The sequence below is a fragment of the Ixodes scapularis genome, unplaced genomic scaffold, assembly GCF_016920785.2.
Source record: "Ixodes scapularis isolate PalLabHiFi unplaced genomic scaffold, ASM1692078v2 PGA_scaffold0__279_contigs__length_252992795, whole genome shotgun sequence".
Taxonomy (NCBI): Eukaryota; Metazoa; Arthropoda; class Arachnida; order Ixodida; family Ixodidae; genus Ixodes; species Ixodes scapularis.
The window spans coordinates 208,093,644-208,382,001 of NW_024609835.1; the positions used below are offsets into that span (position 1 = coordinate 208,093,644).

A 288,358-nucleotide genomic window follows, 5' to 3' on the forward strand; every position below is an offset into this window, starting at 1 on the left:
TTCAAACTCTCCTAATATGCGGCTCTGCGTGCCCGCGGCTGACAGTGTCGTCGGCGGCCAAACGGCGAAACTGTGTGAGAGCGAAAAAAATTATCTCGTTGCCATGACAGCCCGGTACACCGTGGTCTTTCTGCACGTGCGACAACCTTGCTGAAGCTGTGCGCTTGTGGAGCATGAAGCGGCACGAGCCGTCTGTGCACTGCTGCCTGCCTCCTGCGTCTTACACCGTGCCCACGGGTCGACGATTCATCTGCCGGCGCCGCTTGAAACCATAGTGAGAGAAAGAAAGAGAGCGAAAAGCGAACTTTATCGGCACGTCGCGAGGAGCGCGCTGTCCTCAGCTGAAGTGCATGATCTTACACCGTGGGTACGACCGAGCACGTTGAGTCCGGCCGAGGGCGAGGGTCGCTATGGCAACAGCTGCGTTGGCAAAAGTGCCGTTGCAGCCAAAGCAGCGGCTGCCATAACAACCCTTCCTCCTCGGTCGGACTCAGCGCAAGTCTGCGAACCAGCCTGAAGGGGGCAACTCAGTTGCCTGCTACCCCCCGCACGCACGTTTTATCCTTCAGCTGCTACAACCGCGTGTGTACCCGAACTTCGCGCCATTTCCTTTGGCGCAACGGCCGACACTGCACGTTTTTCGGCAGGTCCATTTCACTTCTTGAGCTTTGTCGTCGACTGAGCCGTAAACATGCTTACGCGTTTTACACACAGCAAAGACGACGCTAAGGAGGACTCGCTTACGTGTGTGTGAATAGAAGAAAAGCGGAACGTGTCAACGGAAGGGGCGCCGTTGTCACTGGCAGGTCTCATTGACGTACGATTTCGAACAGACAGTGGTAAAGTGTCCAAAAGTGAGATCAGGTACAAGAACGCGGAAGCAACTTTCTGTGGCATATCATAACAGAAGAGTATAGGTGTACAGCATTGATGAGCGCTGTATATACTCCTGCGAACGTGCGCCCATTGCTCAAAGCTGCGTTGTCTGTAAATAATTCTAATAATATGAACATACTTCCCTACCGAAAAATTCGGTATAAATTTTCACTATCCGGATTATGGAACCAGAAATTTGTTTCTGGAAACCCGAAATCCAGAATGCAGACAAAGGAATAATTTCTGAAAAGCTGAAATCCAGATAGAGTCCCGATAGAATTCAGATAGATTTGCGGTTCCATAATCCGGATAGCGAAAAGTTATACCGGATATTTCGGTAGGAATTGTTTCTTTTTTTGTCGCTAAAGCTTGTGATGCAATTAGCAGCTACGTTCAAAACAGCGCCCACATGTCTGAGCATTGGCTGCGATAGAAGGAAAGCCTACGAGTTGAGCGCCAGAACAATAGCCCGCTTGGCAGCCGTGAAAGTCTGATTAGAAAGATATGCAACAAACTCAGAACTAGGATACGCTTGCCTGCCAACTGTAAAAATAAACGCGTAGCGATGTCACGCAATCACATGACCTCGACCGCGGGTTGCTTCAAGGCAAGTTGTTTTTCAGAACCGCCACTCAGGCGCTGTGCCGCTGCCGACCACGAAGTGTCGTCACTCGCTCGTTCTCTCTCGCCTTAATTTTGCGGTCGGTTCTGGCGCTGAGCTTCCAATCTTTCTACCTTTAGATCGCGAAAGACTTCTTGAACGAGATTAATATACCAGGTGTTTCATTTTAATTCTAACAGATTTTACAAAACGTATGTAAACGATGCACTAATACGGTTTGTACAGGTGAGCTGTACGGCCTGGGGGACATTATGTGGGTGGCTACATTTTGCGATAATTCGGATAATAACTAAACTTTCTTAATCATATTTTTAATTACTACAAATGATTATATGATTTTAATTAAAACATGCTCAGCATAATAGAAAACCCTTATATCGGTCAATTTAGAGCGACTTGAAGCTCGCGCGAAACACGGAGGCGCACCAAAATTACCCCTCGTGCATCACGCACAAAACTAGCAGTGGCCAAATGCGGATGATTAGATGGTCATCGCGTTCCGTCACTGCTAGTTTGGCGCCTGCTGTACGAGTGGTAACTTTGATGTGCCCCCGACTCTCCCGCGAGCTTCAAGCCGTTCTGGCATTGACTGATATAATGGTTTTCGATTATGCTCGACATGTTTCTAGTTTAAATCATACTAGTTAAAAAGTTAAGTAATGAAGTTTAGTTAATTATCCGATTTATTGCAAACATTAGCCACCTACGTAATACGTCCCCCTGCCCGTATAGCTCACCTGCACAAACCGTATTAGTGCATCTTTTACAATTTTTTTCTTTTAATAAATCTGTTTACATTAAAATGAAACACCCGGTACGTCAATGGCGAGACCGAGCGTATTTACGACTAGTCAATATTAACCGAAGTAACATGCTTTTTTTTTTCCTAGTGTTGCGTGTCCTACGCTATTACTCTCGTGGCCAAAAGTCGCCGTAAAAACAATGTCACCCTATTTTCAGTTCAAATTGTATCAAGAAAAAAGATATAGAAGCAATGTTTCCTACTCTCAAAAACGTACTTTATTTTATCCGTATCCGTGCGTTAATAGGCACGTGGTGGAGCATAAGCACAATACCATGGCGTCACATTTCTTCCGAAATATAGCGTCTTCCCGTTTAATATTTGAAACGATACATGAGGCATGAAGTTTCCAAAAACTTTAAAATATTAAAATAAAACGCCTATGCGAACATAAGACCAATGACATAAAACCATACAAAAGATCCATATAACATATCACGTTCAATTTTCTCAATAGAGGAAGGGCAGGGGAATTTGAAACTTGACTTTTAGTATCTACCGTACTGTCCTTCTCAGATGGCACGTAGAGGGCGTTGCTTTGTTGTGTCTGGCGTTAATAATTTACCTACACTTTAAGTTAAATCACTGGGCTCACAATATCGACCATATTTCTTTTGGTTGATATTTATAATCTATGCTTAAAAGACACATGCAAAGGAAAAAAAAACATTTTTTTTAAACAGCTTAGATGGAAAAAGGATATCATAAAACAATTTAACAACAAATAAAAAAAATTTAGAGCTATATTTACGGCGCTATACGAATTTGTAGTTGGCGCCGGCGGGCGCCGCGGAAAAGTGGCCCTTGACGGGCCCATATTTGTCACGTGGTGCTTGCGCTCTTTCGGAAGCTTCCTATGGCCTCTAAAAGTAACTTATTCATCTTTGTTTGAAGTATAACAAAAAACTAAGATGAATAAGTAACTTTTAGAGCCGAAAGAAAACTCCTGAAAAAGCGCAAGCAGACGTGGTAGACCTGTGCGCCGGTCAGACGACGGCGGCGGCGCCCCGAAGCAGACAAACTTGTGCGGCGGCGGCGACGGCGGCGTGGAGAAACGCGTTGAAGCGGCGTTCGCACAACGCTAAACGTGCGGCGGCGACGCAGCGCGACGGCGCGCCGGCGTGCCACGTGACCAGCGGCGGCTCCCCCGAGCGCCAACTACTAATTCGTGTAGCGCCGTAAATATAGCTCTAAAATTTTTTTTCTTCGTTGTAAAATCGTTTTATGACATCCTTCTTCCATCTAAGCTGTCTAAAAAAAATGTTTTTTTTCCTTTGCATGTGTCCTTTAAAGGGATACTGAAGCGAAACTTGAAATACACCTATTATGGTCAGAAATAGGTTCAATATGATCAATGATATTCATAAATCATAATCGCGCGTTTGTATTTTGAACGGATGGCTATATTTTTCACCCTAAAGGGCCCGATTGGGCGCGCGCTCAAAAATCGGCCATCGGAGAGCGCGATGCCTCTTGGGATATTGGGCGCATTCGTGACGTCACTTGTGCCAGTCAGGAAAGGCTACGGCGTGAATGTTGTGGTTACGAGCGTTGCCACTTGGGGGCGCGTCGACGATTTACGACCTGTGACAACGTGGCCGTTTGAGATGTGCAAGGGCTGCACGCACGCTGCACCACGGCAAGTCGACAACCACGGCAGCACTGACAAAACCAGCTCTGAGGCCGGATTCTCAAAGCGAATTCACGACGAAAAAAGAGCGTACGACAAATTTGAGAGAAAACCCGTACTCTCGAAACGAAATTTTCGTAACCTTTGCGCAGGTTACGACAGAATCCTACGACAGCTCCGAAGCTGTCTTACGCACTTTTTACGATCAAATCAACAAGGCCGACAGCGTCGCTCAGTTACTTGGTATCGGACATTTATTTTTCTTCGTGCTCTTCTCGTGCGTCCCGACTTCAACCAGCAAGAAAAAAGGAAGGAGTACTTAAAACAGAACACGACGATCAAGAACGCAGGATCCACAAACACACGAGAAGAGCTACAACAGCCACGATTCTGCCGACCGAGCGAGCTCGCAGAATATAGTAGGCCTAGCAGCAACATCGACTCGGCGCACCGTTGCTCCGGCGGTCCTTGGCCAAGACCGTCTGTCCATGACCGGCTGGCCTGCTGAATGGAATATGCCCGCGCGACCCTTGTGGACCCTTACCGGATGAGTAGTTTGATCCCTGAACTAAATTTCACAGGTCAATATTTTCCCCTTGTCATCTCGATCTCCTTGTTTTCCGAGACAGCGGTGACGAACGCTGTCGTCGAAAAGGGACTCTCATTGATTCTATCTCCTTGTTTTGTGTGATATAGAGCTCAAATAAACGCCATACGGATTACCTTCGCAACTCGGTATGTACACTCTGTTATTAGTATGCCATTTTTATTCTGACTCGACGCTACGTCACTGTCGAGCTATAGCAGTTCGTGGGAGCTACGCGATGTCGGTCTAACCTTTCTTTGCCGAGTGTCATGTCAGTATCGAGTTGCAATCGTAAAAGATCGGTCCAGAAGCGCTTACCGAAACGCGGTCTAACAGAGCGAATCCAGCACTTCGATCAAACGCGCGTGTCCGCCCCGAGTGTGAACAGGTATTTGGCATTTGCGTGGCTCTTGCTGACACCCTCGTAGTTCAAACATATCCTTTTTAGCGTCGGCTTGCAGCTCGCGACTCGCAGCAACTAATACCGGCCGTGCCAGAAGCATGCTCGGGCCGTGTCGTTATGGTGTACACCATAGTGTCGTGCAAAGAGCCGCAACGAGAACGAGCTCACTGTGGCCAACTACGCTTTGGCTTTCTCCGCCAAGGCTTTGCAAAAGCGTTCAGGCCTAGGCGAATTCTGCCGGCACGCCGTATTGCCGCAGAACGGCGCTGCTATTTTGGCACAAGTGATGTCACGAGAACTTCCCCCCATCCACCAGATGAGAATTTGAAATCGTTTAATTATGTTTAAAATTAGTTCTCCTGTGTTTTACAGCGCAACATTTATATTTCCGAGGTGGTGCCTGTCCCTAGCCCATATTTATGCAACAAGATCGGCGCTGAAATTTCGTTTCACTACCCCTTTAAGGAAGGTATTCTGAAACCACGTAGAATAGTGATGTCCGTTTTTAAAAGTACATAATATATCTGGTATATATATATATATAAAACACCTCTTTTATTACGGGCCAGCCACATCAATGTATATGCCTTGCTCATAGTTTCGGCCACGGCTTACGTTCCGTATGGTTTGTTACCAACAAGAGGTGTGTTGACGTAAAAAGCGCAGAACAAAATATTGTTGTGAAGAATTGTCAAAGAGTATAAAACGGAGATATGGCCCATGTGTGTAGTTTTTGTTTTTGCTCAAATTTTTACGACCTCTTTAAATAAAAAAGAAAAGATTAGTGGAAAATTCAATTTTTGTTTTTTATCATCGGAATGATTACATATAAAGTATGATTTGCATAATAAGTACACACATTTCTATCAACGTGCAGGGACGTTCATTCCGGGAGTCGTGTGGAACTGGTCAAGCACGCATTTCACATTTTGATCAAGGATGACGAGTAAGTTGGTGTCTTCAAACCCACTGCATCAATAAATGGGCGATGAAGTTGTATTTTTCTTAATTCGTGCACAATAGCGTCGTATCTTCCGTCTTATAGTATCGACACGCCCATTTTTATGCATCGGTTTGTATGAAGAACTCAGTTAAGTAATATAGATCGATAAAATGCCAGAAGACTCAGCTACTGTCATTAAACGAATCTTTTCATCCATTACCTGACACACTGCCTACAGAGAGTTGAGCTCACGCCCGTAGTCACCACTGTGCTCTAAACTATGGTACAATTAGACCTCCCAAGCCTATTTGGATTCAAATAGAAAACGGCCAACTTGTTTGGATCCAATTAGGGTATCCTAGAGTCCCTCTAACGCAACGCATGAGGTGTCCACACCCTTTTTCGCGTTAAGTGAAACCTCATACAATGCCCAAAAGGGCACCATTGAGGTATATTAAATAAATAAAAAAGAGAGGGACTTGTCCCTCGACGTCACGTGACTTTTCTATTCACGCCAGCGGCGCGTGGGTGCTCCGTAGCGCCGCCAACATGCCGCCTTGTACCCTGTAGTGGACTTAGGCGACTCTTTTGGCTCCGAATTGCGACTTATTCCAGTTTTTGACACCAGGTTGTATTGTTTCGCTCAATCGCCAACTAGCTTGGCAAAAATAAAAGAAGAGCCAGTAGGCGCATTCTACTTATTTCTGACATTTAATTTTATTAATGCGCCGGCATTAGTTTCCTGGCACATGCGCTGACCTTGGACTTGTTAGAAGCACAGGGAATGGCCTCCGAAATCCCGAAGCGCGCGCGCAAAGACTTCTGCCGTACCATTCGAGTCGCTCCCCAGTAGAAGGGTGTAATTGCGCTAACTCCGTCGCTCGCCGCGAAGCGGCGCTGTCTGCCCAGTCATAACAGAGGGGCGAGCCGTCAGCGTCGCAGGTAGAGATCTGCACTGGTACGGGCCAGACCGCGGGCCACGGGCCGGGTACGGGCCCTGCATACAAGTTTACAAGGGGGGCCCCCAAAGCGGGCAAAACCGGCACTTACTTTTTTAAAGCGACATGTTCTTCGGAAGCGTGTTCGGGAGTTGGGAGAGGAACCGCAGTGGGGGACAAACAGATGCTGAAGCATGTGTGTGTGGGTGAATGTTTTTGTATTTTCGGTGTGTGCAGCGAATGTTCTTCAAGAGGAGTAGCGGTGCGGCGTTCCTTTTCGTCCCGGCGGCGCAGCCGTCACACAATCGCTTCTCACCCCCAATACGCACATACACGCGCCTATACAATGTGTACCCTCGCCGGCGTAAACCATCTGTACGCATGAGTTCTTGCATCCCCAATAAGGGTGAAGAGGTTCACCTGAGGGGTACTGTTCCTGAACAATTTCTCGAAAACCACCGCAAAGAACAACAACATTGCTGTTTTTTTTTCCTTTTTTTTTTTTTTACGGTTGGGCGCACCGAGAGTGGCTAATTTAGAACTTTGCCCGTCTTCTGTCGCGATGTGTTTAATTTAGAACTTTGCCCGTCGCGATGTTTGGCTTCCTTTCCAACTCTGACACGTGGTTTTATTTACTTCGGCTTATCATTTTTGTTTTTCTTCCTTTGCGCTCGTGTTTGGTCGCACAAAAAGGAGATCGGGTGATTTTTCTTTACAGCTGCCTAGGCCTGCAGATTGCTCCAACTAATAATAGCAGCAAACAAATGCTTAGAATATTTACTATTGGGTACCGTAATTAACGCATGTGTAGCAGTTGCAAGTGAACTGCCATGCTGCGTAATTTGTGAGCTATTCATACTGGGATAAAATAAAGCGCAACTGGTTCGTGAAAATTTGCTTCGGGGCAGGCCGGGCCGGCTGTCCGAAATAGATAGCGCGCCGCGGGCAAATCCGGGCCCAAAAGACAACTGGCCAGGCTGGGGCGAGCTTCGAAATATCGAACCATGCAGACTTTTAGTCGCAGGCATCGCGGGTGGGTGGAGTCAGTGGCGTTGTCGTGCTTTATCTTGCGTTCACTCGGGCTCCCTGGACTGTTTTGTTTTCGGTAACTTCTGGACATAGATTGAAAGCAAGGTATGTTCTAAAATTATAAACACACGCGCTCGCCATATCGGTTTCTTTGCGGACGCAGTGCAGTTGCGATACGCAGACGAAGGATATCTGCCGACAGGGGTAGAAGGGGGAGGGGAGAGAAAAAAAGGTTGTTTTGTTGAGACTGCCGAACCGCTTTTCCTTCATCTTCTAGAACAGCTTTCTACAAAGCTAATTTGACCTGTTGTGCGTTTTTACAGGGATAGCTGTATGGTCTCTCCGTGTTGTCGCTTGACATTGTGACATCAGAGTAGCGTAACTTCATCATGTCTTGTGACATCGCAATTTCATTTGACATCATGGTCTCACATGATGCTTAAAAAGTAACGCCCCACCTTTTCAATCAGTGCCTACATATATCACGATATCACGGAGTTTCTAAAAACAAATATGGCGAAATCATCGCGAGGTGGTTGTACCCATAGAGTTATTCTAATAAACGCTAGAGGCTCAGCTGGCGCTAGTGTCTACGGGACTTCCGGTTGCAAATTGAAGCAGACAGCATGCAGTCTACTTTTCCAGTCTTCCTGTGTATTCCTATGGGAAAACGCGCGTGAATTTTGTCTTGTTGCCGGAAAATAGCATCAATAACTTTTGTTATTTCGGTTGTACCGGATAGTATGTACCTTTATTAATATTGTGAAAATGTAATTGCTTTAGTTACAGCATTTTTCCTTTACCACTGAACGATGTTAAACTTCGCTATATTTCATGCCCAAACCTCTGTTTCATGGCAGGTATGCAGAAACGAGCGACGATTCCAAGCAAAATAACAATCAAAGAAATGAGTGTGTTCAAAGTTCGCCAGCATTCGTTGGTGCTTATTCTATTGCTAATATGCCTGTCCTCTCACTATGTGAAAATGCCCCCGTCGTGCAACTTTACGAGTGGCTAAAAAAACGTTCGGAACGTAAAAAATAAAGTACGTGGGCTACGAGAGGTGCATTTCCTTATTATTTCCTATATTGGGCAGTTTTTATCGCGCACCTTTTCTCTGGCTTCCCCCTATTTGCAAAAAGTTGGAGCGTGCGGGTGATGATTTGAAGACAGAACAAGCATCTTCGCATGTATTCATGAGCAGAAAGAATAAAGCAGTACTTATTTATTGCAAATCGGACTATATTATGTTACTTTCAATTTATTTTGATCGTCTGCAAGCACAAGGAGTTACTTATCCAGTGTTACTGCGTAGTTCTTGCCGCCTCTCTTGGGTTTCCACATGTCCTTCGTTCGTTTGGCACGTATACCCCCATGCTGGAAAGCGCCGGCGCCATGTTGGCGCTAACAGTGTCCGACAGTGCACATAAATACATGTACAAAGCGGTTTTAGCACCGTTTTTCATGCCACGAATTTCAAATAAAAACGCCGTAACTGACCAATTATTTCATCTGCATGTCTGGGAAATGTTCTAATGTGCCTAGCATGTACGAATTATTCGTGATATTTGCTCTTATAATCGAGCGCAGGGAGAAAATGCACTCGCTTTTTTCCGTAGAAATGCATTACCGGAAGTCAATTTCGGACTGCTTGCTCTCTGCTTCAATTTGAAACAGCACACTAGCACCAGTTGAACCTCTAGCGTACATTATAATAACTCTATGGTTATACCTCACCGCCATAAGTTTTTCCACAAAGCCAGGGTCACAATGCTTGTACATAATACAAAAAAAAAAAAACTCTCTGCAAACAGATTCATCCTTGAGTCACCACGAAATTTGAGCTTCGAATGGCCGGAAGGCAACGAGTTCAAGGAGACACTTGGCACCCGGCATTTGAACCATGGATATCGTGGTGACTGACATCTGCAGGCTGTCTTGTGTATAATGTATAATAAAAAGCGTGACCCCGGCTGAACGGTACTTCTAGTAGAAGCAAACACCGCAAAAGGGGGTGTTCACTGGACGCCATATCTGAGTGCGATGTTTAGAGCGCATGCTCAGAAGGGGCTCACGTTAATAGCCTGCTAAGACCGGCAATTATGATGGTGCGGAATGCACGTTGAAAAAGAACTGCGAAAGCTCACCGTCAGCACGCGCTCGGCAGTCGTGCAGACATCTACGGCCGCCAGTGAATACTCCGTATACGACCCGCGAAAATTGTGTGATAAATAAAAAAAAATATATTAAAAGAAAAACAACACGGACTTCAATATATTGTACCAAACCTCGTGCTCAAGCTCAAAGAGCTACGCCAAACAACGTGCAAAGATAAAAAAAAATAAAAATAAAAAAAAAATTGCAGCATGATTTTCTTTTTTTAGGGAGATCCGAAGTTTTTAGGTACAGAGCTAATTTTTTCCTGAAATTTTATAAGTGCTACAGATTGCAATCATATATATCAAAAGGCGCGCTTGCTTGTAGCGCTAGCCGCAACCATGTCCAGATGAATATCTCAAATTAAATAAATAAATAAGCATGACAAATTGTCTGTCTACGTCCCAAGAACAGCTGTTCACCGTCCTACCACAATACACAAAAAAATTGTAAGCATAAGTTGCAGTAACACGACTTAACAAGACTTTTTCTTAAACTCTGTCTCGCGCAATCCTATCGATGACTGGGTTGGTGGCGCCTCCCCGCGGAGAGACGCCACCTCCTCTCCGCACGAATGGGACGGCCGGAGAAGCGTTTGCGCGCTTCGGGATCTTGGAGGACATGCACAGGTATTGAAAGTTCGCAACGTCGCCACGGGAGGGCGCCACAGCCCCGCTGGTTGTGAAACTGGCTAGGAAACACCTTCTGCAAGCGCCGACAGAGGGCGGCAGAGTGTATAATTTATGAGGCTTTCTGATAGGACGCAGAGGAAGCGTAGCAACAGACGCCGCACTGGATTGGCTGGCAATAGGGAGCGATGCCATGACATAACACCTTGCAACCGAAGATCGCCGGTGACGTAACACCTAGTAACCGAAGATCGCCGCAATCTTCGCATGCGGGTTCTGGAACGTGGGACAAATCTTGAGATTCGTTAGCGATAGGTTATTGGAACATAAGAAAAATGTAAGCACAATTGCGTCGAACTCAGAAATCGCAAAGCACATTCCGCAATGCAAAACAATAGCACTGCGTAATGGTCAGAGACGGAAGTTTTACATAGAGAGTGTACTGATAAAAGGAGTCGCCAAAAAGAAGCAATAAGGATACAGTCTATGGGAAATTGCCTAAGCTAAGCCTCGATGCAACTAGGAAGCCACGGCTAAAAGTTCCTCAGATTGTAAACACCACCTCAGAATGTCATTTTGTGTTTGAGAGAGAGAGAGAGAGACGTTTGAAGCGGTGTCAATATTTAGGGATATATTCATCGGCTTTGCTGCAAAGGGCAGCAGTTGTCGAAGCTATTGTTTCAAAAGCTCCCAGGATATGTCTGATTAACGTTCTCTAATACTTATTGTATTCTTCTATTTCACTTTCTGTTCGTAGTGCATAATAACCTGTCTGTACACCCTTCCCCCCTTACTATACCCTATTCTAAAGACTCCTTAGCCGGTGTAGGCATTAAAATAAATAAATAAAGTCGCCGAGTTCCTAAGGCTACCCAAATGTAGGTCCCAGAAACCAGTCCCGTGGTCCTTGATGATGAGGGCATTGTATTGTGGGTTTGACCGCGTGGTCTCTTGCAACTGTATATGTTATCTTTTATTGAAAATGCTTTCTAGAAAGGAGACCTTTGCGTAGAAGGTGGTTGACAATAATGGTATGGTCGGTTGCACCGCGTGGTCTTTTGTGAATGTGTATGTTTCTTAGTATTTGAAAATGCTTTCAACACAAAACATTTTTGTGCAGAAGGTGGTTAAGAGTCGCTGTCTGTTTGAGACGTTCCCATCTGTGTCTATTCCTTCGACTGAACGTGCTTTTTTTTTCCTTTTCTGAACCACAGTTTCAGGTGTTAAACTAAATAATTAGCTACCTCCAGCTTGCACGCGATCTCTGGACTTTTACAATGTCTCCCTTCGCCAATTTCGGCATTGCGCACTCAAGAACGGTGGGTGTAACACTGGGGTGCGTGTCAACCCACCCCAGCCTCCCCGTTGACGCCGCTTCACGGCGATAGTTTGCGGATTGCTCATTACAAAGTATTATTCTACATTAAGCGACCCGTACGCGTCTCCTCACGGCACTCCGCCGGCGGCCCAACTACTCCCAAATCCCGCTGTCCCCTACTGCACCTCAGTTGCAAGGTACTACGTCATGCGGCCGGCGTACGGATACGCGCCTTGGACGCCCTAGCTCTTAAAAGGGGCCCTTCAGGACTTTTTTACTGGTTTTTAATTTGCACCGAACCTGAGCGCACTGAACGTAGTGACTTAGTGAAACTTTGCTTTCCTAGAAATTCGCTTTATTTTAAAAGTTATAGGCAAATTAGAATTCCAAAAACAAGCAAAAAATAACTTCCCTCATGACGTCCTTGGTTGCTTGAGTGTCCGTGAGCTAGAGGAGGAATAGTGAGCTCAGCGAGCGGTAACGGCTGCCGCACTCCGTGTCGACGGCTCGAGGGGGCGCCACTAAAGCATGTTTTGGATAGGCTGTATGCAGCGGGCAGCCAGAGCGGCTTTCATTGCATTTGCTGCGAGATTAAACACTAATTCAGCATGACACTTTATCGGCCACAAGCGACAGCAAACACGGGGTAAAGACCAGTTCAGCATAGGAGCCATTTCGGGCTGCCATACCGCGAAACGGCCCAACCGCAAGACAAAGCTTCTTGTCGAAGGCCTTCAGAACGCTTGGAGCCAGTCTGATCCTCCTGTCCATACGACCGCAGCGCCGCCGCGTACATCCGGGACCTTTCCGTGGCGGTGCCTGATCGCACAACTCCATTCTAGTATGCGCCGCCTTTTCCAGTCATTCCTTGTTTCCGTACTTTATAAACTGTATTCGTTTCTTTTCTGGTCTAAAATATTGAACAAAAACTACTTTTATAAATATTAGAAACGGTTCGCGGCACTTATATTTTGTAGTCCGACTAAAAAGAAGCTTTGAGCGGCTCTGACCAATATTAAGCCCAGGACCAAATACGTCACATTTTGCGCGCTTTCGGTAATGCGGGTCGCTCTCGTCAATGGAGTGGGTTTCCGCGTCGTCCGGTTAAAATATGACGCACTGATATTCAGTTACTTTCTCCGTGCGCGCTGGCTTCCCCGAACCCCGAGAGACGTGGAAACCGCGAAAACGGTAGGCACTTAAATATGATTGCAGGGCCCTTTTAAGGTCCTGCCGCAGGCTTTAGACACCTGAAAGCACAAAAGCTGCGGTTCCGTTCTTCGGCCTGCCACGCCGTTCTTGACACGTAGGTCGTATTACCATGCCACTAAACCGTAAGCTTATGGCGTCGTCGCCCCTGTATGCACATGTATTCACTACCACGAATGGGCTATCATATTCCGCGCATCGAGGGTGCATCCTTGTCCACACGCTAAGTGATTTCATCTGCTTGCACGAAAGAAATATGGGGTTTTGGGATTGTTCACCCCGCAGAAACGTGCTGAGGCTGCAGTCACCATGCTTTGTTATATAAAACCTGCGGGAAATGCTAAAACATATCTTCGAGAATCAGCGTAGCGGCAGCAGCAATTTCGGCCAATTTTTTTCTTTTTTTTTTTTGTGTTTATTTATATGTGCCTTAAGGGACCGGAAGCATTAAAAAGGGGGCAGAATTATAGAGTTCGAAACGTGAAATGAAACATGGAAATCGTAAAACAGGTCTCAGAAGTCCGGTTACTGCCCTTTTATACATCAAGAGGATTAACAATCGTGGCAACAAATGTGGTAAGATTATTTCAGTCAGTATATGTTTGAGGTATGAATGAATTTGAGAAAGCATTAGTTTGACACTCTGGAATTCACACTTTATGTAGGTGCTTGCTGCGTGATGCTATTTAGAATGCTTCTAGTAGACGTTTAAATTTTGAACCCATTGCCGAAAACTTGGGCGGGTGTCAACACTGACCTAACGCTACAGGATAGGTGGCGCAAACTATTGCCCGTTATAAAGGGTACACTCGTTAGCATCCATCCATCCAATCCTATTAGGTCACCATGGCCATGTTCCAAAATTTACTCGATCTTACCCCCGGGTAAGGGCTTTGTACCTTGGCGTTCTAAAATACCCGCGTCCAGCGTTTTTCAATCTGTGCTGTTACGTGATACGATCCACCGGAGTAACTCGGATCCATTTGAGTAAGATTTGGAACACAGCCCGTAAGGTGTAGCTTATTATGTGGCTCGAGAGCTTGCAACTGGGACCATATTGTCACGATGGGGGCCCCAGATGTACCACTCCATGGTTTGCGTGGGCTACAGTTTTAATTTAATCGTGAACCTCCTTGGCGGTTCCATCAAGCGATCAATACGTCTGTTGTTTCTCTGAGAACGATCGTGAGGCTCTACGGTAACTGAGTTCAAATAGAACAATAACAAAATATGTGTTCAAAAGTGTTCCACCGCCACGAGTACTTTGCTAAAAGCAAGGCATATGGAGGGCGTACTTGTTTTAAAGGGTCCAGTATTAAAACAAACCGTGAAAGCTACACTAATGTGGTCTACACAGGCAATTTATATATCAGGGAGGGTGCAATATATAGACAAATCATTATGATGCGTCGTGTATGAACGAAATATTTCTTCATCGATTTTGTAATTAGCGAAAATAAATGCATGATTTTAATTTAAAACGTTCCGAGGGACGTAAAAAACTGCTAAATTGGTAATATCTTTAAAAAAAGAGGATCGCACGGAAAGCGTGGTAGTAAGCTAAAGTTACCACTTCTGCTTCAGCCACATGGCTGTCGGAACAAATACGCAGTTTAGAAGTGCCGGAAAAAAGGCTCCAGGTACACCTAAGCACTTCTTATGAATTGTGAATGCGAAAGCATGTGCAACGTTCTTCCGCCCCCTTAGTTTGTCTGCAGCATATTTGCGCGATTTGCGTTAACGGCAGCGCGGCGCACTCTGCCGGCGAAGAGAGGACGCCTCTCCCGGCCGCTCTGACCTTGGACGTATCGAGTTAGCGGCGTGCTGACGCTCACGCAGCGCCATTGGGCGGCCGTCGTCGAAACTGATGCGCAGCGGCCATTGGGAGCCTCGTGGACGCGCGGCATCCAATGGGACCGAAGCCGAAAATCCATCAGCTTTACTCCGCTCCTTGGGATCGGGGAATTTAGGTGCCCTTGACTACCTTTTCGCATGCTTTCACAGCTGGGAGCTGGCTTCAATTGCAGAATTGATTTAGGGTGCCGTTTGGCGCGGTTTCAAAGGTGATGACGTCGTCTCGCTCCATGAGACAGTTAATGCTTTCACGTTAAAACCGCGCCGGAGCTTTGAAGTGCGACCCAACTTCGGGACCCAGAAGAACAAAGCACGCGCAAGAAATTCTCTATAATCGACTTACTTAGTGGTCGATTAATTTCATACTATTTTACAATAATGCCAAAAGCTTATTTTCACCATTTAAGGTGCGCATTAGAAAATTTCAGTGAATCATTTAACGTGTCGTGACAATGAGCCTTATATTGTATCCCACTGGTTGTATAACTCACCTGCAGAAACCGCATTAGTGCAGCTTTTGAGGCATTATTATAATATGGTCCCTCTAAATAAAGAAAACAAAAAACCTTGTATACTACAGTCACCTGAACAGGGTTGCCAGGTAGGTTCTAACTCAAACCGCCAAATGCAAGACGGTGTGGCCCAAAACTAATAAAATGAAAGATATTTATATAGCCCAAAGTAGCCATACGTAAGATATCTGCTTAGCCCAAAACATCGTGCGCTCACATGTACGTGCGCAAGGCGGAGGCACTGCGTCTGCATATCTAGGGTTTATGAGCAGCTTGCAAGATCTACGACATCTTCAAATGTATTGAAAGCATTTTATATGACAAATATTTGCCAATATTTTCTGCACGCGTTATTAGAGTCGCGTGGTCATGACACACTTACGCGTGCTCGGCTGACTCGCCTAATGCATGATTGTCATGTTAAAGCGGGCAAACTATTATTCAGTGGAGCTGATGTCCTTACACCACTCGTTCTTTCCAAGGAAAGGAAACTTTACATAGAGGATGTTTGTAAACATTTGAAGGGACATCCTGTTCCCTAGGTCTGAATTTGCGAGGAACACGTGACTGACTACCCTCTCTACGGCGGCATTCGACATCGGTAGTGTCAGGAGTGCGATGGCAAGTTGGGATAGCAATAGCAACATGGCTGCTCCTATGCTTCGAAGTTGGCCTTGTTTGGGATATTATTTGTTCTAAATTTGTTGTATTTTCTTATGGATCTGGGCTTTTCCGGTTTTGGAGTGTGGGAGGAAGTCACTATGCAATACGGGCATTCCTTGTTGTTTTGGAAGAAAACAAGCTAAGACAGCCTTTGTCCTAAAAGCGCGGCAACTTGTGCTGTACAAAAAAAAAAAAAAAAAAGAAAAAGCGGGAAAATATAAAAATCACTTTTCATGTGATTTTTTTTTTTTTTTCAATTCGGTCCGTCCGAGAACGTAGATAGCTCCCCTGAAAAGGAAAGTGAGACACCGTCGACTCACGATTGCTTCTGCGTGAAGCACTTTCGGGTGAATGTGGAGCGAACGTTTGTCTGCTTCTTGCAGAGGGGCCGCGATGATGTTAAAATGACGAGCTCTCATTGGTTGCTTGAAAAATAAAATAGTGGGTAGACCTCAACTCGTCTAGCATTAAGGTCTACCCACTACCTTGTCGATCAAAGCCGTCACCCAGTCACCCGTCACTCAGTCACCCGTCGCCCAGTCACCCGTGAACAAGGAGCTGAGCCGGTTTCGAAACTTGGGCACATCTAATAAATTCGTTAGAGTCTATTAGGTACCGTTTCTTATTACCTACCTAACCAGGCGGAGTTCCGCCGAGATGTATGCATTTAACCCCGCATAGATCAGCGGAGACGGCGTAGTCCGGGTGACTTAGATAAAAGTTTAGTGGAAAGTGGCAATGTTTGATGTTTCTTTTTCGTTCGTACTTGTTTTTCATGGCGATTATTGTTTACAAGGAAATATAAGAATTTTGTTTTGGAATTGCAGCGCAGGCGGCGCGTGTTGCCTCCGGCCACGTGCTGTGCCCCATCTAGTGAAAAAGGCATACACCGTCTTTCCATATCACGAACCATAGATGAAGTTACGGGAGTGCCAGATTATATAACCTTTGATTAATCCACTTGGTATATGTGCGATGTAACAAATAGAATACGAACCGAATGTATTTAATGTTAGTCAGCTGTAGCTGATTGAATACATAATTTATTGCGATGTAATTAAAAAAATACGAACTGCGAATCAAGTTTAGTAAAAACTTTGTCTTCTGGCTTCCGGTATTGATTTATGTCTTACGTATTTTACTATCTAGCTGGACGCGGCTTTGTTTAGAAAGAATAAAAAAGAAATGTTTTCCCGGAAGAATAAAGGTAAACAGTTGATTTTTTTTTTCAATTTTAATATTATGTACATAAATAGTAAGCATAGTGGATAAAAAAAATAAAAAAAAACATATGGTGCGGGGAGTCTGCTGGGGCAAAATATGCTTCGATTAAATAAACATTAATCGGCTGAAAAAAGCAATGTGTGTTATTGGTTCCACCGTGGCAATAATAATATGCTACAAATACAGTAAACACTGAAGCGGGCTTGTTTTTATGTGGTAGAAATAATACCAAAGCACTTTTCAATTTAGTGTACTACATCTTTAACAAAATTAAAAATATGAAAGGAATTATTTTGCAAAACTGCTTGTTGTCTGTTTCTTCCATATTTTATGTGACGTGTTAGTGATTCCACATAGTCTTCTGTCTGTCACGCTTAGAATGTATTTAGAATGTTTAGGACACTTTTATTTTGCAGTAGTCAATGCTACTGGTCTCTGAAATGTAATTTAAAGAAACATTTTTTTTTTACTAAGGCAACGCGGTTATAGTTCATTGCTGCTGAAAACCTTCAGTATTATTTTGACATTAATGCGCATTTACTTTCTTCTCTCCTTTTCTGCGCAGCAAGGGGGAGGCTTTCGTCCAAGACTACCTGCACTATATCGGATTTCTGTTTATTGCTGGTAAGACTAACAGCGAAATGTCTGCATTATATCCCTCGGTATTATCAGCCTCCCGATTATTTAATGGCTTTTTAATCATCCATACATTATATTTGTATTGCTTCCCATCGATTTTGCACAAAAATACCTTCATTGTACTGAGGCTCCCAGCATTCTGGTGACAGTGTTCTTGTAATGCAGCCAACGTTTTAGCTTAAAGACAGAATAGGGGGGATCTTCTAGTTTAGAGCGGTTTTAGAGGGGTAGGCGTCAATACAACACGCTAGACGAATTGCAAACAAAACAAAAAAAAACAAAAAAACTAGGGCGCAGCTAAAAAAAATACTTCTTGACGAGACTGCAGGTTATATTGACAGTCATTTCAAGCACAACTGTGCATCAATAACTCAGAATACTTAATTGGACATTACTAAGGCAATGTGCCTACGTGACGTACCACCCAATTCAAGTGAGGTGACATCGCTTGCGGGAGTCTAATCATAGAGAATGGACCCGATGGCATAATGACCTTTTGAAGAGACGGCATCGATCGGTTAGTTAATAGTTTACCGCATATGTGTAAGCCATTATAGTATAGAAGAATCAGTTTACAGTAGTAAACAAGAAAAAATATTTTTATATGATAAGTTTAGATCATGTAATGTGGAACTTTCAATTGACAAGAGAGGCCTCCGTTGTATATATTTTGGCAAAATCAATAGAATAAAAATGCGCAAATATTATTTCCTTTCCGCTCACTTTTTTTTTTCTTTAATAAATGATACAGGTTTTGTGCTCAGTATGGTTTCGCGAAACCAGTACTCAGCTTGAAGTTCCTTCATAGCAAAATGGTTTTCGTTTTTACCCAGGCCAGCTTGAATTTTCGTTCTGTAAAATAATACATTCGCTACCTAAGGACGCGTCTGTATAAAATAAAAGCGCGACTTGTTAAAAAAAAAATTAAGTTGCGCCTCCTTAGGACTGACATTCCGCCGGCGATACCCAGTAGATCAAAGAGAACATGCGCCCGCTCGTCTTTCCGGTTGATATTTCATCATAATCGAAAACCTCAGGCAAACGGATGACAATGCGGCAAGCACACACGTCTCAATGTCCCCTTGTCCCATTGTGGCCCGTTCGTCGCCGCTTTACAAGGGAGTGCAATGTTAACCAGATCGCCTATTTAATAACTTTTTCTTCTATCATATTTCCTCGCCACTAAACCTCTTGCATTGGTAACCACTTGTCATCGCAGTAGGCTTAGCTACTGTGACTGTCAAGAGGACAAGGTAAGGAGTATTGTACACCATTTTAACACTTGCCAAAGCTTATGGCGTATCTTTGCAATAATTTTAACCATATGCAATAAAATGACCGTCTGCTTAAATGTCTATAGACCGCACGGTTGACCTGCAGAGTGCATCGAGTTCTGGATGTAGCCGAAATATCACGTTGAAAGCCCAAAGTAAGCAGGACAAATGAGTACGCTGCTTTGCGTGCTATTCGCTCAAGCTCGGTTTACGCTTTCTAGCCAAATAATTTTCTGAACTTTATTTTTTTCTATAGATGAACTCTGCAGGTCACAGTGATTCTCCCTAAGTGGTTTATGTTGGCTTTACATACCTGTATGTAAACTATGTTATTTTAATGGGTCTACTAGCTATGTTATGCCAGTTTTTTGGAACTGGAGGTTGAAATCGCACCTGAAAAGGCCTAATAAGCTGGCGCCAACACAGGTCAAACAATACGAGGTAGTAGTACATTTACGTCCACTTGTTCTCACGCTCATTGGAAAATAGCTGAGAAAAAAATGAGCGAAGTATGAAATAAAACATTTTCAAGGTTAGAAAACCACTTCAGATAATGGAAATGTTCAATCTTTAGAAAATGGTGAAATAAGATTAATTGTTTGACTCCCCTACACTTAACAGTATTCAATTAAACAAAATGGCAAGCTTGTCGCTCATAGTCCTTTTCATCGCAGTCGTCTTTATATTCTTACTCCGGAGGCACGTTTCGCCTAAATTCTTCATATAATATCTGACAAGGCACGAACGGTAGTGAGAAGCTTCAGTTGTCCTGTCTCCAGGTCGACTCTGTGCTATCTACAACAACAGTTCGGCGCGTCGTACACCTCGAACGCGCCAGCGCATCCAAAGCACGGTGGAAGTCGCGGAGTTCGGGTTGGAGGCCTAGTGTTCGAAAGAAAAACACCCTTCCATTTTCATTCTCTCGGTCACTATTAATTTCGTGCGCCACCAGAAGCGTCGCATTCGTCGGCTTCACGCTATGGTTCAAAGGTCGAACATAAGAGCATCGTCAGACTGTGAACTTCAGCGTTGTTGGTTGAAGAACGTTATAACTTTTAGCTTACACTATGCTTTCTAAACGCTTAATCAAACTTGTCGCAACTGATGAAAAGTAGCCAAGGTCATACCTGCTGATATCACAGCGAGGCTAATGCTGGTCGTGACGTCGTGAATAAAAACCATAAGAGGGTGCCACCAAAACATTTGGGCGCTAATGCCCGTGCTATCCTCTTCCATCGTCTAAAAGCATGGCCGCTTTGCAGGATGCCTGAAAGCCTTCCAGCAGCAAATCCGGGTGCCCTACACTACGCTGGTGTTTCTCCTGACGCTGCTTGCGGTCTCACCTCTGGTGCACGAGCGCAAGTCTTTCCGCATGGCGTCCGGCCTGGTGGGCAACGTGGGCATGCACGCCATCAAGGTGTTCGTGCCGGCCTTCGTCGTGCACGCCACGCAGGGAATCAACAATTATATCTTCCGGCGATGCTACCTCGAGATCATGGTCTTCTGCATCGGCACCTTCAGTGGGTCCACAGTTGCGCATGAACGAAACACGGGCATTGCCGATAGACCGGCGAATATAGGTCATGCTTTACTGCTTTGAAAATGGGATTTTTAATTGAATGTTTGTCCTGTAAAAATTCAAATGAATCCTGAGGTTACAGCAAGGGTGCAGGGAGCTGGTTGAGTATATACATTGCTTTAACCCTGAACAGTGGGAACAAGGAGGAGAGCACTACACAAATCCAACAATGCCAAGAAACACTAAACAACACAAATGAATGGGCTAAGCGAACAAATCAATTGGTGTTCATGAGAAGTTCTTATTTTTTATCCTGTTTAATGACACATTTTGACGGATTGTTGTTGCGTTCTATGGGTTTTCATTCGAGCTAACGAGCATTTCCTAAAGTTGGCATCTATCTGTTCAAATATACGCGAGGGGAGTAGTTATCAATGAAACTTATTTAGTAGATTCGGGAACATGGGGACCTCAAAGGACATCAAATGTCCTTCATCAATGCATGCGATTATGCTTTGGCTTGCCGGTCATGAGGCTTAAAATAACCAGTATTCAAGATGTCGCTACAGGCCGTATACATAATAAAAATGAACGAGCGACGTGAAAAAACTGTGGGAGAATACAGAAGACAGAGTAGACCCTGAACTCACGACTCAACATTTCATCCAGAAATGACACGACAAAATAACCGACAGGAACATGCTCGTGGCACGAGAACTCGGGAGCAAGGCGATGGCTTCAGAGCATCAAAGCATTTAAAAACAGAACTTCTTTTCACATAGTTTAAGAGAAGTATGTCTCACGCAGTGCCCCCCAAGCCTGGTATAATATACGCCTCCTAAATATCTCTGGGGAGTGTTTTCTTATATCCACCAATGATAGCAGTGCTGGCCAGATTTTTTATTATATGTACAGCCTTGACAGTGCAGAGGCAGGTGATTCCCCACTGTTGACTTCACCTCCCGTTGAAGAAAAAATTCCCAGATAAATAAACTCGTCAGATAAAGCGCCTTTCAGTATCCAATGTACTTCCCTGTAAGAGTAAAATAGAAAACTTCGGTGCACTCTTAAGTGTTCATACCTGTGATGCTGGATGCCCGAGAGAGGATGACGTATCTAAGATGACGGACATCCACTGACACCCTGATCTTTAACGGAAATGAGAGTTCCGGGAGTCCTTATTGGACTCATTCAAGCTCGTGTGTATTGTTATTTTGACATCATCCTGTGCTGCAATTACTTGCGTCGATTCGCCTGTAGCATTCATTTATAACTACCATGTTTGAGAAGAGAGCTTGTTCAAGAGAAGCTGCATTCTTTATACGTTAGACTTTGACTTCAAATTATCTCTGTTGCCGGATATACTCACTCCTTAATTATATTTATTATAGTCGGAGTAGCTACATAGAAAAATAGGTGTAGTGCTCAGTGGTCATGTTGTATGCGGCGAAAAATGTTGGCTCATTCCCTACACTTAGGTTGCCTTAGAAAACTACCGAGCAATAATAAATTAACATTTTCTTCTAAGACTATCGCATTATGTGAGTCGAGGAAACTCGCGGAGTACAGGCAGAAAATAGACGCTTGATATCTCCAGTCAAAATTCAAAAATAAACGCGCGCTAAGTTTTGTTTTTCCTATTAAAAATAATAAATAGGAAATTCACCGTGTTTTTTTCAATCCCTAATGTTAGCACGCGTCAGGGTTCGTCATGGGCCAAATACGGCTCACGGATACAACTCGAGTTTGCTGCACTGGTCGGTCAGCCTGCGCCTTGCAATATTCACCCCGTCGGCACATGCCTGGGTCCGCCTTCGGGATCAGTTAGTGTTCTGACAGAAATCATCGAACCTCGACAATGTCCGGTGGTCAGCAGAATATGTGAGCATTGTCAAAGTAGACACGTGTCTATAAGAAGTAATAACGGCACAAACAGGCGTAGGAGCACATGACCACGAGTCGAGCTGGATGACGATGCGCTATATTCGTCAGTGTTTTCTATGACACAACGTGGAAGTAGACAAGAACGTGCGATATATTTATGACAATCCGTGATTGCGTCCGAGCAGTTGTGGCAAAATTAATAAGGACATGCTTTATAGACCTTTGCAAAAATCGCAATCTGCGCCCTGCCATATTTGACAGCTGAGCTGTGGAATACCCTCTGAGCATGCGCTGTTGCTCGGCTGTGCGGTATATTAGACGAAGCGCACGCGTCCAAAGCTCTGTGACACAGCATTTTTCGCCGAGTAATCAGCGATGCAAAGGTCTATGGTTACCTAACCATGCTATAAGTCCGTCACTCTCTAATTCCTACCGAAGTCGACGCTATAAGACGTTTGAGCAAATGAAGCCGCACCAAAAGCGCACCGTCACGACGCTCGTCGTGTTTGTGCACTTGCTATAACCACATAAATTATTAACACACGGTGTATACGCACCAATTTTGCATTGTTTTATCTCTGTGATTAAGGTTAGTAGGTAATAGGAAACGCACGAAGACCACGCGGGCCATCAGGATGCACATTCGTTGCTGCTTGATTGGCTACAAGCGGATAATAGTGCTGGCTGCGGTCGAACATAACGTGAAATGGAGTGCAGTGTCATACAGCGTCACTATCTACTCAATAAGACGTCATGTGCAAATTTACTACTGCGTTCCAGAGTGGTGCATACAAATTGCAGCGTTTACGAAAATAGCAATCAAAAATTTATATTCGAGGGCGGGCAAAAGAGCACGTTTCGCTTTGGCATCCGAGAAAATTCCGGCGCACAAAGTGAAACATTCTTAAAAAGCAGCGAAAGAAATATTTGCTTACTTTTATGTGTGGTTTCACCTCTGGAGTCTTCATTCCCATAAAAAAAAAAAAAAACGATCATTTCTTCCTTAGCTAGGCGAGTCATATTTTAGAGTCTGTCGAGCGGAACTATTTATGTTATCCAATAAAGCACCAAGGGAACAAATCACAGCGAATCATTTGAATAAATTACTCATAATGTTCAAGTCCCGTGTTTCCAAGCACTAGGTGCGCACTGAGAATGAACAGCTACCTTGTATCAGTAGAGTCCTGAATGTTGGAACTCAGTGCAGGACATTGAGTGATCCGTTAAGTAGCGTACCGTGATTGGCGGTCTCCTAATCCATTATCATTAGTGCCCTGATACATGCCCTGGCCTTGGACCGGTTTCGCGCATGTGATGGCACCACTTCTGGCAGCGAAGTGCACATTTCGTGAGGCTTTGCGACATGGCGCAGAGCAAGTGAGGTCGCACTGGACGGCGGTGGCGCCAAACTTCGCCAATTTCGAAGCCGCGCGGCCCCGCGGCCGCGCACCGGGGGACGTCGGGTGTATCACTAGTGCGTGTGTCAGCCCCCCCCCCCCTTTCCCTCCCCTTCGTTCTAGCCGATTCGGGCCGACATTCTGTGGATGGTTCATTACCAAATATTAACTGACATTGGGCCGAACCTTAAGCAACCCGTACACGCCGCCTTGCGGTGCTTCGCCGGAGGCCCGAGTACACCCTGGCCCTGCTGTCCCCCACTGCACCTTGTTTGCTTGGTCTTACGTCGCGCCAATGGCGTGCGGGTCTCCACTTTGGACGCCCTCAGAAGGTCCTTGCCGCCGGATTTGGAGACCTGTGGGCGCACACGGGCTGCGGTTCCGTTCTTCGGCTTCCCATGCCGTTCTTGACGCCCAGTCGTCTGACCACGTGAGCCGTAAGCGCCGTAAGCGCAAGGTGTTGTCGCCCCCGTATGTACAACATGTACGGATAACAACGAAATGGCTCTTTCATTTTGCGCGCATCGTGCGCACGTCCTTCGTGTGGAATCTAAGTGACCTGATCTGTTTGCATTAGGTAAAAGGGGGGTTTCGGGAATGTTCGCCCCGCGGAAAAGTTTTGAGAGGCTTCATTCACCATGATTTGTTATATATAACTGCTGCGCGAAATTCTCGCGCATTTATTCGAGAATCAGCGAAACGGCACAAACGATGTCGGGCTATTACTTTTTTTGTTACGACACGGCGAATTCTGTTTATTCGTTATATGAAACATGTAGATGAAAGCTACATTTTTGGTGTCGTGCACGCTTTTTTGTTTTTAAATGTCATTGTGCCTTGCAGGTGCAACGGCGATCCTAGCGTACGCTTACGCGGCCAAGCAGGTGGCGGACGAGACCTGGGATATCCGACAATCCCTGTTCTTCGCCATATTCATGTGCTGCGTAGAACGTATGCCCCTCAGCGCCCTACTCTTCGAAGAAGGTACGAAAAAGACAGAATTAAAACCGAACAGTGGTGGCTGACAGTTTTAAGAAGCAGGGCGTGTTGAGACCCGTCTGTCTATGCTAGATCGCAAACTCAACGATGAAGTTAACTCAATCGGTCGCTGATTGGCTACCCTTTTGGTCACGTGATGTGACGTTGCGATTGAGTTTTTCCCTACGGATTCCGATGGAGTTCGAGCTATGCTGTTGAAATAATGAAGTTCGCGGTGACGTCAAAATGTCGTCACGATTGAGTTTGGCGATGGAGATAACTTTGTAGTAGTCGGGCAGCAAAAGTTGCCAAAGTCAATGAAGATGGCGACGTTCAAGCTCGCGGACGGTGCGGACCAAAGCGGACTATCGCTACGTTTTTATGTGTTCGCCGTTCAAGGTTCGTCAGGGACGTAATCGGGGAATACTGCCCGACACTCGCTGGTGCTGACATTTGCCGTGGAAGCTTTGGCGGCGTCGCGAGGGGCCCCATATGGTGACCGCCGAGCAGCAAGTGCTCTCTTTGAGCGTTGCTGGCGGCACATTTTGCTGCGACGAAGACGTCACCGTGTGTCGGTGTGCTGCGAGTCGCATTCTTTGGATGCTACAGAGGCGATAATCGATAACCCGGGGCTGAAGGTGAGTGGGCTTCGCGCGCCAAGTGAAGACGGAAAGACGATGACCAAGAAGGTCAGCGATGCGAATTCAGTGGTGTTGTCGGTAAGTGCTCAATACACATTTTCTCAATGCGCTTGCACGAGAGCTCTCGGTAGAAAACGGGTGCCTCGTTCGCCGTGATGAGTGTCGTGTGAGATAGTCGCACGGATTCAAGCTTACTCGTGATTGCATGTGTATCATCCAAATGTCTCGGGCCTCAACATCTGGAAATTGTTCTGCTGCAGCACGTTGTGTACGTTTTCACTTTACGATTGCAGGTTCAAACTGGTACAGTATCTTGTTCTTTGCTTGTGTTGTCTGAAACGTTTCTGCTGCTTTTCTGCCACACCGGGTAGGGCGCCTCGTCAAGCTGCAAGCCATGCAGCTTGACGTTTGACATTATATGCCCCATCTCCCACCTTTGTATATAAAGGAAAATAAAGAGATTATAAACTCAATTGACACCTCTTTGCTCTGAAGGCATAATTTTGGGTATTGTGCAAGACAAGAGAATATCTCCACTTTTTTTTTGTTATTACATTTTCAGCCTTTTTGGGATGCTATGCAACTACTATCTCCAAGTAGAGGCTGCATTAGCATATAGAATTTCTATCTAGTCTTGATGTGCTTTTGGACAACTGAAAAGGTTATGAAACATTCATGTCAGATACCGCCTCACTGTTGTGTGCAGGTGACAGCGACAAAACCCTGAAGCCATGCTTGCACACCAATTTCTCGCAACCCCAATGGATGCTCTGCTGTTCTGAGGCCAAGCTTAACAAAAAGCATTGCTTAGGATTCTGTCGTAGAGCAGTGAATAGGATGCTGAAAAGCAGGCTCCGGTGGTTGCAAAGGTGCTAGGCACAGCAACATCATTTGACTTTCTGCACAATGCGGGCTTGTATAGCTCTATTTTGGGGCCTCTCCCTTGAGCCCCAAGAGTCCGATCTCGAGGACGGTGTAAGCTTTGACAGCAGAGGACACGCTGTGCAGTGCTGAAAATCTGAGAGGTGGCCACCTCTGCAAGTATGTGCTGCCTACCAGGGTCTCCCTGCTCAAACTTGAAGCCTGGCAGCTGTTGAGGCTACTACGAGCTTTGGCTCTCGTCACATCTGCGAAATATACTTGTGTGTATCCGCTTGCAATGTTTTGTCATACTTTGTAACTTGCCAAATCAAGTAGACACAGTAAGTCCCTTTGGTTGCAGAGTGGTCTACCTAAAAGACAGTTCAAGCGGAGTTTTGGTATGGCACCTAAAAATGGAAGAGATACAATAGTAAGGGTGCAGGCGAGCTGGTGGATGTTAACCATGTTGAACATACCTGAGACTGGGGTAGAAAAACATAAAAGTCGAAGAAACAGAACGGGACAGGACGACGTCTCAACTTTGAGACGTCGTCCTGTCCCGTTCTGTTTCTTCGACTTTTATGTTTTTCTACCCCAGTCTCAGGTATATTCAACATGGTTAAAAATGGAAGTTTGTAATAAGTTGATGTTTCTGAAAAAGCTTTTTAACACAATGTTTTTGGCAGGGTAACCTTGCAAGAATGCAAACCGCACAAGCAAAACGTCGAGGCATTAGAATAGAGAATAAAAGAGGGCCTCCTCATGGGTGGCATCTTGTTTCCCATTGACTGCATAAGCATTCTAGCTCTAACAGTATATTGTTCCAAGCATAGAGGAAGAAAAGGTGAAGAATTAACTGTGGTTGCTGGTATCTGGACGATTGAACTTGCACCGCCGTGTCACCGTTAATTGTGAAATTTCTGGTTCCCTGTATATGAAATATACATCGACATCTGAAGTCGAGATACGAGTCCCGGCACATAAACAATTGCACCGAGATTTCCTGACCCAAAATTTATATTCGATGTATGACAATTTTGTCGGGTATGACCAAGGTAGTGCTGCAAACCTTTTTTTCCATGCTATACTGAAATCATGACAGACGCAAAATGGTGCCTAGGAAGCATGTTTTATTGTGCATGGAAATTCTGCACCCCCATGAGGGGCAGCACGAGTGTGGTCAGTGAAGATGACTGCTGGCTATCTGCAGCTGCTTGTCCCTCCACAGCCTGCAAACAAAGTACACGAAAAGAGTGAATGTTTATAAAAACAAGCATTTTTAAAGACTATGTTACAGAAATTGCATAGAACAAGAGAATCCCAGGGGTGTGGTGAGCAGTAGTGTATGGCATACCACTGCTTTTATCTTCTTTTAGAACTCCTATGCAGTGCTGGAAATATCAAGAATGCGAGACTCCTGTAAGGCATTTTGTTTATGCGGGCACCTCCCTAACCAAGGAACTGCTCAGACCAGCAAGCTCATGCTGTGGGTCTTCCAGTACAACACGCAACCTATGAAGCAAGCAGCCTTGAGCAATGTGCACCTAGCATGATCCAATTACTTTGCAACAGACAGGCCTGCTCTGTCCATCACATGAAAAATGGAAAGCGAAAAGTTGGAAATCACTCACTTCGAAACACAACACAAGGTCCGAAAATGAAAAGGAGCGAAAACAGAAGAGTCCTGCATTCACTTTCCTTTATGCTATAACTGTCTGTCATAACTGATTCCCAATGACAAGTTAACTGTTGTTCCCGCCAATGTTTTTGGTGCTGTGGAAGTCCAGCTCTTCCGCATTGCATTGAGCAAACAACAAAGAATGTGAGCCCAAGCTGCTCTGGGTGTAACTCAATAAAGCAAGGACGAAGAAACTTGGCCTGGAATAATTCATTAGTGCCATATGACACAGGTTTTCTTTCGACGGTTCTCCAAACAATGCTTGCCACCACCGTGTGTCGCGATTTTGCTGCTCCGGTCGTTGGTCGCTTGTGCTTATCTTTTTCCGCTGCAGCTCTACCTGATGACTGGTGCACAGCTGACATGACACAGTTTCAGTAGCATGCATACATGGTTTGCAGGTAATGTCATGTCAGTATAAAAGACAAGACCTTTGAGTACTTCCAAGGGCACCGTGTTGGTGACCACCACATGGTACATGTCAGATGTGGTTAATGGCAGAGGCTGCTCATATTGCCATGCACGTCTCCGAGCAAGCTTGCCCGTGGCCGAATGGTTATTGTGCTTAGCTTGCACACAAAGGGCTGAGGTATGATGCCTGGCCGCACATGCACCTTTTTGTTATTTCTGTAAATGTTGCATTCTGGTTTAATTCAAGAATCCCATTGCTTGTTCAAAGTCAGAATGTTCTATGCACCGAACTTTCTATGCCGATTGTTCCAGAAGTCCACGCATATACATGAGGAGCTCTGCGTGGCGATACAGAGAGAGTCTCGCTCTTGCGCTCGATCGTGCCACTCCGCCAAGGTTGGGCAGAAATACTCAAAAATGTATTTGGAAATACGAATACTGGGATACATTAAAATAGTAGCTAAAATACTGATACTGAAATATATCTGAAAAAGTGTATCGCGATACGTATCGGAAATACATTTTAAATAGACGCAAAAAGTATTTGGAAATACAAATACAGGAATACATTTTAGGGAGGGCAGAAATACAGATACAGAAATACTGATACTGCAATACATTTTTCGAATTTGTTTGAGACGCCAATTGAGATGAAGCATGGAGTTGGAAGTGAAAGTTTTTGAACGATGCTAAAGTTGAGGCTTGGGCGAGTTGGCACTTTGCCTTAAAGGCTGTGGTTTCAGACGACCAGGAGTCTCCAATGAGCTTAAAAAACGTTCCATCAAGGACTGTCCGCGGTCCCTTCCCTGACATCCTGTCTGTCTGACGAGGGATGCGAAAAGTCTTTGACCTCTAAATAAATTGTATGTCAACCTAAATCCCATCAAAGCGTCACAACGCCCCTGTCAACAGTGATCGCATGATGTCACGGCGGAATGAACTGGTATTCTTGATCTGTGGGTGTGGCCTTGACCATAAAATTTTACCACGTTGCTGTATGAAAGGACAATACGTACTTTCGTTCTAGGTTACCTCTTTGAAGATCATGCAGGTGTATTTGGGATTTTCGAGAATAGTGAACCACCTGAAACACCATGCCTTGTCTTCTGTTACGGCTGAAAAAAGGATACGGTGGCATTCCTGTTGTGAAGGTCCTTCCTGCCGACTCTCCGCCACCGACGCATGGATTGCAGTCCTCAAGTTTCGCCTAGCATCATCCAAACACAGGCCTCGTAGATTGCGACCTGATATTGCCGGCACAGGTGCGATCCCTTCGAGAAACAGCGCGCTCGAGACGAGTCGCAAGTGTACGAAGTCTGAGTCGACACAGAGAGGCACGTTTGGCCTCCTTTCTGGGTTTCGGATCACCAGAGCAGCGGGTCACGTTCACATCGGCTGATGACGTACCCTTGAGCCGTGCAATATTACGGGCGCAGCCGCAGATGCCTTCGGATAGGTTTTGAACTTCACTGCGTGAGTCATTCTATCTATTTCAAGTCAACCACCACCAGGCTCGTGCTGCAACGGACTGTCACTCAGCTTTGCCGGCTGGGTGTACTGTTTAGTATGTAAGCTAGTTAGCCGCGGGCATTGGAGGCCGGCAAAAAATGACTCAAGAAATCCCTACATAAGGACCTGCGGCAAAAGATGCTCTCACTCCACTCCTGGCACGCCACCTAGTTCGAGTCCCCGACTACGCAACACTTCTCAGAAGAGAGAAGAGGACGCATAGAAAAATAGTTCGGAAAATCGGAGGGAACTCGGTCGGCATGGTAACAATGTCCCAGCATCTCCTTGACCTAGCACCTCAGAAGTAAAAAAAAAAAAAAATAAATAAAAAATAGATGCGTTCGGTTTTTTTTTCGCGGGGGGGGGGGGGGGGGGGGGGGGGGGAAGGGGTAGTATTTCTCAAGAGATGTATCGAAATACATTTCACCCTGATTGTATCGCGATACAAAGAAACAATCCAAATGTATTTCGATACAGGAATACAGATACTGGTGAAAAAATTGTATCGCGATACAGAAATACAGATACGAAATGTATTTCTGAAATACTATCGCAATACATTTGTATCGCGATACTGCCCAACCCTGCACTCCGCCGACCTTCGATGCCTGTGATGCTACCTCTTTGTATTTTTGTTTTCGGCACAAGTTTGCCAAATTAAACGTTTAGTTTCTGTTCATTCGTCACTTGACCATCTGTCATTCGTGAAATTTTGGTGGATGTGCGGGACATTAACAAAAAGGTGCATGCGCGGCCAGAAATCAAACCTTGGCCCTTTGTGTGGGAACCAAGTACGGGAACCATTCGGCCACGGGCGCGCTTGCTCGGAGACGTGCGGGAAAATATGTGCTAGTGCAGGCACTTGGGCTAAGCCTAGGCAGAAGTTTAAACCGTCAAGTGATGATGACAAAGTTTGTCCGTGTTTGTCCAGTTCAGTACGCAGAAAATATTGCTCTGTGTGGTGGCGAGAACCATCTGCTACTTACTCTCAACTGTGACAGATTGTGATATCTAGCGAAAGGTGAAGGACGTGAATACCTGAGTGCAAAAAATGAAGAGAAGTATACAAAACTGCACGCCGATGATTTTGCTGAGTTCGACAGGCAATGCCCAGCCAGGTGCGTCCTGCTTCCACAGCCCTTTGCTGCAAATATTTTTAGAAGTGGACCTTTTATATAAATAGCAGACACCGGTTTTGGAATTCGTGAGCCAGTTTTGTCTTACTGTCATTCCCTTGTCAATTTCAGGGCAGTGGGTAGATGTGGTGCTGCCGGGAATGTTTGGTGGAAGCAGGTTGCTGTTGGGAAACAGGACCGGAGGCACCGTCTTTTTCCTGACACAGTCTCATTAATTGGATCTGTGTCTTGTCTGACACAAAACTCAAGTGACCATGTGTGGATTGTCTCTGCACCATGTGTACACTTAAGTTTTTGTAAGTCTTGCTGAGGTGTCACCTTGCTAGAAACATCAACACGGTTGGACCTACAGTCACCTTGGGAGCTACCGACCAGGCACAATATGTTAATGACAGCATCTTCTACATAGTTATGCACAGGGCAGGTCATGTTCACATTTTTGTGCAATTGCTGAGATGGGTACAAAAGCTGTCACTTTGGGCCACTGGAGCCAGCGCAGTTCACCATGATCACAGTGTAGCAAAGCTGCAACCCCACAACATCAATGGCCACCAGCATGAGGCTACCGACGGCACTCATGCATAATACATGTCCTGACACAGGCGCAAACCACGTATTACGGAGATGAATCCAGACTGTTTTTTGTACCTACCATTTGGTGGTGGTGGAGCTGCCATCTGTGCTGGGTCCTCAGTAGCACCTTTGGCCACAGCAGATGAGTCCTGCATCATTCAATCAAACACAAGTTAACGCACAGCAAATTGGCAGCCTTTCTGGTTCCGCGTTGATGTAATGCCCATTGCCTACACTTTAGAATTCAGGTATCGGAGTGCCTCATGAACAGCTCTAGAGAAATTAACTCGTCAGCTTGAGCGCTACGATCCGAGCTTTCAAAGAAACATCACGAGACAGCACACTCGTGCAAATTCAATAAGGCCAAAAACAACACAGTGTCTGTTTACTACAAGTAGCAAGTTTTAGGAGACCATTACCGTGTTCTGCGGTGGCCACGTGCGGCTGGCTGGTAAGGCTTTAAGAGCGCTGAAAAGCATGCTTCGAAGTTACAGCGCAAGCTCCCTGTAGCAATTTCGCTGCGCACGGCAACGGTACGCTAAAACCGCCCATTGAGATGCCATGCACTTACTTACCGACACTGCAGCCGAGATGCCGTGTGGCGACGGACGAGGCGCATCCGCCCTCGAAATCATGAGCCTTCTTCCGTGTCTTAGCGAGGAACCATTCTCATATGGGCCAAGATTCTGTCCTCCTCCTCGAGTTCAGCGAGGACACTTGGTTCACGTCCCCCACCAGACTACCGAGTGGTAATCGCGACGTGAAAAAGCCCGACTTGACAGCAAAAATTCCAAAAGTGAGGCAAATCTTCGTACAGACACACGAGCACTTTACGTGCGACATCCACCGTCGGCCATGACGATTCATCACGATCGCGATGCAGCTCACGCATTGCGATCATCTAAATTGTTTCACTTACGTAAAAAGACATGATTCATGAGACCTAGACTTGACACCGGTAATTATATTTAGATTGTACCGCATTATACATTTTCAGAAGTTAAAAATGTTGCTTTTACAAGACCCTTCGATACGGCGTTGCGCATTTCCCTCTAGGGACATATTTTGGGGACAAATCCCGATGAAGTTTCAACTCAATCGCCACTCTCCGTCGACGTCATCAACGCGCCGCGATGAAGTTCCCTGCCAGTTGAGTTCGCCGCCGATTGAGATTAGGCTCCTCCCACCGGCGACGTCACGATGAAGTTTCTTCATCGCTTTTTCCAGCATAGACAGACCGAACGCCTCACTTGTGCTCCGCAACAGCCATTGCAATTGTGGCGTCACTTGATAAGAACGAAGACGAATACATCAGTGGAGGAAAAATTGTTGACTTAATAAGCAACACCCACACCATGCGTTGTTAAACTGTTATAAACTACAGTACTTAGACTTAACCAAGAATGACGCTGCTATTTCTTTATTGACTCCAGGGGCCCTAAACTCGTCAAACACAAAGTTGGAGCCCAAGTTGACGGAGTGCGCCGATTGGACAATCACGACGATGACTTGGCGTTTTTCTCGTCGACGTCCAATCGGCGCGCTCCGCGAACTTTCGGCTACAACTTTGTGTCTGACGAGTTTAGGGCTCCAGGGGCCCTAAACTCGCAAAACACAAAGTTGGAGCCGAAAGTTTGCACAACGCGCAGATTAAACGCTGGCGTCAAAGCGCGAAGTCATCGTCGTGATAGTCCGATCGGTGGGCTCTGTGAACTTCGGCACGAGCTGTGTATTTGACGAGCTTGGAGCCACGAAAAATGCTCCATAGTCTTCCTAAAATCTTTTTTTTTTTTTTTTTTTTTTATGAAAAAGAAAGTTTGACGTGAGGCATTATTCAACAAACTGTGAAATCATCACTCAGACTGTGAGTGATCACCACGACTATACTTCGTTTCAGCTTCGGACCGAGCGCGGCCGATGTTATGAGCCGAAAGGCCAATCAAACAGCGAAAGAGGCACAACGTCATGGCGTGCTGTCTGCAGTTGATAGGACCAGCCGGTGTTCCCCGCCTCTCTGTGCGCGCTCCTCCGCCGGCTAGTCTTATCAAGCGCAGAGAGCACGCCATGACGTTGTGCCTGTTTCGTTGTTTGATTGGCCCTTCGGCTCATAACATCGGCCGTGCTCGGACCGAAGCTGAAACGAAGTTATAGCAGTTGATTGTGGAGATGCATACACAGCCCGTAATCCGTTCTTTCACCTCGGGCTATCGTTTCGCAGATACTTTTGCAGCGAAACGAGGCCATGCAAACTGCAAATGTGGAAGGATCATGCTGTAGTCGCCGTCACGTGCATAATTATGATCGAGGTTTATCGGAAGGGAATGCAAAAATGTGTACAGCCGCTTTTTGATTCGCAGTGACATGACATAAAGAGAAATGAGTGAAATGGTGATAATCGAAACCGATTGGTTTGTAAACCGGTTATATGGGAGTTAATGAAGACCCGTACGGAATAAACATGCTAGTAAAGGGCGCCACGAGTTTCTATGCCCCCCTAATTACGGGGATTTCCATGAAACTGCTGAATGTCAGATTAATAATGCTCGGGAGCTTATATTTATTATCGTGAGATCGCGGCAACAATCATATATAATTAGGGTGTTAGACGGGCTGATAAACTAACCCTAAGTTTATAAACTGTCAACGAGCGTTTAGTATTTTTTTTTTCTAAAGAACCACTGATTGATCACTCCAACCAATTCCTTTCAGCAGTCCTTTGAGCCCGTGAGCTCACCAATGAGTGAAATGCGGGATAGAAAACAGCTTTTCTTGAAAGAGGATGTGGTTAACAATGCCAGGTTAATTTACGTCCTCTCTTGCTGAAGATTTCTTGAAACTCATTTCGAACAAATTGGGTGCTCAAGCATGAGAGGACAGAGGCTTGGCCGAGTTGGTTGTTCATGCTTGAATGAAACAGCGCAAAAGATTTCATAGGAAAAACAGGCACACGCGAAAAACAAACCCGTACTCACTGCTGAAAAACAACTCAGGTTTGTATTTCCTCTTTCTCTGATCATCATCTTCTTTTCTGTGTAAAGCGAGACATTAGAAAAAAATATACGGTGAGGATCTAAGTGTAGAAGTTGAAGAATAAAGAAAATTAAAAAAAAAAACAATAAAAATAAAAATAATACTACGCTTGAAATAAACAAACTAAAATAAAATAAAACCGTCGTTCCTTTCATCTTGTCGTAGGATTGTCCATTTCTTTCAAATGATAACGCTAGAGAGGGTGCTGACACAAGCTTCTTCTAACCTAGCCATCGTCTCAGCTTCAATCATTCCCCTTGATAGCTGGTTGCCAGTCCTGCAAGGAATCCCCAGGTGTTCGCAAATGACTTTGTGGATGGTGTATTGACGTTCACGCAATCTGTCGTTGAGACATCTGCCGGTTTGCCCAATATACTGCTTTCCCCATGAGAGGAGCACTCAATGCACCACTTCTTCTGTACATGAAACAAATCGGTTCTAGTGCTTTTTCGTACAACTTAAGACCCGGTATGAGGATGAAAAATAATTCACCTTTCTGCATAAACTGGAAAGCTTGTACGGTGTAGAAAACACCACACACCGGGCCACCGCACACCACACACCAGGCCTGTCGTAGTGCCATACATCCACAATATCTCGCACGGTCTATAGAAGATTGGCAACCACGTAAACATTGATGTGGTGTTCTCTGCTCCGCACAAGCTTTTCATTTTATGCAGAAAAGTAAATTCATCCTCAAACGGGGTCTTAAGTTGTACGCAGAAGCACCAGAACCGATTTGCTCCACGCACAGAAGGAGTGATGCATTCGATTCCCTGTCATTTGGAAAGCAGTATGTAGGGCAAACCGGCAGATGTCTCAACGACAGATTTCGTGAACATCAATACACCATCCACAAAGTCATTTCCGAACACCGGGAGTTGCATTGCAGAGTCTGCGTTTGCTCAGCCGACATTACCAACTGCACTGTCCTTTCATCAACAGGATTGTAGACCAGCTATTAAGGGAAATTATTGAAGCTGAGATGATAGCTAGGCGAGAAGATGCCTGTGCGAGCACCCCCTCTCTAGCGTTATCACAAAAATAAATGGACCGACTTGCGAGAAGATAAAAGAAACGATGGTTTTATTTTATTTTAGTTTGTTTCTTTTAAGCGTAGTATTTTTATTAATATTTTTTCTTCATAAACTTTTTGATTTATGTCGTCACCGTATAATTTTCTCTAATGTTTCGTTTAACAGAGAGAAGAAAGTGATCAGAGGAAGAAGAAATACAAAACTTGAGTTAGTCAACGCTGTACAAGTGTGTGTGTTTTTTATGTGTGTGCCTGTTTTTTGTGTGTAAACCTTGTGCGCTGTTTCACCCAAGCGTTCTCAAGCGGTTTTTGAGATCGTATTTTTTTGCGCAGTGCTCTAAAAAAGACCTCCGAAATGTTTGTGGTGGCAGAATAAACATAAAGAGTAGGACTTTTTTTATGTCGTGCTTAATCTACGCGCCCTGGGCACCTTAGAAGTCTAAAACATACAATCATGCGTTGGAATTCTTTCGAGTAAAAAGGCGACCAAACATCGCAAGATTGCCCTTTTTATGGACATGTTGATAAACAGCGTCCACCACATTCCCTGTTTTTTTACATGGAGACGATTAATTATTGTACTAAATATATCAAGTGCAAAAGACAGGCAGGACATGAAAAAGGCATACAACACCATAGTTACAATTGGTGTTTCAATACAAATATAAGAAAGAGAAGGAAGTAATGAGAAAAGTTGTATTGAATAGAAGAAAGGACAAAAACAAACAAAATAATGAGAGGAACAGGATAAAAAATATCTAATTCTGTAACCATGTACCTTCTATATATTTTTTATTTGCTTACGCGCGTTTTTTCCCCAGTATATCTTCCCCCACATTTTTCTTCTCTTCGATATTTCTTTTTTATGAAAACGCTTGTTGTAAGACAGCGCTCTCGTGTATCCTTGACGTTGTCGTCTGTCTTTCTTGCTTCATATATTTCGTATGTTCAACCATTTGGGCCTCCGTAATATTTTATTAGAGTAGTGTTTGAAGTCGATCTTGTTTTGGTTCAGAGCACAAAAACTTCGAGAGTGTCTGTCGACGGGTAAACTCAATAGGTACGACCCGAAATTTATTTTGGCCACCCAAAATCGTGCTTAGTCTAGTTTTTTTTTTTTTTACTTTCATGTCCTTTTTACCGTGTCTACTGGGGCTATTTTTCCCCGCCCACCGATGGGTGAATTTCTCAGACGCCAGCTCGTTTTCAAAATGATCGTACAAGACAATTCACTTTTACGTTCGCGACTACAGTGACTGGAGTAGTCAATCAGGAAGCAAAAGCAATCGAACTACCTGGAAAACACTAGCATCATGCATAGGAAAGCAGAGGGTGATATTTCATACGGGAAGCATGTGGTGTGAGACCACTCTATACTGATGACACGAATCCGTGCAGCTCGTGTGCCTCCTTATCTTTCCGCCGTTTTCTTTGGCGCTTCATACATTTGGCAAAACAATCGCTGTACTCAGTTTTTACGTTTGGCCGCTTCAACGTCCAGACTGATTTCATCGTGCAGGCTGAATTTTCATTCATGGGACTTATCTTCTCCCGTCAGGTCGCTATCCGGTAATCTCCACGATGATTCAATCGGAGGCTCTGTTCAACACGGCCATCTCCTGGTGCTTATTTGGTTACCTCACCACCACCAAAGAATATCGTAAGTGTCGTCCGAAATGTTTCCTGGGCATGCGCCCATATACTCCTCCGATCTTCACTCAGGTGATTGCTTAATTGTGACGACGTTAACTCGAGGAAAAGTGGATGAAGCTGCAGTTCGCTTCCACATAATATAAATGAACTCGTAAAGCGCGAAACACCAGTGACCCAAAATCGCGTCAGGTGGCGCCGCTGACCGGCGTAACTAATGGTGAATTCCACTCGTAGATCCGGAGCGCTTTCCAAAATCCGCGAGGGAGGCGAAATTCCGCTCCGTGGGACCCGCTCCGAATCGACGAGGGGAAGATAAACTTGCATTTTTGGAGCGACCTACCCCACACCCCTCCCCGCCGCTTCCCCCTCCGCCGTTCAAAATGGCCGCTGCTCGAACTTGACAAGCCCACCAACGCCTCAGCCGACTGATCTTTCCGACGACCAGTGATGACTGTCACTGCTTAGCTGCAGAAATAACACGCGACACAGGCCGGGCGAAAATATACGTACCGCGGCGTCCATGTCACAAATTACGAATACGTCCGCGTTCGGCACCGTTACATACCTTTCGGCCGCCTCGAAGCGGCGGGGCACGGACAGCGATTGCCAGCAGTGCAGTTCAGATTTTGTGTACGCCTTTAATGAACACAGAGGTAACAAACCATCCCTTGCGGTCGTTGCTTAATCGCTTCTTGCTTTATTTCACGGGTAAACGCCGACGGAATGCAGTGTAAAAATATAAACAATCATTGGCTGCAGAATGAACAGGCCTAACCTTGCGTCTGCCTCCGGCTTTTCTGTCGTCCTTCCTCTCACGATCACATATGTCAGCGCTTACGATTTAGCACGCTCCACAGTCCCGGCGTTGTATCCCTGATGTACGCGAGGTAGAAGCGTTCGAGCCGTCACAATCCCGCGTAAACAACCGACGCACCCGCACAGATCCAACTCCACGACCCGACCGGCCCGCCGACCTCGCCGACCTCTCCAACCTCGCCGCGCATGCGCACTGCCGATTTAGACGGAAATCACGTGGGCCGCTCTGTCAACTTCCGGAGAGATCTGTGAAATCCCGCAGAGCAAGTTCGGCGGGGTTTGGGGCGCTCCGTGGAGCGGGCGCTGCCAGAGATCTATGAGCGGAAGATGACCAACTCGAGCCAGATCTGCGAGTGGAATATGCGCGCTCCAAATGGAGCGCTTTTGGAGCGCTCGAGATCTGCGAGCGGAATTCACCATAAAACAGCCGCCGCACCGCCGATGTTGCTATGACGTGGCCGAACGCTGCGCGTACACGACAGCGTCAGAGACGGTTGCCAAGGTTACGACGCACGGCGCTGCGATGCGAAGCGGTTTTTTTACTGACATCGTTCATGCTTAATTAATTAGCTATGCCACCGTCCTACTGACAAGGTTCAGTTAGTGTGCATGTTGCTATTTAGCAGCGCCTATTTTATTAGGTCGTATACAGGTATTGATCGTAATGTTTTTAGAGCGAATAACGGTCCTAAATACTGAAGTTTCTTGGACCCAAAAAACTACAATTCATGTTTACGGGAGCTTGAATAGATCAGTAATGATAGTACTTTGGTGCAAAATATATATGCCTGGAATATCGCCCAGGAATAGAAAAATAATAATAAATTAACGATTTAGTCAAATATGTACGGTTAAGGCGTCAAACGCATTACATTGTTAAAACACCAGTAAAAAAACAAAACAAAAAAAACAGACGTGTGTGTTTTGTTTTATTTCTAAACTGAATGGAGGAGAAAACCCCGAGTGCGGTGTATTTCTCGTTTCCAAAATATTGGTTGTTGAAGCTGCCGGACTGTAAACGATGTTTCGCCCAAACATCGGAGGAAATATCAAACACTCTACGGTGCAACACATCCTCTGCAAACAAAATTCAATGGCCTTGAAGCTTGCAACTTTTGCGTAGATAGAACGGCTGGACAATCGCTTGCTAATGAATGCGCTTGCTGCGGCAAAATGACCAGTCTGGAAGGTGCTTTACGATAGGTGTAGAGAACACAAATTAGCGGTGAGGTCATCTCCTTCTAGACACTTGGCCTTTTATTGCAAACAATAGGGGTGTGTTTCCCAGTTTGCTGTCACACAAGTCATGACACAGCACGGCAATCAACGAAGAAGATACATTTCTCAGACGTTCTCAATTTCGACCAGTGAGGGGGCAGGTTCATCATTCATTGCATTGTATGAAACCTTGATATTGCATCTTAGTCCGTGTGAAGTGATTGGTTCATTAAATTGAAGTAGGTGTTTGTTGCTGTTTTCGCGGCTTCGAGTGTTTTCCTATCGGATGCTGTTGTAATTCAGCGCCTGGTGTGTACAGTCGCGGACTATATAAAAGAAGCAGACAGACCGCGTGGCTCTGAGGATATTCAGTGCCATCTAACAGAATAAAGCTGAGTCGTCATTAAGGTTATTATGTGCCCGAACGTCATTATAGCGGCGGTTCGATTGTTGATGTTATTTCCCACTCGGTGGCAAAGGATTCCTGAGTAAAACTCTTCGCGTCTTTTATTTCGGAAGCTTATTGCCAAATGCCGGAAAAGTGATCGCCCAACCGGATGACGCGGTGGTTTTAGCAGCGCTTGATTTCGGCTTTGGTCGCGAAATGATTTTACAGTGAGCGCAGAAATCAACAATCGGGACTTCTAGCCAGACTTGTGCCTGTCTTAAATACCCTAATGAAGATACCGTATTTCAAGTACTTTTGGTAGTATTTTGGTATCTTGCAACTACATTTCGCCTAAAGTATTTACTGACATGGTAACCCTGGAGCCGGGGAAAAGAAGGCTCGTTGGTGACGTCGATGGTCGACAGCGGCTTCCGGCGCTGCGTCACTCCCCGTGGAAGGGGTAGCGTGCTCAGGAAGACTGCATGAGCGCCGACGAAATTGACAGCAAGGTCTTGGTTTCCTGGAGAGTGAACAACACTTGTTTCGGCGAAGCGTGAACTGGCTGTCGCTGCTGCTGAATAATTCTAATTTTTAGAGATTCAATTACCTTCGTCGTTAAAGAAAAGGAGAATCCTCGGACAAGGAATCTTATTCCAGCATTGACGCCCCCACATAAAATAGAAACACATCCTCTCAATGCTCAGTGGCTCCCGGCGCAATGAACATTCAGTGCGGCGTCGTTGTATGGAATTGAGGCCTCCACTAATGTTCTAAAGTTGGTATAAACTCTGCGAGTCTCGAGCAACTGCCGTAATTAAAGGGTAACTGCCAAGAAAAATAAAGTTTTTTTTTTGTTTTTTTTAGACAGCCTAATTGGGAGAATCATGTCACAAAACAAACCTTCCGCAAAAAAGGAAATCTATTTTTTAGCAATATTTACGCCACAGGAAGTAATTCAGTCGGAGTCCGAACCTCTCCATATTTGCAACTCCCGCTCTTTCGACCCGTGCGGAGAAGTGCCCTCGCTCTGGGATTTGCTTCGTTGTTTTTTTGGTCGGAAAAAATGGGGCAACAACGCACGTTCAACATGGCGTCGGTATTGTTTTGGTTTGACGGGACGCGAGAAGCCCCGCGGTTCGCGAGCCCATGTAACGAAGATGTGACCGGAGAAGCGCTCCTGTGATGTTCGCGGAAGACGGAAGGTATCATTCGTAATCGTTGTACGTACTTTGAAAGCGAAGAGAGTAACAGGGTCCACGAGTGCGCAACCACAAGCCAACTTTAACGATAGCGCTGTGTTGACTTCGGCGATCTCGTTCTGTTTGGTGCAACACGGCGATGCGACAAAGAACTGAAACGTTTGTGGTGTGTCGGGGGGGGGGGGGGGGGGGGGGGGTTGGAAGTAGAAACCCACGCCAACACGGAGCCCAAATTGGTTGTTGTGGGGTTGAGGTTCAACGGGTTCAGTCCCGACATCGTCAACTGATTCGGTCCAGCTGGACCAAGACGGAGCGAGCGTCTTTAAAAGTAAATCTTCCTTCGTTCCGCTTCAAAATTGGGAAGATTCCCGAAGCATATTGGGAGTAAAAATCTGCTGGAGTTTTCGACAAATTTACGTTGTTTTAATTGAACAATGAACTCCAAATTGTTTTCCTGAATCTGCCGTTTTTATGCTTCCTGTTGATGGACTGCGTTTGCACAGCGACGGACACCGCCCGACTGGATGATTCGGTCCTGCAAAAGACCTCCTATACAGAATATCAGGGAAACATAAGTCACCACCGATATTTTCCTGTAAATCGCGTGCGAGTTTGTTGCGCTCTTTGTGTGGTGTGAATAAATTAGGCAAGATTTCCTACCTGCCCGCAGATGCATAAATTAAAACCATTTTATTACTTAGTAAACATATGCCTTTTCTTTATTTTTGGGAAAATGCGTTGGTTCATTTATTATGGTACAATCAGTCAAGAGTTTAGAAATTGGGGAAGGCAAGCAAGCTTTCCCAAATTTGTCGTTTTTCTTTGGCACTGCCCCTAGTTTCAAGTTGCAGTTTCAGTAGACATACCTACTAGCAGGTACAAACTGTTCTAAAGCAGGTAAAAGACTGGGAAGTCAGGATGGTCCGAACTCCGTGTTTCGCGCTTTTCGCAAAGTGGCTGAGGAAGTGCTTTAGCAATGTGTGGTCGTTTGCGTCTATCAAGCAAAACAAATAAGGAGATATACAAAGGCGCAATCACAACGAAGATTTACAATTCAATTCAAACAACTTTACGAAAGATTCGGAAGCCGAGACAAATCTGTCGACTAACGCAGAACTCGGACTTCCGAAAGTTTTTGCAAACAGCTGTTATGTAATAACCTGGCTGTGCCAGGTTTTTTACGTAACAGCTGTGTCTCGGTCGCGGACGTTCGGTGTTCCCGGTGCGAATTTCGAAGGCCTCTGGAGCGAAATGACGAGAACCTACTTGGACACATTTGTCGCTACGCGAACGCCCGATTGCGTCCAGCCAAATAGCATTCACTTTTCGGGGCGACAAGGCTGCTGGAAGGCTCGCTGTCAATATCACTCATCTGGCAGCACTTTAGAGAGCGACGGTGCCGCTTTACACGAGCTGACATCTCCAAAAAATTGGCACTTGCACGCTCAAGCAAAAAAAAGAAAAGAAAGCATGCTAAGAAAGCAAAGGGGGAAACGAAAGTAACAAACCGTGCTATGAAAGCCAAGACCCCGCGTCGATTCCTATCACTAACACCTGAGACAACTGCTAAACACACACTACTTCACTTCAGGAAGTCTCAGTCAAGCACCTGGGTCAGCACGAAACACTGATCCCCTTTGGCGAAACGATTAGTCGAGGTAGGCGAGACAGGCAGGAGCAGAGACTTCGGCGGCCATGAAAGAATGGCGAAGCTTTTGTTTCTTATGGTATGAAGCCAAACGGAAGTGCCCGTCTTGTAAACCCTTTGTAAAAAAAAAAATATTAAGTCTCATTACATCGGTTATTCTTTAAACGTAAAAAATATGCTGCTCGAAAGGAAGTTAAACATATCACAACGGTTTAACAACCAAGATCTAAGCTGTCAACCAATCTTTAGCCAATGAGGAGACTTACTATAGGACGTCGCTCCGCGACGTACAGCAGTCAGTCCGTGACGTATAGCAGCCACTTTTTGACGTATATTACCCACTTTGTGGCGCGCGATTTAAAACGGATGAAATAGCCGCAAACCAAAGCCAGTGCCGCGCAATAAAGATTGCTGTATTTTTTTTTCGTGAAAAAATTGTTTTGAGACATACTTGTCCCAGGTAGGCTGTTCAATTTGTTTTTAAGATATTTTTTGAGTGCTCCAGTTGAGTGTATGGTTATTAAGAGAGTTATGTCTGTTTGAGAGATTGGAGCAGATGGTGGCCAAAGCAACTTTTAGCTCCACTCTCTTAGGCAGAGAGTCGGTGAGATGGGAATAGTCTTCACTTCAACCTGTCTTGTACTTCGAGAAAGATAGGCTTCACGACGTTAGTAGAATCAAGCGATCACCGGCGTTTAGTGCTCATCTTTAAGAATGGAGAGATTGACATTCAAGCTGAGTACTTTTGTTGGCAAGGACTCACTCCAAACCAGTCTCTTTTTAACTATACGTAAAAAGAAAAGTGAACTTGGTGTGTTCGCGCTACCAAAAGCTCCCAGAAATCACTGGGTGTCGTCTTCTCTCCCTCATGGCACCAGTGTACCACGACCTGCTGGTGTTCCCGCTCCACAACCAGATGCTGGCGGTAATTCTGGGCTGCTGCTTCGGCTTCGTCACCATGACAGCCGTAAAGCTGATCCCATTCGGCAGCGACTCGGCCATTGTGGTATTGATCTGTGCCACCTACTTCACTTACTACTTTCTGGACTCCATTGAAAGTTCGGGCGTCACGGGCGTCATCGTATTCACCATGGTGGTCACCACCAACAAGATGATCTCTTGCACTGAACTGGAGAACACCTTCGAAGAGTGAGTGTTAAGAAATTCAACGCTCGACTAGACTCCGTTTGACGCCAAGTCAGTCAGAGTGCAGGCGACAACACAATCTGGGGTAGCCAATAAATCTTCCGAAATGAGCATCGACCTAAAACGAAGGGTCTCTGCGCATGCGCAGCGAGCGATTGCATTAGCAGGTGGTAGCAAACACACAAGGACGACCAGCGCCATGTTGACATCTTTAGCTGATTGATTTGCTCCATCGAATCCTCGTTGGCTGCTCTCGGACTTGGTGTGAAACGGAGTATAGATGCTTGGAATCCTCGAAAATAGAATGGTCAATGGACGTCAGTGCTCATAAAAACAGACGTTGGCAATAAAAAAAAAATGTTTTTTTTAATAATATTAGTATCTTTCTTTCACCTTATAATTCTCATTCTGAAACACGTGATTCGCCCATCCAATGCGGGTCGTATCAGCGGATCATTCAACACCGATTACGTTTTGGCCGGTGCAGTAGGAACGCCTCTTTTTTTTTTCTCTACGAAGAAACAGTTAGCGGCATTAACCAGTTGTGTCGTAATGACTCCTACGAACCAATGCATTTTATTTATTTAAGTTTTCATGTATGTCTTAAAGTAATTTTGTTTTTCACCACGGCACAACCGCATAAAATTATAGATCTACGGACGATATGGAAAAGATCAAGCGAGTGCGTGTCTCCGAAGACTTCCATTCCTATGGGACGAAAGCTTTGTTATTATTGAGGCTATGCCATGTCAACGGGCAGCATTTCGGCGGGTGTTCGATTTTTGTCGTTACTCGTCACTTGGTCGGGAAAAAATGCTGTCAAAACCGTAGTAGATTTAGAAAGAGTTTTATACGTAAAGACAGGGGACGGGACAACATATCTTTCAACTTTCAACAGACAAAAACAACCGATAGTAGTAGTAGTCGGTGAAATATTATATATAAACCGTTTGTCGTCATTTATTAAGCACACCGATTATCAGACGCCCGAAAACTAAACACTCAACCTGCTGAGCCACGTGATTCAGTAACGTTTGTTTTTGACTTAGGCCGCAATAGGGCTGAATTAATTTTGCGAAATCGGCATTAACTCAGCTAGAGAAAACAAGAACGAAGAGGTGGGACCACTGGAGTGCTACTTCTGACGCTCCACAAGTGGAGCGAATTATTGGAGGGCGCTACAAGCGAAGTGGCTTGTATTCGCATAAACCGGTAGTAAATGAGCGCTATAATATAAGCTCTTGCCCAAACGAGCAGATAATTTTTAAAACAAAATGTATTTTATCAGCCGTTTTGTTTTGTGAAGGAAAACTTTGCGTACCAACGTTGCGCTCCACCGGCACAAAGGTCAAAGTCATAAAAACAAGAGAGGCCCCGGCTATATTTTCAATACAACCTCGACGTCAGGCGTCGGGTACGTACATGACATCACCGCTACCTGACGTGTCGTCACAACGCCATGCGACATCGCGACGAGGCCTTGCCGTCAATGTCGTCGTCGGCGTTAGCAACGCGCGCAACACGGCATCAAGACTGCCTTTTGACGTCATATCACGTTGACAACGCCGTCAATGTCAACGTTGACGTTGACGACGACGACATCACGCGACGTCCAGAGGACGACGGTCTTGTCGTCGACGAGGCGTGATAAAAACACTTGGCGTCAGGTCGCCGACGTCGTTGTCGACATAACGGAACTTGACGTCACGATGACGTCGAAGCCATCGTTCATGAGGATGACGTTACACGACATCAAGAGTTTGTTGTGATGGCGTGTCGAAGCTGATGTTGGCTAAGGCGACGACGTTATGCGACGTCAAGGCTTCGTCGTGACGTCATTGTGACATCGCGTTAGTGTCTTCGGCGCCGTCAGGACGACATTAAAGTGACGTCATAGCAAGTTTTGACGTTATGCTGGGCGTCGACATCGATGCCAACGTCGACGACCACGTCGACGTCGTCCTCCACGCGGCGAGAAGTTACAACCTCGTTACAACAGCGATTTTATGTCGCGGAACGGCGTCGTCCTCGACGCGACGTGACGTCACGATGGCTAAAGAAGACAATGACGTCACGACGAAAATTCGGGTAGACCAAGGCACTTTGATCGCAGCGCCACCACGATAACTTTCGACATTCTGAGCTTCAACTGAAAGCACGATCATAGAAAATATCTAAGGGTGCATGCGAGCTGGTGAATATTACCCATGTTGAAATAACCTGAGACTGGGGTAGAGAGGAAACATCAAAACGTAGAAGAGACAAAACCTAAACAGGACGACGTCTCAAACTTAGCCAACTCGTTTATTTAGTTCACCTCCTTATACAGTTTTAATCTCAAAGTCATCTCCACCTTGAGATTGAGATAAGGGCATGGACTACATAAACGAGTTAGCTGAGTTTGAGACGTCGTCCTGCCTATTTTCTGTCTCTTGTACATTTTAATTTTTTCTCTCTACCCCAGTCTCAGGTCCATTTAGCATGGTGAAAGAATGAGCTGGGCCTGTATCAGGGTTGGGCAGAAATACTCAAAAACGTATTCGGAAATACAAATACTGGGATACATTAAAATAGTAGCCAAAATACTGATACTGAAATATATCTGTAAAATTGTATCGCGATACGTATCGGAAATACATTATAAATAGAGGTAAAACGTATTTGGAAATACAAATACAGGAATACATTTTGTTGAGGCAGAAATACAAATACAGAAATACTGATACTGCAATACATTTTTCAAATGTGCTTGAGATGCCAACTGAGATGAAGCTTGTAGTTTGAAGTGGAAGTTTTTGATCCCGAAATTACTTTCCCGTAGGCTTGGCACTTTGCCTTGAAGGTAGTGGTTTCGGACGACGAGAAGCCTTCAATGGGCTCAAAATAACGTTCCATCAAGGACTGACCGCGGTCTCTTCCTTTAAATCCTGTCTGTCTGACGAGAGATGCGTAAAGGCTTCGACCTCTAAATAAATTTTATGTCACCCTAAACCCCATCAAAACGTCACCACGCCCCTGCCAACATTGAACACATGACGTCACGGTGTAATGAACTGGTATTCTTTATCTGTAGGTGTGGCCTTGAACATGAAACTTTACCACGCTACTGTATATGAAAGGACAAATCATACTTTCGTTGCAAGTTACCTCGTTGAAGACCGTGCAGGAAGTGCCATTTGATATTTTTGAGAATAGTGGACCACCTGAAGCATTCTGGAACACACGTCTTGTCTTCTGTTACGGTTGAAAAAACCATACTGTGGCATCCCCATTGTGAAGGTCCTCCTGCCGACCCTCCGCCACCGACCAGTCCTCCAGTTTCGCCTAGCATCATCCAAACAGGGACCTCGTGGATTGGGACCTGGTATTGCCGGTACAGGTGCGAGCTCTCCGAGAAACAGCGCGCTTGAGACGAGTCGCAGGTGTACGAAGTCTTGGTCGGAACAGCGAGGCCACGTCGGGTCTCCTTTCTGGGTTTCGGATCACCAGAGCAGTGGGTCATGTTCACGTCGACTTATGACGTACCCTTGAGCCGTGCAATATTACGGCGCAGCCGCAGATGCATTCGTATAAGTGTTGAGCTTCAGTGCGTGAGTCATCCTACTATTTTAAGTTGACAACCGCCAGGCTCGTGCTGCAACGGACTGTGACTCAGCTTTGCCGGCTGGGTGTACTGCGTACGCTGAGGCAAGAGAGACGGTTACCAGCGGGCGTTGTATGCCAGCAAACAATGACTCAAGAAATCCCTACCTAAAAACCTGTGGCAAAAGATGCTCTGACTCCACTTCTGGCACGCCACCTGGTTCGAGTCCCCCACTACGCAACACTTCTCAGAAGAGAGAAGAGCACGCATAGAAAAATAGTTTGGAGAATCGGAAGGAACATAGTCACAATGCCCCAGTATCTCCTTGACTTTCGCGCCCTCAGAAGTAAAAAAAAAAGAAACCGTTCGGAATTTTTTTTTGTCTTGAGGGGGGTGGGGGGGGGGGGGGTATTTCTCGAGAAATGTAACGAAATACATTTAATCTTGATTGTATCGCGATACAAAGAAACATCTAAAATGTATTTCGTTACAGGAATACAGATACTGGAGAAAAAAATGTATCGCGATACAGAAATACAGATACGAAATGTATTTCTGAAATACTATCGCGATACTGCCCAACCCTGGCCTGTAGCTCCCCTCACTCAGTCCACTCTAGTTCACTGTGACTCAGCGTCGACTGGTCAAGCATGGAGTCGCGGCAAAACTTTAACAGCTACTGTTATAGGGCAGCTCAACATCATCTCGAATAATCAAGGTCTGGGAACGGGCCACTCTTCCCTCGTGAAACGTCATCATTACCGGTTATCGCCAACTTAGCAATTCGACCCAATCTAGAGGTACAATCTTCTTCCACGCGTGGACTGGACACGTGTACCAGCCGATGACTGACGCAGCACTCGTTAGCCAGCAATCAGTCTTGCCGCTTGATCTCATTGTGATGATGTAAAATTTCAGTGCACGGGATTTCATTGTTCTTGGTAACGTTGAGCAGTGCCCGAGAGTTACGCGAACGCCTGATTTTTTATATCGTCCGCGACACTACATCGATCCGGAAAATTCATATAGAGTAGGATGAGAGCTAGGAGCACATGCAGTTCCTGAATCTGATATTAAAACACAATAAAGAAGGTTGTATCAGCTATTTGTATATGTTCAATGTGCAGCTCGTAATATCTGCTTTGCGCAATGTTGTTTCACCACCAGTTTGGACTACAGTACAACTGCAGTGGTTGAAAGCTCCGCTTTCAAACGCTGAAATTATTGAGACTACATCTCGTTGCCAATAAACCTATTGCTATATTACCAAATCATTAAGGAGAATGCAGGGATCGGCGTTTCACGTGCCGCACGTGCTGGTCTCAGCAGTAGTAAATTTTCTAAAGTGAAAACCTGAAACGAATTGTATCTTGCACGCGCGTTCGTCAACGCTTTTATTTGATTATTTACTTCGACCCTTTGTACGGGGAAAGCCTGCTCGTGTGGCGCGTGGAACCCCGATTTCTGCATTCTCCTTGATGAATGGGTAATATAGCAGATGGTCTATAAGCACTCTCACGAATTCTCTTCAACTATGGAGGAGGCACGTGCAAGATTGCATGTCTGTAACATGCAGTCTTTTTTACCGGCTCGTCTGCTGAAAGAGAAGATTACTTGGCATCGCTCCTATCCCCTTGCCACTGTTACAAATGAGCAGAACAGGACTTACTTACGATGAAGCTGAATGTGTGAATAACCAAATTGGTTATCCGCTGAATCTCAAACGGCCCAGTAACTGCGATGTTTTGCCTGCTGTTTACTTCTAGTGTAGTTCTAGTTCAATGTTGTTTTTTTTTTGTCGTTGATGAACAAAACAAAAATAAGACTTATCTTAAAGTAAATCGGAAGAGATTGGCATGCATGCCCCTCAAACTTCTGATTTCTGGGTGAACGCTTACGCCAAATCCTATCGATTGTAACATGATGACCCTCACGTTATAGAGAAAAATGTTTGCAAGACATTTCACAATGTACACTAAATCCATTCGTAGATTACTCTAATTATTATACAGGTATTGTCAAGGTTGTTAGAAGTCAGACTCGACTGAAGACAAAATGAAAATATTTGCACGTGTTGGGGTGTGTAAATTGCTCTTCCCTTACTATATTTTGTGGTCGGTTGGCCTTGCTGCATCTCCGACCCGGAGAAAAAACACGGAGCCAGTGGTTTCAACAACAAGAAACACATTTAATGGGACATGAACGAGAAGATTAAGAATAATAAAAGAAAACCAGGGAGCACCTGCGGCGCCTGAGTCCAGCCAGCGACTCCCCGTGCGCCGCCTCTCATCCGCCTTATCTAGGCGGCGCGTACGATGTTCGCGTGGCCGCCTTGACGTCGCCGCCAGGCTTGAAAAGTTCGCCACCTGTGCCCCGCAGCCGGGCAACTGGGCTGGCAAGCCGCCAGGGTACCCACAACTTTTAAGTCACTCCGCAATTTTAAAAACCGTTGGCGTTGTCGTGTTTTTATTAAAGTCACGAGGGTCTACATATCTTTCAACGCCAGCTGCGCATTTCGGGCACTTGGGGCGCGAGCTGAGTCTGCCTTCAAAGGGACGGCTCGAGCTGCCCCAAGCATTGCAAAACTCTTGCATGCTTCAGTGCGCGATCAACGAAAAGTCCCTCTTAACATGGCAGGTTAGCGTTGTTGCACTACCGACGCATGCGACAAGATAGGGAAACAATAATTAACCCTCTCCTCCGCACATCTGGTAATTCCTGCTTCCAGCGATCTTTCTTGAATTACATCTTGGAAAAGGAATAAATCTTTTCGGGAGACAAATATTTACCTTTCTGTTTAATGCGATGCAGTGGCATTTGACTATACAACGCTAGACAACGATCGATACCTGGTTCCCTGCCCTTTTGCCTTTTGTACATTACGAAACGCAAGACCACCACGACAAGAGCACCAGCCTCCCGCGTCGTCTGCTCCGCATACGTCTAACTAGTGTAAGCGCGCTTCGCAAGGGGGAAGGTTGGCGCTGCGTATGCGAGGCAAAACTTAAGCCGCAAAGCGCTATAACACAGGGACGAGTACGGGGGCAGTCCAACATCACGAAGGTAAACTTCGTGCACGCGACAAAAAGCGGCATTGAAAAAGGCATTGAAAAAAATAATTAAAGAAGCTCTGCCAAAGTTAGGGCAGGAGTGGTGTGGCATCCGAACCCGAATGACGCTTTCGCTCCGCGGCTTGGCAGCCTTGTCAGGCGAAAACAGCGACTTAAATAAAAACAAGGCGAAAAAAAAAAATTAACTATCGTAATTTTAGGGCTATAGTCGCCGGACTATACAAGTTTAAAAGTTATAATTTTTTGCTGCGCGGACTATACAGTAATTACGTTCTTCAAGATCGTTCATTGTGACAAGAAATGACGAAATTTATTAATGAAAAGGCATTTTAATCATGATTTATGTATGATATAAGCCTCTTTGTGATCTTGGAAAGCAGACGTATGTCAAGGTGTTGCGTGTATGAGAAGATTTTCATGTCAACTAAGCACTATGCACGGTGTGCGGACTATCTAGGCCAAACATTTTGTGTTTAGCCTAAATTGGCCCCTGCGGACTGTATCGCGGCAAAATAAGGTAAATTACGAAAGAAAAAAAAATGATGTAGCTGAAAGTCCTAAGTGAATGACAAGACCAACGAGTATGTTTCCTATTTAGTAACGCGATCTGCATGGGGATAATGAGAATAACGTTTTGTTTCCCCTGTGTTGTCTCACAACGTAAATGACATTTTTGGGTCAGAAATGTTATTGAGACAGAACTCACGCGCCTCCATGTTTTATTAAAAAAGACTGGATTTTGCTTGGTGCTGTGCCATGCGGGCATTAGGGAAAGTGAAAAAAGCAGATAAGCTGGCCGCATCTGCGAAGGATTCTCTGCAACGCCTCCATTGAGTAGACGCGGCCGCACCGTTGGCAGGAGTGTGGGGCGCGAGACGGCTAAAAGCAGAGCGTAGAAAACGTGATACAGTGCCTCGCCCCCCCCCCCCCCCCCCCCCCCTTTCCGGGCCTCCGGGGCGGCCACACGAGCGCCACCCTCTCGCTCTTATTGGCGCTGACCGGGCTTCTCTGTGGGGTGGCGTTCCTTGGAACTACACGTCGCAGCCATTTTAAAATCTGTTCCGCGGAAGGAATTTCTCTGCCGTGATTTAGTGGCTACAGCGTTGACGGAATTTCTCTGCCGCTCCTCGGGGTTACGGACACCGCCGGCTCCGCTTTATGGTACAGTCAATACTTTCACATTAACGGCCTGTCTGAACGGTTTTTCCACACAGCTCAGACGAAGGTTGGTATATTGCACAGGCTGGCGTTTTGAATATGCATGCTTCGCGACATCCACTGAATTTCCATGTGCATGCTACAGACTCAATGAACTAGGAAATCTATAGTTACTGAAGTAGCCACTCTGCATTTTTGGGAATTCTATCCTATAGTTCGATAGTAAACAAGCCCTCTGTTCAAAATAACCTCGAAACGTCCACAAACCGACCGTAAAATAGTCAAACTTTTAGCAAACGTGTATTATAGAGAGGAAAGCGTATTAAAGGGGAATTATAAGATGCAAATCTGTATAGGAAAGAGCGGACATAACTGAAGTCCCTGCTAGGGAACCTTAGAGGGAAACAAATAATTTTCACCCGTAGGTCATTTTAGCCGCTGCACTGAGATTACGTGAGCCTAAGTTTTGCGCCACGGAAAAAAAAAACGAGGAATTTGTAAGAGCCCTAAATCCCGACGTAATAATGACGTGAACACACTAGGCCCGGGAAATTCGTCAGAATTGCTTCCGAACGAGTAGGCGGCCACAACCGCTAGGTGGCAGCAAACAATGAGAGAGCACGTATTACAGAGAATTTTAAACTGCTTTATTGGAGTCACATAGTTTAAGGGCCGCGTTTGCAATACGACCTACAGGTGACGAACGCGTTGGTCGTCCACGAGCATCTGCGCCTTTCCGCCTGCTTTCCTTCTAGACATCCGATAAGGCAGCGCACGCGCACTTGCGACCAATCCCCGATGGAGGCGTCCGTCAATAATCCGAAAAGCTCCTCATTAAACTGAATGCGCTCCCCTCTCTATTACCTAGACTAGATCTCTATGAAACAAAAGGCGACAGAAGCGACAACACCGGCGTGCTCCTTTCTCATTATAGAAATGAACAATGAGGCTGACTAACTTTCGTCTGTCTAAACATTCACACAACAGATATATTATTTTTGACATCTTCAAGGACTCATTGGCCTGCGAATCATGCTCGTAGGGCCATCTCGAACATGATTCGTGGGAGATGACCCCACGAATCATCAGTATTAACTGCACTAACCGCAATAAATACTGAGCCCCACATCTCAGTATTTACTGCACCTGTAGCAGTAAATACTGAGTGAGATGTGAGATGGCGCCCTCGTCTGTTCTCTGTGCCTACCAGAAGATGGCACTTCGAGCAGAATTATCTTGCATGAGCAGTTCCCTCTGGCATGAGTTCGGAATTCTCTTAAGTGTCTGGGTCGGTGCTCACCGCTGAAAATATCAAGGGTGATGTTCTATCTTTCTATTTCAACTGAGCTACGCCTTGTCACCGGCACAATTTAATACATACCGTAGTGATACAACTTTGAAAAACGTGTTAGCTGTTTATGTGCCGAAATTGTTTTTCCCGATATATTTTAGGAGATAGAAGGGTTTGGCCGTACAGTCTCCAGGCCACGGCGTGGATAGTCTAAAAGTTGGAAAAGACGAATTCGGTTCATAAGATAATAAGTTATCTACGGCGGAACGATATTCCTTTTAGAGTTTTCGCCGCCACTAGAAAAAATAAACGAAGTAGTGCGGAAGGTAACGCTTCCGGGCTCGGCGACCTCGGTTATCATAGCGCGTGACAACGCCACAACTTCTCCCCTCGTACACCGAGAGCGAAGGGGAGGGGGGGGGGGGGGGGGGGAGCCTGGGAGTTGTCATTGTCCAATCTCCGAACAGGAGAGAACCCGAGGGTCTTGAAAAGGGCGGAACACGGTTCTCCGCAGGCAGGGCCCTCCGTTGAAGAATCGGGCCAGTCATCCTGAAAGCGTCCTTGAGGTTCGTTTATCGGCTTCCGCAAGAGCATTGATCAGCTCCTTCAAATCTTTGGACCGCTTCCCCTTTAATAATTCCTCCCGGTGTTCGGCAGGCATAGCCTTATACTGGTTTCAGCGTCTTGTCTCTGTGCGGGTTCAAGCCGAAGTTACGTCGGTGGGCCACCCGAGGCCTCGACTGCTAGGCAGAGGCAAGGAGACATAACGTCCGATTCTACGAGTAAAGCTTCCAAACGAATAAAACCGTATTCCAACCCGATACCCGCACACTTTTCCTAAATATAAATACAAACTCTATCTGTAGAGTGTCAGCCTCGCTTGCAAAACTCTGCGTCAAACGTACCTCACCACGTCAAACGGGCAGTTGCTACCCTCATCACGGGTGACTTTTAGTCTGCACATTACGGGAAAACAAGACCACTGCAGGTTCTTAACTACTTCGAGCAACCAAACCACATTTCAGCTGATTTTACACAACAAAACGCGAACGTATTTTATTAGTATTGCAACATTGAAACGTGATCAGACTTACTGCGGGGACGAGTCGAGCTAGTTAGTTACGATACATTACAGGTGGAACCCGCTGAACAATGAAGGAAGGAGAAACAGAAAAGAAATCCGATCGCTGAACTACAAACTATTTTTATAAATCGTCCTCCTCTTCAGCTATACTTCGTCTCATCCTACGATGAACTAAGGGCCAAAGCCACTGGCCGCCAGGTACAATCACGTTCCACGCTAAACTATGACACGCAGCATTTATTAGGTTTGGACGAATAATGCCCGAATTCAAAAAACGCTGCGTCATTTTTATAGCTTCGACACTGCAAAGAGCCAGTACGCCGTGGCGTTTTTTGCAATGTAAAATTGTTGAGTCACTCATTGCTCGATCCGAACCACTGTCGGCCCATTCCCACCAGTGATCCGAGACGCGGGCAACGATACGTGCTTCGAAGCTAAATACCACACAATGTCTAAGTGGCTCGTGATTGGATCTGGCGGTTCGTAGCTTCTGCCCTTAGTCCATCGTAGGGTGAGACGAAGTATAGTCCTTTGCGTGTCCATTTTTGTTTATCCAGAATCGTGTTGCTTTTTTTCTTCTATTTATATTGAGCCGGGAGGGAGCCCTGCTGGAAGAGCTTTTCTTGAAATTGCAGGGTTATCGAGGCGGAGCTCACATCGCTTTCTTCTTCGTTGTCTATAGCCAAATCCTCCCTGCAAGCTGGTTCTTATGGTTCCCTATGATGCAGGCTTGCTCATACTTTGGTTTGCACTTGCAAGTTCGAAAATGGGCAGCGAGGTGTCCTGGTCCCGCATGATTTTTCAGGTTGTCCACATGTTCAAGAGCACGGTCGTTAATTTACCCAATAAGGCTTATTCCTTATGCCGCAGGATCAATCAGGAAAAAACCGACAAGAAAGATATGTGACACCAGGCATAGGACAAAATACGTTCCGTGCCAAAAAGGAGTCGTTTACAAAATACGGTTAACATGGGGCGCTGCTATATCCGTATGCTGTAAACGACTCCTTCTTGGCACGGAACGTATTTTGTCCTGTGCCTGGTGTCACATATCTGTCTTGTCGGTTTTTGCCCGATTGATCCTGCGGCATAAGGAATAAGCCTTATTGGGTGCCAAACGCACAACTTGAACGTATTTGCCGGTTCGCTATATTTGCAATTTTGGATGACCCAACGAATATACGGGACTACTGCAAAGGGGCTTGTTGGTTTTCCTTGCTTGTTCTTCACTTTGGACATTGTTCCTCTCGACAGCGCGGCACATTTTTTTACACCTGAAGGCCAATAAGGTTCTTCGATACCCGGCATTGTGAAGCCGGTTCCACCCGTAGTGATCAAATTGGCATGAGCGACACAGTGTCCTTAAAGATGGCGTAAGAGGCTAGTTTTCTTTCCGTGCGACAGATGGCGCTCTTTTATCTAAAGGCTCTATAATGCGCTCTTTACTTCCGCGTAGCACCCCACCTGTTCTGTACCAAACTTGACTATACGCGCTTTACACACGCGCCAGAATACAGCCGCCATTGCTGACCTTCTCTTGTTTTACCTCGATACCAAGGCACTGAAATTGATGTGGACCTGCCTCCACAAAAGCCAATGCTGGGGTGAAAGACAGTATAAAATCTAAGATGGCAATAACCTGGCCTGCTGTGGTAATAATGAAGGGAAGTAAACGTAATAAGGGGAAACAAAAACTGAAGGTCAGTTATGGCGGTGCCCATGCACAGCTGCTGCAAAGCGTCTATAACGTCAGCTGCTTCTGCCGAGTTCACACTCAGAACCATGTGAGGTCACGACTCCTCTTCAACCCGTATCTTTGGCCATGGGCTCTCTAAATTGGTGAAAAAAACAAATAACCCGAATTCGCCACCCACAGCGTAAGGCTGAAAAAAATAACTTCAAAGTTGACATCTTTTGGTGCTCAAAAAGCTACCTTCTGCTGTTCGATTTCTAATCGCTATATATCTGCGTCTCTTTTTCTCTGTAGGCTTTTGGTTCTTGCTTCGTCAGTAGCTTCGGCAGTCTCACCTTCTTCGGATCCGTAGCTCTAATATTTTTTTCACGACGTCTGGCTTTTATATTGTCTTGCCATATTCCAAACTGAGCGCGTCAGCTACGGGTAACTAGTCTATTTTTTTACAGATCACTCAAATTTATATCTGCCAGAAACCGACTCGAAATCCCGCTCAGGCTGCCTTCCTTATTTCCGATTCACAACGAAAAGTGCCACACTCGGACTGCAAGAGATACTAAGCTAAAGCTTTGCCGACTGCTGCCCGGAGCTCCCGGTTGTTTGCCATCCCAATGCTGCCACCTTCTGCTGCGTTTGTCCAAACAGTCTTCACGCCACGGCGAGATGATGGTCCAGGAGTTGAGCCAAACGGCTTTGGTTCCGAGGCAGACTCGCCATCAGAACAAAAATAGCTATCTACCGCGCACGATATTCTTTTTATAAAGTTAGCCACTGCTAAAAAAGAAATCCACACAAAAAAAAAGAAGCGCGGATGATAAGGCTTCTGCACTGTGCGACCTTCGTAAATATACACGCGCGCCAACGAAAAAGAAGAGCTTCAATTCTAAACACACTTATTCCCCAATTTTCTAGTCACTCGCAGCCCGCTGAAGGTTTCTATAATGTCACCAAACACTCGAAGTTTAATAAATATTTAAATAGAAAACCTCTGTCGCAAGACGAAGATGGTTTACAATTCTCCTCTGTGCAGGTATTGGGGAGTGCTCTTCGACCTGACGGGCACCTTCGCCATGTTTGTCTGCGCGACGTACACTGCTTATTTGCTGAATCACTACCTTTCTACCCTCGATTGGGGAGGCATGGCGCTATACTACGTTGCCAAGATGGTTATACGGCAAGTATCTTCTAATATGTACTGCGCTCCCCACTGTCAATTCTAGAATCGCTCGGCATTTTTCGTTGAGGTGTTAAACATATTGACATTCATTCAGTATGGTTTAAATATTCTCGATTACCAAACAGTTAAAACTCAAAGTTATTAAAATCTTGTTGAAGTTGAACTTCATGAAGGAAATATGATTGTTGTGAAAACGTTTGTTTGAATTATATCGAGACATCTGGCCTTATGGTTCAGGCGGCGAGCAAGTGACAAATTTCTCCCAACGGCGTTTTCATTGTGCACGGCGTCAGAGCAATGGTTGTTGGCGCCACGCGGAAAACTGTCGTGCCGCCGAATAAAATTTGTCCGCTGTCGCAGTATTTTTTTCCAGCGGATTACATTATTTAAATTGTTGGCATGCATATATTATATAGGTACTATAAAACCTTTAGAAAACAACTCTATAGATGGTACAGTACTAGCAGCATACGTTTGTTTTATATTTTCGTTCAAACGTGTGCTTGCAAGGTCAAAATATTTTACGATTATTTTGCAACATACAGGGTGTCACAAAAAAAATAAATCTGCACAATCTCTTTTACAGCAAAAATTAACTAGCCATCGCCGCACGCTCATACTCCGCCCAAAGGGAGCGCTAGAGGTCACAACCAGATGCCAAAGTTTCAACGCGATCCGATACTTTACTGAAAGTTATAAGTGATTTTCTGAAAATTTAATGGGAAAATGGCGGCCCACGGAGTTTTGGAATACATGGGGCTCTATGGCACCAGAAACCGAAAACAGGCGAAATCGGAGTCCATTTTCTCATTGACATTTTCAGAAAATCACTTATAACATTTGAATAAGGTAGCGGATCGGGTTGAAACTTTGGCATCTGGTTGTGACCTCTAGCGCTCTCTTTGGGCGGAGAATGGGCGTTCGGTGATGCCTAGTTTATTTTTTCAGTGAAAAAAATAAAACCTGTAAATTTTTTTTGGGACACCCTGTACATGGGAATACTATAAAACTCGCCTCCATACATTAGTTCTTTTGCTGCAAAAGAAGATAGTTGTTTAAAATGTAAACACCAATCCAAGATTAATAAGAAACTTCCTATGCGGTTACAGCATTTATATATACTATACCTTAGATATTCGTTTTATATATTACAAATATATAAATTGTAATAAATCTAAATGTACAACTAAAGAGGATGATTTTGTTATTAACATTCCACGTAATGCTGGGCGTCACGTAAAATTGTAACCCGATTAATCACCACCTTTTAATCATTTATTAGTGTATAATTCGGTTACATTGGTCAATATTTATTAAGGTGGCAAAATTATGCTCCTTGCCGTGGTTGGTCTATTTCGCAATGTTTAATAAACGAACCAATGTAGGCATTTTAGATGAAGGATAAACTTTTATGCTTATTTGGAAGAAGAAAAGACTTCAAAGATACTTAAAGCTTATTTATACAGCTACGGAAGCAAAGAAGTACGTTGATATACCGTGGCAGAAATGAGCTGATTTGCGTGTTTTCAACAGTTACTGCTGCGCTAACCAGACTCGCTTGATGTTGAAGGTTGCAGTGGCTAGGTCCGATATTATATTTTGCCCTTGCTTCGGGTTGCAAGCGTTGCCCCTGCCGCGGACATTAGAATCCGAATTTCACCTAAAATGTGCCCTTAATGCTGATGTACTCAATACTGATGCAAGTACAAGTGGCACAGAATACGCCCCCCCCCCCCCCCCCCCCCCCGGTCACCCCATTGCGTATTTTCAAAGAACTTAGCTTATAATTAGTATTTCTAATTCGTTTCCGTCGCAACCAACAGCAGAGTAAAAAACTCGTGGACGTAAGGTACAGGGCGTGAATGATATTTTTCTCCGAATCTCTGAGTAGAGCTAAACGAAAGGGATACCCATTTCGCCCGTTCGTACGTGGACTAATCCGGCTCCTTTGCTGCGAGTAGTTTCAACTTTTGTGGGCTCCGTGTGGTCTGCAGTTATCAATGGGTGCCCGGCGGCTTTCATCAAGGACATGGGTGGTTTTCGGCGTGGGCCACACACTTAAAATTTTTACACCCTTATTCGTGTAAATGGCTCGTCCTCTGGCTAACGCCTTTATTCGTGTAAGGGTGTTAGCCGCCGGAGGTGAAGAAAATCGTGTAACTGCTAACACCCTAAAAACAATATGGCGGCCAGTATGCGACAGGCGATACGATTAAAAGGCTTGGCAAGCCGTACGCGGCTTCTCGCCGGAGCAAGAGCATACGGCTCGCACGCTCGTTTGGTGTCATCTGTAGGCGAAAAAATCTTTCCAAACATCTCTATGTCAAAGCGCCAACACCGCAAGTAATACGAGTAAGGCCGAAACCGCTGGAGGCTGAACAGCCAAGATTGTCGCCGAAGTCTCGCTCGGCCTGCTCAATGCCGGTCGCATTTTCATCGCATCAGAAGCGTTCATAAAGAAGGGATAGCCTTACAAACACTGACAGACTGGCTTTATTGAACACAACGCCCACTTGCCGTGGACGACAAGTTGACAACGAATCGCTCCGACACCCTCTGTCGACAGCGGCCAGGAGGTATCGCACTCGCGCTTCGTGTCGCTCTAACTATTGCCCGTGCTCACCTCTGTTACGTGCGTGATCCACTCATGAACGTTTGTGCATGAACAGCGGCATTCAGCACATAGAACACGCGCTGGTGAAGCCGCCTAACCTCCTTTTGTTGCAATCAGGCAGCATAACACGGCGACACAGCTACCAGCGGGAATAAATCGGAGCGATCAACACAATGGATGGACTAATGGTATCCAGCCCTCTAATAGTTATAGATCACCAACCGCCATACTTTTCAAATCGGGCGGCGACAACCCCCATCTAGCGACAAAAAAAAAGTAATAAATATTTGAAGAAAAAAACAGCAACTTTATTCGCTACACATTTTTGAAACCCGGAGACGACGGACGAAGAAGGGGACAACACACAAAACGTCTCAAACGCAGCTACTAAATTTTATTTGAACAGTCGTTTATATAGCATCTCTCCCACACGTCTTCCGGAACTGCCCACGTCACAGCAACTTTTAGCCAGGGTACATCTTTTATCACTTCACTTAGTTTGTACAAAGCATTGCAATACAAGCCCCATCGTCCCCTTCTTCGTCCGTCGTCTCCGGTTTTCAAAAATGTGTAACATCAACCAGCTCGCCTGCCTACTTACTTTATCTTCAACTTTATTCGGCTGCCCGTCGCACGGCCCATTCATTCACGACATGAACATACACACACATCACTGCACATATACACAGTCACACACGCGGACACAAGCACTGACCAATAGCACAACTCACAACAAATAGTACATACATCCTACTTATACAAACCGAGAAGTGCCCCGAGCGGTATATATGCCCTCCTATTTCGCGCATCGGTTAGCCCGGTGACCACGCTGGTCTTAATCAAGATATGAAAAGATTACGCCAATTTTATTTTTCAATACTGTTTCTGCATTTGTCTTAGGTAGGTACACATATCCCTTAATAACTTCTTACAGCATAATGTATTATAATGATACGCGCCTAACTTCTAGTAACTCAACGTGAGTGATGAGAAAAAAAAATCGCGTGAATTCTGTCTGGCAACCACACTCGCGGCGTGGTTGCTATGGCGACGCTGTCGGTACGCGCGCCGGCAGCCGTCCAGCTGGTTCGGCTGATGCCGAGTGCCCGAGTCCACGGTGAACGCCGCGAACGCAATCGAGAAAACAAAGCGTCGACTACTGACGCTGTACGTAATCGAGTTTCCGCCCGTTCGCTGCTGAATTCTCTATAGTCTTCTTCCGCCCGTTCGAAAGGTAACAGCCTACCAGTCCGAATACCGCCGTGGCTTCAGTGGCTTCATCTTCGGAGGGAACTGTCAAATGAATTAGTTCCAAAACTCGCGTGCGTCAGGCAGCGCTACGTGGCGCGGTCCACGTACAAAGTCGGTAAGTAAACAAAACACTCAATCCCGTTCCATTCTTTTTCTTTTTTATTTTTTTTTTTTTAATTTCCGGGGGCGCGCGGTGTTTCTGGGTGGCACAAGGTATGAGAAAGCAACCGGAAAAATCGGCGCCTGATCGACCAGGGGTGAAAATTTCAAGGCGTATCGTATGCAAACGACAGCGTTTGCCGGCGGAAGACTCGGTCGTCCGTGGCGAACGCATGTTTAGTATTTTGAAGGATGTTCTAGCTGCAAAAGAAAGGCGCGCCTTAAAATTTCAAGGTAAAATACACTGCTGAGGATACAACGCCCCTTTGCGTGCGGGCGCCGATTTTTCCGGCATAGTTTAGCGCGCTGTGAAATGCAGTGTGCACTTAGGGGGAGTTCTGGTATGATATGATGTTGCTCATTGGAAATAAAAAAAAAAAGAAATGCTGGCATTATATGTTTACACACTCTTCGTCATTTTTGGAATCTCAAGTACCCTTTTTACGAAAGGTATTGGACGTCAGCACATTTTACGGAGGAACGAAGAGTGGAATCCGACCAATTCCCTTCCGCATTAACATCAAATGAATGCTGTGAAAGCAAAGAAGAAAGTGAGGGTGAAACAGTTCTTGCTGTAGTAAGTGCCAGAAACAAGAAAAGTATCCTGAAGGGGAAAATATACTCCCTTGAAAAGGATCCAAAAGAAATAGAGGTCATCAGGTCTATAGAGACACTGCCGAGCGTCACAGACCTGGACACTCCATTCCAGTTTTTTAAATGCCCATGTCCTGATGAGGTGTTTACAGCGATATTTGAGGGGACCATCCTGTATTCAACTCAATGCCAACCTGAACACCATTTTCGGGCTCTGGTCACACCTCCACGCAGGATGTCCTGCTCCAAATCAAGGAGGATGCCCTTGACAGAATCTCCTGTACGACGACGCGGGCGGCCCTGGATATAAAGGGCGCCTTTGACCATGTCAGTCACATGCTGGTGTTTGAGAACCTGGCCTCGACTGGGTGCGGGCCCCGGATACATGATTATGTGCGGGACTTCCTGAGAAACTGGATGGCCACCATTGGAGTCGAGTCCATCCGCACAAGCACCATCCCGATCCCGAGCAAGGGCACCCGGCAAGGCTCGGTCCTGTCACCCACCTTGTTACCTGGCGATGTGCAAGCCGCCTCCTCTACTGGAACGGATTCCCCGGATGAAGCATACACTCTATGCCACTCTATGCGGACGACCTGACGATTTGAACTATGTCGGGATCGGACAGCGGGAGCTAAGACTTCCTCGAAGAAGTCATCGAGACGGGGCAGAACTACCTCGAGGCCGGCAGCCTCCAGCGCATCTCCGATAAGTCTCAGCTGTTGCTCGTCCGCGCGGGCAAGCCAATTCCCAAAGAACAAGAAGGCGGACAACCGCCTCACGTTAAAGGATGGTACCCCCGTGCCGGTGGTGAAGCAGGTTCGGATCCTGCGACCTTCACCTCCAGCGGGACGGCGGAGCCAAGTACACAGTCGATCGACTCGTCGAGACAACCACGCAAGTCATGCGCATGCTGAGAAGGATAACGAGTCACAGACACGGGCTCAAGGAGTCGGACCTGATCCGGCTGACCCAAGCACTCGTCGTGAGCCGCATCACCTGTGCAAATCCGTATCTCAACCTGCTGTCGAGAGGTAAGGGCACGATGGACGTGATTATTCGCAAGGCGTACTAGCTGGCACTGGGGGTGCCGCCGTACGCGTCGAACGCCAAGCTCCGGCGGATGGGTGTAAACAACATTTTCCAGGAACTCATCAACATGCACCTAGCCAGTCAGTGGGAGCACCTGGCCTTCACAGTGAGTGGGCGGCACGTCCCGAGCTCGCTCGGCATCCCCATCCCCGCATCGCAATGATAGGCTATTGAGCTGCTGCTGGCCCTTTGGGACAAGATCCAGGTGGCACCAATCCCGTGGAAGCTGAACCCATCCCTGCATCCAGGTCGCTGGATGGCTTCCGGTCCCTTGATTCCGCTTGGTCCCGTCGTGTAGCATAGGGTCCCTGGTAGCAATTTGTTGCTAGCCCAGCATTTAAGCATACTCCAGCCTTTTTGTATGTAAAGCAAAACAACTACTGCAACTGAATACTACTTAACTGACGATAATCGAAGTTTGCACTGCTCAATGCCCTTCCGTTTTATCTAAAGTCCCGCAACTAAGTACTCCAAATACCGGTCGGAGCACTGCGGTGCAGGTGAAGTTTCTACTTATAAAAAAATGTTTGCCCAAAAGCTTGCTTCGGTAACACCAGCTGCAACAGGAAGCCTGATGCAAAGGCTTTAAGAGCAAGCTCCATGCTTTGAATGTTGCTAAACATGCGTGCTTGTGCCGTTCAGGACAACGTGCTAGTTCTTGGCATTTCGGTTTCACTTGCACTTAAAGGGATGTTGAATCGAAATCTGGATTCCACAAAACAAGGCGGCAAAGCGTGCAACAAGATGCTACAAACACCAAAACATCACTCATACAGCGATATCTCGAACGGATCACCTTATTAAAAAAAAAAAAAAAATAGGCGCATTTGACAGATTTGTTTGTCTTGTTTCTTCGAGAAGGAGAGGGAACGACCTCACATCTTCTCCGGCTCGCCGCCTTGAGGGGGCGAAGAGGAGAGAGGAGGAAACTAGGTATCTCGACGTCACGCGCCTCATCGGCCTCGTTCAATCTCAACCTCTTTTTCCAAAAATACGGCCGTCCATTCGAGATATCGCCTTATGACTACGAGTAGTGTTGTAGGGATTGTAGCGTCCTGCCTACGGCTTCTGCATCGTTTTCTGAAATTCAAATTTCGGTTCATCATCCCTTTAAAGGGAAACGGAGTGTGGCAGCGATGGGATGATTTCTTGTGTCAGCCGGAGTTGCCTACCATTACCACTGTAGGGCAGCAAAGGCTACAGGCATGCAAGAGCGACTTTGCGAAGTGTTTTCGCAGAACAAGAGCTTGCGATAGAGCGTGTACTAGCTCGCACTTGTCGCCTTCGACCACGCTGTCACCCTGGCAAGCCTTCGGTAACACCTTCAGAATGCCCGCATTCTTCAAGAAAGCCACAATGTTATGAATATACCACAACAATGCCTGGCTTTTATTTTTTTCTAAAAAAGAGCATTTCTGAAGCTTTGAAAATGCAGCAGTGCACGTTCATTACCTTCAGTACTGCTTAGTACGTGCTCACTCATGCTCACTTTATCCAGGCTGAAAAGGTTGTGCTGGGACGGGGCATATTGAACACTGGTGGTGTCTTTTGACTGAAGTAATACACAAAGTAGGAACAGGAGCGATAAAGAAACACAACATTTAATGCCAGTCATCTCCACTTTGAGAAAGTATCTTAACATAAGATTAATTTACATTTCGTAGTAAGGGTGCTGAATTCCAGACATGCTGACACAAACCGTTTTGATAAAAGCGTAAAAACAAAATGTAACTACTCCATACAGGTGCCTAATAGTTTGACGACTAGGAAACCACAAAGAGGACTAGAGAAATGTAATGAATATAAACAAATAAAGCTGGTCATGAATTGAAGCATACTTAGGTATGTGAGCCACACAACTTGCAGCTGCCATCTCAAGAAAAACAATCAAAGCCTTTAGTGATTTCGAAAATCGAAACAATCCTGGCAGGAGTTTCACAGACTTTGGCGATCGCACTATGTGATCAGCAGTCAGGCTACAGGTGTTTCCTTGATTGTATTAATCACCTTGATTGCAACTGGCCGTAGCTGTGAGTAGATTAGAATAAGACAAAGCTTCTCAAGAAGGCAGCTCGTATTGTACGTCTTCTGGCCATGGGTGAAGCCGAAAAGCCAGTAGGCCGCCATGACCACAGTAAAGCCATCCTCCGCATCTTGCACTTCGAAATGCCAAACTGGATCAACGTGTATATTCATGCTCTTCGCTGCCTCCACATCATACCCCGAGAAGGCAACGCAGGGTGCCGTCGGGATGGTTCCCTCCTGCATATAAAAGCAGAATTGATTCAGTCAGAGAATAATAAAGGCCACACTGATGAGTATGATGTTAAGCATGAAATGCTTTTAGCTCCCGGCCACCAAACTGATAACGTATCTTTTCGGGAACTAACACCAAAAATCACTTCAAAACATTCCAGGTTTCGAAGTTGACTTTGGCGTTGGTTGTCTTATTTGAAACCGGCTTTGAAACCTACTGGGTTTCGAAGCCAGTTTTGGATCAGAAAGGTGTGCACTAGCAGGGTTCAAAATTTGCTGTCAAAAATTTGTTTCCTTGAGACAAGGAAACAAAAAGGAACATACACACCACCGTCTCAAAACCAGCACAGCACACAGCTGTCATTTAGTTCCACAAGTCTTCTTCCTTGTCATCCTACACGCTACACATGCTATGGAACCTATTCCTATACACGCTGTGAACCTTATTAATTCCAAACTACAACTTTAAAAAATTATACAACATTCAAATTACTTTTTGTATGACATCTCACCACCGAATTCTAAACCAAGAGCACATAATTTGTTTCAACTGTTTGAAGCAATCGCTCGACGAGGAGCCCGTTGTCGTCACGCTTTGACGGCGCACTTTAGTTCACCTTTCTGCTGCCGTCTTGGGGGGGGGGGGGGGGGGGGGAGGGAGGGGGTCTTAGGCATCGTACCAACCACTGTTTAATTGATTGGTGTGGCACACAAACTTCTGTCCGGGCTGGAACTTGGTCAACAGTGTCTGAGACGAGCCCGACGCCCATTTCAGTCGTCAAACAAAAATTCAAAATTGCTTTCATGATCTCTTTAAGGGTTTCAATGCAGGCGTCCGGAATTCGCAAAATTTAGTGGCCGCAATTATGTCCTCTGTGACTGATTTGCGAAAATAAATGGTTTTACAGTAATGATTCAGATTGTGATTTATTGGGAATTAACCAGTGCTGTTAATAACATGCTCTGTATTGTCCGCTCCGCTGGTGTTTTTCCTGCCTTCATTGCATCCACGCAGCTTGAAAGTGCCCTGCTTTATGCGACATGTGGCATGCACACACCATGGCACTCCACTTAGCGCGGCGTGTGGTGGCAGCAAAAGCCTCTGCCAAAAACATGCTAAGCTACTCCCTGCACAGCATTTGTGGCGGCAGAAAAGATACAAGGCTATTTATATTGTTCCCGGGAGTATAGTATGTTGCAGATTAAGACGGTACGGTGAGGGGAAGAAGCTCCGTCTACACTCATTCCACTTTAGCAGAAAGGATGCTATAGAGAAAAGAAAAAAAACGCAAATGGTGGCAAGCAAACCCTTTTTGGACTGGCGGAAGTGATGGGAGACGACAGGCAGCGTAAAAAAAGGGGAAGGGGGTAGGGGTTGACTGCAAACGTGTTTAGCAAGAATAAAAAGGGGGAAGAGTGAAAAGAGGTATTCTTCTGTAGATTCCTTTTTCTTCCGGAGCTGTGAATGCGCCATGGCTGGACTGGGCTCAACTCAATGCCCCAAATCATATTAAATAAAAAAATTATTGCCGGCATAGTTTTGCGGATTCCTAAAATGCCTTTACGGAGAGGTTCCACAGACCCTCATTCCAGAACTGTTGACCTAGATTGCGGGCATGGGCATCTGCAGTATGCTCCGCAGGAAAAGGAGGGGGAGGGGGGCAAACCTCGTTTTCTTTCAAAGTTATAGGTTTGAAAGCTACACCCCTTCAGAATAACCCCCCCCCCCCTTTTCCGCCACTTTGCTGACGCCCATGATTGTGGGCACCTCATCACTTACAAAATGTTTCCTAGGACTCATGCGTAGAAGGAGCCACCATTCAAACACCTGTCATGACTACAGTGGAGACATATCACAATAGCAGGGAAGAATAAATAATAATGGACAGTCTGACCGGAAACAATGGTACAGTTTCAGACTCACTGCTCAGCTTGCCAGCTGAGCCAGGCTAGAAAAACGAAATTGGCAAAGTGAATGAGTTGCGAGTATAAAAATGCAATAACAAAACCCTTCTGGAGTTCTTAGAAAATGCTGGGGCCTTCTTGTCAACGGAAAAGGCACTCAGCAATTAAATCCAATACTTGGAGCTTACGCTTCATGAGCTTGCAGTTGGCACCTTCCACTGAGATCTCGGTGATGTGCTCCAGCAGCTCTTTGTTGCATCTCAAAATCTTCCTGGAGGCAAGACTGATGATAATTGCCACTCCTTCCGGCATTAGCTTCATTAGCTCGATCCTTGTCTGGCGGTTTTAGTCTTTTCGGAACTGAAAGTAGAGCATACATACACATTTGCATGACTGTCACAGAAGTGAAACATGACAGAACCAAATTTCTAAGAATACTTCTCCCAATTCCAGCCCACAATAAATAATTAAAAAAAATTAGCTTCATCTTTCTATTTTAGATCTCTATATTTGCAAATATATAGGCACTTTCACAGACACAGAGAACTAGCGCCAAAACAGAAAGAAGAAAATGTTTTTGGGGCCCGATTTTGGTCATCGTTGAGATCGTGATCAAGATCTTACTAGGTCCGCACTGTGATTGGACACAGTGCCACAGCCGAGCACTCTTGACTAATGAGAATTCTTTTCGCTGTCGACGGGGCAATTTTTTGGTGAGATCCTGTCACCTTCTTTCGGATAGTGAGATCGATATCGTGGTAAGGTTGGTGCTTGTCCCAAGCTCTTGTTTTAGCACCAGTGGGTGTCAAGTTACACACGGCCAGAAAACAAATCAGCATAGCCAAACGAAGCACAGGACAACAATTGCATCCGTAAAATAGCCGATGTTCCATATTTCAATTAGTTTTTGATCTCATTCTGCGCAAACACGATTCGTAGCACACGATTGTCCCTTTTTGGCTCTGTTCGCAGATGACTTGCCAGTCTGTTCGTTGTTCTGTTTCTGTCAGAGAATGATACCTAGTAGCAAACAAACTCATTATTATTCCCTCATGTTAGCAGACAATGCGTCTGGTAGCGGTATTTTATAGCGAGTTCGTTTCACACGCACTGGCACCGTTCCGAGTTCTCTCCCAGAATGCATCGCACCCACCGAGTGTTGCACGGAGAACTGGACTCAAACGAATTCGCCAAATGCACCAAGTGCGGAATACTGATGCTGCCGCCATCTATGTTGTAGAAAGAATACCAACCTCAAACCGAAACTGGTGCCTTGCTGTTCGGAGTGATGGGTGGGAATGCGAGAGTGCAGTCGCTACCAACGTTTATCTACAAACGTTGGTTGCTGCAGCCTGTAGTTTATAGTTGCGATGACTTCAAGCAACTCGGCTGTCGTAGATTTAGTTACAGACGGCGTAAATTTCCGCAACCCGCTGTCCACAAATCAGCTGGTTGCGATCTTTCAATTCTCATAACCGTATACACTGAAGAAAACTGATGATGCTTTCCGAGCAGAAGCTTGGTCTGTTTGAGCATGGCATTATGCGTGGACCACTGAAAGGCTACGGCTTAAAACTAGTCTGCTGGAATATCCAGCGAAAATTTTCGTGGGACTTTCGATTTCGATCGTCATTACAGGTGGATCAGATATTAGATAGAGCTTGGGCCGATAACCTTAGGCTTGCTGCGCTCACAGCTGGTTAATCAGTGAACTTATTCATGGGAACTTTACTTATAGGCAATGGCATCGCGCTGACGCATTGTTACGGTTCTTCTGAAATGTCGCTTTTAAGCCTTTAGAATTTTTCTGAGCTCCCGGTGGTCCCGGCTGGTTTCTCGTATAGCATTGCACGTTTTGTCATGCACTCCAGCATGCTATGCCCTAAGCGAATGCACGTACCTATGGGAAGCGCAAGCGCCCCTGGTGGCTCTTACCCTCCACCTTTTTCCCCAAAACCCCCTCCCCTCCTCCGCAAAAAAAAAAAAAGTCTACAAAAAAAGAAAAAGAAAGGTAACTGTGATCTGCTTAACAACGCGCGACAAAGGCTTCCGTCTCCAGTTTTTAACCCATTGATGCCCCTCATTGCCCAGTCATTCAGAATAACGCAAGGGTGATTGATTTTTTCTAGCACCACGTACGCCTCAATAGATTTAGCGCGCTGTCGCGAGCACAAATATACCTGCGCATAGCAGTAAAAGATCGAAATGCATCTCAAAAGAGATCACACGTCCTTTAAAACCAATGCCGACAGTGGATGTACGGTATGATGGTGTGTACCACTGGTCTCACAACTGCGAGAAGGAAAACAGGCAAAAATATTACAAATCTCGCTACGCCTCTCTGTACAGTGCAAAATTCAAAATGCACTTGTGCCTTCTCCCACGTAATAACTGCTTTCAGTCGTTAAACGAAATTGTAATGCTGTGGGTGCCCAATGTTGCTCTCAAGCAACATTTCAAAACCACGTTTACGAAAAAAAGGTATTTTTACTCTGAGACCAGATTTTTTTTTTTATTGTCTGCTCCAAAAGCATGTCAATGTTTCTAGGGCTCTAGTATGTCAAGTGGAGCTTTGGCAATCAAAGGCACTTGTTTAAAAATAAAGTTTGCCGATCTTCTCCGTTTTATTTTTCCAGTCGGATCTGTTCGACGTGTTATATTTGGTCCTCTCAACCCCGAAAATTCCCTTTGCTAAGAGGTGACCGCGAGTGAGATCTGGAAGACAAAAAGCTACCTAGGCAATACGCCAAAAGATGCCTATCAACCCAATATTTGGGAATCCAGGGGCCTAACTTGGGCCAAAAAACATTTTGCTCCAATTCGTTAGTTGGTGCCAAAGTAGTTTTCTTTTTATCTTTTATGACTTTTCTCCCGCTTTCCACATATCTACAAAGTGCTATACACAATCCTTATCTGATCTGTCAAACAACCGGCAGTGAAGTGCTATTCTGGCATTTTTCGGGGGAACTGGGGCCCAAAGAAGCCAGGTGACAACCAAACATTTAGACAGCGATACCAAACTTTGCAATTTTAGGGCAAATATCTTCAGGCACTAATAAAATAATATTGCGTTTGGTTATAATTTCTTTCGGAGCATTCAAGAACACAATTGCCAAGCAAAGATCAAAGTTCAACCCTAAGAACTGTGCTACTATGGTAGCTGCACCAGCAGCGCCCTACATTTAGACGGGGGTTCAACTAGTGAACAAAATGTTAGAGCACAAACGAGCTGGTGGTGATTGCATATCTGACTGAAAATTCGAGACTGAGACGCGAAGGGACGGACAAACACGAAGTCTCAATCACAGCTGAAAATTTATTCGAGAAATTCGAGAACAAAAGGGCTTATATAGTCATCATATTCTACATAACACAAGAGACGAGAGAGACTGCTTTATATAGGATTTGATGCCTATATAATAAGCCTTCGTTATCGAATAAATTTCAGCTGTGTTTGTCCGTTCCTTCTCCTCCAAGTCACGGGGTGTTTAGTCAAATGTTTAAAGGGGTTCAACTCTTTGCTGGCCGAGCGGTCCTACTCTACTCGTTCCTTTTCGGCTTAAGCAGTGAGGTTCTTGTTTGGTTACTTCATTAACACGCAGAGTCAGCTCGCCTTTCTTTTCCTTGATGTTTGGCATGCATCAAAAAGGTTCTCAAAATTTTGGCCCCAGCCTTGATACCTGCCGATAGACGCTTCTCGGTATTAAAGGGATACTGAACCAAGAATTTTAGTGTCCATAATAAGTGGCGCACGTTCTTTCCACGAGCCAGTAGCCGCCTGTGTGCGCGAGCACAGGCAACAAAAGTTATGTCAAAGACCTCCATTTGCTGTTAAGATGACAGCGAAATGTATGGGCTTCGGGCCAAAGCAGAATAAAGACAAGTTTTTCATCTACACGGTGGTGTCTGGTGTAAAAGGTAAGCGATTAATTTGTATACGTAGCTTTCACTTGCAGAGATGAAAAGCCTGTCTTTTTCTCTTTTGGCCCGAAGCCCATGCATTTCACTGTCCTCTTAAGCGCGAATGCAGGTCTTTGACGTCATTTTCGTTGCGTGTGCTCGCGCACACCAGCGGCTGCTGGCTCGTGGAAAGAACGTGCGCCACTTATTATGGACACTATAGACCTTTCCAATGTTTACAAATCCACAGCTCAGCGTGCGATCTCCACAGCTCAGCACGCGCGTGTGGCGTCGCTTCGGAAAACGAGCAAATCAAGCGGGATACGCACGAACACTGAAAATGAAACCGGCCAGCAGCCCTTTTCTGGAAAGGTCTATATTCTTTGGTTCAGTATCCCTTTAAAGTGGTATCCACACGAAGGAGAACTCCGCGGACGGATGCCGTGACGTCAACATCCCGGGAAACTCCGCCCCCGGCTCCGCCGCGTGCACTTGCGGAGCTTTCGTGCTGTCAGCACAAAGCCTCCGCGCCTCCGCCACGGAGGAGAACGCGCCGCGAGGCGTCAAAAAGGGATGACGTATGTCTCACGTGATGCACGATCCGCGGAGGAAAGGGGCAGATTTCTCCTTCGTGTGGATGCCCCTTAAAGGGGCAGAAGGATAGGATAAATTGTGCGTCTGGATCATCTCCGCAGGGTTTCCGTGATCTATATCCACAAATACCAGCTACCGTTGTAGTCGTAGTATCGACGTTTATACGAGCCACACGAAAAACTCTTTAGAGACTCGGATGACATACACACTTGGATAATTATGCTAAAAAGGAATACATTTACCATTGATTATACTTTTATAAATATATCTATCCTTTGTTAAAATATGTGTTTCTATTGAGTTTCCGTATGACGACAAAAGGTAAGTCTATATACATTATGTAATCAAAAATAAAATCGCGTCGTGATACAACCACCAAATAACTAAGGACTTCCGTCGTCAATCGCGAAGACACGCTCGCACTAGCGCTGAAATGTACGCACACAATGGCACACAGATTTACCCTTTTATACAAAACGGAATATTTTATCATATTTTCTATGATGTTTTAATAAAAGTAGACAGAACCAAGCACCCTTTCGTTATATCTTCGATCAAAAATCGGCAAATTGCAGTCTCAGAAGTGCACAGTATACGAAACCTAGGGTTCGAACTAATTACGGTACACAGCACATTACAATCTCGCACCAGATCTACTAAACACACGCCCAAACATAGCAGAAGTGGCTCAAGCACACATTTCGTTTTTCCATTAAAAAGGATTGTAAAATATACAGGGTGTTCATTTTTTTTTTTGGCTGCACCAATTTTTCAACAAAAAAAAAAAGGGGGAACGTGAGATAGAGTAATTTAAGCCCTGGGGAAGTGTTAATGGCCATGGCGGCCACTGGAAAAAAGGTGAAATTAGGTAATTAGTTAGCTAATTAACTAGAATAATTTAACTAACTTTTTTAATTTTTCAATTTAGAGTACATAATGTATTTAGAGAATTGAAGCCCGACCTCAAAATGGTCTAGCCCTGCCATCAAAGTTTGATTAAAAAAATTGTAGTAGATGCTACGGGGTCAAGAAATTTCACTTTGGTACACGGCGTCAAACCGAAACTAATCGAGGAAGAGCGCCGGTAAAGTTTTCGCTCCGCCCTTTCGGGCATGCGATTTGTTATTATCGCGGCCGGCTCCACTTGCTTAGGCGAAGCTGGCTGCGGTGACGACAATCCACGGGGGCCGGAAGGGCGAAGCGATTACTTTACCGGCGCTCTTCCTCGTTTAGTTTAGGTTTGACGCCGTGTACCAAAGTGACATTCGTTGACCTCGTAACACCTACTACAAATTTTTTAACCAAACTTTGATGGCAGGGCTAGACTATGTTGATGTCGAGCTTCAATTCTCTAAATACATTATGTGCCCTCAAGTAAAAAGCTAAGAACTTAGTTAAAACATTTTAGTTAATTAGCTTACTAATTACCTAATTTCACATTTTTTCTTGTGGCCGCCATGGCCATTAACACTTTCCCAGGGCCTAAATTACTCTATCTCACGTTTCCTTTTTTTGAAAATTTGGTGCAGCTAAAAAAAAGCACCCTCTATACTAAATCACTCATGATCTGTAGTTAGCACGAAGTTGACAGTTACGTGTTATTGTGTCTGTTGTGAATTTGAAAATTGCTGTATCGTTGTATATTTATTCTGCTTATGTTCCTGTTTCTCCTCCGAGGGCTGTAAAAAAGGGGCTGGAGCCTCGTCGGAAGACAACTCGTCTTCTTTTGCCCCAGCCCCCCAGACGCTTTTTTGTGTCTGAAATAAAAGATACATACATATATGTCTTCTATTAGTTACCTGCTTTCTCAGAATGACGTACTTCTATCAGATATTAGTCAATGTTGGACTAATATACCAAGCATGCGTTAAAAATTCTAAGTTTACTAAAGGATATAAATACAAGAACATCCAACCATTTCATCTTAACAGAAACTCTTGTCCCCACTTCCTACAAAAAATAACACAAAAAATAACGTGACTTGGGGACTTGGGAGGGGGGGGGGGGTACATCATTTCCGTGTCAATACCTTTATGCAAATCTGTGTTCACTTAAAAGGCAGATAGGAAAGGGTCATAATACTAAACTCACAATAAATGTTATCATCCAGTCCATTTAACCTATTGGATATCGGCTCCTGCCAACATCGTCGAGATCCAGGACTTATTTTATTCGGACATACGTTTGCTTGTCTTCAGGTGCGCGGCCGTCGTTATGCTGTATCCCCTGGTCAGTCACTTCGGCTACCGTATCACGCCCAGGCAAGCCGTGGTGCTCATCTGGATGGGACTCAAGGGAAGCTACACCATTTCTCTGGCATCGCTTTACCATTTCGCCAACGAGGCGAAACAGACAGAGTCCATCAACAAGGTAACGTTCGCGCATAGTCTACACTTTTCTCTGCCGACGTCAAAAGGTTTATTGGGATCTCGCCCACACGTCATAGACAACAAGACCGTAGTGCTGAATTTATACTATGCGTACCGTAGGTTTCTGCGACAGGGTTAAATCAGCTACGTTGACATTAACACCAGTCTTACCGTTACCTTCTTCCGGCCGACAATTATTCTGGAATGCACAAAGTAAAATAATGGAAAGTAATTTTATCTCAAATATGAATATTCTGGGCAGCTGAGCGTTTATTCTCTTCAGGTGAAATTGTCCGAGCACCGCAGATTTGGAGAATCCTTGGCCAATGGCTGGAAATGGTCCTTTGGCCAGTGGCTAAACAGTGGCCAGCCTTTGGTTGATGACTGACCTTTCTCTGGCCATTGGACAATTGCCACTGTTCGTCAGCCATCTGCCAAGCATTGGCCGATGAATGGCCATTCTTTCGCCATTGGCTAAAAGACCATTGCCAGCCATCGGCCAATACTTGGCCAAATTCCGTGCTGCTTGGGTGAGCTTCGAACTGAGCGAACCATGCTCGAGGGTTCTTTGCCAAAAATGTTGGAAGCCGGACCTAGAGTGTAGATAGCGCCGCCTTTATTGGGATGGTTCTGCTTCTCGTTTTAGAGCGCAGCTCTTAGGCGCCCGTTCCCGGCTTGAGCGGCGTCGGCGTCGCAGTCGGCGTCGCCGTCGGCGTAACCGCGCGGTGCATTATGGGTAAATTTCCCCACTAAATCTAGCGGAAAAATTTCCCCGCTAAATTTAGCGGAAAAATTTCCCCGCTAGATCTAGCGGAAAACTTCCCCGCTAAATCTAGCGGAAAAATTTCTCCGCTAAATTTAGCGGAAAAATTCCCCCGCTAAATCTAGCGGAAAAATTTCTCCGCTAAATTTAGCGGAAAAATTTACCCGCTAAATCTAGCGGAAAATATTTCCCCCCTAAATCTAGCGGAAACATTTACCCGCTAAATCTAGAGGAAAAAATTTCCCCGCTAAATTTAGCGGAAAAAATTTCCCCGCTAAATCTAGCGGAAAACATTTCCCCGCAAAATTTAGCGGAAAAAATTTCTCCGCTAAATCTAGCGGAAAAAATTTCCCCGCTAAATTTAGCGGAAAAAATTTCCCCGCTAAATCTAGCGGAAAAAATTTCCCCGCTAAATCTAGCGGAAAATTTTTTTCTGGGGGTCACGTGACCCCCTGAGGTCACGACCCCCGTAGTCACGTGACACCCCCAGGTCACGTGACCCCCACGTGACCTTGGGGAGGGGATGTGACCCCACCAAGGTCACGTGACCACCCCCCTCGAGGTCACTTGATCTCCCCCCCCCCCCTGAAAACCCGTGAACCTCAGTACCCTTCCCTCCTCCTCCTCAAGAGCTGCGCTCTAATTCGGCGTTACAGGGTGTTGTAAACGGCTTTCATTTTTAGAGCGCAGCTCTTAGGGGCCCGTTTCCGGCTTGAGCGGCGTCGGCGTCGCCGTCGCCGTCGCCGTCGGCGTAACCGCGCGGTGCATCATGGGAAATATCCCATAATGCACCGCGCGAGCCCCCCACCGGGGTCACGTGACTTCGTGGGGAGGCACGTGACCCCCCCGAGGTCACGTGACCCCCCGAAGTCACGTGACTCCCCTGAGGTCACGTGACCCCCTCCTCGAGGTCACGTGACTCTCCTGAGGTCACGTGACCCCCTCCTCGAGGTCACGTGACCCCCGCCGATGTCGCGTGACCCCCCGATGACAATGACGTCATCGACACTGATGACGTCACCGGCATCCACATCGTCATCATCAGTGATGACGATGACGATGCGGATGCCGGTGACGTCATCAGTGATTATGACGATGACGATGTGGATGCCGGTGACGTCATCAGTGATGATGACATCAATGATGATGACGTCATCAGTGACGATGACGATGTGGATGCCGGTGACGTCATCAGTGATGATGACGATGACGATGTGGATGCCGGTGACGTCATCAGTGATGATGACGATGATGATGCGGATGCCGGTGACGTCATCAGTGATGATGACGATGACGATGTGGATGCCGGTGACGTCATCAGTGATGATGACGATGACGATGTGGATGCCGGTGACGTTACCGACATCCGCATCGTCATCGTCATCATCACTGATGACGACATCAGTGACGTACGTCACTGATGTCGTCACCGGCATCCGCATCGTCATCGTCATCATCACTGATGACGTCGTCAGCGACGTCACTGATGACGTCACCGACATTCGCATCGTCATCGTCATCATCACTGGTGAAGTCATCAGTGACGTCACTAATGACGTTATCAGTGACGTCAGTGATGACATCATCGGCATTGGGGGTCACGTGACCCCCCAAGGTCACGTGACCCCCCCTGGTTAGTCTAACCCCCCCCCCCCCCAGCGCCCTTCCCTCCTCCTCAAGAGCTGCGCTCCAATTCGGCGTTACAGGGAGTTGTAAGCGGCTTTCACTTTTTTTAATGCCAGTCCGGGACTGGAAGGGGACGTTCGAGCGGGCTTGAGGGTTGCCGGTCAGCATGTGCGTTGAATGATGGCTCGACGATAAAGCCCTCTGTGATGTCGGTCTTCGGGTTACCAAGTGAAGTAGAAAATTGACCCTTCATTTCTTTACAAAGAAAAGAAAACACAAATTCCAAGGTATGGTCGCCAGACCGGGAGCTAGACCGTTGAAGGAGTTGGAAGGTGCCGATGCTCTGTCTCCAGCTAGCGCCTCTCGATGAGTGAGAGTTTATGTGGAGCGTGCTGTTAACGTGAATCGTTTCGTGAGCCACGTTATTATTGTTGTCATCGCAAAGCTGCTACAGCACTTTTTAGGTCTGCCTTTCGAACACATTCTTATTTATCGCAGATTTTTAGGTTCAAGGCGGGTGTTAGATTTCTTTTTTACTTCAGATTTGGGAATTTTAGAGAGAAAAATTTTAACACTTTGTGTTTCCTCTTTGCAGTCTTTTCTGTATGTCATATCCGACATGGTTCTCACGCAATTTATCAACGTGTCCCTCCTGCCACACCTGCTCAAGGCCATGGGTAAGAAACACGTCTGCCCTGTGAAAGGCGTCTCTCACACAGTCTTGTATACGTTACTCGAAAAAAGAAATTGATAACAATTACCATTACTCTTGGTTAAAAAGTAATTAATCAGATTACTTGAGAACCAGAATTAGGTTGCCCTTATGTGAAAAAGTAATCATGGCTTCTCCGATTACTTCACATTTTCATAACGACAAACTTTTCTGTCGGCTTAAAAACGGGTTTAGTATTTGACTATAATTACCGAACTACACACCCTCAACTTTTCTACACAATTGTAGAAACGAAGAACGCTTTAAAAAGAAAAAACAAATTTGTCAGTTCTGACTAATTTTAGTAACTGCAAAATAATAAGATTTCTGTTGTGGTTACTTCCAAATAAATGTATTAAAATGATTAGAACATTACACCAAAAAGTAATTCGTTACAACTAATTTGCTTACTTGCAATAAGTACCGTACAGGTCCGCTCTTACTTAACGGAATGCCGTACTCCTTCCAAAAACATTACTTTAGTGGCTAAATAGGGCACACACCTGTCACATAATGCGAATCCCCCGACAGCAAAAGATTTTGACCAATATATATCCAATATACTGTTTTTTTTTTATTCTTGCAGTTTTGTTTAAAACAAAAACTGCGAAAGCTACACTGATGTGGTTTGTGCGAGTGAGTTGCACGCCTAGGGTGATATTATGTGGGTGGCTAATATTCGCTATGAGTCAGCTAATTAATTAAAGTTCACTAATTAACTTTTTAATTTGCGAAATTATAATAGACATATGGTGCCAATTAAAAACTTGCTGAGCGTCGTGCAAAACCCCTACATCGGTCATTTTTAGAAAGACTTTTGTTCGCGTGAGGATCGCATTTAGCGCGCTGAATTTACCACTCGTGGAGCAGGTACAAGGCTGTTGCTAGATAAGAGACGGAAAAATTGCGCGGGCGCCTTATCGAAACCGCTAACCTTGTACCTGCGCCACGAGTGGTAACTTTAGTGCATTACTGCGCTTCTCACGCGCTGAAAGTGTCTCTGAAAATAACTGATTTAGGGGTTTTGGAGATGCTCAGCAAGTTTTTAATTGGAAGTATATGTCTACGCTTACAAATTAAAAAGTTAATTATGGAATTTTAGTTCATTAGCAGACTTATCGCAAAGATTAGCCACCCACATAATGTCCCTCTGGGCGTATAACTCACTCGCACAAAAAGCAAAAGTTTAGATTTCATGGCTTTTTTTTTTTAAACAAATCTGCAAAAAAAAAAAAAAGAAAACACCCTGTATATGTAGCGAGATAAATTTTAGGTTCGGAGCAATCCTCAATAATTATTCTATATTCTAAGATGAATGCATATTTCGGGAATCATCAATTGAGTTTTCCGACGTTAATATTGAGCTCAGTTGTTTTGTTTAATTTCTTGTTCGGGGGAGGGGGGGGGGGGGGGGGGAAGGGTAATTTTAGACATATGCTTCTCTCATCCAGGTAATTCAAAAGTGGCTTTCAGAGGTTTAGTGTCCTTCTAAAACGCTTCGAATTTTAAATCTTGAAATATAGCTTTCTCCGTCAGTGTAGCAACGAAAGTTTAAGTGCTGTTTGTTTTACTGAACAACAATTTCAGTGATTTAAATATGTAGTATTTCGCCCAGCGAAAGGTTATTCTATTTTTTTTTTCAATTCTGTATATAATAGCAAAGCGCAGTGAATTTGCGCTGCAATTCCAATCATACTTACTCAGATTAAGTGTGAGCTCTTCTTTTTAGTTCCTCTAAAACAGAATCGATTATGCCGTTTACATAAAGAAAAAAGACCTGCATCTCAAAGATACATATAGATAGGTTTCTACTTTAAATCCACTTTAAAGTCGTGCAGAACCAGATCATATGTCATATTTTTTCAAGACAACTAATTCAATAAAAATTTGACAACTCCTTTTCTTGAACCGTGTAACATATACTATCAAAGCAATGTTTTTTTTGTTTTTTTTTTCAGCTGAGCACAGCAAGCGTTTTAATGAGTAGTGCTAATGCAACTAATGCTACTGCATTGCACCACCGTGTAATGAACGCACAAAACGTCCGCCAGCCAAATTATCAATCCCATGCTTTTCATGGGTGGTAGCCCTAATGGGACATCTTTTAAATGGACGACCCAACTCTTCTTTTGTTTTAGTTCTGAAGCTCAGGTGGACGCGCTTTCTTGCGCGTCTACTTTTGCAGGAATTCTGAAAGTGTCGGAAGTGGAATTCCAGACAATGAATGATGCCGTCACCTTCGTCCAAGAAACCGTAGACAGGGCAGCACACATCAGCACCGCCGACATTTACTTCGTTGTGGCTGATAAGTCGTGGGTGATGCGTAACACCAGGATAATCAATCCTCTCGAAGGCAGCTACAGGTTCCACAGGAGACTCGTGAGCCTTTTTCTTTGACTGCGACTACCCTGGAGCTACGCTTTCGCCGTACATTTTGATGAACGACACCGCAGCTTTCCGGTGCAGTGCTGTTGCGGTGCTCCACGACAAACGTTTACCAATGAACCAGCTAAAGTTCACATGAGATTGCGGTTTCGTTGCGGTTGGGGCTCCATACCATAAACTGAGAGTGCGGCAGATGCTACGCGTTCGCCGGACCAATCAGCTGCCTCTCTTCCATAACCTGACACCGTTCTCTGCGTGGGGGTAACGACTGGGAAGCCGGAATCACGCAGCGAAATAGAGATATCTGATTGGTTCAAGAACCACGTAACTTCCACCGCGCTGTCAGATGGGGCCAAAAGTAGTAGATATGTTTTTTTTTTTTTTTTTTTTTTTTTGTTAGATAAACAGTAACAGTTTCAATTCAGTTTCCAGCTCGGGTTCGTGTTCGGATGGGCACATTCGCAACGAGTGTATATGAAGTAATTCGTTGGAAATACCTTGTAATTCAGTTATATATAAAGAATACTCTCTTAGACCTGAAATGCTGCTGTGACAAAAGAAGCTTGAAAAGTAATTTTATTAGAATAATCAATTACTTGCAACAGATTACTTCTCGAGACTGGTCCAAGTAGGCTGTAATGACGTGAGAGTTTCAGTGGCTTGGTGACGGCTGCCGGCGAAGTCGAAAGACGGCCATGTTAGTTAACCTCCTCCAGAGATGGCGCCACCAGTGCCGAGAAGAGATGAGGGTTGTGTTTCCGCGGAAATGTACTTGCCCGGGATAAGTCATCTGTGTTTCTGTCATCTGTGTGATAAGTCATCTGTGGAAACGATGTACGAGAAAAAAGAAGCGTTGTTAATATGTGAACGAGATTTGTATTGAAGCATTCAGTGTATTTTATTATCACTGTTTATCATGTTTCGCTCGTTCTTCTTCCCTCAGATAATCTAAAACTCCTACTGAGAGTTTAATTCTGATAGATATTCCCCTCGGAAACACACGCTTAAGCTCTTGTCGGGTTGGGTAGGGCTATCTGTGGTATAGTTGAACAAACAGGGTAGTTGAAGCATCACCTCCGAGATCCAGAAGCGCCCCGAGAGCTTCCGTTCTACGTCATTTTAAATCTTAAATGTACATTTTTGGGGGGTTTTCTTTATCACTCTTTGTTCAGGATTACAGAGGCAGCTCCGTGACAGGAATACGACGAGGCCGTTGTTAATCTCGTATATGCGTAGAGTCACGCATAATCTTAAGAAAGTTGCCTCGCGTTACGATGTGCCTGTAGTGTTCACTGCACCCAATAAGCTGGGGCGGCTGTGCCGTAGGATCAACAATCCCATTGTAGCGAAAGATCCCTGTGATACCAGGTACCGCAAAAAATACATAGAGTGGACTACGGGTGTTGTCTACGAAATCGCTGCGTCATGCGGCTCGTCTTATATCGGCCAAACGGGTAGGTGTTTCAATGATCGGTGCACGGGAACACGCCGCGGTGACGAAAGCCAGTCCATCGGGACATCTTGCCATACACTGCAGTCGTTGCCCATGTGCCTCGTCATTTGGCGACGCAAAGGTTCTGCCTAGATACCCGTATAGGGATTCTGGAGAACTGCATGAGACCTTTGAAATCCAGACAAAGGGCGAAAAATGCATAAGTGACAAGTCCCTTTCCTTATCGGGGAATGAGTATTCTTTTTATTTTTTGCGGGGGTTAAGCAGAACGTAGGAGAGAGTTCCTGTTAGTTCGAAGCTATATACATCATTGTTTCCACAAATAAAAACCAGTTGCAAGTGCGCTTTTGTCTTTTTACTTCTTCGCCCTTGTATTTTTTGCATTTCTTTAAGTGGACATATGCACCATTAAAAAAGGTTGATTCCACTGATCATTCTGAAGGCCGACTCCGTTCGTGTCGCAGTTTTTAAAGGGACACTGACACCCCCCAAAATTTTTTTTCCATTTTTTGCCAGGCGCTTCATTATGGTGTCGGAGGGCTACCCACTTAATATTTTGCAACAGAGTAGCGTATTTTTTTTAATAAAGCCAAAAGACGCAACTGCCCTAAACCGAAACCAAAACCCGACGGAGATCGGAGAAGTGGAGAGAAGAGGGTTAGCGGCGGAAGTCACGTGGCTACACCCGACCGCGCGTTTTTTTTTTATATTTTTTTTCTCTGTAGCAGACGACACGACATTCGGCGTACGGGAACTGTTCGCCGTGCGATTCTTTTGCAGTTATGTTTGTTCCGATCGTTGTTCGGTACTCCAAGATGAGTTGTTTTGTACATTGAGGAGTTGGAGATGAGTAGTGAGTGCCCGTGGTGAATTTCCGTGATCGGGCTCCGAAAATAATACACCCAAGATGTTGCGTGAAGAGCTGGCTCACATGTCCTGCGTCCGAAAAAAAAAAGGGGCATTGTGCGACAGAGTTTCCGAAAGATCAACGGGATCGGGACCTATGGCTGGCTGCAATTCCTGTAGAACATATACGTGCACCTCGGAAAGCGGACGCTACCTGATTTATATGCTCCTTGCATTTTTTGGAGAGTGATTGAGTTCGCAGGTGTCAAAAAGGAAATCCCATACCATTTAATTCAGCGACGTTTCGTCCACAACATTTGTTTGTTATTTTTTCGTTTGTTTCTTCAATGATAATTGTAAAAAAAAAAAAAAGATGTGTAAACATTAGAAAATGTTTGAAAAAAAAAATAAAAAAGGGTTTCACGCGGGATTGAACCCGGTCCTACCGCGTGTGAAGCGGACGTCTTTCCCACTGAGCTACTGGAGCAACTTTTTACTGGTGGATCTCTTTCCTTAGTAATAAAATAATTCAGCCGGTAAACTGTAAGTTGGAAAGTTTGATGCCGATATTCCTCTAGCAAAAGCACTCCCGGGTCAAGTCGGGAAGCACCACGCATTGGCGACATTCGCACCTAGTAAAGAAATCGTACGCGTGCATATTCAACTCGAAGTAGACACGTCGTGCTTGACGTTTGCGCGAGCGATGTCTTCAGCTACGAGAAGGGAGCGACGGCTCGGCGACGTCTTCGTGCAAATCGGCTTGGTGGTCGGGCGTGTCGTACGGGATGAATACCAATTCTTTTGATCGGTCCCAAATTTCCCTTTTAAAGGTAGACAGAATTCGCCGATACCGCGAATGACAGTTCTGAAATAGAGGTCCCACGCCGTCCCCGCGAGTCCCACGATACGCGAAACGACGAACGCACGGAATGCTTCCGGTTGTTTGTGTAACTTTTTTTTTTTTTCAATCAACGTATTTGCACCTTTTTAGAAGCCACAAAAAATGGTTTTCATATTTTTTTTTTCTATTTTTAATACTGAGTGTGTGCCTTCACTGACCCACGACTTTGATTAAATTTGGTTGTCGCACCGATACCTTAGAAAACGGCCCGTGACCGCGGAAAAGAGAGTGAGCGAGACTCGAACGGGCCAGTTCTTGATCGGCGGTTTTCGGGCAGAAAGAAACCGAATTTCGAGCCGCAAATTCTGTTCTGGGTAGTTGAGCTCTCATATGTCACGTACAACTAAAAACCTCGGCGAGCATAAATACCCTGTCAGTGTCCCTTTAAACGCTTGTTAATTCAGATAAACATCACGCTACAAAAGAAAATTTGGGGTAGAATCGGTGCTGGCTCAATTTCATACTAGATATAGGAATTGTACGAAAGACAAAACTGAACAGGGCCACTATACATGGTGGCCTAAATCGCAAACTTAGCAGCGATCTTCTCCTCACCGGTTAGAGCTACCTGCTTCGTCCGCGTATGAAGAATATTTACATGAAATAAAGAACAGAAAATACTTCCCCTGCCGAGGTTTCTAATCAGTCACTGGCAGATGTCTCGCAGTGATTTCTAGCCCTTTGCACTCAGTACCACTTTCAGTAGTCCAATTTCCAGCGACACCTCGCCGCACAAGAACGAAGGCAAACAATTAAAAAGAGTGAGCGTCCCCCTGTTGGCCGCGCAGTCAGCGCGGTGTGACAAGGTGTTCTCCGACTGTCAAGCAACGAATCGCCGGACGTTGTTTTCGGGAGACAGAAACAGTTGCCTCAATGTGACACCGAAAACATGTTTCTGTTGTGTTGATGAAGATATTTATCCAACTGTTTCCTCGATGTGACAACGCCTTTACAGTTATGTTTTATGTACAATCCAAGTCTGCCTGCATAAATTCTACGATAAAAAAAAAACAAAAAAAAAACAATTCTCGTGTACGTTGCAATTCCGTTGAGCCTACCCTCAATCTTCTACAGGTCTTCGCGTTTATTCTAGTTGAATTGAAAATAGAGGCAAAATAATTATCCTACAGAATGTCAGCCGAGAAAACTAAAAGATCTGGCGCACCGTTGACAATAAGGTAAGCAGCGCTAAAGAGAGAAGCTTTACACTATTGCCCTTCCAACTGTTCGATTAAAAATTAAATTTTTAGAAGACAGGACAATTAAATACAGAAATCGCATTATTTATTCGCTTTAAATGTTATTAAGAAAATGGTGTGTGCTTTTTTAAAGCAAACGCTTTTAATTTCCCTTTGTATGCAGACTCAACTTCCCTTTGGTTTAATATTGGAAACTTATGTAACTGGTAAACCCTATAGCCCTCAGTTTTTGAACACAACAAAACATTTATACATCTTATCTCAACTGCCGGTGATACAGTCGGGTAGAATTTGAGCTATCGGTAATGCGAATTTATTTTCAAGGTTTGAAAACACGGTCCGCTTTTCCAAGCCGACACAGCAGCAGTACACCTGCTTTTGGTGACTTGCGTCCGAACGCAAAATAGCGGATTTAACTGAGCCATATGTTCAAATGTCTGTTTTCTAGTTGAAAAGAAGGGGACGCGGTGGGCAATCCATGTCGCAACAGCACGCCGAACTTTTTGCGGTCGAGAACGTGCTCCGAATTGAAGCGGTAAGTAAATTAAAAGCTTTGTAATTGTTGTTTCGAGCTGTTGACAGCTTGTCCTAAATACCTGCTCAGGTATTTAGGACAAGCTCTTTAAGATGAGCAGCACGCGTGATAGTCCTTGGTGACCCTACAGATGTAATCATATGTATCTAACAAAATGAACTATCGGATACTAATGGCATAAATACGTATGTATTTTCAGAATATTTTGACGCATTGCAATTTTGAGGTCGTAAACTGTTAAGTTAAGAAAAGCAGGACAGCTAACATTTCGGACAAAGAAACACACTCCTCCATCAGGTTTGCATTGGTACAAAATGTGCTATGTTTGACGTTTGGCATCCAAAATAGGCTTTGCAATGCCGTGATTGCAACTATTCCACGCACACGACGAGAACCAAGACATGCAAGACAAGATTATTATAGATCAAATGCAATTTTTTTTATAAATTTTGAAGTTAAATTGATTGGATAAATTTGCGGGTCGCCCGTCATTAGCGCCTGATCAGGCCGAGTTTAATTCGCCTCGAGGGAGTCACACGGGAAGCGCTATCATCATAATAGGTTGAATGGTACTCACGCGTTTGGACGTTTGGCTCTAAGCTGGTAGGCAGATGCTGTCGGCGATCCTGGTCCAAATTATGTCACTGTCATGGATGTTGCTCTCCTCTGCCTCCTGCTGCTTTCTCGATCTCTGTCCCGACCGCCTTGTCACGAGCCCCACTCTCCACGATCCTTCAACTTCGCCCCTCCTTTTTCTGTTCCCCCTGGTGTGTTTTGCGGTGCCGTCCCTTCACGTGCCACGCTGATCCTCGTTCTCCATAGATTTACTGTAAGAGTGGAATGGCTGAGCGTGTTAATAAAACTTCGCCTTGAAGGTACCCAGTCGGTACTGAATTTCAGCATAACTAGCCAAAGGGCGGAAGTTATGGATCGCTTGAGCATTGTGTGCAGTAAAGCGAACCCAATGATACCTCTACACAGGAGAAGAGGAACTGTAGTCCGTTGTCACGCGCTTCATGGTGACGCTATGATTGGCTTACACTGGTTTCAGCTTTCGCCCATTGTCAAGCTACACTAAAGCGGAGTATAGAGGGTGAATTTTTCTATATAACAAGTGACGCTTCAAGATTGCTTATATTAAGGGCACATATTAGGGTACCACATAGTGCGTGTTCCACAGACATTTCCTCTATCTCAGTTTTACATTGAGTAACTAATTCTGCTGAGGCTTCAAGTGAAATCCCTATAAACTTTCAGGTGAGCTATTCTCGGCAGCATCGTCAGGGAATCATTCAAAAAAAGACCAAGATGGCTCTTCTGGCAGCTCTGCAGTATCCGTACGACAAGAGAATGTAAGTTGCAACGTTCTCCCTTTCTTTTTCCTGTTAAAGTGCTTAATTTTAAAAGTCATGAGAATAAATTATGAGATATTCAACCAGTGGGAGGGTGGGATTGTTTTTCTTAAAATAAAAGCAACGACATACTTCCGACTGCAACTCTTGAATTCGTTAAATGCCCAGTTTTAATCCGGTGCTGACTGCGTAGACCCTCGGTGTAGTACTTTTCACTTCAACGTGGGCCTAGAGTTCGTGCAAATTAGATTGTAGCATCTCTATGTCAGACTTACTCTTTTATTCAAGATTTTCAAGTTTTACGTATAGGCTCTACACTGATAACCTTGACTGGGAGGTGAAGGAGACAAAATATGTTATAATTTGAAAGGTTAACTGGTGGAGAATACTACAAAAACTACGCTAAGCTGGAGGAAGAGATATAATAAATTATAATAAATTACTAAATATCGCTCTGTTTACCATCTCATAAAGCACTTGGTATGAGGGGAAGATATGTGAAGCAACTGGAGTAGAAAAAACAGGAAAGGCACAACAAAACACAACGTCTCAAACATAATTCACAGCTTCATTTCTCGTAAATTTACATAGTTTTAGGTTCTAATGCGATCGCACTCATTAGCTACTCCCCCCTCTTTCTATTTCCTCGTTCTTTTTTACTTCTAATGCGCAGTAGGTATGCGAAGTAGAGATGCAACAACATAACACTGTAGTTGCATCCCATTGCGGCGCGCGTTTACGGAGCGGCAGTACGCACTCCCTCACATTCGCAAGCTCTTGGAAGGACTTGGCGACTTTGACGTCATCTTAGACGTCGTCTTCTATGTCGCTTTCTAAGACGCCAATTCTAGACGTCGTCTTTGAGCTAGTTCTAGAGTTTTTCCTTGAGATTACCACAGAGATCGTGCAAAAGATTGTCCTAGACGTCATATTTTACGTAATCCTTGAGGTCTTCCAAGAAGTCGTCCTAGAGGTCGTTCTTCAGGTCGCTTTAAAGGTCGTCTTAGAAGTCATTCTAGATAACATCTTTGGCGTGGTCCACTAGGACGTCGTTCTCAACGTCGTCCTAGACGTCGTTCTTGAGGTTGTTTTAGAGGTGGTTCTTCAGGCTGCCCTAGAGGTTGTCCTAAAGGTCGTCGTAGACGTCGTCTTAGACATCGTGCTTGAGGATGTCCCAGACGTCGTTCCTAACGTCGTCCTCTACGACGTCGTCCTCGACGTCATCCTTGACGCCGTCCTTAAATCGTTCATGGCCTCATAACAAAATGAGGTGAACGTGACGAATGCTATCGCAATTCATTAACAACCAAAAATAGTGGTTTCTGCAGTCAATGTTTTAGACAAATGATAAACTAACATTAGGTTGCCAATACTATTCCTGGGTTATTGCTTTAATATTGTCAGACACTAGAATCCTCTATAATACGCAAATATATTTTAAATTAGAGTATATATATTAAGTTCCTAACTTGGACCTTTGTGAAACCTAACTTAGACCTTTGTGAAACCTGTCATTTTTCACTCTACGTAACGATCTGAAAGAGTTGCTACTTTATGGTAAAAAGGCTGTCTAATATAATGGGATTCCTAATGGTTACTGATTTAAACGATGACTCCAGGCGTATACGATGCTTGACGTCCCATTGCTGTGCCTAAAGGGCCACTTCACCGTCCCTTTGTTGGCATTAGAGTTGGAACTAAAATATTCACTGCATTAAATGAATTTCTCAAAACTTTCAGTAAAAAAAATTAAAATGCGAGCTTCGTAAAGAAATAATTGAGGTCACTTAGCCATAATTTTCTACCTTTTATGTTCTGCTGCAGGATCACAAGTACTGTTTGGGGTGCTTCCTAGGTCTGCTTTAAGATTGCCGTCAAATCTAGGTCACCCAGAGTGATAAGGCATACTTTTTCTAACCATACGAGAAGAGAGGACAATCCGTTAGGGCTATTTAAATACCGAACAGCGCTGAGCAATCGAACTAAATATCTTAGTGCAGTTTAGGTCAAGTTCAAACAAAAATGAACTCGGGACATCAAGAAAGGTTTCTATCATGGTGTAGGGAATCGTATGATTCACATTGTTAGGAGTTGATCAAAGTATTTCGCCCTCTAGTACTGACCAGTAGACGCATACCATGCTGTGAATTGAGAACTCAGGCAACTGTTTATACAAACAAGTTGTTAAAGTTCAAAGCATTACTCAATCAACTAGGTTCTTGCACAGGTATTAAAATTGCATTTTTATTTTTCATTAGTTTTAAGTTTAATTGTGAAGCTAGATAAACAAAAACTGCCTTCCGAAAGAAACTACTGTTTGGAGTAGCTTTAAGTAAATCTTCCCCTTCGGAATCTTTTTTTTTTTTCTCATCAGATATCTGGACATGGACATCATCGGATCGCTCGTCGATATTCCGACATGGATCTTGCGATTGGTGAGCTCAACCTTTCGAAAGTTATTTACTGAGTTTTTAGTATAACTATAAACTTTGGCAAATATCTAAATAGTGAACTTTGAATCATTTCGTTTTGATGTACGAGAAGAGGGCGACAAGACAGAGGCACGCATTAGCATACTTTATATTCCCCAAGCAAAACGCTGCCATCAGACCTGCTAGGCCATCAGTGATATTAATCGTTTTAAGGAATTGCGTTTAACTCTGCATAAACAAACTGGTGTTGGAAGAGTTCTAGGCCGTCTTCTTAGAAGACAACACAAGGCAGGTCGCATCCAGTGCACGCGTCTTCATTCTGTAGTAAATGCCGGAAGAAAACGTAAATAAGAAGAACGAGTACCGGAACGTCAGCAATGGAAATGCACATTCAAGATTTGAGTAACTTCAAATACAGCTTTCTAAAATTATTCAAATAATTAGTAATGAAATATAATTCATATTCTAATGCCTCATAAATTTATTTGAAAATGCATGAGTGGCTTTGGGTTTCAACTGTGAGAAGTTGTCTCAATGTGGACACCTTGCCTGCTTTCAGATAAAACAGTATTTCACAACGTCATGCGAAAATAAATTCGTACCTTTATGTGGGCGACCTCGACTTTTACGTGTGTAGCACCATTTAGGACTATAACTTTGGCCCAAATGAACTGCATGCAAATATATACTGGGTGTCTCTTGGAAGAATAACTTTGATAAAAAAATTAAAAAAAAATTGCATTGCCGGATTTTTTTTTTTCACCTCAATGTAGCGTAAGCGCTTTCAACCAGATGCCGAAGTATCAGGACTTCCAAACGTTATAAGCGACTTTTGTAAATTTATAATGAAAAGAATGGGCCCCTTTTTTGCAGCCAAAACCGTTAATCTTTATGCATTGTTATCTTAAAACTGATTCAGCCTTTATTGGAAAGCTTCGCTTTTTGAGCACTTCTTTTTGTACGCACATTATTTATTTACTTGAATAGGTTAGTTCGCAGCGTCTAAGATGCGTGATTGCAAGGAGGGGGTGCTTATACGTTTTCATAAATTGACAAGCGTTAATGTTGGAGGAGGCGTAGGTATCACTGGCTCCAAAAGTAATAGCGGGAGTGTACGCCAATATACGGCGCCAACAACGATAAGCTCGTGTTCCGCTTACTTCGCGAGGTAATCAAATCAACGAGTGGCTCGGGACGCGTCATACAAAGCACTAATGCCCCAGTAACTTGCAGTCGTAGCTAGACATAACATAGCCTAGTTAAACGTCACTGTTTTCCCTCATTTTAATATTTTAGGTTTGAACATGAAACATAAATACCAGCAGAGCTTCGCCACTGAGACGTGAATTGGTCCTTCCTGACGTCGAGGGGAATCACTGACTGAAATATGACGAATAAAGATTACCAATGTTTCAAGCCATGTTTATTATTTTTTATTCTCACTATATGCTTGGTAGTTCCCATTTTTGCCCACCTCGAAAAAATGTTTCTGTCAACATTTTAGTTTGACTCCAACTACAAAACTGTTGTACACGAATAGGAAGTTATCATGTTGCACTCATTAACATTTGAAAGTAGCATATTTGCTACACAAAATTTAAAAAAAGTCGAGAGCTTACCTCGACTGACAAATGACGCACGTCCGTCCGTCTGGTTCACCATCATGTCTTCTTTTTGATAGTGGTATCAACAGGGTGTTTCCGAGATATAGATTTAAAACTAAAGCTGCGAGAAATGGTAGCAATTTCTAGTTTGTTACATAGTCTTCCCCTTTTCTCTATTGTGGTTAGCCCCCCGTCTATCCCAACGTTCCCAAGATATATATTATAGGCAGAACCCAGTATCACTCCGGAGTATTATATCAGTGGAGTCTATCCCGGGAAACTTGAAAACAGGTGTTTTCAGGCGAAACCACCATCTCCTCGGTACAATGTGGAACATTCCCTAAACAGACATTTCAAGTCGCCAAAAGCTGTAACAACACCTCTCTCACATGCTCAGTAGTTTTATCAGATCATTAAACCGAATGTAAAAAAATGTACCCTTTCGAAAAAAAATATTTGGAATGAACCACCTGCCAAGCACCATTATGGGTGTTTTTAAGTTTACCGCGCACCCAAACTGTGACAAGGTACAGTCGAGAGCAAAAGTTTGCGGGGCACCGGAGCGCGTGCCGAAATGCATCGCCGCGCCGTGCAACGGCGCGCCGCCCCATTAAAAGCCGCGCTTTGCGCATGCGCGCCCTTCGTGCTGGCAGTCATGTCTCTTTCGCTCGTTTCTGTCCGACTCCCTCCTGATAACCGGAGTCGGCGCCAGGGGCGCAAGTTGCCGTTTCACTGGCTGTCATGCCTGGCGTCCTCATCAGCCGCCACAGCAGCCGCGCTGGGTGACGGAGCGCCTGGTTAAGCCCCTCCCCTTCCCTACGCGAGCTCCGTGACAAAGCGCGGCGGCTGAAGCAGACGCTCAGCATGACAGCCAGCGAAGCGCTAACTCGCGCCCCTGGCGCCGACTCCTGTTATCAGGAGTGCGTCGGAAAGAAACGAGCGAAAGAGACATGAATGCGAACACGAAAGGCGCGCATGCGCAAAGCGCGTCTCCTTAATGCGGCGGCGCGCCGTCGGACGGCGCGGCGATGCATTTCGGCACGCGCTCCCGTGCCCCGCAAACTTTTGCTCCCGACTGTACATGGGATGCACCAGGATATAAAATATCTGCATGTTTTGTCTCTAAATCACTAGTTGGTTCTGCCTTGGCCAGTGGTGTCCAAGAAGAAGCCAAGACAACAATATACTTGCTAGTCTCTCTGCCGGCGATAACTTAATGACCTTATTCAGTAATATACTACTATTAATGTTTGTGAAGCGCACGAATAATTTCTAACTGCTGAATGTCGAACTTCGGCAAATATGCAAATTTTTTTGGCGAAGTAATTTGCCAGATTAAAATTGAATGTATGCTTTATTTAGACATGGGAAGAACGGCACACATGGAGGAAAACACAAAAAAAGAACACCGAAAAAGGCACACTCAAGCGCCTTGTGTGTCTCACTCTAACTTATTTACTCGAAGTATACCCCCAATTTTCTCTCGGAAGTGAAAAAAACAGCAGACACACAAAATAAACATAAGAGCCAAGATCCCCCTTTTCAAGTGCACAAATGGGAACAAGAAAATCAAAATAAAATATCGCACTACGCTTACCTGCAGTAAAGAGTGTTAAGAACTGTCACGAGATGAGTCCAAGGCAGCAGGCATTCGGTACGCTCGATGAAATCACCCTACAACGTTGCCGCAGGACGAAAGAAATATATTCAATCCACTTCAAATAATGCAAACTTGAGCCATATCTAACTCGTCTACCGAATGATCAGACTTTTAGAAATGCCTGATCACACGCAAAAAACAAATGCCAAGGCAACATAATTGCTAGTCTCGCTGCCGGTAACAACTCCATGACCCTATTTCATGATATACTAGTATTAATGTTTGTGAAGAGCACGAATAATTAGCTCAGACTTTTATATTCGGTATTTTAAAGTAACGTGACATTTTACCAAACTATTCATTAAACCTCGTGAAATAAAAAAAAAAAAAAGTTGATAATAAAAATCAGTGTTTAACATTGACTTTTACAAATATCAACGACGTTGAGAATTAATCGTGCCGGTTGGCCGGTGCCGCCAATGAATGCCTGATCGACTGCTGCTCAGCGAAAAAAAAAAAGAAAGACAACAATCACCTTATGGGATCATCAAATATTTGATCAGTTCCTCAATTTAACGTCCGACGCGACACGTCAGCGGCCCCAAGAAGAGGAAACCGTTTACCAACTCACGTCTTAAACATAGGCGACCCCCAATTTAAAAGGCGTCTTGCCGCCCGGCTCCAGGCTCGCCGGGCCGCCGCTCTTCCCCATCCTCCACCCGCACACAGATCTACTGGGAAAAGCTCCCGGCTACGCCACTGGTTAGCGTATGTCAACTTTCAAAATATGCGCTAGTGCAAACGACAGTCATTGCTGTTCTTGCTCTTTATAAACTTCGATGGTCTAAACCACGTCTGCGTTCGCACCACACACTAATTTTATCGAACACTCGACGCCTTCAAACGTGCCAGCATGTCCGCCAACCCTTTGTCTAAGGAAGACGGGGGTCGCCTTCCCGGGGGGGGGGGGGGGGGGGGGGGGGGGGTGATAACCGACGCCAACTGCCGCCCGCGCAGAACCTTTCCTTACCTGCATACGGTGCACACGACTTGGAGCTGTGACTGAAGTCAGTCTAGCGCTCTCGGTGACTTCGTTAGAAGAGGCTGAGCCGAACAGAATAAAGAACGTTCCTGCGCTGGGACGCCTCCGTCGAACGTTAGAGAAGAAAGACCGTTATGACCGAAGGGGAGCGTCGGTGGCGTCGGCGGGGAACGCGCTCGGCAGCGGGCAGGCGCTCCCCGCATGCGCGAAGAACGATGTGTCATGCGAGGAGACCAATTAGCGAACTCGTTTGCGCCTTTCCACAGCCAATCGCAGCGCCCAAACTATGCACCCTCTGGGAGGTAATACTTACCTCGTTGGGGTTACTTACTTCGTGGCGAACTTCACCTTGTAGCACCGCACTGCTGCGCCTGAGAAGTTAACAAGCGGAGCGCTTCCCCATTGGTCGGGAGGAGGGTGGTAAAGGCTGTCTGTTACCTCCTTTTAGTCCCCTTTTTTTCTAAGAGGAGGTGTTCACAAAAATGGGGTCAAACGGTCCAATCTAAAATCCCTCTCAAAAACTACGTAGGCGCCGAACTTCTTTGCGCACGGGTCAGGTTCTGTGAGATGTCATGGTGGTACGGGATAACCGCCCAACGACCCCCCCGTGGCTTAGGACTTCACTTATCTCCCGAAACTAGCTTTTTAATCTGTCCAATTATGCCATCACTCGAAAACCCAGCATTCTTTAGTCGATATATCTGCTTCTCCACTGTCTTACTTACGTAGTGGGTGCAAGATCGGTTTAAAGCATTATCTAGTAATGATATAATCATGCCGCATTTAACCACCCTAGAGTGGCAACTCGAGCGTGGTAGGATATGCTTCGGCATGAGTTTTCCGTACTCCCAGCATGAACCATTTGCCAAATGGATCTGCACGTCCAGAAACTGCAGGTTCCCATCGTTCTCTCTTTCTGGCTTAAATTCCAATTCTGGTGTGGACTTCTGACAATTCTTTCCAAATCGCTTCCCAGCTTTTCCTCTGCCGTACACACTAAAATATTGCCGCGCGCAGGGCCACGGACTTGTAGAACGTTCTCGTTTTTGCTGCGGACATAACTTCTATTGTTTATTCCTGCTTTTGTTGTTCTAGAAAGTGCTTGTTCATTCTCGCCCAAACGCGCTACGCTCGAACCTTTTCCGCCGAATCTTCCAGATAGTGACTCACTCTAGATAAGAGGCCGCCCGCGACCTTCTCGAGTCAGTCTCTTCTCTGCGCTCGACCCTGCGGTTTCGCCGGCATCGACGCCCGCGACGCTCTGCTGTTTTCTTTTGTACCGTTTTATTTTTGGCACCAGTTCGCCAGATTAAAAGTTTATTTCTTCCTGTTTATTGTTTTTTTTTTTTTTGGTCACCACCCGTGACATTTTGGTGGAGGTGCTGGGTACCGCATGCCCGTGCGGCGTTCCCCTCCAAGGGCCCGCAGTGCAAGTCCGATTCCCGGCTCGGTGAGAAGACCACTCACCGCGGAACCTGAAACTCGGAGCAGCCGCCGCACCAACGGAGAGGATCCTGAGTACGGTTTGCTGCTGGAGAAACCCAAGCCGAAGAAGACGACGATGGCCAACCAGTCGCAAGCCCCCGCCGCTTCTCCCGTTATCTACATGCCCGTCGCACCGCGGACGGCTGCCCCCTTCCACGGTGAACTCTACGACGACGTCGAAGACTGGATTGACCAGTATGAACGCGTTGCCCGCCTCAATGGCTGGACCGACGAGCAGCGCCTGCACAATGTCTACTTTTCGCTTGAGGGGACCGCGAAGCACTGGTACGAAACCATGAGGCCTCTTTGACGTCGTGGGACATTTTCAAGACGGATCTGAAGGCTACGTTCGTCAACCACCACCGCCGAGAGAGAGCGGAGGACCTACTGCGAAGCAGGACCTAGGGCCCCAACGAGAGCATCACCAGCTTTGTAGAGGACGTTCTGCGCCTGAGCGCCCGCGCCGACCCTCGGGCTACAGAAGAGAAGAAACTACGAATCCTCATGCGCGGGGTTAGAGACGACATCTTCGGAGGCCTCGTCCGCAACCCGCCGGCAACCGTCGACGCCTTCGTCACTGAGGCGACAAACATCGAGCGCGCCCTCCAAGCGCGCGCTTCCCACTACCAGCGAGCGGCAGCCAAGCGTCACTGCAACCGCGCTGCTTAGCGGCGAAAACGCTCCTGGTACGGACATCCGCAATATTATCCGGCTGCTCGAGAAGAAGTACATCGGGCGCTCCAACCAGAGGTTCCCGCCACCACAGTGGCGCCTGAGGAACCGACGTTGAGCTATGCCGCCACGGCCCGACGACCGCCGCAAGCTTCCCGCCAAGCCACGGCGCCGCCCCGAAGAGACGTCCCAACGTCTCAGTACCCCCGACGACAGGAAGATCAGGCGCACGTTCACGCAGAGCGACCTGCGCCGAGGAAGACAGACGTCTGGAGGACGGCCGACCGATGCCCGCTGTGTTACCACTGCGGTGAAGCTGACCATGTGTACCGCCGATGCCCATACCGACGACTCCGGCTGCGTGGATTCCACCCGAACGACCCGCGCCCTCGGTATGGTGAACGCCCTTGGGAGATCGACGAGTACCTGAACGACCTCAGTCCCCCGAGCCTGCTTCCCGCCGAGAGTTCCGATCGCCTTCGCCACAACTTCCAGCTTCGCCGATGCACCGACCCCGACGTGAACGCCTGTCGCCCCTCGCTCCTCGCCGGGGAAACTAGGCGCGGCAACCCCTGGAGGTGGAGTTGCCGAAGTTGACCGACGCCAAGATCCTCCACGAACGTCGGAGGGCCCCCACTCAAACACCACCAGAGACCGAAACGACGCTCCTGCAACGGTGAAGAATAACCTACGCGTCGTTATCGGCGGCCATGACGCGTCGGCCCTCGTCGGCACCGGAGCAGACTACTCCGTCCTGAGTGGGAGGCACTCCCAACGCCTTCGGAAAGTGACGCGACGCCGTGGGATGGCCCACAGATACGGACCGCCGGTGGGCACCTAGTCACACCAGTCGGGATTTGCACTGCTCGCGTCGAGATCCACGGTGAGACGTGCCCTGTAAAGTTCGTCGTTCTGCAAGACTGTTCGAGAGACGTTATCCTAGGAATGAACTTTCTTTGCGAGTATGGCGCCGTCATCGACCTCGGAGAAAACCGGCTGTCGCTACGAAAACCTGCTCCAGCGCTGGAGGAACCCAAAGCGACGTCATCCGCGGTCCAAGTACTCGCAAATGACGTGAACTTACCGCCGCGGTCTAGTGTTTTCGTACCCATCGGGATCGACGGGCCTTCCCGCGGCGACGTTCTGCTCGAGGGAAGCCTCCAGTTGCTTCTAGGAAGAGGGATCGGCGTCGCAAGAGGCATCGCGGATCTCCAAGACGGACACACTGTTGCACTCGTAACAAACTTCCGACAGGAGGCTCAGCACCTTACGAAAGGCACCGCCGTGGGTCACGCCGAGGAGCTCGTGGACTCAGCCGCAGTCGCCGGAATAGCAGAAGACATCTCTTCGGGGCCACACGAGGCAACGCCGCATTCGCAGTTTGACATCGACCCAGTCCTGCCTACCCCACAACGACGACGACTGAGTGACCTACTCGCCGAGTTCAGTGAGTGCTTCTCCGCGTCGTCAAAGGTTCGCAAAACGACGGTTGCGAAACATCGAATTATTACTGATGACGATGCACTTCCTGCTCATCGGTCACCGTATCGTGTCTCTGTGAAAGAGAGAGAAGTCATCCTGAATCAGGTGCAAGAAATGCTCGACGACGACATCGTCCAGCCCTCAAATAGTCCGTGGGCTTCACCGGTAGTCCTGGTGAAAAAGAAAGATGGGACTCTTCGGTTCTGCGTGGACTATCGTCGACTAAAAGCCGTAACAAAAAGGACGTCTACCGCTGCCACGCATCGACGACGCTCTGGACCGGCTGCGCCCAGCCCGATTCTTTTCGTCAATGGACCTGAAGAGTGGGTACTGGCAGATCAAAGTCGACGAACGGGATCGTGAGAAGACTGCCTTCGTCACCCGGACGGACTGTACGAATTTAAAGTGATGCCGTTCGGACTGTGCACGGCACCGGCGAGGTTCCAGTGCGTAATGGACACCGTTCTTTCCGGCCTGGAATGGAAAAGCTGCCTCGTCTATCTCGACGAGGTCGTAATATTCGCAAGCGACTTCGACGAGCACCTGAGACGTTTGCGAGCCGTGCAACAGGCTATCCAGAATGCTGGGCCGATATTAAAGCCGTCAAAATGTCGGTTCGCTTACGGCGAGTTCAAATTCCTGGGTCATGTCGCGGTGTAGGCCCTGATCCTGCGAAGACATCCGCTGTTGCTAAATTTCCGAAGCCATCAAACAAGAAAGCCGTCAGAAGATTTCTTGGGCTGTGCGCTTACTACAGACGTTTCGTTCGAGATTTTGCTAAGATTTATGCACCGCTCACGCATCTGACGAAGGACGACGTGGACTTCCAGTTGGGGGGGATCAAGAACAAGCGTTCAACGAACTGAAGGAAAGACTCCAGTCACCCCCTATTATCTGACACTTCGACCCATCAGCGGAAACGGAAGTTCACACGGACGCCTGCAACGACGGACTCGGCGCGGTACTCGTCCAGAGGCAAGACAGTGCGGAAAGGGTGATCGCTTACGCAAGCAGGGCACTGTCCAAGGCAGAGAAATATTACTCAACGACTGACAAGGAATGTATCGCTGTCATCTGGGCGTTAACCAAGTTCCGTCCGTACCTGTACGGGATCCCGTTCCGCGTTGTCACGGACCACCACGCTCTCTGTTGGCTGGCCAACCTCAAGGACCCGTCAGGACACCTCGCTCGCTGGAGCCTTCGACTGCAAGAATACGACGTAATAATTGTGCATAAGTCTGGCCGCAAGCACAACGACGCCGACTGTTTGTCTAGGGCCCCAGTCGAATCTCCTACCGAAAGCTCTGACGACGACGATGACGCCCGTTTTCTCGGCGCAGTTGCAGATACCGACAATGGGAACACTTCAACGAGACGACCCGGAACTTCGCGCTGTGATCGACCACCTCGAAGGTCAAGGAAGTTCAGTTCCGCGAGTCGTCGCCCGAGACTTGTCAAGCTTCATTCTGCGGTGAGGCGTGCTCTTCAAAAAGAACTTTGGAACGAGCAACCCTGCCTGGCTGCTGGTTGTTCCGGCCAGTCTGCGAGAAAAAATCGTTCAAGCCTGCTACGACGACCCGACGGCTGGACACCTTGGCTACAGCAGGACGCTCGCCCGGATTCATGATAAGTACTACTGTCCGAGACTCCCGAAACCAGTTCATCTGTACACACGATCGTGCCATGAACGCCAACGACGTAAGAGGCCTCCGACGAAGCCAGCAGGACGCCTGCAGCCGATACCCGCCCCGACTACGCCCTTCCAGCAGGTAGGAATGGACCTACTTGGGCCGTTCTCAACATCGACGCAAGGAAATCGGGGGATCATCGTCGCTACCGATTATCTTACACGATACGCCGAGACGAAAGCCCTGCCATCGGGAACAGCGCTGGAAGTCGCCAAGTTTTTCGTCCAGTCCATCCTCCTTCGACACGGCGCACCCGAAGTGTTGATCACAGATCGAGTATCATCTTGCATGGCACACCTGACTCAAGAGGTTCTTCGGCTTAGTCACACAAACCATCGACGAACCACAGCTTATCATCCGCAGACCAACGGACTAACAGAGCGGCTCAACAAGACGATCGCTGACATGATCTCCATGTACGTCGACGTGGAACACAAGACATGGGACGAGGTGTTGCCGTACGTTACGTTTGCATAAAACACAGCGGTTCAAGAAACCACGGGAGTGACGCCTTTCCGACTGGTACATGGCCGGGCGGTTACCACAATGCTCGACGCCATGCTGCCTCACGTGCCAACCGATGTTGCCAAGGACAACGCTCAACTGATCTCCCAGCGCGCGGAGGAAGCTCGTCAGCTGGCAGGAATCAAGATTCAAGAGCAACAGCGAGTCGACGAACGCCGGTATAACCCTCGTCGCCGGGACGTCCGCTTTCAACCCGGAGACCGGGTATGGGTTTGGACAACAATACGGCGCCGCGGTCTCAGCGAGAAGCTTCTGAAACGCTATTTTGGACCCTACAAGATCATCCGACGCCTCGGCGATCTGAACTACGAAGTCCTTCCCGACGGAACGCGGCCGTCTGCAAGACGTCAGCCGCGACCCGAGGTGGCGCACGTTGTCCGGCTGAAGCCGTATTACGAACGATAGAACTTTCCACTCTCGTCGACGGGTGAACTGTGAACTGTAAACTGCGGCTCGCGATTTTACTGTCGTTTTGTTTCTTTTTTTTTTTTTTTCGTTTTGTGCTGCATCGTGACGATGCACTTTTTTTAAAGGGGGGGATACTGCCGCGCGCAGGGTCATGGACTTGTAGAAAGTTCTCGTTTTTGCTGCGGACATAACTTCTATTGTTTATCCTTGCTTTTGTTGTTCTAGAAAGTGCTTGTTCATTCTCGCCCGAACGCGTTACGCTCGAACCTTCTCCGCCGAATCTTCGAGATAGTGACTCACTCTAGATAAGAGGCCGCCCGCGACCTTGTCGAGTCAGTCTCGCTCCTGCGCTTGATCCTGCGGTTTCGACGCCCGCGACGCTCTGCTGTTTTCTTTTGTACCCTTTTATTTTTGGCACAAGTTCGCCACATTAAACGTTTATTTCTTCCTGTTTATTGTTTTTTGGTCACCACCCGTGACAATATCGTCGACGTAACGTCGGACAAAACTCAAGTTCTCTGTCGTCCCCCCTCTAGAAAACTCAACGCACTAGAGTCTAGACTGCGTTTGAGACTCCGTCCGTGTCGTTCTGTGTTTTGGTCCTGTCCGTATCCCCAATCTCGGGTTTACAACTATGCCGGTGGTATTGTCTAATTCACCTCATGTCCATGTTCACGTAGTCCATGAAGCTCATGCCGATGAAACAAAACCTTCACAAAAGGCGACTTGTGACGCCACACGAGCTTTCGTTGTCTCAAATTGCTCAGCTACACGGATGTGTGCTCGTCGTTGTCCGTCGTCCGCCCATCACCTTCACTTTCCTGTCGTAAAACCTACCAGACGGTAGGGAGTGCTACAGTATGAGCAAATTATACAACCAACCACCCAACTTGCAAGTTGCATAAAACATGTTCGCAGCACATGGTCCTTATGATTGTTTATACTATTTTATAACCGCAGGCTTAAGATAAGCTGGAACATTCCTCTTAATGCTATTTTTAACCTCCTTGCCGCTGGCCCTGTCACAGCTAGAATATCTGCCGGTTCTCTTATGTCACCACGACGTGATTTAATGTTTGCAGTTAAATCTTTTTTAATGTTTTCTTTAAAGAAAGAATGAAAGGAAGTCTAATTTTTGTTTAAGATTTTGTGAACATTAAATATTATTTTGGGGGGCTAATTCGTAACAAAGATAAAAATCATTTTAAAGTCCCTTTAACAGAACAGCCATTCTTACTGAGAAGAAACGTTCCTATACGATGTTGCGTGAAACTTCCTCAATCAAACGTAAACCAATAAACAGCGTGAAGGAAAAATGGGCGCAATGCGTGAACTCTGCAGCGCAGGAGATATAATGTATTATCATCATAATTTCAATGAAAAGTTTGTGATAAAACACTTTTTTATGTTGTGTTTGCAAGTATTGCGCGCCAATTCTTGATAATATGACTTTGCATGAGCTTCTTGATTGAAAAAAAATATTGTAACGAAATCGCATTTTAAGATATAAAAACAATGGTTTACTTAACCTATTTCTCAAAATGCTTATTTATAGATGAAATAACACTATTTCCAGCATTTTTAATTGCAGATAAAAGTGGATTGCTCAATGATAAAAGCAACACGGCTAGACTCTTTATGGCGTCACTGTAGTATGCTTACAAAAAAAAAAGGGAATAACATAGCACTTTAGCAGTTAGAACTGGCTGAAACTGTCACAGAACCAGTTTAAAATGTGCTTTTTGATCTCCACAGCCCGGAAGTGAACCGAGGACCGTCAAATCGAACTCGATTAAGCGCTCTGTTAGAAACAACCTTTAGTTTGCATCACCTACTAAGATCTGAAAAACCCCCAGCGCTAATCCTTTTACTTACTTACCTTTCACACCTTATGATCCCTAAAGCACTTTTAGAGAGGAGTGGTCAAGAACATGTAACTAGCATACGCAAAAAGGGGAACTATACTCGAAAAAAAAAGACACCATATTTTCAGTTTCATAATTTACAGCGCTCTGTTCAATCAGGGAGGGGACGAGCGCTCACGTTGAACCGCATAAGTCGTACGACGCAGATATAGCGCTGCATCAGTTTTCAGTTACGCTCAAGTCAGGGCTCCAACAGCGTTTGTATTGAAATTAGTGCTGCTCTCTATCTGTAAACCGACCGTACATACCAAACAGAAAAATATTTATTTTTATTTCTGAAGGCTCGTTCACACTTCTCACGCAAGATCGTTACCTCGCGTTTTCCCCCGTTATGTATAAGTCAGTTCTTAATCCGTTCCTCGAATGTCGCGTGCAAGTCTGCTTCTTAAACTTGTTGCCACTCTTGATACGAAGCACGAATGCCTCTGTGAGTCTCGACGTAAGCCGAAGTAAATGTTTGTAACATAAGAGGCCGTTAGGACGCGGTGTTGTGTGAACCAGCCTTAGCTGTCTAAGCAGTGTGTTTATTTTCATTTTTGTTTGCTTTTTTTCACGCTTTAGAAAGATTTGATGGGCGACGTCCCGCACGAGGAAACCATCCTGGAGGACGACTCGGCGTCACTCTCCGAGCGGATCCTGAAGCCGTTCAGCGAGAAGCTGATGGACCTGTTCGAGCACGAGTACTACGAGGTGATCATCACGCAGACGTCTCTCGCCTTCGTGCTCGGGCTCTCGGGACTCCTGATGGCGCTCCAGGCCGACACCCTGTTCTACTACAAGCTGGTGCTGGCCTCCGAGGCAGCCTACATGGCCTTGTACGTCGCTGAGGTCCTGCTCATGGTAGGTGCACCACGCGAAGAGGCTCGCTTCCAGGACAGGTGCTACGGTCAGTGACGGCTAACTCCGTAGCTCCGGTGGCGCTGCTAATACTTCATACGAAAGACAGGCTGAGGCGTGTCTCTTATTCGTATTACGCTCCTGTCATAGAGGTGATACTATTCCAGAGCAAGTCGCCTGCTTCTTGCGCAGGAGTTGAGGTGACGCTAGAAGGACGCCGAGCTCTGATTGACTCTGATTGAAATATAGGGGGTGGACCACAAAGTAGGCTGCCCTGACGTCTATCAAATATCCTTCAATCAGAGTCAATCACAGATCGGCGTAATGACGTCACCACAACCCCTGGAAAAGAAGCAGACGAACTTGCGCTCCGCATACGTGCCCACTCACACGCTCGGAACATCAAATATATAAAGCGAACATGCCCGAGGCGAGTTCCACGATAATTTTGCCATGACGTCTGCACGGAACAGTGGGTCTAGTGTATGCTGATGGAGGAGTGCCACTGCTGCTTGAGGGATATGGGGCGACACAATAAGCGCCGACACTATATGCCTCCAATTGTTGTTTTCGTTTTTTTTTTGTTATGGTTTGTTCTTAGTAGGAAAAAAAGGAAAACTAGTGAAAATATTAGGTTTTTTTTTTTCAAACCTCGCAATAAAAGAAATGTAATAGCGCAACATTTGGTGATTGGGATACTTTCACAATCCAGAAACTAATTTCCCTTGTCATACCCCCTTCGGAGTGGAAAATTATTGCTAAGTCCACAAGTAAGCACTGGTCCAAGGCTACGACTGTGTACGTGACACTACTGACTCGGCTGGCTAAAACTCATCCTTTTTTGCGAGAAATAAAAAAAAAATGTAGAGAGGATTCAAAGGGCCATTAACGTGAACTGTTTTATCTCGCTGATGAGGGCCAACACCTTACGCGATATTTACAAAACTGCAGTAGTTAAGTAATCCAAGATCAGATTGTTATGTTTTTCCCCCTGCTGTGGTTTCAATTGAACTGAATATTTATGCTGCTTAGTATGCTCTAGCATCGTGGTTCTCAGCCATTGATATTTCACAGACCCTTGTGGATCGGCGGAGATGATGGAAGACTCCGCTCATGATGAGGGGACGGGAAAGTATAGGGTTATTACGATAGTGATTTAATAAATGGTGATAACTAAGTGCTAGTGCAAAGAAGACTTCTCATATTGACATATGCACGAGAAAATTCACCCGAAAATTTGAACGTTGCTTCTCAATCTTAGAAAAAAACTTTTATTGCCGGGCTTGACTAATGATGCTGGACTTCAGGGGCTCCTAGAATGCTTTCGCGGACCCCCATATGATAACCACCGCTCTGGCACTTTAAATAACAAAATTCCCAGGAAACATAAGCACTTCGAATGAGTTGTGACAGAGTCGTGTATAGACAAAGTTTGGTCAATGGGAGGCGCGGACAGAGCCAGGGCGTGAATCAGACGCAGAAAAAGGGCTTGACATGCTCTCTTGGCCATCTGGAACCCGAAAATATTCCCCTAGAGGCTGTAGCGAGAAACAGTTTTAATCATAGGTATATGGTAAAAATATTCGCGTAAGAGTTAAATGTAGTAACCCTTCATTGATGATAATAAGATCCACGTTATGTTTCCATCATGATCACGCGGAAAAATGTAAGAAACGAATGTGCCACTCAACTCTGTTTTGCTCAGAGTGTGACCGCTGGGACGGCAGATTCCCAGCCCTCAGCGCCTGGCGTACGAATTCAGTCGATTGTTCCGCACCTCGTACTCTTCCACCATAATTTTGGATCACCGTAATTAAAACACCACGTTCCCCATATTTTCAATCACCGAGAGTTACTCCGACGCACTTATTAAGTTTGTTTTTCGTGACCACCACCAGGGTATTATTTCCGGCTTCTGGTTGGCCACATTCCAATTTGTGGAGACGCTCATGGAACATGCCCAGCCCACTTTCCGCCAATGGCGCCTCCTCATCTGTCTCCTATACTTCCCAATGAATATCCAAACTCTCTACATATATGACTCTGAGTTCTGAATGCGAACGCACTCTCGGCGCCGAGAGAAGCAAGGGTGGCCGCAGCGCCGGCAAGGAGTGCGGCGGTGCGCCGCACAGCACAGGCCACCCGGGCTCGCTGGTGACTGCTGCGCCGCTGGATGACGGAGCGCAGGGAGTGCGAAGCTTGGTGCGGCACGTGCTGAAATTACGTGTCCTCTCATTATCATCATCGCCCTAGCTACGGGCACCGGTTGACTACGTTAACCCTCAAAGCGTAACGCTAGGCCTAAGCTTAGGCCTAACGTCAGGCCAGCGTACCCTCCTCATGCTAAAGAGCGACTCGTACCGGCTGGCGACGTTAAACCTCAAAGCATAATGATAAGCCTAACATTAAGCCTGACGTCAGGCCAGCGGTTTGACCCTTAGCAACAATGAAGCCGTTGCAATAGAGCGACTTGACGCGTCGCAGCCAATGCGAATTTAGGTGCCGTTTCGCTGCTACAGACAACGCCGGGCTTCGCTCCATTGGACAGTTAATGCTTTCGAATTAACGAACTGAGGTTTAATAATAGGGGCCACGCTCTCTTTGGGACATTACTTCTTCAGATGCTTCGCTTTGAACTTTTCTTCTACAAAAAGGTCTTCGAATCAATGCAAGGATAAAAAATACTGTTAATTATTTGCAAAATAAATCTAAAAAAATATTGCCGCGCGCGCAGCGGGCCAAGTAGGCGGCGCTGCCGTGGCCTAACGGTTATCGCGCTTGCTTCCCATGCGAAGAGGCAGGGTTCGATCCCTGGGAGCGACGTGAATTTATTTAGTTTTTCTACTTGTCATTCTCGCAAGTTCGAGAACTTTCTCGTCTCACCTAATTACGAATGTTCTATTTACCGAACGCTCTCGTCCGAATGCTCCACAGACCTACGCCGGTAAAAAAGGTGCTCCGCGTGGCGAGCCGGAGTCAGTCTAGCTCCAGCACTCGATCCTGGTGTTTCGCCGACATCGACGCCTGCGGCGCTAACTTCTATTTTGTATTGGGCTCAAGTTCGCCTCATTAAACGTTTAGTTTCTTCAGTCAATCTTCGTGTCGTCATTTGTCACTCGTGACATTTTGGTGGAGGTGCGGGGTATCGCATCCTATCCACGTGAAGCGTACCCCTCCGAAGACATCCCCGCCAAGTGAAGTGCTCAGTGCTCAGGGGTAACGAATCTTCAGAACGGGCATACAATGGTTCTCTTTACAAACTTTCGACAAGAGCCGCAATACCTTATGAAAGGTACCACTGTGAGCCACATCGAGTAACTCCAGAACTCCGCCAAAATCGCCGCGATTACTGAAAGTCCGCTTCACTTGAGCAAGACAGTACGTCACCAGCGCAGCTCAACATCGACACAACGTTTTTGGGCCTGAAACGACGGCAGCTGATTAACCTCCTCGCCGAATACACCGACTGCTTTCGGACATCGTCGAAGGTACATCAAACCGCCGTGGCAGAGCACAGCATCGTTACCAAGGACGACGCGCGCCCTGTGCATCGATCGCCCTACAGAGTCTCCATAAAAGAAAGAGAGGTAATCCAGGAACAAATTCAGGAGATGCTGAACGACGAAATATTCCAACCTTCGAGCAGTTCATGGACGTCTCCAGTCGTACTGGTTAAGAACAAAGACGGAGCACTTAGGTTCTGCGCGGACTACAGGAAGCTGAATGCGGTGACTGCGAAAGACGTCCATCCACTCCCCCGCATCGACGACACGTTAGACCGGCTGCGCCACTCTCGATACTTCTGATCGATGGACCTGAAGATCGGATACTTGCAAATCGAAGTCGGCGAACGGAACCGAGAGAAGACAGCTTTTTTCACGCCAGATGGACAGTACGAGTGCATGGTGATGCTCTTCGGACTATGCACGGCGCCAGAAACTTTCCAACGTGTCATGGAGACCGTACTGGCAGGACTGAAGTGGGAGAGCTGCCTCGTCTACCTCGACGACGTTGTAGTGTTTTCCAGCGACTGCGACGAGCACTTGCGACTACTCCGATATGCACTCCAAGCCATACGGACCGCCGGACTAACCCTCAAGCCGTCGAAGTGTTGGTTCGCCTATGACGAACTGAAGTTTCTAGGCCACGTGGTTAGTAACGAAGGCGTTCGCCCAGACCCAGAGAAGACTCGCGCCGTCGCAGCACTTCCACCGCCGACAGACAAGAAGGCAGTGCGAAGATTCTTTGGACTGCCTAATTCTTTGGACTGCCAAAGCTAATTACTTTGAAATTACGACAATTTCTACAAATAAAACTGGTCACCTTTTGTTCGCAAACGGAGGCCAAGTAGCCAGCCATGTAAGTCAGCGGTGCGAACTCAACTTCGGAAGAGACTTCAGTGTACTTCATCAACTGCAGGATTTTTTGTTTCACCAGTGGAGTTGGCACATTTCATCACCGTCTGGCACTCAGAACTAGAATGCACATTTACATTTCCGGCAGCTTCCAAAATGCGCACACAAACCACACACGCGAACGCAGAGTGGCACTACGATATTTTCGCCGAGTACAGCGGTGCATAGGGGGGGGGGGGGGGGGGGGGAAGCGAGTTTTGCTGCCTTCTGCAACCGCGGCAGCGCCTCGGTATCGGCGAAGCCAATGACAGGCAGATATTTTATCTGGGTAGCGGAGCAAGAGCGCGTTGGGCAAATTCTCTATACTCCGTTCCACCTTATTTTGTACCGCAGCGAAGGCTGGAAGCGCGAGCTCATAGCGTTGACAGCTGCCTTTACTGCACGAGAGCTTGTGCCGCCGAGATCTGCCCCAGAGCAAAGAGCTCGCGCTTACAGCCTTTCCTGCGGTACAACATGAGGTGAAACAGAGTATAGCTTTCAGCTCACAAGACCGCTCACCGATGTGCAGCACCCCCACGGAAAATGGGAGAAGTTCTCCTCTCACGCGCGCTCTTTTGTTTTTGGAAAAACATCGGCAGGCCGCACCAACAGGGGGGATCGAGTGGCCGTGCCACTGGTGAGGATGACTTGAGCCTCGTACAGCTTTCTAATGTTTTTGTCATGGAACCACTTCAGAACTTTGGTGTTTTTGAATGTTGGTGAGCATTTGCAGTTTCTGACATGCATCGCAAGGTGTCCCGATGGTGCTGATTTCAATGTTTGGGCATGTTCTCTTAATCTCTTATAAATACATCGCCCCGACTGACCTACATACACTTAGCCGTAAGTAAATGGTATTTGATATATCACTCCAGTTTGACATTCTACATACTTGAGTCGATGTTTTACACTGCACTCTTGCTGTTGATGCTGTTGGCAATTTATCTTATTGGAGAGCCTTTTTAGTTTGTCCGGAGCTGGAAGCACGATTTGGACTTGAAACTTCGCGGCTGTTCTCTTCAAGTTGTTGGACAAGCGGTGTATATATGGCAGAACAGTCGGTCGGTGTTTCTTGTGTTTTTCAGTGTCATGTTTTTTATTTGAGGTCATCAAGGATTCGGCGACTTCATATATTATCGATATATTATCCCGACGCTTTCAGCCTTTGTACTTGAGCATAGAAGCTTTCATGCTCAAGTACAAAAACTGAAAGCGTCGGAATATCCGAGTTCGATAATATATGAAGTCACCGAATCCTTAATGACCTTATTAAAAAGAAAAAAAAAAAAAAACACGACCCTGAAAAACACAAGAAACACCGACCGACTGTTCTGTCAAATATACACCGCTTGTCCCACAACTTGAAGAGAACAGCCGCGAAGTTTCAAGTCCAAGTCGTGCTTTCAGCTCCGGACAAACTAAAAAGGCTCTGCCCTAAGATCAATTCCCAACAGCATCGACAGCAAGAGTGCAGTGTAAAACATCGACTCAAGTATGTAGAATGTCAAAGTGGAGCGATATACAAAAAAACATTTACTTGCGGCAAAGTTTATGTAGGCCAGTCGGGGCGATGTATTAATACGAGATTAAGAGAACATGCCCAAACGTTGAAATCAGCACCATCGGGACACCTTGCGGTGCATGTCAGAGACTGCAAATGCTCACCAACATTCAACGACACCAAAGTTCTGAAGCGGTTCCGTGACAAAAACATTAGAGAGAGCTGTACGAGGCTCAAGTCATCCTCACCAGTGGCGACAAGTGTATAAGCGCCCCGCCCCGTCAGTGACCCTAACACAGAAAGAACTTCAGTTCTTTAGGTGCTTCCCCTAAAGACTTGAAACACAAAATGAACTTCAGTTCTACCGGTGTTTTACCTGAAGACGTTTTAGCCGGTTGCTCTGCGTGATGTTTTTTCTTCTTTTTTCTTCTATTCAATTTTTCTTTTTATTATTTTTTTTCTTTTTGTTGTATAGGCAGTTTTTTTACGTGGCAAGTACTTTGCCTTTAGCTGAAGTTAAAATATTTTTGTTCTGATTCCTAAAACCAAAGAACTTCTTTGTAGCAGCAGTGACCTGAATTTCATTTCATTTTTCTTTTCTTCTTTTTCACTTCCACTTTGTCGTTCTCTAGATGCTCTATTAAATTTGCCAGTTGTAAGTAAGCGTTCTGTCCTGTACCCTCCTTCTCTTCTTAGTCCTTTGCGCTTTTAAAACCACCATCTAAAATAGCGCACTCAAGGCGCCAAACGTGGTTAGCGTTCGGAGCACGTGCAGTGGCGACGACGCTATTTTTCGCGTACGCAAATCTTTAGCGTGCACGATTCTAAAACCGCCTATAAAATAATTCGGACCACCAGTCTTCTTTTTACGTCTGACAATACGGTAATAGCAGAATCAATGATTTCGCAGGTTTCGGCGTACGGGCAGAAGTTTGTGAACTTGGACAACTACAACAAGCTGGACCTTGTACTTCTGGCAGCATGTGCGTTTTTGCTCATCGTGCAGACGGGCCTCTTGTTTATAAAGTTGGCCCACTTCACAATTCACTTTATAATGGCGGGCCTGTACATCCTCCTCATCGCAGCGAGATTCGTCCATGCCATAAAATACGTTGAGGTAAGTTCGCCTTCCTACAGCTCACTCAGCGGCACATTGTAGCGAATGTAAACCATATCTTTCGGTTGATGCCCGCTAGGCACACACAAAGATGAATTTATTAGGTTTGTAGCCCCGCACACTCCCACAGTACGTCCTGCATTGCAAGGGAAACGCTTCCAGAGCATGTAGAGAAGGTCACCGTTGGACTGGGGCCTCAGCGGACTGCGTTGATTCGGAGCTGAAACTTGTTCGTGACAAAAACGCAGTTTCTGGGTCATCTGAGGCTGGTGAGAGCAACCTTCTTTGGGGTGAAGGTTCTCCACCGGGCCAGGACGTCCTCAGTGAGGGTGGCACCGGTGCGTGATTATAGATGAGCACTCGAGAATCTCTTGTTAGACCTTTAGGTAGGGGTGAAGTTCTGACTAGGGCAATGGCGTAGGCAACGGGTGGTTCGAGGGTCAACACCCCCCCCCCCCCCCCCCCACTCCCCGAAATTCCGAAGCTACCCTCCCACCACAATCAAGTACCCAAGCACCAAGATTTCATCTCCAAAAGACGAAGATTTAAGATCAACCTCGAAGAAAATTGTGCGTCAAGTACAAAACCAAGAGGGAGGGGGATTAAACGAAAAAAAAGGAAAGGGAAAAAAGGGAAGGAAAATGAAATCCGCTGATCGGGCCTGCTCCGTGGGCTGCGGTTTCGCTATTTAATTTAATTTTTTTTCGACTTTAACATTTTTCCTTCTTTTGGCGCTCAGCCATTTTTATTTATTTTATAATCGAATTTAAGTCTGCAATGCTAACGCGGGAGCAGACCAAAGACACAACTCTTTTTCTTATTTCTTTAGGTCTCAACATATTATATTGCCGCGCGCCAAGTAGGCAGCGCGGCCGTAACCTCACGGTTATCGCGCTTGTCTCCCACGCGAAGGGCCAGGGTTCGATTCCTGGCCGCGGCTATGCATTTTTGTTAACACTGTCATGTAATGTTCTGGTGAAATCGAGAACCGTCTAGCTGATTCGAGGTCAGAATGTTCTACGCGTCGAACCTTCTACGTCGAATGCTCCAGAAGCCAACGTGTGTACAAAAGCGGCTCCGCGGGCAAGCCGGAGCCAGTTTTCGCCCCAGCGTTCGACTCAGCTGCTACGCCGACTTCGACGCTCGCGGCGCTCTGTTATCACCTTTTGTACCCTTTTATTTTTCAACACAAGTTCGCCACATTAAACTTTTATTTATTCCTATTTATTTCTTGTTTATTGGTCACCACCCGTGACATTCTGGTGGAGGTGCGGGGTAACCGCATGCCCGTGCAGCGCTCCCCTCCAAGTTCCCGCAGTGCAAGTGCGAACACAAGCCCCCCAAAGAACCCAACGAGGACCAGACCGAGATCCGATTAAGTCGCCGGAACCTAGGCCTACCCCCGGAGTTAGGACCCTTGCCACCCAGGACCAGGCAAACAAGGAGGACGACGATGGCCAACCAGTCGGAGACCCCGGCCGCTCCAGCCGTCGTTTACCTGCCCGTCGTACCGCGGACGGCTGCTCCATTCCACGGCGAGCAATACGAAGACGTCGAAGACTGGATTGACCAGTATGAACGCGTTGCCCGCCACAATTGCTGGACCGACGAGCAGCGCCTGAACAACGTCTATTTTTCGCTTGAGGGTACCGCCAAGCACTGGTACGAGAATCATGAGTCCTCTTTGACGTCGTGGGACCTGTTCAAGACCAATCTCAAGGCTACGTTCAGCAACCACCACCGCCGAGAGAGAGCCGAGGACCTACTGCGGACCAGAATCCAGGGCCCAAACGAGAGCGTCACCGGCTTCGTCGAGGACGTTCTTCGCCTGAGCGCCCGCGCCGATCCCCAGGCTACAGAGGAGAAGAAGCTGCGACACCTGATGAGGGGTGTGAAAAGCGAGATATTCGGAGGTCTCATTCGCAATCCCCCGACAACTGTGGACGGGTTCGTCACGGAGGCGACGAATATGGAGCGTGCCCTACTAGCACGCGCCAGACACTACGAGCGACACCCTGGCGTGACTACTCTGGCGACATCCGGATACAACCTTGGTACCGACCTCCCAGGCATCCGTGACATCATCCGTGAAGTCGTCCGGGAAGAAATCCGCAAGATGCTCCCCACTATGGATCGCCCGTCCTCCCTGTCGCTCGCCGAGGTCGTGCGAGATGAAGTTCACCGGTCCTTCCAACCTGAGGTTCCGATCAACATGACAACGCCAGAGGAGCCGACTTTGAGCTACGCCGCCATGGCCCGACGACCGCCGCAAGCTAACCGCCAGGCCACGGCGCCACCCCGACGAGACCCTCCGATGCCACAGTATCCTCGACGCCAGGAAGGGCAAGTCCAGAACTTCCACCCGGAGCAACCCTCGTCGAGGAAGACCGACGTGTAGCGAACGGCCGACCGACGCCCGCTCTGCTACTACTGCAGGGAACCCGACCATGTGTACCGCCGATGCCCATACCGCCAACTCGGGCTGCGCGGATTCCACCCAAACGACCCGCGCCCCCGGTATGGTGAACGCCCTCGGGAGATCGACGAGTACCTGCGACGACCCCAGTCCCCCGAGCCTGCGTCCCGCCGAGAGTTCCGGTCGCCGTCGCCCAGACGTCCAGCTTCGCCGATGCACCGACCCCGACGTGAAAGCCTGTGGCCCCTCACTCCTCGCCGGGGAAACTAGGCGCGGCAACCCCTGGAGGTGGAGTTGTCGAAGACGACCGACGTAAAGAGCCTCCAAGAACGACGGAGCGCTCCCACTCTCCCGACGCCACGCATCGCTACGACGCCCCTGCAACGGTGTCCAACAACCTAAACGTCGTCATCGACGGCCACGACGCATCGGCACTCGTGGACACCGGAGCAGACTACTCAGTCTTGAGTGGGAGGCTCTCCCGCCGCCTTCGCAAAGTCATGACGCCGTGGGATGGACCCCAAATACGAACCGCAGGAGGACATCTCATCACGCCCGTCGGAAGGTGCACTGCTCGCGTCGAGATTCACGGCGAGACGTTTCCGGTAAAGTTCATCGTTCTACAAGACTGTTCCAGAGATGTCATTCTTGGCATGGACTTTCTGTGTGAATACGGCGCCGTCATCGACCTGGGTGAGAAGAGACTGACGCTGCGGAAGCCTGTTCCGCCTTCAGAGAAACCCCAAACAGGGTCAGCCGCCGTCCGAGTCGCCACCGACCACGTGAACCTGCCGCCGCGATCAAGTGTTGTCGTACCCGTCGTGGCCGATACAGCTACCTGCGGCGAAGTTGTCCTAGAAGGCAACCTTCAATTGCTCCTGGGAAGAGGAATAGGCGTCGCAAGAGGAGTAGCTGAACTTCAGGATGGGCGGACTGTGGTCCTGGCGACGAACTTCCGAAATGAAACTCAACACCTCACGAAAGGTGCAGCCGTGGGCCAAGTCGAGGAACTTCGAAACGCCGCCGAAATCGCCACGGTTACTGACGAAACCTCGCCACCTCAGCAAGACAGTCCGTCGCCAGCGCAGCTCGACATTGACCCTAAGTTTCCGAGCCCGAAACGACGGCAGCTAAGTGACCTCCTCGCCGAATACAGTGACTGCTTCGTGACGTTGTCGAGGGTGTGCCAAATCGCCGTTGCGAAACACCGCATCAGTACCGAGGACAACGCGCGCCCTGTGCATCGATCGCCGTACAGAGTCTCCGCTAAGGAAAGGGAGGTGATCCATCAGCAAGTTCAAGAGATGCTGAATGACGACATAATTCAACCTTCAAGCAGTCCATGGGCCTCTCCAGTCGTGCTGGTTAAGAAAAAGGACGGAACTCTTCGGTTCTGCGTGGACTACCGGCAGCTCAACACGGTTACGAAGAAAGACGTCTACCCACTCCCCCGCATCGACGACACCCTAGACCGGCTGCGCCACTCTCGATACTTTTCATCGATGGACCTGAAGAGCGGCTACTGGCAAATCGAGGTCGACGAACGGGACCGAGAGAAGACAGCCTTCGTCACGCCGGATGGACTGTACGAGTTCAAGGTGATGCCCTTCGGACTATGCACGGCGCCAGCAACTTTCCAGCGTGTCATGGACACCGTACTGGCAGGGCTGAAGTGGCAGAGTTGTCTCGTCTACCTTGACGACGTCGTAGTATTTTCAGCTGACTTCGACGAGCACTTGAGACGACTCCGAGCTGTTCTTCAAGCCATTCAGACCGCCGGACTCACACTCAAGCCGTCAAAGTGCCGGTTCGCCTATGACGAACTGAAGTTCCTTGGCCACGTGGTTAGTAACGAAGGCGTCCGCCCAGACCCCGAGAAGACTCGCGCCGTCGCGGCATTTCCAGCGCCGACAGATAAGAAGGCCGTGAGAAGATTCCTTGGACTTTGTGCCTATTATCGACGCTTCGTTCGGGATTTCGCAAGGATTTCCGCACCACTTACGAATCTCACGAAGAACGCCGAGAAGTTCGAATGGGCAGAGGAGCAACAGCAGGCATTTGACGAACTGAAACGACGACTCCAGAATCCTCCTGTGCTTGGATATTTCGACTAGGATGCGGGAACAGAAATTCACACGGACGCAAGTAACGCGGGACTGGGCGCAGTACTAGTCCAAGTGCAAGAAGGCATCGAGCAAGTCATCGCCTACGCAAGTCGGACATTGTCCAAGGAGGAGAAAAATGACTCCACGACTGAGAAAGAATGCCTTGCGGTCGTCTGGGCAATAACGAAGTTTCGTCCGTACTTGTACGGGAGCCCGTTCCGTGTAGTCACGGACCACCACTCGCTCTGCTGGCTTGCGAACCTGAAGGACCCGTCAGGACGCCTCGCTCGATGGAGTCTTTGACTACAAGAGTTCAACATGACAGTGGTCTATAAGTCAGGCCGCAAGCACAGCGACGCCGACTGCCTGTCCAGAGCCACCGTCGAAACCCCTTCCGGCTGCAGCGACGACAATGACGACGAGTGCTTTTTAGGAGCAGTGAACACCGACGATATGGCACGACGTCAACGGGACGATCCTGAGCTGCGCGCATTAATCGAGCACCTGGAAGGGGGCAGGAGTACCGTGACACGTGTCTTCTAACGAGTACTGCCGACCTTCGCCATCCGACAAGGTGTACTCTACAAAGAGAACTTCGGCGACAACAACACACCGTGGTTGCTGGTAATCCCGAATGACCTTCGAGAGGAGATCTTCCAAGCCTGCCACGACGACCCGACATCCGGACACCTTGGTTACAGCCGGACACTGGCCCGTATTCGTGAAAAGTATTATTGGCCGAAGCTCCCCAAGACCGTCCACCTATACACACGATCATGCCACGAGTGCCAGCGACGCAAGAATCCGCCGACGAGGCCGGCCGGACTTTTGCAGCCCATTTCTCCTCCAACTTCACCCTTCCAGCAGATCGGAATGGATCTACTTGGTCCTTTTCCGCCTTCGACGTCGGGGAACCGCTGCATCATCGTCGCCACAGATTATCTCACGCGGTACGCCGAAACGAAAGCTCTTCCTTCAGGGACTGCTGTGGAAGTCGCCAAGTTTTTCATCGAGTCCATCGTCCTCCGGCACGGCGCTCCCGTAGTTCTGATTACAGATCGCGGATCTTCGTTCATGGCCCAGCTGACGCAAGAGATCCTTCGTCTCAGTGGCACCGGCCATCGTCGAACCACTGCATACCACCCGCAGACCAACGGGCTGACCGAGCGACTCAACAAGACGATCGCCGATATGATCTCTATGTACGTCGACGTAGAGCACAAGACGTGGGACGAGGTGTTGCCCTACGTCACGTTTGCCTACAATACGGCGGTTCAGGAGACCACTGGATTCACCCCTTTTCAGCTGGTACATGGTCGGAAGGTAACGACCATGCTGGACGCAATGCTGCCCCATGAGCCATCTGACAATGAGAGCGACAACGCCCAGGCGGTTGCTCAACAGGCCGAAGAAGTCCGCCAGCTCGCCCGACTCATAATTCAAGACCAGCAACGCGTCGACGCGGGCCGCTACAACCTCCGTCGCAGGGGCGTTCACTTCCAGCCCGGAGACAGGGTGTGGGTGTGGACGCCCATCCGTCGCCGCGGCCTCAGTGAGAAACTGCTGAAACGGTACTTTGGACCATACAAGGTACTTCGTCGCCTCGGCGAGCTGAACTACGAGGTGACGCCCGACGGAACAGAACATCATCACGCCGCCCACCACGACCTGAATTCGTCCACGTCGTGCGCCTGAAGCCGTACTACGCTCGATAGGACTGTGGATCTTATGTGTTTCAAGTGACTCTTTAGTTTGCCGTTCTTTTTATGTGCTTTGTTTTGTTTTGGGATGCATCGGGGCGATGCACTTTTTAAGGGGGGACTAATGCCGCGCCAGGTAAGCAGCGTGGCCGTAGCCTAATGGTTATCGCGCTTGTCTCCCACGCGAAGGGCCAGGGTTCGATTCCTGGCCGCGGCTATGCATTTTTGTTAACACTGTAATGTAATGTTCTGGTGAAATTGAGAACCGTCTAGCTGATTCGAGGTCAGAATTTTCTACGCGTCGAACCTTCTACGTCGAATGCTCCAGAAGCCAACGTGTGTACAAAAGCGGCTCCGCGGGCAAGCCGGAGCCAGTTTTCGCCCCAGCGTTCGACTCTGCTGCTACGCCGACTTCGACGCCCGCGACGCTCTCTTATTATCTTTTGTACCCTTTTATTTTTGGCACAAGTTCGCCACATTAAACGTTTATTTATTCCTATTTATTTCTTGTTTATTGGTCACCACCCGTGACAATATGTCCCCCCCCGGTGCTCATTGGGCCCGCTCGCTATTCTGCTCACGCAGTCGGTCTTGCACGGCGCACGGAGCAAAGGGGGAGCGCAGACTATCTCCACCTTATATGCTTTCGGGAGGAATGCTTGTGGGGTAGAAAATGCTTAAATAAATAAAATAGTTAATATTTCTTTATTCATGCTTATTTGATGGGATGCGAAACTTGATCTCAGATATATAAAGAAGAGATATTTCGAAACATTTGTGTCATGAAGGATGTCAATTTCAAGGCAAAGTATAACAAACTATCCTCACTGAAATTCATACTTAAATCAAACTAAAGTGAACATAATAAAGCGCACAAATGGTAAAAGTACAAAACAATGTCAGTAATTTAAGGACCATTAAAATCATAAAAACAATTACCCTCTAAGCAACCGGTGGCGCTGCGCTCAGGCAGACCTTGTGTACTGATCAGAATTACGTACTTTGGACTTGAAATGACCCCGAGTAAAAAAGAAACTGACTAGTTATTTCAGAAAGCAATTTACACTCTCTCTTGATCATTCCATTTATGCCAAGCGCCAGCATATTAAGATTCAGCCGCCTGCGTTCACGGCAAAGAATATCCAGGATATCCACCCCTTGAACCTCAATGTCGCTGTAAACATTCAAAAGCACTAGACCGAGCAGTCACTTATTCGAAGTGGACGCTCTCAGGTATGTTTTCAACCGTCGTCACAGACAACGAGCTCTCAGCTTCCGCCGTTTTACGCGCATAGTCGCTAGGATCTTGTGTAGACGATAGACGTTTTGGGGATAGGGCCTGCCGACAAACGGCGATTGCGACGGGTGTTTCATGTCTCTCCCTCTTTCATTGGACGCCTATATAAATCCCCATTTTTGGCAAAGTTTCTATCACTTCGTGAAATATCCCTCGATCGTGATGCCCGTCTCGTTGGAGGGAACTCCGTCTTGCTTTCTGCTGTGCATGTCTAGGTGGCATCCGATGCAACTCCTTATTAGATTAATCTTTTCGTTGCACGGAACATTAGAAACTCCGAAGAGCCTTCATATTCTCACTATGCATAGGCGCACGGGTATTCAAGTTAGTTTCCACGTTCGGCGTGCAGTTTGCGTGTGTGTGTGTGTGGTGTATGATGTCATTTCTCCGAGTGGCAGAATGGCGAGTTCAGACTGACGACTTCTCATCGCTCCGAGGATATGCTGCTGCTGCCTTTGGACCACACCGCAAGATAAAGCGGCCTAGCAAAAAAAGACCCTCTTTACTTTGGCATATTGTTCTTTAGCAGGAATTTGTTAAACCTTAAATAGATAATAAAGTTTGGTTTTGTGGTTGCTCATATTTATTCTCGCCCTATATATGGGCCCCTAATGTTTGTTTCTAAGGTGGTTGCTCTAAATTTTCAACGTCGAGATTTGTTTTTGCTGCTTAATTTCTTGTGACAGTATAGCCTGCCGATAACAGCCAGGTGGCGGCAGTAGAGTGAGATTTCAAGGTTATACCCTGCTCATTGTAACTTGGCAATGGGTGAACGATAAGCCCTCCATTCCATGCCGACGGCTTCGATATCCGCTACGTATAAGAGGACAACTCACGCATATTGGAGCGTGACGCAGCGAAAAGCTTGATACTTCCTTGCAGTAAAAACGCACTCCGGTTATACGTAGTCACATTGCGATTGACCCCCAGGCCGCAGATTCCGCCGTACTTGCATGTTATGCGATTATGGCTTCTGGCCTACCCAGTATTTCTTGCTTCAGACACTAGGCTGTAGCGGCGCGAGCAGAGTAATAGCTCACGTTTGAACAGTGCTGCTGCCACCCTCAAGCATACGCAATGTTTCTTGCTCCAGTCCATAGATAGCGCCAAACCAAACAGCAGTGCAAGTTGTGTCCGAAATCTTAGCTCCCAGCGATAAGAATGTGAAACACTAATCTCAAACGCAGGCACTTGTGAAGAGATGGGCTGCGTATTAAAGTAGGTTTTTGCTCTTAACGCCCATCTTGTCATTGGTGTTGTTCTTGGAGCTTCGTGACTATGCTTTTTCGACGTTCTTGCACCACGATAAGTGCGAAGGTTTTTAAAAAACACGGAGTCTCGCGAAAAGCGCAGCCACCCCCCCCCCCTTTTTTTTTACCGAGTCATTGCGTCAGCATAAACAAACATTGTGGCGCCCATGGAGCAGAGCACACACCGGTGTATAGACCTTTTCTGTGTACTCTCGTCTCCAGCTACATAATAGGCGTATCCGGTATGGGCGACGAAAAAATAATCCAACGTTTCAGCCTGTAAATTGTAAAAAAATAAAGGGGAGGCAAAACAACAAAGTGTGACGTTTAGGCTTATATCCTAAATGCCTTCTATTGGCGTGGCAAAGGCAAAACAATGTTTTCGCCCATACTGGAAGTGACGTCAATTCAAGATGGCGGCGCACTTGCAGAAAAGGTCTATAGACCGTTTTATCGTGGGTAGCGCCATTTTGAGAGCGAGAGAGAAAAGGGGAAAGGGCTACCGGCGCTTTCCCCTTTTCTGATTGTGTAGAAAGAGTGTAAGTCCCGGATGAGAGGCTTGGCCGGTGTTGGGCGTCTGCAGTGCCCCAACTTCGTTCGCGCTTTCTTCTACGTTTCGAACTCCCAAACTTAATTAGAGCCATGGCCTTCGATGGCGACAGTCCCCCGGTCATCGGGACACCATTGCTGGGTGATAGGGTGCACGAATAACGACAGAAAGCGTCGAATACTGTCCGAGGACCTATGTAGCTTGCATGGAATCCGGCAAGGCAAGTACGGCTGGAATGTTTTTAAGCTTCATTGCTTTCCGCATGACTGGAAATGATAAACCATTTATACATTTTTGCTTTCAATGGGCCCATTTCAACGTAGCCGCTTTTAGTTGTAAAGGCCCGTTCACACTCTTGCGACCTCTTAAACCTAGGTTCCTTACAACTTCTTAAACCAGAAAACACACTGGCGCCATCTATTGGGACGTAGTGTAAACTCGGCGGTCCGGCATATTTTTTTTTATTTCTCGCGCATTATCCTTTCTTTCCTGGCTCGAAAAACCTTTGTCAATGTTATAAACGAGCCTTTCTATGGGTATTACGCAGATTTGACCTCGGAAATCCCGCAAAACCTTCGCACTTGTGAAATGCAGTTCCAGGGTCACCGCATAGATGGCGCCACAATGCCAGTGTCTTCCCTCATTTTAAGAACATTTAACAAGTTTTAAGAGAACTCGTCTCTCTCAGTCGTACTCGGTCGCACTCGGTCGCAAGAGTGTGAACGGGCCTTTATCAACAAGCGATACACGAAACGGGAACCTCAATTAACTTTGTAAACGCCCGGAGCTGCTACATCTCGTCTTGCTGTGCTGCTGTTTTTATCTTCGTGTCCCTGTTCTAATATCTACTTGTGAATGAACGACGAAGACGCTCTAGATACACTTTTATCGAACCGCAGAAAGCCTCGAAGCAGCCACGAATTAGTTTACTATTTGATGCATTGTTTTTAATACTCACCTCCAATTTCTATCGCTGGCACGTTCGCTGTCGCTGTTCCCCCCGTGGCCACACTGGCGGATGCCATGACTCAAACAAAGAAACGTGCACACTGGGCTCGAAAACGCAGATCGCAACACACGAGACGTTCCTGCAGCGACTATCAAGCGCCTCAAAGCGCCTTAGTCAACGGAAACAACCCACCAGCGGCACTTCAAGGAGCGCTTTTGCCGGCTCTCTGGTATCGCGCAGGAGATCGCGATTAAAAAACAAACAAACAAACAATAGAACTACGTTTTCAACAATTTCCAGCCTCACCCGGCGGCGGAAATGAGCCTTCAACTAAGTGTTGTAGATGATAAAATCGAGTCAGTCAGCACTGCAAATTATCACTATTAAGATAAATTCAGTTACGAAATTTTACAAACTGAAACAGCAGTTATCATGAGAAAACTCGCACTCACATTGCGAGCCTACGCCATGTTCATCGGCGGTACAGCGATCGGTGCGCCCTCCATTCACGAAATGTTCCGAGCGAAGTCGAGAGGATGGCGTTGAGGAAACGCCTTTTCGGTTTACGGACGCAATCCACTGCCGCCGGAGACAGGGGTCATGTGGAAAGCGATGGAGCTCAAAGACATTGCCGCCGCTCTCGCCTTGCCGGGTTCCTTGCAAGCTACATATGTCCTCGGACAGTATTCTATGCTTTCTGTTTTTATTCTTGCACCCTATGACCCAGCAATGGTGTCCCCATGAGCGGGGGACTGTTGCCATCGAAGCCTCTGGCTCTAATTAAGTTTGCGAGTTTAAAACAGGAAAGAAAGCGCGAACGAAGTTCGGGCACAGCAGACATCCAACACCGGCAAAGCCTCTCATCCGGGACTTTCACTCGTTCTACACAATCAGAAAGGAGGAAAGCGCCCTCTTTAAGTAAAACGGTCTTTAGCTATTCTTGTGTTTTCTCTGGCCTTCACGCGTTGGTAATGGGGTGCTACCTCTAAAAGCGGGGGAGTTGTGTGCTGTGAAGAAGCTTGGTGGGCCGCAACTACGACGACAATAGAACAGTAAGCCACCACGCCCGTATTCCTGTAAATGAAGCCTGCCCTGTCTTCAAAAATGACGGTGCAGCTTTACCCATTTTATCTTAACGGCGCCTCACTAATCTTTGCGTGAGCGCTCGTACCACCGAGCTCACCCTGCTTCGCCATTGGGTGAGGTGGGCGGGGGGGGGGGGGGGGGGGGCGATTCATGCCATGGAACCCCCCCTCCTCGCCGCCTCCCTCTCCTCGAAAGAAAATACTGGCTACGCCACTGCATTAGGGTATAGGCATCCTGCGTTGCCCAGGAGGCGCTGCAAAAAATGACTTATTAGGACTTGTTTTGGGTAGTACAAACTTGAGCGACTCAAACTTCCACACATATAGAAGCGTGCCTGCTCTGGCGCGGAACACGATAACAAGGAAAATAGAAAACAACGAAAAATGCTAACGCCGTCGAAGCACAGGCCAAAGCTAGGAAGATAAGAGCGTGCACCAAGAAACGCCGTATCACGCGTGAATCCGGAACTTTCGATTGTCTTGCGGCGTTGAATGTAGCCGATTTCAGACGTTCAAAGGTGTTTTTCCTTTCTTTTGAACTACACAGCAGGAAGAAAATCAGGGCCGGGGGAGACCCAGTGCGTATGAAAGGCAACTAAACAGTTGTGGTGCTGGAGGCAAAGAAATACGCCACAATTCAGGCATTTCACTCTTGATATGGCCGCGCAACCTGGATTCCTACACCTCATATATGATCCAAGCCTTTGGTGCTTTGGGAAGTGTCCTGTCATGTCGTATACGACATCATCTGGAGAAAGTGAAATGAATGTGCTTCTCTGCCGCTCAGTGTGTCTAGTCTCTTCTTGATTGCTCTCCTCTTCCTACTCTCGCAGTCTCTTGGATCCCCGCATTTCTGCTTGAATGAGTGAAATTGCAATGTTCATTTTGAAATCACGAAGATCTAGTCTCTGCTGTTTTGAAACGTCAGCTCGTTCACTGTCTCTCTTGTACTTGATCCAGCCGTTACAACAGGCCATGTCTAAGAAGTGGGCAAAGACGCGGACAGTCCATTTCTTTGTTCGCAAAGAAATCTGATAGCAAAAGACAAACCTGTCAATTAAATCAACCCCATCCGTGTACCTGTTGTGCCTTGCAACTGCATCAGGTCGCTTCACTTTTATTTTCTTCTTTTCGTCTTTCGACCACCTCTCGCAACTTCCTTCGGGCTCTGTGCCAAATGCGGTGGACAGGACCAAGACAGGTATGTTGTCTTTCCACTTCACAATGCACATTTTGTTCTCATTTCGCACTTTACAGTGTGACGCACCGCGCTGCATTGACCGGTCCTGCGGCATTGTCCCCGCAACGCCACGAGTACGGTGCTCAGCTATCTTCAGGCCCGTGAAATACCTGTCAATGAAAACGAAAGTCTCTCGGTCCCTCCTTAGTGTCTCCAGAAGCTTCTTGATGACGCTTCCCCCCAAGTCCGAACTCTCGCATGTCATCAGCAGACACTCCGCCCTTGCCAAAATAGATGAAAAAGTCCAGAACCAAGCCATCCGGAGGTGCCATTAGAACATTTTTAAGGCCGACAGTGTTTGGGCTTGGAGGGCCCACACTGCCGCACGCGACATCTCCCTGAAAAAAAATCATCTGCTCATCGATTGATAGGTCACGAGATCGGGGCAGCTCCAAGCAGGCATTTCTGAACGAGTTCGCAATAGGCTCCACTAGAAAAAGCCTGTTTTTTTTCTTTTGTTTTGTGGTTACCGACACCTTGTCAACAAAGTGAATGTTGCTTCTCACTTCAAAGAACGTGTTTCTTGACATTTCTTGAGCAATTCGATCAACACCTAGTGCTTGGGAGCTTCAGTACACCCACGGCAATGCGGATACCAACAAACATCTTCAACACCTTTGAATCCGTTTGAATTGACCTCCCTGCTTTTTCCTGAACGGAATGGAGATTTGTGTAGTAGGCTAAGTCCTCCCGGAGGTCCTCTTGAAAGAAATATTTCAATGGTGTGTTTGGCTCCTAGCGCGCCTGGCTGCTTGATACTTCACCCTGTTCTCGGAAGGTAATGCCAGAAAATCTGACTTTAAAAATAAGAAGTGGGTTTTAGTGCAGAGAGTTTCTTCTAGTTCACCTGATATACGCATAGAAAAAATACTAAAAGATACAATGAAAATACCTGGGTCTATGTTCGTTCCGCGAAGTTTCTTCCCAAGACAATTTTCGAGGTGATAGAGGCATAAAATGTTTACATTGCCCCAGCCGTAAGCCGGTATGAGCTACGTCGTAGTACTGACTGTTTTCCTATTTCTCTAGAATCTTTGCGAGGCAGGTGAGAGTCAGCTTTTCTAGAAAATCAGGTGGCGGTGTTGTAAAGAATATAGTGCGAAGATTTTGTATCTTGTCTGCTTTCTTGCCCGACTTGGGAATTATGTAGAATGCAGATTCCTCCTTTTTCCCGAGAATCGTGCCTGTTTCCAATGCTTGATTAAGTCTGGCTATCAGTTTCTGCTTTTCCGGTCCCTTCAGGTTACGTTGCAGGCGCAATGCAGTGTTGCCAACTTCCTCAATCGTTTCTTCCCCGAATTATCTCGGTAAATTTCCTTGGTTTTCCTAGATCTTCAGAAAATGTGTTAATTTGTTTCAATATTAAGATTATCGTTAGGGAGTAGCTTAAGATTAGATTCCTGTATATAGCTGGGCAATGAAAGGTTACGTTTGCGTCGTTAAAACCTTTTACTTAATTAAGCTTTGTTACTTTGGCCTTTTGTGGCCCCTCAAAATTGCTGTTGTTACCACTGGAGATTATCCCTGGCCACGACAATATACAAAGAAGCCATTTTCCCGCTGCCTCGGCCCGCACGAGAAGAAAAAAGTGAAGAAACGTGTCTCAAGCTTTCTGAAACCCATTAAGAAACAATTATTAGATTTGAACAAATTTCCCTTTGCCCCGAAACAATGACAGAAATCTCTAGATCTAGGGGAAAATCCCTTAAGTTAGCAGCACTGGCGTAATGCTATTCCATAATTGCGGGACGTGATGTGCTGAGTGACTAAATAAAAAGCCAGGAAAAGATCTTGCATAAAGAAGGATACACTTGGGTAGCCGTAGCCTGCTTGTTTGGGAGTGTGGACGTTGCCTAAAGTGTTTGAGCCAACTTACGGGAACATGCATGCTGCTTCCTCTATATATTTTTCCGCTATGAAATTAGTGCCAGGTTGGACGTTGCGTGCAATGTTGGAAGCGTTTGTCTTACTCACTGTTATGATGTGATGATTACGGAGACGAAAAGAAAAAGAAAACCAGACTATACTAGAAGGAAGGGGGAAAAAAAAGAGTAGGGTGAACGACGAGGTTCGGCGCGGAGAGCGAATGGATTGGGGAAAACTTGGCTCCGGAATACACCATTGAAGTTGTCATTTATAAAAGTCTGCTGACCTGTCCCCGCCGTTAACACGGAATGGCAAGCCTGGATCAAGAAAGCACCGGCGCAGCCATGACAACTGGTCGACTGGTCACCGCCGGTACGCTGGCACTTGTAGCCAAGCGGGACAAGCATCTGCAACAAGGACAGCGCTCAAAACCAGCGTAAAGAAGTGCCAACCTCGGCAAGTTCAACGGGGGACATACTATCTTCTTTCTTTTATTTCTTTGTCAATAAGTTTCTTTTAGAGCGCAGCTTTTAGGCGCCCGTTTCCGGCTTGAGCCGCGTCGGCGTTGGCGTAACCGTGCTGTGCATTATGGGTAAATTTCCTCGCTAAATTTAGCGAAAATATTTTCCCGTTATTTTTAGTGGAAAGGTTTCCCCGCTAAATTTAGCGGGAAAATTTCCCTTCTTAAATTCAGGGGGAAAATTTTCCTGCTAAATTGAGGGGGAAATTTTCCCCGCTAAATTGAGCGGAAAATTTCCCCGCTAAATTTAGCGGAAAGTTTTCCACGCTAGACCTACCGGAAAAATTTCCCCGCCAAAATTAGCGGAAATGTTTACCCGTCAAATTTAGCGCAAAAATTACCCCACTATGTCTAGCAGAAAAAGTTTCCCCGCTAAATTTAACGAGAATAGTTCCCACTAAATTAGGCAGAACGATTTCCACTAAAAGCGAGGCGAGCAGGAGAGGAGGAGGGGCATAGCCCCCTCTCCGTACCTTCCCCTCTTCCTTCTCAAGAGCTGTGCTCTAATTCGGCGTCACAGGGAGTTGTAAACGGCTTTCATTTCTTTTCTTCTTCTTTTACGTGGATTCGAAAAAAAAAACAATTAGACGCAAATATATTGTTTGATATAAAAATAGGACCTCTCAGTTTTCTTTTATTGTTAGCATAAAGACCCTGACAATAACTGGCGTCCGCGACAAGACACTGATGATCATTCGTCTGCTTTTGGGTGCAACATATACGTTATGGATGTAGAGGAGTTGACGGCCCTGGGTGAAAAGCTGGGGATCACAGGAACAGATATGCGCACATGGGTTGATCATGAATGGGCTCGGCAAAGAAAGCACAAAGTGGCAGGACGCGAAGACCTCAGACAGAAAGCGGAACAAGAGGAAAGAACCGAGAGAATGCTCCAGATCAAGCTTAGGGTAATTGAAGCCGAGGGGTCTGCAAGTAACAGGTATGGTGCGGGCGGCTATGAAGGACCCCGAGGAGTTACGGCGTCACAGTACCTCCGTCCCCATAAGCTAATGCCGTCGTTTGACGATCACGGAGATGACTTTAATGCGTACCTTGAACGATTTCAGGTCTTAGGAATGAGACAGGAGTGGCCAAGAGAAATATGGGCCACTGCATTAAGCCTGTGCTTGGTGGGCATTCGGTAGGTATTCGGAAGGATTTTTGCGGACGACTCCTTGGATTATAAAAATGTAAAGAGGGCACTCCTACAACAAAAAAAAAAAATTCGCTTTACAACCGAAGGATATTACAAAAGATTTCGAGGAAGCTTTCCAGATAACGTCAATACAGGCAGCGAGAACGCCGCGAGGCTAGAGGGATATTTTTATCACTGGGTGGAGGTGGGCCTTCGTCCCAAAACGTAAAACAATCTGCGGGACCTTGTCATTGCCGAACAGTTCTTCAAGGGCTGTCATTTGAAGTTGGCCGTGTTCATCAAGGAGCGGAGTTGCAATACATTTCCCTCTATGGCCGCGGCAGGGGATAGCTTCATAGACGCGCTCCGGCAAGACAATCTGGCTCAGTTAAAAGACGACCATATCCAGAGTGATAATCGTTTAAAGAATGACCTGGTACGTGGTAAGCAGAAAAAACATCAGACGTTTCTTGTGCGACAGAGTTAGTAACCGAGCGACTGATTCCTTGTGCAGGCCAGAACAGCGAATCCGTGTCAGAGATCGGGACACGATACCAAAGCATGCTTTCAGGGGAAGGGCGACAAAACTCAGCTCTCATGCTTTATGGTACCTGAATATAGACGCACAAAATGCGAAGGTGAAGAAAGCCACGTACATAACGATGAAAAGCACGATGTGGAACATACCAACGAAGCGCTCGTGAGTGAAATGTGCGACAAAAGGAGCAACAGCAAAATGAACATATGCAAGTAGAACATGAACTACTGGACGGAAAACCCGTTAAAGTGTTACGAGATACTGTCTGCAATGCCGTTATCATCCTCAGAAAGTTGGTTGTTCCTCAGCACCTGACGGGCAGACGTTATCTTGCCCTGGTAGACGGAACTGTTACTAGTAGCAATCGTTATAATAGCTTCTCCAAACTTCTCTCGAGAGGTTGTCGCAAAATTTAAGAACCAACCACTTTATGACGTGATTATTGGTAATGTTTAGAGAGCCAGAGATGTGTTAGACCTTGATTCGAATTGGAAAAGTGGGAATAAGGCTGATTCAGCAACGATGTTGCAGCTTGACAGGAACATAGTCGCGGCATTGAAGAGCCATGTTCCTGCTACTTCAAATCCTCGACCCAGTCTCATAATTGAAGGTATTGCAAGAGACGTCCTTGAAAGAGAACACTTGAATAACATGTCATTAGATATCTGTTGTGGAAGGATTAACGATGCTCACATGACAAAAGGGGGTAACACCTACGGTTTACATTTGAGCAAGGGTTCTTTTGCAGACGCCAACTCGCAAACGGGAAGGAGCTCCGCCAATTGGTGGTCCCCAGTGCGCTGGGCCACAATATCTTTATTCTGGCTCATGGTATCGCAATGGCAGGCTACCAGGGTGTCAGGCGCACCAGTGACAGACTCATGGAATCGTTTTACTGGCCCGGAAGCTTAGCACAGGCTAAGCAATTTATGCGTTCATATGACCTGTGTCAGAGAACAATTCCTAAAGGAACAGACTACTTTCATAAATCCCTGCATGCAACACTGCGCGCGTAGCACTGTGGAAACTAGTTGGCCAGGGAAAAGATCGGTAATGCTTCGGTTTCGATCGACACGTCTACAAGAGATCATACACAGAGTGTGGACTACAGACAGCCGTTATCTCATGTTTCCTCGTCCCGAGCGCATAGCTTTTGGTCCTCAATGGCCTAAATGGCCAGACTTCCAAGCTTCAGCATGAGCCCGACACATACGTCAAGTTTGCACATGCTGGTATGTTTGTACTTGAGCCTTTCTGTTTTCGTTTTGAGGTACGTGGAAGAGCCGGTGCTGGGAATCTCGACGCTGCGAAGCTCGGCGTTCTTGCGTGTGTATGAGTCAACACGCTGTAACAACCAACAAGTATTCGTACACCGAGCTCGCACCTTTACATATTAGTGCTGCTGGTCAGCACATTTGTTACTTGTTTTGGGCGTTCATTGACGAAATTAATTTTTTGCAATAACCGTTTTTTTCTTAATTATTCTTAATACTAATAATTATTATTAATAATAATAATAGTAAGATAAAACTCAGAGACGCCATTGAAACGCTAAAGTCGAACACACTTCTTATCTCTTATAGCTGTTCTGCGGACCCGCAGCACTACACGAGGTGATGTCCCCACCCGCTTGCATTCTACGAAGTCATAATCGCGTATACGCATGATGTTGTCCGGCAATCGTATGGGCGCGTTCATACGTACAAACACTTTTTAGAACAGCAACAGTCAAGCATTTGTGTGAAGACTGTGGCACCCTTTTGCGGTGCGCCATAAGAACTAAAGGATTTCAAGCGCATATAACGGTAGCTAATGAACATAGATTTGTTATGTGTTTGCTTTCTTCCTGATTTCATATGCCGAGATAATTTCGGACCGACCGCTCAGACACAGATATTGGGCGCTGTCATAGCTAGCCGACCTCAACATTTGCGAAAACTTAATCTCCAATCAGCATAAAATTTGGGCGCGTGACGTATGATGACGCAAGGAACACTCAATGGTAAGTTTTGTACAGAAAGGAGGGCGAATATGTTGCGTTTCTTTCAAAGTTTATGTGCCAACGTTGCGCTCGATTGTGTGTATCCTAAGAATACGGCACGCTTTCTGCTCAATGAAGTAGCAAGAAGCCGACGTTTGGCCAAAAAAAAAAAAAAAACATGTTGGGCTTAAAGTGGCCAAATTTAAATTCTGGATTACCGGTACTAGACATGATTATGAAATTGAGCTCAAAGATAGGTGAATAAGCCATGTCTTACTGCGCGTGTATAGACACGCGAAATATACGTTATGTCGGGAACCAAGAAGAGCGCCCAGGCTTTATTTTATATCACTTGAGAATGCTTAGAGTATTCTTCATTCGTGGGAAGTCGGGTGATTGAAAAAGCAAGCCGCGCATTTGGTCAGGGCGTGTTAGCATGAACTGAAGCTGTTCAATCTAAACCGAAAATGAGTGGCCAACTTGGTTTCCAAAGTGCACTGCGTTGGATTTCGGCCCAATGGGGTGCTTCGAGTTTTGGAGTCTATGGTGTCAAAAGAACCAATGGGGGCGCACGTCAATCATTGAAAAGCGTTTCGAACGATTTGTCATCGAGCTCATTGGATCGCTGTCGCCCACGTCTACGAAAGGGAGTCGATTCATACTCACCCTAGTGAATATTGCGACTCGATACAGCGACGCCATCACTCTACCGTCCACTGACTCAAGGACAGTAGCGTAGTGTTTAATCGAAATGTTCTCCAGGGTGGATTTGCCACGTGATGTTCTTTCAGACAGGGGTACGAGCGTTACCTCGGAGTCGATGAATGAAGTAATAGAGCTGCTCTCGGTCAAGCGCTTATTGTCTACTCCTTACAACTCCACGTGCAATGGTTTGTTCGAAACATTCAATGGTACACTCAAGCAAACGCTGAAAAAATAAATGAGCGAAGAGAAACCTCGATAGTGGGACGAACACTTGTCTCCGGTGCTCTTCGACTACTACGAAGCACCACAGGCCAGTTTAGGATTCTCTCCTTCTGAGTTGACTTATGGACGACACACACGAGCCCATTGTCGGGGCCGAAAGAAATCTAAACTCAAGATACAACCAGCCAAGAGCTAAAGACTACTTATGGCTACGTTTAAAAGCTATAGAAACAGATCAAACAATGGAACTAGCTCACCGGAGACTGGACAAAACAAGACAGATTCAAAAGCGATATTATGACCGAAAAGCGAAAGGCCGATAATTGAAATTGGGAGATCAGGCCTTGATTTTGCTGCCTACCAGCTGCAACAAAGTGCTTATGCAATGAAAAGGTCCTTTTAACGTGATCGAAACGAAAAACGAGGTAGACTACAAGTTAAATTTAGGTCATACTCACAAACTTCTTCATATCAACATGTTGAAGCGGTACGAAGAGCGTGAGGCGCCGTTTTCTGTCGCAGAACATTTGGGTTCTTTCACAGCGATAGAGGATGAAGAAGACGTGAAGGAACATTCCTCTACAGCCGTCTAGAGACGCTAGACGTCTAGACGTCTAGAGACGTGAACTGATGGGCAGCTCACTGCAATGAAGTCACTTCCGTACAGCTATGAGGACGTCTTCTCTGATGTACGGGGAGAAGGGATCTTCTAGAATTCCATTTGGAACTCAGTACTTCAAATTTCTCAGAATCTCTCAGTACCCATTTTCTGTTGCCATGAAGGGAATAAATGAAAAGGAGGTACAGGAGATGCTAAAGCTGGGGATAATCAAAATGTCCACTTCTCCATAAAACTCCCGTCTGGTCTTAGCGAAAAAAATCAGATGGTACGGTAAGGCTTTGTGTTGACTTTCTAAGACTCAAGAATGTCTTAACGTCAGACGCCGAACCTATCCCGCGAATAGACGTCGTGCTTGCTGTGGGCGGACCAAAAATATTATTTTTCAAGTTGTATTTGGGCAAGGGATATTGGCAAAATCTCCTCACATCGATTCGAAAAAAAAAACCCCAGCTTTATCAACTGATTCTGGTCTGTACCAGGTTGCGTATATGCCATTTGGAATCAAGACATCGTCAGCTGGTTTTACAAGATTGATGAGACGGCTCCTGACGAAGGTTTCAGTTGTCCACCACTATATCATTGATGTACTGGTCGCCCTTGACACATAGAACGAACATATTGACACGCTGCAACGGGTGATGGAGAAAATGCAGGAGGCGGGAATTACGGTTAAGCCAAAAAAAGGCGAAATCGGAAAGCCAAAGGAAGGCGGAATTGGAACGGAGTAGATTTCTATTTGGGGTCCCGAACTCGGAAACACAGAGAGAAAGGGCAGTAATAATTGAAAACGAGCGTGTTGGTGAAGATATACGAATACTTCAAAGGATAATACATTGAGGACGGGGACAGAACGCAGGACTTCTTTCATTCAGCAACGACCATAGAATGTCACAAAATATAAATCCGCTCCCAAAGGTTTCAACGTTCTTGAAGGAGAGGAGAAATAGTTAAAAAGGAAAGGCAATGTACTATAAATATAAATGTTTAAAAGGCGCTGGTGTCCCGACTAGGTATTAGTAATCTAGTTATCTCTGGTGCTAGGAATTCGACCCCTGTCATTGTCAGTGATAATGAACTTGCAAAAATATTGTTGTTAAGAATCCCAAAGAGAAATGTACCTTAAATTCAGAAGTTTAAAAGGCACTGGTGTCACGACGAGGTATCAGTAATCTAGTCATCTCTGGTGATGGGAAGTCAACCTTTGTCTTTGTCAGTGGTCAGTGATAATGAAGGTACAGAAATTTTGTTGCTGACAGTCCCCGTGACAAATTATGCAAAGATTCCTCTCCAAAAGTTTTTGTGCCCCTCCTTCCCCCCCTCCCCCTATTCTAGTATCAGAGAAATAAGGAGTACAGTCATCGCGCGTGCGGTTGGGAACGGCGATTGGGTAACAATACTTGTAGTCGCGAAGGAACTTCAGTATGGGTAAAGTAAAACAAGAGAACTGTTTTAACAAGGACTACATAGGTTTAATAATCAAAGCTTACAGGCGGACAAGTAGACGTGTTTCCTCCTCGAGCCCCAGACGAAGACTCTCTCTCGCCGAGCTGTCTTTACGTAGGTGAGGGAGGACCCATTAAGCCGTCTGGCTCTTGAGCTGACGGTCCCCGGACGCTCCGCCACCAACCTCTCCCCCTCCGGAATGCGCGGTGCCGGGTTTCACCCCTACGGCTGCCGTCCGCTTGCGCGGTCTTCGTCGCAGGACCGTCCGCTGTCTGGAGCAAGTCTAGACGGGCCACGGGCCGCCACAGCACTCCCTCCCCAGTGAGCAGGCCAACGCTGTGTTTCGTTGAGAACGAGCCGGTCAGGCCAGCGAACTTTGCGGCCGTAACGTGTCGTTTGTCCCTGATGGGGATTCCGTGCAGCCGCCGGAGAGCCCTTCCTGCCCCGGGGGTCCGGAGCACCTGCCTTTCTGGGAGCGACGAGCAGGGAAGGCGAGGGTGTTTTGCTGTGATTGTCTCCTTCGACGTCTGTGGCGGGTTCCGTCGTCGTGGGCCTGGGGGGTGATGTCTCGATGTGGGCGGGCTTGAGACGGTCTAAACAAATCACCTCCTCTCGGTCTCTAATTTGGAGTGTGAAGTGTTTTGGTTCGCGTTTTAACACGCGGAAAGGACCGTCGTAGGGGCCTTGAAGAGGGCGCTTTATGGAACCGTGCCTGACAAAAACGTGCGTACAATGTGTCAGGTTCTCGCTGACGTGAGGGCGGTTGCTCTTTGATGTCCTGGTGGCCGTTGGCCGAAGGCTGTCCATCACTGTACGCAGTCGGTCGACGTAATTTGTTGGATCTCGCAGTCGGTCTTGCACGTGCTCGAAAAACTGCCCAGGTAGCCTGAGAGATGTTTCGTACACCAGTTCCGCGCTAGTGCACCCGAGGTCGGACTTATATGATGAGCGGATGCCAAGGAGAACTAGGGGTAGGGTCTCTGTCCAGTGGATGCTGTCACCGTGGGCCGTGAGGGCGGACTTCAAGTGGCGATGGAGTCGCTCGACGAGACCGTTGGCTGAAGGGTGGTAGGCCGTAAGGTGCAGGTGCGTCGTGCCAAGGAGTTGCGTCAGTTCCCGGAACAGATTTGACTCAAACTGGCGACCCCGGTCAGTTGTTACCCGGGACGGCACCCCGAAGCGGGAGATCCATGTAAAGATGAAACAGTGAGCGACGGTTGGCGCTGTGGCATCTGTGATTGGGACGGCTTCTGGCCAGCGTGTAAATCGATCCACCATAGTGAGGAGATACGTGTAACCTTCGGATGGTGGAAGAGGTCCCACGATTTCTAGGTGCACATGCTCGAATCGGTTGTCCGGCAGTGGGAAGTTTGCTAGGGGCGTGACTGTGTGCCGGTGAACCTTGGAGCGTTGGCACTGAAGGCAGGCCTTTGTCCACTGCCGGACATCCCCGTTGATGGAGGGCTAGACGAATTTTGTGGTCAGCAAGCGCTGAGTTGCCTTAATTCCCGGATGGGAGAGCTTGTGAAGGGTGTCGAACACCTTGCGTCGATAAGGTTTGGGTACGTAAGGTCGAGGCGTTCCGGTGGAGATGTCGCACAGGAGCTCCGTGTCGCACATCGGTAGTGCGACCATCCGGAACTCGAATCCACCTGGTGCGTTACACAGGTTCTGCAACTCGCTGTCCGTCTGCTGAGCGCTCGCCATTTCCTTGAAGTCGACCACTGCGGAGGATTCTAGATGGCAAATGTTTGCCCTGGAGAGCGCGTCAGCAACGACGTTGTCGGGACCTTGGATGTGGCGGATGTCGGATGTAAACTCCGCAACGCAGGACATCTGACGCAGCTCCCGTTGGGAATGGGTTCCACCATCTGGCCGCAAGTTGCGGAAGGCTTGCACAAGTGGTTTGTGGTCGGTCATTATGACGAAGTTGCGACCTTCCACAAAATGGCGGAAATGCCTTACAGCCAAGTACACTGCCAGCAGTTCACGCACTGTAACGTTGCTCGGTCGGTGAGAGCTTGCGTGAGAAGAACGACAACGGCTGAGGGTACCCGTCAACCACCTGCTGCAATACCGCACCCACCGCGATGGCGGAGGCGTCCGTCACCAGGGCAAGTGACGCGTTTTCTCTCGGGTGTGCCAGCATTGTGCAGTCTACGAGGAGCTCCGTGGCGCGGTGAAATACCTGGCGGGCAGGGTCGTCCCACTGAAGTTCTGTCGTTGGGCTTCCCTTTTCTTTCAACAAGTCTGTGAGTGGTTGAAGTTTTTCGGCGCATTGAGGTAAAAAGTGGCGGTAGAAATTAAGCACTAGCTCTCAAAAACTCACGTAGTTGTTTTTGTTGACGGGCTGGGGGAATACTCGGATTGCCTGCACTTTGCTGTCAAGAGGGCGAATACCCGATGCGTCGACTTTGTGTCCGAGGAACTCCAGTTCATTTTTGCCGAACACACACTTGCTGACATTGACGACGATGCCGTAGTCCGCCAGGCGAGCGAAGAGCGTACGCAGATGTTGTGCGTGATCTTCGGCGGAGCCGCTTGCAACGAGGACGTCGTCGATGTAGGCGTAGCAAAACGGCAAACCTCGCAGCACCTGGTCGACGAAACGCTGAAAAGTTTGTGCAGCATGTTTGAGTCCGAATGGCATTCTGACGAATTTGAAGAGACCGAATGGTGTTGTGACCGCGGTCTTTTCGATGTCGGCCAGTTCAACTGGGATTTGGTAGTAGGCCCGGACCAGGTCAATTTTGGAAAAGATAGTGGTGCCGTCGAGAGTCGCTGTGTAATCGTGAATGTGAGGCACTGGATGGGGGTCGGCTGTCGTGATCCGGTTGAGAGCCCGATAGTCCCCACATGTCCGCCAGTCTCCAGGTGTTACTTTTAGGACCATGTGCAGCGGTGATGACCATGGACTCTCGGACGACCGGATGATTCCGAGGTCAACCATATGCTCGAACTGTTGACGAGCGATCCGCAGTTTGTCGGGGGGGAGTCTCCGTGGTCTTGCGTGCACGGGAGGTCCTACTGTTTCGATATGGTGCGTGACGTGGTGTCGCACGGGAACCTCGGTGTTAAAGGGACGGGTGAGGTCGGGGAGCTCTTTGAGAATGTTAGAAAAACGGCAGGTACCGTTCTCTGGAATCTGGGTGAGGCAGAGCGATGGCGTTCTGGACGCTATTCCAGAAACGGAGAGATACGTCGTTGCGTCTAGGAGGCGCTTGCGGCGAACGTCCACCAATAATCCAAAGTTCCGGAGAAAATCGGCGCCGAGGATGGCGTGTTGAGTCCCGGCGACCAAGAAGATCTAACGAAAGGTACGTCGAAGTCCAAGGTCGAAGGTCAGGGACCGTTCTCCGAAAACAGGGATGAATGTGCCGTTCGCTGCTTGTAGGAGTGCGCACGGTGTTTGCCGACGTTCGCTGGGGGATGCAGGGAGGATGCTGACCTCGGCTCCAGTGTCGACCAGTAGCTGGAGGCCAGTTGACTTGTCTCTGACGAAGAACAGCCGGCGCCCCGTTTCTTACGCACTGCTCTCCGACTTCAGTGCTGGGGCATCTCGTTTCCCGCTCCCGCTGTGCAAGGTGGTCTGCACCTTTTTGCTTGGTCCCCGAATGTGGAATGGTACCAGCAGATGTTGGTGGAAGATGAGTTGGAACGAGACCGGCTGCGGTAGCCCGAACGGCGTTCCGGAGATCTACCACGTTCGGTTTTGAGCGCAGCAATGGCCTTTGTCAGGTTCCGGATATCCGATTGGAGCGTGCAGAATTCGGCGCTAGACGGGGAAGCAGAGGTTGCACTAACGCTCGCTTGTTGTGCCTGGAGAGGAGCTTGGATGTTGGAGACTGTGGGCGACGCCACCTCGAGCACCTTGTCCGCGAGAGCTGCGAGGTCGTGGAGTGGAATGTCACCAGCCGCCGCCAAAACCATGCATGCGTTGGCGGGGAGGCGCCGCAGAAAAAGCTGGCGCAGGATGGAGTCGTCCATGTTGCTCGCCTTTTCTCCGAGCAGTTGAGTTATGTGGCGAAGCATCTGGGATGGTTTCCTGTCTCCAAGATCTTCGGCCGTCAGGAGTTGATGGAGACGTTTCTGTTCTGATGCCGAAGTGCGTCGTATGAGTTCGAGCTTAAGTTTGTCGAACGGGTTGTCATCGGGAGGAGTCAGGATGAGGTCTCGGATTTAAGTTGCCTCAATTGTTGACAGTGCAGCGATGACGTGGTGAAACTTCGTCATTTGTGCCGTAATCCTCCGGGTGCTGAACTGGGCTTCCACCTGGGCAAACCATAGCGCAGGGTCAGCCGGCCAAAACGGTGGGAGTTTCAGAGACAGTGATGCCACGGAGGATGGTTGCTGCTGCTGTTCCTGCTGCGCCGATGTTTGGGCGTGGTCGTCGCCGTTAGCCATGGCGCTCGTCGAGAAAAGGTTGCTTAAAGAATACCGGGTCACCAATTGTAGTCGCGAAGGAACATCAGTATAGGTAAAGTAAAACAACATAACTGTTTTAACAAGGACTACATAGGTTTAATAATCAAAGCTAACAGGCGGACAAGTAGACGTGTTTTCTCCTCGAGCCCCAGACGAAGACTCTCTCTCGCCGAGCTGTCTTTGCGTAGGCGATGGAGGACCCATTAAGCCGTCCCCGGACACTCCGCCACCAAGCCCCCCCCCCCCCCCCCCCCCCCCCCTCCTGGGATGCGCGGTGCCGGGTTTCACCCCTACGGCCGCCGTCCGCTTGCGCGGTCTTCGTCGCAGGACCGTCCGCTGTCTGGAGCATGTCTAGACGGGCCACGGGCCGCCACAACTCATTTGAAGACCTTGATACTTTCAAGTTGTGTTCTCTGAGTCAAAGGTTAACGCCTCTCCAAGTTTTTCCGATGTACTGGCTGCAGCAGCTTAGTGGAATAGAATAAATATTTTTTCTTTGTACTCTAAGAACTTTTTGGTGTGTTTTTCATAGCATCCTCTAGGACTGTCGCTCCCATTAGCCTTTCTACAGATATGTTTAAGCGCATGCGACAAGAAAAAAACACACTCGTGTCAAACTTGGACGCGACAGATCTTAAATGGTGCGCAAAATTGAGCATGTAGTTAATAACTACAAAACTATCTTTCTTTTTGGAAACAACTTGCGCATGTTCTTTCTTGAGAAGGAACCTTTCAAGAGTGGAATGAGGTAGGTCCGCAGGAAAGCCTGCTTTTTCCAACCTCTGATGCGGCAAGTTGAGGCTACTTTCAGAGAAATGTGTACACGACTTGGAGAATGAGGACTTGAAAAGTGACCTCATTATGCCATGCTTAGCTGACTTAGAGTGAGCACTGGTGGACGAAAGGACTGGCTTCTCCAATCTCTGCTGGAAGGCCGAAGAAAGATCTGAGGAATGAGGATGCAACCATTTGGTAGTCCTGCCAAAAATTATTTGTCTGTGTTCTTTACTGCGAAGACTCACAAGGATGGAGTTCCCTTCAGCAGCATAATCACAAATTGGCTGCTGGCAAAAACTTCTGGGTCGGTATCTACAAATACATTTGTCTAATATCGTTTTCTCTCAGCCTTTCAAAGTCTAAAACTCGTTTAAAAAAATCTCCCGCTTCATTTTCGTTCCATTCCGCACTCAATTATGTCTCTCAACATTACAGATATGTATTAGAGCCTAGAAACCAAACTCATCTTAGATTATGTGACTAATGCAATGCATGAGCACGGAATTTTCGACTCTTCAAATTCCTTCGGTGTTTCGGTGGAGGGCTTCATAGACCTGATAAGTGATTATTTGCAGCCTACTATAGTAGAATTCGAAGGAAAGATGGACATCCAAAAGAAGGGAGATTGTATCGGCTCTTGCCTTGCTCATGACCTTAGTTAAATATTTCTTCTTATAGTTAACAGGGCTATCAACGATCAGTTGGACAGGTCCTTTCAGGACTGCCTAGTGTTCAGAAAAGTAGTGAAAGCGCACAGTAAAGACGAATACGAAGACGGAGAGGCAAACAGGATGAACGCCGACTATCAACTGAATTTTTATCGGAAAATAAAAACAAAAACGACAATATCGAAACAGCAAAAGCCACAAATATTGCAGAAATGTGACTAGTCAGCAATGACTCGGCCACCACACGTGTCCATAAAATCAACTTCTTTTTTTGTGAAGGGAAAGTGAGGGCTGACTAATACACTTATCGGGACATTCCTTCTTTCTCATGTATGCTTCCAGTACCGGCACAGCGTCGAAGCCTGAGTTGTGCTGACCGAGGTTCAAACACACCTGAGTAGGGCGCATAGCCTGGCAGCGCTCTATTCTTTACACCGCAGATTTGTCAGTTTTCAGAGGCAACGAGGAGGCGCAGCATGTGTCGACGGCCGTGCGCTCCAGTGTTCGCATTCAACTCGAACCTGATACCACCTCTATCTAAACGGGGTAATAATCAGCCCACAGGGCCTCGCCCACCGTGTCATGTTTTGGCTACACCTAAGTAAGGTTGGGAATTGAGGCTCGGTTCCCTGATTGGAGGTCGTACCTGGTGGTGTAGTCGAGGTTATTGGTGAGAGTGAGGTTGAAAGTTTAAGCTGCTTTTGGCAGCCTTAAGCCTCTCGTGTCCGATGTATTATAGCCCTAGTATAGATGATGAGTGTCCAAGTCTCCTGCAATGAGGAGTCGGCTTTTGGCGTACTAATGTGTAGGGTTCAGCAACTATCGGAAGCCTGCGCCCCTGAATTTCACTCGACGAGAGCATTTTGACTGAAAGATCACGTATAATTCCGATTTTAAAGGATTTTTTTTCCTAGCTTGAATTAAGTGGCGACAACTTTTCGTATAGTATTACAACATCTGGCTGTATTTATCTGTGTCTGTGGATTATTTCTTGTGCGAACACTGCCGCTTACCTTCTAAAAATGTTTCATGAGTTTTTGATGAAAAGTAATTGACCAATCACATCGAACTGATTTAAATTTCATTAGATTTCTTGATAAGTTTCCTGGTAAGTTTTCGATGAGTGTCTAAAACATATTTACCACACGTGTGCCTAAGCTTTTTAATATGACATCTGATTTCTCTTATGATTATCTAATGAAAAGTAGTTGATAAATAGCATGGAACTCGATTTACAATATTTGGGTTTTTTGACGTGTTTCCTGATGAGTTATTTATGTAATTTTTAAACGTATTGGCTACTGTGTGTCTCTAATTGGTGACAGATAAGAGTCCAGGACAAGTTCCTTCCACCTTTTCTTCTTTAGCAGAACGAATGTTGTAGGGGAAGCAACCATCTCCCCAGCGTTCGTGTTGATAAAGTGGAAAAAGGTACGAGGAGCTTCCTCTGAATACTTAGCCCGTACATTTCTTTAACGTCTGACGGGTGTAGAAACCATAGTAGGTTAAATGTTAAAACAGAAACTCATGTAAAGGAAACTGGTAGCAAGGACACGAAGCAAGGACTTCATCGCAGTGCGGTACGTGTGATTTTTTTTGCCTACCAATGGAAATAAATATATTTGACGACATCGCGAATGTCGAAGATGCCTCTTACACACAATACTGCATGCGAGCATTCACGAATGGAGACATTGTGTAGAAAAGAGCAACCCTAAAAACAGCCAATATAGTTTTATTTGTGACAATTTCTGCAACCAGCATGCAACACAAAGAATGCAATTAATTTTCAGCAAGTGCTTTCAGACGCTGCACACCTCACGGTTCTTCATCATTCAGCGGGCGAACGAATGCGATACAGAAATAAAATTTGGTGCCGTACTTACAATGAAAACGGTGAACTCCAAATGCAAGCGTCGCATAACGCAATCACAAGTCAACGGTTGGAATCACGCTCTACAACGCTTCACATAATGCGCGGTACAGTTGAAACACATGACCCATTTCTCTGCTCCCGAATTTCGAAAAGGACATCTGCCAAGGTCTCCCCACAAACAATGGCCAAAAATGTCTGCTACCACTGCGAGAAAGGCAACAGCACGAAGCACTGCTACTCTGCGTCCAACAGCCCTGGCTCGACCGAGCGAGATATCTTACTTGCCCACCTGGCGCGGCCTTCAAGATGACTTTCGCACCCTTGCTGAATTCATCAAATACACGAGACGCTCGGTCATATTGTAACCACGAGCATCCTATCAAAATCTAGAGTCCCAAGCCCATAAAGGCTATCAAAGTCTCACCCAACTTCCTGCACAGCTCCGGCAGACGACCTCTGCCTGGGCAAGATGGCGCGCGTTTCCCGCTGCGTTCCCCGTTCCTGCCCGGATCGGAGTTCAAAACCGTTAGGGCTGGAGAGTTGAGAGGCGACATCAACGTTGCGCACCCTCTCCGTCAACTCGAAGGAGGAAGAGGGTGCGCCGACTTTTCGGTCACGAATCAGACCGCGCGTCATCGACTTAGCCTCCGCACCTGGTGGCATCTTGGGGAAGCGGGATTTTTAAGCTGAGCGCGGACGCCGACGTCTCGCATTGGCACGCGAATGCACGCAACAAGCGTTAGCTGGCTCGGCGATTAGAGACCAACGTTACTAGAACACTCAGTTGGGAAACTCACCGTCGAAACTTGGGCCGCTGGCGTCCACCGAGAATGAGCTCAATACGGCAACAGCGCCACTCATTATCATTTGTCTGTACTGTGGTCACCTTGAGCTTTTAGGAAGCATGTTTTTGCGAAAAAAACAAACGGAAGAGACTATTTTTGTATGAAATTTATTGGAGTTTAGTACAAACCGATGGACGCGTGATGTTTTTTTGTTTTTTTTTTAATTTTTAGATTTCAAGGTTTAGCGGCACAATTAATATTGTTTTTATAAAACCATGCCTCAGCGGTGCTTTCAAGTAGCGCGTCCCGACCTAGGTGCATTTTAACTTGGGCGGTAAGTCGCGGCGCGTCCGCTGAGGAGACGGGGGTGGCTTCCCCTGTAACCTCTTCCGCTGTATCTGTTTCGGAGCCGTAATGGCCGATTAAAGCCAAAATAGAAGTAACCTGCAGTTCCTCGAGTGGCCGCTGCGGGAGAAATGGCGGCGTTGTGTTCGCCATTAGCTCGGTTCTCGAGGACAGATTGGGGTACTTTTTCAGAGCAGTCTCTATGGCATTTTCCCAACTGAGTGGTTCTAGTAACGTTGTGAGAAACTGAAAAATATTAAATGTAAACATAAAACCACCCTTCTCAGAAAGTTGACTTGGAGTAATCCGCCACGATGAGCTGATGAGGTGCACAACTTGAAGACAAGTGGTTTTTTTTTTGTTTTTTTTCCAACGCCAAATAGCGCCTCAATTTTAAACACATTTGTGCGAAGGCCTTCGTCACCGACAACTTGAAATGCAGCAACTACACCCCAGGGTTGCCTTTCCGTTCGGCCGTCACGACAATCAACCACCTTCGCAAAAAAACAATATACAGAAGAAAAGAAAAAAAGATATTAAAACTTTTGTCTTTGCATGCAGTTAAAGATATTCTTCCAGTTAGGACGAATTTCTTTTGGAAACCCAATTTGTTTACACAAAGCATTATAATGGAAAGCTATGCAGTATTTTGAAAACAAAATTTGATGTGATGTCTCAAGTGAGTTTCTCCTTCCGAACGGCTGTAAAAACACATTACAAGATGTGTTCTTTTTCTTTTTGTTTGATTATTCATTATGAGCATATCAAAGTCAAACCAGAGATGCATCATTCATCTCTATAAAGGTGATACACGCTACTGTGAAAACAAAAGCTTACTAATTTTTTCTCTAACAGTTCAGGCTCAATCACCTAGATTCCTGATTATCACGGTTGATATGGCAGTTGAACACTGCTCATGACAGCATAGTGAAACAATTTGAAAATATAAACCCGATCCTGACAGCGATCAGCAAACGAAAGAACATACACGGTCGTGACTTGATTGGAAATACCGCACGCATGACAGAACGAAAAAGATAAAACTTTATTCAGTAAAAGTTAGAAAATGAATATTCACTTTCTAGAAAAAAAAATAATGCAATAAATAAAAAAAATAAAGAAACGCAAAATTTTAGATATGTGACGTCAATACAGACTAAACATTTAATTTACTTAAATAACGCCTGGAATTAGTGCAAAAATGAGTAGACTTTCGCGGTCTTCTAGGTTCCAATCTTTCCTTCTTCAGGCGAATATGGAAAAATGCTATGTCTGGAGTTCAAAATAACTTACAATAATATATCTATAAATACTTACCTTACCATAATTTTGTATTATAACGTGGTACTCGCATGTTAAGGAGTTGATGCACACACCTCTTTATTTGTTATCGCTCTTTGTAAAATATTTAATTGTGTAAGGGCAAGCTGCATAATTCATTCGGAGAAATTTCTTGTCAGCAGGAAGAGAATTATATTTAAATTGACACGCAATCGAGTCAAGAATTAGCATTAGTTATTTCGCCAGCAAGCTCACAATTAGATTTGTTTATCTCAAAAATAAGCACTGAATTTGCTTTAGTTAGCTCGACTCTAATTTCAAAATTAGCTTTAATGAGCTCGCAAGCAAGCTCAGAATCCGATTTAAGTATATATAGGCAGCAAACTAAAATTAAGCTTTACTTATCTCCCAACAAGGTTGAAATTAGCTTTAATTATATCGCTAGCAACCTAGAAATTAGCTTTAATTAGATTTTCCGGCTAGCTCAGAGTGATCATTAATGAGCTTGTCGAGAAACTTAAGATACGATTTAATTGTTTCTTCAGAAAGCTTAAAATTAAATTCACTTATTGCGCCAGCAAGCTAAAACCTATGCTTATTTAGCTCGCCAGCAACAACAGTATTAACTGTAGTGATCTTGCAAGGAAGCTCAAACCTTTTGGTTTGTTTTTCCAAGCTCATCACACGCTACTGTTATGTCTCGGTAAAATGGATACCCCACTTCTATAGACATAATGCGCCTTCAGCTGAAAGACAACATCTGGCGGCACCCTCATTAAGCTGTTCTCTTCCACTGCAGCTGATGGTCCAGTTCTTCACGAAAGAGGTTCATCGTTTGCTGAACTCCGTCATCTACTCGGCGTACGAGGCGGGCCACGCCATCGTCACCGGTGAAGAGGAGGTCCAGAGGAACGTCTGGAAGTTCGTAGAATCCACCGAGCTGGCCATGGAGATCCGCGGAAGGGCCACTCTCAACAGGCTCCTGGTGCTCCAGAAGCAGGCTGAGATCCAGGCATGGCCACATTCATTTTCGGGACTCTAGGACTATAGTTTGTTCCAACGCGTTAGGAAAACAAGGGCAAGCCCCCCCCCCCCCCCCCCCCTCCTCAAATGTTTCTGGTCGCCATGAATAATGGCCTCAATATCTTCGCTCGCCTTCTCTCCAGAGTTCGCTCTGCTAAAGTGAAAAAGGGGGGAGGGCATTATGAATGGAGCTTGTACTGCTTTTCTTAACCTGTAACAACTTATAAAAGACTTAAGAGGGGAGCCCATTTTATCTTTGAAAAGTTCTTGCTATCTAATGGCTGGCGCCTCTTGCGCATATTGGTTGAACGGGCGCATCCGTGCGTTGTCACGTGGCGAGTATGAAAGGAAGCGATGCAAAGCTTGGACGCTCAAAGTTTGCGCAAATAGATGACCAGGAGAAGACGCCCCATTCCACGAAAATCCAGCGGCCTTGAATAAGACAGGCTTTGCGTAGTTGGAACGGTTAGAGGCGCGCAGCCTCGTGGTTTTTCCTTTTGAATTGGGAGCGACGGCTGTCGTCATCTCTAGTAGCGGCCACGCCTCAAGACAGCGGCGACGGCCGTCTTTGATGTTTTTGATCGAATGCAGTGTCTAGGTGCACTGGTGGTAGACATTTCTTTTAGCAGCGCGTGAATACGAGACTGCGTATACAGCTTGATCTGTATGCATTCGCACTGGCGAGAAGTTCTCACACTGCTACGGTAAGATGTGATGTTGTAGTGAGTATGTACAATGCAAATGGGTGGAGTAGAATGCATTCTCATATTGGTTACATCACCTCCTTGCGCTTTGCGTTGAAAACGCGGCCCATAAACTATGTTACCTCAGAGGAGCAATTCAAAAGGGTATGAAATCTAAACAAACTATCTCAGACATTCGCTTCTAGCGTCCGGCTTTAATTGTTCTCAGCAAAATGCTTTGAAAACTCCTATTTCATCCAAACAACTGCAAAAACGTTTTTTTTTTGTTTTCAGGGAGCATTATGTTCGGCGATACATAAATATAAATAAAAAATCCTTAGCCTCAGTATCATATACTTTTTCATTACTATACCGAACAGGCTTCTTTTTCCATTGGGTCCTATGACCACATTATAAGTATCTTGAAGTTTTGCCAGCCCCCCCCCTTCCCCCATGATGAAGAACTGTAATATTGTTGATGACAATATGGTTAGGCTATAAACACGAATCATATATATGTAATTGTATTCTTTATATAAATAAATTGTATTCCTCATGATGTAAACGGAATATCTTGAAATATTTTATATTTTCGTCTTCTATCTTGCTGGGAGGACTTGTTTCAGCTTCATACAATTTGTCCCCGGCTACACCATAGTTAGACTTATTCTTGAATTCTAATCGCTTTACGGGCACTAACGACGCCTAAATGTTTATATTTAAACAAAACTCGTTTAAGGCCGTGATACAGCATAATCTGCATCTGAGTAGATGCATGCCACAATAAAAAGTATTGCCAGAAAGATAGGGTAAACGCGGGTTTCCAGAAAGTTAGGAATGCGTCTTAAATAACAATTTGTGGGGAGGAAATATCACTTGGAGGAAAAATGGAGCCATTTGTTCCACCACCGAAATTTGAAAATGAGGAAGTTGTGCGACAGAAGGCTTTATTGAATGATTTATTTAAAATACCGAAGGGCCACGATGGCATTGTAGTGGGAAGGGGATGACGGGCATATCAAACAAGCTAAGACCTAAAAAGTTTGTGAGGGCAAAACGTTAGTGGTATATAAAACAATATCATAGTAACACTGTTAATGCAGCGTTCAAGGCAAAGTGAAAATTTGGGCCAGTTGATTCATGTTAACGAATGATTTTAAGGCGGCTCCAACAGTCGGAGTTACCGCTGACGATAAAAGGTGATTCCATGAAAATGTAGATCGGGGTATATTTATTTGTTTATTTCGAACACCTACATGGTCTAAATAGTCACAATGGGAAAGGGGGGGGGGGGGGTGGGCACACACAGCACATTGCACACCAAAACGCAAAGTAAAACTGAAAGATACAATAAGTAATGCATAACGATGATTATAGAAGCAGCTCCGACAACATTGTTTTAAGAATGTCACTTTGCAGGTTATTCCAATCGTGAATGGACCGCCGGAAAAATGAACACTTGAAAAGATCAATTCTGCAATAAAATTTATCACTTCATCAATTAGCATCGCGCCATGAAAATTTTCTCCCCTTTCTGATGCATAGGAATGTTCAAAAATGTACTTGGATCTACCAATACCGGTATCGTAATAAACCACTTTCTGTCAAAGTTTGCGACGAAGAAATTTCGGCCTTTGACTCAGAGGTATCCAAGTTAGACACAATTTAAGTATAGTTCTTGTAGCTATGTAATCATGATTACCCTTATGAAATTTTACAGCACCATTAAGTATCCTTTGAACTTGATCTACCAGGTTCTGCCTGAAGGAATCCCAAATTTCACTGGCTTAGTCAAAGGCAGACAGTATATGCGAAAAATATAGCGCCTCCTTCAGAGATGTGGGAGGCAACTTAAGATTGCGTTTAATAAATCCCAATGACAGGTCTGCTTTTGCTGTAATATAGTGGACATTTTTATTTAGAAATAAGTATACGAAAAATTACTCCGAAATATTTAACCTCCGATGCCTGTTCAAGTGAAACGACACCAATACTACAGGAGGAAGGAACAATGTGAGTTTTTCTAGGGAATCTGACGCTAAACATTTAGACACATTTAGAGGCATGCGCCATGCATCAACGGTATTTAAATTGATTTGAAGAGTAAACACATCAGCATCACTGTACAAACTTCAGTCATCTGCATGTAATCGAACTTATGAAGAGATGGTATGACCTATATCGATAATAAATATTGAAAACAAGAGAGGTCTGAGTAACGACCTCTGCGAGACTACAGGTATTATTTTTTATAAAGAGCACTGTACACCGTTAATTAACACGAACTGTTTCCTTGCGTTTAGGTAATCGCCAATCCAATTAAAATATATATTTTTAACTGTTAAAAGTATAGTTAAGTGCGAAGCGCTGTGTAAGGGTCCTGGGGAAGACGGCCGGTTTCTCGATCGGCCGCGCGACGGTCGTCTTGTTTGGCGGCGTTTATCATATATGCCGGCCATACATAATTCGCGCCCCCCCCCCCCCCCCCCCCCCCGGGTCGTTTTGTGTGGTTGTGGTTATCTGACGAGGGACCGCGTGCGCCTTTCCACCGACATAACCCCTCGGGAAAGGATGTTTTCGTGTTTTTTTTTTATAATCTGGAGGCTTGTACATTCTACGGGGCTTCTTCAATTTCAACCGGGGGTTCCGGGAAGGCGCCGCTCTGTCTGCAACGGGATGCATGGACGAAGTTAAAAAGCTGTCGGCTGTAGTCAGTTGGCAAGTTCACGAATGGGGGTCGACGCCTTTGCCAGCTATTTAACGGTGGACGTCACGTGGCTCCAGAAAAACTTTCAAATGATTGGTTGACCCTCACCTGAGAGTGAGGGGTCAGCGCTCTCAAACGCCCGTGACGGGGGAGAGAGAGGGACTTTTTGGTTTGGACTTTGGCCGAGACTGTGGGCGAGGGAGGATGGTCTCCCACGTTGGGACTTGTAACTTGGAGTTGGACAAGTGTAAATAAATGTTAATAGCTCAATAGAAGCAGTGAGTCGACCCGTTACTCAGTGACGTTCGCGCCACCACGCTCCAGACCATAGGAGTGGAACCTTCCTTCCACACCACCGAAAGGACAAACTTAACTGTGGTACTTTTACATGACTATCTTCTGGTGGTGATCGAGATGCGATAATATGTAGCAAAAAAAGAGAACAAAGTAAAATGTACATATTTTTATTCATAAGATGTTATTTTATGAATGAATATAAGGACCGTCGAACATCGGGAAGCATGATTATAAGAGTATTCTCCCAATACGCATGAGAACGATGTGACACTGAAGATTGGTAATTAAAAAGAAAACCGGTACGTTTATTATTATAACGCAATTAAATGCTAAGGTGCAATCGAGATGGACAAGAATGATAAGAGTAATCACTCGAAAAGGGGAACAAGTGGGACAAATGTAGAGCGGTCCACTGGAAATGGAGAGGTCCGCGGGTTCGATACCCGGACCAGGCAGATTTTTTCATTTTTTCGCTCGGGCACCAGTCACCTAGCTGTGTTTGGAGATCTGTGTTTGTACTTTGTTCCTCATGTTCCCCTTCTCCAGGGATAATTTTAATCATTCATGTCCAGCTCGCTTGCACCTTTGCATTTAATTGCATTAAAATCATAATCTTAAAATACAAGCTTCACTGTTGTTGGTGTACGACTGGTGGCAGCTGATAGAATTCGTTTGCTCTATTGACGCCTAAGCCCTGGTTATCTCAGTTGGTAGAGCACTCCACTGGGGATGCAGAGAACACGGGGATACCCGGACCAGGCGGATTTTTTCGGTCGCGCACCAGTCACCTAGCTGTATTTGGAAATCTGTGTTTGTCCTTTGTCCCTGTCGTTCCCCTTCTCCGGGGATTATTTTCATCACGTTTATTATTTCTTTTTAATTAATCTCCGTTTGTTTGTATCTCCGGTTTCTCGAATGTTAAAGTCAAATTTTCTTTTGGCAGGGACACGGCCGTAAAATCATTTTCTCGTTTTGATTGTGTTAGACATGCGTCATTCATAAGTTGTATCGCATCATGCTCAGAGGAGTGCCTCTATGCAGTCTCGCTTTCCGGACATCATAGTAGCCTTCCGCAGTCGCCAGGCCAGCACGAGCATTCTGAACGACCTGAGCAAGGAGCTTATCGACATGCAGAAGGACGGGCAGCTGGACACGGAAGACTACAAGCTGATACGAATGGTATGTTACGGGAGCAGGCTGGACCAACACCACCTAGACAGAAGGCCTCCGCATGCATCATCCCAGTCAGATCGATCGAGGCCGTGAGATTGGGCAGGAGTGCTGCGTCAGTGTTCGGCTGGAGCTCGTGTCCAATCAGCCCGTTCAAGGTCGAGTCCAGGCCCTACAGCCGAGTTAGCGCGTTCCGACTCTGACGACGTTTCATAGGGGGAGAGGCGACCATGCAGAGGCCATCTGTCTATGTGGTGTTCGCTGGACTGGACAGGTTAATGCTCAAGCTGCGTTGTGCCTTCTAAACATTATGTGTCTTACTCTAAGTCAAATAGGATTTATTATGCACGGACGTAAGCAAAATCTTGCGCTGTTTATAAATTAGAGTTTCTATGTTTTCGAACTATATTTTGTTTCAGTTTAAGTCCAAAAGTAACCCGCGCTACGAGCTAATGAAACCTACCAAGCAGCGTGAAAAGTGCAAGTCACCAGGTCCTTTCTTTTTATGATTTGTCCAGCGTTGATAAAACGCGTATAGAAACCTGACAAACACCTTCAGCAATATATAGCGTGTCATTGGCTAGAAGCGTCAGATGTGTCTGGACGTATGGTGAAACGAAGTATAGGTCAATCGCTTTTGACGGGAAGTACGCCTAGGAAAGTATATAAATATAAAAATTACACATTAATTGTTCGCCTTTCTGCCATTTAAACTCGTACTTGTATCTCATTTTATTGCGGCATATGTGTTCTCTTGGCCATAGACCTAGAGCATGTTTACGTTGCGTGAGGTCGTTCTCCTTAACGGCAATCCCGTTTCCCACAAATAAAAAAAAAAAAAGAAACAAGAGTACCTAAAAGAAAAAAAGAAAAATAACGGAGGCGACGGATGTAGAAGGGGACAAACATTCGTCGTCTCCGTCTTTATTTATATCTCTAACATCAATTAGCTCCCATGTTTACTCACTCTTTATTCGAGCATGTCTTGCTGGCAAGGCGCACTCTAGGCTACTACTCAGGAAGGCGAATTGTGTAACCGTTAGGCTTATTTGCCTAAATATTGCAGTGCATATTTATAGTTGGAAAAGAGAATGGCATACAAAGTTTTAAGTTTTTTATTTATGTTCAAATAGTGAAGTAAAATTGAATCAAATAAACACTTCGCATCCCGATGTAACCTATCGTTTTAAAAAGTAATTATAATGGCCAGTTCTTCTTGTGAAACAGCATAACATCCATGTCCCGCGGCTATAAACAAATTACAAAATTTACATATTTTTTTAAATGTGATGTGTTATGTTGCGTGCATAAACTTGAATATGCTGCAGCTTGTCATATCAAAATGCCGTAAATATGCAGAAAATATACTCACAGCCGCGTTCCTTGCAACGTTTCAGTACAGAAACTGCTAACCTTGCCTCCACACGTCAATTCATTAACAAATTATATTTTTCCCTGAAGTGAGCAACTGTATCAAAAAGTGAAGCTGAGATAAAAGCCTTTGAATGTTCATAAAAGTTTGCCTTTATATGGCTCCAGAATGCATAAATTAATTCATTTGGAGAAAAATAATAATTAAGTTACAGAAGCGAAATTTTCTCGCAGCAATGACCAGAATATTTAAATGCTAATAAGGGTATTTGTTGACAATGTGACTTTAATAAAAAATTATTAGGGTTCTGTGTTCTCTTAAGATACCCAGGTTGTGGCTCATTATATTCTTGGCTTTTTGTTTCGGGATTGGTTCCACGATGTTCTCATCGGCTAATGCTGCTATATCGGTGGCTGTAAGGCAATTACGAAATTCTTGGGACTCGCCACAAACCTTCGTTTCTTAGATTGTCAGTGCCTATGGTCAATGGAAGTTTAAGAAAGGCAGGGCGTGACCTATTGGGTTCACAGTTCTGGCCTTGTGATTTGTTCCAAGGCTTTTTTATCGTCTTATGGCGCAGTCACTGTTGCTGCATGACGACAATACGACGGCCGAGACTCACCACCTCCAGCGATTCTTGAGCTATAAGTGACTGCATAGCAAATACTTCTTTTATAATCGACTTGAGCGGACAACAAATTAAATCCTCTCTCTGAGAAATATACCCGTCGGAATTTCAGATGTCTGGAGATCTAGTCCCAAGGGGTAGTTACGATTAATAAAAGCAACGTTTTCTTGCGTCACAGAAGTACTTCCTGAGAACCTAGATGGCTGATGTAGTGTGCATATATTACAATATTGAGCCCAGTTGAAAATCATAGCGACAGCAGCGTCAATGTTCGTCATCGCCACGGACGGAGGTGAGTTTACGCAAGAGAGGTGCTTTGTCCCAGCAATCGTCAAGGTTCACGTATTCCTGTCCCCTCAAGTATTGTACACATCAGCCTGGCCCTTTGTGCCCATCGAACCATCGATTGTAGCATGAGCACAAATCTACGACCTTGGCATTTGGTCGTTGCCCCATGAGCAATTCGCGTGCGTCACTCGAGAGCACGACATGTCAGTAGGTGTTCGAAAGAAGATAATAAATATAGAACTCACTCCTGTTCCTTAATTGATAAAGCGGAGATAAAGCCTTTGACTTCGAAGCGTCAATCGATGTGTGCTTACCTAAAGTGTGTAGGATTCAGAACTGATTAATGAGAGAATATAAAGCACATTTGCACCTTGTGGACTTACACTGTCGGGCGCAAGGAACGCCCAATGAACACACTTGTTTCTTTTTCTGACTCAAACGGAAAGTTGTTTCTTCCAGCGCAAATTTTGTTTTCAAACAAAGTTTGCTAAAGTAGTCACTATACTAAAAGAAGAGACGGAGTCAAAAATGGGCCAACCAAAACGTCTCAAACAGAGCTACTAAATTTTAATCACCACGTTTTCTTTAGACAGTCTACTTCTTTCTCTAATAACATTGTCTTCAACTAAGCAATATACACCAACAAAAACTGCGACCGCAGATTGAGTGGAAGTCCACAATCTTTAGTAGATAAAGGGGTGGTGCCATGATTTTTGTACTTGTAGTAATCATCACTAAGAATTATTAATTGACGATTGTAACCTGAGAAACAGGTATTCGTGTTTTTTTTTCTACTGCTCAGTCGCAGTTGCAGAGTAACCTCAGGCAAACACGATCAGAGTATATTCCCTCAACTCTCTGCCATAACATACGGCCTCATGACCTGGTACCGATTACATGTCATCAATGTTCAGCCGAGCCATGCACTGGGGTTTGCAAGCACATGGCACGTGCAGAATTCCCAATATCGTTGTGGGTCGGCTATTCCCGACATTTCAGCGACTGAACATGACTGCTCGACGATGCATTCATTCTGAAAAGTCCTAATCGAATGCTTACGCAGTGCTCGTGTTCAATCTGCGAGTCACATTTAAATACCGTAAACATAGGATACATCTATGACCACGTAAATAATTTCGTTTTCATTATTACGCCACTAAACCTCGCTAGGGAAAGTCCGAGAGAAAAAGTTTGTTTTATTCTTCAAAATTTACCGTAACACACACGAAAAAAAAAAATTCTTGGCGGCTTTACGTACGTGTTTACTTGGATTATACCAGAACCAATAAGTCGGTGTAAAGTAAAGAGCATTCCAACGAAAAATCGTTGCATGGCTCTTTTAATTTTATGCTTTGAGGATGCTGAAATTAAGTTTAACACCTGATTTTGTTTAAATACAAGAACCGCACCTAAAAGAAATGCTTAATGTTTCCCAGTAGAAGGAACCTAAGCTATTAAAAAACTTCATTCAAATCTCTCCAGCTCAGACACCCTAGAAGTGTGTTAACGATAATCGAGCTATGGAGATGTTAGAGTTAAATAGATACAGTTATAATGCTACATATATGCTACCGTGTATTTTCACTCACTCTTTTCTAGACAAGAAGGTATTATACTGGTTCGTGCCTATACGACGTGAATTTTGATGGAGTCCCAAAGAAATCGAGATGGATAAATAATATACAAGAATGAAAAGTCAGACAGTGCTATTCAGCCTACGCACCTCAACCCCCCCCCCCCCCCCCCCCTTTCCCGGGCCAAACCCCTCTTGAACAAAAATAAATGATAAACGTGAAGGGTAAAATCACCCAACGTTCTTACACCAGGCAGTTTATGGCTGTTTTTTTTAATATTGTGATAGTAATTCTGGTGCCTAGTTTTTTTCATTACCTACAGCCGATACTAAAAAAATTATTTATTGGTGCACTCAAGCCGACAAAAGGACTTCTCTCTCAGGAAAAAGGCAGTGACTGGGGGCACGTTTTAGATTTAGACACGAATACCTACGAGGTTACGGTGGGCGGGTATTCCCCAGAAGGAAAGTAAGTTCTCACATATTGATGAACACCAATGACCACACAAGTCGGTTGCGAAGGCATCAAAGGTATACTTAATACTTAGGAAACCGATTGCTAAAGAGCACACCAAGTATATACACCTTACACATAATATCAATCACCATGGCCAACAGGCTTTTTTTAAACTAAACTCTGGTGTCTCTTATATGAGGTATTTATTCATTTTTTATTTTGAAAATACTGCCAGCCAGCAAGAACAAAGTAGGAGGCAGAGCTCGTTGATTATAATTTATAACACGCACAAACAGAGACCATCATCTTTCTTTCTCTTTTTATAAAAACATCTCGTCGTAGTTGGCTGTCAGTTCTGCTCCCTCGTCAGGTTCGACAGTTAGATATAGTTTCACGGCAAGTATAAAGTATCTAAGCTCCCAGGGCCCGTTTAAGGACGCACAAAAAAAGCTCCGTTCAGTGCTTCAATCCGGGGGTACTGTAACCAAGTACTGTTCTAACCAAGTACTGTATATATCCAGTGACCTAAACAGCGGGTATGGGACACACTTCTTAGGTCAATGAGCATTAAGCTCACTAAGCAAATAACGGGTGCCCGAAAATATTAATCCTGATGTGAAGGGGATGTGCCTAACAAATATCACACGGGGTTTGTATATTTTGTACGTAACAGATTATGTACACCGCGGTTTTCGTCAGCCTGATCAAGTCTGTTCAATTTTAATGGAATAGCAGACACGTTCCTACAATTAAATTGAGCGTAAGTTAAGTTCCTAAAATGATCTCTGCTGAAGCTATAATGTGTGTAAGGGTAAAAGCGCTAAAAACAACGGACGAGTAAAAGAAACGAACAACACGCTCTGTGTTGTTCGTTTCTTTTACTCGTCCGTCGTTTTTAGCGCTTTTACCCTCACAAACAGGGATCACCAACTAGCCCAAGTGCATACCCTTCTACTGAAGCTATAATGCGTACTCTATGAAGTTAATCACATCAAAATAGAAGCGAGGTTTGCTTTGGACGGGTCGACAAGGAAGTCATTGGAAATTAAAAAGGGTGTTCGGGTCGCGTAGTTTACTGGTGTTGTTAGCGTCCTATTCTGCCCATTCAAAAGAATTCCCGAAGTGGCGACAAATTACGTCAGAAAAGCCGCAATGGCATGCAACTGGATGTTGCTATCCTGGCGGGCGGGCGTCGAAGTTCTAAAAAGAAGTTCGAGTGAGCGCTCTCACTGTCGTTTCAGCGCCCCAACTCCTGGCGACCGAAACTTCTCTGAACTCTCAAAATGGAGAGCATTTTCTGGCAGAGCAGGTGTCTGACACATTCACCACTGCTGCAGTCACAAGGCCAGGATCACGGCCAATGACATTATGTCACTTCTTTGAAGTAACCTCACAAAACGCGACAGATTACAATGTAGTGAGCGGTAGACACAGCGGTCACAAATGAGTTTCGGGCACCTGAGCCCAGAGGGATATTCCATTGCCTCAGTTGGGTCTCAGAAGATAGGCAGCGAACCCACATAGCCGTGCAGCATTGACGTGGCATATCAAGTTATCTAGACAAGTAGCTACGCTACACCTAAAAGAACTTCAGTTGCGGAACCTTTACGTTCGAGTTTTCATCTATTTCAATACAATCTACGATGGGATCATTGATTAGAGTGGTTTCGATTATATTCGTTGGCGCTAAACATTTAATACTGTCTACAATGCTCGCCTTGTTAAAGCTAGCATTGAGTGAGGAGTGGTATTATTTTGTTAAAAGAATCAATTATTTCCTAATTGCAAAATTATATTTAAGAATAATCCCCGCAGATGTCTCACATATTACAAAACGTAAAATTCAAGAGAAAAAACTTTCAGCTTTTCTTCTCTGGTGCAGCAATACCAGCAAAGCTGTACTATGGTGGGAATGAAGTAATGGCCGGCCGGAAGTCGGCAAGCAAGAGTGGAAAGGCTGGAAAGGTCGCCGCCATCTATGAGCGACGGTGGCAACCAGAAAACCGGCAAGCAGGTTGTCTGGTTGTCGCCGTCGCTAATAGAGGCGGTTTCTGTCCAGAGTTTTGTGTCGAGATTTGTTTGCCCACGGACAAGATGCTGTGAAAACTAGCCCTTAACAGCTCCGCTGTGAAAAACGTTACACGAAACTTGTTTGATTTACTTCTAAAGATTTTTAAGGAGCGCTGCGTGTCTATTTTCTTTCGCAGAAAATCCAGGCACAAAACATGGCCATCATCGCCGAGGCGTGCAGTCTGCCCACAAGCTACAAACCCATTGCCATGCTCCGTGTGATACCCTGGATTACTTCAGACACAGTACGGCAATTCCTAGCGGTAACTGTCCCGTGTCTTATTTTCCTTCTCTACACTCTACATTTGCACGACGAAAGCCTTATTTTTTGTCTTACATTTTTTTTTGCAGATAAAGATTCGCCCAGTGTCCTTCGCCCCTCTCGAAGTGATCGTAGAGCGGGGAGAAGAAAATCCGATTATACTAACGTATTCCGGAATATTGAAGGTGACTTATTTATTTCTTGACTTCCTTTTGCTTCCTGACCTGTGAGAATAGTATCACTTTTGTCATTTACAGTGAGGAACTGGATACATTTAACCCGTTAAAGCTTTTTTTTTTTTTTTTTTTTTTTTTTTTTTTTTACAAATTTGAGTGGGGAGCGGAATGTAGAATGTGCTTTCGAGAACGGAGAAGGCAGATGAACCATATGTGAAAACATGAAAGACGTTTACAAATCCTGATTGGAAAGTGCACAAAAAAACGCCGACAGAGTTAGAAAGACGAACGATGGACAAGCGCTTGTCCGTCATGCGTGTTTCGTACTCTGACCTCGTCTTTTGGGCGTTTTTAAGTCGGTTGCGAAGCGGGGAATTGAATTGCTGTTGAGGTCACGTGATGTCACTTTTCCCGCTAAATCTAGCAGAGAAACAGAATTAGCTTATAGCCGACGTGACACCAAGTCATGTGACGTCAGTTTCCCCGCTAAATTTAGCGAGGAAACTGAACTGGTGTTGAGGTCACGCGGCGTCAATTTTTCCGCTGCATTTAGCGCGGTTACGCCGACGCCGATGGGGATACCGACGCCGACGGCGATACTGACGCCGCGAAACACGGAAACGGGTGCCTAAGAGCTGCGTTCTAAGAACTTAGGGGCCGCTTAAGCTTGGGCTTTCAGAGTGGTAAGCAATAGCGTTATCGGGCCCGGTCGCAAAGCCTTAACATTAAACCCGCGCTCATTCCCACGCTGTTGAAGCGTGTGCGCGTGGTCTACACACTGTTTCACCTCACGATGGACCTCAGACAACGCTACGAGCCGTATCAAAGCCAATCCAGTGCCGTGTGAGGGCCACGTGACCTTCAAGAGGGACCCAGAGATACACGAGGTGCGGGTGCGTTGTCACGTGATAGTAGTTTCACAGCGCTGGATTGGTTGAGGCGGCTCCAGTAACGTCCGCTGTGGTCCAGCGTAAGGTCAAACGGGGCATAGTGCGTAGCGTAAATTGTCACGTGGCGTCACGTGGTTCCAATAAAATTTTCCCGTCAAAGTTGGCGGAAATATTGTCCGCTAAATGTGGCAAAAAAATGTTCCGTTATACGTCTCGGGAAAACAGTCTGCTGAATTTTGGGGGAAAATATTTTCCTAGATTTGCCGGGAAATTTTTCTGCTAAATTTGGGGTTTTAGTATTGCTCTAAATTTGGCTGAAAACTTTTTTCTTGTATTCAGCGGCAACATTTTCCGCTATAATTATCGGAAATGTTTCCCATTAAATTTAGCGGGTCGATAAGGTCGTGACATCACGGCCAAGGGTGGCGTGACGCGTGTTTACAACCGTTTGCCATATAGGATTTTTTTTGGCCCCACCGACGCCGACGACGACGCCGAAATTTTTGTGACACTAGCTCCTAAACGCTATCGCGTGAGAATGGGCCTCCGATTGTCGCCGGGTCGTCTAATTACACGGACCGAATTTTTATGACCACTAGAGTAGCTCTACGCGCACCGCTTGCGGAGCAGAGCATTGGAGCGGTCTCAAATATATGACTTCAAATACTGCAGGAGAAGCTACCATCGCTTTTGCAGAAGAGACGACTGGAACGATATGAGGCGGTGGTTCAGCGCGGATGCGCCGTCGTGCATCTCTCGGACCCCTAAAATGCGCGTTCGCATGGCTTGGTTGTAGTAGTCATTGTGTCGTCCGCTTGCTCAGAACCACTCCAAAACTGAAAAAAAAGAAAACGTATTTAGTAATGTTTTCGTGGTCCACATAATGTACGAAGCTTCACAAAGCTTCCTACTCCTCATACTTCAGTGCAAGCTTTACATTTCGCGAGCGCAAAGCAAAACACATGTCCCGCTCAAATCCGGCGCTCCCCAATGCGGCTTCCTCGCACGCTCAAAAGTAAACTTTAGCGCAAGTGACCTCTTCTCCGCCAATGAAGAGTTGACGACGAAGGAAAATAAAGACGGTAATCTGTCTCGGATATTAGTTACTCGAATGCCAATGCCTGTATCGTGCTCACCAGAATGATACAGAACCCGCGAACTGTGTCTAAGCGCTACACTGGCTGCAGCCAAAAAACTGCTCACGACGTAGCGGTAATAGGAGCAGCCCCCGAGCAGGGTAGGCCGCTCACTGAGAGCCGAAATGTCCGCTGCATCGCACGGAATGTAGCAATTTTGTCTGCCGCGCATTCTCCGCGTTTTTCGCACCCGCCGCACTGCGGTGCTTAGGTGAGTGCTGGAATCGCATTGTCCACAGTCCAACCACAGTTTCAACTTTCAGCAAGCGGTGTCAGTGAAGGTTCGTTCTTTTCTTACGATTACGTAAGCGACCCGATGACAGAACGTCGATGGTCTGCGAATGTTGGTGGCCATAAATATGACTGACAGGACTCCATGAAGTAGAGAGGAATAAAAAGAAACGTCTATTTACAGTACAGATCGAATCGATGCCCAACCGACGTCTTTCACGGCCATCGCGCATCCTCCTTTTCTCCTCTTTCTCCATGTCTCGCTCGAGCCACAGCCGCGTCGTTCACTTTAAAGTCATCACTGAGCGAAAAGAAAGACGAAACCGAAACCCTGCGCATGTCGCGCCTTTGGATTTACGGTTCTCGTTTACGTTGACCTTCGCAGTGTTCCCTGTGCGGGGTGCTCCAGTGAGTGCTACGTCATGGAGCAGCTTTTTTGACTGCCTCCGTGATAACGATTCCGCGCTATTCGATGATATAAAAGACATTTCACGTATTTTATAAGTTTGGTGAGCAGTGTACATTGCACCCAACCGGTTGTCTGAAGTTCTATTCCTAATATTTTGTTTGTTTTGAGCCTGTGCACAATAACTATGTTACCCTCAAAAACGTCTGTGCTAGAGCCTAGAAATCACTTACGTGCTACGTGATCATCAGCCCTAACAATATAAGAATCGCTGCTTTTAGCTAAGCAATAGGGCCTGCGATTGAACATTCGTACTTAATGTGCCCCGCGATGTAGCGGCGTGTACGTGTTAACCATAATATCTTTCCGACGCCTATTGGTAATTCCAGTGAAAAAAACGACTAGAAATAGCTTTTTATTAAGGAATTTATGCTCGAAATATTATTGCTTCGACTATGGCTAAGCTATATTATACCTTTTACAACCTCTTGTTAACTCAGCGTTTGTAAGATTGACTGTTTGAGTGTATCATCGATATGCACATATTTCATGTCTATAAAGTTAGAAAAAGAGGCTGCTACATAATTTTATCAATATGCACAAGGTCCTTGTGCACCTTTTCACAAAAACGAAATTTTATTTGATTTCGTCGTATTCCTTGCAACTTCTATTTTTATCGCCCACCCGCGTAGATATCAGAAACCCGTTGGGGACAGTTTTAACGCGACACTGCGCGATCCCTTTCCTTCGTACAAGGAATCTTCCTGTCTTAAACTTGCACCCGTTTTATTATAAAACATAAATTATAAATTTCTTAACTTTTTTGCAGGCTTTCCTGCGGCGGCTTTTAAAAATATTCTACACGAGTCTTTAAGCAATGATGTCGTGTTAAAACGAGCTTATATTTCTAGAAGAGGCTATTTTCTAGCGCTTAATTATGTTCACAGCAACAGCTTGATAATTAGTCAGTCAATTCTTTCTTCTATTTTAGCTAACTTAGACAAAGCTGTTGTTGTCTTTCTTTTTTTGTTTTGCAGTCGTGAATGGATGAAAGGTATAGGACGAACCATTTGTACCAGGCGGTAGCTTGCGTTATCGCAGGGAACCGGTTTCCGAATTTCACCATTAGTCTCCATGTTGGCGCTCTGGCGTTCGGCTGACGCGCGTCGTTCTTCTAGATCGGAATTTGAGATGATCCCGAATCTCGCAAATCTGATTGATATGGTTGGAGTGCTGGAAAACGACCAGCCGAATGTACCATTATAGAAGACGTTGATGTTGCCCAGTAGGTTGCATGCTTAATGCGAAGGGCAGCATGTACACAATGGTGGAGCCCTTATATTCTGAAGAATGATAGTGACTATAAGACGAAGAGTGAACTAGTGAACTGAAAATAAAGGTTTAAAGGGCAAACTTCTGAAAAGTCAAATAGGTAAAGAAAGAGGGTCGAGGCAGCAGAAAAGCAGGCGGCGATTCGGTGGCGTAACAGAGAGCGAGGGCGAGACTGACTCGACAAGGTCGCGGGCAGCTGTGTATCTACAGTGCGTCACTATCTCGAAAGTTCGCCAAAGAAGGTTCGAGCGTCGCGCGCTCGGGGCGAGGATGAGCTGTGATTTTCGAGAACGAGAAAGCAGGACGAAAGTTACAACGGGAACCAGAATAAGCGCGAATCGTTTAGAAGTCCGTGACCGAGCGTTGCTTTCTCAGCCCTGTGGATGGCATTATCCCCCATTTTAAAAGTGCATCGCCTCGATGCAACGCGAAAGGAAAACCGAAATGGCTAGAAATTTTTCGGTCAAACGAAATAAACGTGCAATGCCACAATCCTAACGCACGTAGGACGACTTGAGTCGAACTACGTGGACGATTTTGGTTAGTGGCTGGCGGCGTCCTGATGGTCGATTTTTGTCGGGGAGCACCTCGTAGTTCAAGTCCTCAAGGTCGCGAATGACCTTTTAGGGCCCAAAGTAGAGTTTTAACAATCTTTTGCTGAGGCCGCGGCGGCGAGCGAGCGTCCACACTCACACCCTGTCTCCGGGCTGGAACTTCACGTCGCGGCGGCGAAGATTGTACCGGCCAGCATCGACACATTGCTGTTTTTTTATGAAAAGGCAGGCTAGCTGGCGTACCTCTTCTGCTCGTTGGGTGACCAGCTTGGCGTCGTCGGTGCCGTCGTCCGTCGGGTCATGGGGCGTCGAGCGTTGTTGTCACCATTTTTTCCGTGCACCAGCTGAAAAGGTGTAATCTCAGTGGTTTCTTGGACCGCCGTGTTGTACGCAAACGTGACGTAGGGCAACACCTCCTCTCGCGTCTTGTGTTGCACGACCACGTACAGTGCGCCTCAAACTTAACGCCGCCCCGAGATGGTTCGGTTTCTTCACTTTTTGAATTATTCCTGAACATAGCAGTCAAAATGGTTGGTGAAGATTTGCGTCCCCGATGAAAACTTAACCAGGGGAAGGTATTCCAGCAGCTGCAGCGTTCAATTCATGTTTGGGTAGCCTGCAATAAAATTGAATGGATCAATATTTGCGAAACCGAGTGGCGGCGTTAAGTTTGAGGGGCACTGTACATCGAGATCATGTCGGTGACGGCCTTGATTAGTCGCCCCGTCAGCCTGTTGGTCTGCGGGTGAAATACCGTGGTCCGGAGGTGGTCGATGTGGCTGAGACGGATTATCTCTTGTTTCGATTGCACCATGAACGAGGAGCGTCGATCCGTAATCAGGACTTGGGGAGCGCCGTGTCGAAGGGCGATAAACTCAACGACGAACTTAGCTATTTTCACGGCGGTACCCGACGGGAGTGGATTTGTCTCGGCGTGCCTGGTAATATAATCAGTTGCCACGATTATCCAATGGTTTCCCTGCGTCGACGGTGAAAAAGGTCCAAGAAGATAAATTGCAATCTGCTGGAACGGTGACGTCGGGGGCGCGATCGGTTGCAGGAGACCTGCCGGCTTCGTCAGCAGTTTCTTGGATCGTTGGCATTCGCGGCACAAACGCACGTAGAGGTGCACAGTCTTCGGGAGCTTGGGCCAGTAGTATTTTTCTCGGATTCATGCAAGACCCCTGCTGTAGCCAAGGTGACCACATGTAGGGTCGTCGTGGCAGGCTTGGAAGACCTCTTTAAGAAGTCTAGTAGGAATCACTAAGGGCCACGTCGAGTTGCTGTCTCCGAAGTTTTCCTTGTAGAGAATACCTCTCCGGACGGCGAATCTTGGCAGGGCACGTTAGAAGGCTCGGGTAATCGTACCTCCTCGTCCCTCTAAGTGGTCGATCAATGGGCGCAGCTCAGGATCGTCCCGCTGAAGTGCTGCCATAGCGCGAACGCTCACTGCGCCAAGAAATTGGTCATCGTCGTTTTTGGCACAGCCGGTAGCTGACTCGACAGGTGCGCTGGACAGGCAGTCAGCATCGCTGTGTTTTCGGTCCGACTTGCAGACCCCTGTCACGTCGTGATCTTGTAGTCCTAGGCTCCACCGAGCGAGGCATCTCGATAGGTCCTTCAGGCTCACCAACCAACACAGCCCGTGGTGGTCGGTCACCACCGGGAAAAGACTCCAGTACAAGTAAGGGTGGAAATTCGTGATGGCCCAGACGACGGCCAGGCATTCCTTCTCGGTCTTAGAGTAATTGCGTTCCATGTTCAACAGCGTCCGACTAGCATATGGGATCATGCGCTCTGTACCCTCTTGTCGTTGGAACACTACCGTACCGAGTCCTCTATCGCTGGCGTTTGTGGGAACTGCCGTTTCGGCTGATTGAACGAAGTGGCCGATAATCGGCGGTGACTGGAGTCGTCACTTGAGCTCGTCGAGTGCCTGTGGTTCTCCACCCCATTCGAATTTCGCGGCGTCTTTCGTGGGGTGCGTGAGCGGCGCACAAGGCTTGGCGAAGTCTTGAACGAATCGCCGGTCATACGCGCACAGTCCCAGGATTCTTCGCACAGCCTTTGTGTCGTTGGGCGGTGGAAATACCGCTACGGCGCGAGTCTGCTCAGGGTCAGGACGTACACCTTGGTTGCTGACACCGTGGCCTAGCAACTTCAGTTCGCCGTAGGCGAACCGGACCTCTTCGGCTTGAGGGTAAGTCCTGCGGTCCTGATTGTCTCAGGAGCGGCCCGAAGGCGTCGCAAGTGCTCTTCAAAGTTGGCAAAGAATACCACAACTTCATCGAGGTGAATGAGATAGCTTTGCCATTTGAGACCTGCCAGGACGGTTTCCATGAAGCGTTGGAACGTTGCCGGCGCCGGCTACAGTCCAAAGCCCCTCACCTTCAACTCATACAGTTCTCCGGGCGGGACGAAGGGAGTGTTTTCTCGATCCCGTTTGTCGACTTCAAACTGCCAGTAGTCACTTTAAGGTCCATCGACGAAAAGTATTGGGAGTTGCGAGCCGTTTCAGCGTGTCATGGATGCGGCGTATCGGATACACTCTTTCTTCGTGACCGCGTTGAGTCGCCCGTAGTCAACGCAGAATCAAAGAGTTCCGCCCTTTTCCCCCAGTACTACTGGAGGGGCCCACGGACTGCTCGAAGGCTGAATGATGACGTCGTTGCGCATCTTTTGCACTTATATATGAATGGCCCCTCTTTCCTTTGAGGAGACCCGGTGCGGCGGCTGATGCAGAGAGAGCGCATCATCGTTGGCAACGATGCGATGCTTCGTAACTGTTGTCTGGCGCAATTTCGACGTCGTCGAAAAGCAGTCGCTGAATTCGGCGAGGTCTCCGAGCTGTCGTCGTTCTGTGGCACTGAGCTTGAGGTTAACGTCCAGCTGCGGCGGTGGTGTACCGTACGGCTGACATGGCGAGGGCCCGTCAGAGATCGCGGCGATTTTGGCGTCGGCCCGGAGTTCCTGACGTGTCCCACAGCTTCACTTTTCGTGAGGTGCTGCGCCTCAGGTCGAACTTTCGTCACGAGGACCACACTACGTCCATCCTACAGGTCCTTTACGCCCCTTGCGATGCCTATTCCTCCTCCAAGAAGCAGGTGGACGTTGCCTTCGAGAAGGATTTCCCCGCAGGCGACTGCATCGGTGACGACGGGCAGAAGAACACTCGACAGCGGCGTCAGGTTCACGTGGTCCGCAATGATTCGGATCTCGACAGGCGCCGTTTTGGATCCTTGCTTTAAGATCGATCATGGCGGCGTACTCACACAAAAAGCCCATGCCACGAATGATGTCTATCGCACAGTCCTGGAGGACGACGAACTTGACTGGACAGGTCTCCCCATGAATTTCCACGCAAGCCGTGCCGTCCCAACATGCGTGATGAGGTGTCCTCCGGCGGTGCCTATCTCAGGGCCGTCCCAAGGCATTGTGACTTTTCGAAGGCGGCGTGAGAGCTTGCCACTCTAAACGGAGTAATATGCACAGGTGTTCACTAGCACCGTCGCGTCGCGGCCGTCGATGACAACGTTAAGGTGGTTAAGCACCGTTGCAGAATTGTCGTTCTGATACTTGTCGTCGCTAGAGTGGGGCCCTTCGTCGTTCTTGAAGGATGCTTCCGACGGTCGTCTTAGGCAACTCCACCTCCGGGGTTAACGTGCGTAGTTTCCCCGACGCGGTAAGGGAGTCAGGCTCTCTCTGCGGGACCTAAGAAGTGGAGATGGCGGACATCGTGGTGACGATGAACGGGAACCGCGGCGGGGAGATGGTCCCGGGGATTGCGACCTTCGAGGTATTCATCGATGACCCCCGGTCGTTCTCCGCTTCTCGGGCAGGGGTTGTTCGGTGCGAAACCACGAAGCCCAAGCTGCAGGTAGGCGCATCGCCGGTACACGTGGTTAGTGTCCCCGCAGTGGTAACACAGCGGACGTCGGTCAGCGTGCGCCACACGTCCGTCCTTTTTGACGCTAAGGATACGGCTGGAATGTACGGACGTTGTTCTTCGGTGCTCCGAGCCTAATGCGGCGTACGGGCTTCCCGCCGTGGGGGCGCTGGTAACGGGTACTGGCGGGTTGCTGGCGGCGGTCATCAGGCCATTACGGCGTAGGACAGCGTCCATTCCTCGGGGCTGGCACGTCGACGGGAGTTTCAGGCTGGAAGGCGAGCTGTACCTCGTTTGCTTGCAATCTCAGCGACTGACAGCGACGCCGCGCGCTCGGCGGTGGGGAGCAGCTTTCAGAGCTCTTTGCGTATGACGTACCCTCAGCTCGGCGTGCGGCAGTGTGAGGATTGAGGCGTCGTCGATTCGGTGGTAGTGGCGCCCTCGGGCTCCAGTGCTACTTTAATGTTGGTCACCTGGCCACGAGGCCTTCATTTGTCGGGGGGGGGGGGGGGGGGGGGGGCTGCGGACAAGACCTCCGAAGATTTCGCTCTTGACGCACCTCATGACGAAGCGCAACTCCTCGGTGGCTTGCGGGTTGGCGCGTGTACACAATCGAAGCAGATCTTCAATGAAGCTGTTCACGCTTTCGCTGGGTGCTTGAGTCCGCGTCTGGACCAGGTCCTCCACCTTATTTCGCCGGTGTTGGCTCGAGAGGGTTCACTTCATCTCGGTGGCGTAGATGTCCCAGGAAGTGAGCGAAGCCTTGTGGTTCTCGAACCAGTGCCTAGCGGTGCCTTCCAGCAAGAAGTAGAGGTTATGGAGGAGTTGCTCAGCGTTCCATCCGTTGTGGCGTGCCACGCGCTCGTAGTGTAGAATCCAGTCCTCGTCGTCTTCATAGAGTTCGCCATAGAAGGGCATCGGCGATCGAGGGGCAATGGACAGGTAGGCGACGGGGGCGGTGGCAGGGGTCTGCGATGATTGGCTGCTGATTGATGGCTTGGATGACTGGTGGGTCTTCTTCGGTAGTGAACCGAATTCCGGGGGCAAACCTTGGACACAGCGGCTTTCTCGGGCCTCAGTCGATTCCACGGAAGGTTTTCTGGACCCGGGGACTGGGCTTGTGCTGCGAAACTTCGGAGGGGTTTGCTTCATGAGCTGCGGTATGCCGCACCTCTACCAGAAATGTTAACAATGAAGGTGTCGAGAAGACGAACAGTGAACTGAAAACAAAGGTTTAATGGGCGAACATGTGCCAAACAAAATAAGTAAGGAAAGCGTCAAGGCAGCAGAAAAGCAGGCCACGATTCGGCGGCGTTACAGAGAGAGGGAGCGAAACTGACTTGACAAGGTCGCGGGCAACTGCTTATCTATAGTGCTTCACTATCTCGAAAGTTCGGCAAAGAAGGTTCGAGCGTCGCGCGCTCGGGGTGAGGGGCGAGGATGAACTGGCACTTTTGAGAACAAGAAAGTAGGACTAAAGTTACAACCGGAACCATAATAAACACCAATCTTCTACAAGTCCGGGACCGAGCGTTGCTTTCTCGGCCGAGCGGGCGGCGATATGTCTGCACTATGGAGAAGCTGCCAGCAGTAATTGACTTTTTGGGGTCGTTAGATCTTACGCCTCGGGAAAAGCATAAAGTAATGCTAAAACAGCTTGGAGATGCCTGCATCAGAGAGAAGAGTCTGTACGAGTGGGTCATTGTGTATGAAAATGACAAAATATCAATGTTTGATCATCTGCGCTTTGTTCTTGTGACCCTAGTCTTTCTGAATAAAGTGCGCCTATTTCATTTACTTCTCGAGAAACTTTCCGAGAAAGAAGATATTCCCAACAATACTTAAATATCGTGACGTAGATCCTAAATATAAGCATGCTTCATAATTGGCCCCAAGTCCAAATGAGGTTCACGATTTAAATATCGCGCTATGTTTGTTTTCTGAGAAATCTCATACACAAGCACTTAAAACACCATTTATGGGGGAGTTGAATGGTCTTCAAAGTTGAATGCTTCCTTCTTCAGATTGAGGGCGATTACGAGGACCTTGGCGACGGGGCGTTACCCAACTCCACGTCGCCGCTGTTCTTTTTCAACGAGGGATACTTCGTGGACTACATAGCGTCTCCGGCCTGCGTGGGGTACCTCGGCCTCATCACCGACGAGCCCTCCATCACCAGAGTCATCGCCGAGACGCAGGTCAATGTACGTCCGCCTCTTTTTTGCCCGCTGTGCCGACGCCTTCTGCATTCTGTTCACCTTTTAGACTGACGGGATGGTGAATATTGTTAGAGATTGGTACAAAATAACAGGAGGGTGACGTTTGAATACAATTTTAATGTACATGGTTCTGCGGCACAACTAATATTTTTATATAACCATGTGTCACCGGTGACTTCAAGTGGCTCGTGCCGACCTGGGTGCGTCCTAACTTCGGGGATCAACCGCGGCGCTTCCGCTTGGGAGACGGGGCGTGGCCGCCCTGTAACCCCTTCCACCTTATCGGTTCTGGTGCCATCAAAGGAATAGAATTGAATAGTAAGAGCGGACGGTATTTAATGCGATTCCGGCTACTTCGATGTGACGTCACCGCATTTGTGCGACTCGAGCAGAGCTCGGCCAAAAATGAACGGCCAAACATCGTTGTGTAAAAAGTATTGACAAAAATTTTGGGGGAGAAAACTGCTTTTTTTTTTACATTGGAAAATGTAACACTTATTAGAGAACCCTGAAAATTAAATTATTTCTTTTTCTAAAATATAAAATACATATTTAAGTTTTTTGCTAATAGCTGAGCAGATGTTTTCTTGGTACTGCAGCACACAGTTGTGACATTACCAGAATTATTCTCAAGCCTTAATAAAGTCGCTGTTGCTGCGAGCTGCCTTCACGTGCTTTTTTGAGAATACCACGGAAACACTGTACTTGCGTTCGCTCATGCTCGGATCACACATGGCGATGGAAATTACACTTAAATGCCTCCCCCCGCGACAAAAAAACACGTAAAACTTTCCGCATTGCACAAAAAAGATGTGTTCAAAATTCACTTCCACATAGAGTGTGAATAGCGCCAGTGGACACAAATTAAAGAAGGTTTGCTTGCCGATTTGCACCTAGGGCAGCCGAAGCCACCGATACGCAGAACCGCCGGTACGTGCGCTCCCCTTGGCATCTGAAATCAGCCTGACACAACCAAAACCAGAAGAGCAATCGGAGAGACATTTTTCTTACATGCAGGCTTCGAATCTCTGCGAAAAGACTGCGAAATTGTCACTTGTCAGCTAATCCGACACGCTTCGATTATCAAGCGATCAAGCTCAAAAGATTTCAGCGCTCGAACCGCAACCAGTGCTACTACTTCGAACGTAACTTCTACCAAATATTGCTACGTTTCAAACTTAAACTACTTCAGCTACTTCAGTTGCTTCAACTTGAAAGCGCTACTCGACCGCGTCATCCTTTCCGTCTAAGATTTATGTTATTCTTTAGCCATAGTTAGTTGTAATTACAAATTAAACCTAGTAAAAAAAAAGACATAGCTACGTGTTTGACAACGATTCTTGGGGGAGCGTTGAGCCGAAACTTTGGTCAAGTTAAGTCAAGTAATGAGAGCGCGAGAGGTATCCGCTCTCAAGTGGTGACATCTCGCGAACGTCGCGAAACTGCCGAGCTCGCGAACGCCTTGTCACCAAAGGACGACAAACCGACCAACTGCCACTCCTCATACGGCACGTTGCGACGTTTTTGTGGAAGTGGTACATTTACTCCTCGAGCGCCGGAAGACTTGTTTCATTTACAATAAATATTTATACTCACTCTAATGAAGTGCTGTTGCTTATTTTAGCTGAGGGCGAAAACAGCGATTACGTTTCCCGCTCCACTGTTTTGGTGTGGCGCATTCCCTTTTGAATGAAGGATCATAAGTCTTTTTTTGTTCGAGTACTAAAATTATATCCAAAGCGATTTCAGACGTGGTTCATACTGTATTATGTTTTATCAGTAATGGCTCTGGAATAGTAGCGGACATTTCATTGAACGCCGATTCGTCGAACGCCGATTCTCCGAACGCCGTTTTATCGAATCATTCGACACCGTTTCATGGAATTTCTTTTTACTGAAGTTTGGAGTAATACAATACTTTTTCCATAATTTACTATCGCTTTTGAAGTAGTCTTGACGCGGTAGAATTGACCGTGTAGATTTGCTACCCTGTCAATTGTTTGCCCACCTAAATGTTGGCTACTGAATCATAGAAGGTAGCTATCAAATCAAAACTTGGGTGGGTACGCGACTTATTTTTCTCTGGCGTGGTAGGCGGCTGTTCTCGGCCACGCACTTTTGTCCCACTTGAACCCTCTGTTTATTCACGCGTGAAAGGCACTTTCTCAAGAGGGAAACAGCTATTTTCCGCAGCGCCTGTTTGTTTGCATTTGTCGATACAACTTTTTTTTTTTGTTTTTTCCAAGAAGAATAGATTTCTTTTTAACAACATATATGTTCTTAAAAAAAGTCGCGTCTCCCCTCGTTGTCACTTTATTGTAACCGACAGAACCATGGACATGTCGGATCTTCGACATGCAGTATATATATTGTATGTCGTATATCTGGCAGGCAGTTCCATGGTTCTGTCGGACCTGCGTTGATCACTGCACCTGCTCATCAGAGAGTTAAAAAGTTTCGTCAGTGTTCCCGCTTCTTATTGACCCCATTACCAGAGGTCATCATCTACTAAAAAAAAAAACAGAAGTCGACAAAAAAGGTTTCTTTCTTTTATATATGTGTACGTTTGTAAGTTATAATACATATTAAAACATTGCTATCATTTCCGCGCTAAAAAAATAGTCCTACTGCTCAAGTAGGCGGCGTTTGAAGAAACGGCTTCCATAGATTGGCGTTCCATGAAACGACGCTCGCTAAAACTGCGTTCGATGAAACGGTATCGATGAAACGGCGTTCGATGAAACGGCGTTCGATGAAATTTCCGGAAACAGTTCTGGAATATAGGTCCGGTTTTCAGGTTGTTCACTTATAGTGATTGCTCTCATTACAGGCTTATATAATTCCGAGAGATCGCGTGATAGAAGCCATGGAAGAGTTCACGCAGCCACCAAGCTTTTACTACGATGTGTTATCCTACATTGCCAGGACCATTGGGCTCCTAGTTCTGCAAACACACCCGAAGTATCAGGTAATCCTGTTGATATGAGAGGCAGCTCATCTCTTCTCTTTTCAGAATTTTAACACAAATTGTTTGAAAGATCCTAATAGTTTTGTCAGATCTAATGGTAGATTTATTTACCACCCTTGATATATTTTCTACTTTATAGACGATTATTTCTTTATTTTTTACTGATATTGTCAGCTTTTAATGGAGATTTACAGTAGTGGGTGAGTGAAAAAAGTGAAAGCCGTTTACAACTCCCTGTAACGCCGAATTGGAGCGCAGCTCTTGAGGAGGAGGAGGGAAGTGTACTGAGGGGAGGGTTGACCCCTCCTCCTCCTTCTCCTCCTCCTTCTCCCCTCATTCTTTAATATGCTCCGGGGGGTCACCTGACCTCGGGGAGGGGGGTCACGTGACTTGCGGAGTCACGTGACCTTGGGTGTCACGTGACCGTGGGGTGACCTTGGTGGGTCACTTGACCTTGGGGTGACCTTGGGGGGGTCACGTGACCTCACCGTTACGCCGACGGCAACGCCGACGCTGCTCAAGCCGGAAACGGGCGCCTAAGAGCTGCGCTTTAGAAACAAAAATGAGTATATCCACACATACATTATTTTCACCCTGGACTGGGGGACAAGAAGGAAAGCACAAGCAGAAATCCCTACACACAGCTAACGTTTATTCTACGCTTCACGATGATCCGGAAAGAAGGAAATCCGAAAGACCAAAAAGAAACACGACGACCCGGAGACACTTGAAGATAGCGAAACAACCTGCGAACTTGGACGAGGGTGCGACGCTCGAAGAAAGTGAAACAAGTTCATACCTCGAAACCCGGGCAGGGGATAAATCTCACAACAGAGAGTAGAAACGTCTAGGGGATATGGACGCAAAATACAAAGAAAATAATATTTTCTTGAGTACTCCATAGATGACCTAAAAAAAAAAAAATTGCGGTGGCTTAGCTCGGAAATGCTAGGGTATACGTAGCGTGAGCTTATGAGTAAAAAATGAGAGGCGCTATCAAGCAGCTCCGGTGCAGCGCCAGAGTTGGCTACTGCGCAACGGAGGCACACAGCTGAGTACGCGGCGGCGCCAGTGCGTCTGCAGCGGCTATGACGTTACTCCTCTGGAATGCGAAGACCGGCGAGGCGCGCGCGGTGGCGGCGAAGCCCGCGACGACGGCGGCTCCGCCCCGCCAGCTGTGCGCCATGTGACGTCACTGCTCCTCGCGCTTGCGCAGCACGGAGCACGGCTCATTATTCGAGCCACGCGAAACTGCTCAACCTCGGCCAGTGTAGCTCACGCTACAAAAACCACAACACTTAAGAATAATGACTGGTATAGGAACGTTATACACTGGTTTCTCAGTTAAGCGGATATATTGCTAAAGCAATCTGTATGCTTATCTATCATCAATGCTTAGAACACTAGACGTCGGTAACAATATTTTTTTTTGTTGTTGTTGAGGACCTTAGTGTTCTCTAACACAACTACGCAATTACTACATTAAGAAAAGTGATGGCCTACTCCTGAAGGCTTTTGTCTTAAAAAGCCTCTCACACGCCAGAAAAAAAAAGTTTTTTTTCATGCTAGTCGTTAAAATAGTGTATCAGGACATCACCGATTTTTCTTTTTGTTCACTTTAGAGTTGCGTAGTCTTTTTTAAATAAAAAAATAGAAATACAAAGCCCAATTCAAAGTCCCCACCAGTGCCCTGCGACGTAATAATGTACCGCAACGTGTCATTGCAGTCAGAAGGAAGGCATAGCCGGAAGTCACGTGATTTGTATCACTCCTCGTGCTTACCGCGACCACGTGTAATATTTTTTTTTCGTTTTTTGTTATTCTCCGCATTTCTGCAGGCAATCTAAGCAGACAAGGTTTCATATATTTGCTTTTCATCGTCTAATGTTGCTGCAAAGGTAGAAAAAGAGGCGTCAGGGAACTTAGTTAGCAAGTTCTACTCGTGTTCTAGACAAAACACGTACTTTATGCTCGATATTTACTTGTACTTGGTACACTCAACAGTTTGTATTCCCTAGACGGCAGCCATCTTCAGCCTGGAGAGTATCCAATGATTCGGCGACCTGGATGTATGAACCTTTAGCAATGCGATCGGGCGTGTCGTACGCTAGCAATCCTAATTTCTGCGAGCGTTCTAAAATTTATTTTTCAAAACTCGATAGCTTGTTTTGTGCCCAATATGGCTGTGTATAATCGGACTGATGGCATGCACTGGTATACTGGCTTGTACACGCAACGCTTTCATTATTGACCTCCATCACGTCGATCCACTGAGTATTCGTTCTCAAGTTTTACAGCACGCAAACTAACCAACGGCGCAGCGATAAAAAGCTATTGGAACCGAAGCTTCATTTTCTACGATCGCTCATAAAAAACGACAATAATAAAAAGAAATGTCTTAGACACGTTCGTGGAGAGCACGAGGAGTGAAACTCACGCGACTTCCGGCGAACCCACTTTTAGTGACGTAGGTTGATGCCTCCCTTCTGACCGCCCAGACACCTTTCGGTACATTGTTACGTCACGGGGCACTGGCGGACACTTTGCATTTTTTTGGCGTGTCAGCTAGTTTGGAAGTCTGAAGTTTGGATAGTTCTTAAGACTGAAGTTTGGTGTTGGGTTAGCTCTGAACAACTTAAGATAACCATTGCTGCCTAAGGATTCTCTGATATGAAGCTATGACAGTGCCTAGTAGTCACACTCAATATGTGTATATCCGAGTTTTTTTATTTCATTTACATCGAAAGAATGTTCTAGATCAAAAAAATTAAGAGTGACGATAATAATCCCTGGAGAGGGGAGCAAGGGGGATCAAGGACAAACACAAATCTCCAAACATAGCTAGGTGACTGGTGCGCGACCGCAATTAAATGGAATTAAACGCACCTTTGCATTTAATCGCATTATAATTATAACCTTAAAATGCAGGCCTTTCAGCGTTGTTGGTGTTAGACTGGTGGCGGCTGATAAAACCTGTCTGTTCTGCTGATGTCTAACCCCTGGTTAGCTCTGTTGGTAGAGCACTCCACTTGAAATGGAGAGGTCCCAGGTTTGATACCCGGATCAGGCAGATGTTTTCGGTCGCTCACCAGTCACCTAGCTGTGTTGAGAGATTTGTGTTTGTTTTCTGTCCACCTTGTTCGCCTTCTCTGGGGACTATTATCGTCATTTTTGTCCAGCTCGCTTGCACCTTTCCATTTAGTCGCATTATATTCTTGAGAGAGTTATATTATTGCTTGCAGAAAATAAAATGATAGCCATGCTAGAAACGTATGAAACACGGCTATGTAGTTGCATAATTAAGTATTTATGTATACGCACTCTTATTTTCTCGCATACCATTTCCATTTGTCATAAAGTGGAGGTATCAACTTGACCGAGTAAAATATTCAATCATACCTGGCGACTATATTCCGTTTTGCCATAGAATGTAGCACAAGGGAGGCTAGGAGCCGGCGGGGGATATTTTTCCCCCGTAGATGTCATAGGTCCTTGGGCGAAGCGACGCGCAAAGCGTGAAGTCACGTGGCGAACATGGAACACTGGATAGGATAAGATGGCGCCGTTTCATTATCTATCTCGCTCAGACACAGCTTTATGATGAAATGAAGAATGGCTTGAGCACTCACGCCAAGATATGCCAAAGCGCATGTGCTTAACAAACACAATGACCGAGATGTCAACTGGACGATATAAGCAATAGCGAAGCCAATCCAGTACAATGAGGTAAAGTCACTGGATGAAATCTACGCATGACGTTTTTTACAAGCACCGCCAACCGCTGTTGGCAACGCGCTAGACACGTACCATGAGACCACGAATGAGTGACAGATTGCAATTTGGTTTCAGGAGCCTCCCCATTGCCGCTCATTTCAGTGCAGGGCAGCCACTTGTTTCCAAGGGCCGGACAAGGCATGTGCCTTACGATAATTTGATGCTGCTTTCAAGACCAACAAATAAAGACCAAATAGCCTTACCTAGAGCATGTGTCACATAGGTTATGTAGCTTCTTTAATCGACCGCGGTCGATCTACTTTTGAAAGTAAAATTGCATCGCGCAGCGGCGAGATATTGCACGCTTCCATACACTACGTCAATTATACGTCGCCGTTTAGTGGTCCTATAATTCATGTGGTGCAGCCAGACATATACGAGTTACAAAAACAATTAAATAACTGAGTAGAAACCTTAAAAGTTTTTTTAACCCATTAAAATTGTATAGTTTGTAAAGTAACTGAGGTGGAGTTCTAACTACCTAAAACATATCCAAATATTGATAAGGCTATTTTTAAATAATTTTTATGGTAGCAAAATGTACAAAAATTGGCATTCGCTTTAAAATCCCCATGATGCCAACATGTCACTCTGCTTTTTTTGTGAGATTGGACCAAATGATTTTGAGGATTGCTCAGGATGGCAAGGGATCGTGAAAGCTGTAAACTACGCATGCTAATAAATTTTTGCGATCTCCGGGCTGTATAGTTGCCGCGGCGACCGCGAGAAGGCGAAATATTTTGGTTCGACGGCACAGCGCCAACGATCGTCCAAGATCAACGTGATGGAGACACGCTACCTACCTCTGCCCTTGTTCAGACACTTCTTAGTCTTTCTAGCTTCGCATGTCTTGAAATTCTGCTCTGTAAATGTTACGTAGGCAGCCTTGTTTAAAACAGTCGTACGCCGGAAGCACGAGCCACAGATTTGAATGCAGCAGAATGATTCATATGTTTACTAGAAGGTGGAGCTTTCGGTCAAAGACAATCATCATCAGCGTTTACACGGTTGTACCAGGTTTACGACTTGCCGAAATACATGAAATTTCACACACGTTTTCACGGAACGTACCACCTGCTCCATTCATGATTTCGGAACTGTGCTGCAAATATGACTTACTAAAACTCTCTCATAATGCGGAAAGTGGAACCTGCTGTTTTTATAACTGCCGGAGGCCGAAACCGGACAACTTCAACGGAATCCTCTGGAGCAGCTAGGAGACAGCCAGCGCAATGGCTACGGGCAGAGGGGGCGATTTAGCGTGAAAGGGAAAACCCATCAGTCTGCACGCCGGGAGAGGGCGGAAAGGCCCCCCTTGGGTGCGCTTTGTTTTTTTAGCAGCTTCGAGGAGGAGAATGCAGCATAAGCAGCTGCTCCTTAAGCCTCCCTTTGTGTTCTAGTGGGACTCCCAAGAAGTTCTAAGCCCCCACCCCCCCCCCCTTCCCCCTACCCAACCCCGCTCCAGCGCAAGGTTGGCGAGAAGGTGAGGAGGGTGAACCGCCTTTCCCTGATTGGCTACTGCGAAAATTCGGCGTTCTCCGGCCTCGTCTTTGTGCGGCTGAGTTCAGTATATTGAACTTTCAGTCCCGGCCCGGCTGCAGGAAGTACGTCACCGCTGACATCAGAGGCGACGTTGCTTCCGCCTTCCACATTAATGCGGGAGACATTTTGCGGTCTGGAGTTTACCGTCCTTTAAGCAGGAGACACAAGAGCGACGAAAACGGGCAATGCGCGGCAGTTTCCCTAACAACTTGCGCGGACGCTGTTGCGGCCGGCGTGGCATAGGTCCACGACACAGCGTTCGTGCAACTTGCTATGGAAACTGCCGCGCGGCGCCCGTTTTCGTCGCTCACGTATCCCCTGCTATATGGCGGGCTGCGCTATGGCACGCGTTGTACCTCAAGCAACCGCACCTGGCAGCAAGGTCGCCACTCAACACTCCAAGTTCAAACGAAAAAGCATGTGAGAGCTTTCAAGCAGTAACGTAAATTAACTCGGATTTTTTTTTTTTTTCTTTAAATGTGAAACGTATTTCTCTCCGCGAGGTTTGGCGCACCGAGAGACGTTCGATTCACCGGCGATAATCACGCGGATACTAAGCCTCATTTAAAAATATACTTCAAACACAGGTCCGTGTTTCGCCTCCACTTCGAAATGCCGTTGAGGCAGACGGCAAAGACTGAGTGCCCTGCAAAAGAGCTTCTCCTCTGGATTGTCTTCACTTGAGTTCTTTCCCCTTCATGCGAATATCAGAGGCCTTTCTGACACTTTATCTCTTTTTGTACCCGATTGTTTGCTGAGAACAAATACCTATCACAAAATTTCAAAATCATTTATTATTTCCGTATAATTTACTGGGTAAATTTACTTAATTTACTTTATTCAGGGTAAACAATAATTACTAAAATAAAAGCTAATAAATTACATAGAAAAATAGTTCAGAACGAAAACGGAAAAGACTATATTACGTGCACGTCCTGGTGCAGCTGACAGAATTTGCACTCACAACATTCTAATGGCAAAACTGATCTTGGCGTTGTCAGGCAAATGACGCTTGCCACGAGCCGCTTTTCTTCCCAGCTGGAGAGAACAACAACAACAAATGATCTGGCTTGGTGCATTAACTGGTGGTGCCCACTTTTTGTCGCATTCTAGGTAAATCGAGCGTATACACTGTCCTGACAAATTTATTCACAAAAAAAAACACACAAAAAAAACACGCAAATACAACATTATTTATACTTCTCGTCATGGTGTTAAAATTAAGATACGAAATTCCTCTAGTGCGAACCATATTCCTTTTCACCTTGACTCGGCAAAGAGCAAACGCTATAGCACCTTCGATCCAATAAGAGTGGCGGAGGCGAAGGACGTGACAGCCAGGGATGAGAGAGCAGATGAATTTCGCGTAACCCAAGCAGTCGCAGAAGAGTGGAAGCAGCAACTCATATCAAGACCCTCTATTGTATACCCGAGATGTCGTTTTGTTTCTCCCAGACTCTGTCATTCATAATTTTTACAAATACGACATTCTTCTTTCTCCTGCAAAGTTTTCGGCGCACTGGGGGCACCTAGTGAGTGACGTGCCACCCTCCGACGTGCTGATTGGCTCGATTGGACTGTAGCCTTAGGTTCACGGCTTGCCAAATTATGTCAAAATAGAGTATACCATGTGTTATTTTTAACTTTATTTTCTAAGTCATTTTTATATTTAAATTGCCTCAAAATTAGCTTAAATTTGTGCAGACCGTTAGGGTTCTGGATTCTAAAAGAACTCTCTAGCACTCTCAAGATAAAATCGAAAGGCTGGTTTGCACATTTCTGTCGGCTCCGCCTGAAGCCACCAAAACGGTAGCAACGACCAGAACACCAGGACAACCGCGGCTCACGGCTGCTTCATTGAGCTACATTCTGCATTGTTTGCTGCGTTTTATACGGCGAACATTTCTCCCGGTGACTGTTGTTGCTGTCTTTTCGGTCGCTAGCGCAAGCAACGCCACTGTTTCAGCCAGGCTCAAGGGCTGTACGACCTTCAGTAAGCCTTTACAATGAACCTCCAAAACAATCAGTATTGATATGCAATCTTGAAACTGAGGTTGTGTATCGAAATTAGCTGATTGAGTGATGAGCGGGTGAATGCCCCTTAATCAATTATTCCCGAAGGCCAATCGTCTACATTGTGTATCACTTCAAAAGGGGCAATTCAACCATTTTTGTATATTCGTTAAATAGCGTTTAGAATTATTCCTCAATATGGACAACCTATTAAACACGTATCATGTTTTATTTACGTAATGAAAGCCGCAGAAAAATATTTGAGAAAAACGAACAGCGTTCAGCTCCAAATCGAAATCAGAGCAAGCGGCTAAGGGATAGGGAGGCTTTTATATGCCGCCCGTGTTTACCGTACCCAGGCGCAGGGTTAGGCGAATAAAGGCTAGGCCACATGGCGCGTTTTTCAGTGCGCCTAGACGCGCGTCTCGGCTTGGCGCGCGCGTTACGCACGACGCGTGCGCCCAGTCAAACCACACGCAGCGCTACCGTGCAGCGCTTCGCGTCTGCGTTTCCGAAGCGTCTGCCCAACGTAGCCAGACGTGCTTAAGAAACAAAAGCAAATATTAAATAGAAATCGCGCGGTAAATGATGGCTACATGCCGTAATATTTAATTTTAATAATAGTAAGCACTCATTTTTATTACAGCAATCGCAATGAAGCTCAATTTCACTAATTGTCATCCTTTTTAGTGCGTACGCCTCATACACGTTTCGATACGCCATTGGCATCACCATCTCCCGCGCGAAAACATTCACAGCTGGCCGGCTGGCCTGGCTGGCCGCTGGCCGCTACAAAGGTTGCGTTGTCGCGGTTGTTGCCGGTAGTATTAATTTTGTACCTTTGTCTCTCGGTGTCCTTGTATTCTTTACATTTCGCCTGCCAGAGTGCAGGACGCTTTTGTACTTCGCTAGGTCCTCTCTGTTCCGCTGAAGGAGCGTCAGCCTCTCCCGCGGAGCAGGGAGGATTCCCTGGCCTTGTGTAAAAGGTATGGTAAACTGATATTCGCGGGGGGAAGGACGTAACTACCCATGTTCGTCCCGCTGCGAGCGTTGGCGGGGCCTAAAAGCCGTTTTTATTGAAGGCCGCGAGCGCGCAAATTTTGTAAACTCCGCACGCGCGGGTGTGCGTGTGTGCGTGCGCGCGTGCGCTCTGTCTTGGAATGGCAGAGGGCTGTTACCCGTTTTTGTAAGTGTATCTCTCCGTTTTGAGTGTTTTTATTTATTTTCCTCTCCCGTACCCCTTCCCTACTTGGCGGCGGGCTAGCAGGCGCACCTGCGTAAGGGTCTCAACCTTTCTGCCTAGCCTCGCACGCTGCCGAGTGTGTATCGCAATATGTGCAAATAAAAATTATTATTATTATTATTATCGCCTTTGTCGCGAGGTCCGTGGCGAAAACTACAGTCCTACAGTGGCGAAAACAGTGGAGAAAATGCAAACGCTCCTTGCAACTAGTGAACACGGCCGTTCATTGGTTATTGCCTTCTGGACGCAGCGCGAGACGCGACGCCTGGACGCAAAATATCTGGCTCCTCCAGATACGCCGGAATGCGCCAAAAAACGCTGCGTTTCGTCCCGGCGCCGGAAGTTACGTCAAAGCGCAGGCGCAGACGCGACGAAGACGCGGAGAAAAACGCGCCATGTGGGCTAGCCTTTACACGGCACGCGATGAGTTCCATACATCCTTAAGGCTCGACTTCTTCCGACATCACAGCGATTGGGCACGAGCCATTACCCAAACGCATGTCGAGGCATTGATTGTTATGAACCGAAAACGAATACGAAATCACTGCTCGTGTCCACGGTTGAAGCCGCATTTAAATACTGTCACACCGGGGATAGCAAAGCTCGATGGCGAAATCCAGGGATCGCATTGTTGTCAACGCCAACTAAGCGATCCCTACAAGTTCGCCACCGAGCTCTGCGACCGAGACGGAAAGAAACGTCCACTTTTGTCCTTCAAATTATGCGCTAACAAAGAACCTTCATGATATGCGTGGGAGTAAACTTGGGTCTCATTAGTGACAGTAAGCCTGTGTAGAGAGAACGACATTCGTACATAATATCATCGCACGGTCCGTTTAAGTCCGAGCAGAAGAGGCCACGGGGGCAAACTCGGGACTAGCGTCCCTGCCAAGCAGACACGCTCGCGAAGTGAACTTATTTCTCGGGGCCACATGCTTGCGCTTGCACCTTAGTCTTTGCCCTGACATAAAGCGTACTAGACTGTACTTTGTTGTCAAAGGTTATCACTCCCCCATTATTGCTAGGGTTTCGTGTTTTCGGGTTAATTTTTCTTAAAACTCCGTGAATTTTTTCGGTGCTCATATTTTTCCAATTTGGGGATCTTTTTAAGAGTCTATTTGTTTTAAAGAAAATTTTGAGTCTTGCGTCAATTATCGGTGTCAATAATCTTCGGCGTTCACCCGGACATATATTGAAAATATGATAAGAATATGGCATTCCCCATTTCCTGGTAATTTGCGCGTAACAACAAATACTTGCAAAGGTGAACCCGGTGCCGATAATCGAAGAGAGCGTGATTAAGGGTGTTCTATGAACAAAGAGTCAAACTTGCGGACAGAGAAGTGGACCTGCACATTGCAGATATATATTTTCTTGTCGTGAAACTTGGGTGTTTCATTTTTAAGTACAACTAAAATTCGTTTCGTTTTTTTACATTCATAAAAGCAACTTGGCAGTTCGTTTTACAAGTTTAGCGGTATTTTCCGAAAGCACGGGCCCCTAATTATGACCAGCGTAATCTTGATGCAAAGACAGTCCCGAAACGCTTTGCCAATGTTCCCGCAGACCTGGCCCGTGGACAAGATCACGAGGCGACTGGACACGTTCCTGATGCCCAACCTGGAGAGCGCGTCACGGTTTATCCTGCCGCCGGACGTACACGACGCCATCCTGGTGCAGGGAGTCGCCGTGGACCCCGAGTCTCAGGAGTCCCTCATCGCTCCCATTTACATACCGCAGTCCGTGCGGAGGCTCAGCTTTCCCGTAAGGCCATCGGTGCTCTTGCTCGGCTGAGACGAATATCTAACGTAGGAAAGTAAACACCCGAAAAATCACGAGGATTAAATTGGGGAATTAGAGCAAAGTAGGTCAGCCGTCTATTACCTCAATTGCGGAGCCTTTTGTTTCTTTTTAACTGCTCCAACGACAACAAAAGGTAATACCGTATGAGAGTTTGCATGCGTGAATTCAAGCCTCACCGCATGTGGGAGGTGGTTAGAAAGTGGTTTGATTTCGGTCAAGGAGAGCGAGAGCACTCTTGACTGCTGATTGAACGTGGCGTGACCGATTGCTTGTAATCACCCAATAATATAATTTTTGCCCTTTAGCGAGTTACGATGACGCAATGCTTTGGTGAGAATAGCACGCCAACACACGAACAGTGGAAAAGGCCAGGCGGCACCTGATGTGCTTCTACTTAGTACTTCGTCTGCCGGTCGATGTCAGCTTCTGTATGGCGACACATAAGGTTTCAGAACAGAAACATTGGTTGTAAATAACTTCTACCGTGAAAAAGCAGACGACCACATTTTCTGCCTGCGTCCGATCTCACTTCGCCTTGGCACTCGCATGTTAAGAAAAGATCCACTTTCTTTTTTTTTTTGTGGGGGTTATCAGACGACAGTGTTATCATGTCTGCAAATCACGGGACGTATCAGACAAGACTTGTAATTCACTTGCGTTAGTAGGTGAACGCTATGACAGCTGGCTCTGCGAGGAAAAATAAAAATTGCACGCGTTGTGACCAATATCGTTCACCAGAAACGATATATAAATGCATGTCATAGTTTGTGGCGCGAGAGCTCTGTCAATCGAGATACGATTTAGTTCTTTAAAACCCCTTCGCTAGGGTGTAGCGTGGCGCTTTCCTTGTATACATTCAAGATGGCGTTACACAAAGAAAAAGTGTTTCAGTTACCAAAAAGTATTTATAGAAGTTCATAGCATTTTGAATATTGGAGGGCTTAAATATTCGTACTAATAAATTATTTTTATTATTAGTCATAAAACTATAGGTGCTATATAAAGCTTTGCGAGGATCGACGACCGAATAATGAATAAACATAAGTTTAACTTGAGGAAGAAAACGAGAAGGACGGACAACCACAAGCTTCGAACTAGCAACCAACGTTCTTGTTTCCATCCACAAGTTTAATTAGCCCTACCGACCCGCCCGTCGTCCTGTCCTTAGAAGTTTAAAGCGGTCAAAATATTTGCTTGATATTGAATTCCACCCTGTTATCAATAGGCAGTTGAACTATATGCCTCACAAGGGAATTGCATGGCTACATCTGTTTGTAAGCAGCGTTTGGACACTAAATTCATGGCAGCGTTGGCCGACTTTCAAAATACCCTAAGCACCCTCTCCCTGCATACGAAGAAGAGGATTGTGAATAGTTATGCAAAATGATCTTATGCCACTCTACAAAACAGGAGTAGAAAGAAATGTTTAGGATTTATTAAAAAAGCATTTTCATACTATAATCTTTTACATGTTAAGAATGCACCCTTACGCAAGTTCTTTTGCCATTAATAATACTTCCACGCACGCGCAGCCGAAACACGAAGCCAGGCAATAAGAGCGTGCTGTAGCCGGTGCTTCTACTGTATTACTACTCTTTCACCGTCTGTGAAGTGATTAGCAGGTCAGTTCGGTCGTACTTATAATTCTTCGCATTTTTAGAGCACAACTAGTTATGGAAACGCGCGTCTTCCGTTTCGTCGCGAGTAAAATTATATGAAAGAAGTTTGATAATATTCAAGAAATGAGCAAGCAAGAAAACATAAGAAATATGTCGAAATACGCTACTAACCGATATTCAGTCCCCCGCCAGAAAAAGTTTATCTCTCACATGCAGACCGGCATAGACACACGCACACGCACACGCACACGCACACACACACAAATACACTTGCGAAAATGTGCACACCTGTACACAAGTTGCACGTGCGTCATAATTAAAAAAATATTGTCAAGTCCTTTTTTTTTATTCCGTTCGTGCTCCACCGAAATATAACAAATAAATTGAATTTGCGGTCCTGAAAAGCATAATTTCCAAAATAGGTCGGAAAGTATACTGTACTTGGAGAAACACTCTCGGCTAAAAAACTGCTCGATCAAGAAAGGTTTCCTGTTTTTTGTGTTTCTTCCATTGCCTCATAGATAGCTTTGAACGCACTGCTTTGGGACATCATCTTCCCAGGGCATCTTCCACCACCGGGTGTCTCCTGTGCTGATCGTCATCGCCGACAAGCGCTACCGGCTTCCGCAGGAACTGGACTGGATGCATAACGCCGACGTTGGCGGCGAGGACAACTACAAGAAGTTTATGAACAACGAGTTCAGCCAACAGCAGCCTTACATTGCGGACGACGGCTACTGAGTCTGCCCGCAACTAATTCCCGCGATCGAATTGCAAAGTACTTCTGAGATTAGTATATCAGTGAGAGTGAATGAAAGATGACCCCTTAAAAGTGCAACTCGGAGCAGGGGTAATTTGTTTTAATCAATATTAACGTAAGTTCCTGTTTTGCACCGACATCTGTTCAGTGGGTTAGTGGGAAGTGAGGCAAAGGAGTAGGGAAACAAAGTTAACAGGAAGAAGGCCTTCTACATCGCTTCTGGTTATCCTACTAACTATCTAGAATAAAATAAATATAGATTGAATTAAAATCTTCCACTAGAAACAAAGTTCACGAGTGCGATGCCATAGGGATTCATGCCCCTGCTTCGAGGGTGTGAACATTGAGTGCACGTGCAGTCCCTGCACAGTGATATCGCGCGAACTGCAAGCTGCATGTTTCTCACTAATTTATGCTTATCAACTGTTAAGAATAAAAACAATATAATAAATATCGCAAGAAAATTTTGCGAACACATCAAGCTCAAAGATTTTGCTTTCGTTATAAAACTATAAAAGTCGTCATCCTTGCAAATTTACGAAACGGAAAGACCATTCCATCTTGCAAAGAAGCATTTTATGCGCGTCATCGTGACCTTGATTTTTATACTAGTATAGGGCTTCGAATTCTTCGTTGCCTAGTTGATTAAACTAGTCTTGATTTGACTTTGCAATCATGCCCTATATAGATATGTCGCTTTGAGGTAAGGAGTAGAGTTGCATATGCACCATACTACTTTTCATAGTTCATAATCCAAGCGTATAATTTCAACAGCCCACGGGCATCCTTTCCACTTAGGGAATCGAGCAATGCACACACATTGCCGTGACTACAAAAACATGCGCTGTACTGGCATATTGATTCTATATAAACAATTTTTGTCAGTTTGACCTGATCAGTGTGTAATTCAACGGCTTTACTTTAATGTAATGCAACTGGATTCTAGAAAAGTAGCCATTAACTTGAGTGGGAAAATATTTCCCGCTAAATTTAACGGGGAAAGTTTTCCGCTAAATCTGCCGGGAAAGGTTTCTTGCCTAATATAGCGGGAAAATTGCCCTGCTAAGTGTAGCGGAAAAATTTCCGTTTTAAATTTAGCGGAAAGTTTCTCGCTAAATTGAGTGGAACATTTCCCCGCTAAATTTAGCGCGAACCTTTTCACGCTAACTTTGGTGAGGAACGCCCCATAATGCAACGCGCGCGGTTACGCCGACGCCGACACCGCTCAACCAGAAAATGGGCGCCTAAGAGCTGCGCTCTAAAAAAATGGAGGCGATACAGATACGAGCCTCAAGAAAGATTTTAATGCTGCATCGTTGGCCGAGTTGGCTGGCGCACAGCTGCTCGTAGCACGTGGAATGAAAGCTCGCGTTGCAGAACCCAGCAGTCCTGGGTTGAATCCTTACCCCTCCCTGTTTCTATCTGGATGAGCATCGTACCGGCCTTTGGCCGTGTATCACTATGATACACGTTAAAGACTCCAAGCTAGCGGTTTGTACTGCACTGGCTAAATGTCTCATCTACAGCTGGCATACAAGTCACCCGTTGAGGCAAACTAAGTTCTAAGCTGTATAAACATACACCTCATTTTTTACAGCGTAGCTGTTAAGGTCTAGTTTCGCCAGGATCGTGTCCCCCGCAAAAAAAATGAGGACACCGAACTCTGGATACACACCGCCATCTACGAGCGACGGCGGCAAGCCACGTATCTGGTGGCCGCGGTCGCTCATAGATGGCGGCAGCTTTTACACTCTGGCTTGTCGACTTGTGACCGGTTATTACTTTCCAGTGTACAGCTCCGCTGGTCTTCCTTCTTCACCAAAGTAGAAAGGCTATATATATTTTTTTTTAAGTTTTGGAACTAAAAAGTGTTCTTTTTGAGATTGAGCAGGAGAAACAAAACGTCATGCTTATCATATTTATGCAGCCTGTGTCGTGTTTTGACGGGGCAGCAGACATAAAAGACAAAAGGACCATGAAGACTATCTTTACTTCAAGGACCGAGCATTCAGGAACAGAATCTCTCGTGCCATTCCAAAGGGGCACACGTAATAGAAAGCGACAAAGAAGAGAAACACGCGCGCCGCCACTTAAGTTCAGTAGCGCGCGCCTGGCGGTAACTGTACAACACTCCTTCCCTTTTAATTACGTAGTAGCTCCAACGGTAGTCTTACACAAAAGTTGGGAGCGTATTTGATATCTATTAGGTGGACGTCGTTCTCTCAACGGGTAACGTCCTTCTGAAACCGATGGGTCTGTAGGAGGCACGGACGGCTGTTGCCGAATGGCGGGAAGCTGCTGTGACTCATGTTCTTGTTCTGTGGCCTGGACACTTGGTTCGCTCGGCGGGTAGACCAGGAACCCCTCAGTATCGTCCCTGTCCGACGTTACTGGTCTGGCCGTCGGCCGTTCTTGGCTCAGAGGCTGGTCCACGTGCCGACACCAGATGAACTTGCCTAGAGATGTAGTAACTTGGACTTGGTAAGATACCGGACCTGTCATCTTCAGGACGGTGCCACGTAGCCACTTCGGCGAACCGCTGTAGTTTCGCCCTAGGACGTGATCATTAGGGCAGAATTCTTCTCTGCTTTACCTCCTCTGTTTACTTTACGTAAATTGCCTGTGCATTACTCTCCCCCCTACCATAGCCTTGATCACATGCAGCCTGGTACGCAATCTTCTACTAAAAAATAAGTTTGCTGGAATCTCTCCTGTTTTGGAATGCGGAGTATTCCGACATGCCAACAATAAGTGTTGCAAAGCTTCTCCGAGAGACTCACCAGCGATCGACTTGCGTAGTGCAGATCTTAGCGTTTCCACAAAACCGTTCTCCTATACTCTGTTTCACCTAGTGTGCCTCAATGCCCTTCTGTTTAGGGTGATGCCATCGTTTGTAGTACCCGATGCCGACAGCACGCGCCCACAGGGAAAATACAAAGAAATCGCAGGAAACAAAATGTCGCCGAAACACAGTCAGCGCCACGAGCGCGAGCAGGGACACGCCCTTTTACGCGCTTCAGAACAAAAAATAAAAATAAGCGTTCGAAACAAAATGGCCAGATGTCATCACCCCAAGCAAAGCGCACATGAAGGCACCCTAGTTTCACCATGTGTTCTACCGCAGGAAAGGCTACAAGCGCGAGCTCCCTGCTCTATGGCACACCTTGGCGGCACAAACACTCGTGCTCTAAGGGCAGCTGCCAACGCTATGAGCTCGCGCTTGTAGCCTTCGCTGCGGTACAACATAATTTGAAACGGAGTATAGACGCTTTCAGCGCGCGCCAGATTGAGCTGCCATAGCCGACCTTCTCTTGTCTTGCCGAGATGCCGAGGCACTGAAGTGGGCGTTGACGAGCCTCCACAAGGACCTATGCTGGGGAGAAGGACACAGTAACACTTAAAATACAATAACCTGTCCTGCTGTGGTAATGATGAAGTTGAGCGAACGGAATAAGATGGAACAAAAACTGAAGGTCTGTTATGTCGGCGCCTATGCACAGCTGCCTGAAAGCGTCTATAGGCCGTTTGTGCTCGGGTGATACGGGGCGCTCACGACATGTTGAATTCCGTCGTTCCTCATGAACGCCTTGACTTCCTCTGACACCAGCTGCGGCCCACTGTCTGAGACGACTGTTTCCGCAATTCCGAATCTGCTAAAAAGTTAACGCAGGCAGTTTACTGTGCGCTCGGTTGCCGTGTTCTGTATGATGAACTCCTCTGGCCACTTCGAGTGAGCATCCACAACTAGTAGTAACCCGTTTCCGCGAAACGGCACCTCAAAGTCTAGGTGTAGTCGTCTCCACGGTGGTGCTGGCCATGCTCAGGGGTGAAGAGGTGCCTTGCAAGGATCGGTACGTTGTTCCTGGCTTGCTTGGCAGCTTCGTACCTTTCTTTCGAGGTCTGTGTCAATTGATGGCCACCAAACATAACTGCGAGCCAGCTCATTACTTCGAACGATGCCGGGATGACTCTGGTGCAGTTCCTCGAGCACGAACTCTTGCAGCTGGGTCGGAACGACAACCCTCATGCCGTACATTAGGCACCCTTGATGCACACTCATCTGCATGCGTCTATCAAAAAAACTGTCTCAGATGTTCTAGCAGGCGCGTTGGCCAACCGATGTTCTTGAGTTCCAGTACTTGACAAAGCACGGGTCGCCTGACGTAGCGTGCGCAATATCCTTAGAGGATACCGGCATTGACTCTGGGCGTAATGCATAGAAAGACTCCTCCTTCAGAACGATCGTCCTTCTCAATCTCGAGAGGGAACCTTGAGAAAACATCACCTTCTGAGTTTTCACTGGATCTCTTGTACACCAATGAGTACTTGTACGCTGACAATGTCACAGCCCAGCGCTGCAAACGTTCTCCGGCAATAGGCGGAATGCGTCTTTGGTCCCAAAATAGTTTGCAGCGGCTCGTGATCCGTGACAAGAGTGAAACATTGTCCGCAGATGGAAAAGTGAAACTTTTAATGCCGAAAATGATAGATAATGATTTTGTTTTAATTCACAGTACTTCTCAGCTTCAGTCATTGTTCGCGGTGCATACGCCATGGGACGAGTGTTCCCATCTTCGCTTATATGTGAAAGAGCAACACCTACGCCGTACCGGAATGCGTCGCACGCAACTTGTAATGGCTTACTTGGGTCTTAATGGGCCAAAATCGAGGGTGTCTCCAACGCTGTCTTGATTTCGTCGAACACTGCCTGACATGCTTTGTACCAACACCAGGGCTGGTCCTGACGCAGCAGTTTGTAAAGCGGACTCGCCAGGGTAGACAGTCGAGGAACAAACTTCCCGTAGTAATTTATGATGCGCAAGAGTGACTGCAACTGCTTTTTGCCTGTGGGTACATGAACCTCTAGCAGAGCCTCGATCTTCTTCGGCGTCGTACTGACACCTGCTGCATTTATGACACGACCCAAGTAATGCAGGTATTTCTAAAAAAGTTAACACTTATCTTTCTTCACGTGAACTCCGCACTTTGACAACCGCTTTAACCGCTCATTCACACTGGGAGCGGGTCCGCGTTCGCAAAGCGGTTGCGAGCGCGGTTGTATAAGGGGCATTCACACGAGGGAGAAATCCCGGGGATTTCTCCCCGGCACGCGCATCCCACGACGAAAACGTCAGGCTTTGCGATGTGCAAAAGCCTCGCGTTTTCATGTCGTGATGCTCGCGTGCCGTTTTGCAATTGCAGTTGCGAACGCGGTTGTATGAAGATCCAGTACAATTGCAGTTGCGAACGCGGTTGTATAAAGTTCCAGTACAATTGCAGTTGCGAATGCGGTTGTATAAAGATCCAGTGCAGTTGCGAACGCGGACCAGCTGCCAGTGTGAATGAGCGGTTAAACGGCTTCCAGATTCATATAACGCTCTTCCGGCGTTCTACCGGTGATAAGGACGTCACCCAAGTATCAACTGACGAACGTAGTAGTTTGGGCTAGTTGGTATTTCATGATTAAAAATTAAAACAGCTCAAGGACACGGACAAGAAGAAGAAAGAAGACCCTTTTGTTCTTGTCCGTGTCCTTGCGCTGTTTTAATTTTTAATCAACTGACGCCTTTCAGATCTTTGAGAATTGTGTCCATAATCATCTGAATTATGGCTGGAGCTGGGCAGATTCTGAACGGTAACCTGTTTACCGCAAACAACCCTTTGTATCTGTTCAGAGTTAGGTACCTCCTCGACTTCTTAGCCAACGCGACTTGGTGGTATGCACGGTTTAGATCAATCTTCGAGAACTCGTGGCCTCCCGTGAGTGCTGGGAACAGGTCGTCAATTCTCGAGGGCGGACACTGATCAGTGTCAAGGCGAGGGTTCACGGTGGTTTTGTAGTCGCCGCACAGCCCTATTCCACCGTCCTTCTTCACTACTGGGACAATTGGCGTCGCATAATCACTCGTTGTAACTGATGATATGATGCCCATGTCCTGCATTTTCTTTAGTTCAGGAGCTCCGAATTTGGAGGGAAAATAAATTTTTTTTTCTCTGTCTTTAGTTCAGTTTCGACAGCAGGTTGTAAGGCAAACGCGACATTCCTTGCCTTAAGGAATTTCACTACGCTATCTTGTTTAAACGATAGCTCCACCCTTTCCTCGGTAATAGTTCCAGTTCGTTCTTGAACAGATCCTGGTACTTGTCAAAAAGTGCACGAAGCTTAGTGTCTCGCTGGCAAAACGCTGAAACTTCCGACGTGGTCACTCTGTTGAGCCCAAGAATCCGATGCCAGTCCAGTCGGATGGCTTGCAGCCACTGTCGGCCTAGCAGGGGTGGTCCTTTTTCTCTCGTGATGTAGAGGGGAAGCTCGGCCCCCTGCAGTGCATACTACACTTTGACGTGAGCCACGCTGACAGGCTGGACGATGTCTTCTTTGAACGTGCGTACCTTAAGTGTCGTTGCCATCATCTTGGTTGAAAAATATAGCTGACGAAACTGCTGCAATGACATTACAAAAACAGTTGCCCCTGTGTCTAATTCCATTTCCAAGGCAACGTCATGCTATTGTAATTGGTTCCAGGCCAGACGTAGCCATTTCTTTGATGCAAACTGGTGCTTGAACAGGAACCAATGTTTTCATTGTTTTACGCGGCATCGACTTCAGTTTCTTTTGTTTGTCAGCCTGCTACAAACGTTGAATGTGACCCTTGCTACATTTGAGACAGATATACGCAATATGTGGGCATATCCGGCTGGCATGTTTCGCTGAGCCACAACGATAACAGTCTCGCTGTGTCACGTCTGCATCCGGTACCCACTTTATCTTGTGTACTTCCGACACGCAAGATTCCGACGCATGTGTTTCTGCTGCATTCTTTTTCGCTGCTTTCATTGCCAGTGCTCTCTCGACGGCTTTCTGGAAGGTTAACTTGTTGTCTTCTGTGAACAACACACGCTGAGTGTCCTCTCTTCGTAGACCGCACACAAAGCGATCCCTCAAGGAGTGCTCAAAAGAGGCTTGCACAAACGTGCGTAAGTCGCACGTTTGTGCCAGCTTACGTAATTCCGTAACGAACGTTGCTACAGATTCGTTCTCGAGCTGCATTCTTCTGTGAAGTTTCGCACGCTCGCTGATAACCGATGGTTTCGGTGCCAGGTGGTCCCCCAAGCGCTTTTTAAGCTGGTCGAACGTATTTGTTGCTGGCAATTTCGGCATGGTCAACCACTTAAGCAGACTACGTTTTCGAGCCTATAAGATACAGAAATGCGTATACCTTGTCGTCTTCGGCAATTCTGTTCACAAGACGAAACGATGCCAATCGTTCTTCATACGACGGCCAGTCGCTGGTCAATTCGTCGAAAAGATCAACGAAGGACAGTCGAGCGAAGACTTGCGGCACTGCTCCCGTCGCTACCGGGTCACCCGTTGCCATGTCGGCCTCCGCGCAGGTCAGAAAAGCTTCCTTTTTTCCAAGTTGTCGTGTTTTGACGGGCAGCAGACAAAAAAAGACCGGAGGACCATGAAGACGATCTTTACTCCAAGGACCGAGCAACCAGGAACTAAAGCTCTCGTGCCATTTCAAAAGGGCACGCGTTATAGAGAGCGACAAAGAATACAAATACGCTCGCCGCCACTGTAAGTTCAGTAGCGCGCGCCTGGCGGTAACTATACAACAGCCTGCGTAACCTAGCAGGCTGTAGTTTCGTCTAACAAAACAAAGCGAAATTGGCACAACACTAAAAATACCGTACCACTGGACCTGCACTTACATTTCTGCAGATGTCCAGGGCCGAAGAGCTAGACACAGAAAAAACGCCTGCCAAGCCGGGGCGCGCCAGCGTTTTAAACTGACTGGACAGGTAGCTAAAGTTGAAGCCTTGGCGAGTTGGTATGACATTCTTAAAAGGTTAAAACAGCGCAAAAAAAGACGGACAAGGTAAAGCAGGACACGGACAGAGCATTGTTCCAGCAAAAAGGAATGAATTTGTTTGTCGCATTGTTCCTGCAAAAAGGATTGAATTTGCTAAAGACCGACGGTCCTTCCCCTGTGAATAGCTCTGACGAAATCATTTCGTTTCTTAACTAAAACCAACTCACTGGTTATATGGCCTGCACGTTTGACATTAAATATCTCTATTACTCTTTGCCTCACGATGAACTTCTTGTCTGCATTCGTGATTGTATTGAGAGGTTTGGTGCTGCTGCTTACCAAAATACGGCTGGAATATCAGTTGAAGGTTTTTTAGAGCTCCTTTACAAATACCTGAGGTCGACCTTTGCGACTTGGGAGAGTACTGTCTACTTGCAACGTCAAGGAGTTTGCATTGGATCTTGCATCGCCCCTGTTCTTAGCGACTTATTTTTAGCAAGCATTGATCACATCAATCTAGAACACCTTGAGGGTACCAAGGTTGCAAGGGTTTTCCGCTAGGTAGACGATTTTTTAGTCCTGTTGGAAACTGACGGCTTGTCCTTTCATTCATCGATGACACATATTTTAAGCATCTTTTCTAACTGTCTCTCGCCACTTGTTTTAACTCATGAAGCACCTGTAGCCGGATGTATAAGATTTTTAGATTTAACATTAACAATGTGCCCGGACCATGTATGCTAGGCTTATAAACCTCGGGCCGGCAAGCCTCTTCTACTCTTTGAGTCTGCTCATTCAAAAATTGTAAAACGTGCAATCGCGAAGACCTGCTACACACATGCTTTGCGAAGCTCTTGCTTTCACAAAGTTTAACCTAGCTTCGATAAGCAAACTGAACGCCTCACTGTCGCTGGGTTCCCCTCGCACGTGTTGTCAGCTGTTGCTGAGTCACTGCTCAAAGAAACCAAACCTTGCCCCGAGACGAGCGATATCCCTTTCAGCAGTAGAAAAGGACGAGAAAGAAGAAAATTCGCCGCCATTCCGTATATGCATGGCGTGGCCCACATAACCTCAAACGTATTGCGGGCAGATGTGATGTGGACGTTTTGTTCACCGCTCCTGACAAACTTTCTAGATTGTGCCGAGCCGTTAATCCCCCTTACAGGGAGGCGAGGGCCTGCACTACGAAGCATCGCAATCGCTACGTCACCTGCGCTGAGGGAGTTGTGTATTCCCTCCCTCTGTCTTGCGGCAGGCGTTATGTCGGCCAGACAGGTCGCTGTCTCAACGACAGGCTAAGGGAACATGCTCACAACGTATCTTCAACTGCTTCCGGTCACCTTGGCATACATTGCCGTGGCTGCAGCTGCCAACCTCAGTTCCAACAGTGCGAGGTCGTTAAACATCACCGGGACCAGCTGACACGTGAAATTTCGGAGGCCCCATAAATAGACAGATTGGGAGTCATGTGCGCCAGCAGCCCTTCCGTTGCCTTATCAAGGAAGGAGATTCATTTTCTGGCCACTTGATTAGCTTGGTTGTAGCGCGTGCCTTTGTCTTTTTAGAGGTGATACTTCGTTTTTTTGTGCTTTGTTTTGAGTGTTTTTTAGGCTGATTTTCTCCTTTTTGTTCTTAATTGTGCGTATATCTTGCCCCGTTGAGTCCAGTAAAGATTTAGTTGCGAGTCAGCGCTCTGTCCGTGTCCTGCTTTACCTCGTCCGTCGTTTTTTGCGCTGTTTTAACCTTTTAAGAATGGCCAGGTAGCACTAGATCCACTGCATATGGCAGCCTAGCTGCCAGAGTAGCGACAAGGCGCTAAAATATCTAGATGTACGACGTCAGAAGCGCCGATACTAATCTTTATTTTGGGCCTGGGAGATTGCCATGGTGACCGTGCTGCTAGCGACGCCTGGCGACAACTTTTTTAGCCTACTTTCGTTGATATCTTCATTCGGTTGTTGAAAAGTTGTAAAAGACGCTTGGCATGGCGGCACGGCACGGGTCTCTGGAGGAACGGTGCCTGTTTCTTCTGTGAAGCGATACGATTTGCAGCCAAAGGATTGTCGGGCGACGAGAGCTCCTAGGTATCCTAGGCGCACGAAGAAGGCGAGTGGTTTTCCGCGCCGTCGGGATAACGACCACTCCGCTCCGATTGAACAAAAATCTGATTACGCCGACCACGACAGGACGATCGCCTCGGGACATGACTGCGGCTTGACTGCCCCATAGTCAGGGAATGCGTGCTTAGCATCCTACTTCTTTAAGACCCAATCATCCATTCAAGATGAGGTTGTCTCACCGACTGGAGACGAGCCGCGTCGACGACGGTCTCACCCGGCGACGGCGGTCTCACACTCGTTTGGGTGATAGTCGATGGGGTTCAATCAAGAAGGACAGCATGGTGGTCTCCAGAGTATTGTTAACGCTATTAAAAAAGATGGACGCCGGATATGAGGTGTTTTTGCCGATTGGCCGAGTGGTTGTACGGAAGTTTACCGGCGTGCAAAAAGTCGCAATATTTGTATGTAGTGCAGCACAATGTCCGTGTTAAAGGGCCATGAAACGATTTCTTAACTTCTGCCTTGGGTGTAATCCTCAACTCAAAAGCAAACTAAGAAACCACGCGGTCTTGACATGCTAGGTCACCGGTGCGATGGCCCCAATATTCCACCGTGCTTTTTAAGCACACCACAGAACCATGTTGAAATTTTCTGAGACTGGGCTAGAGAAGAGACGTCGTCCTGTCTATTTTCCGTCCCTTCTACGTTTTTGGTGTTTCTCCTCTACCCCAGTCTCAGGTTAATTTCAACATGATTAATATTCACCAGCTCACCTGCATCCTTACGTTTTTTTCTTTCTAACACCATAGAACTTTGCGTTCGCAAGTGATGATAAGTTCCGTCAGGGCACTCATTGGCCACGAACGCGACGTCGTCTACGAGGTTAGTTAACTGCCATTGAAAGCCTGTATATACTGTACATAGCGCGTTTTCGGGTTTTGGTTTGGTTCTGGGCATGACACCACTGTTGTAAATAAAATTTTCTAAACACAACTGCCAAAGTAAATCCTAATTTCTGGATTCAGAGCATACCAAAGCTTGGCTGGAGCGCCAAATATGTGCCAAAAGTGCCAAAGGATGCTGAGAGGCCGGTCAAAGTTTGGCATTTCTCTGGTGCGCCACAAGAATTTTCTTTCACGCGCTCCGGAAGAAAATTAAATAATGCCCTACTGAAAAAACCCATATGAAGTTATACCGGATCATACCGGTCCGGTATATTTAGACCGGAGGCCCGATAGCATTATAGCGGCGGCCCGGAGTAGCTTTACCGGGACCGGTGTCCGTTCTCCGGAGTCCCGGTGACGCCATAGCGGCGGCCCGGAGCGCTTTACCGGGACCGGTTTACTTAGCCCGGAGCCCCGGTAGCCTCATAGCGGTTGCCTTAACTGGTGTACCGGACTGTGGCTCCGGTCATAGCGGCGGCCCGGAGTAGCTTTACCGGGACCGGTGTACGTTGTCCAGAGTCCCGGTGACGCCATAGCGACGGCCCGGAGTGTTTTACCGGGACCGGTTTACTTAGTCTGGAGCCCGGTAGCTTCATAGCGGTTGCCCTAACTGGTGTATTGGACTGTGGCTCCGGTCATACCGGGCATTACCGGAACTCCAGGAAAGCAAAGCGGTCGCCCGGTGCGCTAAGCCGGTGAACCGGATAGTCATGGCGGTCACCCGGTAACTCTACTGATAAGCGGGAAAGCTGTGGCCGTTTATCAGTTCGTGATACCGCGTAAAAACAAACGAAAAAGACTCTTTTTGTATGAAATTTATTGGAGTTTAGTACCAAATGATGGGCGCGTGATGTTTTTATCATCTTTAGTTCGCAAGGTTTTGCGGAACAATTAATATTGTTTTTATAAAACCATGCCTCAGCCGGCCTTTCAGGTAGCGCGTCCCGACCTAGGTGCATTTTAACTTCAGTAGTTCGACGCGGCGCGTCCGCCGGGGGGTCGGGGGTGACCCCTGTCTAAGCCAAAAATAGAAGTCGCGCGCAGTTTCTCGAGTGGCCGCTGCGGGAGAAACGGCGTTGTGTTCGTCATTAGCTCGATGCTCGGAGACAAGTTGGGGCCATATGTTTAGGGCTGTGTAACCCAAACAAGTGTAACCCAAACACTGTCACAGCACTCATACCCAATCTCGCTGTGAGGATGGTATGAAAGTGATCTGGGGGCCTTGCCTATCTAGGTGGTACTGTCTCGGGATGCTAACCTTTTGTGAACAGGAATTGCATGGCACCCGTATCTGCTGGTTTACGTAGGTCGACCTGTGTCTATAGTCGGGTTGACCTGTGTCTACAGTCAGGTCGACCCGTGTCGTAGGTCGGGTTGACCCGTGTCTACAGTCGGGTCAACCCATGTCTACAGTCAGGTCGACCAGTGTCTACGGTCAGGTCAACCCGTGTCTACGGTCGGGTCGACCCGTGTCTACGGTCGGGTCGACCCGCGTCTACGGTCGGGTCGACCCGTGTCTACGGTCGGGTCGACCCGTGTCTACGGTCGGGTCGACCCGTGTCTACGGTCGGGTCGACCCGTGTCTACGGTCGGGTCAACCCAACCACAAACAGCATGGTTCAGTCGGGTCGACCCGACCCGACTGAACCATGCTGTATGGACATACAGGTCCCGTATTCAGTCGGGTCGACCCGACCCGACTGAATACGGGACCTGTATGTCCATAACACCATATGACCCAAACGGGTAGGACCCGTACTAAGAGTATACGGTTTTTTTCAGCAGGGTGGTTCGAAACACGATAAGAAAATGTCACCATTTCCTTTCCCAAGCCGCTCGCTGATATTTGGCAGTGTCATGCCAATACCGGCCGAAAAGAGGCTCGAATATTGCTCAAGTGTCTATAGTTTTGCACCGCCGCTCGATATCTGGCAGGGAGTGGCGTACCCTCCTTTTGCCTTGGTCTAGTGTTGACGCAGTATCGTGCGATTAATCTACGATCCGTATGCTACGTATAGGCCGGACGTCGTGCAACTGTGCTTTGAATAGGCCGTTGCATATCAAGTGTTTCATATCAATCACATACACGGACTAACAAAATTTATTTAGATCGCTTCCAGAAGTTTGTTAAACCACTATCTTTACGCACAGTTTATACTCGAGACATTTTTAAAACTTAGACTCCTCTGTAAAACACAGCAAATTAACAAACAAAATTAACACTGATTTTATGCCAAGCAAAACTCAAAAATTAAAACACGGAAAACGTGGAGATTGAGAGGGAAGCAGGACTACTATCAGAAGCATGGTTGCAGTGTACTTACTACTGAAAGAGCGATATCATGTAAGCATTGTGTTAGCGCTGTCGCAAACGAAGACGACTGACCCCAAGCTCGCGCCCCCACCCACGTGGCGCACAGTTCCTTTTGCTGGGCAGGCGTACACGCCAGACGTATATTAAACGCGCCCTTTTAAACCTTCACCGGTCCCCGTTTCCCATGTCGAGGCCCCAACATATCAGAAGGGGAATGAACCAAGCCTGATCCAGCAACCACGACCGAGTGGAAGTCGACTCTAGTGGCCACGAATCGTTACAGCAGCGGCACCTACCAGCAGCTCGGCATGGACGAGGAAGGGCGGCGGCGGAGCGAGCGGATCCAAATACGGCAGACTGCGGCGGCGGGCCCTCTCCGATTCACAGCAACCACCGTTGCGGCAGGAACAGGGAGCACGAGCCTTGGCGGTAGTGACGACGCAACCACGAGCCAAGATGACGTGGCAGATCAAGATTCGGAATGCTCCGACACCGACACTGTGGGACAACGAATACCGCTGGCAGGCCCAGCAAGCGCTCCGCCAACAATCCAGGCTGGGTTGTACGGACCGACAAGGGAGCTGTCTGTGCTTCAAACTGTTCTACAGGAGGCTTTACAATCCGCCGTGCGAGAAGCGGTCGCGGGCGTGGCTGACCTGCTTCATCCCGCAACTCAGCGCACGCACGACCCAAGACCACCTGCAGAGTCCGGCAAGCTAGTACCAGTGTTCAACCCCGTCACGAATCCGGTGCAGACAGTTGAACATTGGATACGGAAAGTTGACAAACTAATCGGCGATACACTCGTGGACCGAGATACCTACGGCGTGTTTTGCTATAAGGAAGCTAGAATGAATCGCCGAAACGTGGTACGACAGCCGCGTTGGGGTCCAGCGTTCGTGGCTTGAATAGAAGCTGGGGCTGAAAAATGCTTTTTCACCGGTTGTAAACATACAGCACCGATACCAAGGAATGGAAGCGAGGCGAAAACTGCCGAACGAAACCGTCGAACAGTATTTCCATGAAAAACAGCCTGGCACGTCTTTGTCAACTTCCGGAAGGTCAGATTGTGGACTATGAGATTACAGGCCTCTGTGATGAAGCTCTCGTTCTGAGCATAAACGTTGTCAAGTTTTCTACTCCAGAGGATCTGCTGGAGTGCCTCAAACGTTTGGACGACCGGCTGACCACCGTCGGGGAAGCGTCCCAGCGATCCGATGTGAAAACCGGTTCAAGAGCGGGAAGAATGGTTCGCCCAGCGACCGAAATGCCCACAGACTATCGAAACGATAACCGCCTTTCAACTCTAATGGTGAACCACGGTGTTTCAGCTGTGACGAATACTGATATATGTCTGTAAACTGCAGTAAACCAAAGAAGCGAGAACACTGTAGCAAATGTCACCAAACTGGGCATAATACAGCTGACTGCAGAACAACGGCAGAGGAAATGTGTCCGCAGAAAATCATGACATCGGAAACAACGGACAAGTAAATGCGCAAAAGGAAAAGTATATTCAAGACGCTCTCGTAGACGAGAAGCTTGTCCGAGCTTATCTTGACCCTGGAAGTTAGTGCTTTAGGCTGCGCAAGGTGGATTCCGATAATTTGGGAATCAACCATAACCACCCGTCCCGAGGATTTAAGATTGGAGACTACGGTTTTGGTCAGGTCCTACCCTGATGAATCACGGAAGAACGCGTCACCATACACCACGCGACTGCCCGCGTTCCAATCCACATTGTACCAAATAAAGCGCAAGCGATTTCTCTTCTTGCTGGTCAACCGTTCACAGAGCAACCACATGTTACCATCGTGCGAAGAAGGAACACGGTTCGCATTTTTGAAGAACAAAGCAGTTCTGATGATGATGAACGGCTCCGACACATCCAGGTCCCTGATCTTTCGCCACGCTTACTAGTGTTATGGGCCAAGGATTTTGTCGTGGTTCTACTGAACTACTTGCGGATCGTTCATCTGACGATCAAGGAGTCCGCGGCAGGACACGTCTTTTTGACGAACAGTTGCGGATGCAAGAAGGCAAGGAACTCTGTTTGCCCGCTTGTATAATCAACGTCACAGGAGGTGGCGACACGGTGTTGCCTATTTTGAACGCATCGAGTTCTAACGTCCATATTTCGAAAGGCGATGTAGCAGCCAGAAGCTCCTGGGCCTGTTTTCTCGAACGCGAACCGTGGGTTAAAGTTAACTATTGTTCCTAGAAGGGGGAAATGTAGGTCACGTGACTGGGAGAGCAGGGGCGCCGAGGGAGGAGCAGTACCTACAAGCAAAATGGCCGCGACGTCACTTAATGAGGGCTAATAATTCTGCTTGGTTTTGCTGAACATTCATTTCGATCCGGCTGTTATATTCATGACGCAGCATCAACCTATTAGCACGTCAAGCAAAGCGGTAGTTCAGACGGACTACTAAACTAACCGACGGCAGCATTCCGCGAACGCATCACTGTTCAGCAGTCCGGGATCCAAGACATATGACGGTACATAAGCCTTGCAAGCGTTTTTATGTTGAGTAAAAAAATATATTGCAACGAGTGGTGGTATATATTGACACTAACACGTTTAATTTGTTACACTATGCACGCCAACTCGTGAGCAGCGATTACTTTGCAGAGAAAGGGGGTTATCCTCGAGAAAGTCTTCCTTCCGGGTGAACAGTTGGGACATTGTACTGTTTTTTGTTCGCAGTGGCATCGAGGTTTCTACATATCCCCGGTGGCCAGGAATTCAACGGTGACGAGAAGCTTAGCTACTCGTCACCGGTGGATCGGTTGGGCAAACGGAAGAGAGGGCAAACAGTTGAGATTAGCAGGAATCGCAGAAACGTGCGTCGCAAGGAACAAAAACGAGACAACAGCACCGGCGTTACCAGACTGGAAGGCACACGGGAAAGTTATGCGTTGTTTATGGCGAAACATAATGAAGGAAACGTTTGTTACATTTTCGAATATTCGTCGACAAACTCTAGCATAGTAGCAAAATGTTTTTCGTACCATCTGAAGCAAATAAATTTGTCTTCAAGTACAGCATTAATATATTTTGACTTAAAATACGATACTAGATCGATAACAACCAGCGGAAAAAAAAAGGATAAACAAAATGACTGTCTTGTTTCACCGATTGATGGCGCATCTTACTGCCCAGTCAAAAATAGTTATTGTTGTTCTATATCCAGTCGTTTATTACAGCACCTAGGTACTTTTTCCATCCTATGCACCGTGGTTTACCAAAATGGGTTTACCATCGCTTCGAGAAAACCGGCCCTGGTGTTCAGAAATGTCTAAAACCTCCATCAGGCGAAGGACGACGGATCTCCTGGAACCAATCAAAGGAGAAGAGGTCTGAACAGGACCTCAGGTGACTACCAAAGAATTTGATCAGCTCCTAGCTCTTATCAACGCGTACCGAGACTGTTTAGCACCTGTCGTTACCGAGCTTGGCCTGACTAGTGCAGCGGAAATAAAAATTAAGAGTATTCCTGTGGTGCTATGTTACGCTTTTTGGACTCCCAGGAGACTAGGGAGAGGGAAGTGACGTCGACGACACAGCAAGCGCAGATTGGGTGTTGATTTTGTTTTCTTCTTTCAACATCCAATCTGCGTTTGCTCTAGTCGTTTACGTCACTTCCCTCTTCTGGGGTGCTATGTTGCGCTTTTTGCACTCCCAGGAGACTTGGAAGAGGGAAGTGACGTCAACGACACAGCAAACGCAGATTGGGTGTTGATTCCCTAGTCTTCTGGGAGTGCAAAAAGCGCAACATAGCACCCCAGGTGCGAAGCCAGTATCGCTTCGTCCGTACCGATTGGCCTATGACCAACGTCCTCAAGTAAACCAGGCCCTTGAGGAACTGAAGGAAGCGGGCGTGGTGTGCGATTCGTCATCAGACTTTGCGAGCCCATTGCTCGTAGTGAAAAAGAAAAACGGGGTGGAGCGTTTTTGTGTTGACTATAGAGCACTCAGTGGGATTACTAAGAAGGACAAGTATCCCCTACCGCATACAGAAGATCAACTGGACCGACTTCAAGGAAAGTACTGCTTTACAACGCTCGATTTAGCTTCTGGATATTATCAAGTTCCCATGGCTCTGGAATCCCGAGCTAAGACTGCTTTTGTGACACCAGATGGACATTACGACTTTTTCAAAATGGCGTTCGGTCTCACTAATGCACCAGCTGTCTTTCAACGTATGTTGGATGTTGTCCTCGGATTGTTAAGATATGGTGTCGTCCTGGCATACATGGACGATATCCTTATCTCCTCCAGAGACTTTGATGAGGGTATTGGTCATCCCGAGCACGCCTTTCAGGTTGTGCGTGCTGCGGGCCTTACGCTTAGTGTTAGCAAATACACCTTCATGACTGACAAACTCGCATATCTCGGCTTCGAGACCGGAGCTACCCGACTCAGCCCCAGCGACTACAAATTCAAGGCTCTAATTGAGTACCCAACACCGTCAAAAGTGCATGAAGTTCCACAGTTTGTTGGACATGCCAGTTATTTCAGACGGTTTGTCAAGAATTGGGCAACACTCGCCCAGCCCTTGACAAAACTCTTTAAGAAGGACGCACCTTGGGAGTGGACTAGTGACCAGTAAATAGCATTTGGTATCCTTAAACAGCGATTCCAAGAGCGTCCTGTGTTGGGACCCTACCACCACGAAGCCCCGACCGAAGAGCACACTGATGACAGCAAAAGAGGACTGGGGGGAATGCTTCTAAAACTACAAAGTGATGGGCATTTCCACCCTGTTATGTATCTAAGTCGCCAAACGTCAGAGGCAGAGCAGCGATGCCATTCCTATGAGCTGGAAGCAATTGCTGTGGTAAGGACGTTGGCACGACTGCGGATGTGCCTCCTGGGAATTGACTTCACCGTTGTTACTGACTGCAGCGCTCTACGGGGAACACTGAGCAAACGGTATATCCTTTTCCGAGTAGCATGCTAGTGGTTGATGCTACAAGAATTCACTTTCATGGATTTTCATAAAGAGGCAGCCTCTCTGCAGCATGTTGATGCGTTGAGCCGGTCACCGACAAAATCAGCTGAAGAAATGCAAGCGTGTAAAGGACCTCATATCTACGCTACAGTGCTGACCGACTTAGACGACTGGTTGGTTTCTGCTCAACAACTGGATACCGAAGCGAAACACATCAAAGAAGTACTAGGTAGAAGTGTAGTAAGTTGGGCGAGTTGGTATGATTTTCGGCGCAGGTCTACCTGCGCAGGTCTACCTGCGCCGAAAGCGCAGGTAGACCTGCGCTTTCGGCGGCTGAACGACGCATCCACTAAGAATATAAACTTCAAAGAACAGTTATTTTCTGAAACATCGACGGAAACTCGACAAAGTTATTGTGGCGTGTGCCCAAACCACTACGATGGCAGGTCGTGCGGAGTTCCCATGACGAACGTGGGCATATTGGGACGGAAAATACACCTAAGCATTTTTTATGAGTTGTAAATGCGAAATTATGTAAGCCGCTCGTCCGCTCCCTTTGTCATCTGCTCGTCCGCTACCTTTGTCGTCTGCGGCGTACTAGCGCTCGCGCGCTTCCGGATATCGGAGGCCATGGCGCAGCGGCCAATGGGAGCTCCGACGACGCGCGCCAGACAATGGTACCGAAGGCAAATCGCTCCTATTGGGATCGCGGACACTAGGAGCCGTTTTCGCGCTTCAAACTGATGACGTCCGCTGGCGCCATGAGATAGTTAATGCTTTCGCACTAAAACAATCCAACGGATCTAGAAAAAAAAATACTGGTTCGCTCGAATGAAGCGCTCTGTGCGGAGGTACGTGGCCTCGTGCGCTGAATGTCTGAACAACAAGAGTTGAAACAGGCAAGAAACAAGGCATGCTGCATCCCATTGACAATATCGGTGTTCCGTTCCATACCCTCCACCTTGATCACTTAGAACCCTTTCCAAGGTCAAGACAAGGAACACATTTTATTGTTGCCATGGACGGACTCACAAAGTTTGTGATGCTTACTCCTGTTAGGAACGCAGGAGCCCAAGCGACCACACGATGTCTTATACACACAATTGGACTCTTTAGGCTACCGACTTGAGTCATCACGGACAGGGCGGTGGCTTACACAAGCTCGATATTTAAGAAGTACTGTGATGAGTGTGACATTACTCACGTTTTGATTTCAACAGCAACACCACGGGCTAATGGCCAAGTCGGATGTTTAATCGGACGATCACACCAGCGATTGCCACCCAAACGAGAGACAAAACTGGGAAAAACTGGGATAAAGTTATTGACCTTTTACTGTGGAGCCTGAACAACACGTATCACAAGGCAATTGTAAGCACACCGTTCAGACTGTTGTTCGGCTGCGAGTCGAAAAGCACGAGGGAAGATGATCTCGACGAAGCTTTGCCTGATTGGCCCAACAAAATGAAAGAAGGCATCGGCCGCTGTGCAAGACATCCGCCTTGACCGAGAAAAGCAAAAACGCCGCTACAACCAAAAGCGATGTCAGCGTCTATGTTTGAGCCAGGCGACATAGTCGTGGTCCAACGAGAACCGACGTCAACAGGAGAGTCGCGCAAGTTGCATGAAAAATAAAAATGACCGTATGTAGTCACGAAGCGACTTTCGAATGACAACTAGCGAAACGAGAATATACCTGGCCACTAGCGGAATTAACGTTTCTAGACCTCGACAGCTCCCGTCGGCAAGCTAAAACGACTCAACACATTTGATGTTGACATTGAAGACACATCAAGTGAGGACACTTGAATTTTAGGATGGCCGAGTGTTAACGCTGTCGCAAAAGAAGACGACTGACCCCAAGCTCGCGCCACCACCCGTTTGGTGCAATCTTATTTTTGCTGGGCAGGCGTACCCGCCAGACGTAAATTAAACGCCCCCTTTTAAACCTTCACCGGTCGCCGTTTCGTATGTCGAGGCCCCAACACGTGACAGATGCATAATCCCACTCGGGCAGCACAGAGCAACTGAAACACAAAGTTGAAAAAAGAAGGTTGGTCACATCCAACTGAATTCTCTCTGTTACCGAAAAGCTGAATTTTTTTTTTTTGTCGAAGCGAATTTGACAGAGCACAGAAACTCCAGAGACTCCGACGAAAAAAAAAAAAACGGCCGTTTGAGAAAAAGTGGCATGGGCGTACTTCCTGCAATGCACGAAAGCAACATAACACTGAGGAGCGCATATTGAAAACCGGGCCTACGTGGCCCGCCTTCTATAACTTGGTAAACGGCGAAGACTAGAGACCTAGTGATCCCATCAGCGCGACAGAGAGAGAGACACGCGACAAACTTTCGCCCGAGCGTTTTTATCCTAGGCGTCCTACAGAGGTGTCACGTGTTCCGCTCTAGCACTTTGATTTGCTTAAAACGGCCGTCGCGCTCGCACACAGCCACACGAAAACACAAAAGCAGGTGGAGAGGCTTAACAAAAGGAGAGGTCAAAGGAAATGAACGATGCTGCTAACGTCCCTCTGCAGTTTTCACTGACTGTACAATATTGTTAAGAAAGAGACGATAAAGATAGTGTTTTATAATGGATGCTTGGAATGGTTTGGTTCGGAGGGGGCGGGTTAATCTGATACTGTGAGAGAACGGAGGTCCTGGGTTGCTGCTGTTGAATCCTTCAAATGGTCGTTAAAAAAAGTCATGGCCGACAGGATGTTCTTTAAATTCCTCAAAGTGAGCAGTGGGCGATGTACCACAGAGACAAGGCAGCTTCCGCTTTTTGTTATCGCTAGGCCTTGACGGCGCTCAGTCACAGTGCAAGACATGCACAGAGCCCTGCCCGCTTTTGCAATGCGGCGCCTAATAATGGTATCTGGTGAGGAGACGTGAGCACATCAGTCTCGCGCAGCACTTGCTCGTAACTTCGAACCAGTCTCACGGCGCGTCCTGATATTGGCGTGCTTACGCGCGAGTTCAACAACCCGCCGGAAACTGCGTTTACAAAATCACCGTTGCTTGGTCCAGCCGTGGCCAAACATTCAGCTTGTCTGTGGCCTGGACAAATTAAGAGACACACAGAATAAAATAAAATGTTGCGAGCAGAATTAAACTTGATTCTTATTTAATTTTCACACCACCCGCGTACCACCAATGTATTATCAGCCGAACTTCGAGGCAGTAAGCCTCGTTCTGTCACTTGTTTGGTGACTTTGGCCCATAGCTGCCAGATGACAGCCAAACCATTAGGAAATCTAACTTTGGCACTTGTTTGGAGATCTGGGCACAAAGATGCCAGATGAGAGCCGAAGTACCTGCTAATAAGCCTAACTCTGGCACTCATTTCACACTTTTGGCGCAAAGAGGACAGATAAAAGCCGAACCGCGGGGAATAGAGCCGAACTCTGGTTTTTCTTTAGAGAATTAGGACCAAAATAAGTTGACTCTTGACAAAGAAGGACAGATTTGGCTCTGCTTTAGCTTGTTCGAGTTTTTCAAGGCCCAAACCTCCCAGACATTTGGAAAATATTGGCCCATAGCTCTTTGCTACCTGGGCCGGTTTTCTCGAAGCGATGGTAAACCCATTTTGGTAAACCACGGTGCCTAGGAAGGAAAACGTACCTAGGTAACTGTAATAAATGGCTGGATATAGAACAACAATAATTATTTTCGATTGGGCAGTAAGATGCGCCATCCATCGGTGAAACAAGCCAGTCATTTTGTTTATCCTCTTTTTCCGCTGGTTGTTATCGATCTAGTATGGTATTTTAAGTGAAAATATAGTAATGTTGTACTTGAAGACCAATTTATTTGCTTCAGAGGGTACGAAGAAATTTTAGCTACTATGCTAGAGTTTGCCGGCGAATATTCGAAAATTTAAGAAATAATTTTCTTGAATATGTTTCGCCATAAACAACGCATAACTTTCCCGTGTGCCTTCCACTCTGGCAACGCCGGTTCTGTAGTCTCGTTTTTGTTCCTTGCGAGGCACGTTTCTGCGATTCCTGCTGATCTCAACTGTTTGCCCCCTTTTCCTTTTGCCCAACCGATCCACCGGTGACGAGGAGCTAAGCTTCTCGTCACCGTTGAATTCCTGGCCACCGGGGATATGTAAAACCTCGATGCTGTCGGCATACTGTCGGCGCACTGCCAAACAAAAAAACCGTACAATTTCCCAGCTGTTCACCCGGAACCAAGACTTTATCGATGATAACTCCCTTTCTTCGCAAAGTAATCGCTGCTCACGAGTTGACGTGCACAGTGTAACAAATTAGACGTCTTATTACAAATATACACCAACACTCGTTCGCAAAACATTTTTTACTCACCAAAAAACACTCGCAAGGCTTATGTACCGTCATATGTCTTGGACCCCGGACTGCTGAAGAGTGATGCGTTTGCGGAATGCTGCCGTCGGTTAGTTTAGTAGTCCCTCTGAACTACTGCTTTGCTTGACGTGCTAATAGGTTGATGGTGCGTCATTAATATAACAGCCGGATCGAAATGAATGTTTAGCAGAACCAAGAAGAACTATTCTCCCTCATTAAGCGACGTCGCGGCCATTTTGCTTGTAGGTACTGCTTTTCCCTCGGCGCCCGTGCTCTCCCAGTCACGTGACCTAGAATTTCCTCTTCTAGAGACAATAGTTAACTTGAACCCACGGTTCGCGTTCGAGGAAACGGGCCCTGGGTGGATACCCACAAACCTGCACAAACGTAAAAGGTGGCATAAATGCTTCCTACGAAAACGTCGATAAAGCTTTGAGGCAAACAGAAGTCTTTACAAACTCAGCCAACAGAATAAAAACCCGCGACGCGGAAACCGCGATAAAATGGTAAGCATCATATCAAAAAGTCATAGTAAAACACTTATGTTCAGGGCGCACAATCACAGTGGACAATGACTTGAGGCATTGTCAATTGGGAGAATGCGTAGAACTTCAATGTCGGAACAAATTCCAAAAGGAGAACGACAGTTAAAAAAAAAATTAAAGATCTATAATTGATGAAAATAAGTGTGCGAGGTCAGGGAATATCCAGTATGCAACAATCTATGAAAAAGTTTGAATCCTCCCAAATTCCCAGTACGTACTTAAATATTTCTACAGCTGTATTTCAAAATAGTTTGACGTTAAAATGATTTATTTTGACCAGTCAAAATAAATAAAAAATTAAAGGTATGAGCATGCCTGAAAAAAGGGTTAATTTATTTTGTCTTACGGGGTAGTTGTTGAAGTTTCAACAGCGAGCATTTTTCAGGAAACTAGAACATATTCGCAAGCCTTCTGACACAAATTAAAAAAAAAAAATTCAACCAAATATTTTTTAATAAAAAAAATATAATTGTGTTCGCGCAACCACAATTATCTCCCGCGACATTATAGGAGACTGCGTTGCCGGCATCTCCCTCGACCTCGCCGGCACCGGGATCTCCCCCCATCCGTTCGCCCAGTTCAGTGACCATGGAACCAAGACGGTCTGCCAGAGTGACCTCCAGACCAGAATGATTGCGGGATTTTTGTTTTATATTAGTGTTCTTTATTTCTAATGTTGTACATAGCATTTCCTTTTTATTCTTGAAAGGGGAACTATTGTGGCGGCGCTATTGTTGCAATTGTAGTCTGAAGAAGAGGATCGAATTATGGTTGTTCTTCACCGGTATTACAGCAGGGCATTCGACTTCAGCTGCCACGGCAGCATACAAGAGATTTAATCACTGAACAATTTAAGAATTGTTAAAACAAGGTTAGCTGGTAGGGATTTCAAGTTTTGTCCATTATATAATACAGCCAACTATTCAATTGTCCGCCGATCATGGGTAATGAAATGTGTGCTTGCGAAAACGCCCCACCTACGATTGGCCGATGTCGCTCTAGTCTTTCAGTGCCGTCTACGTCCATTATTGTCCGAGTGGCAAGTGTTTTCTTCTGTTTTTCCTGCTTTTCTGCTTGTGAACTTTAGGTTGGAGAGGGTGTATAGCTTCTGCGATGCAACGTCTATGGAAGTTTGTTAATTTAGTGGTACATAGTAACTTGTGCTCAGACTTACAGAGTTCGTTGTTTTCAGGAGCAGAGGAGATCGTAATATGATTTCCCGTTTAATAAACAACTTTGAAATATCATGGTTGTGCATCATCGGTGTGTTCTCTGATATAACAAAATGGGATCTGCAAACCATAAATAACGGCCGAGGTTGGTAAATAGTTTTATCCAGTGACTTTTCTTTCGGTGAAGTTGTAACGTGGTCTGTACGTTTTTAAAACAGTAACGGGTAACCGACTCATGTTATATATTCCAAGTAACGGGTAACGTAGTTACATTAATCGCTACATCCTACAAAAACCTGTGAGACGTGCACTTTAATTTATGTTTGTGTTTGTAGGCGCCAAGCCATGTGAATTTTTTCGTTGCTTCGGTTGTTTTATCGTTTTTTTCGTGAGTATTTATGAGAAGTCGTAAAAAAGTAATTATGTTCATTTTTTTCATAAACATAATGTTTCTTTAAGTATGATTCTTGCACATATTTTATCTTCAAAAGAGTAAACGTGTTAATTCATAATTACAAAAATAGCCCAAAAGTATATCGCGTTCCTTTTATTTTGAGGTAACCTATGTCGGCAACGCGTTACTTTCGTTAGCGAGTAACGAATGACGTAGTTTGTTACTTTTTTTCTCTAACGTCTACAACACTGGTTTTATCTTCGATCGGTATCCGATGTCACGGCCACTCGATCCCCCCTGTTGGTGCGGCCTGCCAATGTTTTTCCGAAAACAAAAGAGCGCGCGTGAGAGGAGATCTTCTCCCATTTTCCGTAGGGGCGCTGCACATCGGTGAGCGGTCTTGTGAGCTGAAAGCTATACTCTCTTTCACCTTATGTTGTACCGCAGGAAAGGCTGTAAGCGCGAGCTCCTTGCTCTGGGGCAGATCTCGGCGGCACAAGCTCTCGTGCAGTAAGGGCAGCTATCAACGCTATGAGCTCGCGCTTCCAGCCTTCGCTGGGGTACAATATAATATGAAACGGAGTATAGAGAAGGCGCCCAACGCGTTCTTGCTCCGCTTTCCAGATAACATTTCTGCCTGTCATTGGCTTCGCTGATACCGAGGCGCTGCCGCGGTTGCAGAAGGCAGCAAAACTCGCTTTCCCTCCACCTATGCACCGCTCTGCTCGGCAAAAATATCGTAGTGTCACTCTGCGCTCGCGTGTGTGGTTTGTGTTGGCATTTTGGAAGTTGCCGGAAATGTAACTGCGCGTTCTAGTTCTGAGTGCCAGACGGCGATGAAATGTGCCAACTCCACTCGTGAAACAGGAAATCCTGCGGTTGATATACAATGAAGTCTCTTCCGAACTTGAGTTCGTTCCGCTGACTTACATGGCTCACTATTTCGCCTTCGTTTGCGAACAATAGGTGACCATTTTTGTTTGTAGAAATTATCATAATTTCAAAGTAATTAGCTGAAACACTCAGCCTAGCAAAGCCATAGAAATGTCTGAGTGAAAACAAGGAAGGTTAATGTGTACAACCCGCTAAACTTTGCAGGTGACGTGTCCTAAATGCAAGCGCAACTTAAGGGAACTGCATCACATGAAGGAGCATATCAGTCCATGTTTAGCCTTGACCAAGGAGGACTCAGCTATCCACGACCTGAAGCTGTCTGGCTGTGCAAGCTCGTCTGCACCTTTGTCGAGAGGGCTCTACAGTCGGCAGAGATTCGTGGTTGTGGAAGGATTTGCAAGGTCCTCTCGAGCGCTGTGCTTCCATACCTTATGGACTGCCCGCTGATGTGGTGTGTTAAGTGCCGAGACCCCTACCACAGCCAAGAGCTCTGTGAGTTTTTTCTCAGAAAACTCCTCAGACATTTTTGGCAAACTGGGCTGGTGACCTAAACAGCCCACAGAGGCTTTCGCAGAAGCCTCTTTCCCGAAAGGTACTCCCCTTCTGAACTATATGACTCCCTTGGTCTGCTTTTTTGTGAACAATGAGGTGTATATTGCTGAAGTTATGCACGCGGAATTCGATTCTATAGACGCTTTCAGCGCGCGCCAAAGTCAGCCGCCATAGCCGACCTTCTCTTGTCTCACCGAGATGTATAGCGATTGAAGCGGGCGTTGACGAGTCTCCACAAGGGCCTATGCTGGGGAGAAGGACACGGTAGAATCTGAAATGGCAATTACCTGTCCTGCTGTGGTAATTATGAAGTGGATCGAACGGAATAAGAGGAAACAAAAACCGAAGGTCGGTTATGGCGGCGCCCATGCACAGCTGCCTGAAAGCGTCTATTGGCACAGCTCGCGCGTGCTCGAGCGTCGGTTAAAGCCGGAAATCATACGGCCTAGCTATATCCAACTATAACTCCTATATTACAGTGGTAATAGAAACGGGGCACCAGTTACGGGAACAAGAAAACGACAATTCGCTTATACTGCCAGCAGAATGCAGCTTTAACGCGCAGCCTGCAGCTGAGTGAGCTTTTCGCAGAAAGAATCGTGTGCTTTTATTCTACACAGATTTGTCACATCATTCATTCAATGTGGCACTCGTTTCAATGGAGACTTGCGGCTTCACGAAAAAAAAAAATCTAAATAGCCACACCGGGCCGGGCCGGGCGTACTGCTCCTCTCTCACTATATTTCGTCTTAACTTAGCATGGACTAACCGCGAACGCTGTGTTAGCGCGAGCGGCTAGCCTTTACTGCCTTGACTGCCTTGACCGCCGAGGATTCCTTCGAAGGAACTATCTCGCGCTTTTAGCACGCGCGGCTAACGAGTGCATACTAACGTGAAACGAAGTATAGAGTTCCTCGATATGCTCTCCCGAAAGGAACTCTATCTCTCACCGATAACGAGCGCCACGGCTGGCGCTGCGGAGTAAAGTAGAACTATCGCTCTCACCCGCGGAGTGAGGCATACGGCAGGCCGCTCCCAAGGGGAGTCCTAATCGAGTGCCCGTGCCGATGTAAACCATTTGCAAAAAGAAGCTCTATCTATACTCCGTTTCACGTGATGTGCCGCAGCGAAGGCTAGAAGCGCGAGTTCATAGCGTTGGCAGCTGCCCTTGGTGCACGATAGCTTGTGCCGCCGAGGTGTGCCATAGAACAAGGAGCTCGCGCTTGTAGCCTTTCCTGTGGTACAACACGAGGTGAAACAGAGTATAGTGCACTCATGATCAGTTACCAAATTTCCTCTCTATACAAAGCTTGCTCTGAAGTAATTCCCGCCCATGGTAGTATTTTATGCGCCGCGAGCATTTGGTTCGCCGTGTTAGTTGAACCTCGAAGAAAGCAGTAAGTAGAAGTAACCGTCAGTACCCATGAATGGCGACACTTGCAAGTTATGAATGGGAGGCTTCCGGTAACGCTAGTTTCGCCCGAGAAACGATGGTTTCGGGAAAATGGTAGTCGCAAAATTAAAATATAATCACCCGCTGCAAGTCCAGTACGAAGACTTCACAGGAGGTCTTCGACAAAGACAGTTCACTGACCTGTATGGCCCCGTTCACTGATTGAGTGACGAGTCTTGCAACCTCGTTGCTGGCAATTCCTTTTCCAGAATTTCGTGGCCGTCTTTTTTTTGGGGGGGAACCAAAACTAAAGAGCAACCCGTTGTGTGCACAAATAACTTGTCATACTATCAAGAAAACCGAGTAAAATGCAGATGCACCTCGTCCATAACTGGAAGATGTAAGGAACCCCCCATATGGAGGCTTCTAATCACATGATGATTAGATCTGGCAAGAATCTTGCATATGAGCCACGGACAAGGTACTAAATTGCAACGTAATTTTTAGTAATAGTCGTTGTTACCTCCTTCCTCTAAAAATATAACTATTTGCAAATAATTTCGGAGGTGAGACTATAGAGCTGTATACTTCAATCGCATGAATCCGTCCGACTAACTGAAGCGACGCAGAGGCAAAGCAAGGAAATCGAAGCATTCTAAAGGAAAACTCACCGAGGACAGCTTTATCTTGTTTTAACGGAAGCTGTATAGACTGTCGGAAGTCGCTCTCTTTAGATAGTCGGATTGTCAGGAAACTTGTGGCTATATATTTGGGCGCAGATGCTTCACTGGAAGCATTCGCATTCGCAAGCTCAATCCTTGAAAACCATGAAATCATCAATTTTCCTGCTTTGCACGCTCCTCTTTTTGAAAATGACTGTGGGTAAGTCGGTTTCTCTAGTCTCTTCATAGTCAGACTTGGAAGCACAAGCAAAGTATTTAAACATTCCTCAACGTTTTGGTGTTTGCATATTTCCATGTCTATTGTATTACAAGAAACAGGATAATTATTTTGAGGATTAAAAAAAAAAGAATCTCTAAACGTTATTTTTTAAAACTTTGAAGAATGCAATCGTTTTTTTTTTTTTTTTAATATTACATATCTGACACCTGTTGAAGGTGAACAGGATGCACAAGGCTCATCAAACCTATCGGAATAACACTAATTACGTCTTATATTATAACAGCGCTATCATGGTAAAAGCCAAAAAGAAGCTTCTTGACGCGGCACTCTCTAGAATGCAGTAAACGCTTGTGACCGCCAGTACAATGTTTAAGCAAAATAACAAAAAAAAAAAAAGAAACAGCGATGTTTTTTGGGGGCTTACAATGTCACTCCGTGAACATACACCTTCTTGATATAAAGTTGTGTATTAACTCTAGCTATATTTTTAATGAACCAGTATACTTTTATCAAAACTAAATTACATCAAGGAAAACAGTATGTTGAACGAAATAGGCCGCGAAACAGTATTGATTATAATTTTTTGTACTTTCGACAAGCGCACCTAGGTAAGTGTGACAAATACACGGATAGTTCAAGTTAGAGAGGGACTTTTATTTATAAGATATTGCTGAGCAGATATAGCACAATAAAACTCACAGAAAACGTTAACGTAATATTTCTTGAATATCCAACACCCACGATCAAGCACTTGACACACGAGCAAAGATTCTAGCTACCATGGCGGTGAGCAAAAGGTCTGCAGCCTTTGAGCAGCCGTGCATAATCAAATATTCTGTGAAGAATAGTGTTCAGCCAGCTGAAGTTCGCAGAAGATTAAAAATACGATGGTGGAACTAACATTATAACAGACAAGAGTGCACAAATGCTGACAACAGCTTCGCGAAGGACGTCAATCGGTCACAAAAAAAAAAAAAGACTCACGGACGCGTTCTCCCCACTGCATTAACGCAACAAAATGTATTTTACACCAAAAAATTAACAAACAAAACATTAGGGATCTACGCAACGATGGCATTATTGTTTAGAGGCGTGCTAGGAATACCTCGAAGAATCGGTACAGCTTTGTTCCGGGCAAAATATAACATTTTGTAGTTGTTTTTTTAAGTAAAAATTCCAGTCAACCTTGGACCACTCTTGTACAGGCACACGACGCCACTGAGCGATAGGTTCTTATGTCGATGTGTTATTTTAAGTGTCGACGCGGTCAATTGTTATAACATCTCCTTTGCGAATCATACACGAAGGAATAACCGAAGACAGACGATAGCCTAATTCGGCTCATAAATAGGGCACGTACAATGTGTGAACATGCGATTTGCGCTTTGCCACTTTCAATGCCACGGCGGATATTCGAACTTCAATTTTTGTGACTGCTGCAGCAAAGTCTACAGGGTCAAAATAGCAGTTTGTATATTATGCATATAACTGATTAATATTGAGCAGAATTTAATAATGGTAAGGGAGTTGTTACATGACCCCGTTGATTCGCTTGACATAACAATGCTTTTGTATTTTTGACCGCTAGTAGCAGAGCATCTTAACTCTAAAGATGTAGAATAGAATAGAATAGAATAGTTTTATTTTCCAATACACACATTTTCAAAAAATGTGTGTATTGGAAAACATGTGATATGTTTATGTAAATTGTGCTATATTTAATCAAATATTTTCAGTGTTTTTTTTAATAAGCATGCTTGGTTGGAAGTGAGAAACTCAAATTGTCTGTGATCCAGTATTTTTTTCCTTATGGTTATTTTATATCTATCGAAGGAAGTAAGCAAAACACTTCTGTATTTCAAATACCAAAGAGAGCATCAATATTAAAGTTAAATGCAACATTTGGCTAATGAAGAAGTTAGACCTTACTTTTTAGTCCAATCTTGCGTCGTTAAAGTGAATTCAGAGCAGCAAAGAAATGTCTGATGATCTGATGGTCAATGAAAATCATGTTGCTAACAGAATCGCCCAGCGTATTTTGTTCTCCTTATTAAGGTTTAGCAAGTTCCCGTATGGAGCATATAGACGCTCAAGTTTGCAGACGGTCTAGATATGTTCTTCGTAATAGTCTTATATCCAAGAGACGGGTATGCTAATTAAAGTATTCGCGTAGGTAAGAGAAGATGTTAAAAGTATTTTAATTAAAAACAAAGTAAATTAATCCGTTCCTTTGTCTGCATAGAGCTGTCGCATTTACCGCGCACGCTCGACCAACGTGAACCACAAGCTAACATCCAGAAATCTAAGAAGGAACAGCATTTTGAAACTAAAATTTTCTTTAACAGTGACTGAGGCGCAGAAAAATGGACTGTGCTTCCAGCCACCGATTTCGGGCCACTGCTACGCCTACTTCGTGAAATATTACTACGACCCTCTACAGGGACGCTGCAGAGAGTTCGTCTACGGCGGTTGCGGTGGAAATCTCAACCGGTTTGATTCGGTAAACGAATGCAGACGGACATGTGGAATGTCATAAGCGGGTATGGAGCATGGTAAGCAACATTGCATACGTGTTTGTCTGATATCCTGTAAAAACTTTTATTGTCTCAAGCGCACCTACACAATGCGTGGCTGATGGTGCTTCGGGGCAATATCTTAATTAAATTAGATAGTACGACGGGGAAAGAATGCTGAAGAGAATTTAAAATGAAATATTTGTTTTTAGAATATTTTACTATCGTTACAAGGGGTCTTCCTACTGATTGCTTTCGAGGTGTCAAAAATTTGAAAGAAAAAAACACCACTAAGTGTACTACTTATGCCCGTGTCCCACTAGAGCGACAGACAGAAACAAAAGACAGCGACAAGTTTCCAACCCATGCAGCATGCTCGCGATGGTACCTTTGGCAGGCGTTTAGTCATTCGGTGCTCGTGAAGTAAGCACGAGCGATTGCAAGCCTGCCAAAGCCACCCTCGTGTGCATGATGCTCGTGTTTGAGCATAGCCTCGTTTATTCTACAAAGCCTCTCAAATCGCGAAAGAGTCTGGTTTGAGGCGTGTCGTTGTCTTTTGTTTCTGTATGTCGCTCTAGTGGGACACGGGCATTATGATGACGACCCCTCAAAACTGAAGCTGTTGGTAATTCCTGTTGCAATAAACGAAGGGGCATTTATTTTGGGAAAAATTCGGACCGACAAAACCTCGAGCTTGAAGTTCACAAAAGAACTTCAACCTAAGTAAAATATTTCTTTCGGGTTATCTACCTTGCGCCTGACAAAAGAACTTCAACCTAAGTAAAATATTTCTTTCGGGTTATCTACCTTGCGCCTGAAGCTTCAGCCACACATCAAGTGGTAAAGAGACGCCCCTCCTATCTGTAGATGATCGTCTGGAATCGACCTTGTCACCACCTCAACGTGCTGAAACGTGATTGTTTTAGTTTTTTTTTTTTTTTTTTGTAATTCCAACGTTGCTTTCGTTTTTGTTGCTGTGAGATAAGTGAACATCAATGTCGAAACAAATACTTGATGAGACCTACTTCCACGGCGCAAGTTTTGGATTGAACAGGCCTTTGCGGAAGTACTTCCTATAAAGTAACAATCGAGGGATTGTTATTCAACCATTATTTTAGAGGATAACTTTCTGTAAATAGAGTATTTACGTATGCTTCGTTTACAGCTATTCTTATAGGGAGGTTAAGCTACGTGCTGGGCCTGACCCGCTCTTTGCTCGGGAGTATCCAATAAGGCGTCATTCAGTGGTATAAGACCAACTGCTAATTGGTTCAATCATTGCATAGTCTCCACAGCTCGGTCACTTTACTGATGAACGGAGCGGAGCGCTCACCGCATTCTCACGCGCCTACAGGTTATAGCGCTTTCAAGGCCACAGGCGGTCGCAGATTAGACAGCATTGCCTCAGTAACCCCCCCCCCCCCCCCCTTCCAGCGGAGTCCCTGTTTGTGAGCGTTCACATAAGCAAGAAGTCAGTGCAGAAGTAGAACATATTTTCCTTTCAATTTTGAACAAAAAGCACTTTCGTTGAGAAACAAAAAAAAAAATGTTTTCTTAAAAACGCCTGGAAAAACAGATAGACTGCCCGACGCTACCCAAAGACGTAAAACACTATAGTTACAAATCGTCTGAAATTGTCCTCACTGCCTTTTTGAAAGTTACTACGTGAAAAAATTGTTAGCAGGGCGCTTAAATTTACCCATGTGCCATTGTTCCTACAAATATTCCCAGTAATAGGAGAATACGCTCTATAAGCTTTCTGCCCGGGAAAAATAAACCCCGTCGAGTTACGAACGTAATTATTACCGGTTAAAATCAGGAATGCCCCTTGGCTGCAAATTAAACAGAAAGGAAAAAATACGACTACAGGTCTTGTATTAATCCTTTTTGTTACCTTCTGATCAGTTTTAGAGCGTGTTATGCCAACTCGTTATAATTGGTTAACTCTTCGCCGATCCTCAGCTACGATTTACTCTATCACCTATGGAGCCTCGTCTCGTTTAATGTAATCTTTAGCGGAAATATTGCCAGGAATACCATAAACAAACTATAATTTGCCAGTTTCTGAGGAAGGTAACAATGTTCTGTTGTTTATTGCTTGAGCATGCTCCAATTATTGGTATGTTTCTTTATTTGCTAATATTCGTAATGCATGCTCACTGGCGGTTATTGCTCTGAGACCCTCAGCTTGTAAAATAAGTATGCGTTGATTACAATTTAAGATCTAAACTAAATATCCTTCCTATTCCACGCGTTTCAGCCTCTATAGACTGAGAGTCGTACAATATATTAAGTGGTAACGCTTCAGCTACTAAATAAATCCAAGGTTTGGATAGCTGCCTCCGAATAACAAGTTCGAATTGTATTTGCTTTTATTCCGACGGTGAGCTTTTATGCAATATTTATACTCAGGACTATTATGCAGAGAGGTAAATTTGGGATACAAATTGTTTTTCCTCACATGATCAGCCCCTGCTGAATTTTTCCCACTGGTCGTTTACGCCTTACTTCTACTTAAAAATTATATTTCGCTATTACCACTTTAATTTTACTGATCAAAATATAAATGTAAATTTTTCTGTTTAATAACCCGTCTAACATTTATATTTCGTACTGTTCTAAAGGATATAAAAGTTACCATAAATTATCTTTGTTATTTCTGGTCTGGTTTCAAGGTGATAAAATTACTTATTTGTCTGTTTAAATTTAATCTGTTTATGTTTTCCAAGGAGATAGGCGATTCGAAGCTTGAAGTTATTCTTGGTTACCTGTAGTAATATTTTACAGCATCAAGCGGTGGAGTTTTACCTTCAAGATGAAATGTGAACCATCCATAATGTTCGCTTGGTCACAGCTACCTTGTGCGTCATCTGCGGGGTATTGAGAGTACAAGAAACAAAATGGCAACCTCAACTTTTCTTGCAGGCTAGTGCCTAGCGTGAAACAACGCCAACATGATAATGGCACTGGTCAACAACCCCACGGATTACGACTGCTTTCGAAAAATAAATATTTGTATCGTTCGCACTTCAACATGACGTATTCCGCAAAGGTTAGAAACTATATTTTTCAATCATATAGCTTCCGCAGACTACAGTACGAAAACTACGGCACTGTGGAAGTTGATTTATAGCCTACGTACTATTAAGAGTTGAATAACGGTTTTTGGTTTATTCTACGTACGGTTTCTGGTTTGTCTGAGTCGTGCTGACCTCCGCAGCTGAACTAAAATAAGGAAACAAGAACAATGAAAAGCAGAAATCTACATTAGGAGTGCTATACACCTCTCCCAAAAACGCTCCTAGGCCGTCGCCATGTTGCTGATGCTGATGTGGCTGGTGCGACTCTCGCGCCCTCTATCAGCTAGAAATTTTATGCCACTCTCTTGGACTGTGAAGACCCGCTTAGCGCGGTTCTCTACCTATGTTTTTGTGGTTTTGCATTCGACGTTTTCTCGCCCCTCTTGAGAGTTTCCACTTAATTTGTTTATGCGTGCTGCGTACCCTTTTTGTGTTATCTTCCATTGCGAGAAATAAGGCTGGTAAGTGCCTGCCATTCTAGGTTTTCTGCTCGACATTCACGGAAAACGAAGGAGGCGAAGGACGTCGAGCGACCCTCGACGCGATGTTGCGAACATTGTTCTGCCTCCTCCCAGAAATAATCCGCGTAGAATCTTCAGTCATCTCCAAAAATAGTAGTCCGGGTTGGGGTGAGAAACGGGTCAGTCGCGTTTGTTTCTTTGCCTTGGTGCGGTTGTGAAAAAAGGAAGCTCTCCCCAAAACGTGTCCCAAAACGAAGTCTCCTCGGATTCGGTCGATCGTCAAGATGTGGCTGCCGTCGACTATGACTGTGTTATTTGAGATCCTTCTCAAATAGTTTTTTTTTTTTTTTTTTATAACGCTGCATCGTGTGGTACGTACGATATATTGTTCGAATGTTAACACTTCCTCAATTGCATCTCCGTGTCGTGTCCATCGGTAAACACGATATTTGTGAGCGTGAAAAATGCATGCTTTTCGGCCCTCTTCTGTTACAATTTATTTTTGACAGCAAAGCGCTTTGTCGTTTCACATGCGCCGAATCCCGCGGCGCCGTCAAAACTTATCGCAAGAAAAACAAATAACTAGAACAATACATTCCAGTCGCATTCGTTCTGTCGCGCGCGTCCCCAAGAAAAATAGTTAACAGTTTTTTTGTTTTGTTTTTTTGCTATTTCCAAATATGGCACAATGCTTTCTCAATATCCTCGGGAAAATACATGTACCATGAAGCACAAAATATAGCGGGAAAATACGAGAATTTAGCCGCCAGCAGCGTTTGAAACTGCGCCTATTTTAATCACAGTCCACTCGGTTAGGGTTAGGAGGGACGCCGGTGTGAGTCTAGCCTCAAACTCAGTGACTGGGTTTGAAAACAGCTCGTTGCCCCTGGGGTCGAGTGTTTCTTGGAAAGATGTATACTCCGTCCCACCTTCAGCCCGAGCGCCACGAGCTATTGCAGCCGATCCAGCGCCGGTAGAAAAGCGTGACCTGCCGGTTGGGCAGAGGGACACGGGGAGCTCAAGGTCACATGACACTCTCTCCACGCTGGATTGGCTGGGATGGCTCCTAGCGTCCGCTGCGCTCGGACTGAAGGTGAAATGGAGTATAACTCCGACTTCGTTAGCTTGTTCTCGTAATTTCCAGTATTCACTTTTCGAATGTGGGCCGAGCACGCCATTTACAATTATGAAACCGCGTGTCATGTCCCTCTTTTATTTTTTTGCTCATAGAAGTGACCTTTTGTTAGCGGGGTTTATATATTTTTTTTTTTAATTTTAGCATTTATATTGATTACATACATGTTTTCTATTTGTATATGTTTAATGAAGCGTTACTGCAGTATATAACATTGCTGAAAAGCTCTATAATCAAAATTATTGGGTAAAAAACTGCAGGCTCAAATGAGGCAGTATAATTGGAATTAAATCTCACACTTTATATTCACTTGCTCGATTGTGCTTACCCACCTAAAACAGCAGTCCTTTATGACATGCATATACATCAAAAAGCTTTTAATATCTGCGTACAATATGACAAAAAAATTAAGGAAACACCTAGAAAACGGCTTTTGATATGCTAGTTCCTCTCTACCCAGCGTAAAAAAAAAAAACTGCAATACGTATTTTTTCAGATTTTTATTGGATATCGGAGGTAAAAATCTAGGTAAGCCTATACTACTGGTATTTGAATACAAGAAATCCGATAGCTCACCACGATACTTATATCACAAGGAGTGATACTGTGGCTCCACGCAGCCAATCTTACCAGGGTTTAAGAGAGTTTATATCGAATCAGTATTTCGAGTGTGGGAATACCAGCTGCTTAAAGAGAAACCATTTTTGCAAAATATGTATTTCTCTTTACTTAAATTAAATGCTGGTCTTTTGTTGTCGTTCTTTGTTACAGATGGATAAAAACCACTCGCAGCCAATACATTCAAGGACGGGAAATGAAGTTTAACCAGGAAAGTGGAACGACGACAAATAACTGAAATGATTGGACAATTGTATCGCCCTCATCAACTATGATCTTCAAGAGGCTATGTGTTTGTAATAATAATCTATTTTCGGTAAACGCCATGCAAGCTACAATTTCTTATGGAGATGTGTACAACACCCTCAGGATAAGTGCCTACATACACTCATTAACGGGCTATATAAAAAAACAAATAGTAGTTGAGCCTTTAAATGCACTTACATGACGTGAGCACCTCTTTTGAAAAGTACGCTTTAAACCAAAAAGTACCTTGGTATCTATACGTCTCAGTCGATTTTATAGGGCTTGGAGAAAGAATATGCTCAAAATAAACCTACCAGGCAAAAAGCAATGAAAAAAACATTAATATATGATATTTAGCCCCACCAACAATAAAAGAAAACCCGAAACTAAATAAAAAAAACGAAAAATAACTTTTACACGTTTTACTTCAATAGATCCTCATCCGCTCAAAGATGACTTAAGTCAAGATCGGCTAGCGAGGTTCACCTTTTTATAATTATAATAAAAACATTTTCCAACCAACCTATAGACCTTTTCATCCTCCTCCACATGGGCGCTGCCATTTTGGAATCAGGTGACGCGGCAGCCATTAGGTTGCTTCAACTTGCCGCTCCGCTCTACGCTCCGCGCCTTGGAAAGTGCGTTGTACTCGTGTTTTTCGTGGCGGTTTACTGCGCTTTCTTGAATAACTTCGGAAACTGTAGTCCGATACGTCTACTCGACGACAAGGACATCACGAGGGTTGAGATGTTTTTATGACAACTGAGGTTTGTTTTTGCAAAAAGTGGCGGAACATTCCCAGTAAGAAGCGCGTATATTTATATCGCGCATTTAGACGTCAAGAATAGTAAGAGAAAGGAGCCATTCTGTATTTCCTGAAAGTATCATAATTTGTATTCATAATATATCGCAAACAGTTTCTTTTGATTATGTGAGGAAACTCGCAGAGGAGACAGAAACGAACGTTTAACTTGTATTCTATCTAAGGCTAGAAATAATGGTGCGTCAACATCAGGCAATTTTTTTTTTCACCATATCACACCTCCATGTGGATGAGGTTCTCAATCTTTTTTTGGGATGTAAGTATTCAGTTGGTCGGTTTACTTATGAAGTTTCAGAAATTGTATACTGTGCTCGTTCCCATGTCGACCCTCATTTAAGTAATTTATTGACTATATTTGGATAACCAGTGCCATCCACTTAATTTATTTTAACACAAAGGTTAGAACTTTCGCGTAAGAAACTGCTACAGACACTTAACAGTTACGAGTTTTAGAAAAACTTGCACAAAGAAATAACGTGGTTTCTATTTGCAAATCCAAAACGCAGTTTGGGTTTGGCGCATGCGCAATAATAACGACGCTTTTTTTTTTTTTTTCGTATGCTGTTTTTATTTTTGCCAGTTATCTAAAGTCCGCAATATTTTACGTCGAAAAAAAAAATAAAAGAGCCGTCTGCATAACACTTATTTAAGTCCAGGATTGTTGGTGGCGAATAGAGGTTTACTTTGGGTGGCTGGCGACGCCAAAATTTACAAAGTGAATCTGTTCAAACAAATAAATATTTGTTCACACAGCTCCATGAAGTGGTGCCTAGCGCTAGAATTCAGCCAAACTTCCCGAGGTATTTCTCCTCCTGCCCCATCTAATTTTATTTGGCCAATTTTACGGAAAATAAATGCCAGATTTAATTTGATGGGCCTGTCACTTATATCATCTCCTGAGTAAGCAAATGTTAATATAAGAATAATTTACTTCCTAAGGCAAATATCACGAAATGCTGCTTATCAGTACTTTAGATGGGTTGCTAATTTAAGATATTTCTTACTCGGCCTGTCAAAACATGCTCGAGTACTGAGTTAAAAAAAATTATAAAAAAGGCCGGGACGATACTACTTTATAACAATTATCTGCGTCGTTACACGATACGCTTTTAGTCTGCGAAGTTCACTAAAGGTTGGGTGCCCACGAAAATCAAGCAGTGAGAAGTAAACTCGCGAGTTCATCTGTTCTGGCAGATTCAGCACATTGCTAATCAAGCTGTCAATATGCTTCTTCACATTAACGTGTTAGTCTCTTCATTAGTTAGTTTTTCTGAAAACTGGTGTCATCGGGTACGGCCGTAGACGATGGTAATGTTCCCTGTACATCAGACAAGCGTTTCGCAACCGATCATAATAGACACATCAAAGGAGTTGGTAAAAAACAAGCCCGAAATTTAGGTTAAAATACACCTCGTAGTCCTCAAGGTGGCTCAATACCAGTGTTTCATTAGTTGTGTACAACAAGAAAAATAATCGTACCACAAAATTAAGCAACGAAAACTTAAAACAGCAACATTGCCGCGTTCACGTTGAAACCGAAACCAACCAAATTGAAGCAACCTAATGGCGCCAAAGGCGTCAGCGCCCTCTATCCGCCGGTGAGGCAACTACTAAAATGAAAAGGTCTATAGACATTTTCCACAGGGGCGCCGCCATCTTGAATTGTCGTCACTTCCAGTATGGGCGACGAAAAAATAATAAAACGTTTCAACCTGTAACTAGCAAAATAATAGAGGGGAGCCAAAACGAGAATGTGTGATGGTTAGGCTTATATCCTAAATGTCTTCTATTGGCGTGGCGACGGCAAAACAATGTTTTCGCCCATACTGGAAGTGACGACAATTCAAGATGCCGGCGCCCTTGTGGAAAAGGTCTATAGATGTCCGTGTGCACTGGAGTATGCCTAATATTTTCGGGATCAGTCCGGGAGCATATCCGGAAACATATGCAAAGATTTGCATTCTTAATGACGCTGGAGTGGGTATTTTCTCTGCCGAAGAGTTGGTTTCAGTAGTCGCACGGCAGACAGTCATTCCAAAATTTTGTTAAATTATTGCGACTATTATAGCAAATGCTGTTCATTGTTAATTTTAAAAGCTTGTTGTGGCTCACGTTAGATGCATCAGCGGTACAAAGCAAGCTGAAACTAACAAGACAAACTGCTTTACCTCTCGTATTTCCCGAGTTGGTAGGTATATTTTAAATCTCGCGAGTGGTCTCATTGGTTGCAAGCTTTTGTGTATTTGTGCCATCGTATGCTTACGCCATCTCTTCGTTTTTTTTTCCGCAGAACTCCCATAGAAGCCGATGTACCTAATATACATATATGACCCTAACACCATGCCATTACTGCATTCCATCTTATACTGCTATTCTTGTGGCAGAGGGTTAAGGTGATGACAAGTAAACTGCAGGTTCCTCAGTTGAATAAACTTAGTGATGTATTGAAACTACAGAAGGTATCCAAGTTAATTGAAGTGGAGAGTGCGTTCTTGAGCATAAGAAACTTGTTATGATTGTTTAGATGAAATGATATCCCTCTACACCCTAGCAAAAATAACAGTTTGAAATTAGTCCGGAAAGTGAAATCCGGACTAAAATCAAACCGGAGTCACACCGAAAAGGCGGCTTCCGGTTCGCACAAACCGTGAATTTTCAGATCCGGTTCAAAGTCAAATTGGAGGAATTCGGGAGAGGCAAATTCCGGTTCGCTCATACCGTAATTTTCCTAATCCGGTTCAAGGTCAAATAGGAGAAATTCGGGACAGGCGAATCCCGGTTCGCTCAAACCGTGATTTTCCTAATCTGGTTTAAAGTCGAATTGGAGGAATTCCGGAGAGACAGATTCCGGTTCGCACAAACCGCGATTTTCCTAATCCGCTTCAAAGTCAAATTGGAGGAATTTCAGAGAGACAAATTCCGGTTCACACAAACCATGATTTTCCTAATCGGTTCGCACAAACCGTGATCTTTGGAATCCGATTAAAAGTACAATTGAAAGAATTCCAGACACACAATATGCGGTTCGAAGAAACCATTCCTTGCCAAATTCGGTTAAAAGGCAAATTGGACAAAGTCTAGACTGAAAATATCCTCTTTGCACAAACCATACTTTGCCCTATCATGTTCAAAAGAAAATCGGATCAGCCGCCTTATGCCGAAGACTTTCATGCATATGGTGAAACATCAAGTTGCTAACAATCCATCCCGATACCGTATGGGCTGCTTCGATCAGAGCTCAGACAGCAGAAGACGGCGAGCTGATATGCGGCGCCAAAAGGGTGACATCAAGGCGATTTTTGCGCAAGTCATCGCCATCTAATTCCATCTAGCTTTTTCTATGCACTCTGCAATACTTATTCATTATTATGCTTAAACTACGTTTTGTTATTTTTTTATTATTTTTTATATAATTGCTTGATAACTGTCAAATAACCTTTTTTACATAATTTTCTCCCCATAAAAACAAACAAAAACAAGAACTAATTTGATGCCACAGCTAGATGTACACACAATCGAAAAGTGTCATTTCAGTATCTTTGCCAGCTTTCCTGCGGTCTCCTTGTTTATGCCTGCATGCTCAACATTCTATTATGGTGCATATGCAGGCAATTTCAAGGGCTTTCATCAATATAGGTACGCAGAGCAGGGACTCAAACCGTAACCGTAACCAAAACCGAAAACCATTTAGGAACGAAAATGTTTAGTAACCGTAACCGCAACAAAAATATTATTTGAAATTTAAAGAACCCTAACCATAACCGTAACGGTAACCGTAAAGTATTTACCGGTAACCGGGTTTAACCAATATTAGCCGAAAAATAAAAAAAAATTTTTTTTCTCAGGTGTGATCTGGAGGAGGGATCTTGAAATATCGTGGCAATTTGACAGAGTTACTTTCAGCGAGTGGTGCATCTGATAATACATTTCCGTTCAATCTAACTTTAGGATTAAGGATACCTAGTTGGAATCAGTGGTCGTGCTTATAATACAAACGTCTCTATCTCTAAATCTGTTACACTGCTATATCGCTGCATGTATCAGTATGTGTCGCCTTCAGTGTAATAACTATTAAGATAGAATTCCCTCAGATGTCCATCAAATTCGGTTCTATAAAAACCACTGATGTTCCTGACATGCAGTAGCCAGTACGAAGAAACGAGGAAAATTGACCGTCATGAAGAGCTGGCGGAAAAGAAAACCTGGTATTTATTTAGTCTAAAACGTGTCGCTAGTCACGATTTTGAGACAACACAGAAAGAAAAAAAAATGTGAGAGGTATGTTTCATATTAAAGTAATCCAGAATTTATCTGAACAGAGAACAATCACAAAAATAAAAGTATTTTGTGAAGTGAAAGCTAATATATCCTTTGATGGCCAGTATTTACATGGAAGTTCAGTGACTGGCCGGCATCGGCGCTTTGCTGTTCAAACTGGCAAGCCCCGTCATGGAAGATCCGTTTACTGACCGGCATCGTTTCATTTTTTTTTTTTTTTGCCTTTTTCACTATGCAATCAAGTCATTGGGATTCTGACGAACTGCTGCAATTCATGAATAGCGAGTGGAAATGTTTGTGTTGATCAATCCTTCCTAAATGACTCCCGGCGCTAGGGTATTTTATCCCAGCATGGCAAGGCTGACGTGTTTTATCGCGAAAACACAAGAGAAAACAATGCGGTGAAGAAAAGTTGCTGCCCAGGATTTTAGAATATAACCGCCTACACCACGAAAAATAAATTTTACAACGCCGAGCATTATTACTTTTCTCAGAAAGCTAGTTTAGTTTGATGTACTATAGTTAAGCTCCGGTGGTATACGCACGTGTTTGGCTCTGATAAAAAAAATAGAAAGGGTATAACGGAGCCTAAAAATGAAAAAAAAACAAAAAAACTAGAATGATTGAGCACGCGCTTTGAGTTACAAAAAACAATAATAGACATTATTTTCGAGACTAGAAAAGTAAGAGATGTGTTTATTGCTTATGACGCTAGGAAATTGAGTGTGAAAATATGTCATTTCAGGCGTCAATCAACTGTTTTCTGTGTAGGTGCTATTATCTAACAGAAATATTTGAAATTTTCCCATAGCCAAACGATATCTGTTTCTTTCATAGCTTATGTTGTACTACATACCGTACCAGAGGAACGCGAATATAAAAACTTTTTTTTTTTTTTAAGCAGAAAAGCGAGAAACACCACTGCGTTGTGGAAGTTCACACTGTCGGGTTTGTGAATGTGACCCCTTGACGCTACGAAAAATAATTGTTACAACGCCGAACGATACCAGTTCTGAAAGCTAGTTTAATTATCCGTGCTGTACTTGAATCTCAGGAATAAAAACGTGTTTAGGCCTCAGAAAAAAGTAAAACTGCGGAGCGCCACCTGCATAAATAAAACCTGTCGGCACGCGGGGGATAGCACTTATCTACAAGAACAAATTACATACTACTTTCCGGAAGTTAGAATATTAAGAGATGTGCTTAATACGTAGCGCGCAATGAGCTCAGCTAAATTACTTCCTCAAAATTGCGGTATCTTTTATTCAATAGTGGGTGAACATGGCCGCTTTCAGAAAGCTTCGGCTGCATTCCTGTGGCAGTTTTACCACTTACACATTTTCCCCATTTGCTCGCAATATGCTCATTGTTATTACATTGCTTTTTTCTTTAAAGGACTTGTGCTGTTTGCCTATGGTTATGAATTATCCCGGCAAAGCAAGAGGGCTACGGTTTGTGCATCGCAACAATTCAAACTTAGGCTCGCACATTTTATTTTCACCTTCTGCGTGATTATTACCCTAAAGAACGGTGCCAACGACTGCAAAAACATAGAAAATATTTAAAATAATAACAACGAATACTAAAAGTAAAGAAAAAAGATTGAAAATAAAAAATAATACAAAAGGCAAACAAATATTTAATATAATAAAAACTTAATACAAAAGGTGAAACAAATATTAAAAAAATACAAACTAATAAAAAGGTAAAACAAATATTTAAAATAATACAAACTAATACAAAAAAACATCGGAAGAAAAGAGCGTTCACCGAGATTTGAACCGACGTCCGTAGGCACAGCAAAAGAGCGCGTTGACAAACTACGCTACAGTCGCCCGGTTAAACTAGCGTGATTTCTAGAAGCATAGATGTTTGCTGAATTCCTTTCGAACCATTGTTCGGTTAGTTTCACATTTGATATTTTGCTTCGTGTTCAGGACTTATTCATAATATTATGGAAATATTAACGTGCGCAATAATTTATTATTACTGTGTCTTTTATGAGTTTTATCGTGCGGTTTTATTATTCTTTAATTTGAAACGCTTTGAAGATACGAAAACAATCTCAACAAATCAACAGCTTATGTTCCCCGCGCGGTTTGCCGGCTGTGTCGGCCGTGTGCGTTTGAATCCCTGCGTTCACGACCGGCTAACAGTTAAATTTCTCGATTAGTCGTGATGCGTGGAGTATGCCTTAGTTTCAAATGTGTCCGAAAAGGCGGAAGCGACTGTGAGAAGTGGAGCTACGTCAAATCAGCCCAACAGCCAAGATCATGGCACGGGATCCGAAGTAAGTTTGTTTCTTTGTTCGTTAGGGCTAGGTTATTTCCTGCGTTCAGAAGGCTTGTTATTGTCTGGTGATCGCTTTCTTTTTCCAGTATTATTAATTGTGCGCGAATGGTGTTATGCGAGGCTGTTTTTCCTCTTTTTTCCCCGATGCAGACTGTACTCGCTCAAGGTCCATCAGTAGCGGCGGAACGTTTTGGGAGACGGGGGTGGGGGTCATAGGCGGAAGAAGAGGGGGGGGGGGGTTGATTGCCTCCTTCTGGCGTATTGTTTACCGGTAAACTAGAATGTCTGGAAGCGCGCGGTGCGGTGCCCCTCCATCGCCGACGCCATTGCGTGCGGAGAGCTGGACCCGAAAAAAGCAGCGATTGATTGATCAAGCAAGCATTTAGCTTCCACCGCCGAGTCGTCTCCAAACGATTTCATTTTCGCGATTCTCAATCAGAAAAGAATTGCCAAAAATTGGTGCCGCAATGAATTCACCCCATGGTTATTAATGCATAGCACACCACTTCCGATCGCAAAAATTTGTGCCCGCGAAATAATTTTTGACGCCGGCACTTATTTCTCGCGAAATGTCGAGCTCTAAATATCATTTGCTGTACACCTGTTTTGTATGATCCAACGCACGTGCAACGAATTTCACACCTCCAGAAACACTCAAGCTGCTTTAAATGGTGAAGCGTTTATTATTTTCCTACTGCTGTTTTTTTAGAGGCTATCAAGTATTCATTACAAGCTTTTCGGGAAATTTACAAGCATGTCCTGAATTAAGGTAGTGTCTCGCCAGTTTTTGGTATCTATATTTTGTTCAGTGTAAGTATATAGTGTTAGAAGTACCCTATCCGTGTTTTTTCGTTTGGTACTGTCTTTAGCGAATGGTGTAAGTTGTAATTGTTTTTAGTTGGTGCATGAATGTAGTAAGGTGGTGAGCTGGCACTAATTGAACACCTTGAAAAATAGTTCGCAAAAAATCAAGGAGACAGGGAGAGTAACACATAGACCTCATGCAAGCGCAGACTGAACTCGCATAAATTGTAGAAAGGAGAAATGAAGAATGCGGAAGGGCTGGAGCACAGGCCCAAGTCGAACGCGCTGATTTTTTTTCTTTATTTGTTATGCGGAGTTGTTTCCGCAGAGGGGGCAGAGATAAAGGCACAATGCCTGACATAGCCTCTGCCCCCCCCCCCCCCCCCCCCATCGTACAGTTCAACATTGGAGCAACAAAAGTTACAATCAAACAAAAAAAAAAAAAAACCGCTGTAGCCAAACAAAACAACGCTTTGCACATATAACATTATTGATGATATCATTAATAAACACGAAATGAAGCCTTCACAAAAACAGGTCAAACAATACTTTAAAGATAAAAACAAAAACATCTGCACACACTGTTGATGGGAAAATAACACATTATTCGTAAGGTCCAACAGATACTGCAATGCAAATTTGAACTGTAGAATAAAGTACAGAACGTTACACCCCAAAAAAAGTGAAAGCCGTTTACAACCCTTTGTAACACCGAATTAGAGCGCAGCTCTTGAGGAGGAGGGAAGGTACTGGGTGGGTGAAGGGACCTGGGGGGGTCACGTGACCTTGGGGGTCACGTGACTATGCCGATGATGTCATCACTGACGGTGACAATCCGGACTCCGATGACGTCATCCGCGATGATGACGATGACGATGCGGATGTCGGTGACGTCACTGATGACGTCATATGTGATGATGACGATGCGGATGCCGGTGACGTCATCAGTGACGTCACTGATGACGTCATCAGTGATGATGACGATGACGATGCGGATGCTGGTGAGGTCATCAGTGACGTCACTGATGACGTCATCAGTGATGATGACGATGCGGATGCCGGTGACGTCATCAGTGACGATGACGTCATCGGGGAGGTCACGTGACCTCGGCGGGGGTCGCGTGACCCTGGGGGTGTCACGCGACCTCGGGGGGAGGGGTTCACGTGACCCTGAGGGGGGTCACGTGACCTCGGGTGTCACGTGACCTTGTGGTGATCTTGGGGGTCACGTGACCTTGGGATGACCTTGCGGTGACCTTGTTTACGCCGACGGCGACGGCGACGGCGACGCCGCTCAAGCCGGGAACGGGCCAATAAGAGCTGCGCTCTAAAAGAATTATACCAAAGAAAATGCCACGTCACTTGCCACTAGAAGTTTTCTGCAAAAATGTTTCAAACTACCAAACGAATGGTCAAAGTTTATGTTGATATCTGTTCTATTAAGCATTTTAGTGATCTGAAAATGTGATGCTTGTCAACCATAGTTTGTTCTCACGTATAATGTTTTTAGAATTGGGTTCCGTAATAAGTATGGATTAGAACTCGGAATGGGGCGTCGAGTGGAGCCTATTTCCATGTATCAATCGAAACAGTTTGAAATAATAATTTTGATTTGCCTTAAGAATATTATACTTGATAAAGAGTGTACCTGTTATTAACAGCCGATTTTAAAAAAAATAACAAAAAACATAATTTCCATGTCAGTTAAGGTAACAGATGGATGGCTAGTACATAAAGAGAGCTCAATCTCTCTCTAAAATCTACGATGGATTATCACCTACCTATGCACAGTTTACACTGCTGGTGTATGTCATCCTTAGGAAAAAACGTGAATAATTAGCAGATACTATAAAAACATAGAAGATAATTATTTTAGTCCTTTATTATTCGTAGTATGGGCGACCAATGTGTCCGCACATCCGTCTGTTATCTGAGCTGCCGAGGAAATTGTTTTTACAGTATTATGCATATGGGTGGAATTAGCACGGCCCACTTGGACCTGTTCGAACTTTTGCTAAATCTCCTAACCCATTTTTGTTTTTCATTTTCTAATTTATGTGTGCGGGGAGTCTGCACTCGTATGTAGTGTATGTATTCCTCTTCTTTATTCCTTCTTTTTTGTGTGCTATATTTCGAGATGTTCAATCGGAATGAACTCAACACTTTACTACATGGAAAGGCTTTTGCTAATTCTAGAGTGTCTGTAAAACGATCTACCTGACATATTTGCCTCACGCCCCGGTTCCTCAAGCTCACATTCTCCAAGTACAGCCTTTCTGATTTCTCTCATCCTATTAATTAATTTTCTATGTGTTCAATCAATCGAGTTGCGAATTTGCACCAGTCTGCGTCCTACGTGTTCCTGTCCTTTTGTCCTTCCCTTTTTTTGCATTTTTTCAAGTTGGTCTATTTTGTATAATATATTCAAATCTGTGTTTTCATCTTTATACTTGCTGCAGCCTTTCCCAATTAGACGTTGGCATTCACTTCCGTCATTATGATGTGAGTGACCTGAGACGACAAAAAATGACAGTCTCCCCTGCTGAAATCCTGGCTTCATGGAATACTGCCAAGGCTGTTCATGGTAAGGTGCTCTATATATTAAGCAATATAATGAAACTTATTGTTGCTAGGATTGTTTTTAACGCAGACTGCATTTATGGGCTGGCCTTTACCAACTCTGTTGCCACTCACATGGAATGAAAGCCTTTAGGGGAATCGCGCATTTCATTTGTAAGCGGAATGCTGAGTTTACAACAGAAGTGCGTTGCGTTGCCTTGCTTTGGAGGATCGGTGGCCGACTGGGCTAGCGCACACCAGCTTGGAGCACCTGGAACGAAAGCTTGCGCTGCAGAACCCAGGGATCCCGGGTTCAATCCCATCCCTGCCCATTTCGATCTAGATGAGCATCGTACCGGCATGCGGTTGTGTATCACTACTGCGTGGTGCAGGTTGAAGATTCCAGGCTAGCAGTCATACTGCACTGGCTCAATTGCTCATCTACAGCGAGAAACTCATCGCAACTTTCAAATGGCTCACCAAATACAGGCTGTATAAATATCCAAAGAACCCCAACAGAAGTGCGTGACTACTTGCATCCAATATTGGCGTGTGTTGTATCTGAATTTTGTATGTGTTTGTTTAGTGTTCTCAATAACGGCTGAGGCCTTCCCATTGGTACGCTTGTTAGTAGCAACACACAAACACGAACAAACGGCGAGAGCGGTGAACAGCACCACTTTTACCGCTGGCCACCGCGCCCATTGGTTTTCGGAGAAGTTTGCAGTATTAGTCTTTGTGGTATTTGGTCATATATCGCTCATGGACACAACCACGGCACTGTACCTACAACTCAACACTTGCAAGACGCGTGAATACACCCTGTAAGTGCTCGCACTTTCAGAGTCATTTTAATGTGGCAGAAATGATTGAAGGGATGCTTGGGCGAGTTGGTGAACCATATTCTACGGTGACACCCAACGTTACTAAAACACTCAGTTGGGAAACTCCCATAGAGAAAGCTTTGAAAAAGTGGCCCCGATCTGTCTCCGAGCACCGAGCTAATGACGAACATAACGCCACCATTTCTCCCGCAGCGGCCACTCGAGGAACTGCACGTGACTAGGGAGCGCTCCTCCAAGCCCCGTAGAGAATACACGCGATTTTCTGCCATTTTACGAAAATTCTCATTTAATAACCGTTACACCGATTTTTTCAAACTTTTTTGCTATAAAAAGATTGATTCTTCGTCCAACTATCCCACAGAGCATATTTTTCATAAAAAGATTTATTATATTTTCTATTAAAGCGTGAAATCGGTCGGAATTGGCTGTTTTGACATGTTTACGTTAGAACGCGTTTTTAAAAACCTGTGAATTTTTAACTACAAATGTGTCTTGTGGGATATCTGCGGAATTTAACACGGAATTCAATTATATTAAAATTATAGCTGTAAGTACATCCGTGCTTTAACTACATAGAAAACACTGAACCAAGGTGTTGTGGCTTGTTTTCCTCGTTTGGACGGTCAAGACTAGTTCGACGAGCGCCGCGTGAGGGCGCCACCATTTCGCCACGCACGCTGCTCTGATTTTGTATTACTCCGCGCGCATGCGCTCTTCAGTAACGCGCTTGTGGTGGTCCAGAGATGGCAAGACCCGTCCAGACAGAGTGGTTTTGTTTCTCGGGGTGGGGTGTCAGGCGGATAGCTGTGCGTGTTTTCATAACTAGAAAGGCCGTCCTCGCAGCTATGGGTCCAAAGAGGTATAAATATGGCAAGCGAAATGTCTCGAAGTCGCAAATAGAGTTTGCACGGAAGCGACCCTCTGCTGAAACTACGGATGGTGAGGTTTCAGGTGAGGTTGAGTCATTGTGTCGTAGCGCTGCGAGAACGAATTGACTCGGGGTGTTGAAGATGCCGCTTGGGAAGCCATGCAACAGGCCGGAGTGGAAGAAGCGAGGCGCGCGAAGGAATCTGGCGAGATCGATGCCGAAGGCTATCCGCTTGTTACCGCCGTTGCAGACTGTGCGTGATCAAAGCGATCGTACAGGCACAAGAACGGCGCTCCTTCTGGTACGGTAAGTACTACATTTCTTCCTCTAAAAGGGGCGCGAATTTTGATCGTAGATATAATATACGTTTCTTTAGAGTGCGTTCGAAAGAAATCCGAAGCATGTTTTTCTCGCCACGAAAATACATTAGTCTCTGTCGCTAGGCTACATTTGGGCGGACGCTGAGCATTTGGCAATGCGTAGTTTATTTTTATGGTGAGATGACCGTGGTTAGAATCCCTCTCTGTTGTATGTGTATTTCTGTGAATGCAAGATTTGTTTCGGCAAGTGGGGTGACGATTTCTCACGAAGCACTGGAAACAGTTATGCTTTTTGTGTGCCTGTTTTAGTGACCGCTGTTTTATGTACTATACATTCCGATTATACGCGGTGCCATGCAGTCAGTTCGTCAGACGACGTTTTAGACAGCTCGTTTCTTCGAAGCTGCACTTTTTCAAGGATAAATCGTTCCATCGGAAATAGCCGGCGTTCGTTTCATCGATACACCTTGTGACGTTTCGTCTAGTTTTTCTATTATGTGCGTGCTCGCGCTTGCGAACGTAATTGCGCGTCCGTGTCTGCTTGCGTGTGCGCCTGCATGAGCGAGGATGCTTATGTGCGTGCCCCCCATGCACATGCGTGTTTTCATGCCTACGCGTGAGTATATATACCCGCATATCTGTGTGCGTGTTATACGTGCATCTGCGTGCGTGTTTGCACGCGTGGGCGTTTGCCTGCTCATAAGTGCGCGTGCCTGTGCGAGTGCGCGCGTGCACGTGCGTGTGTAATTCCTGCGTACGTGTGCGCGGGTGTGCTTGTGCGTGTGTACGTGAATTTGCATCCGTGCCTGCGCGTGCATCCGCGTATCTGTGTTCGCGCATGCGTATGAGTGCCTAATTCGTGCGTGTTTGAGTGGGCGCATGCATACTTGGGCGTACGTATGCCCAAGTACGCACGTTGTCGGACTTTGCGGGAAAGGTTCGAGAAGCTCGAGCCTGGTCGAACTCGAACGTCGGCTGGTTCGCGACACCTTTAGTACTCACGTTGCGGACGGTTGGTGATTGGCCGCTGATAACTTCACCGTAACTTTTTGCTTTATGTTTAGCGCCATTTTTTTATATTTCTATTCGTGCGATTGTAATCTTTTGCGATTAAACTCTCTGTACCCTTTCCTTGTGACCTATGAAACGATCTCGAACGCCTCGAACAACAGCGACGCTTGCGTTCGTTCTCGGGGCTAGTAGGCAAGGAGGTTACAAGTATTTATATGACGTCAGGCTGCCTTTTGATGCCGAGTCACAACACAGAAGTATGGCCACCGAAGGCAAAAGCAGTTATCCCATTGGCGAGTTTGCTTTGTCTTTCAATTTTCACAACTCTCCCGAATCAGTTTTGCTTTATCGTTTGGTGGTCATGTTTGTGGGCGATGACTCAGCACGTGACTAGACCCTATAACCGTTCATGGTGTTTTTCTCTGTTTTTATTTTTTAGATTGAACGATTCTGCTGCAGTGTGGAACGAACTACACGAAAGTGCTCAACCTTCTACGAAGTCTTCCGAGGAGCAGAACGTGTGGGGATCAGGACTATTGGAAGATATGTTCTCAAGTCATGAAAAACTGCCCGGTCGCCAATCATTACAAATTGTCTATGAAATACTATAAGAAACAATCAGTGTCGTGAAAAATTGTATAAAAATACTTTGCTGTGCAGTGCTGGTGGCTAGTTGTGATGAAGGAACGAAGGTATATGCCGGTAGTTTGTCATATACGTAGTAGATTATGTATTTATTTTTAAAGTACCTAATATACAGTGTTGTTTTTACTTAACTGGAACGTGTATTTCTTTTAAAAGAGGGGGAGGCATTTACCTTAGTGCCGTATTCACTGTGCCTTTAGGGGGCTCGGCGAACATTACATGGGAGATCTTTGTAGCGATAAGCTGGGTGGGTAAATAACTAAAATCTGCTAATCAAGTTTCCCACGAGCGGGTTTATAGCTCGTGTTGCAATTATATATTTAAAGTCATTAGACGGTAAATAAATTTGGACGTATTGCTAAAACCCAAAGGGATTTTAAGTATCTAGGTTTTCAGTTTTTTTATGGCCAAAACTTAATTGGCTCGTTTGGCCACGGGAATCGCAGTACCGCTATTTCTGCAGAGTTGAATAAAGCAATCACTCACTAACACATCGTACAAAATAAATAGCGTGTTAATTGCAAACACAATGTTTATAGTGAGAAATAATATTCCGGAGCGCCTCTCGCGGCACAGATCATTTGATAGTGTTTTATCAATGTCATTTATGTAATACAGTATCGCGAGAAATATATTGTGTAATTAAAAAAATATTTATTATATATTGACAGTGCTACTGGCGAACTCTCCACGCCGGTCCACTTGTAAAGACGGATTTTGAAGTAATGTCTTGTGATTGTCTTTGTCGCCTCGTGTCCCATGTGTTTGTAGTTGACAAGTGTTTATTTGAATCCACGGTCAGTGCATTCAACCGTACGTTCAGTGCAGTTTCGCTTATTTTGCTCGAATTATTAAATTTGCATTTGTTTTAATTTTCTTCCCTTTAGTTGTGTCTGTGCGCCGCTGTTTTTACTCACATGAGCACATATACAGGGTGATCCTCGAATCAGCCGGGACGCCTTCAACCGTCGCCGCGGACCACAGTTTGAGAACCGCTGGACTAAGATGTGCTAAATATCTCGAGTTAATTTCGTGATTCGTCATGTTGCAACTGCTGTTTTAGAGACAATTAATATGGGCGGCTTTATCTTGGCAGTGTACTTTGAAACGAGTTTAAATTTAACCTACTCGGAATTCGTTTTATCGTTTGGAAGAGTAAGGCTGATGGATTTTTACGACTCGTTAGAGCATGAATGAACTGGCTTAGAAATAATTACTGAACAGTGAGAGCGTCTCGTGAATTGGACTATTGGGGAGCGGATCGAAATATAGGGGCCGCTTTGTCTAGATTGTTGTCCACACAGTTGGGTGTTTATTTTGAGAGCATACACGTTGGTTATGCTCTGCAAGAGCCAGACGAAGATTAAACATTGCGACGGCGAGGGCGCAAGCCCCGCGTCGCCGTACGTGACGACGGACGACGTTCTTTCCCACGAACAACGGCAGTGCATCTTCAAACCGAGAGTACTGCGCGTGGTTGCCCGACCGATCCTCGCTCCAAACAACGTGCCCATTCGCGGAGCGAGTTTCTTGGCCGTTGCACGCACCTTACGATGGACCGGAACTGGAGCTACAAGTCGTAGCAGCCAATCCAGCGCATATGAACGTGCCACGCGCCTCGTGCTTCGTTGTGTCTGTCCTAAAGCTGACGTGCCGCTCACGCGGCATTGGATTGGCTCCGATAGCTCGTAGGGTCCTCTGCGGTCTATCGTATAGGAGAAACGGAACATACCACGAACTCGGGGCAAAGGAGGGTCGAGGAAGAGAGGTAACGAAGGGGGAAATAAATAAAGACAAAGATACGCAGAGAAAGAATGAGAGAGAGAGTGAGGAGACCCGTCCGCGCGCGTGGAAGACCTGCAGTTGTCTGCACCCGCGTTTACCCGGCAGGCTTTTGGGGGTTGATTTTGCGGGGAGCAGGCGTTTTTTCTTTTTCTTTTTTGTCTCGCCACCGTGAATAGGGTGCCTTCGTACACATTCGCTTGTGCGGAGTGGCGACATCTCGGCGATTTCACTGCCCGACCTTTTTTTTTATTTATTTTTTTTATTTTTTTGTTTATGCAGAGTATACGTGCTTTGGCATCTCTCTCGGTGCGAGCCCGCAATTTTGGCTATAGATGAGCGCGCGAAGACCGCCCTGTTTACAAACACGGTTTTTGCTTTGCCCACACCGGGTGTGGGCACTGCGGAATCGCAGCGTCTCGTTTTTGAAGAGAAGCCGCCTCTGCGTGGTGCGCTGTACTCAAGGCAGCGCCACCGCAGAGGGACGGCGTCGGAGCCGCGTGTCGGTGTATATACTTCGTTTCACGTCATGTGCGAGCGAAGTCAGAGCTAGAAGCGCGAGCCCAAGGCTCCGAGAGTGCCGGCTTCGCACGTGCGTACGTGCACCACAGGCGCTGTTACAAGCAGCATGCTCGCGCTTGTAGCGTTGGCTTCGCTCGCCCATAAGGTGAAACGAACTAGCCTTTTGATACCATATTCCCTCCAGAAGTTAATTTATAAACCGTTGGTTCTTTTTTTTCATTTTTTTTTCTTTCTTTCATTAAACTTTCAAGTTGTATGATAAAGCCTCAAAGGCAATACAATGTCTCTGTCAGTTACTTCAAAATATCTGTATTCCTTGGCAGAGTCCTGCCTTTTCCGTGCGGATACTTCGAAAGTCTGACTGATTATTGAATTCCTGTTGCCCACGAGGATAACCAAGGAATATGTGCAGAGAAAGACGCTTCTTTTGACGCTTACAAAAACAAAAAAGAAAAAAAAGAAAAATGGTTGCAAAACCTGTCCTCGGATCCCTGGAAATGGTCAAGACCGCTCAAGATTTTACAACTGACAGCCGTCGAATTCGGAGTTGTTCGGATAAATCCGAATTCGCGATAGTTTCACCGGCGAGTATTTCACGGAGTTTATAGCATTTGTCCGAAAGTTTAAAGTCCCTATCAACAACCTAGGTTAGGGCCCACCACGTCCAATCACAGACCAGTTATAGGCACGTGTGCATTAGCGTGCTTTTCTTATACGCGCGTCGAAGTAATGCATTACGTGACTGGCTCCTGATTGAACCTAACGGGCCGTGGCGTCGGCTGACGACCATCGCAGGACGAGACGAAATCATAGTGCTAAATTCTTCTCGTTGATAAGACTGAAGGATGTGAATGAAATGTACTGTACTTTTTGCTTGGTGGATGTTTTAATGATTTCGCGTACATAGAGCTGACTATCATGTCATGATTCGTGTGGCACCGAAATCCGGCTGGTGGATTGCTGAAATCATCACCTCATCAACCCTCCCGGAACCCGCTAGGAACCCACTTGCCAGTATTCGTTAGACCCACTGTGTCCGACCAAATCCGATCAACTGCCTCGCGCTTCGACACCAAGGCGGTTTTCGTTTGCAGCGTCTAGGCGATCTGAACCGATTATTTTATCTATACTTCAAATGGTGCAGGTGTCAACGATTTGCAGTGTTGTTCAAGATACTCGACAAAAGTATTTAAGACGAGATACTAAATACCCAAGTGACAAAGTATTTAGAGTAGTATTCAAGTTACTTTTGCGCCAAACTATTTTGAGTAAAGTGCAAATACTTTGAAAAATAATTGAATTACTTTCGAAGATACTTTATAAGCGCGCGACGAGCTGAAGTTATTACAACTAAATAAAAAAATGGGGGCATCTTGATTATATTAACTTAGCTGAAACGCATATCGTTCGATGACCTCCTAGTGTACACCTCATTTGTCCCCCTAGACACGTGCAAAGGAGAAAGAAAGAACATTTAGTCTTAGTACTTCCCCTTTGGGGACAAACTTCTTCGTACGCAGGAAAAGGTATTTGAGATACTGAGTAGAAGATACTAATCAATGTAATTAAGATAGAGTGCTAATTACTCTCAGTCGAATGTATCTTCAAGATACCAAAATACCGACAAAAGTATCTTAATTACAGTATCTTGAGTAGAGTATTTGAGATACGTAGAAGCCTTGCTATTTGCTTGTTTCAAGCGAACCTCCTGCCGTCATATTGCTGGCGACACAGGAGAAAAGTGGTTTACCCGCCCTCTTGTTCAACATACCATAAAATACGCAGTATAATTACGAAACATTTACATATATCTTTACTGACACGCGTATGTACATATACAGAAAGCTGGTGCACAACTGTTGAGGAAACGCACTGGTCGACACTTTTCAATATTTTAAAGATAAAGGTAAAACAAATAAACAGTGGGCGACACCAGTCCAAAATGTATACCTCGGTAAAAAAAAGTTCCCGTGTGTCTGTGTTTCCCCAAAGCAATTCGAGAGCCAGTTCTGTAAGCTACGGAGGATGCTCGGCGAATGGCGAAGCCATTGATGTGTCTAGACTGAAAAATAGTCGCCGAGGGGACACTCAGAGGCATGACACGGCTGTTGTCTGTCCGTCATAAAGACATCGTTTTTAGAGCGAAACAATAATTTGGATTCGCCATTCGCCGAGCTTCCCCCGCAGATTACAGAGATTGATCCTCTACTCTAGGAAAAGTAGACGCGCAGGAAGTTGTGCGAGGAAAGAAAAAAGGTAGCGAGTGGCGAAATATTTGTGATCGCGTGTGCCGGAAAAATATAAAAAGAACCTGAACAATACTTAAAAATTAAAAATCTCGACCAGCCAGCAGACTTCACTGAGGCCTGCATTTTCATTTTCGGAAATTTCGGCAAACTCCAGTCGTGTGGCTTTAGCCCCATAACTTTTGCAACTGTGAATCCGTGGGCGTCAATCAACGCCAGGCCGCTTCGTAACCCATAGCCCAAAAGCGACGTTCACGGCGCCCACCAGGATACCAGCCAAGGTCGCTGTACCGGGGCCACCCGATACGTGATACTTGTCCGCCGCCAGCAGGCCTTTTTTCGTCTTTTTTCTCTCGGTCGAGGCAGGGCCGGCATTTGGAGTGGGCGACCTATGCAGTTGCACCGGGCGCCATTCATAGGGGGGCGCCGAAAGGGCCGCCAGGTCATGCAGGGCTCAAACCTCGAGGGGAAAAAATCAAAAACAAAAAACGACCGCATCGCCGTTTGGCATTTCGACCGCAAAACCAACGACTAAGTTCTTGTTATAATTGGCGTCCATCAACCCGCAGCCACCTGCGAATGTTGTTTTACTATAGAGAACCTCTCCCCCGTGAGAATCAAAGCGCCATTGAATGAGTCATGAACGACTGGGCAAGCGGCCACCTCCGCACAGCTCTCAAATTACGAGCGGAGCAAAACCTGACTGGCAAAAAGCGATGGAGCCAGCATGTCGCACTCTTAGCGCAACTTACTAAACGGTGGCGCCAAACCCATCGGCGAGCAAATGAGTGTGTCGGAGCGAGTCACGGGACAAAATAGTATTGGAACGGAGTTTTGCTCTTAGTTATCACGTGCTTCGCTCAGAGTCTCTGATTGGCTCGCAGAAAACGTAGGCTTCACCCTTTGCCAAGTTATTCTGAGCCGAAGAATGACTTCGCTCAGTAGGTCTGACCGGGGGTAAAATGAACCCGATTCCTCCCGACATTCGAGCTACGCTTTGGGCAACGCTCGCTGTGGAGTCTCTAGCAGTAAGCTGAACGAACCAATGCCCCCTCAGCATCCGGTGAGTCTCTGTGCCCAGAGGCTTCAACCTAACTGAAAATAATATGTGTAAAGAACTTTGGATCCGCAGCTCTTTCTTTTTTTGTGTGTAAGCGACCAGCGACGACTACGGACTTCCAATGCCGATCAGTGTTGCCAACTAAAAATTCAGAAACTCGCCACAAAAATCCCGAAAACCGCGAAAAACATATAAATTTATAATGTTGCGCAAGAATGGCCGCATCACAGCAGGCAAACCTGGTGTCCGACAGGAAGCTCTAACTCTTGCAGTTCAGTTTCTCGTTTACATTGTTGTGTGGTACGACATTCTTTTTACAAGTTAATGTTGCAAGCGAGAACATGCAATGCAAAACGAAGGACATTGTAGCAACCACCCAGCTGATGAAAGCATGCAGCGATTGCATCGACAATTATCGCGATGTCGGGTACGAAACTGCAACTGGCAACTGCGAACGGTCTTCCCGAAAGCATGGGTATTGACAGTGCGATGAAACCGGCCCCTCGACTGCGGCGGAAAAAGCGCCAGTTCTGTTATGAGTGCCAGGACGAGGTTGATGATGTCGAGACACAATTCAAGCGAGAGCTCTTCTACGAGATGATTGACACCGTGAGATGTCGATTGAAGAACGCTTCACGCGAATGGAGCAGCACGTGAGCTTCTGGGGGTTCCTTTACGGCCTCACCCGACTACCCGACAAAGCGGAACTTCTTAAACTTTGCCAATGCCTTGACCATGCACTGAGAGTCTGAGACACCTAAAAGTGCAGACATCGACGGTACAGATCTCTGCGAGGAGCTGATCTAACTATGCAGCCTGCTGCCCACTGGATGCAGTGCTCGCCAGGACGTCCTCCAGTTCATTCTGGACAACCATCTATGCGACAAATTCCCTCATACGTGGGTGTCATTGAGGATCCTCCTCCCTTTGCCAATGTCAATGGCCACCGCTGAGAGGAGTTTCTAAAATTAAAGCTGATTAAGACATACCTAAGATCAACCATGGCAGATGACAGGATATCGTCATTGGCAATTTCGTCCATTGAAAACAAGATAGCGTCTAGCCTGGATATGTCGCAAGACGTAGCCCAATTTGCGTTGTTGAAGGCTCGGAAGGTTGCCTTCTGCGGCATTTGACATGGTTAACTTGTGCTTTTGTTTTCTCTGTCCATTAGACGTTAGCTTGCTATGGGAGACCCACAGCTGAAGTTTGGTTAATCTAAGAAATAAATGATTCTTGAACTTTGAACACGGTGCCGACAAAGCTCTCAATGCTCGCGAACGTCGTTCGTTTTTAGGACGCGGTTTTCGACTGACAACGACAAAATCGCGACCATTCGCGCTTTGTCACTGTGGCATGTTTGCTTACAACATGATGTTTGGTGCGAGAATAGTATACGTGTGTGTAAGGGGGGGGGGGGGGGGGGCGGGGCGCCACGGCTGCAGTTTGCCCAGGGCGCTTGCTGCTCTAAGGCCGGCCCTGGGTCGAGAAATTTGTGCCGAAAACGAAGAGACATGTAGTGGATGTATTTGAACAGAGCAGGCCTATTCAACTCAGAGTACCGCAAGATTGAACGGCTTATTATGATCATGGTTAATGCTGTTTAATTAGAGGGGCCATGCAACGATTTCGCTACTTTTACCGACTACTGTTCTGAATGAATACTTGAAGTTCATTATGGGCGGAAAGCGTGTGGCAACCCACAGACCTTGCGTATTCGTGCTCGTCGTGCTCTAATAAGTGATCGGTGGGCCATTGTCCGTGGGGTCCTGTGCACCACGTGACCACGCTGGAAAAAACGCACCTTTGGTGGTCACATGACAACGTGACCATGTCCCGTGGGGGTCATGTGAACATGGTCAGTTGGATCCCGCCCACCACGTGACCAAACTGCAAATAGCGCGCCTATGGTGGTCACATGATCACGTGACCTTGTTGCGTGGGGTCACGTAATTACGCAGCGACGATTAAACTTTTAGCTCATGGCGTTGCGCATGAGATACTTGCGTGACACTTGTGTCAGTATGGTTCTGCAAAGTGCCCGAAATTCGAACTTAAAATTGCTGCAACGCAACTTCAAACCGCGTGGAAGCAAATTAGTCACGGCTTCCGGTTTTAGCGCACGCGCCAGCCTTTGTCCCTACAATAGGCGAAATAAAAGGCAGTACATTGGGGGATAAGCGAGTGAGGAGAGGACACGTTCATGGTAGCCGGCAGGTAGACCGGCATAACATACTTGTTTGTTGCTGTTGTTAAAAAAACATCTGTATTAAGTCGAATAAAGGAAAAAAATAGAAAGGGAGAGCGATGGGTGGCTACCCCTATTCCGGGTCCCATTAAATTTCTATCGAGGTGCGCGCTGTCCGAGGCAGAACGAAAGTTCTTGTGTTCGTGGCTTTTATTTTCAGTGCTGTAATAATACGAATTTTGAGGACCCAAATAAGTCATTAAGATTATCAAAATATTTTTCCTGCCTCTCCTGGCTCATGCAAATGTACCTTACCATTTGCGAAAATCAATGCCGCGATCCTCTAGAATGTAATGCGTCAAAAAAGTAGGAGTAATTTCGTTAGACTGATCAAAATTACGCGTAAACTCCTCTCGATAGTGTTATGGTAGGTCATATGATAGAGTTAGAATGCCATATGATAGTTGTGCTCTTCTAATTAGCTGTTTAGAACATCTAAGGACCTTGCATTTGCAAGAGACGAGCGATTTTATGGGAAAGGGCAACTCAGAAAGATACAAACTTACGTCCACATTCAAGACGACCAAGTTCCGCTCCTTTGTGCGCTCTATTGCACGTGGCAGTGCCTTGTTGAATAACCGTACTTCGGGCTCAACTGCTTTCTTTCGGAGTTGCGGTATGAGCTTGTAACAGAACACAAAATGTACTCTTTGCCTGAGCCATAGGAGCAGGTACCGAAAAGCAAAGTCCAGATGCTAGCTGTGCTTTGCAAAAACGCGCACACTTATTGAATCATCGGAAAATATGTGATATCATTTCTCGGTAGAAAGAACACGAAAATATAAAATTTAGCCAAAAGATGTAGATACGTCATGTTTTTCTTTGGGATCTAGTATAAAACTAAAATAACAAGACCTTGTGATAGTTGCATGATTTTCGTGTTGCACAACAAACTTTGATGTTTGCTTCAACGACTATTGAAGGTGTCAAAAAGAAAAAAAAAAGACGGGTTTATTACGGTTATCGAACGCGGTTTTATCCACGTTCGTTTCAACGAAAGGGGTGCGGTATATCGAAGCACGGTTTAGCGAAAATGGATACATTTTATCGAGGCCTCCGTTTGAGAAATGCTGCTCGTAGGCGGCGGCAAGCTAGGCTTCCAAACAGACCGCGCTTCGTGCGGGCACCCCTCGCTATCGCTCGGGAAAAGTTTAATATAAGTTCGAGCGTGGATCGCCAAGTGTTGGTTAGCATGCGGGCGGTCGCCATTTTCTCTAAACGGCGATCCGATCTGCTGTTGTCGCGAAAACGGTGTTGAGGCTAAAACGAGCTTCTCTAAACCAGACTTCTCCGAAAATCAGCACATTCTTCTCCATTGCTTACAACCATGCTGGGGTGTTGTAAGCTCTTCTTCTTTGACCAAGGCTGACCCCCTGTCGCCATTTTGCAGGTTGTTTCCGCCTACGTAGACTACCGCAAAATCGAACTTTTTGAGAGGCAACCCGTCAATGTTCTCCTTGAGAGCCTGCACCGTCGCTCCCGAGAAGCTAAAGCTGCACACTTGTATGCACTCATCTAAAAAGCGCGGCAAAGCTTTTTCACTGGGCTGCTCCCGAAGATTGCGCCTTTCATCTTCGTCCGGACCTCAGTGAAATCTTCTAAATCTCACTTCTTTGTATACCAAGGTCGAACGCTAGAGCACGTTTTTTGAAAGCAATACACCCCAAGCGGGAGGCACTCACTTGATCGAATGACGTTTTAGCGAACGCCCACGTTTCATCGAATGACACTTTAGCGAATAGTCGGACGCCGCGAAGCGGCGTTTTCGGGTGGGCCAAGTGAGTTCATATTTTTGTAATGAGTTGCCGTAGACTGTCGCCGCGAAGCGGCGTAAAGCGCAGCGCGACGGATGGGTTAACGCGCGCCCCCCGTTATTCGCTAAAACGACCATTCGCTCAAGTGTCGCCGTTCGCTAAAATGTCATTCGCTCTTCTGATATGGACCCGCCTCAAACATGCAGTCCGTGTTTGAAGTAGCTCCTAAAGTCATTTTTACGGAACGTGCAGATGGTCTTCACCGGAGAAGAAAATTGCGGCGGAGCGCTTATTTGTACGTGTTTTACTTGTTTTGATATCTAGCATTCAACAATGCTGCAGAGTGCCACCGTGAAAACTAACACCAAACAAAAACTAACCCAAAACAAACGAAAGAGCCAGAACCCGTGCAAACTCCGCGCGAGGTCTTTCCTTTTGTTTTTACTTTGTGCACGCGGCCCAACGCTGCCCGGTGCCGCCAGCTCCGTCCAGACGAACTTTGCGGGCACTGAAAGTGAAGGGAAACAAAAGGAGACAGACACGCGCGTCTCTAACCGAGAAAAAAGAGGCAGGAGGCTTTGAAGTTGAACTGGTTGAACTTGAGCGCAGACGTCTCTGTCGAAGAGCGGACCCCGGACGGACGAGTTCACCCCAAGTTGGAGGGGAGGCAGGCGAAACAAAATTCGCTTAACCTGCCGATCGCGGCGGCGGCATTTGCACCCGCAAATGAATGGGCTTGGCAACTTACAGACTTGCAAGACTTCACACTCAATGAACCGATCAAGTTAACCAGTTGACAGAAAAAGAAAGTGAAATAAAATATTTTGCTACGCGAAAGCGGTAGGTTTTGTACTAACAGCGACAAAGCGTCTTTACTACGGCTGATCGAACGCCTTTATATCGAGGCTCATCTTAGCGAAAGGGGTACGATTTATCGAAGCACGGTTTAGCCAGAGGTGCACGTTTTATCGAAGCCTCCGTTTGAGGACTGCTGTTTCTAGGCGGCGGCAAGCTAGTAGTAATGCAAAACTATCGATAAATTGACTATCGATACTATCGATAGTTTTTCCAAAACTATCGATAGTGTCGCAGAACTATCGATAGTAGACTATCGGTAGTAATATCGATAGTTTTTCGATAGTCGACTGTCGATAGTACTCTCGATAGTTTTTCGACAGTCAACTATCGAGAGTTTTTCGATAGTACTATCGATTCCTTTTTTACTATCGATACTCAGTTTTCTGGTGACTATCGATAATACTATCGATAGTTTTGCACTACTAGAGCGAACACAGTTGCCGCACCGCCGCTCGCCTTCCCTTCCTCCTCTCTTTGCCCAAACTCCCGTCTTCGTCATCACTGAAAGCTGAACAGAATTTGAGACGGTAATTGCTTGGGCTAGTTAATGTCCCATTTGAAAAAAAAAAAAAAAATGAAGCGAGAAAAAGAGACGAGGGAGCGACGCACACTACTAATGTCGCATAGCTATCGATAGTAAACTGTCGACAGTACCATCGATAGGTTTACGATAGTCGACTATCGATAGTTTTCTGATAGTCGCTTAACAACAATTTTCCGATCGTCGAGTATCTATAGATTTTCGATAGTCGACTACTGATAGTTTTTCGATAGACGACTATCGATAGTACTATCGATAGTTTCTTTTACCATCGATAGTCAGATTTCTGGCGACTATCGATACTATCGATAGTACTATCGATATTTTTGCACCACTACAAGCTAGGCTTCCAATCAGACCGCGCTTGGCGCGGTCGCCCCTCACTGTCGCTGGGGGAAAATTTATTATAACCTCAAGCTTGAGCGTGCACTACCAATAGTTCACCGCCAAGGGTTCGGCAATCTAGGCTAACGAACCAGGGGGATATCGGAAATGGCACCCCGGCTGCCGTCATTTTCTCTAAACTGCGATTGGATAAACTGATATCGATAAAAAGGGCGTTCCCTAAAAGGAGCTTTTCTAAACCGCATGCCTCCGAGACAAAACGGGAATCCGCGGAGGTAAGAGCGGCATCGAAATGCGCACATCTGAGTCCATTTGGACTGTTGGCGTTTTGTCTTCGCCAACGGGCGACACAATGGAAATAACCCGTGCCGCGTTTTTTTTTTTTTTTTTTTTTTTTTTTTTTTTTTATTTGCTTTTGCTCTTTTGAGGTGTGCGTGTGCTGCGTGTGTTGCTAGAAAAGTATGCCAATTATTGAGATTCTAAAAGCAAACGTCTCGCAAGATGAGGTAATCGGATAACACTAACACTGAGATTATGTCAAACTGATAACCTGTATCTCCCTAGGTTTACCCCCAAAATTGACAAAACGTCCCAGTACTTACACAAGATAATGACTTCGGAAGGCATTTTAGGTGTGTTTTGCTACTTTTTTTTTACTTTACGAACTACCTTGCGGATGTTAGTTTGGAACAATACAGAGGCGTGAGCTTCAAAACACCAAGTAATCAAATGACTAATGCCGAACGTATAAATGCCGGAAAATTAGATAGAAGTATGTCATGCTAAAAAAAAAATCGTTCGTCTACAGGTAACTTAAATCGATACATGGGGATTTAATTCCCCATATGTAATTTGTTCGGGAAATTCATAATCTCGCGAGGGGAGTTTTTGTGCGATAAGAAGAATTGTTTTTTCATTTCCGCAGTTCAATATCGTAGCTTATCATCATGTATGTCAGCACAAATGACATTCACTAACCAAAACAAAATCACACTTTCTTCGAACTCATTGCTACATATTAAAAAAAAAAAATAAAAACCAAAAGAGCAAATAATTATAGGCCTCGTGAACAATTATAGCAAACAACGAAGACATTGTTTATTTTGTTTAATCTACGCGCTTCGATATACTTTGCACAATTCGGAAGGTGCATCTCGTGTTTCAGATAAGAACGGTCGACCATATCCGGTGACCATTTTCAAATCTAACTAGAAAAATGCATCTTGCTGCCACAATGCCCAGGAAAACGGAACCGGTCGTTGTTGTTGTTGTTTCCTTTTTTTTTTCGTTAGGGGGGGGGGGGGGGGGGGTTGCCTCCAAAAGAAAAAAAAGTCAGAAACACCTGGGGAATCTGAAGCGTTGTTTGCGGATTTCGCAACATTGGCATTTCAAGCAACTTTCCCCCAAAATGTGTTGTGACTACTGGCCCAGAAATATTTACCGACAAAGTAAGTATGGGAATGATTGACCCAAATTATTTATCACAAAGTATCGACGTCGTTATTTTTAAATAAAAAATCGCAGAGACGACTGCACAATGAGCCGTACAGCTTCACTTTTATCTTTTTTTCTCCGCATTTATTCAAGCCAGGATTTTCAAACTTTGTCAGCGTGTTGTCCTCTATTTGGCTAATCTTCGTGACAAATATTGTTGTCCTTGTTATCGGGAAAAGTTCACGAAAAACGCTCAAATAAAGGCATTTTCGTAAATGTGCATAATTTTGAAAATCAATTTAAAAAAAAGGCCATCTTCGCTTTTTCAAACTCTTCCAAGTTAGCGCCAGTGATATATACTAACAGGATGTGCAAAAACATGTTGCATTATTTGTGTTTCTTTAAAGTTACAAAGCAAGAAAATCTGGCCAAATGGAGGCTACCGCGGTTGCCATGAATGAGGCCTGTGCGTACGCCTATTTGACAATTTCATTATTTTTACACAGCGTAAAACTTCTCCCGGGTGGTCAGACTGACATCACAGAGGTGGAGGGTACTTTTGAAGTGATGATTCTTGATACGTCTTTTTTGTCCTTATTATTAGTACAAGAGTCACAAAAATGCGCAGAAGCTGGAGCAATCGCGAGACGCTAGCCTGTCGCACGCTTCGCAGGGCCCGTTTTCTATAGCGGGCGTGTAGCGTCTCTGCGCACGCCACGTAGGGGAAACGATCGGTGCGGCTCCGATAACAGGCGTTTAGGTAACGCGATATGAGGCTTTAACACGATATTGAGGATAGGGCGCCGTACAACGGGGGCACCTTCGCGCGGCAATAGAGCCTCGGCCGTGGTGGGCCGCACACCGCAAAAAAAAAAAGAAGAAGAAAGATTTTCGTTTGTTTATAATGCAATTAAATGCAAAGGTGCAAGCGAGCTGGACAGTTCGTTTGTTTGAGACTTTTTGTGCTCCCTTTTCATCACATTTTTGTCTTAGACTCATTGTAGCCGCTTCGCACTAGCCTGCCAGCAGGCCTGGGTGGAATCGAGCCTTTATTGACCGAGTGGCTTGTCTGTAGACGCTATCGTTCGTGCTACGAGCAATTCGTGTCGCAGTGAGTTGACGCATGTATCCACTGTCAGCACTGCCAGGATTGAATTCTAGGCACGGGATGGAGGGAATTCCAGGCACGGGATGGAGGGAATCCCAGGCTGTCGTTTTCATTTCAACTGAACTCCTAAAAGTCAGCCCTTGCTAATCAATGCCACGTTGGGTAATTTGGTGCTGAAGACGTCCACCATATCTGACGCACATTTCATATCTGATGTAGCCGGCCCTCGAAGGTTGTAAACAGTTGCATCATGGTGCTTGACGAGGCCTCCAATCCCATGGCAGGCGTTCTTGCCTCCCAGTAGCGGAAACTAGCCACTTGGCCGACAGGTACTCGGTCTTAGCGAGCTCATGAAGTTGGTGCCTATTCCTGAAGTAGCTTGCTCCGCCGTCACTGACCCACATAAAATGTGCGTAGAAAGGAGCAACGTCCTCAAGCCACTCGTGAATGTTCCCAAGGCCGTAGTATGCGCGGGCGGAATCGTGGCTGGTGTCATCACTGATTGGAGCGCAGCTACAAGTCCCTTTTTTTTGGTTGTCACTATGCATGACGTCGCATGTGAATATCTTCTCTAATAATATATGGCAACCGAAGAGGTTGTACCCTCTAATGGTTTCGCCTCCCCTCCTTTTCCTTCAATCAACGCACCCATTTTTGTGACGTGATCCTCCGGGTGACCAATTAATCAAAAACACGAAAGATGCAGCTACACTGCCTAAAACGTGGACGGGAAGGGAAATACCACGTTTCGGGCGAACGTCCTTCTTCAAGTGATAGATAGGAAACACGGCGAGAAACAAAGAAAGGGTCGTATACCTCTCAAGAAAAGGGGGCTATACATTTGTTACTCACCGATTTTTTGTTTCTTACACGAAGATGGGCGTCCGCCCGAAACTTCGTGTATTCCTTCCCGTCCACGTCCTACTTATTGTAGCACAATAATATTTCTTTTGTGATTACGTGCCGAAGATCATTGTTCTCGGCAGCCCCATTTTCTTACACGCTGAGATAAACATCTGCTATCGGAACCACATCTGTTGATTCCTTTGCTTGGCGTACACAGAGACGCTACACGCCGACTACTGGAAACGTACCCTGCGAAGCGTGCGACAGGCTAGCGTCTCTCGATTGCTCCGGCTCATGCGTACTTTTTTTTTTTTTAAATCTTGTACGAAGAAAAAATAACTTGCTAAACATTATGACTTAGAAACTATCGCCCACCCCTGCGCTGCCAATCTGACCACCCCGGAGCACTTTTACGGGCTGTAAAAATTATGAACTTGTCAACTACGGGTATGTATAAGACACAGAAACAATGCAATAATATTTTTGCACGTCATGCCATCATGCTCATGATACTATTGGCGTTATTTTGGAAGAGTTAAAATATCGAAGATAGCATTTTTTTTTAATTGACTTTCAAAAGTATGCATATTTAGTAAAATGCCTCGATTTGAGCGTTTCTCGTCAACTTTTCCTGCTAATCAGGACAACAATATTTATAGCCAAATAGAGGACAACACGCTGGCAAAGTTTGAAAACGGGCTTGAATAAATGCGGACAAAAAAAAAAGTTAAAACTTTGGCAGCATTGCTCAATGTGCTGTCGTCTGTGCAATTCTTTATTTCAAAATAACGACGTCGATACGTAGTGATAAATAATTTGGGTCAACCATCCCGATACGGGCCAGCAGCCACAACACATTTTTGGGGAGAGCTGCCTGAAATGCCAATTTTGCTAAATCCACAGACAACGCTTCAGATTGAGCAGGTGTTTCTGACTTGTTTTCTTGAAGGTAACTTTGTTTTGTTTTTTCCTAAAACAAAGGCCGGTTCCGTTTTTCTGGGCATTGAGGCAGCAAGATGCATTTTTCTGGTCAAAATTAAAAACTGTCACCGGACACGGTCGGCCGTTCTTATCTGAAGACAGAGCCGTCCTAGAGAAAACTGCCGCGGCATAACATAACATAACTGCATATATATTTGACGCACAAATATCAGTAAGCTATGTGCCTCTTTACGTTTTATTTACGTAGAATACGCTTGCAACATCATATTTTAATGCTTTCTTTTAGTGGGTAGAGGAAAATCGGACCCTTCACGTAACCTATTTTTGTAGATTTACTTTTTCGAGTACAAAAGAGGGATTTTTGGCAGTGGAGGAGAAGTAACCAAGCTTAGGAACGACTATAGAGACACGACAAGAAATGTAGAAACGAAAACTGGTGGTCAGTCAAATGCAAAACAAGCACCCAGGAGATTTTATTCACATTGCGTGGTCGGATTTTAATAGTGCAATTATGAAATTCGTCTAAATTTGGAAAATAGACGCAAGTGGAAACGTTCTCAATTGAAAGAACGCATGTTGTTCCTTTCCTCACTCAGAATACTGTAGCGGGACTTCGTTCTTCCTCCACAACCCCAACACAGTGAAGACGATGACGAGTTAATGTTTCAAAGGCCTGCGCATAGAATGATTACATCATGTCCCTTGATTGCAGATTAGTGCAGTCTTCAGGCACGGGTCCGCCCAAGTTGAAGGACTGGAGGCGGTCACAAACTGGAGTCGATAAGACTGTTTGCCGAGCCGACCAAGTCTTGCGCTAGAACGTATAAATAGCAGATTGGTTAAAAGCAGAGTCAATAATTATGTTCAATGCAGGACACCAAGTAACAGTTGCGAGCTTTCATGAAAATTTCAAACGAGGTAATGATAGCGACGTACTTCGTCCCTCGAACACATCCGAATCTGGAAGCAATCTGTTTACAATAGAAGCTATACGTTTATTCAGTGTGTGGTTCGCACCAACCTGAAGTACACAAAGTGATTCTCAATCGATCGTGGCAATCGCACCATTCTGATAAAGGGAAAATGTACATCACTTGCGACAGAAATCAACTGAATGGGGTCGTCATAAAAAAAGTTCTTACCTCTTGATTTCGGTTTTCTTCGGGAAGGCCAGCCGCCTGACATATCGCGACTGGAAAGTCTAGGCCTTCCAAACCAATAACGACCACAACAGAGCGGTCGTGCGCGAACAGCCGTCACCGCCGGACGAACAACATATCGGCGTTAAGAGTTCTCCGAATCCTCCGGTGAAGTCACTCCCCGCGAACATTTACCTACCGCACGCGGCACTCCGCACCCCTCTAGCCCCTCGGGGCGACTGCCGGCCGCGGCCCGCCACCGCCGCTGCCGTGGGCGACTCGGCACGAGCCTCACAAACCCGCGAATCCACTGGGAGCATCGAATGCGACGTCATCACGTGTCATTTACGTCACCCTACCGAAGGAGACGTGAAGCGCCGTCCGCGAATTTCTCGGGGCGCGGAAGCACTGTGAAGGCTGTCACTAGCGGCGTTTTGGTTGCGTTTCGACTGCACTGAAGGAAATGCAACTGTAACGAACCAAAATGTGGTTTACGTTCTTTCCCGAGGAGTTTTAAGGGACACGAGCTCTCATTTCGCTGTTAGACCCAGATAGGTTACGCACTCATTCGCCTCGGAGGGAGAGCGCCTTTTCACGCCTTCGACGCGCGCGCCATCTGGATTCTTTAAAGTTCCTATCGGAGATGAAAATCGAGGAGCGCTCCCTCTTAAGAACAGATACAGCGGTAGAGGTTACAGGGGTGCCACCCCCGTCTCCCTGGCGGACGCGCCGCGTTCAACTACCGAAGTTAAAATGCACCTAGGGCGGGACGCGCTACCTGAAAGGCCCGCTGAGGCATGGTTGTATAAAAACAATATTGATTGTGCCGCAAAACCCTGCAAACTATAGATTTTAAAAAAATAACGCGCCCCTCTTTTTGTACTAAACTCCAATAAATTTCATACAAAAAGAGTCTGTTTCGTTTGTTTTTACGCAAAAACAGGCTTTCAAAAAACTCAAGGTGACCACAGTACAAACAAACGATAAAGAGTGGCGCTGTTGTCGCATTTAGCTCGGTCTCGGTGGACGCCAGCGGCCCAGGTTTCGAGGGCGAGTTTCCCAACTCAGTGTTTTAGTAACGTTTTGACAGCGCAGAGAAACAATCGCACACCAGATACTCAGGAAGACGAGCACGCGCGCTGAACTTACAACTCTCGTGTATTCGACTACTTCGTTCTTCTCTTCAACGTCTAGATTAACTTTTTTGAATGTGATAAGAATAGTACACATACAAGGAAAGAAGCAAAGAAAAAAAAAAACGAAACGGAGAAAAAAACGAAAATAGGAAGCCCTTACAAGTCATCCCTCTCCCTCACTGCTATCCTTAAGATAAAAATTGGAGTTTTTGGTCGACAACACAATAGAAGGACTACTTACACATCTGTTCTTCAGATGCTCTATTCTTTGTGCTTCCATCATTTCTCTTGACAATGGGTCTCGACTCTTAACTTTTACGGAACAATTTTCAAAATGTGCAACACAACCACAATCTGGACAGTGGGTTCCCAAATGCCCAGGGGCGACCCGGTGGGTGTCGTAAAAATGGTCCTTAAACGATGATTAAGACACTTGCCAGTCTAGTTCACATAAGTAGTGTGGTAAGAAGTATGTAGGCAGACTGGCTAGTGTTTGAATTGTTAAGTATCAACCCACACTAGGCCACTTCCGAAACCGTTCTCATCACCTGCGGCCAGCCCCGCGTACGCTCGCCCTTCACTGCCGCTTCTTCCTTTTTACTCTAGTTCCCCCGCGCATCCGCGGGACGGGCCCGTTCGGTGCCGCGCTATCCCTCACAATCCTCTCCCCTTAGAAAGCGAAGTCCGGTCGGTCTTCGCAGAACTTCAACAGCTGGTCCACATGTGCCAGTCCCGCCACTCTTCCAGTTTTTTGGTCCCTCAGACGATACTCATTGGCCCCCACTTTCCCCACCACCACGAAAGGTCCCGAGCGTCTTGGAGCCAGTTTTGCTGCCACTCCTTTGGTGGCATCACTGAGGGTGTGCAGGTCGCGTAGTACTGTGTCACATATTTGGAACTCTGACTGCTGTCGGGTTCGATTGTAGTAACGCCGCTGTTGCTCTTGCGCTTTTCTTTTGTTCTTCAGAGCAAACTCATGCGCGTCCTGCAGTCTAGACGTCAGACCTGCCACGAAGCCCGGCGTGCCACTGATTTATAAAGCGAGTTAGCCGGGGTTTGGTTTCCAAGGGCAGCGGAGTTGGCGCCCATAACACAAAAAGGCAGGTGAGTACCCTGTGGTGACGCTCTCACAGGTTCGCATTGCAAAGGCGACCTCTGGGAGATGTTAATCCCAGTCACGGTGGGCACTGCAATATGCCATCAGGCAATGCTTTACTGTCGCAATATGCCGCTCCACCAGCTGTCCGGCTGGGCGGTATGGCACTGTGTGGCGGACTCTGATGCCAAGGTGTTTCATTACCGCTTTCCACAGGTTTGACACAAAGACACGCCCATTGTCGCTAGAGATACTCTTGGGGAAGCCATGTCGACAAAACACTTCCAGCATTCTTTCTAATATGGCCTTGCTGGTCGAAGCTCGAAGTGGGAATAGCTCCACAAACTTGGTAAATTTGTCGATGATCACCAGCAGGCATTTGTGTTGGCGCTTTGAGGTGGGCAATGGTCCGATGACGTCAACACTCAGCTCTGCCATGGGTTCCTCTGCCCAAGTGCTGTCCATCAGTCCGCCTGGCTTCTGGCGGCGAGGCTTCAGTGTCTGGCATGAATGGCAAGACCTTACATACCGAGACACATCGGATCTCATGCCTAGCCAAAGATACCTTTCGGACACTCGTCTCAGTGTCTTGAAATAACCTAGGTGGCCGCTTAGAGGGGGATCATGGGACAATTGGAGCACTGTTTGGCATAGTTGTTTGGGCATCCAAAGGAGTCTTCTTTCGCCTGCAATCTTCAACAGCAGTCTATCATGGTCCAGTTCGCTGTCCTCAGCCATGTTCTGAATCTGGCATGCTTCTGCAGAGTCAGTCGGTAGGGTGCCGTCCTTGAGATAGCTAATCATCTTGATGATCCCAGGGTCCTTTCGCTGTTCGTCAGCAAGCTCGGATGCACTGAGGAGGGGTGAAATGTCGGTCTCTTGGACCATCTCATTCTCTTCGAACCGGACCCGGTATTCTGTTTCCACGGTGTCAATGGGGAATCATTCATTGTCAGTCTCCCTTGTCTCCGAGCCTAATGAAGCTCGGGCGAGGAAACGCCTCAGGGCATCCGCTGGGATGTTGGCTTTTCCCCGTCGATACCTGATGAGGCAATCAAATCCCTGCAGGCGCAGCACCCGTCGACGCACTCTGCTTGAGGTCTGGTCCGTGGTGAACATCCACCTAAGAAAGGCGTGGTCAGTATGGATCTCAAACTTGGTGTGCTCCAAATATGGGCAGAACTTGTCAACGGCCCACACTACCGCCTAACACTCCCACTCTTGCAAAGTGTAGTTGCTCTCCGCTTCCTTCAGGGCTCTGCTGATGAACGACACTGGCCTCAGCCTCCCTCCAGCCTCCTGTAAGAGAACTGCCGCAATGCCCTTCCCACTGGCATCCGTTTCCACCACGAATGGCCGGTTGAGATCTGGGAGTGCAACCACCACGTCATCAGCCAGCATAGACTTGAGCTGACGAAATGCCTCCTCTTGAGGGTTCCTCCAGTACCCCCAGACCTTCTTCAGCAGTAGGAATGACAGTTGCTGAGCCACCTCGGAGAACTTCGGCAGGAAAGTGCGGTAGTACCCCGACAATCCTAGGAAGGCCTGAAGTTCCTTGACTGTTCGTAGGATTGGAAAGTCTCTGACGGCCGCAACCTTATCAGGATCAAGTCGGCACTCTCCCGGCGAGATGATGTGCCCCAGGAACACTAGTGATCGCCTGCAAGTTTGTGTCTTCTTAGGGCTGATGGTCAATCCAGCATGGGTGATCCTGCCCAAGACCTCTTCAATACGCCTCAGATGCTCTTCGAACGAACTTGAGTATACTAGCACATCGTCCAAAGAGGCCATGCAAAACTTGTGCTTTATCCCCGCCAGTACATTGTCCATGAGGTTTTGGAATGCAGCTGGTCCACCAGCTACACCAAAGGGCATCCTCTTAAACTCAAACGTACCTTGGTGGCATATAAAAGCAGTCTTGGGGACATCCTCGGGGCGAACAGGGATCTGGAGGAAGCCCTGCGACAAATGAAAGCTCGTGAACCATTGGGCTCCGCCCAGCTGTGCAAGTACCCAGTCTGTCCTGGGCGTCGGGTACACCGGAACCTTGGTTTTGGCATTCAGTGGACGGTAGTCCACTGCCAGCCGGTACCCTCCAGACTTCTTTGCGACCAGGACTGGGGCACAGGACCACTGACTGGAGCTTCGTTGGATCAAGTCCTGGTGCAGCAAATCTTCCAGGCAGGCATCCATAATCTGCCTTTTGTGGGAGTTGACTGGACGAAGCCTACAGCGGGTTGGCCGGGAACTCCACGTGTTGATACTGTGCTCCATCAGTCCGGTACAACCAGGGCGAGCTTCAAAGATCTTATCAAATCTTCGTAGTAGGGCCGAAACGTCTGGATGTTCAGTGCCATGTTCTTAACCGCGTCCTCCTCCGAGGGCTTCTGGGCGTCTTGATTCTGGTCGGGTTCCTGGTGTGCGACTTGATGAGGCTGCAAGACGTAGGCCTCGTCGTTCCTCCTTGATGACCACACCAGTGGCTGTGGCTGCCTAAATTGCTTCATCTCCCATTAAGCTGACGCTTGACCCCGTGTCCAAAAGAACCCTTGAATGTGAACTTCGCAATACGAAGCTCTAACAATGGCTCCTTGCCGCCGGCTGTTGCAGCTACCTGCACTGTGGTGTCGTAGAGGCCCACCGGAGTGGCCTCTACTGCCAAAAGTTTCCCTGGCACCTCGCTTGCATGTGGCCAAGCTGGCCACACTTGAAACAGCTTGGTGAGCCCTGGCGTCTAGCTGTGGGACATTGTCGTTGCATATGTCCGATGCCATCACAACAATGACACTGGATCTGTGGAGGCTGATTGGTTGCTGGGTACTGGTGAAGACTATTGTGCAGGCCAGTCTGGTGGATCATTCTCACTGCTCCGACTGCACTCAGCTGGTCTCGATAGTACGATGGCTGGAGGGATGCCGGATGCAGGGGCCAGGGCTGGCTAGCAACTGGTGGTGGCACTGGTGCCGCTGCCACTGCAGCATTTTGAGCTGGTGCATCAGTCGTTGCACTCTTGCTGTAGAAGACCAGGTTCCGCGCAATTTGGTTGGTGGGCTGTGGCGGGGGAACATACTGCACCCGCCGCCATACTCTTTCCATTAACCCATCCGCTGCCTGCGCAAGCTCTTTCAGGCTCGCAAAGGTCTTACCTGCACACAAGTCTTGAAACTGAGGGTGCATTTGCTCCAACACCCGCTCGACTTTTTCGGCCTCAGTCCCATCGTCGCCGATCCTGTCATAGTACGAGGCTATAAGTGTGGGCACGGGAGCAGCGGGACGGAGTGGGCACGGGAGCAGCGCGACGGCCGCAATGGCTTACAAACCTTGTTTCTTCGTACCTCAGGTCCTAACCACTCCTGGCTTACTGCGCGTCCCGGTATAATGGTTTCGCCTTCGACTTCATCACCATGGATTCGCTGCCGCAAGTTCCAGTCGGCGATTCCCGCCGACATGATGACGTAAAGCAGGCCACCTGGATCTACGATTCGCCTCGCTTCATCAAAGAAAACCCATCGACATTGACGACGCCCGCAGCGCCAGATGTAAAAGGCTGGCAGTTCAGTGAATTCTCCAGTGGGCACGGGAGCAGCGCGACGGCCGCAATGGCTTACAAACCTTGTTTCTTCGTACCTCAGGTCCTACTACCACTCCTGGCTTACTGCGCGTCCCGGTATAATGGTTTCGCCTTCGACTTCATCACCATGGATTCGCTGCCGCAAGTTCCAGTCGGCGATTCCCGCCGACATGATGACATAAAGCAGGCCACCTGGATCTACGATTCGCCTCGCTTCATCAAAGAAAACCCATCGACATCGACGACGCCCGCAGCGCCAGATGTAAAAGGCTGGCTGTTCAGTGAATTCTCCAGTGGGCACGGGAGCAGCGCGACGGCCGCAATGGCTTACAAACCTTGTTTCTTCGTACCTCAGGTGGGTATCCACATTCCTTTGAACCTAAAAAACAAAAACAAACGTTTGCTACTGCTGTTCCCGAGCCCACGGGTGTTTCTTAGTGTGATATTGGAGTACTTGAAAAATTGTCTTCTTTTATTGATGTCGGGTGACGTAGAGTCCAATCCCGGCCCTTTCACACGAACCACGTCGTCACAGTCCACCAAAGGAAAAACTAGCCAGCCCATGGTTAGTATGACAGAAGATAATACTGAGGGAGCGGTTGCACTGACCCAGGCAGAGCAAAACATAGAAATTTGGCGCATGTTGCGCGATCTTCAAAAGCAATCAGCTGAAATAGCAACAGGTAATCAGGAATTAAAACAAAGCATCACTGAAATTAGAAACGGTCAACAAAACATTGAATCTACGCTTACAAATATAGGCGGTAGATTAACAGCTGTCGAAGAGAAGCTAGAGGTGCTAGATAGCGTTGAAGTTGATTTGCGGAATACTTCCAACACGGTAGAAGGTCTTCAAAGACAAAACCAATTATTGCAGACTCGTATTAACGAACTAGAGGACAGGTCACGGCGTGACAATTTGATTTTCCACGGAATTCCTGATATTCAGGAAACGTGGCCACAAACAGAAGAAAAGGTATCAAACTTGTTGTCCAACTGGCTTGGTATTCAGCTAGCCTCGGTTGATATCGAACGCGCTCACCGTTTAGGAAAATTTTCCGGCTCAAGGTGCCGCCCCGTAATAATAAAATTTTCTAGTTTTAAAACTAAAGAAAAGGTACTTCAGGCCAAAGCTAAACTGAAAGAACACGACGTGAGTGTAGCTGAGGATTTTTCACCCGCGACGCGCGAAGTACGGAGGAAGCTGACCGAATTTTCCAAAACGATGCCTAACAGTCCCTCCTTCCAGCTGAAATACAACAAACTGTCCGTTAATGGAAAATTATACACGTACGACCCTGTCTCCGATAAAATTTGTGAGTCACGACTTCCGATATCACAATCAGCTACTACCGATACACCAACAACTGTGCCCTCGGGACAACACGCGGCGTCATCCAGGCAACGTGATACGTCAGACACGTAGGGGTTACCGAGGGGCTGTGGTTATTGTGCATCCTTATCACAAGTCTCTATTTTATTTACTAATATCAGAAGCGTTGTCAGAAACCGCACCGAAATTTCTTCTGCTATTGATTCTTGCTCTGCCGATATTGTCGTGTTAACAGAGACATGGCTTAACAGTAACATTCGTGAAAATGAAATATTCGATTTGTCCAATCAATTTCATTTCTACAGACGAGATAGGGAAACGAGGCAAGGTGGTGGTGTACTAATAGCGATTAAAAAGGAATTTGAGTCATTCGCACTTCATATTGCGTCATGCTTAGAGATTATATGGGTGTCTGTAAAACTAGCTCATTGTAGAATGGTTGTCGGGGTTTGCTATCGCCCCCCGAATGATTCCTCTACCTTTGTTACTGAGCTCTATGATGCCATAAACATCGTTATCACACGGTACCCAACATCCCCTGTATTCTTGCTGGGTGATTTTAATTATCCAGGAATCAAATGGTCAACGTCCCCCCCTTCACTAAATTCGTCCTCGTCTGTTTGCCAGGAATTTATTGAGTTATGTTCATACTTTCACTTTACACAGATTATTTCCGAACCAACCAGAGTTACACCGACAAGTGCGAACCTGTTAGATTTGGTATTAACTACTTGTCCCGAGTTATGCTCAGAAGTAACATACATGCCGAAAATAAGTGATCACTCTCTACTAAATTTTTCTGTGACTATTCCTGTAAAAAAGTTTTCTAATAGAACTAAAGTGATACGTAATTATCCTAATGCTGACTTTAACCAAATCAATGATGAACTGTTTTTATTTCTACAAGCGTTTCTAAACGGGTTCGAAGCACGCTCAGTTGAATATAATTGGAAGCTTCTAAAAACGAAGATGACAGAGCTTGCTAACCGTTTTATTCCAGTTCGTGTAATCTGTTATAATCCGCAAGCACCATGGTATAATTCATTTATCAGGCACCTTTCCAATCGAAAAAAACGCATGTATAGAAGTGCAAAAACGTCTAGTGACCAACATCGATGGTCTCTATATCGTACCTCGGCTGATGAATATAATTCTGCAGTCAAGTCGGCGAAGGAAAATTTTCTAACCAACACATTACCAAATATGTTGCTGAACAATCCAAGAAAATTTTGGAATGTAGTGAACCCGGCTGATAGTTCGCGAATTGTACTAACGAATTTGGACGGTGAACCAATTGATGACAAACAGTGTTCAGATACGCTTAACAACGTGTTTTCCAGCGCTTTTTCGTGTGTTTTTTCTGACGTTTTGCCTTCATTTAGTAACCCTGAGTATTTACCCTTGTATCCTGTGCAGATTGAGACTGATGGTGTTGCCAAAATTATTGACTCTCTCAAACCTTTCTCCTCCTCTGGTGTTGACTGTATTACTCCCATGTTCCTAAAAAACACGAAAGCCTATACCTCTGTCGCCCTCGCTAAAATTTTTCAGCAATCCCTCAATTCTGGTGAGCTCCCGCAGGACTGGAAAATAGGGAGGGTGGTTCCCGTGCACAAATCTGGCGACAAGCACTCACCCTACAACTACAGACCCATATCAATCACTAGCGTTCCTTGCAAAATTCTAGAACACATACTTTTCTCCCATACCGCGAACTATCTGGAATCAAATTCTTTTTTTCACCGCGCACAGCACGGCTTTCGCAAATCTTTTTCGTGCGAGACACAACTGGCTTTATTCACCCATAAGTTGCAATCTATACTCGATAACCGATCATCCGCCGACTGTATATATCTGGATTTCGCGAAAGCATTTGATAAGGTATCTCACCAGCTCCTGCTACTAAAACTAAAAAAAATAGGTATTGATATTAACATACTAAAATGGCTTGAATGCTTTCTCACACATCGTCAGCAATTTGTAACCGCGAATGAAGTCAGCTCTCTCCTTCACCCTGTAATATCTGGCGTACCCCATGGTACTGTACTTGGGCCATTACTTTTCCTTGTCTATATTAACGATCTACCAAACTATGTATCATCTTCGATTCATCTATTCGCAGATGATTGTGTTCTTTACCGGGAAATAACCTCTATCAATGACGTGCATGCACTTCAAACTGATATTGACGCTATCACTTCTTGGTGCAAAACGTGGCATATGACACTAAATGTTAACAAGTGCAAATTCATGCGAATCTCTCGTTGTTCCGCTAACTTACCTTCATATCACCTTGATAGTAGTCTACTCGAAACTGTCGAATCATACAGGTATTTAGGCGTCCATATTACTTCTAATCTTAGCTGGCAAATTCACATCGACTCCATTACTAACAAGGCTAACAGTATGCTTGGGTACCTAAAACGCAACTTTTACTCGGCCCCTACTTCTATTAAATTACTGTTCTACAAAACAATTGTGCGCTCACAACTAGAATATTCTTCAGCGATATGAGATCCTGGCATCGGAACTCTCGTTAATCAGTTGGAAATGATTCAAAATAACTCGGTTCGATTTATATATTCTAACTACCAACGAGCTGCTAGCGTATCCTCCATGAAATCTAACCTAGGTCTTTCTTCCCTAGCGTCACGACGCAAAAACGCACGACTTTGTTTGTTCCATAAAATTTTCCACCACACCACTTTACGCGGTGAACTGTTAACATCACCTTCATACATGTCGTCACGGATGGATCACCCACATAAAGTAGGAGTCATTTCATGCAACACTAATTCCTTTTTTTATTCCTTCATCCCACGTACGTCTAGTGACTGGAACCACCTTCCCTCTCTGATAGCCACTATTACTAATTATGATTTGTTTCAATCTGCCTTAAAAAATATATCTGATTGATTATTTAACCGTATTAGTAGAAGACGTTGTGTTTGCCGGTTTCAGGCTAGTGGACTATATAGTATCAAAGTGTATTAATCATTTGTAACCATTGTTGTTTTTTTAATTCTCTTTCGTGTATGCTTTCCCAATTATTATTCCATTTTACTTATTGTATTTGCTGTACCACTCCCCTCTATAATGCTTCATGCCTTGAGGGTATTTATAAGTAAATAAATAAAAAAATAAATAACATAAATGAACTGTTTGAGGTTCTCCTCCGGGTGTTGTGTTCGGAACCTCAGTTCTTGTTTGAGGCGTTTCTTTTCGTCGACCAGTGCGAACTCCTTTCGGAAAGCGGTAGCAAACGTTGACCAGTCGGCAAAGTCCTCTGTGAACCGAGACCACAGTTTCGCGCTCCCCTGGAGGGCTGCAGGTACGACCCGGCTGAGCCGGTCTTCGAATTTCACGCCGTGAACGAGGCAAAAGTTCTCCAGGTGGTCCAGGAACTCATCTGACAACTGCAAATTTCCGAACCGATTAATTTCGGTGGCTGAACGGGGACCAGTCGTGGGCGCGTCGAGTCTTGGTAATCCGTTGTGCTGGCTTCAGTGACAGCCGCCGCAACGAAGGGCGCCGCTCCCTCTTCCGTGGCTTGTATCGGAGTAGCAAACAAAAGCTCACGAACGTGGGCCGCGATCTTCTCCCGCTGTAGCGGTGTCCCGTCTCTTTGTTGCAGCAGTGTCTGAAGAAGCTCCGGTGGCACGAACACTGACGGTTGGTTCATTTTAAAGAACGGAAGAGCCCCCAGTTGTTAAGTATCAATCCACACTACGCCACTTCCAAAACCGTTCTCATCACCTGCGGCCAGTCCCGCGTGCGCTCGCCCTTCACTGCCGCTTTTTCCTCTTTACTCTAGTTCCCCCGCGCATCCACGGGACGGGCCCGTTCGGTGCCGCGCTATCCCTCACAGAATGATCGTTTAAGGGAGCATTTCTATAATACCCACCGAGTCGTCGCTGAACATTTGGAAATCTGCTGTCAAGATTGTGGTTGCGTAGCACATTTTGAAAATCGTTCCGTAATAGATAGGATTTGAGACCCATTCACAAGAGAAATAATGAAAGCGCAAAGAATAGAGCATCCATCTGAAGGACAGGTTTCTATGTAGTCCTTCTATAGCGCTGTCGACCAAAGAGCTACAATTTCTATCTAAACGATATCGGTGAGGGAGAAGGATGAATTGTAAGGGTTTTCGTTTTTTACTTTTTGCTTGTCTTGTCTTTCGCTTTTTTCCTTGTATTTTGGGCCATTTCTTCTGCTTATCACGTTCTGGAAAGTCAATCCAGACGTTGAAGTGAATAATGAAGTATTCGAATACACAAGAGCTATAAGTTTACTGCGTGTGCTTGCCTTTCTGAGTATCTGGTGTGTCATTGTTTCCCTGCAGAGTCACCTTAGAAATAATGATACTGGCATATTTCTCATGCCAAAGCCTGTCACACTTATTCCGAACTCTGATCTCCACGAGATCACAATACCATCGCTTCTGTTGTTGTGGCACTGCACACTCGATACTTGGTTTGCTTCGGTCTTTGTAAGGGGGACGCCGTAATCCAATTCTACTCATTTAGGGTGTACTAGATCGCACCATATTTGCAGAGCTAGTCTTCGGTTTTTGTAGTTTCATAGAAATATATTTCAGCTTTTAAGTTATTTGTTATTTGGCATGTAAACTTACAAGCTTATCTAGATTAAAGGCAGCACATATTTTGTCAGCACTCATGGTACGCGTTTGAAGTATATTACATTAACATAATTGACCCAACCTATGATTTTTATTTGTCAGTGAATCTAGCGAATGGTGCATGCTAGGATTGCTTTTGTTTGTTTGTTTCACATAATCTACAGCACATTTTTCACCTTTCTACTCAGTGCAGCCCTCGCCGAGCAGAAGCTAGCATCGACTAGGCCGAGGTTCAGGTCCATGGCAGTCTGCAAAGGTAGTTGATTAGTAAGCTCAATGTGAAATGCATTTTTATGTTTTAGAAAGAGAAATTTGCATGGGCATATTTGCAACGTGAAACCTTACCACGCCTGTTCTCAACTTTCGACCTCTAGAAATTTTGATACAGCCGTTTGTGCTGCACGCACACTAGCTATTTCGGCCAGGTAGAGACTTGACCTATATGAAGGTAAACAGGTGAGTATCAATTGCTCAGTTCCGTCCGTGGTGACGTTCTCTCCTTACCAGACGACATACCACACTTGGTTCGCAAGGCATTTGAAAAGGAAAGCAAGTCAGCTGCTGCATGATGCTCCCAGTACTGAGCAGTCGACGATTGATTGTTCACCTTCGTACAGATAACGAGGGTACTTCAAGCTCGGCAAGTGTGACACTTATCTGATTCAGCCTAGTAGTTGTGTGCTGAGCGGAATGTGTAGAGCTAGTTGACTTGTGTACCGACAGTGGCTGTGCGGTATCAAACAAACCCGATTGGGAACTTTAATGCAATCTTGTGTAGTCGCACTGATATTATGATTATGGTTACACAACGTTTTATAGTGCAAAGAAAAAAATGCGGTGTAATCGTTTTTTTAGACTGCGTGTGCGACCTCCAAGCTTGTGTTTGTACGTTCTGTACAGTGAAACGCCCTGTATAAGCAAAATTAGAGAATCCTCGAACTATGTGCTGCAAGTAGTGAAAACAGCAGTGCGGCCACATTCTCCCCTCTTCTGTATACTGCGCAAAGGCAGACGGACGCGCACTTTGGGATGCTTTGCATTTAAAGGCCCCACATAAAGCACACCGCTTAATAAGCATCAATTATTGTGAAGTGTCCGCGGATTTGGATTTTTAATGTCGTGCAAATAGGAAGCACAATGGTGATGTAAAGTATGCCGAAATTGTAATGTTGCACTTCAAGGTTTTAAAGGCTTCCTTCAGCAAATTTCGGGCCAAATCGTTTGTGTCAAAACTTTACATCGCCCAAAAAAAAGTCTTGTGTTGTCTTAGGCCAGGGGCCTATTTAAGAAAATTATTGCAAAACAATGTAGTTAATAATGTGTATGTGTGCTGATTATTGTTTTTTTTCTGTTTCAATTACAGCATACATGGTGGGTATCTCCAAGGAGAAGGGATGGGAATATGTAGAGAAGCTAGTGTTTCTCTTTATGGGTACAGAGATGTCCGAAGTAAGGTCAGAATGGAAAAAGTACCACCAAGTTCCGCCCGGTCCTGAACAGCCACAATAATGAACACAGAATTCAGAAGAATACTAATATGAAGGACCTAGGCAGGCAGCCACACGTTTTGAGTTCGCAATGACATTTGAATATGATCACAAATATTCCTGCTTTGCTCAACGTCGCCTAGTTTACACACCATATTGGTGATGTTTAGCACAGCGGGAATATTTTTATCAGACTTAAACGTCATTGTTAACTGAACAAATGTGGCTGTCTGTGTAAGTCCTTCGCGTTTTTATTCTTTTTTATTTATGTGTTCATTATTTCGTGTTTTTTTTCATGATTTAGACTGTGTTTTTGTTACTTATGTGTTCATCATTTATTTTTTTTATTTTATGAAGTTTTAGTTCAGGATATGGTGCCCTCGTAATTTTCTAGCCTGGGAAACGGTGGTGACCTCGTCGTGTTCAAGGAGCAGTCATGAACTTTTCATCTTGTATTGCTTCTGGCGAACAATGGTGTCTTTGTGCATGTGTGTGTGCGATGTGTTGATCACAAGGGATGATTTCGGGACCGAACGGAAAAACAAGGCCAGCGAGGAGCGACTGGGGGACTTTGAACATCGCACGGTGCAAGGAAGGACTTCAATGACGAGGCTAGCAAGCAAGCTCTTGTCAAAACTGATGCGCTCTACCGGAGGGTTGAATCAGGACTGTGACCCTGTGAGTGAGAATCAACGACTTTGGAACCTCTGTATAGTTTACAGCTTAATTGCCACCTTCCTTTTGTTTCATTTTAATAGGTGTGTGTGTGCTATTACATTTTTAGTTTATTTTAGTGGTTGTCCGTGTGATATATTTTTTTTTTTTTGAACAGGGGAAGTGCTTGTTTGTAGGTTTGGTGCTTTTATATTTAAAACTTTTTTTGCAAACTATACTCTCTGTCTGCTCCCTCGAGAACCAATCCCGCCAAAGGGCTGTGATTTTCTGACGTCGAATGACATGTTACAATGTTTCCTAACTAGCGATCGCCTGCATTCTATCTTTGTACCCCGCAGAAGGCACCTGTCAAAGCAGGTGTTTGGACAGTGGCGTCTCCACGGACCCCGAGCCATGCGGGTTCGCCCGCCCACGTCTGGCTGTGCGTGGCTTTCCCGTGTCCGGGGAAAAGAGCATCCTGGTGGTTGAGCCGATCCCGGCGTAGGTTTGGACCCTTCGGGGCCCCCCGGGTGAGGAAATACATCACTTCGGCCCTCGCTTCTCGTAGACGGGAGTCCTGGTAAGGCCCGGCCAGGATGATTCAGTCTAGTCGCCTTTTCTTCTACTATCTCCTCCGATCTTTCGCTTTTACCTTTCCTGTTTCTTTTACTTCCTTCTCATTTCTTTTGCTCCTTTTTCACCCCTCTTTGGCGGGAAGGGCTAACCTTGGGTGGCAATAGACCTCTGTCTTGACCCACACTTGTTTATAGTTTCCCGGCAGCATTGTTAGCGTAACGTCTCCAGCAAAGTCCTTCTTGTTATGGTGCGTTACCTAACCCCTTGTTGGCCTCGGCGGTGGGCGATGCACCGCGGATTCTGAAGACTCTTTGCCCTCTTATGGCGCCCCACCCCTCCAAACCCCATTCAGGGCACGCCCTTAAAAGGCGCTGCTCTGAACAAAAAAACATCGACAAAGGATGTGAAGTAGAAACATTTACTAAGTTTTTCATAGTTCATTCGCTGGATGAACAAAAACTGTTTCAAAGATTTCACCTTTTATTGTAGCAAAGGTGCTAGAAAACCTTGTAGGTTTTTCCTACAAGGCTAAAAAACAGCACACTGGAGACCTTCTTGTGGAAGTGAACACAAAAAAACAAAGTGACGGACTCCTCAAACTGACTACCATCGTTAATGTGAAGGTGTCGGTGAAAACTCATCGTACACTAAATACTGTCCGTAGAGTCCTCTCTGACGACGACTTCTTGCACACCAGTATGGAAGTACTCCTCGAGGGACTCCAAGGTGCTGGTGTCGTCGCCGTAAAACGCATCATGCTTAGGAAAGATGGCGAACAAATTCCTTCGAGACATGTCATTCTGACTTTTGAAAGGCACACTCTCCCTGAGACAATCAAGGCAGGATACTTGAACTGCCGCATCCGCCCGTACGTCCCCAACCCCCAGCGGTGCTTCTGTTGCCAGCGTTTTGGTCATGAAACACGCAGCTGTCGTGGGAAGGAGGGAGACGTGTGCGAAGTGCGGTAGTCAAGGTCATGTTTCCGATACTTGCGAGGCGGCTGTGGCCCACTGCGCTAATTGCGGTGGACCACATCCTGCTTATTAACGGGCATGTCCCTCTTGGAAGTTAGAAAAGGACATCCTTACCATCAAAGCAAAGGAAAACGTACCGTACCCAGAAGCCAAGAAGCGGTTCTCCTTTTTATCAAAGGGGAGTTTTGCCGAGGTGGTGCGCAGGGGCCCTGCACCACGCGCGGAGTCGAGGGCCACTCAGGTCTCTCCCGAGATCCTGGCGGCCGACCTCAGGGCCCCAGCTCCCCGACAGGGGCAGCAGCCGCGCCTGCCTCCTCTCTTAGGTCCCCCTGGGGAGACGGAGCGAACTTCTCGCTCTTGCTCGCTAGAGAGGGCCCCCCTACCGAAGGAGCAGCATGGTGCCCATGCAGCTCCTGTGAAAGGAGGGGACCGGACGAGCTCAGACGACCCGTCGCCCAGCTCGTCTGCAACCCCCCCAGCCGGTCCTGGCCGGGGCTTGCTCCCCCGGACACCTGGCCGGACAAGTGCTGCTCATAAAACAACTGATACCTCTCAGGAGGTGGAGATGTTGACGGACGCTGACAATCTCTCCACGCCTGGGTCCGACCAGGACAATATGGAGTGAGAAACGCCCTCCAGTAAACATAAAAAGAATAAGAAGCCTGTAGTCCCGCCCAAATGATGAACAAATCATGAACACCAGGACTGCGGTGGCGCAGGCGACCAGCCGGGACCCGGTCCTGTCTCAGGTGGTCAAGGCGGTTGCCCGAGGGGAGGAGCTGCGTCATCAGGCTTACAGCCACAAGACCGCCGAGCTGAGCTTGGAGCAGGGCTGCCTGCTGTGGGGTTCCAGGATGGTGATTCCACAAATTCTGCGGGCCAAGGTGCTGCAGTTGCTGCACGAGGGGCACCCCGCCATGCAGACGAGCTCTGGAGCTCCCCGACCCCTCGCTGGACGACGCCGTGAAGGCAGCGCAGGCGATGGAAGCCGGAGCTAAGGACGCCAGCGAGATAGCGCGTGCGGCCGGCTCACCGTCGACGGAAGTGGCAGTGCTCAAGATGGCGGCAAGGAGCGGTGCTTGCAGCCGCTGCGGTGCTGCCCACTCCCCCTCACAGTGCCAGTTCGTCCACGCACAATGTTTCACGTGCGGGAGAACTGGGCACCTCGCACGTGTCTGCCGAGGGGGGAGGACGAGCGGCGGCCAGCAGCATCAGCCTGGTGCAAGCCCGGGTTCCAGCCAAGCCCGCGTCCAGGGTGGTCGTCGCAAGAGAACGCGGCGGGGACAAGCGCCACCAGGCCCGGGTTCGTCTTCAGCCAGGGTCCACGTCGTGGCCGAGGACCCGCAGATTTTCGACGTGTGGCAGACAAGTAAGCTTCCATCGTCCGTGCCACCTTACATGGTGTCTGTTGAGATCTGCGGCCACCCCATCACCATGGAGCTGGACACAGGGGCCAGCGTGTCGGTCATGCCCGGGAAGCTGTTCAAGCGGACCTTCCCCGGCGTGTCCATCGAGGCGTCGGACGTCATGCTGCGGAGCTACTCCGGGCAGCTTTCCCAGGTCCAGGGTCGGGCCCAAGTCAGCGTTCGCCTTGGCGACAAGGAGACAATCCTTCCCCTTTACTTAACCAACGGGTCGTCGCCGACGCTGCTTGGCCGGAACTGGATTCACTCGCTGGGCGTTCGGCTGCCGGAGTACCAAGAAGCTGCGCTGCACGTGGTGCAAGACGTCCCGAGCCTCCTGACCGACTTCCAGTCCCTGTTCCAGCCAGGAGTGGGCACCTTCGCCGGCACGACGGTTGGCATCCACGTTCCTGAGGAAGCCCGGCCTCGGTTCTGCAAGCCGCGTCCGCTGCCGTTCGCCCTAAAGGACGGGGTCACCCAGGAGCTGCAACGGCTGCAGCGAGAGGGAATCCTGGTGCCTGTCAAGACTTCCGAGTGGGCTGCACCAATTGCCCCAGTCCTCAAGCGAGACGGCCGCGTCAGGATCTGCGGGGACTTCAAGGTCACCATCAACCCCGTCGCTACCGTCGAGAAGTACCCGCTGCCTCGGGTAGAAGAGATTTGGTCGGCCCTGTCCGGGGGACAGAAGTTCTCCAAGCTCGACCTTCGAGATGCCTACCAGCAGCTGGTGCTCCAGGATGCCGCCCGGAAGTATGTCACCATTTCAACAACCATGGGACTCTTCCAGTACACGCGCCTACCGTTCGGCGTGGCCTCAGCCCCAGCCATCTTCCAGAGAGAGATGGACAACCTCTTCAGGGGCATGAGGCACGTGGCGGTGTACTTGGACGACATCCTGGTTACCGGTACCGACGACGGGGACCACCTGCAGAACCTGCGGAAAGTCCTGAAAAGATTGCAGGACGCCGGTCTCAAGCTGAGGCTGGACAAGCGCGTGTTCCTGACCCCCAGCGTGGAGTACCTGGAACACATCATCTCCCAGGCTGGCCTGGCCCCGGCTCCCCGCAAGATTGAGGCCGTGCTCAAGGCGCCGAAGCCCAAGAGCAAGAAGGAGCTTCAGAGCTACCTCGGCCTTATCAATTTCTACAGGAGGTTCCTGCCCAACCTCTCGACGCATCTAGAGCCGCTGCATCGCCTGCTTCGTGATGGGCAGCAGTGGGCCTGGAAGAAGAAGCAGGACTTGGCCTTCCAGCGCAGCAAGGAGCTGGTCGTTAAGGCTCCGGTGCTGGTGCACTTCGACCCGGCCAAGCCTGTAGTCCTCACCGTGGATGCGTCGCCGTACGGGGTAGGAGCCGTCCTGTCGCGCCGGGGTCAGGATGGTCAGGAACACCCTGTGGCGTTTGCTTCTCGTCGGCTTCATGCGGCAGAGCAACGCTACAGCCAGCTGGACAAGGAAGGCTTGGCCCTCATCTTCGGGGTCCAGCGCTTCCATCAGTACCTGTGGGGCCGGCAGTTCGAGGCAGTCACGGACCACAAGCCGCTGCTGGGGCTGCTGGGACCTGACAACCCAGTCCCAGTGCAAGCATCGCCTCGTGTGGTACGCTGGGCCTTGACGCTGGCAGCCTACAGGTACAAGCTGGTCTACCGCCCTGGGAAGGACCTGGGACCTGCCGATGCCCTGAGCCGCCTGCCCTTGCCGGAGGTGCCTGCTGCCGTTCCAGAGCCAGCTGACGTGTTCCTGCTGGAGCGGGCCTACCCGGGGGTGCTCACCAGGACTGCGGCGGCGCAGGCGATCAGCCGGGACCCGGTCCTGTCTCAGGTGGTCAAGGCGGTTGCCCGAGGGGAGGAGCTGCGTCACCAGGCTTACAGCCACAAGACCGCCGAGCTGAGCTTGGAGCAGGGCTGCCTGCTGTGGGGTTCCAGGGTGGTGATTCCACAAAGTCTGCGGGCCACGGTGCTGCAATTGCTGCACACGGGGCACCCTGGCATTGAAAAGACCAAGATGGTGGCACGGTCGCACGTTTGGTGGCCTGGCTTGGACCAGGACATCGTGCACCAGGTGCAAGGCTACCAGGTCTGCCAGGAGAACCAGCGAGCCTCGCGCCACGTGGAGGTCACCCCCTGGCCGTTCCCACAGAGGCCGTGGTCCCGCTTGCACGTGGACTATGCGGGACCCTTCAAGGGCCACTACTTCCTGGTGGTAGTGGACGCCTTCTCCAAGTGGGTGGAGGCACTGCCAGTCACCAGTCCCTCGGCAAGCGCGACCATTGCGGCTCTGCGGCAGGTCTTCGCGGCGCAGGGATTGCCGGACATTATTGTGTCCGACAATGGTCCCGCTTTCGCTGGCGCCGAGTACCTGGACTGGCTGCAGAGGAATGGGATCCGCCGGATGCTGGTTCCGCCGTACCACCCCGCTTCCAATGGTGCAACAGAGCGGGTGGTACAGACACTCAAGGACAAGCTCAAGAAGAGCCAGCCCGGGGATTTCCGAACGCAGGTGGCCCGGGTACTATTCCAGTACCGGACCACACCCCATGAGGTCACTGGCCGTGCCCCCTGCGAGCTTCTGCTGGGCCCGATGGTCAAGACACCCTTGGACGTCTTGCATCCAGATCTCCGGTCTACGGCGCTCCTGAAGCAGCTGAAGCAGAAGCTGGCTGCTGACCGAGGGTGCCGTCCCGGGCCTTTGCCGGAGCCGGGAGCGTCGGTGTACGCCAGGAACTTCCGTCCTGGCCCACCCTGGTCTGCCGGGCGTGTGGTTTCACCAGCGAGTGCCTCGTCGCTGCTCGTCCGCATGCCAGACGGGACCACCTGGCACCGGCACGTCGACCATGTCAGGCCTCGCCTCGGGACCTGGCTTCCACCCTCGGCCGTCGCTTCAGAGGACCAGCCTGCAGAAGGCCCAACAACAGCACCAGTAGCGGCCAGCGGAGCGCCATCCACCCCGCAGGCGACAAGCGTCGCCACTCCTGTGGCACCAGTTGGACCGGTGCCACTCTCCAATCCGGTTCCTGCAGCTCCACCGGGTGGAGCGCGACTAATTCAGGCAGCGCCCGGCGTTGCCACATCTGGCCCGTCGACACCAGTGCCCAGGCGGAGTGCACGGCAGAGGAGGCCACCTGACCGCTACTCGCCGGGGTGACCTTCATCGTCGACAGGCCGGGACTTTGCATGACCAGACGCCGAGATGGTGTCGGCCGTGTGTGTTTATTCATGTATTTTGTTTAGAACAAACAAACTGGGGGGAGGAGTGTAACAAGTTAGTGGCGCCCCCCTCCAGTCCGCCCGTCTGCGGCCGTTAGGCTCGGCGGGCAACATTGTTCACCGCGCCCAATAAACGCCGTTGAGCGTACGCCGCTCCGGCCAGTCATCGCCCACCCTCACAACCAGGCTGCGTGTCGTCTCTTCTCGGCGGGTGCTTCGGCCCCCTTCGTCCACGTTCGAGAAAGATCGTGGCACCAATGGCTTCCACCTAGTTTGTGTTGACTCTACAATCTTACTCATTTTATTAGGTTTATTTTTTCAGTAGCATATTTACATACCTTATATAGATGACTAAGTTACATTTTATGCAATGGAACTGTCGCGGTATTTTAAGAAATATTGAGGATGTGAACTATTTCATGGATCAGCTTCGGCCCATCGCTCTCGCCTTGCAAGACACCCATCTTCACACTAATTCCTTTAATATTTTAAGACATCATCAGGTTTTTAGAAAAGATCGCCCCTCTTCCACCCCTTCCGGTGGTGTTACAGTGGTCGTGCAGAGTGGAGTTGCTTGCTCTCAAGTTCCGCTCTGCACGCCGCTGGAAGCTGTTGCAGTACGTCTCCTTCTGGACCGCCTTGTAACAATTGTTTCTTTATACTTACCACCTAACATTCCTTTAAACCTTCAAGAGCTGCAGCGACTTATAGGACAGCTCCCGCAACCTTTTTTTTTAATTTTGCGGGATTTTAACGCCCATCATCCTATGTGGGGTAGTACCCGTCAAGACTCCCGTGGTGGTGTGATTGAACGTCTTTTATTGTTTTCGGGGCTGTGCCTTCTTAACAGGAGAGAGCCAACCTTTTTTAGTGCGGCACACAACTCATTCACATCCATTGATCTTTCTATTGCTTCACCTTCAATACCTTCTTGCTTCTCTTGGAAGTTTCTTCATAACCCTTTTGGAGTGATCATTATCCAGTTGTTTTAGAGAGTACCGTTCTATTGCCTAATCTTTAAAAGCGGGTCCCTAGGTGGAAGTTAGACAAGGCAGACTGGGCTCTTTTTAGTCTTCACTCCAATTTAGATCCTTCGCTTCTTTCTTCTATGTCCCCTGAGAACGCTACACTTTATGTTACTGAGCAGATACTAAAGGCTGCACAGCAGTCCATTCCACAGACATCTGGTAATATACCCAAAAAATGTAAACCTTGGTGGAATAAGGAGTGTGCCACAACCCGGGCGGACCAAAATACGCCGTGGGGCAGATTTCGCAGATACCCCACTTCAGGCAACCTTGTTGAGTTCAAGCGACGAAAAGCCAAGGCTCGTTTGACTAGGAAGCAGGCAAAGCAGAAGTCGTGGATGAAGTATCTCTCTTCTTTAACCAGCTTTGTCCCAGCCAAACAGGCCTGGGACAGATACAGGAAAGTAAATGGGGATTATAGGTGCTTTGCCATTCCAACGTTTAATGCCCCTTCTACATCACTAAAAGATATTGGCAACATACTTGGGGAACATTTTTATAATTCATCTAGTTCGGCCAAGTACAGTGTTACTTTTGGACAATTAAAAGCTCTTACGGAACGACAAAAGCTTGTCATGTCAGGAGGAAATTCAGCATCCTATAACCAACCATTTACGCGATGCGATCTTGAGATGTCTCTTAATGTGACAAAACTTTCTGCCCCTGGTCCCGATGGAATTCATTATGAAATGCTGCGCCGCCTTTCTCCAGAATCCTTTGAAAGCCTTCCCCTGTTTTTTTTAATCTTTTGTGGGAAAAGGCATGTTTCCCTCGGACTTGGAAACACACACATTTCATCCCCCTCCTAAAGCCTAACAAAGACCCCCCACAACCATCAAGCTACCGCCCCATTGCACTGACAAGCTGCATTGGGAAAACATATGAAAGGCTTATAAACAGGCGACTGGTCTACATGTTAGAAAGCCAGAGGGTATTTGATAACAATCAATGTGGATTTCGCCAAGGTCGATCTACCCTCCACCACTTAGTTCGCCTGGAGACTGTGATACGTGAGGCATTTGTAAACAGGCAGCACTGTGTTGCGGTTTTTTTTTCGACTTAGAAAGGGCACATGACACAGCGTGGAGGTATGGAATTCTCCTAAACCTGTATGCCTGTAATATCCGGGGCCGTATGCTGCGAAGCATAAAGGAATGTCTGACAGACGGGACTTTCGAAGTTCGTCTCTGCTCAGCCCTGTCTGATTCCTTTATTCAAGAAAATGGAGTCCCTCAAGGGGGTGTTTGAAGTGTTACTTTGTTTTTGCTAACAATGAATTCACTCGCACAACTGCTGCCACCCTCTATTTCATATTTTCTTTATGCTGATGATATACAGATTTCATCATCGTCTTGTAACCTTTCTAGTTGTGAGCGCCAGTTGCAGTTAGCCATAAAGAAACTGTCCAAGTGGGCTGACGAAAATGGGTTCAAGTTTTCTGCTTTAAAAACGGTCTGTGTTCCCTTTTCTTTGCGACGCGGGCTCTCTTTGGATCCATCCCTGGAATTGAATGGAACTCCTATACCTGTTAGGAAAGAGCACAAACTTCTTGGTGTAATATCTGATAGAAAGCTTAATTTTATTTCCCGCCTTAAAGGGCTGAAGCAAAAATGCCTTCAGTTGACAAACCTTCTGAAAGTTTTATCTCACAAGCCTTGGGGGTCTGATAGAAAATTCATCCTGCAGCTATACAATGCCCTTGTACGATCCCGCCTTGACTATGGTGCAGTAGTGTATGGGTCGGCTCGGCCCTCTGCCCTTAAGATGTTGGACTCAATTCACCATCTCGGCTTGCGACTGGCAACAGCTTTCCGGACGTCCCCCGTCCTCAGTTTATATGCAGAATCCAATGAGCTGTCCCTGAACAAACGACGTACATATCTTAGTCTGACATATGCTTACAAGATTCTACCCGACCCTCATCATCCAACTTACTCTTCCCTCACAAGGTCAAGGTTCTATCGCCTTTTTGAAAATAAATCAAGCATTGTAACACCGTTAAGCTTCCGCATTGAACATCTTCGCTCCTCGCTGAACCTTTCTCTGGACCAGGTCGTCCTCGTTCGGAAAGTCAACGGTATTCCACCTTGGAAAACACAGCGAGTTGAATCTGACTGGTCTCTCGCAAAGTTCAACAAGCACGGCATTTCCCATGCTGTAATTAAGCAAGAGTTTGCTGAACTGCAAAATAAGTATGATGGTTATCTTCATGTTTATACAGATGGCGCCAAGACTTCATCTTTCGTTGGTTGGCGCTGTATACTCTCAAAGCTTCTCCAAGGTTCAACGAGTTGATTCTATTGCCAGCATTTTTACTGCGGAGCTCTATGCAGTATCAGTGGCGATTGACTATATTATCAGTAGGAAAATACTGAGGGCGGTCCTGTTTGTTGACACTCAAAGTGTGATTCTTGCAGTTTGCTCTCTTAAAGATACTAAAAATATGCTTGTACAACAAATCCGGTATAAACTTAACTCTGCTTTGCATGGGGGTCAAAATATAAAATTTTGTTGGGTACCTAGTCATATCGGTACTCAAGGCAATGAAGAAGCCGACAAGCTTGCAGGATCTGCTGGGAACCTTCCACAATCGCTGTCCTGTTTACCCGATCCAGATATGAAGCCCTTGGTGAAGTTCTCGATTCTTCATTCTTGGCAATTGGAATGGCACATGGAGTGTGATAACAAGCTCGATGTTACCAAACCTGCATTGGGAGTTTGGAGCCGACTTCATGAAACGTTGTTGTGCCGCCTGAGAATTGAGCACTCATTTATAACTCATAGGTATCTGCTTTTGGGAGAAGATCCACCTGTGTGTGATCAGTGGGGTGACAGGCTCACTGTTTTACATATCTTGTGGTTGTGTCCCGGCCTTCAGCCCAAGCTCCGCATTCATTTCCCTTTTTCAATATCATATCCGATTTCATCCTGCTTTCCTCGTGGCAGAGAATCCTCTGGTCCCTTTCGAACGAGTAATAGAATTCCTTAGTAGTACTAGCATTTTACACCGACTCTAGCCTTTTGGTCATACTTTTGTAAAACCCTTCCTTTAGTATAACGATTCTTACAATTAGTTTGGCGCAGATGGCCTCGTAGCTATTGCGCCATAAAACCCTACTATCTCTCTCTATCTTTGTAGCATAATATTTGTCGGAATTATAAATTTCAAACCATGCCAATAAAGATTGGTCAGTGGCCTATTCTGTCCATGTATCTACGTAAACACACGTTTGGCAGTGTGGGATAGCAGTAAAATGTATATTTTGTGTATATTGATAGAAATGCATATGATCCCAAGTCTGGACCTGAAAGTATGGTACCTGCCCCCTGGCAATAATTTTAATGTGGTGCTAAAAGGAGCACCACATGGAAATTGCTTTATATAGGGTGGGTACCTTATTTGCCAGGCCCCGACACGGGATCATACAAAGCAGCCTATATATGAAATATAAGGAATTGGGCAGATATGGCTATACATCCAGATACGGCCTGATTATGCATATGTGGTCATATCTGCCCAATTCTTTATATATCCATATGTATTTTTTATAATAAGTCTAGATATGACATTTCTGTAAGGGATGGCTTGTAGCATCAGCTGCAGTACAGTGGAAAGTGAAACACTTCTATGCCACTCTATTACACTATTTCTATTATATTCCGGTGTTACCTGATACGGCTTAATATACGGTTAGACCCACACCTGTGAAGCTCTACGGATTGGCCAGATACGGTTCAGCTTCCACTTCGACCAATTATGGTTGGGTTTCCGGACTGGACATTTCCGGTTCATTTTACGGTTTACGGTTTGTGTTGTGTTCTCTTTTCTACCCCAGTCTCAGGTTCACAATCATGTTTAACTTACACCAGCTCGCCTGCACTCTGACTATTTTTTTTTAGAAATCCGGTTTGCTTAGGGGCCCATACGATGGATTAAAATTCCGGATTCATTCCGGTTTATTTTTAAAGCTTTGTTTTTTGGTAGGGCAATAGTATGGAAAGTTGTTTAGTGCATGAGATGTGTATTACACCTGTAGAGAAATAAAAATCGGAGGTGCGTCACACTAACTCTTGCGAAACAACAAAGTTTAAACGAGCCCAAATAAAAAAAAAGTACTACAAAATGAAAGATTTCTTTTTTAAGTGCAGTACATCAGAAAAACCGATAATGTGCAAGGTACTTTTTTTTCTCAATTTATTATCTTGATTTCCCGCGAACAATTTGCCAAATAATGTGGATTTGTGCTCCCTTAGACATGTACGATCATTTCCAATATTCTGCTACTGACATCAGTAAACTAGCGAAAAAAGACAGCAGTTTTATAATACGATTACATAAAAATCGATTTTTAAATATTTTCGATATTCATTAATGTTATATGATTTATGACGAAACAATTCTTATTGTTAGTTAATGGAGTGAATAAACAAGTTATGAGATGTTGTCTGTTCTCGTGAACGTAACATTCACATGTCTAACGTTTATACACGCAGTAGATGTGTACATTAAATTATTCTTCCTATTGCCATGCAAACGAAGAAAAAAACTGCAAGAGGATTGTATACTGAAATTCCCGACTTGATATCACGTTCCTCAAGGGGGGCTGAAGACAAAGATTGTTCATTAACACGGGCTTGTAGACGGTTGCCTAAAATTCAATATTTCGTCGCCCGTAAAGAACATGGATGATAACAAAGCAGACAAGGCGCGGATGCTAAAATTATAAGTGACGAACAAATGTCTAACAGTGAATCCATGACCACTTCGAGAAAAGATTCCTCAAAGGTAGCTCATTTTAGAGGATTTGCCATGGCAGAACTTGTAGTCGAAGGCACTAAAGTTGGTATTTTGTTATGCAGTTAAGAACTCGGCCGATCACGAAAAGCTCCTGGATAAAAGGTGTGTGCTCGAATCTTACCTCGGCAAAACTCACTCATGAGGGCCCTCACTCACCCTCATCTTCACAAGAGAGGTGAGGGTGAGTGAGTTTCTGAACCAGGAAAATTCATGAGTGTGAGGGTGAGTGAGGGCCTTAGGGTGGTGAGGGCCGTGAGGGCCGTGAGGGCTGTGAGGGCGGTGAGGGTCGTGAGGGCGGTGAGGGCCGTGAGGGCGGTGAGGGCGGTAAGGGGTATGAGGGCCATGAGTGCGTGAGGGGCGTGAGGGCGGTGACTGGTGTGAGTGCGGTGAGTGCGTGAGGGGTGTGAAGGCCATGAGTGCGTGAGGGCAGTGAGTGGCAGGAGAGGCGTGAGGGCCGTGGGGGCGGTGAGTGCATGAGGCCCCCTTCAGATCGAGCATCTTTCTCAGCAATTTTGGTGTTAATGGCGGGTTGCTCTCTAGCTTTCCCTAGATTGACACGAATTGCTGAGATCGGGTCCGGCTCGAAATAAGCAAGCAACTCGGAGCAATTCGAATACGTTTGAAGCGGCTGCATCTAATCAGGGACGCAAAAGTTTCACTTGATACCTCGTGCCGGTGATGATGACACCAAAAGACTTGGTTATCGTTTGAAATCGATCGTTTTTTTGGAAATAAACTGTTTCAGAAAGGTGCATTAGTATTCTTAACGAGATTTAAATGCATAAGATCACGTTTATAACGCGTAATTCCGTCTAAATAGTGCAAGAAAAATAAAATTTTATGATGACGATGGCAAATTACAGCAATTGGTTGCTGCGTATGATCGCGGGCGGCGCGTGTTGCTGGTGTTGCGACGTAAAGTTTCTGGGCGAAATTGCCCCATCTGAAGCTGGCCTGAGTGGCGTGAGGGCGGTGAGTGGCGTGAGGGCCGTGAGGGCGGTGAGGGCCGTGAGGTCGGTGAGGGCCTTGAGGGCGGTGACGGCGGTGAAGGCCGTGAGGGCGGTGAGTGGCGTGAGGGCTATGAATGCGTGAGGGCCATGAGGGCCGTGAGGGCGGTGAGGGCCGTGAGGACGGTGAGGGCTATGAGTGTGTGAGGTCCGTGAGGGCCGTGAGGGCGGTGAGGGCCGTGAGGGTGGTGACGGCGGTGAGGGCCGTGAGGGCGGTGAGTGGCGTGAGGGCCATGAGTGAGTGAGGGCCGTGAGGGCCGTGAGGGGCATGAGCGCCGTGAGGGTCGTGAGGTTCAGTGAGGGTGAGTGAAGGGCTGAAGGTGAGTGTGCCTTTGAGGGTGAGGGTGAGTGAGGGGCTGAAGGTGAGTGTAGTTGTGAGGGTGAGGGTGAGGGTGAGCTAGGGGCTTAGGTGAGTGTGGCTGTGAGGGTGACGGTGAGTGAGGGCGACCTAAAATGCTGACCTCTGGCTCAAGTTAGATATGAAGAACGAATGCCTGAAAACTAGACGAACAATGTCTACTTCGATGGAAGCTTTCTCAATGGTGGGACATTTCCGAAGATTTGCCTTGGCACCCACTTGTGGTCAAAAGCAATAAATTGTGTATTTCGGTCGTCACAAATTCAAAACTCAGCCGATCTAAAAAAACTTCTGGATTAGGCACCGGTACCCAAATTTCGCAAGATTAATGAATGCCTACCAAGCCATCTCCAATTTGAGACATATTTTCTCAAAAGGTACTCATTTTAAAGTATTGGTCATTCTAGACAAATGTGCTCGACGGCTTTACATTTTATATTCTACTTTAGGTTGGGGCTGGGTTGTACTCAAAAAAAATGAAAGCCGCTTACAACTCCCTGTAACGCCGAATTAGAGCGCAGCTCTTGAGGAGGAGGAGGGAAGGGCACTGGGGGGGGGTTAAACTAACCAGGGGGGGGTCACGTTACCTTGGGGGTCACGTGACCCCCAATGCCGATGATGTCATCACTGACGTCACTGATGACGTCATCAGTGACGATGACGATGCGGGTACCGATGACGTCATTAGTGACGTCACTGATGACTTCACCAGTGATGATGACGATGACGATGCGAATGTCGGTGACGTCATCAGTGACGTCGCTGATGACGTCATCAGTGATGATGACGATGACGATGCGGATGCCGGTGACGACATCAGTGACGTCACTGATGACGTCATCAGTGATGATGACGATGACAATGCGGATGTCGGTGACGTCATCAGTGATGATGACGATGACGATGTGGATGCCGGTGACGTCATCAGTGATGATGACGATGACGATGTGGATGCCGGTGACGTCATCAGTGATGATGACGATGACGATGTGGATGCCGGTGACGTCATCAGTGATGATGACGATGACGATGTGGATGCCGGTGACGTCATCAGTGATGATGACGATGACGATGCGGATGCCGGTGACGTCATCAGTGATGACGATGACGATGTGGATGCCGGTGACGTCATCAGTGATGATGACGATGACGATGTGGATGCCGGTGACGTCATCAGTGATGATGACGATGACGATGTGGATGCCGGTGACGTCATCAGTGACGATGACGTCATCGGGGGGTCACGCGACATCGGCGGGGGTCACGTGACCTCGAGGAGGGGGCCACGTGACCTCAGGGGAGTCACGTGACTTCGGGGGGTCACGTGACCCCCCACGAGGTCACGTGACCTTGGTGGGGGGCTCGCGCGGTGCATTATGGGACATTTCCCATGATGCACCGCGCGGTTACGCCGACGCCGACGCCGACGGCGACGGCGACGCCGACGGCGACGCCGACGCCGACGGCGACGCCGCTCAAGCCGGAAACGGGCCCCTAAGAGCTGCGCTCTAAAAGTTCCTTGGCGAGGCACGGGTTTCCAAATTTCAAAAGATGAACAAGTGCGTAAAACCGGCCAAACCATCTGCACTTCGACTCCAGTTTTCTCAAAAAGTTTTTTTTAAGTATTCGCAATAGGTCAAAGATGTCCCCGATGGAGTTATATTTTATATTCCGCCTTTAGTTAGAGACTCAGTTGCCTTTTAGAGGCTCTCTGGTGAGGCGCTTGTACCCAGATTTCAAAAGATGAAGGGAAACGTAAAGACGGCCAAGTCATCCCTACTTTGAGGCCGGTTTTCGTAAAATTGACTCATTTTGAAGTATTTTTTCTTGTACCAGGATATGCTCGGGAGCTTTACATTTTATATTCCGCCTTTAAGAGCGGACTGTGTTGTCCCAAAAAATGTTCCCTGGCGAGGCGCGGGGGCTCAAATTTCACAAGATGTCCGAATGCGTAATAACGGCCAAACCATCCCCACTTTGAAACTGTTTTCTGAAAAAGGGCTGATTTTGAAGTATTAACCTATGTACTAAGATGCGCTTGAGGGCTTCGCATTTATTTTTATTCCACTTTTAATTGGGAACACGGTTGTCCTCGAACATTCCTTGGCGAGGGCGTTTGCCCAAATTTCAAAAGGTGAACTAATGCGTAAGAACGCCTAACCTTCCCCACTTTAGCGCCGGTTTTTCCATGCAAGATTCACTTGATGTATTTGCCAGAGAACTAAAATATCCATGACAGAGTTACATTCTATAATCTGCATTTTGAAGGGGAAGGCGAAAAAAGGAATGTAAGTCAACACGCGGAAAAGTAGGTGCTTGAAATACATAAGCGGGCAATCCATCCTTAGATGCGCTTTGTACGGTATCGACAACCAATAATAACGTACTTTGTGTCCCTTATACTCGCTCCCCACAAGGGTATCTTTGAAGGTGCCTAACAATACCGCACTCCAAGAAAACTATAAGAACTATAGAAATGCGCTCGACGAGCTCCGCGAAATTGTCTAGAAGATCGTATGTTTTTACAATTATCGCAGTATCGCCGTGACATGATAAGGGAGAATGATAGAGTTATCAGTATGTTGCAACTGCGAAACACTCATTATCTTAATTTCTTAAGTTACTCTTTCTTTTACTTGGAACACACTCCCCATTGGCGGGAGTTTGCACACGGCGTTAATATAAAAGCGAATGGGTCACATGGACTCAGATAGGTGAGCTGGAAGCGCCTGTCACATATTTTTGACCATTATTACTACGGCTTGAAGGACCCTGTTTTGGCCAAACGCAACTGCAACAATTTCCGTAAATAAAATCAGCAGACTGCCTTTTTAAAGGTGCCGTAAGAACAAGATGACATTGCAGGACCTGCAGAATCACCATAAAGTTTAGTCTTGCAATAAAAAGCATGCAGCCTGTCAGTACCCTAACTGCAGTTTTCGTATTTGCAGTCGTTTACAAACATTAGTCAAACCACCGAGATAACTGTTGTTACCATCTAAAAGCTGCCCGTGTGCTTCCTTGGCCGCAAAACGCACAGGGGACAATGGAACGACTATGTTGTTCCATTGTCCCCTGTGCGTTTTGCGAAAAGGGCTCCCTGTACAGGCTTCCTACGGGAGCCAGAGTAGCGCGTCTGTTTTCTACGTGCCACCGCGCCGCTATTGGCCGAGATCCGATCACTTGAGGAGCTGGCTCATATGAAGTGTAGGAAAGTAGACGTTGCACGCTTTCCGGCGTACGTTCCCCTGCTCTTGAGTGCGCCGCGCGCCTCGAACGCGCAGCGCTGCTATTCGCCAAATTCGGTCACGTGAGGAGCAGACTCCGAATGTTGTGCAGGAAAGCCGGTGCTACGGGGCTGACCGCGCAACTCTGGCTGCCGTAGGAAGCCTGTGCAGCCGGAACTCTACGTCCTTCTTCTAGCGCCGCGCTACGGCTATAGCCGTAGCGCGGCGCTACGGCTAGATGACTGGTGCACGACCGAAAAAATCCGCCTGGTCCGGGTATCGAACCCTTGGACCTCTCCATTTCCAGTGGAGAGGTCCGGGTCCATCTAGCTGTGTTTGGAGATCTGTGTTCGTCTTTTGTCCCTCTTGTTCCCCTACTCCAGGGATTATTTTCATCATTCTTGTCCAGCTCGCTTGCACCTTTGCATTTAATTGCATTGTAATCATAACCTTAAATTGCAAGCTTTATCTTTGTTGGTGTTAGACTGACGGCAGCTGATAAAACCCGTTTGCTCTACTGACGTCTAACCTCTGGTTAGCTCAGTTGGTAGCGCGCTGCTCTGGAAATGAAGAGGTGCCGGGCTCGATAACCGGACCAGGCGGATTGTTTCGGTCGCGCACCAGTCATCTAGCTGTGTTTCGAGATTTGTATTTGTCCTTTGCCCCTCTTGTTCCCCTACTCCAGGGATTATTTTCATCACCGGAATATAACAGAAATAGTTTAATAGAGGGATATACCTACTGTTTCACTTTCCGATGTACTGCAGCTGATGCTAGAAGCCATCCCTTACAAAAATGTGATATCTGGACTTATAATAAAAAATACATATATGATATATAAGGAATTGGGCAAATATGTCCACATCTGCATACTCAGGCTGTATCTGGATGGATATAGCCATATCTGCCCAATTATTATATACCGTATAAAGACTGCTTTAAATGATCCCGCGTTTGGGCCTGGCAAGTAGAGTACCCACCCTATACAAATAAAATTTCATCTGATGCTCCTTCTAGCTTCACATGAAAATTATTACTATGGGGCAGGTACCATACTTTTAGGTCCAGACATGGGATCATATATTGCATTTCTATGAATATCCACAAAATATACATTTCACTGAAATCCCAGACTGCCAAACGTGTGTTTACGTAGATACATCGACAAAATAGGTCACTGACCAATCTTTATTGGCCTGTTCGAAATTTGTAATTCTGACAAATATGTATGCTACAAAGATAGAATGCAGGCGATCGCTAGTTAGGAAACATTGTAACATATCATTCGACGTCGGAAATTCAGAGCCTTTTGGCGGGATTGGTTGTCGAGGGAGCAGACAGAGAATATTGTTTGCAAAAAAAAAGTTTTATACATAAAAGCGCCAAAACTCCTAACAAGCATTTCCGCCGTTCAAGAAAAAAAAGTCGTAATATCACACGAACAACCATTAAAGTAAACTAAAAATGTAATAGCACACAGACACCTATTAAAATAAAACAAAAGGAAGGCGACAATTAAGCTGTAAACTATACGGTATTTCCAAAGTCGTTGATTCTTACTCACAGGGTCACAGCCCTGATTCAACTCTCCAGTCGAGCACACCAGTTTTGACATGGCCTTGCTTGCTAGCCATCCCGTTGAAGTCCTTCCTCGCACCGTGCGATGTTCAAAGTCCCCCAGTCGCTCTTTGCTGGCCTTGTTTTTCCGTTCTGTCCCGAAATCGTCCCTTGTGACCAACACGTCACACACACACACGCACAAAGTCACCATTGTTCGCCGGAAGCAATACAAGATGAAAAGTTCATCACCGCTCCTCGAACACGAGGTCACCACCGTTTCCCCGACTAGATTTGACGAAGGCATCATATCTGTAACTAAAACTTAATAAAATAAAAAATAAATGAATAATGAACACATAAGTAAAAAAACTCAGACTAAATCATGAGAAAAAAATGACATAATGAATACACAAATAAAAAAGAATAAAAACAATGACTTACACAGACAGCCACATTTGTTCGATTACCAATGACGTTTAAGTCTGATAAAAAAAATATTCCTGCTGCGCTAAAAAAAACCAATATGGTGTGTAAGCTAGGCGACCTTGAGCAAAGCAGGAATATTTGTGATCATAATCAAATGTCATTGCGAACTCAAAACGTGTGGCTGCCAGCCTAGGTCCTTCATATTACTATTTATCTGAATTCTGTGTTCATAATTGTGACTGCTCAGGACCAGGCGGAACTTGAGGCTACTTTTTCCATTCTGACCTTACTTCGGACAGTTTTGTACCCATAAAAAGAAGCACTAGCTTCTCTACATAATAATACCCTTTCTTCTTGGAGATACCCTCCGTGTATGCTGCAATTGGAAGAAAAAGAATAATCAGTACATATACACATTATAAGCTACATTGTTTTGTAATAATACAAGACTTTTTTGGGGGCGATGTAAAGTTTTGACACAAATGATTTGGCCCGCATTTTGCTGAACATACCTAGTAAAACCTTAAAGTGCATCATAACAATTTCGGCGTACTTTACACCACCATTGTGCTTCTTATGTGCATGACCTTTAAAAGCCAAATCCGCGAACACTTCACAATAATTGATGCTTATTAAGCGGCTAGCTTTATGTGGGGCCTTTAAGTGCAAAGCATCCAAAGTCCGCGTCCGTCTGCATTTGCACAGTGTACAGAAGAGGGGAGAATCCGGCCGGACTGCTGTTTTCACTCCTTGCAGCATATAGCTCAAGGATTCTCTGATTTTGCTTATACAGGGCATTTCACCGCACAGAACGTAGAAAAACAAGCTTGAAGGTCCCACACGCAGTCTAAAAAATTATTACATCGCGTTTTTTTTGCACTATAAAACGTTGTGTAATCATAATCATAACAATGGGACTACATAAGACTGCATTAAAGTTCCTAATTGGGTCTGTTTTATACCGCACAGCCACTGTCTCTACACCCCCGCAGGGGGCACCTGTGAAAGCAGGTGTTTGGAGAGTGGCGTCTCCACGGACCCCGAGCCATGCGGGTTCGCCCGCCCACGTCTGGCTGTGCGTGGCTTTCCCGTGTCTGGGGAAAAGGGCATCCTGGTGGTTGAGCCGAGCCCGGGGTAGGTTTGGACCCTTCGGGGCCCCCTGGGCGAGGCAATACACCACTTCGCTCCCTGCTTCTCATAGATTGGAGTCCTGGTAAGGCCCGGCCAGGATGATTCAGTCTAGTCGCCACTCCTTCTACTATCCCCTCCCTTCTTTCACCTTTGTCTTCTCCTTCTTTTCACTCTTCTCATTTCTCTTCTTTCCTTTTCAGCTCCTTTGCCGGCAAGGGCTAACCTTGGGTGGCGACAGAACTCTCTCTTTACCCACACTTGGTTATAGCATCCTAGTAGCACTGGTAGAGTAACATACTCAGACAAGCCAGACCTGTTATGAGATGTTACCTATCCCCTCGTTGGACTCCGTGGTGGGTGGTGCGCTACAGATGCCGAAGTTTTTTGCCCTTCATATGGCGCCCCTCCTCTCTAAACCCGGTTCAAGGCAGGCTTCCAAGAGGCCTCGCCCTGAGCCCCATGTCACTGAAAAAGCCCCTGAATTGGGAACATTTGCAAAGTTTTTCGTCATTCACTCGAGCCTTGAAGACAAACCAGTGTCGAAATTGTCCCCCTTTGTAGTAGCCAAGGTGCTAGAAAACCTCATTGGGTTCTCTTACAAAGCGAAAAAACTCTACTCCGGCGACCTTCTCGTTGAAGTAAATACAAAAGTTCAAAGTGAGGCACTCTCCAAGATGACCAGCATAGTCGACGTCGAAGTGTCCGCGAGTCCTCACCGGACGCTCAACACGATCCGTGGAGTCGTCTCTGAAGAAGACTTCCTCGATGCTAGCGAGGAAGAAATTCTGGAAGGACTAAAAGATGCTGGTGTTGTCGCTGTCAAACGTATTATGTTCCGGAAGGATGGCAAGGAAACTCCATCAAAGCATGTAATCTTGACCTTTGCGGGACACACCCTCCCTGAAACTGTGAAGGCGGGTTATCTCCAGTGTCGCATTCGTCCCTATGTTCCCAACTCGCAACGGTGCTTCCGCTGCCAGCGCTTTGGGCATGGGTCACGCAGTTGTCGAGGAAAAGAAACTTGTGCGAAATGTGGAAGCCAGGAGCATGTTGCTGACATCTGCGAGGCGGCGGCCCGCTGTAGTAACTGCAGTGGGCCCCACCCAGCTTACTCCCGCACCTGTCCCCTTTGGCGTCAAGAAAAAGAAATTCTTTCCTTAAAGGCAAAGGAGAATATCCCCTACCTGGAAGCTAAGAAAAAGCTGTCGTTCCCCTCAAGGGGAGGTTACGCCGAGGTGGTGCGCAGGGGTCCTGCACCACGCTCGGAGACTAGGGCCACTCAGGTCTCTCCTGAGATCCTGGCGGCTGACCTAAGGGCCCCATCCCATCAACAGGAGCGGCATGCTGCTTCCCTGGGCAAGGACGGGCCAGCAATAGCCGTGCCCGCCCCCCCCCCCCCCCCTTCAAGACAATGGAGCAGGGTCAGCGGGCTCCCCCTTCTCGTAGGGAGGGCGCCTTAGCTGCTTCCTCTGCTCAGGACAGGCCAGCACCGTCTGCACCTGTCAACACTGGCCGCTCTCCTAAGGAGAAGAAGCGAGGCCCTCGGCCTCAGTCCCTGGAGAGGCAGCCAGCAACCAAGGAGCTGTGTGGCTCGCACGCAGGTTCCTCGTGGGGAAAAGAGGTGGAACAGATGGATGGGGTAGAACCCCTCCCCAGTACATCGACCACCCCTCCACCTAGTTCTGGTCGTGGCCGCCGATTGGGGCCCCGCGGCACAGACCCTCCCGGGCTAGCAGGCATGTCTGCCTGCGGGGCTCAGGAGAACAGTGGCGCTGCCTTGTCTGCCCTCTCATCGACTCCGGGTTCTGACCAGGATGAGATGGAGTGGCAGACTACGAAAAAACAAAAATCGAAAAAACTCGTAACTCCTCCGAAGTGAGGCAACTGACTCACTTTTCCGTGTGCTCCAGTTTTTGTACCTAAAATGGCTTCAGTACTCATACAGTGGAACTGCCGTGGCCTTCTAAGAAACCTGGATGATGTAGAGCACCTTCTGGAGGAGTACAAGCCACGAGCGCTGTGCTTGCAAGAGACTCATTTGAGTCCCAGCCATACCAATTTCCTCAGACGTTACCAGGTTTTCCGGAGGGATCGTCCGAGCTCTGTCAGTTCCTCTGGGGGAGTTGCGGTGGTTCTCCCGAGAGAAGTTCCCTGCACAGAGGTTCCATTGTCCACACCACTTGAAGCAGTGGCTGTTCGGTTCTTGCACCATAAGGCTCTTACAGTATGCTCTATATCTGCCACCCTCCTTTACTTTGAAATGTTCAGATTTTAACTCGCTGTTAGACCAGCTTCCTGAGCCTTTCCTTTTGATGGGCGATTTTAATTGTCACAACCCTTTATGGGGGAGCACACGTCAGGATGTCAGAGGAAAAATTGTTGAGTCAGTTTTAACCACACGAAGTCTGTGTCTTTTTAATACGGGCCAGCCAACCTATTTTAGTCCATCATCTTTGTCATCAACTTCCATCGACCTTTCAATTGGTTCTGCTAGTTTACTTCCAGATTTTTCCTGGAGTGTGGATTCCAATCCACGTGGAAGCGATCATTTTCCTACTTTTTTAACCTGTAGCGTAGCCCCTCTTTTAATTCATACACGCTCGCCTCGTTGGATGCTTGACAAGGCTGATTGGGGCCTTTTCAAGCAGGCATCGCTTTTAGCATATTCTCGTCTCGAAAGTCTTACAATTGACGAACTCACTCATCTTTTAACCGAGTGCATTATCACAGCAGCCAAGCTGTCCATCCCACAGACATCTCAATTTCTTCCCAGGAGGCCAAAGCCCTGGTGGAATTCGGAATGTGAAGAGACCCGCAAGAAACAAAATCGGGCTTGGGGCATTCTGAGACGATACCCCACTAGAGATAACCTCATATCCTTTCGGAAAATGAAGGCCCGTGCACGCTACATCCGAAGAAAAGCCAAACGGGAAAGTTGGCAAGGCTATGCTTCCACTATAAATAGCAGTACCTCACCTAAGGAGGTCTGGGATCGAATACACAAGATCAATGGTTCCTATCATGCATTTAAAATCCCCCTGCTTTTTAGGAATGGAACATGCCCAGACACACTCGAGGAACAAGCTGATATTTTTGGAGAACATTTTGAATATATATCCAGTTCACATCATTATTCATCTACTTTCCTTCGACACAAGCTGAAGGCCGAGAGCAATCCCTTGAAAATCTCAGGAGGCGAACAGGAGGAATATAATGCTACATTCAGCTTGCACGAGCTCCTCGCAGTTCTTCATAACAAAAAGCCCTCAGCTCCTGGACCAGATGGTTTACATTATTCAATGCTACAACATCTTCATCCTTCTACACTCGATGTCATTTTATATCTTTATAACCGCATATGGCAGGAGGGCTATTTCCCTTCATCTTGGAAGGTAGCACATGTCCTTCCACTTTTGAAGGTTGGTAAGAATGCTTCTTGTGTGTCTAGTTATAGGCCCATTGCTCTTACCAGCTGTCTCCGTAAGACACTGGAGCGAATGATTAATCGTAGACTTATGTGCTATCTCGAACATGGTAAGGTGCTCGACAAATTTCAGTGCGGCTATCGTTCATCAAGGTCCACAGTCGACCACTTGGTCCGTCTCGAAACTGTTGTACGTGAGGCCTTTGCACACAGGCAGCACTGCCTCTCCGTGTTCTTTGATCTCGAGAAAGCGTATGACACGGCTTGGCGCTTTGGCATTTTGAGGGACCTGTTGGACCTCGGACTACGTGGTCACATGCTTCGTGCAATTCAGAGCTATTTAGACAGGCGCACCTTTCGAGTCCGGCTGGGAAACACACTTTCCCGCGAATTTCTGCAGGAAAATGGAGTGCCGCAGGGGGGAGTATTAAGTGTCACCTTGTTTATAGTTAAAATGAACTCTATTGCTTCTGTAATCCCTCCGTCGGTTCAGTACTCACTTTACGTCGATGATTTACAAATTTCAGTTTCCTCCTGTAACCTCTCAGTCTGTGAACGCAGGGTTCAGCCAGGCATCAACAAGCTTACTGAGTGGGCTGACAGTAATGGGTTCAAGTTCTCTCCTGAAAAGACTGCATGTGTTTGCTTTACCCGCAAACGTGGAATCCTTCTTGAACCATTCCTAACAATCTACAATAGTAATGTTAGTGTCCAACCTCAGCACAAATTTTTAGGTCTTACGTTTGATAGTAAACTGCATTTTAATGCTCATGTAAAAAGCCTGAAACTGAAAGCTCACAAGTCTCTCAATATCCTTAAAGTTCTCTCTCACCGGACTTGGGGCTCGGATCGACTGTGCCTCCTGCGAATCTATAGCTCTTTGGTGCGTTCCCGATTGGACTATGGCTGCTTTGTTTATGGGTCTGCCAGGCAATCTGTGCTCAAGCTGTTGGATCCCATTCATCACCTTGGGCTTCGTTTGGCTACGGGTGCGTTTCGTACGTTCCCTGTGCCCAGTTTGTATGCAGAGGCTAATGAGTGTTGCCTCGAAAAACGCAGATTCACATTGGGCATGATGTACTCTCTTCGCATCCGATCTGTCCTCCAGCACCCCACTCGAGAAGTTGTTCAAGAAACACGCTCGGAACGACTCTTTCTTGCAAAACCTAGCGTGATCCCTCCATTCAGTATGCGATTGAAGACCTTGGCCGAGTCTGTCGGATTAGATGTGGCATCCCAGGTAGTCGAATTCCCTGGCATCATAGCACCTTGGGAGCACCCTGACATACACTGCAACCTGTCTCTTGCACAGTATAACAAGAAAAGCACTCCAAGTTCTGTGCTTCTGCAAGAATTTCACGAACTTGCTCAATTGTATGACGATTATACAAAGTTCTATACAGATGGAACAAAATCTGAGACCTTCGTTGGTTGCTCTGTCATTGGCTCTTCAGTGGAAGTTGTAAGGCGGATTAATAATGCTGCTACCATTCTCACAGCAGAGCTGTATGGCCTCCTTTTGGCTACGGAACACATAGCCCGTCACCGGATACCCCTGGCAGTGGTTTTCACTGACTCTCTTAGTGCCTTGCAGGCCATCTCTTCACTGCTGCCTACAAGGAACGCCCTTGTTGTTGAAGTTCAGAAGAAAATTACTGTGGCAGCCAGAAAGCATTGCACCATTGTCTTTTGTTGGATTCCCAGCCATGTTGGTATCCCAGGCAATGAGGCAGCCGACCGTGCTGCCCGCACATGCGTCAGCAGAGGGGTAGATATTAAAAAGATCCCTTACATGGACTATCACACTTTTGTAAAGTCTCACATACGAGCACAATGGCAAGCTGAGTGGAATGAGGAGATCTACAACAAGCTGCATCTCGTTAAGCCAGACCTGGGTGAATGGGCGAGCGCCCGGCACCAGGAACGCTTTTATGAAGTAGTACTGTGTCGCTTGCGCATTGGCCACACTCATCTGACTCATGGCTACCTGCTCCATGGGGAGGATGCTCCTTTGTGTGAACAGTGTGACAAACCTCTAAGTGTTATCCATTTTCTAATTGAGTGCCCTTTCTATGAACGGGAACGCCGATCTCACTTTGCAGAGTTATACAGAAAGCACATTCCCTTACACCCAATGCTGTTATTGGGTGATGAACCATTCGTAACTCACAAGCAGGTTTTTAAGTTTTTAGAAGCTATTGGTCTTCTGCATCGACTGTGAACTTCAAAGCTTTTCACTCATGTACATTTTTGTTTGTGACATTATCCGATTCATGTCTCATTCCTTTACTTTTATCCCTGACCACTAGAGTCCTTTCTTCTCGCTTACCCTCAATGCAATAGTTTCCTTCTTTGGCGCTCTTTGGCCTTAGCAGCCCCTGCGCCATAAAAACCCAATCAAACTCGAACTGTCTCTACACAAGTCAGCTAGCTCTACACATACCGTTCAGTACACCACTGCTAGGCTGAATCAGATAAGTGTCACACTTGCCCAGCTTAGAGTACAGTCGTGATCTATACGAAGGTGAACAAGCAATCGTCGACTGCCCAGTACTGGGAGCATCATGCAGCGGCTGACTTGCTCTCCTTTTGAACTGCCTTGCGAACAAGTTGTCTGATAAGGAGAGAACGTCACCACGGACGGAACTGAGCAGTTGATACTCACCTGATTACCTTTATATGGATCAAGTCACACAGTTCGTTTCATGCACCGTTGGAGCAGTGTATAGGATACCCTTTTCATGTGTGCGGGTGTATATTGGCCAAAGGGAACGCTCTTTGAACATACGCTTAAGAGAGCACCAGAGTTCATTGAAGGGGTGTGCATACTCTCATCTTGCAATGCATTGTCGCGATTCTAAGTGTGAGCCAAGATTTTATGACACTGAAGTTTTGTTCAGACACAGGGACCAAGTGTCTAGAGAGATAGTAGAACCGTACCAAATAAAAAGGGCGGGAACCTCGTGTGTCAGCCAACCGCCTTTGGCACTGCTGGACAGTGAGGTGGCGTTTTTGAATTTGGGATAGCAACACGTGCCATCACGCCGCTATGAAAGTGTCTCGTAATACGCAGACGGGGAGTGAACTGCAAAATATGAATAGTCGTTTTCATGTTTTTTCCTATTAAAACAATTCAGTTGATAGTCAGCGCTCGTCCCGTGTGTTTCTTCTTCGTCCAAGTCTGTTGTTCGCGCTGTGTCCCATGAGTAAATTAAAAACCACTCAAAAAGTCGTTGCAGGGCCCCTTTAAGGATAGCAGTGAGGGAGAGGGATGACTTGTAAGGGCTTCCTATTTTCGTTTTTTCTCCGTTTCTTTTTTTTTTATCTTTGCTCCTTTCCTAGTATTTTGTGCTATTCTCCTTATCACGTTCTGAAAAGTCAATCTAGACGTTGAAGAGAAGAACGAAGTAGTCGAATACTCGAGAGTTGTAAGTTCAGCGCGTGTGCTTGTCTTCCTGAATATCTGCTGTGCTTATGTTCCTCTGCGCTGTCACCATAGAATATGGTTCACCAACTCGCCCAAGCATTCATTCTATCATTTCTGCAACATTAAAATGACTGAAAGTGCGAGCACCTACAGGGTGCATTCACGCAAGTTTTCCAAGTGTTGAGTTGAAGGTACAGTGCCCTGGTTGTGTCCATGCGCGATATATAACCAAATACCACAAAGGCTAATACCGCAAACCTCTCCGAGAACCAATGGACGCGGTCGCGAGCGGCAAGAGTGGCATTGTTCACCGCTGTCGCCGTTTGTTCGTGTTTGTGTGTTGCTACTAACAAGCGCACCAATGGGAAGGCTTCAGCCATTATTGGGAACGCTAAATAAACAAATACAAAATACAGATGAACGCACAGCAATACTAGATGGAAGTAGTGACGCACTTCTCTTGGGGTTCTGTGGATATTTATACAGCGTGTAGTTGGTGAGCCATTTCAGAGTTGCGATGAGTCGCTCCCTGTATATGAGCAATTTAGCAAGTGCAGTATGGCTGCTAGCCTCGAATCTTCAACCTGCACCACGCAGTAGTGATACACAACCGCATGCCGGTACGATGCTCATCTAGACGGAAATGGGCAGGGGTGGGGATTGATCCCAGGAGCCCTGGGTTTGCAGCGCTAGCTTTCGTTCCACGTGCTCGGAGCTGGTGTACGATAGCCCAGTCGGCCACCGATCGCCAAACGCAAGGCAACGCAACACACTTCTGTTGTAAACTCAGCATTTCGCTTACGAATGAAATGCGCAATTCCCCTGAAGGCTTTCATTCCACGTGAGTGGCAACAGAATTGCTAAAGGCGAACCCATAAATGCAGTCTGTGTTAAAAACAATCCTAGCAGCAATAGGTTGCTATGATATTGCTCAATATATAGAGCACCTTACCATGAACAGCATTGGCAGTCTTCCATGAAGCCAGGACTTCAGCAGGGGAGACTGCCATTTTGTGTCGTCTCAGGTCACTCACATCAGGATGGAGAAAGTGAATGACAACGTCTAATTGGGAGGTAGGTATAAGGATGAAAACACAAATTAGAATTAATGAGAAAAAATATCATGGACCAACTT

At 46.4% G+C, this 288,358-nt stretch overlaps 2 protein-coding genes across 2 annotated transcripts; both read left to right on the forward strand.

Annotated features, from left to right (window-relative positions):
- The first annotated feature begins 43,751 nt into the window (after positions 1-43,751).
- LOC121047041 lies at positions 43,752-179,165 on the forward strand. The gene is made up of 18 exons (XM_042293976.1): positions 43,752-44,032; positions 56,940-57,083; positions 73,650-73,821; positions 76,805-76,886; positions 79,107-79,300; positions 84,154-84,240; positions 85,498-85,592; positions 87,967-88,027; positions 101,017-101,295; positions 108,098-108,304; positions 140,885-141,081; positions 145,821-145,974; positions 152,491-152,616; positions 152,705-152,800; positions 163,251-163,430; positions 166,276-166,413; positions 176,552-176,749; positions 178,969-179,165. Exons 1-18 carry the CDS (start codon positions 43,752-43,754, stop codon positions 179,146-179,148), a joined length of 2,871 nt encoding a protein of 956 aa, XP_042149910.1. The 3' UTR covers positions 179,149-179,165.
- Positions 179,166-207,330: 28,165 nt separating this feature from the next.
- LOC8050798 (PI-actitoxin-Aeq3a-like) lies at positions 207,331-209,990 on the forward strand. The gene is made up of 2 exons (XM_040213069.1): positions 207,331-207,417; positions 209,784-209,990. Exons 1-2 carry the CDS (start codon positions 207,363-207,365, stop codon positions 209,972-209,974), a joined length of 246 nt encoding a protein of 81 aa, XP_040069003.1. The 5' UTR covers positions 207,331-207,362; the 3' UTR covers positions 209,975-209,990.
- The last annotated feature ends 78,368 nt before the right edge of the window (positions 209,991-288,358 follow it).

Coding starts and splice junctions, on each gene's coding strand:
- LOC121047041 (XM_042293976.1), top strand. CDS start 43,752: ATGGCACCAGTGTACCACGACCTGCTGGTGTTCCCGCTCCACAACCAG. Junction 76,887..79,106: donor ACACCTGCTCAAGGCCATGG/GTAAGAAACACG, acceptor CTACTTTTGCAG/GAATTCTGAAAGTGTCGGAA. Junction 85,593..87,966: donor TATCCGTACGACAAGAGAAT/GTAAGTTGCAAC, acceptor TTTTCTCATCAG/ATATCTGGACATGGACATCA.
- LOC8050798 (XM_040213069.1), top strand. CDS start 207,363: ATGAAATCATCAATTTTCCTGCTTTGCACGCTCCTCTTTTTGAAAATG. Junction 207,418..209,783: donor CTTTTTGAAAATGACTGTGG/GTAAGTCGGTTT, acceptor TTTCTTTAACAG/TGACTGAGGCGCAGAAAAAT.